The sequence below is a fragment of the Nomascus leucogenys genome, chromosome 18 (genome assembly GCF_006542625.1).
Source record: "Nomascus leucogenys isolate Asia chromosome 18, Asia_NLE_v1, whole genome shotgun sequence".
In the NCBI taxonomy this organism is placed as follows: domain Eukaryota; kingdom Metazoa; phylum Chordata; class Mammalia; order Primates; family Hylobatidae; genus Nomascus; species Nomascus leucogenys.
Genome location: NC_044398.1, coordinates 21,702,620 through 21,985,372, shown reverse-complemented (window position 1 = coordinate 21,985,372; position 282,753 = coordinate 21,702,620). Strand labels below are relative to the sequence as shown.

General features: G+C 51.3%; 4 protein-coding genes and 1 non-coding gene across 11 annotated transcripts; 4 read left to right on the top strand and 1 right to left on the bottom strand.

The window, feature by feature from the left end:
- Nucleotides 1-91,361: 91,361 nt before the first annotated feature.
- PSAP (prosaposin) lies at nt 91,362-126,817 on the top strand. Of its 3 annotated transcripts, none has more exons than XM_030799255.1 (15): nt 91,362-91,530; nt 108,475-108,608; nt 111,076-111,150; nt 111,745-111,870; nt 113,943-114,143; nt 114,865-115,008; nt 117,111-117,167; nt 119,135-119,140; nt 121,033-121,164; nt 122,791-122,886; nt 123,225-123,411; nt 123,503-123,660; nt 124,014-124,094; nt 124,399-124,506; nt 125,640-126,573. In XM_030799255.1, the coding sequence occupies exons 1-15, from the start codon at nt 91,491-91,493 to the stop codon at nt 125,673-125,675; spliced, it is 1,581 nt and encodes a 526-aa protein (XP_030655115.1). In that variant the 5' UTR covers nt 91,362-91,490; the 3' UTR covers nt 125,676-126,573. The 3 variants fall into 3 exon arrangements, with proteins under 3 accessions (XP_030655115.1, XP_030655114.1, XP_030655116.1); XM_030799254.1 differs by having other exon boundaries at nt 119,132-119,140; XM_030799256.1 differs by lacking the exon at nt 119,135-119,140 and having other exon boundaries at nt 125,640-126,817.
- Nucleotides 97,874-97,933, top strand: LOC115831345. The gene has a single exon (XR_004026863.1). It is a non-coding gene; the product is annotated as a U7 small nuclear RNA (small nuclear RNA).
- Nucleotides 126,818-127,167: 350 nt separating the features above from the next.
- CDH23 (cadherin related 23) lies at nt 127,168-218,192 on the bottom strand. Of its 4 annotated transcripts, XM_030799251.1 has the most exons (39): nt 218,138-218,192; nt 216,755-216,903; nt 211,700-211,835; nt 209,932-210,320; nt 207,964-208,065; nt 207,646-207,648; nt 203,578-203,727; nt 202,450-202,578; nt 201,292-201,420; nt 200,321-200,548; nt 164,966-165,187; nt 164,559-164,678; nt 163,402-163,582; nt 158,437-158,570; nt 157,776-157,985; nt 157,138-157,245; nt 153,835-153,937; nt 145,664-145,780; nt 144,306-144,530; nt 143,606-143,775; nt 143,257-143,394; nt 142,131-142,250; nt 139,872-140,049; nt 139,527-139,738; nt 136,937-137,128; nt 136,665-136,778; nt 135,523-135,652; nt 135,162-135,413; nt 134,922-135,083; nt 132,852-133,108; nt 132,363-132,460; nt 131,507-131,627; nt 131,352-131,431; nt 131,183-131,223; nt 130,919-130,979; nt 130,430-130,559; nt 130,149-130,271; nt 129,691-129,795; nt 127,168-128,162 (listed from the first exon to the last, which is right to left on the bottom strand). In XM_030799251.1, the coding sequence occupies exons 2-39, from the start codon at nt 216,854-216,856 to the stop codon at nt 127,836-127,838; spliced, it is 5,799 nt and encodes a 1,932-aa protein (XP_030655111.1). In that variant the 5' UTR covers nt 216,857-216,903; nt 218,138-218,192; the 3' UTR covers nt 127,168-127,835. The 4 variants fall into 4 exon arrangements, with proteins under 4 accessions (XP_030655111.1, XP_030655108.1, XP_030655109.1 ...); XM_030799248.1 differs by lacking the exon at nt 129,691-129,795; XM_030799249.1 differs by lacking the exon at nt 129,691-129,795 and having other exon boundaries at nt 165,113-165,187.
- On the top strand, nt 169,300-194,725 carry VSIR (V-set immunoregulatory receptor). Its single transcript, XM_003271210.3, has 7 exons — nt 169,300-169,516; nt 180,859-181,287; nt 181,961-182,017; nt 187,019-187,126; nt 189,484-189,511; nt 190,625-190,818; nt 190,996-194,725. The coding sequence occupies exons 1-7, from the start codon at nt 169,435-169,437 to the stop codon at nt 191,031-191,033; spliced, it is 936 nt and encodes a 311-aa protein (XP_003271258.1). The 5' UTR covers nt 169,300-169,434; the 3' UTR covers nt 191,034-194,725.
- C18H10orf105 (chromosome 18 C10orf105 homolog) lies at nt 204,379-230,528 on the top strand. Of its 2 annotated transcripts, none has more exons than XM_003271208.3 (2): nt 204,379-204,495; nt 225,889-230,528. In XM_003271208.3, exon 2 carries the CDS (start codon nt 225,894-225,896, stop codon nt 226,293-226,295), a length of 402 nt encoding a protein of 133 aa, XP_003271256.1. In that variant the 5' UTR covers nt 204,379-204,495; nt 225,889-225,893; the 3' UTR covers nt 226,296-230,528. The 2 variants fall into 2 exon arrangements, with proteins under 2 accessions (XP_003271256.1, XP_003271255.1); XM_003271207.2 differs by lacking the exon at nt 204,379-204,495 and adding an exon at nt 222,450-222,599.
- Nucleotides 230,529-282,753: the final 52,225 nt, after the last annotated feature.

The window sequence follows — 282,753 nt, the reverse complement described above, 5'->3', positions numbered from 1 at the left end:
TTGGGGGATCTTTATTAATTAGCCCCCCTTAGGGGACTAATTAATGAGGATTCGATAGGAATTATTTTGTAGCACCTCAGCCTTACTTGCTACACAATTTTCCCAAGTTCAAGCATCCATACCTTTAAACTAAACTCTATTTTGTTTATATTTGAACTTATTCGGATGGAACTGCAGGGTTTTAGGATGGGAATGATTATATTTTAAACTATGCCCCAAAATCATATGCAAAGCAGCCCATTATTTATTTTTTCGGGGACTACTGCCAACCAGGCCTGTGTGTCAATCTGTAAACATCCAACAGCAGGTCCCAGGCATATTGGGGGATATTTATATTCTATGGATATATTTATTTTTATCACTTCCTCATTAGGATGCATTGGCCCTTGGTTATCTATGGGCTCAGGTATCCAGGTACTGTCGTTGGTGTACACCTCAATAATAGGGTCCATCCAACTCACAGACCTAATTAAAGGAGGAAATGGGACATATGCCCAATAAGTGAAATTCTGAGTTGCTCCTGCAGTAGGGAGGCTTACTGTCACGGTGAGTACTGCCAGCATGGCCACCATCAGGTTACTAGTTGTTTTGAGTTTGTTCTGTGCTTTCAAGTTGTCCTTTGCGATCTGTGCCAACTTCTTGATTTGTTGCCATGTTGGAGAATTTGCCTGATGACTATTCTCAGTTTTCTCCTTCGTCTCTGAGATGTTTATTTGCACCATCACTTGTATCAGGGGTTCTGGACTCTTCCCAGAGGACTCTTCCCAGAGTCCTCTCTTCTTGCTGTAGCTCATGATAGATTTTCAGATGTTTGGTGGGCACTCATACAGGCACCTGATTGTTAACTGAGAGACACAAGCAAATCCTCTTCCCCATATAATTATCCACCCTTTGATTAAGTTTAAAGGGCCAGGGAGGTTAGTATGTGCTCTCATATGAGTGGCATAGAAAGGGGAATGCCTTTGTTGTACTGCTTGCTGTAAAGAATGAAATAAAAGATTAAGTTGGTCATTAGTCACATTTTGAATTAAGGCACATTCAATATTTTGCGTGGCTTGCACTACATAGGCTGAATCAGAAACAGTGTTTATTGGCTGTTTAAAAGTTTTTAACACTGTTACCACAGCCATAAGTTCAGCATTTTGAGCAGAAGCAAAGTCAGTTTGAAAAACTTGTTGAGGTCCCACAAATGAGGCCTTTCCATTACTAGATCCATTAGTAAAAACAGTAATGGCCCCTTCAATAGGGGCTTTTTGAGTAATGGAAGGCAATATCCATGCTATTAATTTAAGAAATTGGAATATTTTGGATTTAGGATAATGATGATCAAGAATACCAATAAAACCTGCCAAATTAATTTGCCATTCCTGAGAATCAACATAAGCTTGCTGAATTTGTTGTTTGTTTAATGGAAGTATAATTTGATTTGGATCATATCCCATTAACTTTGTTGTGCACAGCCTTGCACACTACATTAGTACAGCAACTTGATCTAAGTACAGAGTAAGCGTTTTGGTTGTATTGTGAGGTAGAAAAAGCCGCTCAACCAGATCATTCTGTTGAACAATACCTCCTGTACGTGAATGTTTAGTAGGAAAAACTAAAAACTGTAATGACTGCATAGGGTCAATTCGAGTCACTTGTGCCTGTGGAATTTTTTTCTTCAATTAATTGAAGTTTCTCTAATGGCTCTTTGGACAGGGAGTGTTTACTGTTTAAATTAGAATCACCTCGTAAGGTAGAAAAGAGGTGAGACATAACATAGTTAGTAATGCCTAAAGTGGGATGCATCTAATTAATGTCTCCTAATAATTTTTGAAAATCATTTAGAGGTTTTAAATGATCTCTTCTAATTTGAATGTTTTGAGGCTTAATAGTACTTTGTTCTACTTTCATTCCTAAATACTGAAAGGGAGTAGAAGTTTGGATTTTGTCAGGAGCTGTGATTAACCCTGCTGCAGTTACAGACTTTTCCTCCCTAGTTTCAGCTGCACATAAAATATTATCCATCTAATGGATAATATAACATTTATTGAATTGTTCTCTAACTGGCTTAATACCTTTTCTGACATAAGTTTGACAAGTAGTAATACTTTCCAATGGTATTTGTCCACTGGTTCTTTGTTATTTATAGCGGGAATAGTAAAAGCAAATTTTTCCTAATCTTGGGTAGCTAAAGGAATGGTAAAGAAGCAATCTTTTAAATTTATCACTATTAGAGGCCAGGATTTAGGAATCATAGTTGGGGAGGGCAGCCCTGGTTGCAGTGCACCCATGGGTTGAATTACAGCATTAACGGCCCTCAAATCTGTTAACATTCTCCATTTCCCGGATTTTTTCTTAATAACAAACACAGGAGAATTCCAAGGAGAGAAAGTAGTCTCTATGTGCCCCTTTTGTAATTGTTTCTGTACCAATTATTTTAAAGCCTCCAGTTTTTCCTGTTTCAGTGGCCATTGCTCCACCCAAACTGGTTTGGCAGTTAACCAAACAAGAGGAATGGGAGCCGGAGGCTCAGCAATGGCCGCTCCTAAAAATGATACCCTAATCCAGTTTGATCTGTTTGTCCTTTTAGTTCTAAAGGTTCTGGTTGGCCATTTTCATGTTTTCCTAGTCCCTTTCCTGGTAGATATCCCATTTTTCTCGTCATTTGTTTACCGTTATTACTATACCAATCAATAGGAATAGATATTTCAGCACCCCATTGTTGTAATAAGTCTCTACCCCACAGATTGACAGGAATAGGTGTAATAGGTTGAATTGTCCCTTCTTGGCCATCTGGCCCCAAAATTAAAGAACTTTGAAAAACTTCTGAGGCAGTCCCTACTCCAGCAATACCAATGGATGCCTTTTGCTTAGGCCATTGCTGGGGCCATTGATTTAAACCAATATAGAAACATCAGCTCCAGTATCTACTAACCCTTCAGAGTTCTTTCCTTGAATGGTTACTGTACAAATAGGTCTCTTATCAGACACTTGATTAACCCAATATACAGCTTTTCCTGCTGGATTCATACTACCAAAGCCTCCTATTCTTTTTACTGTGCTGCATCCCAGTTTTGCATAAGGTAACAGTAACAACTGAGCAATTCTTTTTCCTGAGGAAGCAGACCATGGAATTGAGGAACTAATAACTAACTGAATATCTCTGGTACAATCAGAATCAATTATTCCTATATGTACAGTGACACCTCTAAAATTTAAACTAGACCTTCCAAGCAATAGGCCAACTGTTCCTGAGGGTAAAGGGCCCCTAACTCCCATGGGGACCTTCTTTGGTGGCTCCCCAGGAAGTAGAGAAATGGGAACTGTGCTGCAAAGATCTACAGCAACACTGCCTGCTGTGGCAGGGGACAATTGTTGTACATTTGTAAGGGCACTGACTGTGCCAGATATGCCTCCGTTTGTTGAGGGGCCCGAGGTGGGCCCCTCTTCCCGTTTCCCAAAAGAGGTTGCCCATCTTTGCTAAATTTAGAATGACACTGATTTGCCCAGTGATTGCCCTTCTTACATCAGGGGCATACACCAGGACTTTTCTGTTGATTGATGATAATAGCTTTTGCCTTTTGATTTCCTTTTCTACATTCCTTTTGTGTGTGTCCAAATTGCCCACAATTAAAACAAGAGCTTGAGAAATGGGGCTTATTTTTTCCCACCTTTAGTCCAGCCATAGCTTGGGCTAAAAGAGTAGCCTTATTTAAGTTATCTCCAATGCCATCAGAAGCCTTAATATATTCAGCCAAATGAGGCTTCCCTCTCAAGGTCTAATAGCAGTTTGACACTCTGTATTGGCATTATCATATGCAAGGAGTTGTATTACCACATCTTGAGCTGTTTCATCGGTTATGGCTTTATGCACAGCCTCTTGGAGCCGAGCAATAAAGTCAGTATATGATTCTTTAGGTCCTTGTTGGACAGAACTGAAAGAAGGATATTTTTTCCCTGTAACATTTATTTTTTTTCCATGCGCATAAACACACAGTGCGTAACTGAACAATGGCAACATTTTTCATTACTGCTTGATTGTCTAATCTGTCCCAATTAGGGCCCAACCCCATTAACTGTTCAAAGCAAACAGGCACAGACGGCTGTACTTGTGTGTTTTCTCTTGCTTGAGTTTGAGCTTCATCGGCCCACCGAGTTTTAAACTGCAAGTACTGGGATGGAGTGAGAACAGGTTTTGTTAAAGTATCCCAGTCATATGGTATTAATCTATTATCAAGAGCCACATTTTTTAGTAAAGTTTGTACAAAAGGAGAATTTGGCCCATATTGACTAATGGCTTGCTTGAATTCCTTTAACAACTTAAAAGGAAAAGTGGCCCAATTAGCTATATTCTGTCCTCCTTGCTGGGTTATAGTAACTGGAAATTGCCATGCTTCAAGGTCTCCCTTGGCTCTAGCCTTTTGAATAGAATTTTGTATAGCACCACCAATAGCTCCAGGTTTTAATGTTGCAACTACAGGAGCCGGTTTTTAGTTTTTTAGCTAATTCATGTTCTTGCCCATTAAGGGGAGAGGGAGGAGGTGGCCATTCACTTAATTCAGCAGGTGGAACCGACAGGCTAGAGAAATGTACCTTTTTCAGTTTCCCTTTCTTTTATTTAGTTTCCTCTGGTTCCTGTTCCTCACATTCAGAATCTGAAGTTAATTTTTTACACTCGTCTGCCTCTTCCTCATCTGAATCTGCCTCATCATCTGTTTGAAATGGCTCAAGAGCTGCCTTTATCAATGCTCACATTGACCAAAAAGAAACTGGAATTTTGGCTCCTTCTTTATGCACCTTTTTAAAATCTCTGCCAATTCTTTCCCATTCATCCAACCCCATTGTCCCTTGTTCTGGGAACCATGGGCAAAACTGCTCTACTGTACTAAAGAGTGTTAATAAATTCTGAGTACTAACTTTCACTCCCCCTTTCCAAGGCCGAGGCGGGTGGATCACGAGGTCAGGAGATCGAGACCATCTTGGCTAATACGGTGAAACCCTGTCTCTATTAAAAATACAAAAAATTAGCTGGTGCGGTGGTGGGTGCCTATAGTCCCAGCTACTCAGGAGGCTGAGGCAGGAGAATGGCGTGATCCCGGGAGGCAGAGCTTGCAGTGAGCCAAGATTGCGCCACTGCACTCCAGCCTGGGCTACAGAGCGAGACTCCGTCTCAAAATAAATAAATAAATAAATAAATAAATAAATGCCTTAAGAAATTTAAATAACCAAGGCTGGGAGTGGTGGCTCACGCCTGTAATCCCAGCACTTTGGGAGGCTGAGGCAGGCAGATCACAAGGTCAGGAGATTGAGACCATCCTCGCTAACACGGTGAAACCCTGTCTCTATTAAAAATACAAAAAATTAGCCAGGCGTGGTGGCACGCACCCGTAGTCCCACCTACTCGGGAGGCTGAGGTGGGAGAATGGCATGAACTCGGGAGGCAGAGCTTGCAGTGAGCCACGATCGCGCCACAGTACTCCATCCTGGGTGACAGAGCAAGACTCTGTCTCAAAAAATGTAAGGACCAGCCCTACAGGGCCTGTGGGTTTTTCTCCTTGTGTGAGGAGATGAGAGATCATAGAAATAAAGACACAAGACAAAGAGATAGAAGAAAAGACAGCAGGGCCTGGGGGACCACTACCACCAAGATGTGGAGACCGGTAGTGGCCCCGAATGCCTGGCTGTGCTGTTTTTTATTGTATACAAGGCAAAGAGGCAGGGTAAGGAGTGTGAGTCATCTCCAATGATAGGTAAGGTCATGTGAGTCACATGTCCACCAGACAGGGAGCCCTTCCCTGTTTGGTAGCTGAGGCAGAGAGAGAGAGAGAGGGGACAGCTTATGTCATTATTTCTTCTATGAATTTCTTGGAAAGATCAAAGACTTTAATATTCTCATTAATTCTGCTACTGCTATCTAGAAGGCAGAGCCAGGTGTACAGGGCGGAACATGAAAGTGGACAAGGAGCATGACCGCTGAAGCACAGCATCACAGGGAGATGTTTAGGCTTCTGGAAGGCTGTGGGTGGGCTTAACTGATGTCAGGCCTTTCACAAGAGGTGGTGGAGCAGAGTCTTCTCTAACTCCCCCAGGGAAAGGGAGTCCCAGGGAAAGGGAGACTCCCTTTCCCGGTCTGCTAAGTAATGGGTGCCTTCCCAGGCACTGGTACTACTGCTACACCAAGGTCTGCTAAGTAACAGGTGCCTTCCCAGGCACTGGCATTACTGCTAGACCAAGGAGCCCTCTAGTGGCCCTGTCCTGGCGTGAAGAGGGCTCACACTCTTGTCTTCTGGTCACTTCTCACCATGTCCCTTCAGCTCCTATCTCTGTATGGCCTGGTTTTTCCTAGGTTATAATTGTAAAACAGAGATTATTATAATATTGGAATAAAGAGTAATGCTACAAACTAATGATTGATACTACTCATATATAATCATGTCTATATTCTATGTCTAATATAACTATTCTTATTTTAAGTATTTTCTTTATTATACTGGAACAGCTTGTGCCTTTGTTTTCTCGCCTTGGCACCTGGGTGGCTTGCCACCCACACACACACACAAAAATGTAAATAAGCAGAATGTTTACTTTCATTCTGTCCCATTGTTACCCTGGTTCTTATGAGTGCCCAGCTTACCTGCCGAGCTTCTTTCAGTCATCCTCGGGTGTCCTCTGACAATGTGTCCTCTGCTTCCGCATGCTCTAGCGTTCCTTCACCAGGGTCTTCATAGCCCCCTGTTGGGCACCAGAAATGTTAGGGTGACCAGACCCAACACTAGGCCATGGGGACTACGAAGTCTGGCAGAGTCAAATGAATGAGAAAAGACAAGTTAAGAGTGCATAAGGTGGGTCCAGGGGGCCAATGCTGGTATGGAGGCTGTGAAGGCCCCGAGCTCTGGGAACCCACACTATTTATTGGTGATCAAACAAAGAAGCAGGTGGTGAGGACATGCGGATATGGTGGTAGAAAGGTAGCAGTGCGTCAAGCATAGCTGTGATAATTTAGCATTTTCTTTGACACATATGAATATGCTCTGCTGCTTGAGATAATGGAGAACATGTTTATGAGCCTGGGAGAGCAACCAACTAGTCTGTACACATTCCAGAGGCTACAAGGGATTTTAGGCCCTGAGCCCTGGATTCCATCCAAGCCATGAGGGGTTTTATGCCCTGGGCTTAGATTTGTGGTGCAACAGGGCAGCCTTTCACCCTTTGGCACAGAGCTTGGTGTTCCAAAGGCCACAAGGGGTTTTAGACCCTGGACTCCGGACATCTTCCAATACTCTTTTATTTTATGACAGACAAGCCAGTCCTGCTTTAGCAACTCTACCAACATCAAGTCTTAGTTGTGGGGTTTGATGGACTCATCTGACGTCCATGCGCCACCAGACCTCCTACTTGTTCCCTGTTTGATACCGTTTTCTCACACTCTTTCCTTATCATGCCTCATTGCCCCACCTCCATTCTAGGCCAAGACCTTTTAGCCAAATTCAACTCCTGCTCCCCTCAAGCAGAGTCCTTCCTGCTCCTCTCCACTAGTCTGGCCCCTGACCCCTCTCCCCAGTACCCACTTTCTGCCTCTCTCTTTAACCCAGTAGTGTGGGACACCACCACCCCTTCCATAGCTGCTCACCATGACCCCATCAAAATCCAGTTGAAAGACCCCTCCAAATTTCCCCAATACCCAATCTGTCTAACTCACCAAAAAGGCTTACAACCCATCATAAACAAGCTCTGCTCACGTGGTCTTCTTAGACCAACACACTCTCCATATAACACCCCCATCCTCCCTGTTAAAAAATATGATGTCTCTGGGCCGGGCGCAGTGGCTCACGCCTGTAATCCCAGCACTTTGGGAGGCCAAGGCGGGTGGATTGCCTGAGGACAGGAGTTTGAAACCAGTCTGGCCAACATGGTGAAACCCTGTCTCTACTAAAAATACAAACAAATTAGCCAGGCATGGTGGTGTGCACCTCTAATCCCAGCTACTCAGGAGGCTGAGGCAGGAGAATTGCTTGAACCAGGGGGGTGGAGGTTGCAGTGAGCCAAGATCACGTCACTGCACCCCAGCCTGGGTGACAGAGCAAGACTCTGTCTCAAAAGAAAAAAAAAATCTGATGGCTCATACCAACTCGTTCAGGACCTCCGAGCCATCAATCAGGCTGTCCTCCCTATCCATCCCATAGTCCCTAGCCCCTATACACTTCTTTCTCTCGTCCCTCCCAACACCACCCACTACACCGCAATTGACCTGAAGGATGCCTTCTTTACCATTCCCGTACACCCTGATTCCCCAAACCTATTTGCTTTCACCTGGACTGCCCCTGACACCCTCCAGTTACTACAATTCACATGGACTGTCCTCCCTCAGGGCTTCAGGGATAGCCCTCATTTCTTCCAACAAGCTCTAGCCTGAGGCCTCACCTCCTTAAACCTGTCTCCCAGTCTTCTTGTTCAATATGTGGATGACCTTCTTCTTTGCAGCCTCTCTCTAAGAGACTCTCAAACTCACATGGCCACTCTCTTAAACTTTCTTGCTATCAAAGGGTATAGGGTCTCCACCTCCATGGTGATCTACTTAGGAATTCAACTTTCCCGTTATGACTCCAGCTGGGGCAGCAGTAATAGATAATCTACCCTCATCCTCCTCCAAAAGCGAAATCCTTTCCTTTCTAGGGCTAGCAGGCTTCTTCAGAATATGGATTCACAACTTTGCCCTCCTAGCTCATCTTCTCTATGAAGCAGCCAAAGGCCCTCTCAATGAACCCCTAAACCCCACACATAACATACTCCCCAGCTTTCGCAAACTCCAAACTGCTCTTGTCACTGCGTCTGCTCTGTCCTTACCTGATATCTCCCAACCTTTCACTATACTGCCGAAAGCCAAGGAATAGCCCTTGGTGTCTTAGGACAACAGAAAGGAAATCCTTCCTTTGCGCCTGCAGCTTACCTCTCTAAACAACTAGATAACACAGTCAAAGGGTGGCCATCCTGCCTTAAAGCACTAGCAACAGTTACTGTTTTAGCTCTAGAAAGCAGGAAACTTAACTTTCAGCTAGAATACCGCCATCCACAGTCCTCGTAATCTACAAGATTGCCTCTCCTCCTGAGCATTAAGCTCCCTTCCTCCTTCCTGGATTCAATTACTCCATGCCCTCTTTATCAAAATTCCCGAATCCAGTCTGGCCAAAAGTGCTCCCCTCAACCCAGCATCCTTACTCCCTGTATCCTCTTCCCCTCCTACTCATTCTTGCACTGACATTCTGGACCATGTACAGCTACATTTCCCAAACATTTCCTCCGAGACTCTCACCAACCTTGATGAACAACTATTCATAGATGGCTCCTCTTCTGGGCCCATCAGCTCTCCCCAAATTGCTGGATATGCAGTTGTTTCCCTTGACCAGTAGTTGAAGCCAAGCCCCTACCCCCAGGAACCTCCTCCACAAGGCAGAACTCATAGCTCTCACGAGGGCCCTAACCCTTTCCAAAGGCAAATGAGTCACATTTATACAGACTCCAAATATGCCTACCACATTCTTCATTCCCACACCTCCATCTGGCAAGAAAGAGGATTCCTTACTGCCAAAGGAACCCCCATCACTAACAGCCCCCTTATTTACCAACTCCTTTAGGCTGCACACCTCCCAGTGAAAGCAGGAGTTATACACTGTCGAGGACATCAGACAAGATCAGATGAAATCTCAAGAGGGAACAGAAAGGCCAATGAGGCAGCAAAAGAATCCTCCCTTTCTTCTTCCCCTCCCCCTCTCCTCCTCGTTATCCCAGCAATCCAACCCAAGTACTCTCCCACTGAGAAAGCTTTGCTACTACAGCAAGGAGCCTCCTTTCAAGGGACTGGATAGTCAAAAAGCAAAAGCTCGTCCTCCCCCAAGAGCAAACCAAAGAAATTCTGACATCTCTTCACCAATCCTTCCATATTGGTGCGCACCCCCTGTACCTACTCCATCGCCCTTTTTTCTCCTCTCCCCTTCTGTTCACATCACTAAGAGACATAACCTTAAACTGTCGTATATGCTGTGTTATTTCCTCCCAAGGGGCCCTCCGCTTTCCCCCTATTCCTACACATCAGCTCAGAGGAACACTCCCAGGGCAGGACTGGCAAGTAGACTTCACCCACATGCCTCCTGTCAAGAGGACAAAATTTCTTCTTACTCTTATGGATACCTTCTCTGGGTGGGTAGAAGCATTTCCTACCTTTTCAGAAAAGGCCGCAGAAGTCTCCCAAATTCTTATAACAGAAATCATCCCTAGATTTGGTCTCCCTCGTTCCCTACAATCAGACAATGGCCCTAGCTTCATCTCCCAAATCACCCAACAGGTTTCTCAGTCCCTCAGCGTCCAGTGGTGCCTTCATATCCCATACTGGCCCCAGTCATCTGGAAAAGTCAAGAGGGCAAATGGAATCCTTAAAGCTCAGTTGACCAAACTCATTCTTGAAGTCCAAAAACCATGGACCTCCCTTTTGCCCATAGCACTGGCATGCATCAGAGCCAGTCCAAGAGCACCCTCGTTCCTCAGTCTATTTGAGTGAATGTATGGATAGCCTTTCCTCTTACAAAACAGGCCCCCTTCTAACTCTCACCTAAGAGAATACCTCCCAACACTCTCCCTCATCCACCATCTCCTCCACCAACAAGCCGACCAGGCCCTCTCAAAACCCCACGAAGGCCCCCCAGCCGGAATCTCCTTCCAGGAGGGCATGTCTTGCTAAAAACTCTTAACCCAACAAGCCTTAAACCAAAGTGGGAAGGCCCTTTTCAAGTTCTTCTCATACCCCTACTGCAGCTAAACTCTCAGGACATATCTCTTGGTACCATCTTTCCAGATTAAAAAGAGCCCCCGAAGCACCCACCAACCCGCCGACTGCCATCCTCTGTCGATTCTCCAGTACTCTCCTTGGCCCAACCAAACCCCACCTCACACTTGTCCTGAAGAAGACCCTTGAACAATATCCAGACTCCTCCTTCCCTTCCTGACAATCATAAGTACACTCCTGATTTCTCTTAAATGCCCTGTTCTTGCCTACCTTGCCGTTTCACCCCCTTCTTCATCTCTGTTTGCCAAGACATCTCTTGGTTTCATCCCCAAACTCCCAATCTTGACTCTCTGTTAGAGTGGATAGATGACCTTCTCTTCCAAGTCACCATATGTGACTTTTCCCCAGATGAAACGCACTTATTTACTTTCCTACTCACTCTTTGCCTATCTACCTCTCCTACTCCCTTGGCTGCCCCATGTAGCCACACCTCCCCTTCCAATAGTACCCGACTACCTCTATAAGACCCTTAACCTAACTCACTCCCTGCTAAACCAGTCCAACCCCATCCTAGCAAAAGACTGTGGGCTCTGCATCTCCCTATCAGCTATGACCTATGTTGCCACCCCCGTTCCCTCAAAAAACCGGGTTCTTACTAAATTAACCTATCACCCCCATTATGAAGGAAAAAGCCCCTTTCAACTTTTAGACATGCAGTCATTGGCTGAGTTTTCTTTCACAGACAAGACAAAAAACACTCAGACAGGGCATGCAGTACAACTTTTACACTCCTGTATCTCCAGTCTTACCCAATAGACAAGTAATAACAAGCCCATTCATGGCCCTGTGACCACCAACACTGGTCTAACTTTTCAAGCCCCAATATGTATCCAACACAACGTGTCCTCAGGTCTACCTTTAGGTCACCCACCATCCCATCAATGTAACTATACCTTACAGCTTCAAGCCCCAAATGACCACCAAAATTTTAAGGTCATCCAAGCAGCCAAATTTAAATGGCTTGTCAGTTTTTCAGGACCCCCAAAGGTCGTTACCAGCTCTTTACTAAATAAACATTCAGGATTTTGTAACGGCAGACTCATGAACTGTATAACCATTTACCTATGGACCCCTTGCAGCATGGCTCCCCTCCCTGCCGAATGCCTCCTTATACCCTCTTTCATTTACTCCTCTGAATGGCTCCTAATAGACACAAAACGATTCTTTCTCCAATGGGAAAATAAAACACAAGGAGCCACTCAAACTATCCCTGCAACTCCTTTTCAGCCACTCACTGGAGCCACCTTAGCCAGGACCCCAGGCGTGTGGGAAAATGAAAACAATATACTCTCGCACCTTTTCAATCAACATAACCAGTTCTGTCTGCCCAGCCAAGGCATATTTTTCTTGTGTGGAACCTCAACCTATGTCTGCTTCTCTGCCAATTGGACCAGCACCTGCATCCTGGTCTTCTTAAGCCCCAAAATTGACATTGCCCCTGGAAATCAGAGTTTACCAGTCCCTGTTAAGGCTCAAGTCTGTCAGCGCAGAGCCGTACAGCTAATACCCCTGCTTATAGGACTAGGAATTACCACTGCAGCAGGAACAGGGGTAGCAGGCTTGTCCACTTCCCTGTCCCACTATCACGCTCTCTCAAAAGATCTCTCAGACAGCCTACAAGACATAGCTGAATCCATCCTTGCTCTCCAATCCCAAATAGACTCTTTAGCAGCAGTGACACTTCAAAACTGTTGAGGTTTAGATCTCCTCACTGCCGAGAAAGGTGGACTGTGCATCTTTTTAGGAGATGAGTGCTGCTTCTACACTGACTGGTCAGGACTAGTATGAGATGCCACCTGATGAATAAATGAAAAAGCTTTGGAAATCAGGCAGCACCTTTCAGACTCCTGGCCCCAGTGGTTTTGTAACTCCTGGGCACCGTGGCTACTGCCCTTCCTAGGCCCTGCCATAACCCTCTTCCTCCTTTTAGCACTTGGCCCTTGTCTCTTACGTCTGTTTACCCAGTTTTTACACGGTCGTATTAAAGCCTTCACCCATGGAACAATACAAGATATGATGCTGCCCGACAGCTCCAGGAGCGGCAGTCCCTACCACCCAGCCTCTCCCCATAACCATCGCCCCTATCCAGCAAGAAGCAGCCAGATAACAACGGCGCCCCTCTTCTATTACCTATTAAAAGGCTGGAATGTTAGGGACAAGCTGCCCCAGGACCCCCACACACACAATGCAGCTGACCCTTACCCTGAATACTCTGAAGCTACATCCCTGGACCCTTATCTAGGTGCTACAGCAAGGTCACCAGACTTCCTTACAGCCCTCCAGGCAGCATAGGGAAGGTCACGAGAAATGTGGATAAACCTAAGTTACATCCTCTTGTAAATTCCTATACTGTAAGCTGGTCACAAGATGATATGTGGTAAAGTTACTCGACCAACAACCCCAGGGTCTCTCTCCCACATACGAACCCCTCATTTTGTAAGCTCAGGGCTTCTTCCTCTGACTGTGATGGAGCAGCCCGGCAGGTTAATAAACTTACTTGCCTGACCTTGGGTTTCTCTGTCATCCTTTCTCTCGGCTAACCTTAGACCCACGTTTCCCAGGAGCCGGCCTCTCAGTGGGTGGGAGTCAAAAGTCCCAGTTCATCGTCTGGGTCCAGGCCAGCTAAAGCTTCCACCAAGACTGCTCGGGGAGGGGCCCGGATGAAGAACTCCAGATCCTCCTGTGAGACCAAAGAGTCTCTTTCAGCAGAAAAACCTGTCTGGGGGCCTTGGTCCTATTACTAATAGTTTTGTGACCTGCCTAGGGACCAGAGGTTTGCTGAGAATTCAGAGCCCAGCTCACCTCCAAGTCCCTGTCTGCATCTTCAGCAGCCCTGGCTGCCCTCACCCCACCCCACCCCACCCTACCGGTGGCCTCTGCCTTGGAATCAGTCTTCCTGCTCTCCAACAGCTTTTCAGCGCTCTTCTGTCTCAGATGGGAGGGCCATGGTTCAGCCTCACAAGTTTGTCAAGAAGCCACATTCTAACCGCACCTGCTGGCCTTATAAGGGGCCTTTCCACTGGGACATTTGGAGTGTTGGATTTTATTGCGGGAACTTTGTGACGCACCTCAGGGATACAAAGGTCAAATGCCAGAACTGTGTCACCATTGTATTAAGGAGAAAGGGACTGTGCTGCTGTTTCGGGGCAGAGTGGTGGTGGGATGAAAAATTCCTGTGTTCACTCACCCCTTATTGAGCACAAATTGTATACTGGGTCCACAGGGGAAACAAGCCTTAGTCCTACTCTCTGTCTGCAGAAGACACACATACATCGAAACAAATACTAATGAGAAAATATGCACATGAGGTGAGGCTGGGAGGGGTTTCCAGAGCAGAACCACAGGCTAGCACAACTCCAGGGGGTGCCAGGCACCCCTGGAATTGTACAATGCTGCAGCCTTATTTCTGGAGCTGAACTCTGGCCTGGGCTTGAGAGATGAACAGGAGTTCTAGAGGCAGAGAAGGAGGTAGAGGTGGGACAAGGGCTTTTCTAGAATCTTCTGATCCCTAGTCAGACGTGTTATACATTTCACCACTGGCCCCTCCAAGGGCTTTCTAGATGAAGGAACCAGTAACAAAAAGAAAAACAGGTGTGAAAGGACATTCATTCTCCAAGCTGTGGACTGGCATGACAGCTAATGCTTGGGCCTCCAGTGATGGTATCTTGAGTGCAAATGAGAGCTAGAGGGTCTGATCCAGGACACTGGGAATTTTTGTTCTAAAATAGTTTCCAGGCTCAATTTCTTCCCACGGTTTCTCAGCCAAGAGAATTCGTCTCATTTTCTACCCTGTTTGAAAAACAGAAAGAACTTTCCTGGCCAGAGGCAGAATTGCATAGTGGTTACGAATATAGGAGCTTGAGTGGCCCCGGGGACGGTGGCTCACACCTGTAATCTGAGCACTTTGGCACGCTGAGGTGGGAGAATCTCTTGAGCACAGGAGTTTGGGACCTGCACAACATCTCAAGACCCTGTCTCCACAAAAAATTTTACAAAATAGCTAGGTGTGGTGGTGCATGCCTGTGGTCCCAGCTACTTGGGAGGCTGAGGTGGAGGACCACTTGAGCTCAGGTGTCCTAGGTTGAAGTGAGCCAAGATCACACCATTGCACTCCAGCCTGCATGACATAGTGAGACCCTGTCCCAAAAAAAAAACAAAAACCAGCTTCAGCACCATTTGAAACAAGCAATCCAAGTTACTGTTACTAATAAGGAGACAAACCTCCTGATGTGATGCAGTAAGAATACAACATTGAGTGTGAAGTATTCCTGAAAAAAATGCATCACTTGAATGGAATTATGAGGAAACATCAAATAGACTCAAACTGTTTACAAAACAAAGGATGTTTACAAAACAACTAGCCTGCAATATTTAAAATGCCAAGGACATGAAAGACAATAAAAAGGCTAAGAAACTGTTCCAGATCAGAAGAGACTAGAGACATAAACATGAGATAGGCAGATGTCAGTGATGAGATGTCGCTTCTGAGATTAGGTTACAAAGGACTGAGACTTCCACCTTGCTAGAATTCTCTTTCTGGATCTTCTCAGCTTGCTTGTTCTGGTGAAACAAGCTGCCAAATTTTGAGCTGCCCTCTGGAGAGGCCCATGTTTCAAGGCCAACAGCCAGCCAGGAACTGAAGCCCCAAATCCAACAGTCTGCAGTGACCTGAATCCTGCCAACGATCACTGAATGAGCTTGGAAGCAGATCGTATTGCACTTGAATTCTCAGATGACTGTGGCCGACACCTTGGTTGCAGTCTTGTGAGAGACCCTGAGCTAAAGAGCCCAGCTAAGCCATGTGTAGATTCCTGACCTGTGGAAACTGAGATGACAAATATTGTTTTGAGCTACTAAGTTTGTTATGCAGCTAAATTTAACTAACACAACAACTAAATGCAATGTGTCATCCTGAACTAGATCCTGAAACTGAAAAAAAAGATTACTATGAAAGACATTATTTAGATAATTGGTAAAATATGAATAGGGAAAAAATAGATAATATTGTCTCAATGTTAACTTTCCTGAGTGATAGCTGTACTGTGGTTTTATAAACAGAAGTTTTGTTCATTAAAGATTTTGTAGCAGGACCAGTCTTAGACAAGGCCTCTCAGACACCAGTTTTAAGAAGGAATAGGCTTTAATCAGCTGGGAGCATTGGTAGACTCGTGTCTCAAGATCCAAGCTCCCCAAAATCAAGATTCCTGTCCCTTTTAAGGGCTTACAACTAACTAAGGGGTCCAAGATAAAGGGTCATGATACATTGTGCAAGTGGGGACTACGTGACTGGGGCTGCATGCACCGGTGATCAGAACAGAACAGAACCGAACCGAACAGGGAGTTACGCAATGCTTCCTCATGCAATGTCTGGAATCTATAGGCAACATAAGCGATTAGGTCAGGGGCCAATCTTTAACTACCAGGCCTAGGGTGTGGTGATGGTCAGTCTGACTATTGAATTTCACTTCTGCCTGTTCTTTACCTCCTACTTTCTCTTTCCTTTGAGGCAGAAATTAGGCAGAAGACTGTATGAGAGGTGGTCTCCTCCCTTATTCCCCCTTTTGAGAACCTCATTTATTAGTGGGAGTTCTCATCTTCATCTTCACTACCTAGGTTTTCTTGTAAGACAGATGGATAGTAATTCATTTAGTACACTTGTGCTGAAGTATTTTGATGGACTAAGGTAGTAACAAAACTTTTTATTACTTGAAGGAGCAAGGGCAGCACACAGGGAAGCAACAAGCAGGTTCCTATTATAATTTCTATTATAAGAGTTTTAAATTCCCTTAGCACTGGAAACCATTTTCTAAACATGGTCCCAGGATCAAACCCATGCTGCACTTGCATGGGCACAAGTGCCAGCTTTGTTATATCTTTAACTACTTGCCCTTTATGTGCAGGCAGCAATTGGTTAGGTTAAGTTTCCCACAGACTCCTCTTTCAGCTGCTAGCAAGTAGTCTAGGGCTAGTCTATTCTGATAAATGGCATTTCTCATCAGGGTTTCTTGCCTGGCTAAAACAGTCAAAGCTCTGCCAGTTTCATTAGTGATTATTTCTTTTTTTTTGAGATGGAGTCTCGCTCTGTCACCCAGGCTGGAGTGCAGTGGCACGATCTTGGCTCACTGCAAGCTCCACCTCCCAGGTTCATGCCATTCTCCTGCCTCAGCCTCCCAAGTAGCTGGGACTACAGGTGTCTGCCACCATGCCCAGCTAATTGTTTTTTTGTATTTTTAGTAGAGATGGGGTTTCACTGTGTTAGCCAGGATAGTCTCGATCTCCTGACCTCATGATCCACCAGCCTTGGCCTCCCAAAGTGCTGGGATTACAGGCGTGAGCCCATTAGTGACTATTTCTAAGACAGCTTGTAACCATATAATCCAGTTGAGCATATAGATGGGGGTTCGGTATCCCTATGAGCTGTCTTGTGCCCATGTGGCAGGCCCATAGTACTGTATGATTCTTTCAGGGGGCCACTCGTCATTTTTCCAGTTGCCTATGGCTATGCTCCTCTTTTCTCAGGAAGCATAGACAGGGAAGGCTAGGAGGTCACTTGTTTTTATGGGCAGTAGGAAAAAGGGTGGCTTAATGGTGCTAACGACACAACTACCTTCCCATTGGTCAGGTAGCTTGGTGTAGGCTGCATGCCCGCATATCCAGTATGGTCCAGCTGGAGCCATCCAGTCCCGGTGAGACTCTGGATGGGCCCAAACAGTTTGCAACTTAGGAAACGTACTAAATGGACTTTTCTTAGTATGGTTTAGACCCCACTAGGTGACTGTTCTTAATCTTATTTCAAAAACTGTGACCATAGGGGGCTCAGATGGGTTATAACACTCCAGCCTGGGTGACGGAGCGAGACTATGTCTCAAAAAAAAAAAAAAAAAGAAATTGACTATTGAAGAGGCACACTGTATTCCTGGACAAATCAACCCTGAGAACTGTGTCTAAGAAAACTACTGGGCATTGAAGAAAAAGGAAAAAATGCAGGGAATTCAAGAAAAAGACAAATCAGTCCAGACACGGTGGCTCAAGCCTGTAATCTCAGCACTTTGGGAGGTCAAGGTGGGTGGATCACCTGAGGTCAGGAGTTCGAGACCAGCCTGGCCAACATGGTGAAACCCCATCTCTACTAAAAATACAAAAAGTAGTGGGGCGTGGTGGTGCATGCCTGTAGTCCCAGCTACTGGGGAGGCTAAGGCAGGAGAATCTCGTGAACTTGGGAGGTGGAGGTTGCAGTGAGCTGAGATCGCGCCGCTGCACTCCAGCCTGGGAAACAAGAGTGAAACTCAATCTCTAAATAAATAAATAAATAAATAGAAAAAAAGAAAAAGACAAATCACTTATAAACAAAGGAAAAATAAATTGTCATCTTACTTTCAACAGCAATGCCTTATGCCAGAAGACAATCTGACATGTCTCAGGAAATGCGAACCAAGGATTTTATACTGAGTGAAACTGACCTTTAAGTATAAAAGCCATAAATAAACTATTATGAACATGGAAAAACCCAAGGAATATTGTCCCTTTGAGCCCTTTCTGGATAATCCACTAAAAAGCAATCTTTCTTTCCCTTTCCTTTTTTCTTTTTCTTTCTTTTTTTTTTTTAGAGTGAGGGTCTCACTCTGTTACCGAGGCTGGAGTGCAGTGATGCAATCACGGCTGACTGTAGCCTTGGCCTCCCATGCTCAACCAATCCTCCCAAATCAGCCTCCCGAATAGCTGGGACCACAGGTGCATGCTACAACACACAGCTAATTTTTTAAAAAAGTTTTAGAGACAGGGTCTCACTTTGTTGACCAGGCTGGTCTTACATTCCTGGTCTCAAGAGATCCTCCTGCCTGAGCCTCCTGAGTTGCTGGGATTACAGGGATGAGCCACTGCACCTGACAAAAGAACAATCTCCAGAAAACTGAAAAGATTGGTGAATCATTTGCATGAAGTATGTGAAGTATTCCAACTAATAAACAAGGAACCATAGAAGTGGAATATCACTGTTTTGCAATCCGAAATGAGTTAAACAATGCAGGCAATGATTACCAGCAGTTGCTAATATCACAAAAAAAGATCATCAAATATTATGTATCTCCTGACGGAAGAACAAAGTGTCACCTATTAAACAATCTTGCTGAAAAGAAGTAGAAAAAGGAAAAAGAGGAGAGAAGAAATGACCTAGAATCTGATAAAGTATGAGAGACCGTGGCATGGTGGCACACACCTGTAGTCCCAGCTACTCAGGAGCCTGAGGTGGGAGGATCGCTTGAGCCCAGGAGTTCAAGAGTTCAGTGAGCTATGATCGTGCCATTGCACTCCAGCCTGAGCGATAGAGCAAGACCCTGTCTCTAAAACAAAACAAATATAAAGGACAGAAGAATGTTGCTAAAATGATACCACCAAGATCAACATGCTCCAGACTGTGGAAAACTCTACTGATGGAAAACTCAAGGTTTTCAACAACCACCACCAAATAGAAATTACAAGGAAAAAGAAAAGAAAAGATACAAGGGAAACTTACAGAATAAACAAGATTGAAGGGGAAAAAAAGGAAACCTAAGGGATACTGTACTGTACATTTGAAAAACTTCGTATTTTCCTGAGGCTTCAACATCCTCACAAACAGGCTGTGAACACCCCACCCAGGCGGCCAGGTGGCCAGGTGGCCAGGTGCCCCAGTGTGGGAAGGCTGGTCCCTCGCATAAGTCCCTTTCTCCTTATTCTGCAACCCCCATAACTGTGACCTAGGGCCACTCAACACACAATGAAATCTTTATGCCTTTTAGCTCCCCACCTCTTCAATGGACCCTGGGACCTCCTTCCCAGTTGCCCTCCACGTGGCATGGTGTATCTCCTGTCTCCAGGACCTGTGAGTATAAACCTTCCACTGCATATGCCTCTCCAAGTGAGATTTCCTAGTTCATCTTGGGATGATACTTAAAGGCTCCATGAGAGGGGCTTACAGCCCATTTACAACACAGGCATATTAAGCAAACACAATGTGTGGACTTCGGCCGGGTGCGATGGCTCACACCTGTAATCCCAGCACTTTGGGAGGCTGAGGTGGGCTGATCACTCGAGGCCAGGAGTTTAAGACCAGCCTGGGCAACATGGTGAAAACCCATCTGTACAAAAAATACCCAAATTAGCCAGGCATGGTGGGGTGCACCTGAGGATTGCTTGAGCCTGAGAGACGGAGGTTGCAGTGAACCTAGATCATGCCATTGCACTCCAACCTGGGTGACAGAGCCAAACCCTGACTCAAAAATAAATAAACAAATAAATAAATAAAAATAAAAACAATGCATGGACTTTATATCGATTCAAACAAACTGTATTTTTTAAAGATTTATAAAATAATTTGGTGAAATATGAATTTTGATGGCATATTTGATGATTTAAGAAACTGTCGTTACATTGTATAAGTGTGATAATGATATTGTGGTTCTGTTTTTGTGAAAAGGAGCCTTTGCCATATAAAGTTATGTCCGGAAATACAGTTAAAATGATGTGCATGATGTGTGGGATTCCTTTCCAAACACTCTGAAGAGAGGGAAGGCATGGGTGGGTGGGAGTGAGTGGAAATGTGGATGAAACCCGTGCCTCATAGTGGTCATTGTTGAAGCTGGTGATAGGTATGTTGGGCTCATTAGACAATTCCTTTTAGTTTTTTATCTGTTTAAAAATTTCTTCGCTGGGCACAGTGGCTCATGCCTGTAATCTCAGCATTTTGGGAGGCTGAGATGGGCGGATCACTTGAGATCAGGAGTTCGAGACCAGCTTGGCCAACATGCTGAAACCCTGACTCTACTAAAGATACAAAAAGTAGCTGGGCATGGTGGCAGGCGCCTGTAATCCCAGCTACTCAGGAGGCTGAGGCAGGAGAATTGCCAAGAGGCAGAGGTTGCAGTGAGGCGAGATCGTGCCACTGCACTCCAGCCTGGGCGACAGAGTGAGATCCCATCTCAAAAAAAAAAAATATTTTCTTCAGCCGGATGCGGGGGATCGTGCCTGTAACCCCAGCACTTTGGGAGGCTGAGGTTGGAGGATCCCTTGAGCTCAGGAGTTCAAGACCGGGAGTTCAAGACCAGGAGTTCAACCCTGTTTCTACAAAAATTACAAAACATGCCAGGCATGGTGGCTCATGCCTGTAATCCCAGCACTTTGGGAGGCCAAGGCAAGCGGATCACCTGAGGTCAGGAGTTCGAGACCAGCCTGGCCAACATGGTGAAACGCCGTCTCTACTAAAATACAAAAAATTAGCCAAGTGTAGTGGCGGGCGCCTGTAATCTCAGATACTTGGGAGGCTGAGGCGGGAGAATCACTTGAACCTGGGAGGCAGAGGTTGCAGTGAGCCAAGATCGTGCCACTGCACTCCAGCCTGGGCAACAAGAGTGAGACTTCATCTCAAACAAAACAAAACAAAAATTACAAAAAAATGGCTGGGTGTGGTGACGTGTGCCTGTGGTCCCAGCTACTCAGGAGGCTGAGGTGGGAGAATCACTTGAGTCCAAGAGGTTGAGGCTGCAGTGAGCCAAGATTGTGCCACTGCACTCTCAGCCTGGGCAACAGAGTGAGACTGTGTCTCAAAAAAAAAAAATTCTTAATAAAAAGTTAAATTGAGACTCCCTGTTTCTGCTGATGCTCAGTGTCAGTCAGATGAAGAGGGGCGCGGCATGCAGAGACCGTTCTGTTCTAGGAGGAGCCGATGCAGGCACATTGCTGATGGGAGGGGACAGCAGGCCGACTGCAGAGTTGGGTGTCGTCAGGGAAGAGACCAGAGAGTCAGGCCTCAACACGCCAAGGACTTACAACAGTTTTTAAAGAGGAGTGTGGCCGGCCATGCACAGTGGCTCAAGCCTGTAATCCCAGCATTTTGGGAGGCCGAGGTGGGCGGATCACGAGGTCAGGAGATCAAGACCATCCTGGCTAACACGGTAAAGCCCCATCTCTACCAAAAATACAAAACATTAGCTGGGGATGGTGGTGGGTGCCTGTAATCCCAGCTACTCAGGAGTCTGAGGCAGGAGAATCGCTTGAACCCGGGAGGCAGAGGTTGCAGTGAGCTGAGATGGTGCCACTGCACTCCAGCCTGGGCAACAGAGCGAGACTCTGTCTCAAAAAGAAAAAAAAAAAAAAGCAGCAGGGAGACATGGAAGGGCCTGAAGCCGAAGAGTGGTGCAACCAGATTTGCATTCTGGTGAGGTCACTGCGAATGCAGAGTATAGATGCCTGGAGTTAGGACCTAGTCAGAGTCCAGGGCAGGAGAGGGTGGTGGCCTGGGTGAGATGGTGGCCCTGGGGATGGGAACAGGCAGACCTAGTCTGGATTTATTTTGGAGATGGAGTCAGCAGGGCCTTGTGGTTGGCTGGATGTGGGGGAGGAGGGAGAGGGAGCTGGGAGATGAGAAGACAGAAGGCCTGATCTAGGTGCTTTGCAGGAACAAACTTATTTCACCTCTCACACACCCTTGGAAGAAGACAGCGTTTGTCTTAGTCTGGGTTCCCTAGAAAGCAAAGCCCGAGGTGTAGGGCTCATGCCCACTACTCTGTTAGGACTCTGATCCCAGAGGGCAGAAGGGGGGGTATAGGGGGAGTGAGGAGTGAAGGAGGGTAGGAGGCAGTTGATATACAAGTGTCACTCAACTGGCCACCACCAGCTGTGTTTGAATGAGTGTTCTATCATGTGGAAGTATTTCTCAAGAGGCCCTATAAAATGCATCCCAGTGTTTTCTGACTTTTTTAAGAGAAAAAAATGTACCCTAGGACAGTCAGACCAAGGGGAGAAAGAGATAGAATGTACCCCCCAGCCTGCATTGGCCAATGTCACCCCAAGGGCCTTTAACTCCACCTGCTTTGAGTTTTTACAGGAGTAGTCACCAAGAAGAGTCCTGCATCTCATACTTCAATGACTTAGAGAAGCTCCAGGACATGAGGCCAGGTGCTGGCAGGCTGTACCCTAGTGAAGCTGATCACAGTCTGTGCAGAGCTAGTTGCCATGGCAGTGGTTGGAATGAATTAAGAGGAGAGGGTAGAACATCTTGAAGTGGTGCCTAAGAGGTGCCTGATACACCATCATCATCAACATCACCACCACCATTATTATCCCCACTTTACAGGTGAGAAAACGGATGCTCACAGAGGCCACCCAACTGGTCAACAGCACAGCCAGGATTCAAACCCAGGAAGCCTGGCTCTCAAGCTTGCATTCTCAGCCATTACATGAAGCTGCCACTTGGGGGCAGTGGCCCTGCACCCTCACCCTTAGTAAGCCTAGGGATTCCAAAGCCTTTAGGGGTGTGAGGGGACTAGACCAGGATAGGCTTAATTATTGAGGGAAAGTCAAGGGTAGGGAAAAAAAGAGAGAGAAGAAATAATAAATATATTTTGGGAAACAGTTTTGGCAATTTGTACTTATTCATTCATTCGGTCAACAAATATTTGTCAGGCACCCACCCCATGTCCAGGCCTGCTCTGGGTGCTGGGCAGACAGAGGTAAACCTGCTACGCGGTCGTCATGTGACACATGGACTGGTGGAGAAACAGGCATGCGGTGAGTACTTCAGAGCAAGGCAAACAGGGTGAGAAGCGAGATGGCACAGGGGTCAGAGCAGGGGGTTCAGGCCGGGTGCAGTGGCTCAGGCCTGTAATCCCAGCACTTTGGAAGGCTAAGGCTGGCGGATCACCTGAGGTCAGGAGTTTGAGACCAGCCTGGCCAACATGGTGAAACCTTGTCTCTACTAAAAATACAAAAATTAGTCGAGTGTGGTGGCACATGCCTGTAATCCCAGCTACTCAGGAGGCTGAGGCATCAGAATTGCTTGAACCTGGAAGGCGGAGGTTGTGGTGAGCCGAGAGACTTTGTCTCAAAAAAAAAAACAACAAACAAAAACAGGGGCTTCAGCTTCAGGCAGCCCTGAGCTCAAATGCCAGTTCCGCCATCTGCTGGCTGTGACCTTTCTGCGTCTCAGGTTCCTCATCTGTAAGATGGGACAATAGCGGACTCTACAGCGTAGGTACTCAGCACAGGGCTGGCACAGAGTGTGAGACACTTACTACTACTGTCATCGTGTGAGACACAGAGAGAGGAATCCCCTTATACCCAGGGACACCACGGAAGGCTTTGCAGGGGAAGGATGCTTAACACAGGTTTTATGATGATTCCATTTGCCTCCTTCACACCCCATCCACTCTCTGCGCTTCTTAGCCTGCTCTGTGCCAAAGGGCTGGGCCTCTACAGGTGGCATTACCTGGGCCTTATCCTCTGGCTTCTAGTTGGGCTCAGCCTATGAAAGGCACTGGCAGGAGATGGAAGCAGGGAGGTGAGAGAGGTGGGAATATTTACTCCTCCCTGGATCCAGCTCTCCCTGGCTCCAGTAGCCCCCTACCTCTTCTTGCCCCAAAGGCCTCCAAGCTTACCCCCAAGTGCTAGTTCCTAGATGGTTCCCATCCCATGTTACCCCCTAACCCTGCCCACATCTCTGTCCTCTGTCCTTTCATGAGAGCGTCTTAAGTGTGCCAGGACCTTAACCAAATAAGATTGGAATCGGTGTCCCTGGTGAAGAGGGAACAGCATGTGCAAAGACACAGAGGCATTCATTCATTCATTCATTCATTCATTCATCATGTAGGACTAGCCACATAATTCGTGGGGCCTTGTGAAAAATGAAAATGCAGGTATGTTTTTCAAATTATTAAGAACTTCAAGACAGCATCAGCAGAGCATACAAGTGCAAAGCCCTTCTAAGCCCAGGGCTCTGTGCAGTTGCACAGGTCACACACGCACAAAGCTGGCCCCACATTCATCAAAAGTTTGACAAATATCTCGTATGGACCAATCACTGGACCAAATATTGGGGATACATTGGGACCAAGACAGATAAGAACAATGACCTTGGAGCAGGCAGACTGGTGGGCAGTAAAGCAGGTCTCACTGCAGGAACTGCAAGAGTTTCAGGGTTGAAATGTAAGGTGTGAAATGGGGAGTGCCTGAGAGACAGAAGATCCAAGTGCCCCACAGAGTGGTGCTCTGTAGACAGCGAGAGGATTGGATTGCAGGAGGAGAACTAGAGGCACGGAGGCCCTCAGGATCTGTGATGGTCTAGAAGAGAGATGAACAAGACGTGAGCAGGGCCAGGCAGATGGAGAGGAGGGGACATGAGTTATCTGATTCTAGAAATAACCAGCCGGTGCCCAGTCCTGGGGGACCGAAGGGAATGGTGACCACATGGGACTCCACAGACCAGACTCTGGCCTCCTCACTGATCCACATAGCCTTGGGTGTCTATTATCTCTTAAGGCCCCAGTTTCCCCTTCCACACATCAAGGGCATGGTGCCATGGCTCTGAGCCCCCTCCCTGCTTGGGATTCTGAAACAGGGAGCAAAACCGAGTGCTCTGTGCTCCAACTTTGCTTCTGCCCCTCTGACTTCTGTGCACACACTGGTCTGGTGCATTTGGAGGACGTGCACGTCAGCCAGCAAGTTCTCTGAGCATTTCCTTTTTTTTTTTTTGAGATGGAGTTTTGTTGTTGTTGCCCAGCCTGGAGTGCAATGGCACGATCTCAGCTCACTGCAACCTCCGCCTCCCAGGTTCAAACAATTATCCTGCCTCAGCCTCCCGAGTAGCTGGGATTACAGGCATGTGCCACTATGCCCGGCTAATTTTTGTATTTTTAGTAGAGATGGGGTTTTGCCATGTTGGCCAGGCTGGTCTCGAACTTCTAACCTCATGATCTGCCCACCTCGGCCTCCCAACGTGCTGGGATTACAGGTGTGAGCCACTGTGCCTGGCCTCTCTGAGCATTTCTAGAACACCTCCTGTGTGCAGAGCCAGTGTGTCAGTTGGAGCCAGACACACCAATGGCTTGTCCAAGCATTGCCTGTCTCCTCTTGGCTTTCTCTTCTTTCACCTCCCTGATTTCCAGCAGCTCAGGGTGGGAACGTGATGAGAAACATCTAAGTAAAATGGGAAACTCACAGGACTTGGAGCCAGAGGAGTTGGTCCCAGGCCTGCCTCTGCTATTAACTAGCTGTGTGACCTTAAGCAAGTGACTTGCCTTCTCTGAGCATCAGTTTCCTCTTCCCTACAATGAGAGAGAACCTGGTGAACTCTGGAGCAGATGAGGTCTTTCCTTCCTGCTCCCTTCACTTCTGGGCCACCCTCTCCCAGTGTGCTCCACCCCCTACAGCCAGCGTCTGCATCTCTTTGTTGAAGGACTGTCCTGGGCTGCATCACCTGCCTGGCCCGTGCTCAGGAGGGAGCCCTGGAAGTACCTGGGAATTCATGCTCTCCTGGGGCAGATTTTTGTCAACAGCTGGCACGTGGGGAGCCATAGAATTTCCAGCTCCCTTGTCACCTGATCAGGATAACTTTGAGATGTGTCAACCTAAATAACAGAGAGAGGCTCTCCAAAAGAAAAGGAATATATTTGGAAATGGAGCATTGCTTTGGGAATATGCAGCCATAGTAAACTATGCGGGTATTCAGGGAGGTAAAGGGAGACAGAGGTTTCTAAGGGAAAAATGAGGAGGATTACATAATTGTCTTGAAATAATTATCCTTGGCTACAAAGATCAGTAACATGGTGATGCCAGTTCAAGTTTGGACAGGCAGTTGCCGGGCAGATGTCCTTGCAGAAAGACTTTTTGTGTAAGGTTGTGATTGGCCTTTCTGCAAGGCTGTGGTTTTGCAGTCTTTTGTGATAATTTTTGTTATCAGGCATACAAGTATGAGAACCATCTCTTCATGGCCTTCTCTGGCTCTATTTGTCAGGTTTTTTTTTTTTTCTTTTTTAATGTTAGTGACTGTTTGGCCAGGCACCGTGGCTCACGCCTGTAATCCCAGCACTTTGGGAGGCCGAGGTGGAGGGATCACTAGAGGTCAGGAGTTTGAGACCAGTCTGGCCAACATGGTGAAACCTCGTCTCTACTAAAACTACAAAACTTAGCTGGGCGTGGTGGTGGGTGCCTGTAATCCCAGTTACTCAGGAGGCTGAGGCAGGAGAATTGCTTAAACCCGGGAGGCGGAGGTTGCAGTGAGCCGAGATCGCTCCACTGCACTCCAGCCTGGGCGACAAGAGGGAGACTCTGTCTCAAAAAAATAAAAAAATTAAAAAAAAATGTTAGTGACTGTTCTGACAACTTTCATAGGTGTGACCCACGTTGCCTCCACAGCTGAGCTCCCTTCAGGACTGGGTCCCCGCCTCCCCACCTGTGGTACATGGCTTGACATTACCCCTTTGTTTGGCCTCCATCTCTTTCTACTCCCAAAGAATTCCAAATAATCACTTTCACACAAATCCTAGACTCAGGGCCTGCTTCAGGGAATCCAACCTAAAACCATTTCCATTCTGACATTCACACTCTGAGTGACTTTGGGCAAGTTGCTTCCCCTCTCTGGGCCTCAGTCTCCCCATCTGGACAACAAAGATATTGGATGAGTTGATGCTCAAGGTCCCTTGTAGCTCTGGAATCAGTGACTCTGCAGTCACCCATTTTCTAGTCTTGAGCACAGGGTTCCAGCCACCCACAACCCCCTGCCAAATGCGCTAATACTGGCGATCTCTCCTTGCTTGGAATCCTGATCAGAAACTGAGTCAACAGGTCAGCCCTGCAATCCTGGATACCCCAGGCCACTCTGAGCCACTCCTCAGGGCCAGGTTGGGCAGGAGGGGCTCATGGGCTGGTGGGATGCTGTCCAAAGATTCCTTAGAAGGAAGCCCAGGGGCCCAGTTTCCATGGTGACCAGAATCTGCTTTGAGCTGGTGAGGAACACACAGTCCCATCTGACTGTGACTGCAGGCCTGGCACTGGATACTGGCCTTCAGTCCAAGCTAGCCAAGGGTTTCATACAGGGGCTGGCCACATTAGTAACCCTTACCCTGCTGGAGAACTTTGAGTGGGTTTTGTTGCCATGCTCAGAAATATCCCAGATGTCTACTATTCCCTCAAATCCCCTTGCTTAAACTCTCCAGGCAAGAGGTAGGAGGAAGGAGTGTGGGTGTTTGGCAAACTCTTTTGCAGCCCCACCCACTAGGGACTCCACCAGGACAGCCTGGGACTGGAGGACCTGGGCTGAAATCCTGAGCGCAGCTGCAGCTGACTCTGCAGCCTCCTTCCATCACATAATCTCACTATGCTCCTGTAGTAGGATGGCAGATGGAAAAAGCAACCATTTAGCATCAGGCAAACTGAAACTGCCTTTGCAGAATTATGACAGTGAAGATCTAACCTAACCAACTCTATCTTGCTTCTAACCTCTAAGCTGTCCTCATTCATTCCTGGGCGTTGACTGAACTAACTTTGAGAGGAACTTAGTTTATAGTTTATGGTTTAAAACAAAGACAATAACAGCCCTTTACCAAAACGAACTTCCTTCTTGCCCGGGGACAAGACTGCCTTTGTAAGGACTAAGAAATTAGCCACAAGATTAGAAATTATAGTTTAGAAGTCGTGCAGCTGGAGGCTACAAGATTCTGACCCTCCCTAAACTGCTCCTAACCTCAGTGCTTGGATATTTTGTAGACCCTGCACTTGATGGATCAGCTGACACCACGCAGATCCATAAACTGGCTCATCTGATCTTGTGGCCCCCACCCAGGAACTGACTCAGCACAGGAGGACAGCTTTGATTCCCTACAATTTTATCTCTGACCTGACCAATCAGCACTCCTAGCTCACTGGCTTCCCACCACCCACCAAGTTGTCCTTAAAAACTGATCCTGTTATGCTCAGGGAGACTGATTTGAGTAATAATAAAACTCCAGTCTCCTGCACAGCTGGCTCTGAGTGAATTACTCTTTCTCTATTGCAATTCCTCTGTCTTGATGAATCGGCTCTGTCTAGGCAGCAGGCAAGGTGAACCCATTGAATGATTACAAGACCTGGGTTCAGATCTGGGCTTAGCCCCTGAATTTGTTCTGTGAAACCAGCTGATTGCCCTCAACATGCCATCCCTGCTGTAGGTGCAGAGATTCAGCTGCGATCAAAGCAGACAAAGTCCCTATTCCCAAGGGGCTTATACTCTAGGGAGAAACAGGCCAGGATCTGATAACAGAACGGAAAGCAAATGTCACTCCAGGAGGTAGAGGTTAATGCTATCAAGGGATAGAATTCGGGGCTGGCTGCTCTGCCTATGGAGTAGTCATTCTTTATTCCTTTACTTTCTTAATAAACTTGCTTTCACTTTACGGACTCGCCTTGAATTCTTTCTTGCACAAGATCCAAGAACCTGGCTGGGCACGGTGGCTCACGCCTGTAATCCCAGCACTTTGGGAGGCTGAGGTGGGTGGATCACCTGAGGTCAGGAGTTCGAGACCAGCCTGGCTAAAATGATGAAACTCCGTCTCTACTAAAAATACAAAAAGTAGCTAGGCGTGGTGGTAGGTGCCTGTAGTCCCAACTACTTTGGAGGCTGAGGCAGGAGAATCACTTGATTCTGGGAGGTTGAGATTGCAATGAGCTGAGATCACGCCATTGCACTTCAGCCTGGGTGACAAGAGTGAGACTCCATTTCAAAAAAAAAGAACCCTCTCTTGTGGTCTGGATTGGGACCCCTTTTTCTGGTAACATCTTTCTGGTGAACCACGGAAGGGACAATACTGAGGAAACTCCCAACCCAAAGAAAATAGACTATAGCACTGATTGGTTAACTTTAGGTAAGTGGGGTGCATTTACCTGGGTAAAGGATGGGATTGGATTAGAGGCCCAACTTAGGGGAGTTACAGTCTCTCCTAAGACAGAGAAGTTTAAAGCTTCCTCTTAATAAAAGGTAAGAGGCAGGAGAATGGCATGAACCCAGGAGGCAGAGCTTGCAGTGAGCTGAGATCACGCCACTGCACTACAGCCTGGCAACAGAGCGAGACTTCGTCTCAAAAAAAAAAAAAGTAAGGACACTTGACTGAACTTGGGTTCAAGTCTCAACTCAGGAAGGTTAAAGCCTTTCCTAAAGTTTAGGGAGTTAGAGGCCCCCCACCTCAGTAAAGTCGCTCTCAGCTAAGAACGGGTTTGACACTATGGGATGTTAACTATTCTCTTTGAATTAATCTGCCTTGCACTCTTTGCTGAGGGCTGTTGGTGACAGGATTAGGCATGTACAGGGATATGGAACATGGGGAGCTTTTTCCTCCCCAGAAGGGGAAACTTGAGAGCTGATGGGACTGCTGGAAAAGATCCCTTTGCAACTGACAAGTGGCTGCCTGAACTTTTAATTCAGCATTGCGGCGATGGGTGGGTCTTTCTCTGGCTTCCCTGAGCACCTTGCCTTCCCCACCCTGCCGCAGGCAATGCTTTTCTCTCTCTCTTTCTCTCCTTTCCCTTTCTTAGCTTTTCTGTTACTCAGGGCGACCATCTTGCCCAGAGACCACAAGCTGAAAAATGTCCTTGGGAGCTTGACCTTGTAAACAAGTGGCGGAACTTCCTCTTGGTCTCCACCATCCAGGGAATGGGAATTTAATTTAAAATGATCACTGTTCAAACCTAAGCCAGTAATTTTAAAAAATTAAAAAAAAAAAAAGGGCCGGGCATGGTGGCTCACGCCTGTAATCCCAGCACTTTGGGAGGCTGAGGCAGGCAGATCACCTGAGGTTGGGAATTTGAGACCAGCCTGACCAACATGGACAAACCCTGTCTCTACTAAAAATACAAAAAATTAGCCAGGCGTGATGGCGCATGCCTGCAATCCCAGCTCCTCGGGAGGCTGAGGTAGGAGAATCAATTGAATCTGGGTGGTGGAGGTTGTGGTGAGCCGAGATTGTGCCATTGCACTCCAGCCTGGGCAACAAGAGCAAAACTCCGTCTCAAAAACAAACAAAAAAAGATTATTGGTAAAATAAAAATGTCTTGAAAATTTAGACATTTGATCTAAATTAGGCAGGTCAGATATTAGGTTTGCTAAATGCTTTAAGGTCATAAATTGCTTCTTTGACTTTTAAAAATTGTTCGATTTACCTACTTTGGAGCATTAGATTCTAGAAAGGCTCGGGGACATGTGGATAGCCATGCCCCCTGTGATGCTGGAAAGAGTCAGCCCTTGCCTGCACTTCTGTCTGATGTCTTAGGCTTCACACCTAGTACATAAAAATGTAACATGTAATTGAGACTACTGAAGAAACAGTTTTACATGCAAGGTGTATAAAGAAAGTGAAATGTGTTTTGGAAAAAGATTATAAGAAGTCATGGGAATTTTTTTTGGCTTTGCCTAAAGAATTAAAACATTAAGTTAGATAAGATAAAGCTGAAAGTTTAAGCAAGTTGTGGAAGGTTTGTGAAAAGTTAATCTTGTGAAAGAAATTCTGCATGTGAACATATTGGCTAAGGTTAAAGGGGTATTATTCAGTTTTTCTGTAAATTGAGCATTGGAATAAAAGCAGAACAGGTTTCCCTTAGAGCAGACCTACTCTTTAACAAAAATCATAAAGGTTATAAAAAAAGATTTATGAGAATCTTACCTTATGGTCAAACTGATTAACATGAAATACATTTGTCTATAAGGTTTTGTTAAGAATTGGGTTTAACATCAATAATGCAACAGTGAAATTTGGCTTATTTGGTATAAAAATCATATAGGAAGCATTGTCAAATATTAGATGGTGTTTGGTTTTCTTTGTGCTGTATTTGTATAAATATGTTATTGGCATGTGTTCCAAAATTATGGGAAACTCTATAATTCTTGTACAACTTAGTGTATGTTATTAGTAGTTATAATTGTTAAGTAAATTGTTGTATGCCACAGAAATAACCAAAATTCCTAGTCAATTGTGGCTTTAATAGAGGCTTGAAGACATTTTGTCATTCACAGACAATTGCTGTCTTGTTTTGGTCCTTTTCAAAAGGTAGTTTTATAATCAACTATAGAACTCTTAACAGGTGCTCTTGAATGCAGATTTCTGATAACTTTGGAGACTGTGACATTAGAATAGAGGAAAAACATTCAGGACTGTCATGTACAGCTGAAATGTTCATGAATACCAAGCAGAACAGGAGTTAATGGCATGGAATAATCTTTCTGACTTTTTGGTTAAAACATTGCTTATCATTTGTTTTATTTTTCAGAGTCAAGAAAACGTTTAAGCTATTTACACCTTGTAGCAATTGAGTAAAGTATATTCCTGTGAACAAAATTTGGAGCATACCTGATTTCTCCAAAATTTGGAAGCTATTTGTGAGTATTCTTAATTTATGGCAATATAGTAATTTACATAAGTGCAATAAGAATCTGTTTTCTTTTGCAACAGGACACAATTTGATGAATTGATTATTTTACCAAGGCTTTGACTGGAATGGTGTGCTTTCCTTTAAGGAATCAAATTTGACTTATAAAGTCAATAAAAGCCCCTTGGGAAAACTGGCCTCATATCTTGTCTACACAGTCCATTTGCAGGGTTCCTGACCTGTGGTAAGTAAAGAATGTCACTTTCTTTTTTTCCTTTTTTTTTTTTTTTTTTTTAGAGACAGAGTCTAGTTCTGTTGCCCAGGCTGGAGTGCAGTGGTATGATCTCGGCTCACTGAAACCTCTGCCTCCTGGGTTCAAGCAGTTCTCCTACCTCAGCCTCCCAGGTAGCTGGGATTACAGGCATGCACCATCACACCCGGCTAATTTTGTATTTTTAGTAGAGACAGGGTTTCACCATGTCGGCCAGGTTGTTTTTGAACTCCTGACCTCAGGTGATCCACCCACCTCAGCCTTATAAGCTTGTTGGCTGCTTCTGATTGGTTAAGCTCAAGTTCTGTTTTTCTTTAATATAAGCATTTACAAGAAATAGCTCAAGTTCAGTTTTACTTATGTTTGTAAATCAAGCAAGGCTTAGGTCACTTATGACGCCAAACTGGTTTTACCTGCTCAGGGATTCTTTAGGCCTGACCTCCATTTCAATTTAACACATACTAGATTCCCTTCTTCCTAAGGAGCTAGGGCTTTATTTTGTGGATTCTGGAGGAGAGGGAGGATGGAAGCTGAGTTTTAGTGAAACAACCTTGACAGGCATATAGAGGACCCCTAATGTCTTCCTTGAGGCATGACAGCATGTAGCCACATGATCAATCTAAGACAGGCTGCAGAGGAACTCTGCCTCTCTGAAGTGATGGTGCCCAAGAAACAGGGATGGGCTTTACTGAAGGCTGCCTCAGCACCTGAGCCACCGGCCACTCATGCTGCTCCTCCAGCCTCAGGTTTTTTTTTTTTTTTTTTTTTTTGAGTCAGAGTCTTACTCTGTAACCCAGGCTGGAGTGCAGTGGTATGATCTTGGCTCACTGCAACCTCCATCTCCCAGGTTCAAGTGGTTCTCCTTCCTCAGCCTCCTGAGTTCCTGGGATTACAGATGTGTGCCACCATGCCCAGCTAATTTTTGTATTTTTAGTAGAGACAGGGTTTCTCCGTGTTGGTCAGGCTGGTCTCGAACTCTTGACCTCCAGTAATTCACCTGTCTTGGCCTCCCAAAGTACTAGGATTACAGGCCACCACGCCTGACCCAGCCTCACCTTTTTATAGCAAGCCCCACTCTCAGCACCAACTGGTCTCCTCTGAGAAGTGGTGGTGCACTCATATTTCCAGGATGGCCAGATGCAGTTTGATGGTGGAAGCGAGACGGTTGCAAAAAATCCAAAGGCCCCAGACTCCCTCCCCAATTTTGACTCCACTGCACCGAGTTCTGACCCGTAATTTGCCAAAGAGACTTCTGGCCACAGAGCATCACCAAAATGCAAGTCAAAGGGGCCAACCTAAGGTCTGAGCGTCTGCCAGGGAATTATATGGTACAGGGGTGGCCAGGCTCCCAAATTGCAGGGCTGCCAGGCTAGCTGGTGACTGGGGTGGATAAAAATAAGCCCTGGCCAAGGTTGGGAGGTGAAGGGGCATCTCCTCTTGGAGAACAGGGCTGGCTACAGACGTGGCCTTAGCAGGACATGGGTGGCAGGGTCACGCCTCACCCTCTGTCCTGCCTTTCTGCCATTGACAGTCACTTGTCCACAGACAATCAAAGAGAGAGGATATAACATGTTAACATTAGTTATTTCTCTTTTCTTCCATCTTTGGGGACTAATTAAAAAACATCTTGGGAAAATATTTTGGGGCCCATTTATAAAGCTTACAATATTGTGTTTTATTCTTAGTATCTTTACTTTTAAAATAGGCCATTCCATCTTTGTGAAGATACCAGGAAAAAAAAAATTAAAGTGTGCTAGAAGGGCTAGGCATGGTGGCTCGCGCCTGTACTCCTAGCATTTTAGGAGCTGGCAACACAGGGAGACCCCCTCTCTACACAAGAAAACATTAACCAGGTGTGGTGGCTCCTGTTTGTAGTCCCAGCTACTTGGAAGGCTGAGGTAGGAGGATCGCTTGAGCCTGGGAGGTCGAGGCTGAGGTGAGCCGAGATCATGTCACTGCACTCTAGTCTGGGTGACAGAGATACCCTGTCTCTGAAACAAAACAAGTAGAATGTGCCAGAAGGGCAGAATCGTGTTCAGAGCAGGCTACCATTGTGTGAAATGGATTGGGAGAAACATATTACTATCTTTTTATATAGAAGCATGGATTATGCCCAGAAGAATTACATAGAAATTAATATGCTAGTTGCTTCCAGGAAGGGGAATTGGGTGACTGGAGCCAGAGGTGGGTAGAAAATATTTATGTTTTTCTTTTGCTTACTGAAGAGGGTCTCAAAAGACTTCCAAAAAGTTGAGGGGGTGTCATGGAGGCATGCCTTGGACACAGCAATTTCATTTCTAGAAATTTGTCCCCAGAGACAACTGGTGAAGTGCACAAAGATGCACAAAGGGGCTGGGCATGGTGGCTTATGTCTGTATTCCCAGCACTTTGGAAGGCTGAGGTGGGAGGATTGCCCAATGCCAGGAGTTCAAGACCAGCCTGGACAAGATAGTGAGACCCTGTCTCTATTAATAAATAAATAAATAATAATAAAAAAAGAACTGCACAAAGTGTTTTACACAGTATTGTTTGTGTACTGAACTGGAACTAGGAAAATAAATTATACATATCTATGGAAAATTATGTAGCTATTAAAAAGGACAATGTAGATCTATAAACCTGGACCCCAAAAGACATCCATGTCATTGCTGAGGGAAAATACACACTATAAAGCCACATGAGCTGTATGGTTCCATTTGTGTGAAACCACGTGCATGTGTCACATGGTCAATACCTGGGAAGATGATCACACAAGGGCAAGAGTAACTTCTGGCTTCCAGGAATGGCAGAGTCATTTATCTGCCATTGGCAGATGGGCAAATCTGGCAATAACAATTACAGCTCTGAGGCCGGGTGCGGTGGCTCACGCCTGTAATCCCAGTACTTTAGGAGGCCGAGGTGGGTGGATCACCTGAGGTCGGGAGTTCGAGACCAACCTGACCAACATGAAGAAACCTCATCTCTATTAAAAATACAAAAAATTAGCCCGGCATGGTGGTCCATGCCTGTAATCCCAGCTACTCAGAAGGCTGAGGCAGGACAATTGCTTGAACCCGGGAGGCAGAGGTTGCAGTGAGCCAAGATCATGCCATTGCACTCCAGCCTGGGCAACAAGAGTGAAACTCCATCTCAACAACAACAACAACAACAAAAACAACAACAATTACAGCTCTGGATGCAATAGAGAAACATAACTGTTTGAAGGCACTGGAGAACAGCACAGAGCAGGAGAGTGGAGTGGATGTGACTCTTGAAAGAAGGGGGTCATGGGCTGACATCCATGTTTCTCCAGTTTTCCCTCTGGTATCCAGAGGATGAAAGCCACTGGACACTGGCTTGAGGGATCAGAGGTCAGAGTGTTACAGTAGTTAGCGAGACATAAGCAGGGCAGTAGAGGGCCCCCCAACACGAGGAATGTCAGGCAACCATCAGGTGATGGTCAGACAGTTGTTAACTGTCTCTCTAAGGTTGCAGCCAGTGCCAGGGAAAGGCAGTCTCCTTTTTTTTTTTTTTTTTTTTGAGACGGAGTCTCGCTGTGTCGCCCAGGCTGGAGTGCAGTGGCGTGATCTCGGCTCACTGCAAGCTCCGCCTCCCGGGTTCACGCCATTCTCCTGCCTCATCCTCCCGAGTAGCTGGGACTACAGGCGCCCGCCACCATGCCCGGCTAATTTTTTGTGTTTTTAGTAGAGACGGGGTTTCACCATGTTAGCCAGGATGGTCTCGATCTCCTGACCTCGTGATCCGCCCGCCTTGGCCTCCCAAAGTGCTGGGATTACAAGCGTGAGCCACCACGCCCGGCCCGGCAGTCTCCTAATAGATAGAAACACCTGAAGCAGCTTCTGGGTAAGATCTCAGGAGTTGGGTGAGTGGGCTCCAGCATGCGCACTAAGAGGCAAAATGGTGGAGTTTAACTGGTATGTAACCTTCCTCTAGGAACACTCACTGGTAAGGGAAGAACGCCTCAAGTGAGCATGTGCCCAACTTCAGTACACACACTGAGCATGCTCCCTCCCAAGTGCTGTCAGCCCACTGTGCATGCAGACAGCCCACCCCAAGGGAAGAATCAGGGGAGAAATAATGCAAAACCGCAGAAGCATGCCAACATACAAAATCCCAAGTCAGAGGTCGAGCTGTGCACTTGACTCTCTCAAGTTGCCTGCTTGGCCCTCTTCCAAGTGTACTTTACTTCCTTTCATTCCTGCTCTAAAACTTTTTAATAAACTTTCAATCCTGCTTTAAAACATGCCTTGGTCTCTCACTCTGCCTTATGCCCCTTGGTTGAATTCTGTCCTCTGAGGAGGCAAGGATTGAGGTTGCTGCAGACCCGTACAGATGACCCATACAGATTCAGTGCCTCTAACCTACTCTGGTGCCACGTGACTCAGAGACATCCCTAGTGGTAACAGGAGTTAAGGGTGGGCCCAGCAGCTAGGGATGGAGGGAGGAAATCCCAGCAGAGCAGGAGCCATGATTGGGGTTGGGGAGGTGGAGAGCAACATCTGCCTAAGAACACCCTAAGATTCTTTGCCAACTCCTGACCTGCACATGTGCTAGGCGAGACTTTCAGGAGGCCAGGGGAATTAAGAAGCCCATGGAAATCCTAGAATAGGCAGATACAATATCTGAAATAAAAAAATCTACTGGGCTGGGCACAGTGGTTCACACCTGTAATCCCAGCACTTTGGGAGGCCAAGGCAAGCAGATAACCTGAGGTCAGGAGTTCGAGATCAGTCTGGCCAACATGGCAAAACCCTCTCCCTACTGAAAATACAAAAATTAGCCAGGCGTGGTGGTGCGTGCCTGTAATCCCAGCTACATGGAAGGCTGAGGCAGGAGAATCGCTTGAACCCAGGAGGCAGAGTTTGCAGTGAGCCAAGATCGCACCACTGCACTCCAGCCTGGGCAACAGAGCGAGACTCTGTCTCAAAAAAAAAAAAAAATCTATTGAAAGAGGGCTGGGCATGGTGGCTCATGCCTGTGACCTCAGTATAACTGTGAAAGGTTTGTTTCCCAAAGCACACAGCATGTCAATACAACAAGACCCCAGGCTGCAGAAGAGAAAGAGGTTTAATCGTAGGGTCACCAAACAAAGAAATGGGAGAGAACCTCAAATCCATCTCCCTGAGGAGCCTGGGGTTAGGGTTCCTAAGGGTTTTGGAGTGGGCTGAAGTGTGGAGTTCACTGATTGGTGGAAAAGTGCAGGGTGAAGTCATGGGACTGGGAGAGGAAGCAGCTGTATTCCCAGGCTGATCCCATTCCTCTGTGGGGGTGTCCAAACTGGCTGCTGGAATTTGGCGTCTGAAAAACATCTGAAGTGATCCTTCAAGAAAAGCCTTATGATTCTTATGTCAGAGACCCTGTCTATGGAACAATGGGGATGCAATCGGTCAGGATCTCATGCTGACTTCTAGAAACAAGGAAGTGGGTGAAAGTGTAGCCTGATTAATGCTTAATTGTAACTGTATTTCTGTCTAGAATCCAGCATGCAATGCTTGTCAACCCTCCACCAGCACTTTGGGAAGCTGAGGCAGGAGGATCACTTGAGCCCAGGAGGTTGAGGCTGCAGCAAGCTATGACTGCACCACTGCACTCCAGCCTGTGTGACAGAACAAGACCCTGTCTCTAAGAAAATCTTAAAAATCTACTAAAAGAGGCTGGGCATGCTGGCTCATGCCTGTAATCCTAGCACTTTGGGAGGCCCAGGCGGGTGGATCACCTGAGGTCAGGAGCTCAAGACTGGCCTGACCAAAATGGTGAAACCCTGTCTCTACTGAAAATATCAAAAAATTAGCTGAGCGTGGTGATGGGCACCTCTAATCCCAGCTACTTGGGAGGCTGAGGCAGGAGAATCGCTTGAACCTGGGAGGCAGAGGTTGCAGAGAGCCAAGATCACACCACTGCACTCCAGCCTGGGCAACAGAGTGAGATTCTGCCTCAAAATAAATAAATAAATAAAAATCTACCAAAAGAAATTAATATTTTGTGCTTTTATCTTTTGCTTATAAATATTTTCTAATTTCCCTTGTGATTTTTTTCTGTGACCCAGAGAATATGTATTTAGAAGTCTTGCTTATTTTGAGGGTGTTTCTGGATATCATATTGGTATTGATTTCTAAAAGAATTTTTGAAATTCCGTTGCATCAAAGAACATACTCTGTATTGTTTCAATCCTGTTAAGTTTATTGAGACTCATTTTATGGTCCAACATACAGTTTGTCTTTTTTTTTTTTTTTTGAGACAGGATCTCACTTTGTCCCCCAGGCTGTCCCCCAGCCTTGACCTCCCAGGTTCAAGCGATTCTTCCACCTTAGCCTCCTGAGTGGCTGGGACTACAAGTGTGCTCCACTACTTCCAGTTAATTTTTTATATTTTCTAAAGAGATGGGGTTTTGCCATATTACCCAGGCTGGGCTTGAAAACCTGGGTTCAAGCAATCTGCCCACCTCATCCTCCCAAAGTGCTGAGATTACAGATATGAGCCGCCATGCCTGGTCCATATGGTTTATCTTGACCAGCATTCCTTGGGTAGTCTAGAAGAATGTGTATTCTACTGTTGGTGAGTATTGTGTTCTACATATTTCTGTCTCCTGCATGGCCAGCCCCACGTCAATTAGGTCTGAGTTCCAGGAGGAGGGAGGTGGAAGACAAGTTTGCAGCCATATCAGGAAAGCAAAGACTTTCCTGGGATTCCTCAGTAGCTTTCTTGGTCAAAATTGTGTCACATGGCCACTGCTAGCTGCAAGGGCTTGAGAAAAGGTGAGTTTACAGTTTTTTAAGATCCTACTTGATTCAACTTGAATATGTGATGAGTGGCCCAACCTATAACACCTGCCACGTTGTGGTAATGAAACCACCTTTGCAAAATTATGACAGTGAGAGAACCCTGACATAATGGACTCCATCTTCCCTCCAACCTCCAAGCTGTCCTTGGTCATTCCTGGGCATAGGCCAAGCTGACTTTGGGAGGAATTTAGTTTTTAGTTTAAGGCAAGGATGCTAATAGCCCTTCCCAAAACTAAACCACCTTTGTAAAGCTAATAAAAGTCCACAAAGTTAGGGTTATGAGAAGGGCCTGAACTCTGCTAAGATGAAGGCGCAGTAAATTATTATCAGTATTGTTCTGGAGGTCGCAGATTTGTGACTTCCTCAATTACTCCTATAAATAACAACACTATTGTAGAACCTAAGATTGGCCTTTTGAGATGTCTTTTCAGACTTTTGCATTTCTGACAATCAACTGACCCCACCTGGACCACCGACTTGTGACTCAACTGGTCCTGTGGCCCCCACCCAGAGGACGTGGAGCACAAGGACGATTTTCCACACCCCTGTGATTTCACCCCCAACCAATCAATATTCCCCCTCCCCCAGCCCCCTGCCCACCAAGCTGTCTTTGAAAAACCCTAATCTCTGAGCCTTTGGGGAGACTGATTTTAGTAATAACTCCATCTTCCACATAGCTACCTTCTTTCTCTACTACAGTACCATGGTCTCCATAATTGGTTTTGTTCGTGCAGCAAGCAGGAGGAACCCATCGCCTAATTATATCTAAGTCACATCTAACCCTCACACCTTTGCGTGTGTTGTTTCCTGTGATGGGAACACCTTTGTCTTTGCCATGAACATACCCAACCTTCAGGCTCTTCCTAGATGGTACCTCCTCCACGAGGCCTTCCTGGCTCCCCATTAATTTTTCTCTTTCTTTCTTTCTTTCTTTTCTTTCTTTCTTTCTTTCTTTCTTTCTTTCTTTCTTTCTTTCTTTCTTTCTTTCTTTCTTCTTTCTTTTCTTTCTTTCTCTTCTTCTTTCTTTCTTTCTTTCTTTCTTTCTTTCTCTTCTCTCTCTCTCTCTTTCTTTCTTTCTTTCTTTCTTTCTTTCTTTCTTTCTTTCTTTCTTTCTTTCTTTCTGCCTTTCTATCTTTTCTTTCTCTTTTCTTTTCTTTTTTTATTTTTGACGGAGTTTTGCTCTTGTTGCCCAGGCTGGCGCAGTGGTGTGATCTCGGCTTACTGCAACCTCTGCCTCCCAAGTTCAAGTGATTCTCCTGCCTCAGGCTCTCGAGTTGCTGGGATTACAGGCACCCACCACCATGCACAGCTAATTTTTGTATTTTTAGTAGAGACAGGGTTTCACCATGTTGGCCAGGCTGGTCTTGAACTCCCGACCTCATGATCTGCCTGCATTGGCCTCCCAAAGTCCTGGGATTACAGGCGTGAGCCACGGGTCTCAAGAATAGCTTCTTTTTTTTATCTGGAGGCTTGCAGCCCTTTGTGCACACCTGTTCTTCTTCAATGAATACCTGTGTGTCCCCAACCCAGATTTCACCAATTCTTCACAGTTTAGCATGTTTTCTCCCTCCCATCTCCATCCTTTTAATCTCTGTCTCTGTGTCTCTATTTTCTTTTTTTCTTTTTCTTTTGTTTTTGTTTTTGTTTTTGTTTTTTGAGATGGAGTTTCCCTTTTGTTGCCCAGGCTGGAGTGCAATGGCATGATCTTGGCTCACTGCAACCTCCGCCTTCTGGGTTCAGGTGATTCTCCTGCCTCAGTCTCCCGAGCAGCTGGGATTACAGGCATGCACCACCATGCCCAGCTAATTTTTATATTTTTAGTAGAGACGGGGTTTCTCCATGTTGGTCAGGCTGATCTCAAACTCCCGACCTCAGGTGATCTGCCTGCCTCGGCCTCCCAAAGTGCTGGGATTACAGGCGTGAGCCACCATGCCTGGCCTCTGTCTATTTTCTAATTCGAAAGTAACTTGCCAATCTCTTGGCCCTTCACCCATAAACACGAAGGTGTACATCTCCTAAGAACAAAGACAACCTCTTACGGAATCACAGAATCATCATGACACCCGAGAATAACATTAATTCAACAAGATCAGCAAACATGCAGTCCGCAGGACATTCGCATTTCTTCAACTTTTCCCTTAAATTGTCTTTTTTATTTCCTGATCCAGGATCCAATCAAGTTTCCTGGCTGCATTTGGTTGTTATGTCTCTCTGGTCTGGATTAGACTGAAACCATCTGCCAAGCCTGTGTGTTGTCGGGGTGACTTTGCTGGGTCTCAGGGCCCTTATTGATGATACTCCCTCTGGTACATAAGATACTCAAGTTTTGGTTGTGATCATTCCTGAGCACCTTAGTTTGGGTTTGTTACCTGGAAAGAAAACCCAGGGTTTATCAATAGGCATTTTATTACTAGGCATGAGTAAGGATGCTGGGAGGATTCTCTAAAGCAGTGTCTCTTCCAGGGAGCATGACAGGAGGGTTTTATCGGGTGAGGAGAGGGGAGAGGGTGTGTGGTCGTGTGTAGAGGTGGGGGCCCAGTGGCGTAGATGCAGTGAGCCATCACGCCAGCACCTGGGCCGCATGTGATGGTGATGAAGCCATCTCTCCTCCTGAATGGAGACTGTAGCAGGCTCATGAGGAGAGGTCACTTGGGTTCATCTGTAAGTTGAGGGCTCTGTCAGGAGCTGACTTTTTCTTTTCTTGAGACGGAGTCTTGCTCTGTTGCTGAGGCTAGAGTGCAGTGGTGCAATCTCGGCTCACTGCAACCTCCGTCTCACGGGTTCACGCCATTCTCCTGCCTCAGCCTCCCGAGTAGCTGGGACTACAGGCGCCCGCCACCATGCCCGACTAATTTTTTGTATTTTTAGTAGAGACGAGGTTTCACCGTGTTAGCCAGGATGGTCTTGATCTCCTGACCCCATGATCCGCCCACCTCGGCCTCCCAAAGTGCTGGGATTACAGGCGTGAGCCACCACTCCCAGCCTTTTTTTTGGTGTGTGTGACAAGATCTTAATCTGTTGCCCAGGCTGGAATGCAGTGGCACGATCTTGGCTCACGGCAACCTCTGCCTCCCAGGCTCAAGGCTCAAACAATCCTCCCACCTCAGCCTCGTGAATAGCTGGAACTAATTAATTAGCCACCACACCCAGCTAATTTTTGTATTTTGTATTTTTATTTTTTGAGACAGAGTCTTGCTCTGTCACCAGGCTGGAGTGCAGTGGCGCGATCTTGGCTCACTGCAACCTTGAACCCTGCTTCCTGGGTTCAAGCAATTCTCCTGAGCACCACCACACCCAGCTAATTTTTGTATTTTTAGTAGAGATGGGGTTTCACTTTGTTGGCCAGGGTGGTCTCGATCTCTTGATCTCAAGTGATCTGCCTTCCTCGGCCTCCCAAAGTGCCTGGATTACAGATGTGAGCCACTGTGCCGGGCCAATTTTTGTATCTTTTGTAGAGACAGGGTTTCACCATGTTCCCAGGCTGGTCTCGAACTCCTGGCCTCATGCGATCTGCCTGCCTTGGCCTCCCAAAGTGCTGGGATTACAGGCATGAGCCACCACGCCCAGCCAGGAGCTGATTTTAACCAAGTAGGTGAGTGCATTCCACACGGGTTTTAGGAAGAAACAGGCTGCAGGGCAGGAGGCTATAAAACAAGTGGATTGTTCAAGTTGGTTAAATTCCTATGACCCTGGAGACCCTTACAGCTTCCCCTGGAAGCAGAGCCTCAGACAAGGACTTGGGTGCAAGAGTTTATCGGGGTCCTCCCGGGAAGCAGGGGTGAGGAAGGGAGGGGCTGCCACAGCGACAGTGGAAATGCTGACAAAAGGTGTGTGATTGAGGTTGCTTGTCTCATACAGAAGTCATCCCAGAATGGTCCATCCTGAACCCCTGGCTGGGGTCAAGTGACTCTCCTCCTTCAGCCTCATGAGTAGCGCAAATCTAGGCACAAGGCATCACACCTGGCCCAGAATGGTCCATCTCAGGGTGGGAGGCTGGGTTTCCTCCCCTGGCTCCTCCCCACACTGGCTGTGGATGGCCTGGAGGTCAGCTTCCCCACCCTACCAGGCTGTGCTTGCCCAGGGGCCCAGCAAGATTCTGTGGCTTTTGAGAAAGTCCTGGGACAGAGGAGTGGAGGGCCACAGAGGGTAAGCTTTGAGGGATGAGCCACCATCAGCATCCATTTACAGTGGTCCACCACAACTGTGGCTATCATCAGGGACTGAAGGGGTGCGACAGGGTCATTAAAAGCATCTGCTTAGGTGCCTTACCACCCAGATCAAGTAAAAGCTCTGGAAGGCACAGAGGAACAACGCTGTCTTGCCCTTCAAGGCTGGTGCTCGCCTGGAGAAGGGCCCAGGTGTACGCATGAGCCCTTGTTCTCTGTGGGTCTGTGCGCCACAAATGGATTCAGGGCTCAGGAGAGGAGAGAGGGTATCCTATGCTTCTCTTCGCTCCTCCATCCTCCCGACAAAAGAGGAGGCACAGGTGAGCCCAATCGCACTGTGTTCAAGGAAGAGGTCATCCCTGAGGGTTGACTGGGCTCCAGAAGGCAGGTGGGGAGGGTGTAGGGGCTGGGCTGGAAGGAGCTGAAGGCTACGTCCAAAGGGAGGCAGCAGGGCCTTCTTGGTGGGAGAATCAGTACAGCAGGATAGTGCCTGCTTCGCGCTGGGTGTGGTGAGAATTGGTGGCTAAAAGGTTCTTCCCTGAAGGAGTTGGAGCCAGAGAGGCCTGCCTAGCCTCCCAGGTCCTGAGAAATCTGGCCGGAGTAATAGGCAGTTCTGTGTCCACTGTATTTATTTTCTGTTGCTGCTGTAACAAATAATCCCAAACTCTGTGGTTTAAAACAACATAAATTAGTTATCTTACAGTTCTAAAGACCAGAAGTCCAACACGGGTCTCACTGAGCTAAAATCCAGGTGTGGACAGGGCTGTGCTCCTGGAGGCTCTAGGGGAGAGCCTTGTGTGCTCATGTTCCTTGGACCACGACCTCTTCTTCCATGTTCAAAGCCAGCAACTTCGCCTCTCTCTGCCCACAGCTGGGAAGGGTTATCAGCTTTTAAGGACTTGTGTGATTAGTTTGGGCCCACCCAGTTAATCCAGTATTATCTCCACATCTTAAGGTCCTTCACCTTAATCACATCTGCAAAGCCCTTTGCCCCTGAGGTAACACAGTCCCAGGTTCTTGGGATGAGGAAGTGGAGCTCCCAGGATCCACATCTGCCTCCCTCGGCCTCCTCCCTACCTGCTGGAGCTGATGTGTTTCCACACGGGCAACCTTGGGCCTTGCAAAGGACGGGAGAGCAGCTATTTTTTTTTTTTTTTTTGAGACGGAGTCTCGCTCTGTTGCCCAGGCTGGAGTGCAGTGGCGCAATCTTGGCTCACTGCAAGCTCTGCCTCCCGGGTTCACGCCATTCTCCTGCCTCAGCCTCCCGAGTAGCTGGGACTACAGGCGCCCGTCACCACACCCGGCTAATTTTTTGTATTTTTAGTAGAGACGGGGTTTCACCGTGTTAGCCAGGATGGTCTCGATCTCCTGACCTCGTGATCTGCCCACCTCAGCCTCCTGAGAGCAGCTATTTTTAAAGGCAGAAAACATTTTACATCCAGGGCTGGGGAGCCTGGGGAGCAGGCACTCTCACCTTCTGTGCATGGGAGTGTAAATTTAGGAGAGTAAGTTAACAACAGGTACTAACATTTTAAATCCACCTCCCACTGAATTAGCCATCCCACTTCCAGAAGTTGACCCTATAGAAACAAAGCATGACAATGTCAGTTAGAGAGTGATACAAATATATTGTTACAGGTATAGATGTTAATGTTTGCTGTAATCTTGTAATGCAGAAAACTGCAAGTATGCAGCCATAAAAAAGAATGAGATCAGCTGGGCGAGGTGCCTCATGCCTGTAATCCCAGCACTTTGGGAAGCCAAGGCAGGTGGATTACCTGAGGTTGGGAGTTCGAGACCAGACTGACCAACATGGAGAAACCCTATCTCTACTAAAAATACAAAATTACCTGGGTGTGGTGGCGCATGCCTCTAATCCCAGCTAACTGGGAGACTGAGACAGGAGAATCGCTTGAACCTGGGAGGAGGAGGTTGCAGTGAGCCGAGACCGCACCATTGCACTGTAGCCTGGGCAAAAAGAGTGAAAACTCTGTCTCAGAAAAAAAAAAAAAAAAAAGAGATCATATCCTTTGCGGGAACATGGATGGAGCTAGAGGCCATTATCTCTAGGAAACTAAATCAGGAACAGAACAACAAATACTGAATGTTCTCACTTGTGAGTGGGAGCTAAATGATGAGAACACATACACACATAGAGGGGAACAACAGACACCAGAGCCTACTAGAGGGTGGAGAGTGGGAGGAGGGAGAGGATCAGGAAAAAATAAATACTGGGTATGAGGCTTAGTACCTGGGTCACGAAATAATCTGTACACCAAACCCCTGTGACACGAGTTTACTGGTATAACAAACCTGCACATGGACCCCAAACCTAAAATAAAGGTTTTTTTAAAAATAAGAAAACTGAAAGTAATATCTATCTATATTTATGTCTATGTTTATATGTATAGCTATATAACAATTGTGAACTGAGTGAATAAATTATGCTATGTCCATGCAATGAAATTCTATGCAGTCATTGGAAAAGAATAAAGTAAATCTATCAGTACTGAGCTGAAAAAAAGTCCATAGTGTATTACTGAGTGAAAAAAATACAGATCAATATTAAGAGCATAACCCCATTGAAAAAATTTTTTTGAAATGGGGGTCTCACTGTGTTGCCCAGGCTGGTCTCAAACTCCTGAGCTTTAGCAGTCCTCCTGCCTCAGCCTCTCAAGTAGCTGGGACTACAGGTGTGCATCCCCACCCCTGGCTCTATAATCCCATTTTTTTTTTTTTTCTGAGATGGAGTCTTGCTTGATCACCTAGGCTGGAGTGCAGTGGCGCGATCTCCACTCACTGCAACCTCCACCTCCCAGGTTCAAATGATTCTCCTGCCTCAGCCTCCCAAGTAGCTAGAATTATAGGCATGCGCCACCACACCCAGCTAATTTTTGTATTTTTAGTAGAGACAGGGTTTCACCATGTTGTCCAGGCTGGTCTTGAACTCCTGACCTCAGGTGATCCACCCTCCTCAGCCTCCCAAAGTGTTGGGATTATAGGCATGAGCCAGTGCGCCCGGCCTAATCCCATGTTTAAGAAGGAAAAAATGTATTCTTCTGTAAGCTATCTATACACTTACCTGTAAAGTGATGTCTATATGCCCCAAATCGGTAACAGAGGTTAGAATGCAGCAGGGGTGGGGGATGGGACGGTGATGCTGGGAGCTGTCGGGTAAAGATGGGCACTTCCCTTCTTACTGGATGATGTGTAGAGTGGTGGGATCTGGGGGTGATTTCTGAACTCTTTTTGTCTGTTTTTCAGCATTAGAGAAAACATTAGGGACGCTTTGCCCGGACCATGGCATGCAGCCCAGATGTGTGTCCGGGAGGGGATGTGAGGTGGGCGCTCACGTGGGGGCTGGGTCTTGGTCACACTGCATGGCCGACAGAGGCTCCATGTCCTGTACCATCTGGAGAGCAGGCAGAGGGGCCAGTCCAATGGGCCATCAGCCTCTGCCCTACCAGCTCTAGGTGGGCCCTGGAATTGCTCCAAGGCCCCTGAGGAACAGAACAGGAAGAGGGGTTCACGCCCCACTCTGCCCCAACATTTTCTGACAGGCACTCCACCCTCTCTGCCTCAGTCTCTCTCTCTTTAAACAGGAACCACATGGATTGCAAAGGCAAAGTTCTGAAATACATACAATATGACCCTATAGTGTAAAACTATATCTCAATTTTTATTTTTCATTATTATTATTATTCTTTTTGAGACAGAGTCTCGTTCTGTCACCCAGGCTGGAGCTCAGTGATGTGATCTCGGCTCACTGCAGCCTCCACCTCCTGGGTTCAAGTGATTCTCCTGCCCTGGCCTCCTGAGTAGCTGGGACTATAGATGGCGCCACCACGCCCAGCTAATTTTTGTATTTTTAGTAGAGATGGAGTTTTGCCATATTGGCCAGGCTGGTCTTAAACTCTCAACCTCAGGTTATCTGCCTGCCTCAGCCTCCCAAAGTGCTGAGATTACAGGCATAAGCCATTGCACCCAGCACTTGAACCGGGAAGGCAGAGGCAGATGGCACCATTGCACTCCAGCTTGGGCAACAGAGCAAGAATCCATCTCAAAAAATAAAAAATAACAATAAAGCCAGGCACGGTGACTCATGCCTATAATCCCAGCACTTTGGGAGGCCGAGGTGGGCAGATCACCTGAGGTTGGGAGTTTGAGACCAGCCTGACCAACATGGAGAAACCCTGTCTCTACTAAAAAAAAAAAAAAAAAAATTAGCGAGGCATGGTGGCACATGCCTGTAATCCCAGCCACTAGGGAGGCTGAGGCAGGAGAATCGCCTGAACCCAGGACGCAAAGGTTGCGGTGAGCCAAGGTCACGCCATTGCACTCTAGCCTGGGCAACAGGAGCAAAACTTGGTCTTAAAAAATAAATAAATAAATAAATAAATAAATAAATAAATAAATAAATATAAAATGAATACACATGGAGAAAAAAAAACTAGATGTCTATTTTCCAAGATATTCTCAATGGTTCTCTCTGAGGAGCAAGATTAGGGGTGACAGTTCCTTCTGCTTTCCAACAATGAAGAACATTTAATTGATGCTATTATTTTTCAACTGTCTGATCCAAAGGAACTCACAGGGCTGCTGCTTTGGGAAAATGTGTAAGGGGCTCGGCAAATGGCAGACAGAGGGAGGGAAGATGGGAATGGGGAGGGAAGATGGGAATGGGGAGGGAGAGAGGGAGGGGAAGCAGGGCAAACTGTAACAGCCACACATCCGCCATCCCCCACCCCCCGTCATATTCAAGAAAAAGAGCAAATGACAAAATAATCTCAAGGGTATTCGAAGGACTTGTTCCCCAAAGCCACTTCCAGGGATGCCTGGGGATCGGGGATGGAGGGCATCTGTGCCATCCCCTCCTTCCCCAGGCCGGCTGCACCCATCCACCACCCCAGGCTCAGCAGCTGCAGCGCATCATGGCCTCCAGGGAGGACCGGCTAGCAAAGGGTTTGGGCCGAGTCCCCAGGAGTTGGTTTGCAAGAGCGCCTATGTCCCCCAGGCCACCATGCTGGGTCACTGTGTGCACACCACAGTAGGGTGACCACCTGTTTATGTCTTTGTCCAGATTCTCCATTAGACTGGAAAGCCTGGAAACAGAGCGAGAGTCCTGCTCCCGGCTACCTTCGCAGTGTCCTGAACAGGCCTGGGCAACGATGGGCTCCCAAGAAGTGTTTGTTGAATGAATGCATGATTCATACCCATTATCTGTCTCTGAGTGGTGACATGACTTGTCCAAGGTCACTCAAAATCACTCAGCCAGCTGGGGGGCAGGGCACACGACCTATTGAGACATCAGCTGGGGCGGCCAAGGGCGTGCTGGCATCATCCCTCCCCTAACCCCAGGCTGCACAGCTCATGGCTCCAAAAGAGACCCCTTCCCTCCTCTTGCGGAGAGGAGAGGGGAAGAGTGGGGAGGACTTTGTCTTGCATCTTGACTACCAGCTCAGCCACAGCAGGATAGGGCACTAGTCAGAGACCCCACTTCCAGGCCCTAGCTCCCAGATGACATTTCTATACACACCCTTGGAAGGAAGAGAACCTGTTGCCTTGAAGGGAAGGAGCTAGTCCTGGCAGCATTCACCTCTTGCTAACTGAAGAGCCCTTGGGCCCTGAATAACCAGCAGCGATGCCCAGGAGCTATGTCAAGGGCCTCAGTGAGCCTCTGAGACTTGCTGGCTTCAGGTGAGACTCAGCATATTCCCAGCTGTGGTGGCTGTGGGGTGAGGCTCCTTCCACTTGAGCAAAGCAGAGTGAAAAGCAAAGGGGACTTTGTCTTACACTTTAGGCACCAGCACAGCCACAGAGGGGTAGAGCACCAAGTGGACTCTTGGGGTCCCCAATTCCAGGGCTTGACTCTTGGGTGGCATTTCTGGGCCTACCCTGGGCCAGAGAGGAGCCCACTGCCCTGAAGGGTGAGTCCCAGGCCAGGCAGCATTCACCACAAGCTGACTGAAGAGCTTTTGGGCCTTAAGGGAACTCTGGCAGAACTCCCTGTGGGGCTGTGGTGGCGGTGGCCACGGGGTGAGGCTCCTCTGCCTTTAGAAAGGGGAGGGAAGAGCGGGTAGGGCTGTGTCTTGTGGTTTGAGTGCCAGCTCAGCCACAGTACAATAGAACGCCAGGTAGACTTGTAAGGTTTTGGACTCTAGTCCCTGGCTTGCAGACGGCATCTTTAGACCTGCCTGGGGCCTGGGAGACCTCACTGCCCCGGAGGGAAGGACACAGGCCTCGCTGGCTTTGCCACCAGCTGATTGCAGAGCCCCAGGCCCTGGAGCAATCATAGGCAGTGGCCAGGGAGTGGTTACAGCAGGCCTTGGGCAAGACCCATTGCTGTCCTGGCTTTGGGTCTGCAGCACTGTCATAGTGGTGGTGGCCACAGGGGTGCTTGTGTCACTCTACCCCCAGCTTCAGGTGGCTCAGAACAGAGAGAGAGACTCCATTTATTTGAGATAAAGTTAGGGAAGAGAACAAGAGTATCTGCCTGGTAATCCAGAGAATTCACCCAGATCTTGTCTAAGACCGTCAAGGCAGTACCTTTATGAGTCTGCAAGAACCACAGCATTACTGGCTGTGGGGTGCCCCTTAAAGCAGATACAGCTTAGATCGCAACACCCAAGTCCTTTCAATATCTGGAAAGTCTTCCTAAGAAGGATGGGTATAGCCGGGCACGGTGGCTCACGCCTGTAATCCCAGCACTTTGGGAGGCTGGGGCGGGTGGATCACAAGGCCAGGAGTTCAAGACCAGCCTGGCCAAGATGGTGAAACCCCATCTCTACTAAAAATACAAAAATTAGCCAGGCGTGGTGGCAGGCACCTGTAATCCTAGCTACTTGGGAGGCTGAGGCAGAGAATTGCTTGAACCCGGGAGGCAGAGGTTGCGGTGAGCTGAGATCGCGCCACTGTACTCCAGACTGGGTAACAAAGTGAGACTTGATCTCAAAAAAAAAAAAAAGAAAAAAAAAAAAAGGACGGGTACAAATAAGCCCAGACAATGAAGATTACAATAAATACTGAACTCTTCAATGCCCAGACACCAAAGAACATCTACTAGCAGCATGACCCAGGAAAACATGACCTCCCCAAATGAACTAAATAAGACAACAGGGACCAATCCTGGAGAAACAGAGCTCTGACTTTTCTTTTTTTTTTTTTTGAGACGGAGTCTCTCTCTGTCCCCCAGGCTGGAGTGCAGTGGCGCGATCTCGGCTCACCGCAACCTCCACCTCCTGGGTTCACGCCATTCTCCTGCCTCAGCCTCCCGAGTAGCTGGGAATACAGGCGCCCGCCAACACGCCCGGCTAATTTTTTGTGTTTTTAGTAGAGATGGGGTTTCACCGTGTTAGCCAGGATGGTCTCGATCTCCTGACCTCGTGATCCGCCCGCCTCAGCCTCCCAAAGTGCTGGGATTACAGGCTTGAGCCACCTCGCCCGGCTAGCTCTGACTTTTCAGACAGAATTCTGTTTGAGGAAACTCAAAGAAATTCAAAATAGCACAGAGAAGGAATTCAGAATTCTATCAGATACATTTAACAAAGGGATTGAAATAATTAAAAAACATCCAGAGCAGAATTTCTGGAGCTGAAAAATGCAATTGGCATACTGAAGAATGCATCAGAGTCCTTTAATAGCAGAATTGGGGTGGCTCATGCCTGTAATCCCAGCACCTTGGGAGGCCAAGGTGGGTGAATCACCTGAGGTCAGGAGTTGGAGACCAGCCTGGCCAACATGGTGAAACTCCATGTCTACTAAAAATGCAAAAATTAGTTGGGCATGGTAGTGGGCACCTGTAATCCCAGCTGCTCGGGAGGCTGAGGCACGAGAATCGCTTGAACCTGGGAGGTGGAGGTTGCAGTGAGCTGAGATCCGGCCACTGCATTCCAGCCTGGGCAAGAGAGTGAGACTAAACAACAAAAAGTTAAAAAGTTGCCAAGACAGTACTCCTTTTCAAAAAACTACTCCTGATTTGGGAGGTGGAGGTTGAGTGTGAGGCTTTGAGGACCAACCTAGAGATTAGGAACAGGGTTTTAGGCCAGGCATGATGGCTCAGTCCATAATTCCAGCACTTTGAGAGACCAAGGTGAGAGGGGTCACTTGACCCCAGGAGTTGGGGATCAGCCTGGGCAACATAGTGAGTCCCCTTAGCTACACTTAAATTAAAAAAAAGAAAAGAAGGAACAGAAAATAGAAAAGAAGCAAATAGAAATAGAAAAGAAAAAGAAAAGCAAGTATAATAGAAATACAAAAGAAGCAAATACTGTATTCTTCTGCCGTCTCATGGTCAGTCCTAGAATAGCAAGGGCAGCTTCCCCACCTCTCTGGTACTATACTGGAAGTGACCGCCAGAGGGCAGTGTTCTCAACATTGTTGCACCTGATCGGTGTCCCACCACCCAAACCCAGCTCTTTAAAAAGTAGATTTTTTTTCTTATCCAAAGTCGATTCATACAAAAAGAAAAAGAAATAAAAAATAAATTATTTTAATGGCTTCATTGCTACATGTTTGTTTTTTTGAAAAGGAGTATTGCTCTGTCGCCCAGGCTGGAGAGCAGGGCGTGATCTCCCCTCACTGCAACCTCCGCCCCCTGGGTTCAAGCAATTCTCCTGCCTCAGCCTTCGAGTAGCTGGGTTTACAGGCATGAGCCACCACGCCAGGCTAATTTTTGTATTTTTAGTAGAGACAGAGTTTCACCATGTTGGCCAGGCTGTTCTTGAACTCCTGAACGCAAGTGATCTGCCCACCTCGGCCTCCCAAAGTGCTGGGATTACAGGCGCGAGACACCGTGCCCAGCCCTCATCTCTATTTTAAATTATAAAATTTTTTTAAAAGAATTATTGAGGACCCAGATGTTTATTAATTTATCAAAAAGTAATAATGAACTCATTACATGTAAACATAAACATATTTTTACGAAAAATATTTTCATTTCCAAAACAAAGAGAAATTTAGTGAGAAAAACAGCATCGTTTTACACTTTTGCAAATCTCTCAAGCAACTATCTTAATTGAAGACTGTTGGAGCCTCACGTCTACTTCTGCATTCAGTCTGTTGCAATATGTTGGGGTTTTTTAAATTTTTATTTATTTATTTATTTTGAAACAAAGTTTTGCCCTTGTTGCCCAGGCTGGAGTGTAATGTTGCGATGTCGGCTCACTGCATCCTCCACCTCCCAGGTTCAAGTGATTCTCCTGCCTCAGCCTCCCGAGTAGCTGGGATTACAGGCGTGCGCCACCATATCCAGCTAATTTTTTTTGTATTTTTAGTAGAGATGGGGTCTCACCATGTTGGCCAGTCAGGTCTTGAACGCCTGACCTCAGGTGATCCGCCCGCCTCAGCCTCCCAAACTGCTGGGATTACAAGCATGAACCACTGCGTCCCGTAATATATTGTTTTGATTGAAGAAAATCCAGCCTCCCACGAACACGCAGTTGGAAAAAAAGACGAGTATTTTGATAGCTTTTTCAGATAATTGTGAATATTCTTCTTTAATGCTACATCAAAACTTAACAAGCAATTGTTTCTTTAAGGTTGATTATAATGTAGAATCTGAACCCATATCAATGAACATTTCATGCTTTATTATATTAAAATGCACGGGCCTATCTTGTACTTTTCTTTTTTCTTTTTTTGGAGAAGGAGTCTCACTCTGTTGCCCAGGCTGGAATGCAGTGGTACCATCTCGGCTCACTGTAACCTCCAGCTCCTGGGTTCAAGTGAGTCTCCCACCTCGGGCTCCTGAGTAGCTGGGATTTCAGGCACATGCCACCATGCCTGGCTAATTTTTCTGTTTTTAGTAGAGGCAGGGTTTCACCATATTGGCCAGGCTGGTCTCAAACCCCTGACCTCAAGTGATCTGCCTGCCTCAGCCTCCCAAGGTGCTAGGATTACGCGTGAGCCACTGTGCCTGGCCTATCTTGTACCATGAATGGCTGTTTTACCTACATGTGATTTGCAGCATCATGTGGCCTCTTTGAAATTTTGTACCCATTAAATCGCACACATCTTCCAAAAGATGACATGTCACTGAACAGTGTCAAAAAATAGCATTTGTTAGCACTGCCATCCATCGCATCAGAAAAATCTTTAAATATTGAGAAGTTGTCAAGCTTGTGGTGGTGTACACAAATTTTCCAAAATTCTAATTTTCCCTTGAAAGCTCCAAGCTCCAACTTTATCATTGGCAACAAATGCTTCAGTTTCTTGAAGGGACAGGCTCACTTTGCTCATTTATGAGAAAATGTCTGTCTGCCAAATGCCCAGATCTGAATACCCATCATGTGTCTGTTCGTCGTTCTTTCCCGTATAAACAGTGTTCTCGGCTGGGCGCAGTGGCTCACGCCTGTAATCCCAGCACTTTGGGAGACCGAGGCAAGCAGATCACGAGGTCAGGAGTTCAAGACCAGCCTGACCAACATGGTGAAACTCCCGTCTTTACTAAAAATACAAAAATTAGCCCAGCCTGGTGGTGTGTGCCTGTGATCCCAGCTACTTGGGAGGTTGAGGCAGGAGAATTGCTTGAACCCAGGAGGCGGAGGTTGCAGTGAGCCAAGATCGAGCCATTGCACTCCAGCCTGGGTGACAGAGCAAGACTCCATCTCAAAAATAAATAAATAAATAAATAAAATAATTTAAAAAATGAAAAAAACGGTGTTCCCTGGACCAGAGGCTCGTGTGGCTCCACCTCTGACAAGCTGTTTCTGCGAGCCAGCCCCCCTGCTCTGGAGCAGGCGCTCTGTGTGCATCCCTGCTTCATCACACAGGAGATCAAAAGGATATGTACTTAAGTGACACAGGCATGTTTTGTCCCTGCAAGTGCTTATGTAGGGGAGTGCACAGAGGCCTGCCCAGTCTGCGGCCACTGCCTTGCTTCCTGAAGTTCCAGCAGTTTCACCCACAGTGGCTTTTTTTTTTTTTTTTTTGAGGCTGGAGTGCAATGGCACAATCACGGCTCACTGCAGCCTCGACCACCCGAGCACAAGCAATTCTCCCACCTAAGCCTCCCGAGTAGCTGGGACTATAGATGCGTGCCACCACGCCCAGATAATTTTATTATTATTATTATTATTATTATTACTTGTAGAGACGGGGTCTCGCCATGTTGCCCAGGCTGGTCTGGGCAAACTCTGGGGCTCAAGCTATCTGCCTGCCTCACCCTCCCAAGGTGCTGGGATTACAGGTGCGAGCCGCTGCACCCCACCCACAGTGGCTTTTATGTCACCAATGCCATCACAGTGAAAAGGCAATACTGTCTCAGGATTGTGAGGGAAGGGTCTTAGGACTCCAGGACTCAGTGGGCAGCTGCTCACATTGCATGAGAAGCATCATAGACACCCAGCCACCAACGCCGATGGTGGAGGATGCTGTTTTGGTGACCTGAACCTGGGAGAGAAGCCGCTATCAGTGCTGTGATTCTCTGAAATGGTTAAACTCTTGGCAAAGTTCTCTACAAAACAAAGTCCAATCTTCCATTCATTTACGTTCTCAGAGACTCTAGGACTCAGGGACTCTAGGACAATGGCCCATGCCACTAGCCTGAGGAGCGTGCCCTCCGAGTGAGGACAAAATAAGAAACCATCACCACAGAAGTGCACAGGCCCTAAAATGTCTAAAGTGCTGAGTCCACAGGTCCCTTAAAGATAAACTAATCTGAGCCGGGTGTGGTGGCTCACGCCTGTATTCCCAGCACTTTGAGAGGCCAAGGCAGGTGGATCACCTGAGGTCAGGAGTTTGAGACCAGCCTGACCAATATGGTGAAACCGCATCTCTACTAAAATTACAAAAATTAGCTGGGTGTGGTGGTGTGCACCTGTAGTCCCAGCTACTTGGGAGGCTGAGGCAGGAGAATCGCTTGAACCTGGGAGGTGGAGGTTGCAGTGAGCCGAGATCGCACTACTGCACTCCAGCCTGGGCGACAGAGTGAGACTCTGTTCTCAAAAAAACAGAAACAAAAACCACTAGTCTGATCGACCATTGTATAGATGAGGAAAACCGAGGCCCAGAGTCCAATGTGACATTTCTGGGGTCAAGGCCAGTGTGCCCCTGCAGAATTTCTTGTCTGTAGAGGCTTAGGGTTTCTGATGGCAAAATACTTCCCCTACTGCACTCACCTGCACTCCAATTCCTACTACTATGCATTTCTTCAGCTTAAGGCACCTAAAGCAGAAATGTTAGTTTCAGATCCCACAGGGCTCCCATGGCTGGGCGTGGACACTTCCCATGGCTCAGCGGAGCATGCGTGACCCTGTAAGAACAGGTCAAACAGGCCGTGCAATCCCTTGATCTGAACTGTTGGCTACTAACTGAAATTATGTTTGAAAACCAGACATGATGGCTTTAAGACTGTGCAAGTCAAGCAGATCCTTTAGGGGACAGACTCAGTGGCCGACTGTCTGGGAGGCCCAGTTGGGACTTCCCATGATTTTGGAAATGGACTTCCTCATTATTTTGGGAATCCCCCAGAGGGGTGTCCTTGGAGCCTCTTAGTCACCGAAACCAACGGTACCATCCTCAGAGATGTTTTCCAAAAGGAGGCTCAAATTGGGAGGGCTTTGGGGGGGCTAGAGGATGGTAGGGAGGGAGGAGGGGAGCAGAGGGCAGAGGGGAAGAAGCTGGCCTGCACAAGATTGAAAAAAAGAGAGAAGGAAAGCTGCTTCCTTCTAACGTGGTCATTTATGCCATTCATACAAAATTCCTGAGTTTCTTCACCTCCTTCATTTTATTTTTATTTTTTATCACTTTTTTTTAAAGACAGGGTCTTGCTCTGTCGCCCAGGCTGGGGTGCAGTGGCAAGATCTCCGCTCACTCTAACCTCTGCCTCCCGGGCTCAGACGATCCTCCTGCCTCAGCCTGCAGGTAGCTGGAACTACAGGTGCCACCACACTGGGCTCACCTCCTTCGTTTTGGAGCTGAGGAAATGGAAGTCCAATGAAGGAATGACTTGCCCAAAGAACCAGCAGGTGGTGGCAGGGCTAGCCTGTGGTGGGGGTTGGGAGCAGAGTAGAATCCAGGTCTCCAGGCTCTTTCCTCTCTCAGGAAGAAGGTGAGGGTGAGTGTGCCCGACGCTGGCCTCAGCATCACACAGCTTATCTCCATTTTACAGGGAGAGGGAAGAACTCTTACAAGGTTCCACAAGCAGCCGGTATCGGCATGGATGAGACCCGTTCAGATTGGATAAGTTCGCAGGAGAGACAATTTCCCATGGGCTGGGAGAGACGGTTGTTTCTTGGAAGAGATGGCCCCAAAGGGTGGACAGAAAGGGAGAGAGAGAAAGGGAGAGAGAGAAACAGAGAGAGGAGAGAGAGAGAGAAACAGAGAGAGGAGAGGGAGGGAGGGAGAGAGAGAGGACACACAGAGAGAGGTGTGAAGTGACAACTGAGCCCTTCCACAGACTCTCTCCCTAGTTCGACTGCCCCCCCCACCCCCAAGGGACCCACTCGACGCTGCCCGCGCATGCCCCAACCCGTTCGTGCCCCCGCGTGGCCGCGTGCAGTCTCGCGGATGCGTCAGGCTACGAGTGCGCCACCGCGCGCCCCGCGCTACGTCCCTGCAGACCTGCGCGCCTCTCCTCTGCCCCGGTCTGCGCCCTCAACCCTGCGCTTCCGCTTTCTTCCAGAGGAATCTGAAATCAGATTCAGATGTGAAGCGCGGTTTCGGATCCTCTTTCGCTTCTCTATCACGAGAAACTTGAGAAACTGCGTCCTCTAGGGTTGCATCAAATTGCATCTTGAGCGTGGAGGAGGACTGCTGAGCCCCAGGGGTTCGCCGGGCCCGGAGAGGTCTTGCGCAACCTGAGGGTTGAGGAGAGAGGGGTGTTAGTGGAGGGAATGGGCCCTGACGGCCCTAGAAGCTTCCCCTAGCGCCTCCCACCTCCAGCGGACTTGCTGTTAAAAATGCAATCAATGCGTCCTGTGAGTCAGAATAAGGATGACTACTTATGGAAGAGGAAGGAGTGACTGGGGTGGGGCGCGTAGAGAGACTTCTGCTGTGGCTGGCAAAGTTCTTTTTCTTGGTCTCGGAGGCAGTTCACTTTGTAGTAATTAGTTAAGCCGTACATCGGATCCATTGGATTCTGTATCTGGGTTTTATTTTACAATAAAAATACGTTTAAAATAATCAGTTACAGTTGTAAAACTGAAATTCTTCCCATTCTAATTTTTTCTCTTTTTTCTTCCTTCTTTCCTTTCTTTCTCTCCTCCTCCTCCTTCTCCTTTTTCTTCTTTTGTTGTTGTTGTTTTGTTTTTTGTTTATTTTTTATTTATTTGAGACAAGAGTTTTGCTGTTGCCCAGGCTGGAACACGGTGGCACGATCTGGCTCACTGCAGCCTTGACCTCCTGGGCTCAAGTGATCCTCTCTCCTCAGCTTCCCGAATAGCTAGGATCACAGGCGTGGACCACCACACCCGGCTAATATTTTTTATTATTTATGTAGAGACAGGGTCTCGCCATGTTGCCCAGACTGGTCCTGGACTACTAGGCTAGAACGATCCTCCCACCTCGGCCTCCTAAAGTGTTGAGATTACACGTGTGAGCCACTGTGCCCGCCTGAGCAGCTTTTTAAGTCAGGCATTGAGTCAGTATCTCTGGGGACTGAGAAGAGGTATATATTTTTAAAGTTCCTCCAGTTTTTCAAAAGGGCAGCCAGGATTGAGAAACACTGGGCTATCATGGGGGGATTCCATATTAAGATTTTGAAAGCCACAGGCCTTGAAGAAGGAAGCAGAGGCTCCCAGAAGCCCAAGTGGATGCTCTGCCTGAGCCCTCCAAGCAGGCGAGGTGCAAAGCTGGCCTGGAGCAGGAACTCCCACTGCCCACGCCAGGGCTCTGCCCTCAGACCACCCTGAGTGTGCCTCCTTCATGCAAATTTCTCTGTCTTCAGATTGGAGATCATGGGGTAAAGATATATATATATATATATATATATATATATATATCATATATACACATATATATGTGTGTGTGTATATATGATATATATAAAAGATATATATGTATAAGGTATATATATATTTTATATATATATTTTTTTTTAATTAAGATTTAGGCCAGGCATGGTGGCTCATGCTTGTAATCCCAGCACTTTGGGAGGCTGAGGCAGGTGGATCACCTGATGTCAGGAATTCGAGACCAGCCTGGCCAATATGGTGAAACCCCGTCTCTACTAAAAATACAAAAATTAGCTGGGCATGGTGGCACATGCCTGTAATCCCAGCTATTCGAGAGGCTGAGGTGGGAGAATTGCTTGAACCTGGGAGGCAGGCGGAGGTTGCAATGAGCCAAGATTGTACCACTGCACTCCAGCCTGGGCAACATAGTGAGACTCTGTCTCAAAAAAAAAATTAAGATTTACATTACTGTTGCAATTATTAAGGCAACGCAGTTTTAATAAATAACCATCCAAAGATGTACATAAATAGGCAATTCACAAAATAATAAATTCACATAGGCTGTAATCATGGAAAAGAAGTCTCACCAGGTTTTAAAGAGACACAAATTAAACTACCAATGAAACATTTTCTCACCTATACCATTGGCAAAGATAAAATGCTAATGCTGCATAAATATGGGGAAATGAGTACTACCTTCAAATTCATACCTGTACAATCTTCTAAAAGGAATGTATTAATGTGGAGGAAAAGCATTAAACATGCCTTCTGTTTGCCCCAGCAATTACACTTCTAGGAAAAACACATGTGCCAAGGTATATGTTCATTGCAGAGTCATATGTCATGATTAAAGTAATTGGAAATAGCACAAAAATCCAGAGATAAGAGATTTGTTACAAAAAAAAAAATCATTCTGCATCCTACAGTGGAAATTAAGCAGCCATCAAAAGGAATGAAGTCTTTAAGTTAAAAAAAAGAAAAAAGAAAAAAGAAAGGGCTGGGCGCGGTGGCTCACACCTGTAATCCCAGCACTTTGGGAGACCCAGGTGGGCGGATCACCTGAGGTCGGGAGTTTGAGACCAGTCTGACCAGCATGGAGAAACCCTGTCTCTACTAAAAATACAAAAAATTAGCCGGGCGTGGTGGCTCATGCCTGTAATCCCAGCTACTCGGAAGGCTGAGGCAGGAGAATCGCTTGAACCTGGGAGTAGAGGTTATGGTGAGCCGAGATTGTGCCATTACACTCCAGCCTGGGCAACAGGAGTGAAACTCCGTCTCAAAAAAAAAAAAGGAAGGGAGGAAGAAGGAAGGAAGGAAAGGAGAAAAGGAGAAAAGGAAGGAAAGGAAGAGGCAGCCAGGCACGGTGGCTCACACCTGTAATCTCAGCAATTTGGGAGGCCAAGGCGGGTGGATTGCGTGAGCCCAGGAGTTCAAGACCAGCCTAGGCAACATGGTGAAATCCAATGTCTACAAAACATACAAAAATTAGCCAGGCCTGGTGGCACATGCCTATATTCCCAGCTACTCGGGAAGCTGAGGTGAGGATGACTTGAGCCCGGAGAGGTCAAGGTTGCAGTAAGCTATGTTCACGCCATTGCACTCCCGCCTGGGTGACAGAGTGAGAGCTTATCTCAAAAAAAAAGAGATTGAGTCTGGACAGGTGCAATGGCTCACGCCTGTAATTCCAGCACTTTGGAAGCCTGAGGTAGGAGGCTTGCTTGAGGTCAGGAGTTTGAGACCAGCCTGGCCAACATAGTGAAACCCCATCTCAAAAAAAAAAAAGATTTTTTTAAATAAAGAAAAAATGTTAAATATAAAGGGGATGAGGCTGATTGATCTATGTGAATTGATGTGGAGAAATGGATATGTTACATGAAAAAATAAGTTCCAAAACAGTATTTCTATATACACGCATGTATATATGTGTGTGTATGTATTTGTGCATGCATGCATGTCCATGTGTGTATGTATATATACACACAGGTGTGTGTATATGTGCATAAGTGTGTATATAGATACGGATGTGTATATATAGTATGTATGTGTATATGTATGTATGCGTGCTGTAACCCAGAAAAGTGTCTGAGGCAAGTCTCCATCAATTTAGAGGTCTATTTTGACAAGGCTGAGGACGTGCCCAAAAAAAGAGGCATATGCTACAGTGGGATCTGTGGCCCCACAATTTTTTCAGAGAAGATTTTGAGGGCTTCAGTATTAGAAGGGGAAAGAGCAGGCAGGAGGGAAAGTGGGGAAGCAAAAAAAAAGGAGGTTAGGCAGTGAGATAAGGGGGCGCATTTCTGTGAGGCTTTGATTAGTGCTCACCAAATCCACGTGTTACCTATGAAAGGAGAGGGTGGAGGCACAGGCAATTATGCCTCTGTCGCCTGCTCAATAAATCTGCATTTGTCTCTGGGTGGCTGGAGAGGTGATTTCTAGTCTTGTCTTTGTCTTATACCTGTGAAGATAAGGTGTTAATGTACATGGTCAGGGTGAGGGAGGCCACCAGGGGAGACGCGGTCTTCTATTTTGTAGCTATCTGCTTAGAAACAAAAGGAAAGGCAGTTTGGTCAAGTGTGGTGGCTCACGCCTGTAATCCCAGCACTTTGGGAGGCCGAGGCAGGTGGATCACCTGAGGTCAGGAGTTCGAAACCAGCCTGCCCAACCTGGTGAAACCCCATCTCTACTAAAAATAGGAAAATTAGCCAGGTATAGTGGTGGGCACCTATAATCCCAGCTACTCAGGAGGCTGAGGCAGGAGAATTGCTTGAACCCGGGAGGCAGAGGTTGCATTGAGCTGACATCGTGCCACTGCACTCCAGCCTGGGCAACAGAGTGATAATCTGTCTCAAAAGAAAAAGAAAGAAAGAAAGAAAGAAAGAGAGAGAGAGAGAAAGAAAGAAAGAAAGAAAAGAAAGAAAGAAAGGGAAAGAAAGAAAAAAGAAAGGGCACCTTTTGGTGTGACTCAATTTCCAAGCTTAACTTTTCCCTTTGGCATAGTGAGTTTGGAGTCCTGAGATTCTATTTTCCCTTCACTCTGTGTACGTGTATATGTGGGTGCCCATGTGTATATGTGTATATAGGTACAGGAATGTGACCACTTACCTCACTGCCTGTGTTTTATGTGTGTGTGCATGACTAAGAAGATATTAACTATTAACACTGGTTATTTCTGGGCAGTGGAATTACAGGGGTTCTTTCACTTTTTACTCTCATACATATCTATATTGTTTTTATTTTTATTTTTTTTACCAGCAGAATGTACTGTTTTTCGTTTTTGTTTTTTGAGACAAGGTCTTATTCTATCACCCAGGCTGGAGTGCAGTGGCACGATCTCGGCTCACTGCAACCTCTGACTCCCAAGTTCAAGTGATTCTCATGCCTCAGCCTCCTGAGTAGCTGGGACTACAGGTGCGCACCACCATGCCTGGCTAATTTTTGTATTTTTAGTAGAGACGGGGTTTCGCCATGTTGGTCAGGCTGGTCTTGAACTCCTGATCTCAATTGATCCACTGGCCTCGGCCTCCCAAAGTGCCACCACACCTGGCCATACTGATTACTGATTTTATAATCAGAAAAGAAGTATAAAATATTTTTCATTTTTAAAGAAAAAAACAGGCCAGGCGCGGTGGCTCATGCCTGTAATCCCAGCACTTTGGGAGGCTGAGGCGGGCGCATTACCTGAGGTCAGGAGTTCAGATGGCTAGTGAAACCCTGTTTCTACTAAAAATACAAAAAATTAGCCAGGCGTGGTAGTACATGCCTGTAATCCCAGCTACTTGGGAGGCTGAGGCAGGAGAATCACTTGAACCCGGGAAGCAGAGATTGCAGTAAGCTGAGATTGCGTCATCGCACTCCAGCTTGGGCAGCAAGAGTGAAACTCTGTCTGAAAAAAAAAAGAAAAAAAAAAACACACAAGCAATACATATGTATTAAAGAAAATGCCAACAAGAAGAATAAAAAACCCAAGTTCTCCCCAGTTCCATCCCACAAAAGCCACGGCAGTACCGTTTTGGCCCATTTGTTTCCGATCTTTCTCCTATGCCTTTTTAAAATAGCTGTTGTTATTCAGCGTAAATTATTTCACATCCTGTTTTTCTACACCTGACTTTTTGATGTTAGTATTTTTCTCCGTTATGAAAAAGCCCTCACAAATGGCCCTCTGATTGGCCGTATAGCATGTTGTGACCGTCTTGATTTTCTTAACAGCTTCTTTATTGTCAGACATTTGGCTCATCTCCAGTCTTTTACCATTGGACTAACGCCCTGATCAGCATCTCTGTATGAGTGTTTTCCTGGCCATAGGCCTTAGGACCCATTCCCAGCAGTTAAATTACTGGGCTAACGGAAAGGAACACATTCAAGTCCCTGACTCCTCATTGTCAAATTGCATTCTGCACAGGTAGAGCCGTGGTGCCCCTTGAAAGATAATTTTTCTTTCATTTTCTAGTAAGTCCAGTTGCTTTTCTGAATCTTCTTCCTGCAAACAGACTCAGTTTTCCTGCTTCTGTCCTCCTTCCCCGTGGTTTAATGGACAGAGAAGGTCCTGTGGGTTCAACTCATAGCTGGGTCTAAGACTGGGTGTGTAGCTTTGGGAAAATCACTTGCCCTTCCTGGGCCTCCTCCATGTCCCTCCTCTAGCTCTTGCCTTCCTTCCCATGTGGCTTGAAAGATAATGTGCCTGACTTTGCCTTCCAGAGGTCAGATGGGGTTGGATAGTACTGTACTCTTTCTTCTCCAGGATAGCACCAAACCTTTCCCTCCAAGTTTTCCTCCAGAGATCTGGCAAGAAATGTTCCCTTCGTTTGTAAGGAGGGCCTCTTGTTTTCCTCACCGACACCATGGAATGGAAAGGTGACCTTTCCTAGAACGTCTCCCCAAGGCCAGCCTTCTCCCAAGAGAAAGAAAGCAGGGCTTGTTGGCTCACGGTTCGTTCGTTTTCCCTTCCTTGAAAATCAGGGTAGAGAAGCTCCAAGTAACCTTCCTCCTCCTTGGCCTGCCCAGAGGCCAAACAAGATTCTTACTGAAGACTCAGGTAGGCCGGGCATGGTGGCTCATGCCTGTAATCCCAGCACTTTGAGAGGCTGAGGTGAGTGGATCACGAAGTCAGGAGTTCAAGACCAGCCTGGCCAACATGGTGAAACCCCTTCTCTACCAAAAATACAAAAATTAGCCAGGAGTGGTGGCAGCCGCCTGTAATCTCAGCTACTCTGGAGGCTGAGGCAGAAAAATTGCTTGAACCCAGAGGCGGAGGTTGCAGTGAGCTCAGATCGTGCCACTGCACTCCAGTCTAAAAAAAAAAAAAGAAAATTAGCTGGACATGGTACTGGGTGCCTGTAATCCCAGCTACTCAGGGGGCTGAGAGTGGAGAATTGTTTCAACCCAGGAGGCAGAGGTTGCAGTGAGCCGAGATTGCACCTGGGTGACAGAGTGAGGCTCCATCTCAAAAAAAAGACTCAGGGAAACAGCACTAGAAACCCCGGATTCACCCATTCCCACATGCATGGGAAGAAGAGAAAAGACATCATCTTTTCATTCACAGGTTCATCCCTCAACGAAGGTTTGCTGGTCGGTTGGAGGGACACATTACTCTCCTCTGCCCCTCCACAGAGAGGAAAAGGAACCAGCGGACTTGCATAGAGATGGCAAACCGACAAGAGACTCTAAAAAAAAAAAAAAAAAAAAACAAGAATTTTTATTTTTAACATGTGCTATGCCCATCATATGGGAGAAACCTCGGTTCAAAAATATCTTTTGAAGGCTGGGCACAGTGGCTCACACCTGTAATCCCAGCGTTTTGGGAGGCTGAGGCAGGGGGATCACTTGAGGCCTGGAGTTTGAGACCAGCCTGGGCAACGTAGCAAGACCTCCGTTTCTACAAAAAAATTTATAGTTAGCGGGGCATGGTGGCTCACACCTGTAGTCCCAGCCACTTGGGGGCAGGATCGAATGAGCCCCGGAGGTCGAAGCTGCAGTGAGCCAAAATTATGCCACTGCACTCCACCCTGGGTGACATATCAGGACCCTGTCTCACACACACACACACACACACACACACACACACACACACACACACAAAGGTCGGGCGCAGTGGCTCAGACCTGTAATCCCAGCACGTTGGGAGGCCAAGGCGGGTGGATCACCTGAGGTCAGGAGTTTGGGACCAGACTGACCAATATGGTGAAACCCTGTCTCTACTAAAAATACAGAATTAGCCAAGTAGGGTGGCTCACACCTGTAATCCCAGCTACTCGGGAGGCTGAGGCAGGAGAATCGCTTGAACCTGGGAGGCAGAGGTTGCAGTGAGCCAAGATCGTGCCATTGCACTCCAGCCTGGGTGACAGAGCAAGACTCTGTCTCAAAAAAACAAAGCAAAACAAAACAAAACAAAACAAAAAAAGTCAAGGAGGCATATTTTAGGGGTGGAATACTCTGGTTTCCTTCACATGCATCAGTTCATTCTTACATTTATTCATGAAATAATTTGCTTAGTCACCTATTTAGGGTTCCTGAAGGCCTTCTGTGGGGTGCCTGGGTTGGTGCCCTTGAGATGTGCCCGGGAGCCGGCTTCTGCCCCTTAGCGTCACATGCTGAGGGAGGCATTATGGGACAGTCGTGGCTTCCCCTTCAGGCCTGCTGAGCTCTGCATGGCCAGGCTCACTTCCACCTCATGCCCAGCTCAGCCCTCCCTCTGCCAGACACCTGTGCACCCAGGACTCTGCCCGGAAGATGAGCTCTGTGCCCCACCCCTCTGCCAGGCTGACTCTTGCCTGTGCTTGGGTCTCAGCTCAGATCCACCTGCTCCCAGAAGCCTTCTAGGGCTGCCCAATTCTGGACTGGGTGGCTTCTGAGGCAGCCCCTCCCTTTAAATCTGACCACATGCCCTGTGGTCTTTGCCCCTTCTCTTGTAGGTCCCCCAACCCCTGACCACAGACTGTAACCTCTGGAGGGCAGAGATGGTGTCTGTCTCATTAAGCCTTGGATCTGTTTTATCCCAAACAGTGTTCAGCATGCCCTAGGTGCCCAGTAAACACATGGGGGGAGGAGTGAAAGGTGTAAGGAGAGCCGGGAGCAGCGGGCAATGTGGAGCGTAGCTCTCTGAAAGATACAGACCTCAGAAATGCTGCAGGAGCCCAGTGGGGCTGGGATGATGAGAGGAGACCTCCAGGATGCAGTGAGCATGCGCTGGCCTTGCAGAGTAAACAGGTACCAGATGAGCCGAGGGGAGGAGAGGCACTCGGGTGAGGGAAGTGGCATGAGCAAAGCACAGACGGTACACAGCATGGTGTGTACACATGAGCCAGCATTGGCTGGAGCAGAGGCATGGGCAGGGAGGTCCACGGGACAGGTGGGCATTGCAGGTTAAGGTCACTGGGGCAGAATGTTGAGGGAGCATGCTGCAGAGGTGGAGAGGTGGAGGGGAGAAGGAGAATAGAGCATTGACTGCCAGGGAGATGAATTTGGCATTGGTCCCATGGGCATTAGAGAGCCAAAAGAGACTCCATCTCTGTTTTTTTTTTTTTCTTTTTTCTTTTTTGAGACAGAGTTTCACTGTTGTTGCCCAGGCTGGAGTGTAGTGGCACGATCTCGGCTCACTGCAACCTCCTCCTCCCGGGTTCAAGCGATTCTCCTGCCTCAGCCTCCCAAGTAGCTGGGATTACAGGTGCCCGCCAACATGCCCGACTAATTTTTGTATTTTTAGTAGAGATGGGGTTTCACCATGTTGGCCAAGCTGGTCTCAAACTCCTGACCTCAGGTGATCCACCTGCCTCGGCCTCCCAAAGTGCTGGGATTACAGGTGTGAGCCACCTTGCCTGGCCGAGACTCCATCTTTAAAAATAAATAAATAAATAAATAAATAAATAGTAATTTTATTTGAAAAAAAGGAAGACCAGGCATGGTGGCCCGCACTTGTAATCCCCACACTTTGGGAGGCTGAGGCAGGAGGATTGCTTGAGGCCAGGAGTTTGAGACCAGCCTGGGTAATGTAGTGAGACCCCCATCTCTACAAAAAAATTTAAAATGATCACTGCTCTAACCTAAGCCAGTAATTAAAAAAAAAAAAAAAAAAGGCTGGGCATGGTGGCTCACACCTCTAATCCCAGCACTTTGGGAGGCTGAGGTGGGCAGATCATGAGGTCAGGAGATTGAGACCATCCTGGCTAACACGGTGAAACCCTGTCTCTACTAAAAATACAAAAAATTAGTTGGGTGTGGTGGCGGGCACCTGTAGTCCCAGCTACTCGGGAGGCTGAGGCAGGAGAATGGCGTGAACCTGGGAAGTGGAGCTTGCAGTGAGCCAAGATCACACCACTGCACTCTCCAGCCTGGGGGACAGAGTGAGACTCTGTCTCAAAAAAAAAAAAAAAAGAAAAAAGAAAGAACAAAAATAGCCAGGTGTGGTGCTGTGTGCCTGTAGTCCCAGCTACTTGGGAGGCTGAGGTGGGAGGATCTCTTGAGCCCAGGAGGTTGAGGCTGCAGTTAGCTATGATCGTGCCACTGCACTCCAGACTGGGTGACAGAGTGAGACCCTGTCTCCAAAAAAGAAAAGAACAAGCATTTATAGGGGCTGGGGGTAAGGGGGATGGGGACGGGATGTTATTGTTTAATGGGTACACAGTTTCTGTTTTGCAAGATAAAGAGAGTTCCTGGAGATGGGTGGTGGTGTCGGTTGCACAGCACAATGCGTGTATTTCATACCACTGAACTGTACACTTAACAAACAGCGAAGCTCGTAAATTTTATGTTATATATATTTTACTACAACTTTAAAAGTTGGGGGAAGAATTGCAAATTTTGGCTGCATGGCCTTTACATCAGAGGAGACGGCCCAGGTGCAGCCATATGCGGTGGCTGCAGAGGCAACAGTGAAGATGACAATGATTGCTGACATTTAAGAAGTCCCCAGAGACGGCAGGGATAATGCATAGGAAAGTCACCACTCGGTCTTGTGGGACTTTGGTGGCCTGCTTAAGAAACTCTGAGGGCAGGGGCTGTGTCATACCCTCCTCTCCATACCCAGCACCAAGTCCACAGAGTGCAGTGGCGGGCCCTCAGCTACAGCGGCTGAGGAAGTGGTTGCATGTGCATCGGCCTGCAGTGGACTCCCGGGGCAGGAAGAAGAACTAGCTTGTCTCCCACGGAGTCTTGTGTCCTTAAACCCAGATCTGTCTTAAAAAGAAAAAAAAAACCCAGATAAAGTGGCCTAGAGACAGTGAGAGAACAATGAGGGTTGCTGCAGACTAAAGCCGGGCCCTGGGCAACGTTTGGCCTCTGCCTGGGCCTCAGGCCCCACCCCCCAGGTCCCCTTCCAGAACTTCACCAGTGCTGCCGGCCTCTCAGAGAGTCAGCCAACCCCTGAGGCCTTTCAGGGACCGAAAACGCTCACCTTTGGCTCAGACTGAATCCAAACACTTCACCTCTTTTTCTTCAGAGAGCCCCATCCTCCAAAGGACCCTGTTCCAGCTTGGGACAAACCCAGAGGCAATGCTGGTCATCTGGAGGAGGAGGTGTCTGTGCTGTTGCTTGGAGCTGATTGTGGGCCTAGAGGCACAGGATTATACAGGATTATAAGAGAATTGATTTTTCTTCCTTCCTTTTTTCTGTATTTTCTAAATTTTTTCAATGAGTATCCTTTTGAGAATCATTAAAAAAGAATACATTTTACTTGACAAGGTATATAAATACATGGGTTAAGATATTAAAATAGAAAGAGTAAGGATTGCTTGCACGTTACAGAGCCTGGGATTTGGAGCTCAGTGCCTGGCGCTAAGGGGCTCAAAGTGCCAGGTGCTCAAAGTGTTCATTGAATGAGAGGCTGGGGTGGGGGTAATGGGTGGTGAGACGGCTACCCTGTCCCTCCTCCCTCACCACATCAATGTCTGTGAAGCATTTCTAGAGGATCTACTGTGCACTAGAAACCTGGGAGCCAGGGGTGACTGGGGAGGCAGCAGGTGCAGGCGCTGGTAATGCCGTGCCATTGGGAGCCCCACTGAGGGTCCTCCATGAATCACAGGGGACCCATACCCAGGATACTGAGGAAGCTTCCAGAAAAAGAGAGTGATGCTGGCCCTGGATTGTGAGGATGGGCAGGGGCTTTTTGGAGTGGAGAAGGGTACAGGTGTTCCAGGTCATGAGCCCACGTTCCTTCACTCCTTCATTATTTACTTGCTCAGTCATTTCACAAATCTTTTTTTAAAAAATTAGAGACAGGGGTCTCACTATGTTGTGCAGGCTGGTCTCTCACTCCTAGGCTCAAGCGATCCTCCAGCCTTGGCCTCTGAAAGCGCTGGGATTGCAGGTGTGAGCCACCACGCCCAGCCTCACAAACATTTATCTGCAGTCCAAACTGGATCCAAACTCTCCCCACTGCACCTCTGTTTCTGGAGAATGCTTCCAGGGCGCCTAGTATATATCAGGTCCTGACCTAGTGACTGGAGATACAGCTGCCAGTCATAAATAAACATATGCTAGCATGGCAAGAAGAAAAGATGGCAGGATGGCAGATAGAAAGCCTCTAGGGAGCAGATACAGAATGAATATCTGGAGCAGGAGCAAAGGGCAAGAGCCTCCAGACTGGGGGGAAACGACCTGGGCATGTTCAAAGGCAAATGAGGCCACTGGAGATGTGTGAACAGCAAATGGTGTGATCTGATTGGGATTGTAAAGGATCACTTTCACACAACAGTGATCACACTTTGTCCACAGGCACCCTTTAAAAAACCCCTTTCAATTTTTTTTTTTTTTTTGAGGTGGACTCTCACTCTGTCACCCAGGCTGGAGTGCAATGGCACGATCTCGGCTCACTGCAACCTCCACCTCCCAGGTTCAAGCAATTCTCCTGCCTCAGCCTCCTGAGTAACTGGGATTACAGGCGCCTGCCACCATGCCCGGCTAATTCTTGTAGTTTTAGTAGAGACAGGGGTTTCACCATGTTGGCCAGGCTGGTCTCGAACTCCTGACCTCAGGTGATCCACCCTCCTTGGCCTCCCAAAGTGCTGGGATTACATGCATGAGCAACCGTGCTTGGCCCCTTTGAAATCTTTTATCATTAGCCTAAACTTGCAAATGATGCATTTGGTGGTTGGCTGTAGACTGTATATCATCTTTAAATATTTTTTCCATGCAAAACTGGGGCTACAGATTTAGTCCTTTTAAGAAGAATGCCTGCCACATCACACCCCATCAACACAGTCAAGCAAGACAAGACTTTCTTTCTGTCAGAAAACCCTGGCTTCATGTTTGAAATTCAAATAAGCGTGTGTCCCCATGACAGCATTCTCGCTTCTGAGCCTTATCTGGGCCAAAGGAGTGTGACCCTGGTTCCTGCCCTCATAGTGTGCTGAGAGCAGGCTCTGCCTCCAGGTACCTCTCTAACTACCCCTTCGTTGGGGGTAGGAGGTTGTTCACAGGGCACTGCCCCATGGAAGTCCCAGTTGGGCGGGAGTTGTGCCTTTCTTGTGTGAGGTGGCAGGATACCAAGAAAGGGGACACGGGGGGCTGGGCACGGTGACTCACGCTTGTAATCCCAGCACTTTGGGAGGCCGACGTGGGCGGATCACGAGGTCAGGAGATCGAGAGCATCCTGGCTAACACAGTGAGACCCTATCTCTACTAAAAATACAGAAAATTAGCCAGACCTGGTGGCAGGCGCCTGTAGTCCCAGCTACTCGGGAGGCTGAGGCAGGAGAATGGCTTGAACCTGGGAGGCAGAGCTTGCAGTGAGCAGAGATCGCTCCACTGCACTCCAGCCTGGGCGACAGAGTGAGACTCCATCTCAAAAAAAAAAAAAAAAAAAAAGGAAAGAAAGAAAGGGGACACGGGGAAGCCAGACAGGAGGACGGCAGCCACATGACATTGCTGCGCATCCAGGATTTGAGCTCCGAGGGAGAGTTGTGTGGGATCTGCACCCAGGCTCCATGCTCTGACATGGAGGATGAAGAGTGGGGGCAAGAGAAGGAGCCCGGATACAACCTAGAGGCCACTGAGGCCACCTGGGAGATGGTAGTGGCCTGGACTGGGGGGTAGTAGTGGAAGTGCTGACAGCAGGTTTAGTTCAGGAAATATTTGCCTTCTCCCTGTGTTCTGGAGCCTGGCACGCTTATTTGGAAAGGGGACCTCCCTGCTGCAAGGTTAGGAAGCCACACACAAATAAAGCCACACACCAGTCCAGGGTAAGGAACAATTTTTACAATCCAGTATAACAAGCTTCCAGGCCGTGTGCACACCTTCCAGATAGGCAGGGGGGTTGCAGATGAAAGGGATCCAGTGGCACAGTGCACACTGAGCTGAGAGTTGGGAATCTGGGTTTGAGTCTCTGATCTTCTCGGGGGTAACCTTGGGCAAGGCCCTTGGCCTTTCAGAGCTGTGTGCTCCCCGTTGGGACAGTAAGGACAGTCATCTAGACCTTTCAGCTTTGAGGGTTTCAGTTCTACTTTCCTGGGTCGTGCTGGCTGTGTGCTCTCACTCCTTCTAGGGCTATGGTTTTGCAGGACTGGGACTTGGGCCCTTCTTTCTCATCAGGTATGGAACCCAAGCACAGTGGGTCCTCAACCGCTAGGCTCACTGACTCTTTAACCCATCATGATGCTGAGAGATAGCAGTGGCTGGGGTGACCAGATGTCCCTGGCCATGCTCATCCTGGTAAGGATGATAAATTAGTCATGAGCGGGCATGGTGGCTCACACCTGTAATTCCAGCACTTTGGGAGGCCCAGACGGGTGGATCACCTGAAATCAGGAGTTCGAGACCAGCCTGGCCAACATGGTGAAACCCCATCTCAGGCCAGGCGCGGTGGCTTATGCCTGTAATCCCAGCACTTTGGGAGGCCGAGGCGGGTGGATCACGAGGTCAGGAGTTTGAGACCAGCCTGGCCAGCATGGTGAAACCCCGTCTCTACTAAAAAACTACAAAAAATTAGCTAGGCATGTTGGTGCACACTTGTAATCCCAGCTACTTGGGAGGCTGAGGCAGGAGAATGACTTGGACCGGGAGGCGGAGGTTGCAGTGAGCCAAGATTAGATCATGCCACTGCACTCCAGCCTGGGTGAGAGGGCGAAATTCCTTCTCAAAAAAAAAAAAAAAAAAAAGAAAGAAAAGAAAAGAAAAAAGAAATCGGTCTCTACTAAAAATACAAAAATTAGCCGGAATTGGTGGCGCATCTGTAACCCCAACTACTCAGGAGGCTGAGGCAGGAGAATTGCTTGAACCTGGGAGGTGAAGGTTGCAGTGAGCCAAGATTGCTCCATTGCACTCCAGTCTGGGCAACAAGGCCAGACTCCGTCTCAAAAAAAAAAAAAAAATTAGATGGTCACCTTTCCACTATAGGTTGTGGGACCCACCTACAACCTAAGATCACTTCCATCTCTGAAGGCCCAAGGGAGGCCAGAATCTGGCAGTCATCCTGAGTCGGGAGGGAAACAGAATAATGTGGAATCAGCTGAGTCACGGGGTCCAGCCCCATCCACAGAAGGTGCCTTCTGGGCCCTGCACTGACCTGGAAAATTAAGCCTTTTCTAGAAATACAAGCTGCTACTGGCCTAGAGGAGGGTGGCACACATTAGTTTCTAGCCCTGCTATGTGGCCTTGTCCCTGTAACTCCTAGAACAAAGCTTAATAAACCCTCCTCGTCTTTCCTTGGGCAAGGCTCCTAAGGCCTCAGTGATTACATGAAATCCCAAGTTAATTTTTTAGGCAGATTAGCTCTATGGCCAAAGACCAAAACAGTGGAAAAAGCCTTGCCCAGGGAGTCAGAAACTTGGAGGTTTTGTCCCAGCTCTAGCCTCTTGCTAGGTGACCTTGGAGGAGCCTCTTGATCCCTCTGGGCCTCAGTTTCTCTTCCTGTAAAAGGAGACCATTGGACTAGGGTGCTCTCTGAGGGACTGTAAGCTCTATTTTATTTATTTATGTATTTATGTATTTATTTATTTATTGAGATGGAGTCGTGCTCTGTTGCCCAGGCTGGAGTGTAGTGGCACCATCTCGGCTCAGCCTCCTGCATTTAGGCAATTCTCCCGCTGCAGCCTCCCAGGTTCAAGCAATTCTCCCACCTCAGCCTCCCAAGTAGCTGGGATTACAGGTGCCCACCATCATACCTGGCTAATTTTTATATTTTTAGTAGAGATGGGGTTTCACCATGTTGGCCAGGCTGGTCTCCAACTCTTGGCCTCAAGTGATCCACCCACCACAGCCTCCCAAAGTGCTGGGATTATAGGTGTGAGCCACTGCGTCAGGCCTATTTATTTATTTTAGAGACAGAGTCTTGCTCTGTCACCTAGGCTGGAGTGCAGTGGCATGTTCATGGCTCCCTGTAGCCTCAACCTTCTGGGCTCAAGTGATCCTCCCACCTCAGCCTCCTAAGCAGCTAAGACCACAGGCCCACAACACCACACCCAGCTAATTTTGTGTATTTTTTGAGATGGGGTTTCACCATGCTGCTGAGGCTGCTTGAACTCCGGGGCCCAAGTGACCCTCCTGCCTCAATCCCCCAAACTGTTGGGATTACAGGTGTGAACCACCGTGCCCTGCCAAATCAAATATTTTCTTGGCTTTATCTTTTTTTTTTTTTTTTTTTTGGAGACAGTCTTGCTCTGTTGCCCAGGCTGGAGTGCAATGGGACAATCTTAGTTCACTGCAGCCTCCATCTTGGCTTTACTTCTGTGTCTGTCCCGGCTGTGTTCTCTCAGTAGAGCTCGTGAATCACTTCTGGTTTGGATCTGCCTGACTCATGAATCATCATTTGCTCAAATAAACTTTCTAGACCGGGCGCAGTGGTTCACGCCTGTAATCCCAGCACTTCAGGAGGCCGAGGCAGGTGGATCATTTGAGGTCGGGAGTTGGAGACCAGCCTGACCAACATGGTGAAACCGTGTCTCTACTGAAAAAACAAAAACAAAAACAAAAATTAGTCGGCGGTAGTGACACATGCCTGCAATCCCAGCTACTCGGGAGGCTGAGGCAGGAGAATTTCTTGAACCTGGGAGGCAGAGGTTGCAGTGAGCCAAGATCGTGCCACTGCACTCCAGTCTGGGCAACAGAGTGAGACCCTGTCTTTAAATAAATAAATAAATAAATAAAATATAAATAAATAAACCTTCTAATTTTATTGTGCCTCAGTTTACTTTTAAATGTGTTATTGAGAACTTACAGGGTGCTGGCATGGTTAAGGGTTTTTTGTTTTGTTTTTGCAGATTTTCATTAATTTAATTAGATTAATGAGTATTAACATTTACTTAATTTAAATTTTTTAGGTTTAATTTTTAATTTAATTTTATATTATTTTACTTAATGTTTAAAGTGAAAATAGTTGTAATTACTTACAGTTACTTAAAATTAGTATTTAATATTAACTTCTTCCTTTTGTTTTTTCTGGGATGGAACCTTGCTCTGTTGCCCAGGCTGGAGAGCAGAGGTGCGATCTCGGCTCACTGCAACCTCTGCCTCCTGGGTTCAAGCGATTCTCCTGCCTCAGCCTCCCGAGTACCTAGGACTACAGGTGCTCACCACCACTTCCAGCTAATTTTTGTATTTTTAGTAGAGACGGGGTTTCACCATATTGGCCAGGCTGGTTTCAAACTTCTGACCTTGTGATCTGCCCGCATCGACCTCTCAAAGTGCTGGGATACCTTTTCCTTTTTTTTTTTTTTTTTAAGAGACCAGGTCTCCCACTGTTGCTCAAGCTGGAGTGCAGTAACATGATTATAGCTCCTTGCTGCCTTGAACTCCTGAGCTCAAGCAATCCGATTCTCCCACCTCAACCTCTTTTAACAGGTGTTGATATCTCGGAGTGACAGTCTCCTTTGCCCTGCCCTGTGCTTGCCACACCAGAGCCACCATAATTTTTTGCTAACTTTCTGGAAGTGATGACATTTGGCATGGAGTCAAATGCCTGCAGCTCAGCATGTGACCCCGCTGAATCACATGGCTCACATAGGGTGTTCTCGGTGACCCAGACAATTCTGAGGAGCACTGAGCCCTGTGGCTTGGCATTCCCTGAAACACATGACCTAAGCAGCTGCAGGCTATGGCTTGCAGTGTGCATCCTCAAGGCTGTGACCCCAGGTGGGGCCCGAAGGCCCTAGGAGGGAGTGGAAGGGGCTGTGTTTGCCCTGGGGAGGGTGGGCGCTGGCAATATCTCCTGCTGGGCCCTTGGACAATGTCAAGCCTTGCTTAAGGTGAGTGAAGGCCACCTCCCTTTGATAGTTCTCACAATACCCAGGAGATCCGGTTTTTAGTTATCCAAAGGAGAAAGGGTTTTCCCTGAAGCGGAAAATATTTTTACTTGTCTCTTTTCCGCTTTTCCGCATTTTCTCAGTTACTGATAGTGAACAAATATGGTAGTCGCCCTTATCTTCAGGGGATACTTTCCCAGAGCCCCAGTAGATGCCTGAGACCTAAGTGATAGTATCGAACCCTATATATGCTCTGCTTTTTCTATACATACACACCTGTGATAAAGTTGAATTCATAAGTCAGGCACAGTAAGGGATTAACAACAATAAATAAGTAGAACAATTATAACAATGTGCTGTAATAAAGTTAGGTCAGCATGTGCTCTCTCTCTCTCTCTCAAAATGTCTTAGTATTTTTGGACCTTAGTTGACCACAGGTAATTGAAACTGCAGAAAGCAAAACCTTGGATAAGCAAGGGGGACTACTGTACTGCCTTGGTAATCAGAAAATAAACCCTGTTATCATTATTTTCACGTCTTTTTCTTTCTTTCTTTCTTTTTTATTTTATTTTATTTTATTTTATTTTATTTTATTTTATTTTTTGAGATGGAGTTTCACTCTTGTTGCCTAGGCTGGAGTGCAGTGGTGCAATCTCAGCTCACCACAACCTCCGCCTCCTGGGTTCAAGAGATCCTCCTGCCTCAGCCTCCCTAGTAGCTGGGATTACAGGCATGCGCCACCATGCCTGGCTAATTTTGTATTTTTAGTAGAGACGAGGTTTCTCCATGTTGGTCAGACTGGTCTCGATCTCCTGACCTCAGGTGATCCATCCGCCTTGGCCTCCAAAGCGCTGGGATTATAGGCGTGAGCCACTGTGCCTGGCCACTTATTATTTTGAGACAGGGTCTCACCCTGTCGCCCAGGTTGGAGTGCAGTGGCGTCTCCCACTGCACTCCACACCCAGTACCTCCCCAGACTCAAGTGATCCTCCTGCCTCAGCCTCCTGAGTAGCTGGAACTACAGGCACTTGCCACCATGCCCGGCTAATTTTCGTATTTTTTGTAGAGATAGAGTTTCGCTATGCTGCCCAGGCTGGTCTTGAACTCCTGGGCTCAAGTGATCCACCTGCCTTGGCCTACCAAAGTGCTGGGATTAGATGTGTGAGTCACTGTGCCTGGCTACATTATTATTTTTTAATGCCATTCCTGAGACCATCAGCATTTACCACACTGCTCGTCTCAGGATTTTTTTTAAGGGGTCCATACTGGGTGGTGGGAAGGAACATCAACTTCATGCCTGTAATTCCAGTACTTTGGGAGGCTAAGGGGGGCAGATTACTTGAGGTCAGGAGATCCAGACCAGCCTGGGCATCATGGCAAAACCCCGTCTCTACTAAAAACACAACAATTAGCCAGGCGTGGTGGTTCACACCTGTGCTCCCAGCTATTTGGGAGGCTGAGGCATGAGAATTGCTTGAACCCCGGAGGCAGAGATTGCAGTGAGCCAAGATCACACCATTGCACTCCCGCCTGGGTGACAGAGCAAGACTCTGTCTCAAAAAAAAAAAAAAGAAAAAAGAAAGTGGAAAGCCCTGCCCCACCATTTTCTAGCGGTGTGTCCTTGGGCAAGCCACTTAGCTTCCCTGAGCCCCAAGTTCCTTATAAGATGGGACTAGTAATAACAATAGTCAACATTATTGTGGGCTTAACGTGTGCCAGGCACTGTTCTACCCAGTTTACATGTATTCACTCAATCTGTCCCAACTACTCCATTAGAAAGGTACTATTTTGGCCTCATTTTATAGATGGGGAAATTGAGGCACAGAGAAGATAAACATTTTGCCTGGGTCACTCAGCTAGTCCATGGTGGAGCTGGGATATGAGTCCAGACTGTCTGACCTGGAAGAGGCCTGGAAGAGCCTGCCCACTTATTCACACTGGACCCATGGGGTCGATGAAGTTTAAATGAGGTGGAGCACGTGGAGGGCACAGAGTCCTGCATACAGCAGGGTCCCAACCCTTGCCCTCACTCCTTCCAGGGCCAGAGAGAGCCCATGCAAATGGCCAGCATCATTTGGGACACCTACCACCAGAAGCATTGGCCTCCAGGGGCACTGTGCCACCATGGGGTGGGGCCTGGGTGACCTGTACCCTGGCTCCCACAGTCCCACTGGTGATGGGGACAGTGCAACTGGAGAGGCGCAGTGCCTTGCCCAAAGTCCCATAGCTTGGTTGTGATGAGTGCGGACTAGGAACCAACTGATACTCCTATCAGGGCCTTTTCTGTGGACCACAGCCTCTGAGTGCAGGAACAGCCCCCGCTGGGATGCAGGGGACGGGCTCCGCCATCTTGGGTCTGGGTGTTGTCAGACACTGGCTCAGCAGCTGGGCAGGCGGGGGAGGGGATGGGGGGATGCTGGGAACACCTGGGCTGTGGGCAGATGAGGGGAAGCAAGAGCCCAGCCCACAGGCAGCACAGCACACTCCTCAGCAGCTGCTGTTGGCAGGGTTGGTGGCAGTGGACTGAGGGTCTCTCTCTTCCCCAAGCATTGACATCACTCCAGCCTCGGCAGCCCCCTTGTCCTGCTACCAGCACTGGGGTGAGGCAACCTTGGGGATGGGGCTGCCAGGTAACTACACTTGTGGGGGCTTGTGGAGCAGATATAGGCCCATGGTGGGGGTGGGGTTGGGAGAGGGGAGGTTGGAGAACAAAGGTCCCCCGGGATGCACAGGCTCTGGGATAGTTTCCCCACTTTTTCTCCATTAAGAAAACCTTCTCCCCTTCTTAATAAATAAAAGGGAAAGAACTTCCCCCAACACCATCGTTCACCTGCAGCCTCCTCCGCCTGTGGTTCCTGCTGATGGCATCCTGACCGGCACACAGCAAGCCTGGTGCCAGGTGCGTTTCCTCCCTGCCCTCCTCTCATTTTCACAACAGCCTAGGCCCAGGGGCTGTCCACCTTCTGAATGAGGACACCAAGGCTTGGTGCCCAGCAGGATCTCACAGTTGGTACAGCTAAGGGATAGAGCTGGGATTTGGACCTTAGCGTCTCCTCCTCTGGACACTTTCTTTTCTTTTTTTTGAGACGGAGTCTCGCTCTGTCGCCCAGGCTGGAGTGCAGTGGCGCAATCTCGGCTCACTGCAAGCTCCGCCTCCCGGGTTCCCACCATTCTCCTGCCTCAGCCTCTCCGATTAGCTGGGACTACAGGCGCCGCCACCACGCCCGGCTAATTTTTTTTGTATTTTTAATAGAGACGGGGTTTCACCGTGGTCTCGATCTCCTGACCTCGTGATCCGCCGGCCTCGGCCTCCCAAAGTGCTGGGATTACAAGCGTGAGCCACCGCGCCCGGCCTGCCTCTGGACACTTTCAAGCTAGATTGCTTAAGAAAAATATGTTCTTGCCTCTTTTTTTTAAAAAAAGAAGACGAGATGAAGATGAAGATGAAGACAAAGACGAAGAAGAAGACGACGACTATGAAGAAGAAGAAAAGAAGAAGAAGAAGAAGAAGAAGAAGAAGAAGAAGAAGAAGAAGGAGGAGGAGGAGGAAGAGGCCAGGCATGGTGACTCATGCCTATAATCACAGCACTGTGGGAGACTGTGGTGGGTGAATCACTTGGGGTCAGGAGTTCGAGACCAGCCTGGCCAACATGGTGAAACCGCATCTCTACTAAAAATACAAAAAAAAAAAAAAAAAAAAAAGAATAGCCGGGCTTGGTGGCGTGCGCCTGCAGTCCCAGCTGAGGGAGGAAAATCACTTGAATCCAGGAGGTGGAGGTTTTAGTGAGCCGAGACCGCACCACTGCGCTCCAGCCTGGGTGACAGAGCAAGGCTCCATCTCAAAAAAAATAAAAATAGCTGGGTGCAGTGGCTCACGCCTGTAATCCCAGCACTTTGGGAGGCTGAAGCAGGCGGATCACCGGAGGTTGAGAGTTCGAGACCAGCCTGAGCAACGTGGAGAAAACCCATCTCTACTAAAAATACAAAATTAGCCAGCCATGGTGATGCATGCCTGTAATCCCAGCTACTCGTGAGGCTGAGGCAGGATAATCGCTTGAACCCGGGAGGCGGAGGTTGTGGTGAGCCAAGATGGCGCCATTGCACTCCAGCCTGGGCAATAAGAGCAAAACTCCATCTCAAAAAAATTAAAAAAAAAATGTTAGCTGGGTGTGGTGGCACACACCTGTGGTTCCAGCTATTTGGGAGGCTGAGGCAGGAGGATCACGTGAACCCAGGAGGTCGAGGCTGTAATGTGCCATGATTGTGTCACTGCACTACAGCCTAGGCAACAGAGAGAGACCTTGTCTCAAAAAGAAGAAAAAATTTTTATTGTGTTATAATTTATATACCATGCAATTCACACATTTAAAGTGTATGACTGGGCCTGGGCGTGATGGCTCACACCTGTAATCCCAGCACTTTGGGAGGCCAAGGCGGGTGGGTCACGAGGTCAGGAGATCAAGACCATCCTGGCTAACACGGTGAAACCCCGTCTGTACTAAAAGTACAAAAAAATTAGCCGGACGTGGTGGCAGGCGCCTGTAGTCCCAGCTACTCAGGAGGCTGAGGCAGGAGAATTGCTTGAACCTGGGAGGCGGAGGTTGTGGTGAGCCGAGATGGTGTCACGGCACTCCAGCCTGGGCGACAGAGTGAGACTCCGTCTCAAAAAAAAAAAAATTAGCTGGGTTTGGTGGCACGTGCCGTGTAGTCCCTGCTACTCGGGAGGCTGAGGCAGGAGAATTGCTTGAACCTGGGAGGCGAAGGTTGCAGTGAGCCTAGATCGTGCCACTGTACTCCAGCCTGGATGAGAAAGCAAGACTCCGTCTCAGGAAAAAAAAAAACAGTGTACAATTGGCTGGGTGAGGTGGCTCATACCTGTAATCCTGGCACTTTGGGAGGCTGAGGTGGGCCGATCACTTGAGGACAGGAGTTTGAGTCCAGCCTGGGCAACATAGCGAGACCTCATCTCTATTTATTAAATAAATAAATAAATAAAGTGTACAAATCTGCCAGGCACAGTGGCTCATGTCTGTAATCCCAGCACTTTGGGAGGCTGAAGTGGGAGGATCCCTGGAGCCCAGGAATTCAAAACCAACCTGAGCAACACTGTGAGACCCTATCTTTACAAAAAATAAGACATTAGCTGCGTATGGTGATGCACACCAGTAGTCCCAGATCCTCAGGAGGCTGAGGTGGGAGGATTGTTGAATTAGTGTTTGGGAGGGCGGATTTGACCTCAAACCAGGTTTATGCCCTTAAAGGCACAATGGTTCCTTCGGTGGGCACAGCTCCTCCCAGTTGCCAAACTACGTCCATGTTCGTTGTGCACGTACTGAGGTATGGGGAGGTGAAGGTCTCCCCAGAGGTGACTCAGCCAGCAAGAAGCAGATCAAGGAGGAGATTCCAGGTCCCTGACATGAAAGCCAGTCCTCTCTCTATAAGCAAAGCTTTCAGGTTTGGGTTGGGTGTTGGGTTCCTGGGTGAGGTAATTCAAACTCAGAGTAGGACTCCGTCAAACTCCTAATAAGATAAAGAAACTCTGAAGACAGGATCATAACTTATAATGGAAATCTCCAGAAAACCTAAAGATTCAGAGGCCCTAATTCTCAGCCCTCTTGTATCCAAGGTCATTTAAGACACAAACGTCCAGCCTGAGCCAAGAGTGTTCTCAGTCCACTGCCCTGAGGATTAGGATAGGTGTCCTTGCGGAGGCCAGAGGTCAACTGTGAAGTGTCTTCATAGGGTGTCACAATCTTGATGAAGATACTGGGGTCCCAGGATCATGGGTTAACCTGGCCCAAAGAAAAGGTTAAGGTTTTCAGGGTGAGACTCCTGAAGAAACTTACAAGAGTCTGATACATAAACCAGATTAAGTCCTCAAGACTAAGCTGACCCCAGGGGACAGCTCTGTCACCTTAACAGATTTATCTGCACCCCTGAGCAGTACACTGCACCTCTGAGATCAGACTGGTCAGTCATAGTGTCTGCTCAGGCATGTGGAGCGGGAATGTGGAAAGGTGACGTGTGATGGCATCAGCCCCCGGTGGCCTGGTGGATCTTTGTACTTCGTGTCTGCTTCCCTTGGGCAATTCTGATTCTAAATGGAGATAACATTGCATAGACTTCAGCCCCAAATGATCTTGGCTTGAATCCTGGTTCTATCAGGACCAGGGACATCCTAGGCAAGTTGGCCTCTCTGAGACTCGGTTTCCCCATCTGTAAAATGGGAGTAATCAAACCTTTGATTTAAAAATTGGAGGCTTGGCCAGGCGTGGCGGCTTATGCTTATAACCCCAGCACTTTGGGAGGCCAAGGCGGGTGGATCACAAGGTCAGGAGTTCAAGACCAGCCTGGCCAACATGGTGAAACCCTGTCTCTACTAAAAATAAAAAAATCAGCTAGGCGTGGCAGCGTGTGCCTGTGGTCCCAGCTACTTGGGAGGCTGAGGTGGGTGAATTGCTTGAGTCCAGGAGGTTGAGGCTGCAGTGAGCCATGATCACACCACTGTGCTCCAGCCTAGGCAACAGAGTGAGACTGCCAAAAAAGAAAGAAAGAAAGAAGAAAGAAAGAAAGAAAGAAAAGAAAGAAAGAAGAAAGAAAGAAAGAAAGGAAAGAAAGAAGGAAAGAAAAGATGGGAGATTGGCTAGGTATAGTGGCTCACAACTGTAATCCCAGTGCTTTGGGAGGCCAAGGCAAGAGGATCACCTGAGGCCAGGAGTTTGAGAACATTTTGGGACCGGCCTGGGCAACATAGTGAGATGCTGTCTTTATTTTAAAATAAAATAAATAAGTAGCCGGGCTTGGTGTCTCACACCTGTAATCCCAGCACTTTGGGAGGCCGAGGCGGGTGGATCACCTGAGGTCAGGAGTTCGAGACCAGCCTGACCAACATGGAGAAACCCCTTCTCTACTAAAAATACAAAATTAGCTGTGTATGGTGGCACATGCCTGTAGTCCCAGCTACTTGGGAGGCTGAGGCAGGAGAATCCCTTGAATCTGGGAGGTGGAGGTTGCAGTGAGCCAAGATCGTGCCATTGCACTCCAGGCTGGGCAACAAGAGCAAAACTCTGTCTCAAATAAATAAATAAATAATAGAGATCATGTGTATATTGGCCAGGCGTGGTGGCTTATGCCTGTAATCCCAGCACTTTGGGAGGCCAAGGTGGGCAGATCACTTGAGGTCAGGAACTTGAGACCAGCCCAGCCAACATGATGAAACCTCGTCTCTACTAAAAATACAAAAATTAGCTGGGCATGGTGACGCATGCCTGTAATCCCAGCTACTCAGGAGGTTGAGGAAGGAGAATTGCTTGAACCTGGGCAACAAAGATTGCAGTGAGCTGAGATCGAGCCACCACACTCCAGCCTGGGCAACAGAGCAAGATTCCATCTCAAAAAAAGAGATTACGTATATAGAGTGATCAGATGAGAGCCAGGTATATTAACAGGCAACTAATTAATGCCAGTTATTATTATTGGTATTATTATTGAGCCAGTGTCTTGCTCTGTTGCCCAGGCTGGAGTGCAGTGGCGTGATTATAGCTCAAGCAATCCTCCCGCCTAAGCCTCCCGTAGCTGGGACTACAGGCCCACACCACCATGCCCAGCTAAGAAGCTTTGGTTTTAAGATATGCTAACATGGTCAGTTTGATTATAGCCCAGTTCTTTCTTTCCTTTTCAGGCTCAGAAACAACTGATGTAATCTAGTCTTTGTTATTTTCACCCTCCAAGTTCACCCAAGAGTAAGGGCTCTAGCAGCAAATCATCTGAAATTTGGAGAAAGAGAAAGGTGCCTGAGGCTAGAGGAAGCAGGGGGGCTTCCCAGGAGGTGAAATGCAGCTGGGCCTCGAAATAAAGGGAGGCTTTGATAGATGCCTGGCACAGGGATATAATCTGATAAACTGACAGGACTGTGACTCAGGAGAACTGGCTCTGATCTCAGTTCTATTATTTATTGGTGGTGTGAGCAGTTAAGTCACTTCCCCTCTTTAGGTTTACCAAGGTTCTCCTGACATCCACAGATGGGTAGCTGAGGACTGAGAGCCTCCTGAAGTCAGTGCAAAATGTGTCTGAACATTTTTCTGGCAGAGTGTTCCCAGCTTTCATCAGATTCCCTAGGGGCTCTGACCTCACCAACTTGCAGACTGCTACAGTGATTCAGCAGCTCCTGGCCTGCCCCACTGCCCTGCTGCTGCTGACTCACCAGCTCATGCAAGGCCTCTCTTAGCAGCTCCTGTTTAAACTCCCCAAGAGAGCAGCTGACGGGGGCCGCCTGTCCAATATGAATAACATCTGGGGACAGAGCTGTGGGGCCAGGCTGCATCCCGTGCACTGATTGGCTCTCAGAATAGACTGACTGGGAATGTGATCATCCACAGCCCAGTGGGTGACAGGGCCTCAGGGTGCCGAATGGGACATGTGTACAAGGAACCCTGATGGAGCTGTGGGCCCAGCCAGCAATCTGGCTTCCCCGGAGTGGGGACATAACAACGAGCCTATTGTGTGGCCTTTCCACTCAGCCTGTGTGCTTCATTTCTCTGTCTTCAGCCCTTGGCACGGTGCCTGGTATAAACTAGGTACTCAATAAATGTACTGCTAAAACAATAACAAGACAAAATGAGAAATGCTGTTGAGATGTGAACAGAGCCCAGGGGGAGCAGTGAGGAGGAAGCGTCCACCAATTCCTAAAGCATAGCAAATAGCAAAGGTTTCCCTCTGGCAGTATCTTTTTTTTTTTTTTCTGATACAAAGTCTCACTCTGTCACTCAGGCTGGAGTGTAGTGGCACCATCTCAGCTCAACCTCCACACCACCTCCCCTCCCCACCCCCACCAGGTTCAAGCAATTCTCCTGCCTCAGCCTCCTAAGTAGCTGGAACTACAGGCGTGTGAAACCACGCCCAGCTAATTTTTAGTAGAGACGGGGTTTCGCCATGTTGGCCAGGCTGGTCTTGAACTCCTGATCTCAAGTGATCCTACTGACTTGGCCTCCCAAAGTGCTAGGATTACAGGCGTGAGCCACCGTGCCTGACCTTAAATGGATTTTGAAGGATGAATAAGAGTTTACCAGAGAAAGAGGCAGGAAATAGAATTCGAGGTAGGGGGTGGGGGTATTTATAAGGCACATAAATGTGAAGCTGAATAGCTTATTTAGACAATCTTAGAGAATGTGGGCAGAGTAGGTGGAACCATGGGATGGAGGGCAAGGTTGGAAGTTTGAGAGAACGGAGATTGCAAAGCTGGGCTAGAACCAAGGCCTTGTATTCCGTAAAGCAGGGGTGTCCATTCTGTGGCTTCCCTGGGCCATACTGGAAGAAGAAAAATTGTCTTGGGCAGCATATAAAATACACTAACACTAATGATAACTGATGAGCTTTAAAAAATCACAAAAAAAATCTCATAATGTTTTAAGAAAGTTTATAAATTTGCATTGGGCTGCATTCAAAGCCGTCCTGGGATGCATGTGGCCTGCAGGCTGTGGGTTGGACAAGCTTGCTATAAAGAAACAGTGGCCAGGCGCAGTGGCTCATGCCTGTAATACCAGCACTTTGGGAGGCTGAGGCAGGTGGATCCCCTGAGGTCAGGAGTTTGAGACCAGCCTGACCAACATGGAGAAACCCCCTCTCTACTAAAAATACAAAATTAGCTGGGCATGGTGGCGCATGCCTGTAATCCCAGCACCTCAGGAGGCTGAGGCAGGAGAATCTCTTGAACCTGGGAGGTGGAGGTTGCAGTGGCCGAGATCGTGCCATTGCACTCCAGCCTGGGCAACAAGAGCAAAACTCCATCTTAAAAAAAAAAAAAAAGAAAAAGAAATGGTCAGAGAAGTAGAAGGATGATTGAGAGCAAGCAGAGTATAGTGGTGGAGTGTACTATATAGTGGTGGAGTGTACTATATAGCTTCTTCTTTCAGGACTAAGCCATCCACTGTCTCTCCACCATGGGGTTGTCTGCTGAGGGCTCGCAATTATGCCCTCTCCAGGAATTCCCCTCAGCCAATGGAGCCCCTCACCCAAGCTTACATTCCGCCCCCTGGGACATATTATCTTGGGCTATAAAGGCCCACATCCCTTACCTCAATTGAGAGCCATTCTGCAGCACCATCCCTGCAACGCGGTATGGGCTGAGGCCAATGTTACAACCTCATCGCAGTTCAGTTTCCTCTATCTTGCTGCCCTCATGGCCTCACAGGTGTGATCCTGAGAACATACCCCAATAAACTCCTGCCTACTCATCTCAGCCTTAGACCGTGGTTCCCAGGCAACCCCATCTGAGACAGACAGCAAATATGTCAATCCAAGAGCCAACTTGGAAAGCAGAGGAATACTGAGTTGAGAAGGCTTCAGGAGGCAAGGTCTATTGGTGGTGTCTGCCATGAATGAGGAAGCGGGCAGTGGGGACGTGTGTGGTGCATATTCAGCATCCCTGCGGAGTGGCACCATGTTACTGATGCCAAAGGCGGGGGTGGGAGGCGAGGACTTGTAGAAAGGAGAAGCAAACCAACAGTATCAGAGGTGAAAGGGAACAGAAGGTGCTGGTGGACTTCCCAAGAAGGAATTGACTGTCTACTTTCCAGAAGCCATTTGGGGGATCAGTGGGCTGGATTATAGTTGGGAGGGATAGTAGTAGTTATGGTGAGTGTATACTGCCATACTGAGTATGGCACTGAAGGGAAGGTGAGAGAAAGCAAAGTGGCTTATGTGAAAGTCAAGGGTGAAGAAAGATTTCTTCTAGAATGGGAGAGTCTTGGGCATACTTATAATCTGACAGGGAAAAGTCAGTGCACAGAGGGAGACAGAAGATATAAAAAAGGAAAGGGGCTGGGCACAATGGCTCACACCTATAATCCCAGCACTTTGGGAGGCTGAGGTGGGCGGATCGCCTGAGATCAGGAGTTCAAGACCAGCCTGGCCAACATGGCAAAACCCCGTCTCTACTAAAAATACAAAAACTAGCCAGGTGTGGTGGTGTGTGTCTGTAATCCCAGCTACTTGGGAGATTGAGGTGGAGAATCACTTGAAGCCGGGAGACGGAGGTTGCAGTGAGCCAAGATCACACCACTTTACTCCAGCCTGGGTGACAGAGTGAGACTCCATCTCAAAAAAAAAAAAAAAAAAAAAAAAGAAAGAAAGAAAGAAAGCGGCTGGACGCAATAGCTCACACCTGTAATCCCAGCACTTTGGGAGGCAGAGGCAGGTGGATCACTTAAGGTCAGGAGTTTGAGACCAGCCTGTGAACGTGGCAAAATCCTGCCTCTATTAAAAATATAAAAACTAGACAGGTGCAGTGGCACACGCCTGTAGCGTCAGCTACAAAGGAGGCTGAGGCAGGAGAATCGTTTGAACCCCGGGGGACGGAGGTTACAATGAGCTGAGATCACACCACTACACTCCAGCCTGGGTGATAGAGCAAGGCTCCATCTCAAAAAATAAATAAATAAATAAATATAAAATAAAATATAAATAAATTATGAAGGACTTCTGTACTAGTTGGCAACACCTGCTAGTCCCCTGCCGCCCACCCTTGCTGCCGGCTCATCCCTAGGAACCATCCACCCCTCCCAGACAGCAGCCTGGCTCAGTTCGGGGCCTTCTAGGACATTCCCCCAGCACTATGGCCAGTGTCCTGGCAGTACCAGTTGTTACATATTTGAATGTTTGCACTGGATATATGCCTTCCTTTAAAAAACAGTACCTAGAAGTCACAGATCGGGCACTTGTTTGTTTAAATCTTATTGGCCACAATGAAGTCCCGTGGCTGCAAGGGAGGTTGTGATGTGTAGCTTTTATTTTAGGTGGCCATGCGCCCTGCTAGAAATAAGGGGTCTGATTAGTAACTATCAAATCAAGGAGAAGGGGGTGAAGGATATTGGAGGGTGTAGCAGACTCTGTCACAGAGGAGGCTAAATAGGTGCTGAGAAGTACAGAGGGCTTGGTGAGCTTGGCTGCACTGTTGAGTGCTCCACTAGCCCAGGGGAGGTGGGGGGTATAGGAGGAGAAGTCAGAGGTTGGGAATTGGTGGGTGATGGGAGAGGTGTCCCTGGGACAGCCTGAGCCTGCCTTGAGTGACACCTGAGGTCTCATTCTAGGCACAAGGACAAGTGCAGGCTGGAGGGTCTGAAGGCCAGAGGTCTCAAGGAGGAAGATGCTGGAGGGAGAGAACCTGTCATTGTTTCAGACAGGGTGAGGGGTCAAGGGAGGCTTCCAGGGCATTAGGGGGCTCCAAGGTGGCTGTTTAGGGCGCTGGAGTGGAGCCTTGGGGCCAAGCAGGTGGGCTGGGCCTCAGTGGTAGATATGTCTTGTCTCCTTGGCTGTCTTGGCAAGGAACTTTCAGTTGTAGAAAAAGTAACAGATGGAGGCCATCTGGGGCCACAGGGAACATCATTATTATTATTTGAGATGGGGTCTTTCTCTGTTGCCCTGGCTGACACGCAGAGGTGCACCACTGCAGCCTCAACCTCTTGGGCTCAAGCCATCCTCCCGTCCCATAGCCTCTGGAGTAGCTGGGATCACAGACCTGTGTCGCCACACCTGGCTAATTTTTGCATTTTTTTTGTAAAGACAGGGTTTCTTCATGTTACCCAGGATGGTCTCCAACTCCTGGGCTCAAGTGATCCTCTCACCTTGGCCTCCCAAAGTGCTGGGATTATAGGCATGAGCCACCGTGCCCGGCTGGAAAATTATTAAAAGGGTCTGACAGGTGGGGTCTGACAAGAGATCTCAGACATGAAAATTGGGGCCTCATGCAGAACTGAGATCCAGAACTGGAAGGCCATTGAGAAACTTTAAGCGTGGCTCACATTTCTAAGGAAAAATATCTTTTCAGTTCCTTGAAGACTTGAGCTCCCAGTGGGTGGCGGTGGAAGGGATTTTCTTTTCTCTTTTAAAATTTCCTATATTAATTTTGTTTTTTAAAAATTACAATGTGGACACTTCCATGAGTGAAATAATGCAAGATGAGTTAATCCAAAGTCAGAATTCCCCCCCTACTTCCAATTCTCTGTTCCCCTCCTGGCTGAAATCCTGCACTTGTGGGAGGGAGAGGGACAGGGTGGAGGGCCATGGCTGCCTGTGCATCCTCTCTTTGGGGTGCTGCAGGCTGCAGGATCTTTTTTTTTTTTTGTTTGTTTGTTTTTTGAGACAGAGTCTTGCTCTGTCATCCAGGCTACAGTGCAATGGCGGGATCTCAGCTCACTGCAACCTCTGCCTCCTGGGTTCAAGCGATTCTCATACCTCAGCCTCCCAGGTAGCTAGGATTACAGGTGCATGCCACTACACCCGGCTAATTTTTGTATTTTTAGTAGAGACGAGGTTTCACCATGTTGGCCAGGCTGGTCTCGAACTCCTGACCTCAAGTGGTCTGCCCGCCTCGGCCTCCCAAAGTGCTGGGATTACAGGCGCGAGCCACTGCGCCCGGTGGGATCCAGGATCTGGAAGCTCTCCACCAGTTCCGCCATCCTCTCTGGGGAGTCAGCAGCAGGGCTTACTAGCAGATGGGGTTTGGCTTCTCGCTCTGCCCATGTTTCTTGGGACCCACGTTCCTGGAAGACTTGCTGCAGCCTAGCCCTTGCTCCCTCCTCCTCCTGTTTCAAAGCTGCTTCAGTACCGTTGCTCTGTCCAGCCAGTTTCTGCAGTCATCTCTTCATTGTTCAGCACTTGGGATCTTTCCAACTTCCATGGTTCTAAAGGGCCCTTCTGTGAACACTTCAGACAAAATATTCCTTCACTTCTGGAGTATTTCCCTAAGGGTACATAGCTAGGAATGGCGTAAGAGAGCCAGAGGGTTTGAGGAGCTTCACAGCTCTTGTTGCCTACATGCAGATGGTTCAGAAGGTTTTGTTTTGTTTTGTTTTGTTTTGTTTGTTTGTTTGTTTGTTTTAGAGGATTTAAGCATCTACTGACTAGGTAAAAAAATTAATAATAATCTACTTATTGCTTTTATATTCTTTGTTAAAATTCTGTCCTTATGGGGTTCAGGACGAGGTGGATGAAGTAGCATATTACTGTTGAGTTACAGGTGAGGAGATGAAAGGCAGCAAAAGTTTCTCTCAAAAACACTGACATATTCCTCTAGGTATGAAGGAGGAATATTAAAAAAAAAAAAAAAAGGCTGGGTGTGGTGGCTCACACCTGTAATCCCAGCACTTTGGGAGGCCAAGGCAGGTGGATCACTTCAGGTCAGAGTTTGAGACCAGCCTGGCCAACGTGAAATCCTGTCTCTACCAAAAAATACAAAAAAACTAGCCAGGCCTGGTGGCGGGCACCTGTTATCCCAGCTACTCTGAAGGCTGAGGCAGGAGAATTGCTTGAACCTGGGAGGTGGAAGTAGCAGTGAGCCGAGATTGCACCATTGCACTCCAGCCTGGGCAATAGAGTGAGCCTCCATCTCCAAACAACAACAACAACAACAACAACAACAAAAAAAACACAAAACAAAACAAAACAAAACAAAACAAAACAAAAAACAAGTCCTGGTTCAGGCTCTGTTGTTAACCAGCCCTGAGATGTCAGTAGCTTTACAAGATGAGAGGGGATGATCTGAGGTCTCTGAGCTTCCTTTTGGCTTGGGGTCCTGTAACCTCTGCATGGAACACTGGGATGCTTTGCTCCTCCATCTGCAAGGAGCTGAAGGAGGGGGCATTTGTCCTAGAGCCCCAGCTCCCTTGTTTTTAACCAGCTGTTGTGTGGTCTGCCCCACACTTCTGCCTGGCCTTGGGAAGCCCAAAGGTGGAGCAGCCACGAAGTCTCCATCTGGCCACTGAGGCCGACCTGTGAGGTGTCCAGTTGAGACCACGTCTTGTCCCAACTCACTCAGCTGCCTCACGTGGCACACTGTGGTGAATGGGGCACACTTCCCCATCTGGCTCCCCAGAGGAAGTCAGAGCTGTGGTGGGGGCTGGGGGCGCTTAGGGAGATTGCAGGGGAACAGAACTGAAGGTTCTGAGGCCTTAGTCCCTGGGGCTGTTCTCCAGAGGGGATTGCAGATTGGAGGAAGTTGGAGGAACTGTAGGTTTGCCCTTCCTAGGTCGGGAAACCCGGCTTCAGGCCAGGTTCTGTCTCTATCTGTTGTGTGACCTTGGATAAATGTCTTGCTTTCTCCTGGGCTCAGTTTCCCTACAGGTACAATGATGGAGTGGGACTAAATGACCTCTAAGTGCTTGCCCTAAGGGGCTAAGATTCCCCTCCTTTCCCTGCCTTGGGGTTGGCAGGTTCTTATCCTTCTGGAGGGGGTCATCATTCTCTGTTCAGGACCTGGCAGGGGCAGCCACAGGCAGAGGGTGACTGGCTTCGTGTGGGCCACCCAGGCCTTCCTTTCTTATTCTGGATTCAGGCGGGGGGTGGACATGGTGGCACTGCTCCCATCTCCAGCAAGGCGGATTTTTAGCTGGGTTCTCAGATTCTGGCTTTGCTTCTCATTCCCTTCTCCAGAGGCTGAGGCACTTCCTCCTCTCTCTCATTTTTCTCCTCAGTCCCTTTCCTCCACTGCCTCCAACTCCACGGACAAACCATGGTGGAGGCTTAGGAGGGAATGTTTTTAATACTGAAAAGCCTGTCTGTGGCTCACGGGAAGACCCACAGTCTTGTGAAAAGGATTGCACATGTGACATGTTAAGAGGGAAAGGGGGGCACAGAATAAAGCTGCTCCTAAGTACTAGAAACGTGATTTAGGAGACAGTGTGGGTCCAGTGGTAAGTCTGAATCCTAACTGTAAGAACTTGTATATGTTGTTAACCTTTTTGAGTTGTTGGGGCTCAGAAAATATACCCCAAAATATGGCACTTTGACATGCTGATTACTTTGAACTAAAGGAGATTAGAAGGTCACAGCAAAGTCCTTGGCCTTCTCCTGCCCTCCTGTCCTTCGCCTCTCTTTCTCCCTAAAAACGGGTCACAGAAACTCGAATTCCTCTTCCCCAAGGCGGGTCATAGATGCCCCAAAGCCATCCATAAAACCTAGAAAGGTCAATCTCTTTTCTTCTCCTTTCTCCTTTGAAGACCCTCCTTCTAGAGGGTTCCTGCCCCATATCCGGGAGGAAGGAATGCTTCACTAAGGCCAAGAGAATCTGAACACAGGTCTTGCTGGGTTTCCTCTCAGTCTATCACCATGAGACCACACCCTTGGCTGAGAACGAACTTCAGCATAAAAATAAAGTTTTCCCTAGGTCTTTGGGTCTTAGTTTCTGAAGGCTTCCATGTCACATAAAACGTTGATTACATAAATTCGTTATGCTTTTCTCTGAAGCTGTCTCTTGTTACATGAGTGTTGGTTGTGACTCTTATGATCTCTTATGATGGGTGAGGAATGGTATTACATCTTTAACGGTACCACAATGTGAGGTTTAAAAGTCTTTTCTTTTTTTTTTTTTTTTTTTTGTGATGGGAGTCTCTCTCGCTCTGTCGTCTCTCTCGCTCTGTCGTCCAGGCTGGAGTGCAGTAGTGCGATCTTGACTCACCGCAACCTCCACCTCCTGGGTTTAAGCGATTCTCCTGCCTCTGCCTCCTGAAGTAGCTGGAACCACAGGCGAGCGCCACCACGCCTGGCTAATTTTTGTATTTTTAGTAGAGACAGGGTTTCACCATATTGGCCAGGCTGGTCTTGAACTCCCGACCTCGTGATCTGCCCGCCTCAGACTCCGAAAGTGTTGAGATTACAGGCGTGAGCCAGCACGCCCAGCCCGGACTTGCCTTTGACCAGGTGCCACCACCTGCCCCCACGTGCCCCTGGCCAGGACTGAGCCCTGTACCCTCACTGTTACACGACTACTTATTCTATGTGAAACCCCAAGCTATTCTATGTGAAACCCGCTACAACAACGGGCTAATATTTTTGTATTTTTTTTGTAGAGATGGGGTTTCACCACGTTGCCCAGGCTAGTCTTGAACCCTCCGCCCGCCAAGTGTTGGGATTACAGGCGTCAGCCACCACGGTCGGCCAACAATGTGGAGATTTAAAAGGCATTTTACATATATAATCTCTGACCTATTCAATTAGTGGGGTTTTTCTTTTATGACCTTTCCCTTCCCTTTCTCCAAGTCCTTCCTCACTCCTCCCCATAGCCCTTCCCTTCGCCCCTCCCATTGCCCCCCCCGACATTGGCCTCCCCTTCGCGCAGGCGCCCTCAGAGGCGCTGAGTCAGGCCCGGACGGGGCGGGGTTAGCGCCTGCGCACTGGACGGCTTCGGGGCAGGGCAGATTTATATCTGCGGGGGATCAGCTGACGTCCCGCATTGCAGACTGCGGAGTCAGACGGCGCTATGTACGCTGTCTTCCTCCTGGCCAGCCTCCTGGGCGCGGGTAAGCCCTGGGACCCTCATCCTGGGGAGGAGGTGGCTCGCAGTGTCCATCCGCCCCAGAATGGGCTGTGCCGGGCCTGGCCCCTCTGCTCCCCTTGCCCTGGTTGGCGAGGGGGCGCGCACTGCGCAGGCGCGTTCGCCGGCTTTCTCTGGGCGGCTGGGGGCTGCGGGGGGCTGCGGGGGGCGGGTTGCGAAAATGCCCCCGGGAGGGCGGCCCAGGCCCTGGGCACCATCTCCCTCGGGGCTCGAGTGGGTTCCTGCGCGGCTGGGGCCCCGAGGCCTTCCGTCAGGCTGCGCTTCCCACTGTGGGGGTGGGCCTTGTGGGGTGACCCCTTGGGCAACTGTGTTGTGCCTGTGCTAGGCGCACGTGATCGAGGTGGGCTGGAGCCCCGTCCCGCAGGACACTTTGGCCGTTGGCTTCAGTTGCCTGTTTGTAATGGTAGCGAAGCTGCAGGAAGCACTTGTGTATCATCTATACTGACGTTTGCATATATATTTAATCTGGATTCTAGGTGTTGACAAAACGAGTCAAAGTCTGTAAAATATTTTGAGATTTATTCTGAGCCAAATGTGAGTGACCATGGCCCGTGTCACAGCCCTCAGGAGGTCCTGAGAACATGTGCCTGAGGTGGTTGGGATACAGCTTGGTTTTACATATTTTAGGGAGGCATGAGACATCAATCAGATACATTTAAGAAATACGTTGGTTTGGTTCAGAAAGGCTGAACAACTCAAAGCGGCGGGGGGCTTCCAGGCCATAGGTAAATTTCAACATTTTCTAGTTGATAATTGGTTGAGTTTATCTGAAAACCTGGGATCAATAGAAAGGAAGTATTCAAGTTAAGATAAAGGATTGTGGAGATCAAGTTTTATTGTGCAGAGGAAGCTCTCAGGTAGCCGACTAAGAGAACAAGCACGTTGTAAAATGTTTCTATGTAAATGAAAGAGTGACTGGCTCTTAGTTGATTATCTCCTGGATCTGGAGAGGAAGGAAGGAAAACAGGGGAAAGGGGATTCTCTGTAAAATGTGGATTTTTCCCATAAGAGACTGCAGGGCAATTTCAAGGTATGGCAAGGAAATATATTTTGGGGTTAGATATTTTTATTTTTTTTTCCTTGTCTTATAATGTTATGCCAGAGTCAGATTGGAAAGTAAGTCACGACATATGGGGTCAAATAAAACCCATCTGATGAGAATTTATGGTTTGTAGGGTGTGACTCTCTAGACTGCTTAGATAGGAATTTGGGCAAGCTAAAAAAAAATCAGAGCTTAATTCTCATAGGTATTGAAGGCAATATAGGGTTTTGTGGTCCAGTTATTTTGCCATGGGGTCCTCATTTCACTTGCTTTGAAATGTCTTGCATCTGGGCGCGGTGGCTTATGCCCGTAATCCCAGCACTTTGGGAGACCAAGGTGGGAGGATCGCTTGAGCCTAGGAGTTGGAGACCAGCCTGGGCAGCATAGCAAGACCCCACCTGTGGAAAAAAAAAAAAAGAGAAAAGAAAGTCTTGCACACTATTGGCCGTTTTTTTTTTTTTTTTTTTTTTTTTTTGAGACGGAATTTCACTGTTGTTGCCCGCAGTGGTGCAATGGCATAGTCTCGTGAGGCTCACTGCAACCTCCGCCTTCCGGGTTCAAGCCATTCTTCCGCCTCAGCCTCCCAAAGCGCTGGGATTACAGGCGTGAGACACCGCACCCAGCCCCCACCACAATTTCTGTTTCTTAGTAACTATGTGTAATTTAAGGGCTGGCTGCCATTTTTAACCCAGCTACCCAAATTTTAATAAACAGTAACAAAGTGGATGACAGGGTTGATGCAAAACCAAAGAAATGAGTTAGCTTTCAGCAGCTCTCAAGAATGTATCTTGACCCTATACCAAGCTCTTAAATTTGTTTTACTTGTACACAATGAAAGATGATCTGCTTATAAAAAAATCATTTTGACTTTATACTCAGGCTTATACTGCTGTTATTCCGTGGTCTGTATAATAAACTAATGCTGGTCTCTAAATTTTTTATACTGATTCAGAGCAATTTTTTCTTTCTTTTTACATTATCCATTGTTCTTATTGACGTTGAGTCACTCCTCACAAGACCCTTAAGAGTTCTGATTCACTCACATCACCCAAAAGGGACTTAATTGTGTCTTGGGAAATATAAAATCCACCTCTGGTATGTATAGGCTTATGGTTAACCACAATATTTAGTTAACCAAGGGACCGTCTTCCCTGAACACTCGGGTAAATGGGAGGTATTGTAATGGCCTTGGTCTAACTTTGCTGTCTACCTTTAGGATTAGGCCAAAGTCAGTGCTGATAACAGTGTTTGAATGCTCCCTGGCCTTCACAGCTCTGGCCCCTTTGTGATATTTTGGAAATGTTACTTCTAAAATTTCTAGACGTGATAATGAGTTTTGTTAGTGAAAGTGCCTGGTGACTGCAGCCATTGTCTGCTGCCCGAGAGGCACTTAGAACTTTCTTCGTGACACTGTCGTAGAACAGAATGCCACCCTGAATCGGGATGGGCTTTGTATTTTGTGTTTCAGTGATGTCCTGTCCACTTGCTTTTGAGTTACTTTTCTGCCCATCCAGTACCCCTCCTTTTTCCCCACCTAAAAGCGAAAGCAAAGCCATGGCACCGTGAGAGAATTGGAGAGCATCTAATCTGACCCCTTTGTAAGGAATGAAGACCTGGAGGTGCCCAGAGGTGACTCTCCCAAATCATAGACCATTTACTGGGGATGCCAGGACTAGAACCCAAGACTCCACAGCGCTCGCTTTTTCCGTATCCCTCTGTCAACATGGACCTCTTAACTTTTAAAAACTCAGTGTAAGTTACATACATGGACGATTAAGTAGACAACTTGATGAGTTACCAGAAAGTGAGCAGCCCCCGAGGTTGGGGAGCAGCGCAGTAGCATCCAGAGGCCCCTGTTCACCCATTCACTGCCCTGTCCCACTTGCCCCGAAGGAAACATTGTTGTTAACCTTTGAAGACCATAGATGTAAAGGCTGCAGTTTCGAACTTTTACAAATGGGATCATGGAGGGTATTGCTGTTGGGTGAGTCTTCTGGTGGAAAAAGGAGCGTGTTCATGAGCTAGGTGCAAGGCATGAGGGATGGTGCCTGGGATGTGGCAGGTGCTCCCTGAAACTTAGATGCCCTGATAGCTGTCAGCTGTGTGGTGGCTAGCCCGTTGAATGTTGTCGACCCCACGCTAAGACAGGTGTGTTTTCTGGGGATGCTAGAAGGTGTTATATATATATTCTTTCAATAACATGTGTATTTATAGCCTGGCCTGCTGAATATCAGTAGGAACTTCAGGTCTTGGCCTGTCAGGGATTCTGGATAAATCTCCTGTTTATCAATAGTAAATCTGTTTTATTCTGTGAAAATAAGAGTATAATTCCTGAAGAAAGAAGGGTTTGTTTTAACAGATCAGTGATTTATCAAGGCCTTGAAGTACATCTGACAGGTTGTTTTGTTTTTTTTTTTTTTGGAGCAGAAAGTTTAATAGGCAGAAGAAAGGAAAAAGGAGAGCAGCTCTCTCTTGTGAGAGAGAGGCATCCGAAAGGGAAAAGCCTGACAGGTTGTTATTGAGATGGAGTCTTGCTCTGTCCCCAGGCTGGTGTGCAGTGGCGCGATCTCGGCTCACTGCCACTTCCGCCTCCCGGGTTCAAGCGATTTTCCCACCTCTGCCTCCTGAGTAGCTAGGATTATAGGTGCCTACCACCATGCCTATAAAATCCATCTCTGGTATATATGGGCTTGTGGTTAACCACAATATTTAGTTAACCAAGGGACCCTCTTCCCTGAACACTCGGGTAAATGGGAGGTAATTTTTTGTATTTTAGTAGAGATGGGGTTTTGCCATGTTGGCCAGGCTGGTCTTGAACTTCTGACCTCAAATATTCCGCCCACCTCGGCCTCCCGAAGTGCTGGGATTACAGGTGTGAGCCACCGCACCCGGCCCTGACAGGTTGTTTTGAGAACGAACTATGAGAGTTGAAGTGTGTTGGATTGATTGGTGTGGCATTTTCTAGATGAGGGAAGGGAGAACTGGGTCTTCCATTTTCTTGGTGAGTGAGACCATGGGATGTCCAGGCAGCTGTGGGGAAGTGGAAGGGTAGGGCGGGGTGTTGCTGGCTGGGACAGCACCTAATGAGGCATGCTTAGGAAGTTCTCAAGGCCGAGACCAAAGCCACTTAGACAGGTGTGCATGGCGGCTGTGGAGGCAGCTTCTAGCAGAGATTCTAGGTTACTGGCTACCAGGCCGTAAGCCTTGCTTTCTGGCTCCTTTTTGGTACTGCCAACCAGGAAGGAGGGTCTGGATATTCTTCAGATCAATGAAAGAGAGTACTAATTAGAATTACATTGCCCTGCTTGCCTTTTTTTTTTTTTTTTTTTTGGAGACAGGGTCTTACTCTGTTGCCCAGGCTGGAGTGCAGTGGCACCATCTCGGCTCACTGCAATCTCCACCTCCCGGGTTTAAGGGATTCTCATACCTCAGCCTCCCAGGTAGTTGATAGCTGGGATTACAGGCACGTGCCACCATGCCTGGCTAATTTTTGTATTTTTAGTAGAGACAGGGTTTTGCCATGTTAGCCAGGCTGGTCTCAAACTCCTGACCTCAAGTGATCTGCCTGCCTCGGCCTCCCAAAGTGTTGGGATTACAGGCGTGAGTCGCTGCACCTGGGTTTTTTTTTTTTTTTTTTAAGGCTTTAAAACAATGATGATAAATACAGTGATTGGGATGAAGATTTTGGCTGTTGCAAAAGTACTAATTGCTTTTTTTTTATTACATGAAGTTCCAAAAAATACCTTTGTGGCATTTGTAATTTTGTATCTTGGGACAAGATGATAATGTGGAGTGGAAGTTTCACATTATCTCATTGCTGACAGTAGCCGTACGACCTTGGGCAAGTTGCTTAAACTCTCCCATATTTCATCATTTGTAAAGTGGTATTAATCATTCCTATTTCACTGGGTTGCTGTTTAGCTTTAATAAATTAGGTTAATACAGAAAAGGGCTTAATTAGTATTGTTGCTGTACCACTAATAAAAGTAATGTATTGTCAATATCTTTGTCCCCACCAGCACAGTGACCTATTTTCTGCCCTTGATTTTGTGATTTCCTTTGGCGTCTTTCATTTCAAAGGACGTTGTGACTTTAACAAATTTAAATTGACTTATTAAAAACATACATGCTGGGTATAATTAGTGAGTCAGGAAAACAAGCCAGGGTAGGTAGACAGCAGTTAGGAGGGAGTTGGCAGGCAGTTCATACTCTACGTAGCCAAACTAGATTTAGCTGCTCGGTGATCTTGACATCAGAGCAGCCCAGCAGATCAGAGCTGGTTCCTGGTAACCTGAATGCTTGGGTCTACACCTGTTGTCACTAACCCTGGACCTGAGGTTGTCTGTTCTAGCCCCCTAGTGCGGTTTCCCCATTCGTAAATGGAGGCGAGCTGTTTAGAGTAGATAATAGATGGACATGGGAAGCCAGGTCAGTCAGTAGAATGGAGTGTAGAGTACAAGGTTTGTCCCCGCCACTGCTGTCCCCAGGTGCTTCCCAGACAGCCTGGTAGCAGCTCCCTTAGAAGCTTGCAGAGGTACATCCCATGTGTGAGTTCCTTCTGCCTTTTTTCTTTTTAACACAAATAGTAGTATATTCTACTGACTGTTTTGCTTGTTGCTGCTTAAATTGTGAAACATTTGAAAAGTGGAAAAGTGATTATCATAAACACATGTGTACGCAACACCCAGGTTAAGAAATGGAACCTGATAACCCAGCTGCCCCCATAGACAGCCACCTTCCTGGACTTGTTTTTCCTCCCCCTTAGGTCTTTTTCCTTCCATACATATAACTGGAAGCTTCAGCAGTGTGTATAGAGTATTGTTTTGGATATTTTAAACACTTTGCAAATATTGTACCCAATAAATAGTCTTTCCCTTTATCCTTGCAGGGTATGTTCCAAGACCCTCAGGGGATGCCAGAAGCTGTGGGTGGGACCAAATCTTACTTATATGTAGTATGTTTTCTCTTATGCATACATACCTGTGATAAAGTTTAGTTTATAAATTAGGTACAGTAAGGGATTAACAACAACTAGTAATACAGAACAATTAAAACAATATATAATAAAAATTATGTGAATGTGGTCTTTCTCAGGATACATTTTCAGACCACATTTGACTGTGGGAATAAATTTTCAAACCACATTTGACCGTGGGTAACTGAAACGGTAGAAAAGGAAGCTATGGTTAAGGAGGGACCACTGTATATTGTTAGGTTAGTTTTTTGTTTTGCTAGGGAGGTTTATCTATGTTGAAAATGTGTAGATTACTGTTAGGCCTTTTAGAATTTCTCTAGAAGGCTTTCTGCTTTTTACTGGAAAGCCCTCCACAAAAAATAAAATATGTAGATCTATTTTGTTTTCACTACAATATAGTATTCCATTTATATAATTTCTTTTTTTTCTTTTTTGACACAGAGTCTTGCTCTGTTGCCCAGGCTGCAGTACAGTGGTGTGATCTTGGCTCACTGCAACCTCCACCTCCTGGGTTCAAGTGATTCTCCTGTCTCAGCCTCCCGAGTAGCTGGGATTACAGGTGCATGCCACCACGCCTGGCTAATGTTTGTATTTTTAGTACACACAGGGTTTCACCATGTTGGCCAGGCTGGTCTCAAACTCCTGACCTCAGGTGATCTGCCCACCTCAGCCCCCCAAAGTGCTGGGATTACAGGCATGAGCCACTGAGCCTGGCCTATATCATTTCTATTCTAGTGATAGACATTTAGATAATTTCTAGTTTTTTCTATTACAGCCTGCTTCTGTAAAAATTCTTGTACATATCTCCTTGTGTACGTGGAAAACATTTATCTAGGGTATATGTCTAAGAGCAGAATTGCTGAGTTGTGGAGTAACTAACAATTGTAGAAGTGCTCTCAAATGATCTTGGCAGTTGCCATTCCATAACGTATTCAGTTTTCAGTTACCGCATGCCGTTGTTAACATTTGATATTGTTAAAACTTTAAATTTTGCTAATTTGATAGGAGTAAAATGACTTAGTGGTTTCATTTGCATTTCTCTTTTTGTTTTCTTAAACAATATATCCTAGAGGTAATTTCATGCTAACACAGATGTGCTTAAATTTTGAAATTTGAGTTAATGTTAGATTTACAGAAAAGTTACAAAGGTAGTATATCGAGTTCCTGTATACCCTTCACCCAGCTTCCCCTATTCTTAACGTGTTGTATAACCGTGGTACGTTTGCCAAAAGCAAGTAATTAATATCAGGACACTGTCACTATCTAGATTGCAAACTTTATTTGGATTTTTACCAGTTTTTCCACTAATCTCATTTTTTGGTTCCTGGGTCCAACCCAGTATGCCACATTGCCCTTGGCTGTCAGGTCTCCTTAATCTCTTCCCACTTCCCAGCTGAGTATTTCATTGTATGGATGTGTCTTTTTAATCCCTATTGATGGACATCGACGTCTAATAAAATGCTAGGTGAATTCTGATGAGACCTGCAAATGTAAAAATTGTAAATTCTGGCCACATTTGGACAGATACTGCCTTTGAAAAATTATTTACATGAGAGGAAACATGACTAAGATTGAAGAAGATGCAGAGAAAGTTCTTTTGGCCAGTATTTGTAACGTTACTTATGACTCTCTCAGTAGCTGTAATAGGATGCTGTTCTGTACGAGTAAGTCTGTTCTTCAGTCATTGATACCAGAGGGCCATGTGGCTTCCTATAGCACTAGGAATAAAACTCAGAGTGTGTCAGCAAGGTCGCCTGTCACCTGGTGATTGGCCACCTCTCAGCTCCTCCCCCTCTCTTCTGTCTGGCCTGCTGTCCAGCCTCCTGGCCCCTTCGTTGTTGGTGCTCAAGAGATTTTCCATTTTGAATTCCACTTCTCTGGAACATCTTCCTCCCTGGGTAACCCATGGGGCCTCCTCTCTCTATGCATTCAGGTCCCTGCTTGATATTGCCTTATCAGAGTTCTCCACTGATCTGTCTGAAATAGCTGCCCCACCCCACCTTGCTTTATTTGTAGCACTCACTGCTACCTGGCGTTGTGATGTGTGTGTTGTCTTGATCGCTTGCTGTGCCTGCAGCATGTGCAGCAGTTTTGGCACATAACAGGTACTCAGCATTGATGAGTGCTGTGAGGTGTAGCCAGGTAGACTTCAGCTGGGGAAGTGTAGGCTAGTGTGCCTGAAACTTCATTGCTTCATAGTGCCGAGTCTTTGTCATGATTAGATAGAATATTATCTTTTATTTTTCTGAAATTAATTTTAAGAAATTGTTTTTAGGAGTTACGAAATTAAGAGTGACTTTGGGCGCAAATGAAGTGTTGACTTTTATAATAGTTGATGATAGTTTGGGACCCGCCCCTCCCATACCTTCTGGGGAGGGTTCTATGTAGGTGATAGGGACAGGGGAGCCTAATATAATTTAGATGTTCATGGTGGCTCTGATTTCAGGTAAATCTGAAAAGGGAAGCAGCTATAAGTTGAGGAAATTATCCCTCCCACTTTTGGTTTCAGAAGTTGGTTGTTCTCCAGATGTTTAGCTTGGAGGCTCTCAAACTTTTGGTTGTAGGATCCCTATATACTAATTAGTTATTGAGGACCCCAAAGAGCTTTCGTTTACGTGGGCTGTATCTATCAATATTTAACATCTTATAAGTAAAACTGTCAGTGTTTAAAAATTAATGCTTTGAAATATTGATAAACCGTTACATGTTAACACATATATATTTATTGTATGTATTATATTTTTAATGAAAAAATATTTTCCAAAACACAGGTATTTAGTGAGCAGCCTATTTTACATTTTTGCAATCCTTTTAACACCTGGCTGGATTCTTAGCTGCTTGGGCATTCAGTCTGTTGCAATGTCATGTCACATGCCTCCGCAGAAACTCGACTGGACATTTGTGAGTGAGCAAAATGGCAACTGATATCTCGGTTTTATTATGAGGATTTTGCCCTCACCCCCTGAAAGAGTCCCTGGGACGCTCAGCGTTTTGGACCACACTTTGAAAACCACTGGTTTAGATGATTTGGAGAAACTACAGATATTATGGTAGCTAACCCATATGGAGATGGGTTTTAAGATGGAGTCTTTTTTTTTTTTAAGACGGAGTCTCACTCTGTCACCCAGGCCGGAGTGCAGTGGCATGATCTCGGCTTCCTGCAACCTCTGCCTTGCAGGTTCAAGCGATTCATTCTCCTGCTTCAGCCTCTTGAGTAGCTAGGACCACAGGTGTGTGCCACCACGCCTGGCTAATATATATATATAGTAGAGACCAGGTTTCACTGTGTTGGCCAGGCTGGTCTCGAACTCCTGACTTCAAGTAATCCACTCGCCTCGGCCTCCCAAAGTGCTGGAATTACAGGTGTGAGCCACTGCACCTGGCCATTTTTTGTATTTTTAGTAGAGATGGGGTTTCACCACGTTGCCCAGGCTGGTCTTGAACTCCTGAGCTCAGGTGATCTGCCTGCCTCTGCCTCCCACAGTGCTGGGATTACATATGGGAGCCACTGCGCCTGGCCCGTTTTGCTTTTTATTGAACATTAATTCATTTAATTCTCATAACAGCCCTCTGTGGTGAAAGCAACTAAATCAGAATTCTGGGCCAGTCTGATATCCTCCCGTGACCCATGCTGTGGTTTGAACATTTTAGATTTCAAATGAAGGCAGTATTCCTATAAAGTATTAACTGAAGTAAGCCAAAAGTGACATTTATAGTAGACTCACATATATCTGGAACTTTTAAGTTAGTAAACAGTATATGAGACAAGTTCAGAATACTGAATTTCTTTAATGAGGTTTGCATGAAACCTTCTTTAGCATATGATTATCTTCTGCAAATGTGCAGAGACCACGCAGCTGGTTAGCAAGGCTCAGTGTGGGAGCCATCACCAGTTTGTGTGGGTGCCTGCACCGGCTGCCGTGCAGCATGCTGGATCTGCAGCGGAGCTTTCGCGAGGATGGGGAGCCATGCAGAGCCCGCCTCTGGCCTCCACTTGCTCACTTGGCTGGAATCTGGATAGTCCTGCCAAGGGCTAGTTTTTCAGTCATGGATTGCCATGTAATCTTATCTAATGTGATCTAAGTTCTTCTTTGATCATCACCTGATATGTTGATGCTTTGGAAGAAAAGCTTTGTTAGGAGTTTTTATTGGACTACAGTGCCCTTGAATGAACTAGTTAGGAATTGTCCCCAAATTAGTTAAGCCTCCACTGCGTACAATCTGAGAAGACTGCATTCTTGTCCCCAGCCTCAGGCGTTACTGCACAAGGTAATTTCCTGAGGACCCTATTGCCTTCTCTGTGTAGATAATGTCCTGCCCTGGAATGATCTAGCTTGTAAGGAAAATTAAGAAGTGAGGCAGTAGCAGCAGAGGAGAAGCAGGGAAGAAAGGACCTTTGTCTTAACACTTTGAGGCCAGAGGTGATGGGATGTCAGCCTAGTGAGCTTAAGAGCTTTATTGCCACTGATTTCTTAGGTGATATGAGGACTCTTGGACCTTAATTCATCCAACTCAAGGGAGACTACCTCTGAGCGTATACTATTCTGAATGATTCAGAGAGCTGTGTTTTTATTCTGCTCTGCAGACTGTTTTCCAAAGGTAGGATTTTCTATGAAGAAGAGACAAGTGCTCTTTGCCATAGAAGATATTTGCGGCACTAGCTGTTTGAGTAGTTAGTGTTGAGTACATTGCGTTATCTCCTGCTCTTAGGCGATGGAAGTGCATGAATTCCTCTGAGAAATGCCTGAAAGCGGGGGACCTGCGGTAGAAGCCGCCCCTCCGGGGTTATCCTCTCTTGGTTTCCTAGCAACCTGCCCGTTGCCATGGTGCCGCCTTACCCAGGCAGCAGATTTGCTGCCCTGTGGAATGTAGGCTCTGATTGTCAGCACTGGGAGGCTGCATGCATTTTCTGTTACCTTTTTTTTTTTTTGCAGCTAGATTCAGATTGTATTTAGCATGTTACTAAAATATTTAAAAGGAAAAGCATTTGTTGTATGGCTAAAATAATGAGACTGATTGTTTTATCACATTCTAGGAAACGTTGTCCTGTCATTCTAAGATTGCTTCAGAAAGTCTTTGCTGATTATGTTGTGTACTAGGCTTTTCGGTATCCTCACTGGGGTAAGCCAGGAAACACTTGTTGTTAGGAGACCTTTCTTGTAAGCGAGGTTGTTGATTAAGTGTGTCTATTAGTTGGGCTTAGGTTTGACTGCAAACAACAAAGACATAGAATAATAATGGATTATTTCTTTTTCTTTTTCTTTTTTTTTTTTTTTTTTTTTTGATGGAGTCTCGCTCTGTCGCCCAGGCAGGAGTGCAGTGGCGTGATCTCGGCTCACTACAACCTCTGCCTCCCGGGTTCAAGCGATTCTCCTGCCTCAGCCTCCAGAATAGCTGGGATTACAGGCACCTGCCACCATGCCCAGCTAATTTTTGTATTTTTTGTAAAGATGGGGTTTCGCCATGTTGCCAGGCTGGTCTTGATTCGTGAGCGCAAAGTGATTCTCCCACCTCAGCTTCCCAAAATACTGGGTTTACAGGCATGAGACACCGCACATGGCCCTGAAATCTATGTCTTTAAAAAAGTCCCATTGTGGGGCCGAGCATGGTGGCTCACGCTTGTAATCCTAGCACTTAGGGAGGCCAAGGCGGGCAGATCATGAGGTCAGAGTTCGAGACCAGCCTGGCCAACATGGCAAAACCCCGTCTCTACTAAACATACAAAAATTAGCTGGGTGTGGTGGCAGGCGCCTATAATCCCAGCTAGTTGGGAGGCTAAGGCAGGAGAATCGCTTGAACCCGGGAAGCGGAGGCTGCAGTAAGCTGAGATTGTGCCACTGCATTCCAGCCTGGGCGACAAGAGTAAGACTCCGTCTCAAAAGGAAAAAAAAAAAAAAGGGCCCGTTGTTCCCAGCTATCTTGCCAGGCCCTTGAACTAAGAAGTGAAGTGCTCGGCCGGGCGCATTGGCTCATGCCTGTAATCCCAGCACTTTGGGAGGCCGAGGTGGGCGGATCACGAGGTCAGGAGATCGAGACCATCCTGGCTAACATGGTGAAACCCCATCTCTACTAAAAATACAAAAAACTAGCCAGGCATGGTGGCGGGCGCCTGTAGTCCCAGCTACTCGGGAGGCTGAGGCAGGAGAATGGCGTGAACCTAGGAGGCGGAGCTTGCAGTGAGCCGAGATTGCGCCACTGCACTCCAGCCTGGGCGACAGAGTGAGACTCTGTCTCAGAAAAAGAAGTGAAGTGCTCAATTTGCCCCAAGTGCTGTTCATGTCTTTATGACACATTTAATCAGAAATCTCCAGGAGGTCAAACATTCTAAGAACTTTTTTGGAGTTCAGCATACTGCCTCAGAGAAGGAAGTTGGTATTTGGGGGTAGGGTGTGGGAGGATGAGAATAGAGATTAAAGGCTTTGCTGGCCACATGTTTTGAGAAATAACTCACCAGAAAGTGTTTTTGGGTAGTTTTTATTTATTAGTTATAAATGCTGAAAGTGTTATCTGCCTTGTTAGAATGAAGACTTGGAGCTCCTCGGAGCTCTTTTAGTTCAGCCCACCACTGAAAGGATCTCTCTTACATAGAATTGCTCATAAGTTATGCATTTTGTTTCTGCTTGGTTGCTTCCACTGTTGGTGAGGTCATCACCTAATGATGCCACTCATTCTCTTTTTTTTTCTGAAACGGGTTCTGGCTTTATTGCCCAGGCTGGAGTGCTTTGGCAATGGGGCACTGGAGTGCAACCTCTGCCTCCTGGGCTCAAGCAATCCTCCCACCTCAGCCTCCCCATTAGCTGGGACTACAGAGGCGTTGCACCACCACGCCCAGCTAATCCATTTTCTTTTTATACCCCTGGGTGGATGTTAAATGCGTTCTTTACCTGGAGCTGTGGTCTGCTTCCCTCTACCCATTGTTCAGAGGTCTGTGGTCTGGAGCCACTCATACCAGCTCCATACCCAGGTGGAAGGCGCAAGGGATTCTCCCCCTACTTGGAGATGACCATGCATGTCTCTGAAACATTCCTTCTCCTGTCACTCATCCCCAGCCCTCCAGGGGACTCTCTGGGTGGGGCCCTGGGCCCTCCCATCCCTGGCCTCTGCTGAGCAGCTCACCGTGCTCATGGGCGTGTCTCTCCTGGTGCTGTTGGCCCTTGCTGTTCTGCTTTCCCTTTGAGCCTGCACGACTTCTCATGGAACCCAGTTAGTGCCATTTGCCCATCTTGTTCTCTTGGACTCTGTATTAGCCTGTCTCGGCTCTTGCTGCCTCCATTTCTCACGTGGACATTTTTGAATTCGCCTTCCAGTTAGGTGCCTGACGTTGATATCTCCCGCCTTCTCTTCAGTTCTGCCACCTCGTGCCTGGGTGGTTGAGACCCACACATGAGTTTGCCTGTCCTGTCCCTCCCAGAAATCCCTGGAGCTTCCTGTAGTATTGCCCACGGGGTTGAGGCCTTAGCTTGGGATGTGTGTGGCAGGTGAGACCATTCCCCACGCACCTGAGGTCTGTCTGCCTTTGCAGCCTGGCTGCTGCTACTTCCCTTGGCTTCACTCCTGAAAAGACAGGACAGTTTCTTCCCTTCCCAAAGAGAACTGGACTCCATTGGAATGTTCTGGAATTCCCCACCCCCTCTCCACGTAGCCAGCCTTTTCTATCACCATCTTGCAGGTGCCAATTCCAATTTCGTTTTGAGGAAGGCTCCCTTAGCATTGCCTTGACGCTCCCATTCCCACTGATGTGTGGGATCACGCATCATTACTTAGATGTCTGTTCTTCCTGCTCTTTGGGGGAAAGAAAGTCATGACTGTTCATTTGTTCTCTGGCATGAGGGCCTCAGGCTCTGTGCAGTCAGTGGACCTGGTAGCCATGCCTTCATCTGTTTTGTTTATCTGCTTGTGTGGAGAAAAACCACCCTTGCCTGTAGAGCTTTGTGATTAATCCACAGCTGGGGCCTGAGAAGTTCCTCAAGTGCTAGGAGAATTTTATGTGTAATAAAGTTTCTGGGAAAGGGATCTATGTCCCCAAAAGGTTCTGACCCACTGTTTGATCCCCTCTTAGGAGATCCGCTCTGGGAGTGGGCTTTGCACCTCTTGGCAGCTGGGAGCTCCCCAGCACCACCCAGCAGTGCCTGCCCTGAGGACACGCAGTCTCTATGAACATATGTCATCATGTCGCTCATCCTGGGAGATGGAATCCGTTGCATACCACAGGCCGTTTTTGTAATATTCACCTTTATGTTTGGCTTGTGGTTGGAGGTAGAAGGGGATGTCTTGCTAAGAAGGGAGTTTCTAGGAGTTGGAATTTACGTGTTACTTCCTGTGTCCACGGAAATCTGTTTTACGCTGGAACTTGATGACTTTATAGGCGTACCGAATTCTCCACCATGCGTACCTTTTTGCCTCCAGATCTGAGGAAGAGGCCTGCTGCCATTCAGTAGGTCATGGATTGGGAAGTGACAGTCAATTTGTATTAGCTGGGCCAGTTTCAGATACAAGGGGCTGCCCAAGATTATTTTTAGTCCAGGTTGGCCAGACCAAAACAAGTAACAAAGTCATCATGGAAAACGGATTACTGTTTCACATTCCTAGAGGAAGTAGGCAACCTACAAAGTGTTCTCACATGGGCCTGTGAGAGTGAGTTGTGTTCCAGAAACACTCTAGATTTTGGTCAGCTGTAGCTAGTTCCCTGCTGAGAAGGCTGGAGAAAGTAGCTGGGTGGACATTACACTGGATGAGCATTTTTAAGAATGGGGAGTGCTGGTCACTTGCCCCTGCTTTTGGTGGTGACTCCTCTGTCTTGGCTCTGGTCTCCTGAGGTCTGAGCCCATCCTCTTTTGGCTTCCCTGTGTATCACTCTGCCTTCCTCTGCCTAGAGACTCATTTGGTAGCCTCCTCTTCATCTTGATTTGGAGGTAGGGCTAGGCAGTGTATCATGGTGTCATCATGGGTCCTTTTCAGAGTCCTAGGGGCCCAGGGCCTGCTAGGGTGTGGTGGGAGTCATCAGGTCTGGGGCTCCTATTTGTGCTGTCTCTGTGACCGCACAGGCCCCAGAGCCCTTACCCTTGTGACTCAATTCTGCCTCCCCTCCACCGCTCCACTGAGATTTATAACTCAGGCTGGCGCCAGCCATGCTTGGCTACACTGTGGGCTAACTAAGCTTTTGTGAGCCATCTGGGGAGCTCGGTACTGATTTGCATCTGGCACATGTTTTCCCCTGGAAACTAGAGTCCAAACCAGCAGCTCTGGAATGTGGCCAGCTTGGTTGAGGTTGCGAACTGGATGTGTTTGTGATTTTGGTCCCAGGGGACAGGGAAGGCTATAACTTGGGCAGCAGATGAATAATTCATTTGCTTGTGTCTGAAGGGGTGCAGGTTATCTGGCTCGAGCTTTGTGGGACTCATTCTTTGTGTGAGTAGCTTGTGGAGGTAGTAATGAAAGAAAGCACTTCATTCCTTTCCCTCTCCTGGAGGAAGAACACGTACTGACCTATACAACACGTGTTTCCTATGTGTGTTACACAGGTATGTAGAATTGGCTTACAGAGGGAAGCAGCATACAGCAAGACTCCTGAGGTTCTAAGTGTGTTTCTTAGGTGATTGTGGGGTTTTTTTTTTTGTCTCAGACTTGGGCCAAGTATCTATTGCAGCAAAAGTTGGTTCACCCCTACTGAGATGCCTGTTGGAGTTTGACCCTCATGCCACCATCCTCTATGTGTAGTCTGATGTAATCTCTTGTTTCCTAGCTGAATAATTGGGCTAGAAGTGAGATGTGAATCTGAGGATTTTTTTCCCCATTTTTTGGTTCTAAAATCAAAGACCTGTTTTAAGAAACATAGGCACTCTCAAGGCAGTTTATAAAATATTTTTAGGGCTAGGTATGGTAGCTCACGGCTGGAGTGCAGTGGTGAGATCTCGGCTCACTACCACCTCTGCCTCCTGGGCTCAAGCTGTCCTCCCACCTCAGTCTCTCGTGTAGCTGGGATCACAGGTGCGTGCCACCATGCCTGGCTAATTTTTTGTAGAGATGAGGTTTTGCCATGTTGCCCAGGCTGGTCTTGAACTCCTGGACTCAAGTGATCCCCACCTCGGCCTCTCAAAGGCTGAGATTATAGGCATGAGCCACTGCAGCTGGCCGTTTTTTTAATAAGGATATGAATTATTTTTATTTTATTTATTTATTTATTTATTGAAACGGAGTCTCGCTCTGTCGCCCAGGCTGGAGTGCAGTGGCGCAATCTCGGCTCACTGCCAGCTCTGCCTCCTGGGTTCACGCCATTCTCCTGCCTCAGCCTCCTGAGTAGCTGGAACTACAGGCGCCCACCACCACACCTGGCTAATTGTTTTTTTGTATTTTTAGTAGAGACGGTGTTTCACCGTGTTAGCCAGGATGGTCTTGATCTCCTGACGTTGTGATCTGCCCACCTCGGCCTCCCAAAGTGCTGGGATTATAGGCGTGAGCCACCGCACCCGGCCTGTTTCTCTTTTTTAAAAAAACCCTTCATTCTACAGTTGTTACTCATTCTACAGAAGTCAAAATCTTCCCTGTATTTGAATTTGTTAGTCTTTTCTCCTATGGTTTCTTTTGTTACTTATGGAAACATTTTAAGGTTATGATGATTTAAAGTTCTGATACTCCCTGATACTGTTTAAAGGTAGTTGGAGAGGTTGAAAGTGAACCAGATAAATGAGTCCATTCCAGCCCTGTGACTGACAAGCCAGCTTCTTGACCAGGACAGGTGTGCATCTGTGTGGCTGGTGTCCCATACAGCTGGGTGAGGGGCTGAGTAGCGGAGTCCAGCTCAAAGACAGTCGCCCTCAGCCCTGGGGAAATAAGTCAGGTCGACCTGGTTTGCTACAAAATGGGCCACCTCCTCACATTGGTTTTCATTTTAGCTCTAGCCGGCCCGGTCCTTGGACTGAAAGAATGCACCAGAGGCTCGGCAGTGTGGTGCCAGAATGTAAAGACGGCGTCCGACTGTGGGGCAGTGAAGCACTGCCTGCAGACCGTTTGGAACAAGCCAACAGTGGTGAGTGCCGCCGCCCTCCAGTCCCAGCCCCAGCACTCCTCTTGGGTCCCCTTAGAACAGCTGTAACTCACTGCCATATTGACAGCACTTTTTCTTGCCTGGTTTTGTTTGCTTCTCACTGTGACCCTGTGTGGGAGGCAGAACCTATTGGTGAATGTACCCATTTTACAGCAGAGGAGATGGTGGCTCAGAGAGGTTAAGGTTTAACTCTCCTGAGGCTATCCGGTCTCTTGTGGCAGACAGGATGAGGTCCTCCACGCCTGCGGCTCCAGGTGCCTGCCCCATGCTGCCTCCGGGCCTCTGTGCAGATCCCACTTCTCACCTTAGATAAGAGCCCAGTGGGTTGGCAGTGCCCGTTCCCACCACTGGGCACATGGGCACGGCTCTATCCTTGGTCACTCACTCCAAAAAGTACATGCTGAGCTTTTTAGGTACTTTCTGCCTTTTTCATATTTTGTTCTCTCCTCACTCCTCTCAAACAGGCAAACTGCTGATTGAGATTCTGGAGTGCGGTTGCCATTTAAAATTGGTTTCCAGCTGTAACCACACTGAGGAAGCTAGCACTGGTTTTTCATCTAAATAATGCTAAATGTAGCATATTAATGTGGGGCATGGTCTAAGGCGACAAGCCACGGGTGTGTTCCTCACGGTCCCAAGCCCTCAGGAGATGCTCTGCTGACCGTGCCAGCTGAACGCAGAGCTGCTGCCCTGGGCTCACTTGGGGCTGTGCTGGCCATCATGTGGTACGGGCTGTGTTTGACTGAGTGGACTTTGGGTTCTAAAAAACTTGTCAGTGGCCACTACCGCTCCTTCAGTAAGAGAAGAAAGCTTAGCACCATTCTTTTAGAAACAGTTTGTGAATTATTCACTGGAAAACTGACTTCTATGGCCATACTTGCCCTTTTTTTTGGAGACAGGGCCTGCCTCTGTCGCCTAGGCTGGAGTGCAGTGGCACAATCATGGCTCACTGCAGCCTCAACCTCCTAGGCTCAAGCGATCCTCCCACCTCAGCCTCCTGAGTACTGGAACCACAGATGTGCACCAGTATGCCCGGCTAATTTTTGTATTTTTTGTAGAGATAGGGTTTTTACCATGTTGCCCAGGCTGGTCTTCAACTCCTGGGCTAAGGTCATCCTCCTGCCACCCATAGTGCTGTGATTACAGGCGTGGGCTACCACAACTGGCCTGAAACTACTTTCAGATTTGGTTTCTAATTTGCCTTCAATCTTGTTTTTAATACTACTTCCTGTTTCCAGGTTTAATGTGTGTCCACTAAGGACTTTAAAACTTCCTTGATTGGCTGATTGGCTGGTCTTGTCATGGCCCGGCCTTCTGTTTTTTTTTTTTTTTTTTGAGATGGACTCTCACTCTGTCACCCAGGCTGGAGTGCAGTGGCACGATCTTGGCTCACTGCAACCTCCGCCTCCCGGGTTCAAGCAATTCTTCTGCCTCAGCCTCCCAAGTAGCTGGGATTATAGGTGTGTGCCACCATGCCTGGCTAATTTTGGTATTTTTAGTAGAGACGGGGTTTTCAACATGCTGGTCAGGCTGGTCTTGAACTCCTGACCTCGTGATCTGCCCGCCTCGGCCTCACAAAGTGTTGAGATTACAGGTGTGAGCCACCGCGCCTGGTCCGGCCCTCTCTTGATATGGTTCCATGCACAGTACCCTTGACCCTCTGTTTCATGGATGCTGAGGACTGTCTGTGGAACTCGAGCATCCTGGGGTTTGGGTGTCCATGGGGGTGCTGGAATTGATACCCCCTCAGATACCAAAGGATGACTGTATTAGCCTGACTAGGTTCAAGTTCGTTTCTCTAAATGCAGCTAAGCTCATAGGTGTTCCTCAGTCTCACCCAGACATGTTTCTTCTCCATGGGTGGAGTGTCAGTTGACATCAAGAAGGGAGCCTGGGCATTCTTCCCCAAGGACCGCAGGAACCAACTAGAATTTCCATGGCCTCTGGTCCAGGTGGGGGCCTTGGTGCCAATCAGAAGATTGGCTTTGGCGTGGCCTTGCCTCGTTAACATGCCTGGGAGGCAGAGGAAGCGCAGGTGAACGATTCTGTGTGGGTGTGCCTTCAGAGGGGGTGGGGCGTTTGTTTCTCTGTTCCACCCACCTCTCTGCAGTACTGATGTGACTCTGATTTCACCTGAGCCTCAGTTTCCTCAGAGGTGTTGTGAGCATTGATGTGAAATTGACCTGTGCCACGTGGGGTGCTGTGTGGGTATGAGCAAAGGTCCTGTGTCCTGTAAATCACAGTGTGTTCTGGTGAGTCACACCTCTTCCCTCCCTGCCATGCCCCAGTGCTACTCATGCAGAGTGGAGAACCAGGCTGTGACAGGGGAGCATCGTCATGATCATATCCCTGGTTAGAGAGAATAGCGAAAAGGCCATGGGGAATTCCAGCTGTGTGGGGTGTGAATTTGTGTCCTACAAATACAAATTTCTCGTATTCTTTCTCTTAGAAATCCCTTCCCTGCGACATATGCAAAGACGTTGTCACCGCAGCTGGTGATATGCTGAAGGACAATGCCACTGAGGTGAGCAGCTGTGAGTGGGGATGGTGCCTGAGCCACGGGCACGTGCACTGGTTCCTAAGAGAGCTGTGATTCCGGATGTCTAAAGAGGAATGGTGTAGGCCTGAGGGTGGCAAATGTCTTCCACAAAGGACCAAGGAGAAAAGATTTTATGCTATACGAGCCGTATACTGTCCCTGTCACACAGTCTCTTTTTAAAAATGTAAAAAGAATATAAAAACCATTCTTTGAGTTCTGAGTTGTACAAAAATAAGCTGAAGGGCCTACTTTGCTGACCCCGGGACTAAATGCCCAAAGTTAATTGAGATATTATATTGCATGCCACCAATACCTAGGTCCAGTTTGGCCATCTCTGCTTAGAATTCCCTGTGCCTGCGAGACTGCAGGTCCAAGGATCTTCATTTTGAATGTTCATGTCTGCTTTTGCCTGATTGAGCTGATAGAGCCATAGGTAACATGGCCAAGTCCTTTTCCCTGAGGGCTGGCTGTTTTCCAGGCTTGGTTTTTCTGGGAGCTATTGAGGGCCTCTTGCCTTCAGCCAATTTATTTCCAGGGAGGAAAGCCTGTCTTGATTCTGACCCTGGTGTCCTCTCGTAGGAGGAGATCCTTGTTTACTTGGAGAAGACCTGTGACTGGCTTCCGAAACCGAACATGTCTGCTTCGTGCAAGGAGATAGTGGACTCCTACCTCCCTGTCATCCTGGACATCATTAAAGGAGAAATGGTAAGTGATGGGGAATAGGCTTTTCCCTGAAGGTGCTTCTAGGGCCTAGGAGAGGCAGTGGCCCAGAGTAGATTGATTAAAATGGAAAGTCTGTTCTTAGCTCTGGAATTCCTCAACAGCATTTTGCTACAATTTGACATCCAGAATAGCTCCTTTGGCACAGCAGGCCACTCTGTATGTAACTTGCCCTGGGGTTAGCGAGGGTGTGGCTGCTGGGGACTGGTCGGACTGCTGAAGGAATGTAAACCGGCATAACCTTCAGAGATGTGAGTTGGATAGATCATGTCCAATCTTTAACAGACCCCTTTGAGCAAGCACAAAACCTCACTTCTGTGAATTTATTTCTGTGAACTTATAATTTAAGGAATAATTCAGAGAATGCACTGGGGTCTTTCATTCATCAAGTATGTATCATACACAGACCCTGTGTCACAGACTGGGTTTTTAGCAAAGAACACAGAGCTAGCTTTGTGGAATTTGGAAAGGCCTTGACAAAGAAGAGGTGTTTAAGTAACTGAAGAGGGCCAGTGGGGCAGGACTGTCCCAAGACAGGACCAAGGTTCTGGTGAGGAAGGCAGGGGTTGTGTCATACACAGCCTTGAGGCCATCTTCAAGGATTGTAAGTGTAGCCTTGGAGTGTCATGATTGTAAGGGCGTTTGTCAAAGGGTTTGGTCTAGGTCTAGGTCCCATTGAGGGAAGCTGCAAGTGGGGAAGCTGACAGGACCCTCAGGAGGTCATTGCCTTGTGAGTGAGATGTGATGTGGACAGTGGAAATGGCAGATGCAGGTTCTCTTTTGGAGGATTAAATGGACCGGACTTGCTCATGAGGGGGATGTATAGGAGAGGAAGAGCTATAAATGTCTGTCTGGTTTCTGAGAAGATGAAGGTGGAGTTATTTGCTAAAATGGAGCTAGTTGGGCAGGACAGAATGAGGGATAAGTTTGAGTTGTCTGTGGGGTGGGCATGATTAGAAAAGTTAAACACTTGGGAGCCATCAGCATATGGAAGGTGTTGAAAGCCATTGTGTTAGCTCATTTTGTGGGGAAGTGGCTTAGAATTACTGACTCTTCTCCTCCAACAAGAAGCTCCTGTTCCTTTATTTACTTATTTATTTATTTATTTATTTTTTTTGAGACTGAGTCTCACTGTGTTGCCCAGCCTGGAGTGCAGTGGCGCGATCTTGGCTGACAGCACCTCTGCCCTCTGGGTTTAAGCAATTCTCCCATCTCAGCCTCCCAAGTAGCTGGGATCACAGGCACCCACCATCATGCCCGGCTAATTTTTGTATTTTTGTAGAGACGGGGTTTCACCACGTTGGCCAGGCTGGTCTTGAACTCCTGACCTCAGGCGATCCGCCCTCCTTGGCCTCACAAAGTGCTGGGATTACAGGTGTGAGCCACTGCGCCTGGCCTCCTATTCCTTTAAAGAAGAGCTGAGGGGAGCAGAGGTAACATTTAGGAAGCCTGTATTAGTCCGTTTTCATGCTGCTAATAAAGACATACCCGAGACTGGGTAATTAATAAAGACAGAAAAAAAGGTTTAATGGACTCACATTGGACTCCACATGGCTGGGGAGGCCTCAAAATCATGCATGGTGGAAGATGAAGGAGGAGCAAAGCCACATCTTACATGGCAGCAGGCAAGAGAGCATGTGCAGGGGAACTGCCCTTTATAAAACCATCAGATCATGAGACTTACTATCACTAAACAGCATGGGGTTTACTATTACTCAACCCGCCCCCGTGATTCAGTTACCTCCCACTGGGTCCCTCCCATGACACGTGGGGACTATAGGAGCTACAATTCAAGATGAGATTTGAGTGGGGACACAGCCAAACTGCATCATTGCCTAATAGGAGAATTGAGGAAGCTTAGGGGCTGCTGTGTGGTTAGGCACTCGGATTGGGTAATTTTGACATTCTTGGTATGCTGAGCAGTTTGAATTTAGACAACAGGTTTGTGTTTCTTTTAAGGGATTTAAAGAGAGGGACTAATTCAGAGGCACTAGATGGCCTGTCTTATTTTCCCCTGGGGAGAGGATTTTCAGCAGGGCTTCTTTCCATCCCACCAGAGCCGTCCTGGGGAGGTGTGCTCTGCTCTCAACCTCTGCGAGTCTCTCCAGAAGCACCTGGCAGAACTGAATCACCAGAAGCAGCTGGAGTCCAATAAGATCCCAGAGCTGGACATGACTGAGGTGGTGGCCCCCTTCATGGCCAACATCCCTCTCCTCCTCTACCCTCAGGACGGCCCCCGCAGCAAGCCCCAGCCAAAGGTAAGACGACGGGCTGGCCACTGAGGATGCCATTTTTGGTTTCACTGGAAATGAGAGACCAAAGGGGCAGAGAGTGCACATGTGGTTCTTAAACTGGGGCTTATCCCTGTGCGTGACTCTGCAGTTACATGAGCCAGCCTTTAAATGGTTGTACCATGAAGTTTCTGAAGAATGGGATATTTAAAATATGCAAAGATTAATAACCCCCTTTAAAAAAATTTACTTCTTTTATTTTTGAGATAGGGTCTCATTCTATCACCCAAGCTGGACTGCAGTGGTGTGATCATGGTTCACTGCAGCCTCAACCTCTGAGGCTTAAGTGATCCTCCCACCTTAGCCTCCTAAGTAGCTGGGAGTACAGATGCACACCAGCACACCTGGCTATTTTTTGTATTTTTTGTTTTACCATGTTGCTCAGGCTGGTCTCAAACTCCTGGGTTCAAGCGATCTGCCTGCCTCGGCCTCCCAAAGTGCTGGGATTACAGGTGTGAGCCACTGTGCCTGGCCAACCTTTTTATTTATACTAAACCCCCTTTTTATACCCTATTGTTGCTATAATGAACACTCAATCGATTTTAAGCCTATCAGTAATTTGAGAGTCTGTAAAGAACCTTAGAAACTGGTCAAAGTGCCTCCTAATGCTACAGCCCTGGGTATATAAGGACGTTTTCCTAGGAATTTGAGTCCTCTTAAGTTGCCAACCTAACTGCCTCTTCTGCAGGATAATGGGGACGTTTGCCAGGACTGCATTCAGATGGTGACCGACATCCAGACTGCTGTACGGACCAACTCCACCTTTGTCCAGGCCTTGGTGGAACATGTCAAGGAGGAGTGTGACCGCCTGGGCCCTGGCATGGCCGACATAGTGAGCCTTGTGTCCTTGTGCATTGGGGATGTTCTGGGCCTGGGATTTGGGCTCTGGAGGCTGGAGTAGGGCGTTCAGACAACATGCTTTTCTTTTTTCCCAGAAAGCAGCTTGAATAGGTAGTGCAGACTTGAATCTATTTTGGTTAATGGCATCTGGATATGTAACAAAACTGGGGATAAAAAGCAGGAGACTGTTTCTGGGAAGATTTTGTTTCCTGCCAGGTACCCTCTGTATTAGGAACACTGTAGAAACACTTTTCGCCCTTTTTTTTTGGAGACTGAGTCTTGCTCTGTCACGCAGGTGGGAGTGCAGTGGCGTGATCTCAGCTCACTGCAACCTCCACCTCCTGGGTTCCAGTGATTCTGCTGCCTCAGCCTCCCGAGTAGCTGGGATTACAGGCGCATGCAATCACGCCCAGCTAATTTTTGCATTTTTAGTAGAGATGGGGTTTCACCGTATTTGCCAGGCTGGTCTCAAACTCCTGACCTCAAGTGATCTGCCCGCCTCGGCCTCCCAAAGTGCTGGGGTTACAGGACTGAGCCTCCACGCCCAGCCTTTACCCCATTTTTTTCTTTTCTTTTCTTTTTTTTTTTTTGTTTGAGACGGAGTCTCGCTCTGTCGCCCAGGCTGAAGTGCAGTGGCACGATCTCAGCTCACTGCAAGCTCTGCCACCCGGGTTCACACCATTCTCCTGCCTCAGCCTCCCGAGTCGCTGGGACTACAGGCGCCTGCCACCACGCCTGGCTAATTTTTTTTGTATGTTTTAGTGGAGACGGGGGTTTCACTGTGTTAGCCAGGATGGTCTCGATCTCCTGACCTCATGATCCACCCGCCTCGGCCTCCCAAAGTGCTGGGATTACAGGCGTGAGCCACCGTGCCCGGCCGTTTACCCCATTTTTGAAAGCTTGGCTAGTGTATCTGACACTGAGAATTCCAACTGTGCTCCTGCAGCAAGCATGGTCGCTGACCATGGTTCACCTGGAAGCCTCCCTTAGTCCTGTGGGCTCAGAAACTCATTTTCTTGGCCCCTTACTTAGATGGTTTCATTCTGGGACCCTATTCCAAGATTATTAATCACACTCAGTTGGATTTGTAAAACCAAAATGCCATTTTTAGTACCTGACAACTGAAGAAACCTGCTAGACTGGCAGCTGAGAAGCTGGTTGTAATCACTGTGTCCTTTGGGATGCAGTGAGGCTTTTTGGGTGGAGCGGCCGGCTATAGGAAACGAGGCCCTCTCCATTTTTTTTTTTTTTCTTGAGACAGGGTTTAGCTCTGTCACCCAGGCTGGAGTGCAGTGGCACAATCATAGCTCACTGCAGCCTTTACCTCCTGGGCTCAAGCAATCCTCTTCTCAGCCTCCCAAGTAGCTGGGATTACGGGAGTGAGCCACCACACCCAGCTGAGGGTTTCTCTCTGACTTTCCTTTAGGAATGTCAATCAGGTGAACGTTCATTCATTTTGAAAGCCTAGGAATCCTGTAGCCTCATTTTAAGTGTCTTTGCATAACACCATTTGAACAGGTTTCCCAGTTGAACCCTCTCTGAGAGGCTGTATCATGTTACCTTTGGTCCTCTCTCTGTAGAAGCTCCCCAAATACAAGGAGCAATTCTGTGGAGTCTACCGGAAGTATCTAGATTGTCTGAAAATAGTTAAAAATCATTATAACTTGACTCTACCGGATTTTAAGCTTTATAATGCCATCTGAGATTGTGTAAATGGCTTTGAAAGGTAAGCTCCAGTTCCTAAGCAGTGTATCTCCTAGCTGCCTTCTCTCCAAATTGCCACTGAGTAGTTGCTATATGATCCTGGGGCAAGTGAGGTTATAAGATAAAGGAGACAGGAGGATGGAATCTTTAAGGTCCCTTAAGAAACATTTTCAAAACGTCTTTTGCACACATTTCCTATAAATGATAGAATAACCAAATTGTCATTTTCATCTTATTAAAACTGGCCCAGAGCAGACATTTATAAAATTCTACTTTAGAAACTTGCTTGATAGTCACCAGTTGACACTGTTGGAAATGGTGGGGGTTTTTTGTTGGTTTTTGGTGCATTGTTGCAGTGATTTGTTTAGCAATCTGTTTCTCTCTCCTCAGTGCAAGAACTATATCAGCCAGTATTCTGAAATTGCTATCCAGATGATGATGCACATGGTAGGTGGCACGGAGGCCCCTTGTTAGCATTTTTCTTTGTTTTTCAGGTTTTGTCATTTCTAGGAATTTTGAAAATTATATGGTTTAGTTTCCCTTTTTTACCTTAGAGTGCTGAATTGGGCTAAATCGACCCCTCTGGCTAGGAGACTCTCCACTTGCAATCTCAGTACCTCCCTTGTTATGGGAGAGGCTGAAGCATCTTGATCCCCAGGACTGCCCTGGTGGCTTCCTGGCAATTTGTTTGCCTCTGCCCGTTCAGGCCGGCCATCAGGTTTCTAGGTCTAGCTTTAATGCTGGGATCTGTAGAAGTCAAGTGCTCTCTAACTAAGCCAGGCCTGAGAATGGCTGTGTTGCCGCCTGAGTAGGGGGAATACTGCCTCCCAGAGTTTGTCCCATGCACGGCAGCAGTGTCCGCTGAAGCTGCTGCTTGAGTTAGTAACTCCTGAGCTGGCTTTGGATGCATTCAGGTGGCAGGGGGCGTTCCTTCATTAGAATCAAGAATACCCATTCGGGAAATGAGCTCGCTAGTCCACGCAGAGCAGGGCGGTCGCTAGTCCACGCAGAGCAGGGCGGCCTGCTCACGTTGGGAATAGGCACTGCCTCCTTAGATCTGATTGGTGGAGCTGAGTGGGTGGGGGCACCTCTCCCTGTCTGTCATGATGACTTTCTGACTACGTGAGATTGACATACCAGCGTTTGAGTTTGTTCTCTGATCCAGGGGTCAGCAAACTGGCCCGTCGTGTTTTGTACATAAAGGGTATTTTTTTGGAACACTGCGACCCCTGTTTTGTGCTACAGCAGCACAGTTGAGTAGTTGCAGCCAGACCTTACGGCCAAGGAGCCTGAAAGATTGACTCTCTGACCTGCTCTAACCACTCAAGCAAGCCGAGGAGGAGTAGTTTAGTTGGGATTATTTCTCACACCCTACCATGTTCTAAAAACAGTTAAAAGGCAGCTTACAAAGACATGCACCTGAAGTAGGTAAAGATAAGCATTGACGGGACTTAATTTCATGAAGTACTTCCTTATAGCTAACTTAAAATACTTTTCTCATTATAAAAGTTATACTGTGTAGAAATGTGTTGAAAATATGGACAATACTTCCCACATCAAAAATCATTTGGAGTTTCAAAAAACATCAACAGTCATATATACTACCTCGTACTTCGTAGTTTGCATTTTTTGCCTAAAAATGTGTTGGCCATTGAATATTCTTGTACAAATGACTAAGTGCTTGCAGAATAATCACCTGTGTACATAGAAGAGAATTTACATAACCGGTCCCCGGTGGCCGGATGTGTCTAGGTTGTTTTCAGGTTTGCCTTTCGGAAGATGAATATCCTTACAGCCAAATGCATACATATATGCATATCCCTGCCTTTCCCCTTATTATAGAGAACTAAAGCTGGAACTGCTGAATGTAAGCATGAGGCTTTGGATACATTGTTAAATTGGCCTTCCAGGCTGCCATTTGGCCACCTGTGGTAGATTGCCCTAGGATCCCTTACCCCTCAGGGATCCCTTACCCCACTTACTTGGGCAGCCCTGTGTCTTGTTCCATGGTGCTGCTGGTCACTAACCTGTGGGAAAGCCTTGTGGGCCCGGGGCCAGTGTGGGCTCCTGAGGATGGAGACCCTTCATCAAGCATTTTCTGGGGCTCTTGCTACACAGTGTTTTGAGTGTGATTTAGTGTGTAAGACCTAGAGATGGTGCACACAGAGCAGGACAGCCCCCAAATGGTCTATCCCTTCAGGGCCAGGAAAGCTTTCAGGGCCCCCTTGTCCACAAGATTGCAGGAACAAGGTAGGTTGCTAAGATCTGACTGCAAGAGCATGTCCCCTGAACCTCTTGGGACATCCTTACACCTGGTTAACTGCTTGATTGTTGTTTTAATTTTTCTTAACTGTTGTGTCCTTTCCTTTCTCTTATTTTCACCTCCGATTTCCTGTTTTTTTGTTCAACAGCAGGATCAGGTATGTGTTGGGGAATCTGCTTGTAGTAGTGGTCTGCTGCTTCCTCTAGTTACGTCGCTTTTTTTTTTTGGTTATGGCATGATTAGCTCTGACAGATACAAGGAATGGTTACGAGAGGCAGGGTCCCTTTCTGTTAGTAGGCTGAGGAGGGCTTCTGCATCTCTCCCCTGTAATTCAGCCCTTGAGGTGTTGGGGGGTCTCATCTCCCCTTCGGGGTCCAGAAAAATGAAGCCAGCAGAGCCTTGTGCTCTGGTCACAATCCACATACAGCATACGTACATGCAGGCCACCAGTGTGACAATGGGGAACCATGGGTGGCCCAGGGGGTGCCTTAGCCTCCTTCAATGTAGGCCGGTTAGGAAGTCCAGTGTAGGTCTGGCTTCCCCAGGGCACCTTGTGTCTGTCACAAAGCAAGTAGGCATTGCATGTCTTTAGTGCTGTTTTTCATAACCACAGAAATGCTTCTGCTGCATGAGCAAACATTTGCAAACAGCCAGCAGAGTTCCTGGCTGTTGGATCCAGAGAATTGGAAACAATCTCTTGATTGTGGCTTCTGCCCCTCTGGGTAACAGGGTCCTTTGGGATCTAGAGCCACATCAGATGGCATGCTACAAGAACCAAGTGCCCAGTCCATACTTGCTCTGAGCCAGTGTCCTTTGGGGCCGTCTTGAACACTGCCACCTCTGAGCATTGGCATCCATCCGCTAGGATTAGCATTGGAGCTTTTTTTGAAGGTATTTTGAAGTCTAATGGGAGAGGTCTTTGGTTGAAATACCTGAATTTTTACCTAGGAGACGTCTCCTCAAGGAGTTGGAACAAAGCTGATCGAGGCAGAAGCAGCCCTATACCTCCTGAATATTGGCGTCTTTTTTTTTTTTTTTTTTTTCCTAAAAAGCTTGCTGTATCTTCAGCTGCGTTCTTATTATTTATTTATTTATTTTTCATTCTTAAGGTGTGCCAAAGACACGGTATTTGGGATATACTTTTCAGACTCCCCCAGTCTTATTAATTCTCGAGCCTTGTTGATATTAAAACAAGATGAGCCATAGTCATGGTCTAGCTCTTTTCCCTTAACAGGTCCCGTTTTTAGCACTTTTGTTCCTGCTGCTTCAGGGTTTGGTGCTGGGAGGCAAATGCACTCAGGCTCAGAGCTAGTTGCTGGTTGCATTTATTTCCACGATATACAGAGTCTATATATACACTTGTCTCGCTCTTGGCCATCAGCGTGTCATGGTCAGGATGTCTAGACTATCTAGTGCTCTGTATTTGGTGTCTAGATGGTGAAAGGGGATCAATCTGGAGACCTTGTGGCTTAAAACGATTCATCCATTTGGGGGGTTGGGTTTTCATGTGCACTGTGTGCAGTTGTGAACATAGAATGTGGTTTTTTAAAAAGCCAGTATTTCCCCTTAATGCATCATTTTAAATGGTCCTGTCGCTGAAAAATCCGGTGTGGTTTTATTTCTAACACATTTGGCTTTCTGTTAGTTTATGGGCATGGTAGTTCCCCCTCTAGAAAAAAACATAGCTTAGTTCCTACCTAGAGCGACCTGAAAAGACACATTCTGGAGTAGACCAGGTGTCCTTGGAGATGTGGAAGGTGCTGGGGAGTCTCCCTTCCTCGTGGTGGCCCTGGATGGAGACTTTGTTTGATGTCCCTTAGGAGTTTTGTGTGGTCTCCTCCCCCAGATGTAACTGGCACATATGCACTGCTTCAGACACGAGCCCTTTCACATGGAATCTGGAATCTGCCCCGTTGTGGGAGGGTGAGAGGGAGGCAGCCTTGACCTGGGCCCAGGGTGCTGTCCAGCTCCCTGCCTTCTGGCTGGATTGGGACTGAGGAGGGGTGGGCGCAGGCTTGCTGCTGACTGGTTGTTCTGTGCTCTCTTCAGCAACCCAAAGAGATCTGTGTGCTGGTTGGGTTCTGTGATGAGGTGAAACAGATGCCCATGCAGACTCTGGTCCCCGCCAAAGTGGCCTCCAAGAATGTCATCCCTGCCCTGGAACTGGTGGAGCCCATTAAGGTACCTGGTGTCACTGTGTGTACTGGCCAGGGCTGTGCAATGCCACACTACTCCCTGCTGTGTCACATCACATCTTACGAGTCACTTGTTTCTTTCGGTTCCCTGCCTGGCTCCTAAAGGTCTTTGGGTTTGTGGTCACTGGTTTATCCTATCCCCTATACTAATGCAGCCCCCCACCCTGAGTTCTTTTGAAAACATTTTATTTCCTTGGTTGTAAACCCTAATGGTCCTGGGATCATTAGCCTGCATATTTTCAGCATGCCATTCAAAGGTGACTTCGCAGTACCTGGCTCCAGCCTCACCTTCTCGAACTCCTGACCGCAGGTGATCCACTGGCCTCGGCCTCCCAAAGTGCTGGGATTACAGGCGTGAGCCACCGTGCCTGGCCCAGCCTCACCTTCTCACATGCACTGTCTGGGTCCTTCCCCATCCTATGGCCCTGACAGACGGGATGTTCCCAGCACATTCCTCAGCGTGTACGGAAGCCTCACTGGGCCTGCAGCCTGTATACTTGGGTGTCTATTGTATTTAACTAGAACACCTCACTTGGTGAAGATTAGACTACTTCATCCCATAATAAATTTGTATTTGGCATTTATTATGGGTCAGGCAGCGTGTTAGGGGCTGTGGTGAAGAGATGATGTCATTGTGCCCATGGGGCTTACATTCTAGTTCTTCAAGGCCCGGGCTGTGTGATGCCTTAACACATGGCACATGTACACGCTTCTTGTTCTAGAACATCCCATGGCACTTGACTGCCAGCTGTTTGTTTCTCTCTGCTGTCTCCTCTCTGCATGTGCATAGCGTGTGGCCCAGGGGCCAGGCTGAAGTGTCAGCTGGAATCCAGGAAGCACTGCTTCTTGCCTTCCTCTCCACGGGGTGCTCCTCAGCTCCAGCCCGCTGACCAAAGTGACGGCCAGAGAAAGTGAAGAGTTATAGCTTGCACTCCAACCACATGTGACTACTTAAATTTTAATGAAATACCATGGAGCAAAATTAAAAATTCAGCCCCTTGGCTATACCAGCCACATTGCAGGTGCTCAGTGCACAGGTAGCTGGAGCCTATAGTGGACAGCAGAGATAGAGAACATTTCCATTGCCACAGAACATCCTCTGTAACGGTATTGCCTTATTAAAGGTGGGTTCTAGAAGAGCATTCTCAAGTGCTAATGAGACATGGGAGACACACGAGCAGACCTGAAATGTGTTCAGCATTCTGTCTTCTAGATAGTAGACCGATAGTGAGCCCCTCACTTTGCTTTTGGTCCCTCATCCTCCTCCCCAAAATGAACCCTGAATGATGAAATGATTGTAACTGAACACATCATCAGGACAGCCCTTTGGGGTGGGGAAGGAACTTTCTATCTCCTGAACTGTGAATTCCTGGGTTTTGTTTTGGTGGGGTTAGGGGGAGGTGGTGGTGGTAGAGGATTGGGGAAGGGGGTGGATATAAAAATAGGGAATTAACTTGGATATTAGAAGCCACACATCATTTGGAATTCAGGAGGCAGTGGCCTTTGATGTGCTAACCCACCCTGGTCTCTGCATCCCCTTTCCTTTAGGGGAGCAAGACCAAGGGCTGTGAGTCCCAGCATTAAAAGTACTCTCCTTCTACTCTTTCCACAGAAGCACGAGGTGCCAGCAAAGTCTGATGTTTACTGTGAGGTGTGTGAATTCCTGGTGAAGGAGGTGACCAAGCTGATTGACAACAACAAGACTGAGGTATGCTGTCCTCCTGGCAGAGGGAGGGCCTCTCCTGCCCCCCGAGCCTGAATGTCCCAGTGGGAAAGTCCCATAGGAGAGAGGGCTTGGCTCAGCCTTGACATGTGTACAGCCATGTCCCCATCTCATGGAAGGCGGTCCTCACCAGTGGGACCTCTAGGCTGGCAGGAGTCGGGGGAGGGTGGACACCGTTGCCCTGCCTTGTGGTTTGGTAGTTTCCTGGGGGTGGAAATGGCACCCACCATTGACTCATTTCCTGGCCATGTTAGTATTTTCAGAATCTCCCCAACCCTTGTCCAGCCTCCCATCTTCTCACACGATCCTCTCGTGTGTTTCAGAAAGAAATACTCGACGCTTTTGACAAAATATGCTCGAAGCTGCCGAAGTCCCTGTCGGAAGAGTGCCAGGAGGTGGTGGACACGTACGGCAGCTCCATCCTGTCCATCCTGCTGCAGGAGGTCAGCCCTGAGGTGGTGTGCAGCATGCTGCACCTCTGCTCTGGCACGCGGCTGCCTGCGCTGACCGGTGAGCACTGGGTGTGGTGCGGGAGAGGATGGTGCCCCTCTTGGGTCTGGGAGGGCCCTGCCAGCATTGAGCCTGCCGCCCTCTTGTGTAGTTCACATGACTCAGCCAAAGGACGGTGGCTTCTGTGAAGTGTGCAAGAAGCTGGTGGGTTATTTGGATCGCAACCTGGAGAAAAACAGCACCAAGCAGGAGATCCTGGCTGCTCTTGAGAAAGGCTGCAGCTTCCTGCCCGACCCTTACCAGAAGCAGGTATGCCCCGGGCTGGGCTGCGGTAGGCCAGCATGGCAGAACCTGATGAAGTATGCCAAGGCTGGGGTACATTTTGATGGAAAACCAGCTGTTTCTGCCTCCAGGCATGGAGCCCAGTGAAGTTTTACTTGGAGGTGATTTGTTGGCTTAAGATGAGCCACTGGGGGAAGCAACCTGAAGTAGAGAGGCCAAATGTAGATACGGTGTCTGGAAAGGGAGGCCCCAGGACCCAGTGGGCTGGGAATGGCAGGAGCTCTCAGGGAAGAGCGTATCCAGGTCCTGCCTGGCCTTTTGTGCCCCACTGTGCTTGGACACCCCCAGAGCTGGACCTGTGTCTCTGCTTTCCTCTACAGTGTGATCAGTTTGTGGCAGAGTACGAGCCTGTGCTGATCGAGATCCTGGTGGAGGTGATGGATCCTTCCTTCGTGTGCTTGGTGAGCCTACTGGGTGGTGTGGGTCCTCTCGGGCAGCTGTAACCTGAGGGGCTGCAGAGACCCGGAAGGGTTGCTCTGAGACTTGGCCGTGGGGTAGAGTCTCTGGGTTCCACTGTGGGAGAGCCAAGAAGGTAGGGAGCCAGCACCCCAAGCCCCATGGCTTTCCTCAGCAACCCTGATGTTCTGAAAGAGCGTGGGGGAGCTCTGATCCTAGCTCCTTCGGGAAACCGTTTTCTTAGCTTTGAAAGGGATACATTGGGCAGCTCTCATTCTCCCCCTTTCTTTTCCTTTTCTCACCATATAGAAAATTGGAGCCTGCCCCTCGGCCCGTAAGCCCTTGTTGGGAACTGAGAAGTGTGTATGGGGCCCAAGCTACTGGTGCCAGAACACAGAGACAGCAGCCCAGTGCAATGTGAGTAGCTCAGCAGATAGCACCACCAGCCTGTCTTGCCCTGGGGTAGCCTGTGTGAGAATCCTGCTTTAATGGGAACCCAGTGATCAACTCTCCACCCTGCTTTTATGTTATCAGAAAACTGAGGCCCAGAGAGGTGGTTAGGCTTACTCATGGTCCCCCAGCAAAGACAGGGTGAACTACACTCTTGTAGTGATGGGTGGGGTGAAATTTTTTTTTTTTTTTTTTTTTAGTATTTTTTTTGTTTCTGCTTTGTTGCTTTTGTCTTCATTTCCCTTGTGACAGTGTCAGTCTTGTACAGGGTCACTCCAGGGATTGCACAAGGTCTGTGGGATTCATTGCCCAGATCTTTGCCCAGGTCCTGTCCCCCAGGAACATGTTTGCCCTTGCTGAAGCCGTGCCTGAGTCTTCACTCAAGGCCCTGAGAGCTGGCCCCTGCCCAGCAGCCCTAGGGCACTGTGGCCCTGGCAGCCACCAGTTGGGTGACTTGTGCTGCTTCCCTGGGTGGGGATGTTTGGTCCAGTCCCTGTTACTTAATGTTGCTTTGTGCAACTTTTCCTTCCTCACCGGGCTTCCCTGTGGCCATGTCAGTGGTGGTTGTGTCATTTCGGACCACTGCAGGGAGGGGCAGGGAGCCCCCATTCTGGCCGTGTCCAGCTCTTTCCTCCAGCTAGGCTCCAGCCCATCTCCACCACCAGCCCCACCCCACAGCTGGTTCTGCTGCTGTCCTGGGGAAATGTGGGCCCGTTTCTCAAGGCCCGAGCTGGTGTGTAGCCTAACTCAGGCAAGGAGGTTCTGCCTGGGAATTAGTGTGCAGGCTGCTAGCAGGACGCTGGGTGCCGGGTGCAGGTAGATGAAAGGTCCTGAGCCCTGCCTGCATGGGTACTCATCTGCAAACTACTGCAGGCATCTTGCTGCTCTGGACTCGTGCCTTAGAAGTTCCCAAAACTCTGATGGCCACGTGTTCCCTGTTTTTAAGTGAGATCCTGTCCTGGGTCTTCAGCATCTGGTGCCATCCAGCTGACCTAGGACAAGAGAACAGGTCCCGTTTTGGGGTGATATCTGATACATTGATGGGCTGGGAACGGAGTTTGTCATCCGAAGACTAAACTCAGCTTCCTCTCTCCTACCAGGCTGTCGAGCATTGCAAACGCCATGTGTGGAACTAGGAGGAGGAATATTCCATCTTGGCAGAAACCACAGCATTCGTTTTTTTCTACTTGTGTGTCTGGGGGAATGAACGCACAGATCTATTTGACTTTGTTATAAAAATAGGGCTCCCCCACCTCCCCCATTTCTGTGTCCTTTATTGTAGCATTGCTGTCTGCAGGGGAGCCCCTAGCCCCTGGCAGACATAGCTGCTTCAGTGCCCCTTTTCTCTCTGCTAGATGGATGTTGGTGCACTGGAAGTCTTTTAGCCTGCCCTCGCATGGCGCCTGCTGGAGGAGGAGAGAGCTCTGCTGGCATGAGCCACAGCTTCTTGACTGGAGGCCATCAGCCCTCTTGGTTGGGGCCTTGTTCTGAGCCCTGACATGTGCTTGGGCACTGGTGGGCCTGGGCTTCTGAGGGGCCTCCTGCCCTGATCAGGGACCCTCCCCCCTTTCCTGGGCCTCTCAGCTGAACAAAGCAGCAAAACAAAGTCAGTTTTATATGAAAGATTAGAAGCCCGGAATAATCAGGCTTTTTAAATGATGTAATTCCTGCTGTAATAGCATAGGGATTTTGGAAGCAGCTGCTGGTGGCTTGGGACATCAGTGGGGCCAAGGGTTCTCTGTCCCTGGTTCAACTGTGATTTGGCTTTCCCGTGTCTTTCCTGGTGATACCTTGTTTGGGGTTCTGTGGGTTTGGGTGGGAAGGGGGCCATCTGCTTGAATGTAACCTGCTAGCTCTCCGAAGGCCCCGCGGGCCTGGCTTGTGTGAGTGTGTGGACAGTGGTGGCCGCGCTATGCCTGCTCGTGTTGCCTACATGTCCCTGGCTGCTGAGGCGCTGCTTCAGCCTGCACCCCTCCCCTGTCTCATAGATGCTCCTTTTGACCTTTTCAAATAAATATGAATGGCGAGCTCCTAGGCCTCTGGCTTCCTGGTAGAGGGCGGCATGCAGAGGGGACTGCTGGGTGTGGATTGGATGCTGGGGTGTGGGGGTTGGATGCTGTCTGTGGCCTGCTTGGGCACCCATGCTTCTGTCCACTTCTGGTTGCCAGGAGACAGCAAGCAAAGCCAGCAGGACATGCAGTTGCTATTAAATGGACTTCGTGATTTTTGTTTTGCACTAAAGTTTCTGTGATTTAACAATAAAATTCTGTTAGCCAGATCTGGGCCTAATGTTTCTGTGACCCTTCAGCTGGAAGAGTTTGTTCCTCTCTGATGAGCTCTGAGCCCATGACACCTTTGGGGCCCAGCACTCCCATGACCCCTCTTGGCCAGAGAATGAAAGCAAAGTGGATAAAGGAAAATCCCACCTGGTCCTCCCCAAGACTCAGGGCCAGCAGTAGGTCGGGCGCACCTGAAGGTCGGCTCTGCCCTTCACCTGCCCCTGTCCCTGCTCCCTAGAGGCCAGAGTCAGAGCACGTTGCCAGTTCCTTGAGAGTTGCCTTGATTTTTAAACAAACCATTCCAGAAACTTGTAGTGGGTACCAGTTAAACAAAACCAAGGGGAAACTATTGAGGGAATAATTTAAAAAAGGAACACACACGAACACTTCACATTCAAAACCCGAGGGAACGTCTGTCACTTCTGTTTATAAGCTGGGCACATTTGGGAAGCCAGTGAAATGGAGAGAATGCTTGTTCATTGACATTGACTTTCTTGTCCATGTGGGGATGCCACCTCCACCTGGACGTCCAGCAGGGATGTGGCGGAAATGTAGCAGGACTTGGACTGGAGTCAGGGGTGTCCAGCCAGCAGGAGATGTCCGCACTGGGCTTTTGGGCCTCCCTTGCGCCTGCTCAGCCGGAGGGGATGGTGCTTGCGGGGTGGAGCCAGGAGGGAGGAGGGCCTGTTCGGCCTCTTTCAGCTCAGCCTGAGCCAAGCTGGTCCCCAGACTCCTGGGCCCCAGTGACCCTCCTTACCTTGTCCTTAGAGGCTTAGCATTTTTGTTTGGTTTTCTTATAAAAATAACAGATCTTATGAAGGTAGAGGTCAGATGCTGAATGAGCGTCTGGCAAAAGTGGGATCTGAGCAGCTGATTCGGGCCGCCAGGGCCAAGCCAAGGTTGTCCCGCAGGCCTGGCCTTGGAGGGGCCCCCCCGACCGGCCCTGTCCCTGCCCTTGCTCCCTGGGAGGGGGCGGTGGATGGGTGCTGCTCACACCCACGGGGCTTCCGTGTCTAGTCACAGCTCTGTGATCTCCAGGGGGCTCTCCATGATCACATCGTGAAGTTTGTGCAGGGGTGTGGATTTGGCGGATTCTGTGCGGGCGTTGCGCTCGAAGGCAGTGGCCTCAGCAGCGGTCAGCGTCTCCAGCGAGCGGCCCAGGCCCTTCTGGTCATCCTCGGGCAGGCTGTTGAGGTCGGTGGCCAGCAGCGTGCCCGTGCTGCCGTGCACCACATGGATCCCATCGGGCCCCTTGAGCTCCACTGGTGGCTTGTGGTGGAAGCGCAGACTACCCTGCCCTGGGCTGTGGTCTCCTGGCTCCTCGTCCAGCTCAGTCTGGATCAGCTGCAAGAGGCCGGGACCCCCACATACTCAGGGCCATGCCCAAGGGGTGAGCAGGTGGATGGCCCCAGAGACCCACTGGCTATGTGGCTGAACCCTGGGCTCCTACTGCAGCAGGCCTGTCAGACTCTGTTTCTCAAACTACCTGCAAAGGGGAACCGTGAATGCTTAAGGTGCTGCAGATGGATTCTTGGGAGAATCGGCTTCTTGTGAAAATCTCTGTGTGTGTGTTTGTGTAGACAGAGTTTCGCTCTGCCACCTAGGCTGGAGTGCAGTGGCGCGATTTCGGCTCACTGCAGTCTCCACCTCCTGACTTCAAGTGATTCTCCTGCCTCAGCCTCCCGAGTAGGTGGGATTACAGGCATGCCATGGAACTCCTGACCTCAGATGATCCACCTGCCTCAGCCTCCCAAAGTGCTGGGATTACAGGTGTGAGCCACTGCACCTGGCCTTTATTTATTTAGAGACAGGGTTTCTCTCTGTTGCCCAGGCTGGAATGCAGCAATGTAATCAAAGCTCACTGCAGCCTCAAACTCCTGGGCTCAAATGATCCTCCCATTTCAGTTTCCCGAGTAGCTGGGACTACGGGCGTGTGCCACCACACCTGGCTGAGAATCTTTAATTTTATATATTAACTTTGGTGCTCTATAAAAATCCTGAGATGCAACTGTGGTATCTGGGTTTGTTGCCAAATTGGCCTCAAGCAGATTACTTCTAATTGTGTCCAGGCAAAAAGTGTCAACAGGACAAGCTGCAGAGGATAAATAGGTGGGATGGAGACTTAAAACTGGCACTCTTGTCCTGTATGAGGCTATTCGACTAGCTTATTCCTGTTGAGAATGTGGGCCCAACTGGAAATTCGTTTTTAGGTAAAGCCTGACTTTTGTAAGTGCTGACATAATCACTACAGGCAAACCTATGTAGGCCTGTTTGACCCTGACGGCCAGTTTCTTTTCTTTCCTTTGTTTTTTTGTTTGAGACAGAGTCTCACTCTGTCACCCAGTGGAGTGCAGTGGCATGGTCTTGGTTCACTGCAACCTCCGCATCCTGGGTTTCAGCAATTCTCTTGCCTCAGCCTCCTGAGTAGCTGGGATTATAGGCGTCTGCCACTGGGCCCGGCTAATTTTTTGTATTTTTAGTACAGATGGGGTTTCGCCATGTTGGCCAGACTGGTCTCGAACTCCTGGCCTCAATTGATCCTCCCACCTCGGCCTCCCAAAGTGCTGGGATTACAGGTGTGAACCACCGCACCTGGCCGAGTTTCTTACAGTGACATCACCCCCAAAAGTATGTTCTTGAGGTCTTTCTCTAATCGGAGAAAGACTGCCTTAGAGACTACCCCATTCCTGTGAAAGCCCCCAAGAGCCCAGAAAGCAGAGCCTGTTGTCTGACTTCCTGGCCCCCACCCATTGCTGTCTTTGGTCCTGGCTGCAGAGCTCCAGAGACATAGAGAAGGACAGCAGGACAGCAAGAGAGAGAGCATCCCCAGGCTGGGGCACAGCACACAGCTCCCGGCCACCCAGCCGGCTACCTCAGAGATGGAGGAGTGGCAGGAGGAGGCTTTTTGCACCATCCGCTGTGCAAAGAGCTTTTTGAGCCGCAGGTAATCCTCCAGGACCACCTTCAGCAGCGAGCCCTGGGGGAGGGAAAGGGTTAACCCCCACCAAGGCCCTCCCCTGCCTGTCCCGCCCCTCGCCCACTCCCTCTGGGAGTCAGGGGTACACAGACATCTGATCCTGATGATCCTAGGGCAGAGGATCAGCAGCAGAGCCTGGAGACAGTGGCCAGCCTGGACACACGTGGACTCACTCCTGAGCCCTGCCTTTAAGGCCACCGCAGGCTGGAGTAGCCCCCCATAATCCCTGGTGTTCTCGCCCCAGTGGAGGGTGGGTCTAGCTGAGCCTGGAGGTCTCCACCGCCCTGTGTTCTCTGGAGTGGGGTCCAACCTCAGCCAGGGGAGTGGGTGCAGAGCCTGCAGGGAGGGCTCACCTTGATTGGCCCCTCACGAATGATCTGGCCCAGCTTGGCAATGTTGTCATACTCTTGGATGGCAGCCCGCAGGTATCGGTCATCATCAGGCTTGATAGCTGCTGGCTCACGCCCAAAAGTTCCCTGGGGAGAGGGGACGTTAGCTGAAGCAGAGGCAGACCCCACACACATGTACAAGAGAGGGGGCCACCCCTTAAAGAACCTAGCTCCTCGGCCAGAGGTTGCAAAGACCCAGCCCCTCCACCCCTGCCCCTTGTGATGCCTGACCGCCTCTGGCTCACGTGGGTGCGCGTGGGGCTGTTCCACAGGTCGGCGATCTCACTCAGATTCTCTGGTAGGTCATCCTCATGCTCCGCCTGGGCGGCCAGCTCCAGGTTCCGACAGAAGGGATCCAGCCACACAGGGTTGGCTCTGCAGTTGGGGAGGGAGGGAAGGCTTGAGTAGACAGGTGCCCTTCCAGCCTCACCCCACATCCTGCCTATTTCCCTGGCCATATAGTGCCTTTCACTGACTGGGGGTGTGACGCCCTGGTGCCTGTGGTGCATGCTCCCATCCTAGGGTAGAACTTGAGGCCCACTGGAGTGGAGAGCCCCTGTCAGCCCCGCGGTTTCTGAGGGTGGAGGGAGGGTGAAGGGAGGGTGACCCGCCCACCAGGGGGCGCCCACAGCCTGGGTTTCGGCAGCCCCAGCCCTGGGAGACTGCAGCTCTCCCCAGCTGGGTCCTGGCAGGACTCCCCGCAGGGGACCGGGCAGGGCCAGTACACCACTCACCCATCAAAGGAGTACTTGTTGGTGTTAGGCATGTCCATGATGTCGATGAAGCCGCGATTCCCTGCAGGGAGAAGGGTTGGGGCATGGAGGGGAGGGGCATAGCCAGGGGTAGGGGTGGTGTTGGGGGGTGAGGGAGGATGGGGTGCGGGGCGTGGTCCTGGGCCCAGTGAAGGGCCTGAGCCAGGCTTGTGAGGCCCCGGTGGGCACTCCAGGCCCACAGCCCACTGCCTTCTCACCTGTCTCCCCACTATGGCCCTCACTTACCAGCTGAGCCAGCCACAATGGCCTTGAGCTTCCTCTTGTGTCTGGAGAGAAGCAGAGAGGGGCTGGTGAGGGGGGCTGGGGCCAAGCTGACGTCTCAGGCCCTACCTGCCTCGTGGCCATCTGGGAGCAGATGGTCGGCCCCCTGATAGCAGGGGCGGGGGACACTCACACAGTCCTGTAGTACCAGTTCATGAGGACGAAGAGCATGGCGGCCAGGAACAGGAGGATAGCCAGGATGATGATCGCCATCTGCAGGAGCAGGACCGGGGTGAGCCCGGGCAGTGGGGAGGGCGGCTAGGGCTGTGGGGCAGGGTCGCCGGGTACCTGCAGGGCAGACATGTCATCCGGCAGCCGGACAGAGATGGCAGGCTGCACGTCTAGGACGTTGTAGTTCCGGAAAAGATTCCGCAGCTGCTCCTTGTTCTCGTCGATCATCTGAATCACCCTGGGCAAGGGGCAGGGGTCTCAGTTCTCCTCCTCAGCCATTCCCCGCCAACGACAGTCTGCTCTGCTCCTGCCTCAAGCCCCCAAAGTTCATCAACCCCAAGCCTTGCAAGATTGAGGTCCACTGGCCAGGACAGCTTTGTGTTTTACAAGGTTCCTTGAACCTTCATGTAGATCCTGTTCCATCCTCACAGTGGATGGAATACTCCCATTTTTTTTTTTTTTTTTGATGGAGTCTTGCTCTGTTGCCCAGGCTGGAGTGCAGTGGCATGATCTCAGCTCACTGCAAACTCCACCTCCCAGGTTCAAGTGATTCTCCTGCCTCAGCCTCCTGAGTAGCTGGGATTACAGGCGTGTGCCACCATGCTGACTAATATTTGTATTTTTAGTAGAGACGGGGTTTCTCCATGTTGGTCAGGCTGGTCTCGAGCTCCTGATCTCAGGTGATCCACCTGGCTCAGCCTCCCAAAGTGTTGGGATTACAAGTGTGAGCCACTGCGCATGGCCTGAATACTCCCATGTTACAGATGGGGAGAGGGAGGCTCAGAGGGACAGAGTTGCTCATACCCCCAAACTCTGCTCTCTCTCCTAGCCCTGCCCCACTCTGGGGGATGGCCCCATACAGTGGGCCTGATGGTGTGGTCTGTGTCTCCTTTGGTGGGTCCCCTCCCCTACTCCAGGGCAGGGAGGCAGGCAGGCAGACAGGCTGACAGTCCAAACACAGGCCCCCACTCACCGGTCCACGTCCAGGATGCGGTTGGTATCGCGGTTCACCACATGGATGAGCAGCTCTGTCTGCGCAAAGTTCACCCGGCCCTTCTTGTCCACGTGGAACTAGATGGGAAGGGGTATTGTAGGGTGTGGCCACCACAGCAGGGAGCCACAGGGATGGGCAGGCCTCTTTTAGGAGCCCCTTCTGCCCTTCCCTGTGAATAGACCCTTCATTACTGAATGTTTGAATGTTTGCTGAGGACCAGGCATGGTGCCAATCACTTCATCCACACTTGGCCAGGTACTATTTATTACTGGCCCCATTTTATGGAAGAGGAAACTGAGGCCCAGAGACCTGGGAGAACTTTATCAAAGCCGCACTGATAGGAAATGGCTAAGTGGGGCCTATACTGCCTTTCACGCCCTGGCCTTTGCACAATGCCCTGTCTCTCCTTGTGGCCTGGCCTCCTCTTCTCCCTCCACTGCCCCGGCCCCGGGTGGGCCCATGAGGCACCTGCACATCGTCAGTATTGACAATGGCCCCAGTGATGTTGGACAGCAGGTGGATGAACTCCTCCTCGAAGCCGCGCACACGGTCGGGGATCTCGTTAATGACGATCTTGACGCGCTGGTCATCCCTCAGGATGTAGATGCCGATGATGGCTGTGTCGTTGTGGCCTGCCAGGTCTCGGGCCACAATGTCCACCACAAAGTAGCCGGGGCTGTAGGCCATGAAGAGGTCGAAGGTGCGCAGAATGCCGTCCACGCTCCCTGCAGGAAGCCCGAAGGCGGGGCACGGCTCAGAGACTCAGTGCCCCGAATCCCCAGGAAGGGGCATGAGCCCTGGGGTAGGTGGGCACATCTAGGGGAGGCCGCACAAATGCCCACAGGGCACAGCAGGCAGCAAAGGTGACAGGCGGGTGGGAACGATGCCCATCTGAAGTGGCAATGGCTCGGGTCTCAGCTGGTTATCATCACAGGGGAGTGCGGATGACAAGTTTGTGACTCTCTTGTCCCATGCTAGGGTGCAAAGGACCATTTCTGAGCCCCCTGAGTGGCTGTCTGTTTCTCCTCTCTCTTTCAAACACATGTACCTCAGAATTCCACAAATAAGCCTGGGTGTGGTGGCTCACGCCTGTAATCTGAACACTTTGGGAGGCTGAGGTGGGCGGATCACTTGAGGACAGGAGTTTGAGACCAGCCTGGCCAACATGATGAAACCCTGTCTCTACTAAAAATACAAAATCTAGCCAGGCATGGTGGTGAGTGCACATAATCCCAGCTACTTGGCAGGCTGAGGCAGGAGAATCACTTGAACCCAAGAGGCACAGGCTGCAACGAGCTGAGATCACGCCACTGCACTCCAGCCTGGGCAACAAACAGAGTGAGAGCCTGTCACCAAAAAAAAAAAAGAAAAAAGAAAACAACAACAACAAAACTCATAGAAGAGAGATGGTCAGGTGGTACAGCATAGTCTTCTCTCAAAAGACAATAGATTGGGCTCAAAATTTGTCACTTTCTAGCTGTGTGACCTCAAGAAAGCTACTGAGCCTCTGTGTGCCTTGATTTATTAAAATAAGAGCAGTGAGAGCTCAGAGGACAAAGGGATGGTGTCTGCTTGTGTAACTGGATGAGGTGGCACATGAGCTAGACCTTGAAGCATGGGAGAGGGATATCCGAAGGCAAAGAAGGGGTCAAAATGGCGTTCCAGGCAATGAAGGCAGAGGGGTCAAAGGCCAGGGGAGAATGGGAGAGAGCAGGCCGAGGGGATGCTAAGCAGCTTAGCTAGGCTGGGTACAGGGCCCTTAAGGATAGCAGGTGACTGTGGAACAGAAAAAGGGATTAGGAGGAAGATCTAGTGAGCCTTGAATGCCAGGCCACAGACGAGGCATACAGAGTTGGAGTCTTTAGATGTAGAAGAAGGGGGAAGGGGTTGGGGTTGGGGCTGGGAGTAAGGTAATGGGACACCCACAGGGGCATCTCCTAGAGCCTGACCCAGAGAGTCTCAGCCATCCACACAGGTCAATGCACAAGCAAACATGCACATCCATAGGTATAAGTATGAGCTTTGAATCCTGGTGCCCCAGTCCTAACACAATGCCTGACATAGGGGAGGGTGAGGTGCACAACTGGAAAAACAGGCAGATATTATGGGAAGGAGAGTGGGAAGATGGGTAGATGGATAGATGAATGAAAGCAGGATGGATGGACAGATGGAAGGAAGAAAGGATGGATGGAAGCACAGACAGATGGACAGATGGATGCAAAGATAAAATGAGGGATGGACAGATGGATGGAAGGATCGATACATCCATACATGGATGGATGCATAAGTAATGGATAGATGAGTTGAAAAGAAGAGAGAATGAAAAGAAAGGGCCGGTGGGTAGATGAAGAGGTGGATAGGTGGATACACTGGAGAATGGATTGCTGAATAGGTGGATGAACAGGGTTGGCATGGCTGGCTGGGGGGCCACCCATATCCTTTGGTGCTCCCACAGACCCCATCTCCCCCCAGATGACAGTCCATGCAGTGACTGAGAGGTCATGGCTAGAGGCCACTTATGTGCTGCCAGGCCCCTACCCATGGTGAAGACCTGGCCCACGTCTTCAGAGTCGTTGGCAAGGGCCCGGAAGTAGTGGATGGCCAGAATGCTGTAGAAGACAAGGCTGTTGTTGCCAGTGTCTGCATCCAGGGCCAGCACCTGGATCAACTCTGAGCCCACCTTGGCGTCGGTGGCCACCCCTGCAGGAAGAGGCAGGCGGTGTAAGTGGCAGGGCAGGGGCCACCCCACACCTCGTGCCCAGGCTCCAGTCCCTGCACCTGCAGTGTACTCAGCCTTGGTGAAGCGTGGCGGCTGGTCGTTGATGTCCTCTAGCACAACGCGCACCTCCTGCAGCGTGAGGTCAGCAACCAGGTCAAGGGTTGGGTAGGGTCCACGGGGAGGTGTCCAGCTGCGATTGCTGGAGGCCTTGACGATGAAGGAGAAGATGGCTTCTCGCTCCCGGTCCAGGTCCCGCAGCACCAGCAGACGCCCATCGGGCTGCAGATGGAAGTTCTTCTCTTCATTGCCAGCTGAGGGTGGGACCATGGCACAGGGTGAGGGGGCAGGGCCAGGAGCAGGGCATATGTGAGTCATCTCTAGCCTCAGGGTAATCAGGGCACTAGCTCTGTCCGGCCCCACCTGCGATGAAGTAGTACACGATCGCGTTGGGGCCCTCATCTGCATCCACTGCGCCTGTCACGTTGCCCACGAGGGTGCCGTGTGGTGAGTGCTCAGGCACTGTCAGCAGCTGGTACTGGGGGCTGCCTTTCTGCAGAGGGAGGGGGATGTCATCACAGGGGGCCAAGGGAAGACCCGAGCTTCCAGTCCCTGTTTCAGGGCCCTGGGCAGTGACTTTGTAGGTGCTGAGGAAGTTTACTGTCCAGGCCTTATGGGGTGAGTAGAATCGTTGTAACCTCAAGGGAGCAAAGCATGGCCTGGGGACCTGAGCTCTGCCCTCACGGAGTGTTGCTCAGAACCCAAATGAGTGCTTAAGTGAGAGGAGCACACACGTTACTCTTATATGCACATGCATGTGTGTGCACTCACACTCAGCAGTCTCCAGGGAACATCACATCCCATGTGCACACAAGAAGAAAAAACAACCATGTCAGAGAGTTGGAGTCCACAGGAAGGGCCCTCAGCCTTGCTGTCAGATTGCATGTCAGCCCTGTATCTATAAATCAGAGCTGGGCGGGGCATAGTGGCTTATGCCTGCAATCCTAGCATTTTGGGAGGCCGAGGCAGGAGTTCGAGACCAGCCTGGCCAACAAGGCAAAAACCTGTCTCTACTAAAAATATGAAAATTAGTTGGACATGGTGGCGGGCGCCTGTAATCCTAGCTACTTGGGAGGCTGAGGCAGAAGAATCACTTGAATCCGGGAGGTGGAGGTTGCAGTGAGTCAAGATCATGCCACTGCACTCCAGCCTCAGCAACAGAGCGAGAGACTGTCTCAAAAAAAAAAAAAAAAAAATCAGAGCTGATTTTCATGCTTCGTGTGTGTGTATGTGTGTGTGCAGGCAAAGACAAGGCTATCAGCTCCATGAGTCAGGCATTTTGGTCTGCCTTTTTTTTTTCAGCACTCAATATAGCTCAATATAGTGTAACACAGCTGCTCAATAAATAGTTGTTCTTGCGTGAAGTGCATGCAGACAGATGTTTCCGTGTCTAGCCAAATGTGTATTCTGGCACAGTGTATATAGGAGAGTGTGTGCGCGTGTGCGCTTGCAGGCAGGTGAGTCCCTGTGTGGGTGTGACCAGCGCAGGAGGTGGGCAAGCTCACTGGAGTCCTCACGAAGAGGGGTTCGTTGTCATCGATGTCCTCCAGGGCCACCTGCAGCGGCTGCATAGTCTCGTATGGCACCGGTTGGCCCAGGTCGCTGGCCACCAAGATGAGCTAGGAGCGGAAGAGCACAGTCAGAGGAAAAGACTGGGAGAGGGGGTTGGCTTGGGGACTTCCTGGTGGCCAGGTCCCCTAGAGACATTCCAGGAGGCGAAGTGCAGGACCCGCGCCCAGAAGAAAGCCCCGCCCCTCACACCGGGCCCCGCCCTTACGCTGTACACCGCCTGAGACTCGCGGTCAAGGCGCTGTGCAGTCTGGATGAGGCCGCTGATTGGGTCGATGGTGAAGAACTCCCAGTCCCGGTTGCCCGCCGTCTTCAGGAAGCTGTAGCGCACCGCCCCGTTGAGGCCCTCATCCTTGTCCGTGGCATAGACCTCGTACACGTTGGAGCGCAGCGGAATCTCCTGTGGGGAGCATGGGGAGGAAGGCTCCTGGACCCCTGAGAGAATCTCAGCTCCTAGGCCCTGAGGGAGCCCTCGCTCTTTCTCCTGCGATAGCAGAATGTCCTCAACAACTTACAGCACCTGCCAGGAGCACCAGGCTGCTCGGCTGGATTCTCTTGGATTCTGGGCTTCTGCTAGCTGTTGTCCCTCTTCTGTCCTCCTCAACCCAAGCTAAGGCCACTGCACTGACAGTCCAGCCTGAGAACCGTATGCTTCAAGCCTTCCCAGGGTGACCATCTTCCCAGGAGCTGCCTCCGCCCTTCCAGTCCCATTCATTGCATGCTGAGGTTTAGGGGACAGAGGGGATCTAAGTGCTGAGGCCACAGCTGCCCTTTGTCCTGTATCAGTCTTGCTCTCTCTGCTACCCCAAACACAGGAATTCTGGGTGTCCCTAAACAACACCATCCATCCAATGGGGTACCTGAAAATGGGGGCGGGGCACAGGCAGGGTGACATGGTGGATAGGATAGGGGTTGGCCACCAGGGTCTAGTCTGTTACTAACCTGCCTGGAACCTGGACATGCCACCTCACTTCCCTGAGCCTCAGTCTCCTGAATGCCATTGAGCTAAGTCCAAGATCTCAAAACCTCATTGAAATCATACATTGACCCATGACAAGGCTGCCCAGGGAAAAAGAAAGGGCAAGTTTCTTTGCTTTTAGTTGAAAAATGATCAGCTCAGCATGGTTTCATTGTTTACCTCAAGGATCATGACAACTGGAAGTTCTCAATGGCAGTTACGTCTAATTAATAACAAGTAGGATGACATATAGATAATTAATACATCCTGATTGTTCAGGAGACATAAATCTTTCCAAATGTAAAGCCCTTGAAGGGAAAGTGTTCATAAATGGGGCTTTTGGTGTGAAAAAGGACTAGATTATTATTAATTTATACCCTGCCTCATTCCACAAAAGAGATTTGATGCAGGGGACAAGAATACATAAATTATAACAAGATTGATCAAGTTAAAAAACTAGAGTAAAGAAAAAAATTGGTTGGTCAGGAAGATGAAAGCTGAGGGGTGGGAAGCAAGCTGTAAGCCCTGTCCCTGCAGGGTCACTCAAGATGGCCTGACCACTCTGAAAGAGCAAAGCAAAGAGGACCGACTGCTCAATCACTGCCGATGAGACACTAGACACAAGGTAAAGAAAGCAAAGCACATGGTAAAGGCACAATGCTTCTTCGAGCTTAGCCCTGGGAGAGTTTTCTCCCGCCGGACCTCAAAGAGGAGACAGAGTGACATGATGGACTTAGCACGGACATTCTGAGATGTGAAGCCTGGGTGGAGTTTGGGGGACAAAGAACAAGTGGGAGACATTCTGATGGTGCCACTACAGAGCACTTTGGGCCTGTGTGCTTAGAAGAAAGGGGGAGAGCAGAAGGCAAAGGAGTACTTCCCCTATCTTTATATGGCAATTTAGACCGAGAAGTGGAAGAACTGGAGAGATTCCAGAATCTTGTCACTTCCCCTTGTTTCTTATTTTGATGCTCATCCTCAGCTCCTAGGCTGTCTCCACACTGTATCAGCAGGAACAACAGACAGACGGAAGGGGCGTGTGTGTTTATTCTGAGACAAGTATGGGGGAAGTTGGCTGTGGAGGAGTCTGTCCTTTTTGGTAGACATCTAGGAGCAAGAGATGGAGTACTTACTTATTAGTCCTGTTTTGCAGAGGAAAGAATAGACTTACAGAAAATAGACTTACAGAAGTCACTTGCTCAAAGTCATTGGGCTGATAAGTGATAGAGTTAGACTTCAACTAAAGATTTTTTTTTTTTTTTTTTGACAGAGTCTCACTCTGTTGCCCAGGCTGGAGTGTAGTGGTGTGATCTTGGCTCACTGCAATCTCCGTCTCCCAGGTTCAAGCGATTCTCCTGCCTCAGCCTCCCGAGTAGCTGGGATTACAGGCATGCACCACCATGCCCAGCTCTTTTTTTTTTTTTTTTTTTTTTTTTTTTCATTTTTAGTAGAGATCGGGTTTTACTATGTTGGCCAGGCTGGTCTCGAACTCCTGACCTCAAATGATCCACCTGCCTCGGCCTCCCAAAGTGCTGGGATTATAGGCGTGAGCCACTGCACCTGGCCAAACCAAAGATCTTTTACTAGCACAGCCCATATAGTAACCACTGTTCAATACCGCCCTGTGTGGCACTGGGCAGGTCTGCTTCCTTCTCTGGCCTCAGTTTTCCCACCTTTACAAACTTTTTTTTAATTAAAAAAGTTTTTTGTTTTTTTTTTCCTGGAGCTACTTTCCTGAAGCCAAGTTTCCCCACCTTTAGAGTGGGGTGCTTCCACTTTTGTAGGCCACAGCTGGACGAAGGAAATACTGGTGGGCAGGAGGCCCTGGGGGCAGGAGTACCTCTCTGATGTGGAGGATGGTGCCGTTGGGTGGGCGCACAAAGACAGGGCGGTTGTCATTGACGTCGATGACCTCCACCAGGAGCATGGTGGTGCCCCAGAGTGGGGGATCTCCGCCATCTGTGGCCACCACGGTCAGATTGAACCTCTCGTAGGACTGCAGTGGCCGCTGTGTGGTCACCAGGCCCGAGTCCATGTCCACATGGAAGGCCTCTGGCAGTGGGGGCAGGAGAGTAGCTCTGGTTGAGACATCCTTCCCATGCTTCCCTCTACTCCTGGCCTGGGCTGGCAGGCCTGCCCCTCCCACCCCCCAAGGCATCATGGGTGTCCAAGGAAGGCCACATACCCACGCCAGGGCCCTCAAGTGAGTAGGTCAACTCTCCATTGTGACCTTCATCCTGGTCAGTGGCCATCATGGTGATGACCGAGGTGCCCGCCGGCTCATTCTCATACACGCTTGTGCTGAACTGGGGCTTGGAGAACTGTGGCCGGCAGTCATTGACATCCAGCACTTGGATCACCACCTGGGTGGATGGAGGTCAAGGCCAAAGGTAAGGAGCAGGATGGGGCAGCCTCAGGGGACCTGGTCATGCAGGAGTAAGCCTGGATAGAGGAAGGACAGGCACCAGCCTGGGAGGGAGGTAATGTCTTCTAATGTGTTGGAGTCCGACTTGAAGCAACTTATTTAACCCCCTGGGCCTCAGTTTCCTTGGTTGCACAATCCTAGATCCTTGGCACAGTGCCTGGCTCAAGTAAACACTCAACAACTAGAACAGTGGTTAACAGGTAATCTGCACCTGGGCCCTGAAGCAGAAACCCCTTATCCCCTCACACCTCCTACTTTGTTCCTTGCTGCTCCCCACAGTGGCCCTATAAATCTAGCTCTAATCTCTATCCCTTAGTGCTGGATTGGTGGCATTCCTCCACTCCCCAAGGTTCTCTTGACTGCGATTTGTGTCTGCCCTGAGACTTGGCTTCCCTGGCTGACCCCCCAGCCCAGGGCAGGTCTTATGGACACAGCAAGCCATGGGGCCTTTGTTCCCTGGCTGCTGGGAGCTGCCTGAACTGCATCCTCATCAGAGCCCTTCACAGCAGTGACTTCATTTTTTTTTTTTTCGATGGAGTTTCGCTCTTGTTCCCCAGGCTGGAGTGCAATGGTGCAATCTTGGCTCACTGCCACCTCCACCTCCTCGGTTCAAACGATTCTCCTGCTTCAGCCTCCCAAGTAGCTGGGATTACAGGCATGCACCACCACGCCCAGCTAATTTTTGTATTTCTAGTAGAGATGGGTTTTCACCATGTTGGCCAGGCTGGTCTTGAACTCCTAACCTCAGGTGATCCCCCGCCTCAGCCTCCCAAAGTGCTGGGATTACAGGCATGAGCCACCATGCTCCCACCAACAGCCGTGACTTTAAAGATCCCCTTTCAGTGCACAAAGCATTCATGTCCCCAACTGCACATCTGCACCCTCCTTTGCAGATTTGACAATGGAGTCTCAGAGAGGTTAACTGATAAAGGCAGTGTGCTCAGCTCATGGAACTTGAGTCTTCTGGCCCCAAATGCTGTGCTTTTCCCAACACAGCACATGCATATGCGACAGGGATGAGGTTCGGATATGTGCATGTGTTCCCAGCCCTTTCTCTCTACCTGCCAAACCGAAGTGGTCTTGGCCCGTTCAGCTATTCACACCCCCGACCTTTCAAGAGAGTTTCCTCTGGATGATGAGATTATTGTGAGGGAGAAGTGAGTACTGCGTACAGAAAGATAGGCCTGCCAAAGGCAGAAGGGAGGAGAGAGAAAGAGGAAGCAAAACCTTGAGGCTTGGGACTTTGCATAGAAAAGGGGATTGAGAGCTGAGAGGGTGAGATGCTGGCCTCAGAACAGCTATGTGGACACTGGAATGGGAATGGGATTATGACTTGGAGCCCTCACAGTATTCTTTAAGAGACATAAATAGGCCGGGCTCGGTGGCTCACGTCTATAATCTCAGCACTTTGGGAGGCCGAGGTGGGCGAATCACCTGAGGTCGGGAGTTCGAGACCAGCCCGACCAACATGGAGAAACCCTGTCTCTACTAAAAATACAAAATTAGCTGGGCGTGATAGCGCATGCCTGTAATCTCAGCTACTTGGGAGGCCATTGCACTCCAGCCTGGGCAACAAGAGCGAAACTCCATCTCAAAAAAAAAAAAAAAAAAAGAAAGAAAAAGAGAGAGAGAGAGACATAAATAAAGATTATTCCTTTATAATTGTGTTTGGTTTCTGGACTGTGTTTCTTTCAGTGGGACACTATGGTGATACTGGGCCATGTGGAGCCCCAGGCATTATTTGGGTTACACCCAGGTATGTTTAGCTGCCTATTTGCCAAAATATTTTGCCAAATAGCAGTTTGGCAAAGATTTCTCCCAGAGGGTCCCTGTCTTCCTAAGCCACAGCCATTGTAACCCATCCAGTTACCCTCTTGCCTTCTCCTTTCTGTCACTGTGTCTCAAAGGGGACTGGGTGGCTCTGCTCCCAATCTGCAGCAGTCCACTTGCTAGAGGCTTTGCTTGTTGCCTCCACAACCCCAGTCCCTGTCGTCCCTGGCCCAGGTTGGCACCCCTCACCTGCACTGAATTTTCACGACGGTTGCTGGCTACATCCCCAGGGTTGTCTTTGGCCAAGGCAGTCAGGATATAGTGGTCCTTCTTCTCCCGGTCCAGAGAAGACAGCACATAGATGTCACCCTAGTAGGGGGAGGGTGGCTTTAGGTCCTTCAATCATTCAAAAGATATTTGTTGAGCACCTACTATGGCCAGATGCTGTTATGTGCTCTGGAGATTTGACACTGAACAAAAGAGACAGTAACCCCTGCCCCCAGCAAGCTCCCATTCCAGTGGCTCTTCTTGCTCTCACTACCCCAACCTACCTGGGGATGGGGTGACCAGCCCAGCCTGGAGCTACCTGCCTGACCAGGAACTAGCATATAGTAGGTACCCCATAAATATGCACTTGTCTTAATGCCAGGCCTGGAGCCATGTCTGATGGCTCATACCAAGCAGGAAGGAGTGAACCCCACTGAAAGGGCAGAGTGCCAGAAGATGTGGGCAGACCAGGGCAGTGGGAGGCAAAGTCCAGTTCCAGCCCCAGAAACTGGGGAAGGCCCTGCCTGACCAACCAGCCCCAGGCCACGGGGCTCTCTCTCTATGCTGAAAATAACAGCTTTGAACCAATTAGCAGACATTTGAAATCATCACCCATCTTTTCTCCTGAATTTCTGGTCTTCCACAAGTCTGAGATTCAAGGAAGCGTGTGGGAGGCACCCTTTGGGGCATCCTTCCTTCCCCAGCACTGAGTATAGGGCCATGTATATAGTAGGTGCTCAGACACTGTGGCCACTTTCTGCAGTGCTTCCCCTGCTTCTTTTCTGACTATCTCAAAAAGCAGCCCCATGGACTTCGATCATGCTTTTTTACCGTGGAGAGGACACATCTCAGATGTTGTCCCACAAAGGGCTCATTCCAAAAGACTTGGCCACTTCCTTCAACATTTGTTGAGACAGAAAGGCCACAGTCTACCAAATGTCTGGGACTCTGAGAACAGGGTTTGCTGACTTGGCTAAAGAACCTCTGAGGCTGCAGATGTCCAGGTGACAAGACCCAGAGGGATTACTGCAATACTTTTGGTGGCTGCTCAGTCTCTGACCCTGGGTCCTTCCCACTTCCAGATTCCAGGTCCTCCATCACTGCTCACCGTGGTGGGGTTGATGGCAAACTTGCTCTCTCCATCTCCAAGGCTGTACTCAATGAGTGCAAAGTTGCCTGAGTCAGCATCAGTGGCAGTGACTGTCAGGATGATTGTTCCCACAGGCACATCCTCAAAGACAGCCTCCTGGAGCCCAGGGGGCAGGGAGAGAGAGTAGGCCAAGGTCAGACCCAGAGCCCGAACACAGCTCTAGAACTCACTGATGCAGGCATCAAGCTGCTCGTGGGCTGGGCACTCCCAGGGGGCTTAGAGGCTGGCAGGGTGGGAGAGGAAGATGCCCAAAGACCCCAAGGAATGGGCACAGGTCCTGGACCCAGCCTGTGGTCTGGCCACCCACCTGGTAGGATGGCTGGTCAAAGATGGGGTTGTTGTCATTGATGTCCATGATCTCCAGGTAGACAGGGATCTCAGCTGCCCGGGGTGGGGACCCGTTGTCTGAGGCCCTCACAGTAAAGTTGAGCCAGTGCACCTCCTCGTAGTCCACTGTCTGGTTGGCAATGACCTTCCCTAAGACACAGAGGCCCCCACTGCCATTTTGGCCACTCCTCATTCATGGCAGCTCTCCAAAGTATGAGGAGAAAGACCTGGGCTCTGAGGGGCAGGTGTGGTCATTTGAAGGAGGGTGGTCGGGCAGCACCACCCAGTTGCAGGGCACACAGCAGGGAGGGACTGGTGTCGTTTTTCTTATGGAGGGTGAAAAAGCTTCTCCCAGTCACAGGGATGAACATCAACTAGCCCAGGACCTGAGGCACCTCCTTCTTGGCCTTCCTGCTCCCTCAGTGGTACTAATAGTAGGAGCTTGGGTGGTGGGGTATCCCAGGTTTCCAGCAGACATCAAGAGGCTTCCATCCCAACCCAGGAGTAAGCACTCTGTCCCTTCCCCTGGTTTGGGCATCTGGAATCTGGCATGGAATGCTGGCCATCTTGGATCTGGCCCAGTCCACTGAGGGGTCACAGAGGGGCTATGGTCCCTCTTGGGGACTAAGCAAGCAGAGATATATGTCCCCCAGCCCTCCTCTGACAGATTTCTAACCTACCTGCCGAGGGGTCCTCCAGCTGGACATAGCCTGGGGGCACCAGGTCCAGCAGGGTGTAGGTGACCAGCCCATTAAGGCCCTTGTCAGGGTCCACAGCTGCCACAGCAATGAGTGTGGTCCCAGGGGTGGCCCCCTCCAGGATCCGCTCCGTGTAGTAGGTGATCCCAAAGGGCTTGAACTGGGGCGTATTGTCATTGACGTCCAGGACGTTGACAGTCAGCTTGGCTGTGGTGGAGGCAGGGAGTGAGGGAGAGGGGAAGGACACCAGTGTGGCTGGGCCAGGCCTTCCTTAGCCTCAGCCAGGAAGGACGAGCATGGCAGCATCCCACAGCCCCCCAGAGGCTGCCTGAGGATTGACCTGACCCTCAGGCTGCAGCACAGGAGCCTTTCCAGTGGTGTTCTCACTTGCTGTTCCATAAGAGGAAGGGCTAGGTGACCCTGGTGGAGCCCTCAGCCCTTCCTATGCACTGGTTTCCTAAACTGCTCAATGAGAAAGGGCAAGATAATCTTTAAGACCCTAGATCCTGTCTGAGCTGTATGTATTCTCTCTATGTAACCGGCCTGGGCCCTTAACCATCTGAGCCTCTGACATGGAAGAGATGACCAAGTCTGCCCTTCCTTCCGGAAAATGTGGGCTTCTGGGCTGTGAAGATAAGCAGTCAACATCTGCCAGGCCTGGCTTCCCCCACAGCAGCTGTCTCTGCCTCATGGCCGAGGCAACTTGAGGCCACCCCATCCCCACTTCCCCCACTCAACTCTCACTCTGCCCACACAAAATCCACCCCTCTGGCAGCCCCCTCCCAGTCCATGCCTCAGGCTGCAGGCAGGGTGGCCTGGGCCCAATTGGCAGAAGGTAACACTGGGCCCCTCTGTTCTCCACCGTAAGTGCCTGCACCCCCAAAGCAGTGTCTGTGGCCTCAGGTTACCTCCCCTCATTCTTTGCTTCCTCTGTGCTAACCCTGTGGCTTCCTATAAGATCATGGGGTTCCCATCTCACATCCTACCTACACCCTGGTTACCAGTTCTGCTGGCTGAACCTAAGCCTCTGTCAAACCATTTTTTCTCAATCTGTTCCAGGCTCTACCAAGCCTCCTTCCTACTCTGAGCCTGGGGGTTCAGATCACACACAATTCTGAGCTTCTGGATCCTCCACTGCTGAGCTCTATGTAGCCATCACCACCCTGGGCCTCACGGTGGCTGCCACCTTCCATGCCTCTTGTGTTGCCTGACTCCTGGCCCCCAGAGCAACTGGGTCTTGTTGCTCCCTCCCTGGGGACAGACCAGTGCCTATTCCCCACCTGGCCCCTGCCCTGATTGGCTCTGAGTGACCAATGAGAGATGTCTGCAGGGAATCTTACCATTTGGCACACTGACAGAGAGCTCTGGTAGGTCGCTGGCATTGTCAATCACTGAGAGAGTGACCTCATAGGTGGCAACCAGCTCCCGGTTCATGGGGGACTTCACCATTACAGATCCTGTGGACCAGACCAGGCCAGGTTCAGCCTGAGAAGAACCCCCTAAAATCTGCCCTTCCCAGGGGTGCTCCTGGCCAAACCCTCCCAATCCCCACAGAGAATGACAGTCCCCAGTGGATTCTGGGACTTGCGGCTGGGGTGGGCCCACAGCCTCCTCGTAAGCTTGGGGCACGTGGCTCTGCCCCTCCCATGATGCTTACTAGCTGGGTGATGTTGGGGAAGTTATGTCACCTCTCTGTACCTCTGTGTCTGCATTTGTAAAACTAGATAATTACACTACCGACTGTCAACCCATCCTTTTCTCAATCCCCTACTATTTTGAGGATTAGAAAAACAAAATTAGTTTCCATTTGTAAAGTACGTAGAACAGTGCCTGGCACACAGAAGCTATGTGACTGCTTGTTTAAAAACTGCTGTATTCCCTAACAATGCGAATGTACTTAACACTACTGCACTCTACAATTAAAAAGTGGCTAAAATGGTAAATTTCGTTATGTGTATTTTATCACCATTTAAAAAATGCTTAGATTCTAGGGAGAGCAAGTTTAAAGGAAAGTCATGGTAGCTGAAAACCCCTGAGGGGTTCCCTGGAGGGGACAGTGGCGGGACTGTCTGGATACTTCAGGCCCATTCCTTTGTCTTGACTAAATAGGGAGTGACATGGGCTGATTGTGGGACAGGAGCATTGGTTCCATGGCAGTCCTAGCAAGGGGTTTCCTTCTGTTCTACCCACTGCCTCCCAGAGTCCCTGCCTGCTCCCCAAATCAGAGAGGAACCCCCCAGAAGCATGGGCTGGGACTGGACAGACCTAGTTTGGCTGACCTCAGTGCTGGCTTTCTTGAGACCTTTCTTGTTCCTGCCTGTTAGAGGGCCTGGTGGCTTCTGCTCCCATTAGCTTCATCCCAGAGTGAGACCTCCTCTCCCTCTCGGGTACGGGGGTCTCTGAGATTCCCTTCCCCCTTGGCAGATCCCCCTGCTGGGCTTCTGTCTTCTGTGGGTCCCCAGCCATGGGGCAGTCACTTACCCTGGGCCGCCTCCTCCTCCTCCTCCTCCTCTTCCTACTCTCGCTCCCTGTCCCCCAGGCTGGGGAGCGAGGATGGGGAGAGGGCGGCTGCATTCAGTCTGCAAAGGCTGGGCCACGGCCTTGGCCCGGGCCCCACAGGACAGGAAGGGTGGTGGGGGTGCGGTGGGCATGGAGGAAGGCAATGGGGTGAGGCAGAGAAGAGATGAGGTGGGAAGTGACAGAGAAACAGAGCTCAAACCTGTGGGCCTGCCAGCCGTGAGGAAGAGAGAAGAGGGTTAACATCAGTTAGTTCAGGGTGCAGTAGGGATGGAGCAGAGCAGGGCAGGCACGATGGTGGGGAGTCAGAGCTGACAGGGTGGGAGGAGGGAGGGAGGGGTGGAAATAGGGAGTGGGGAGGGGAAGAGGCACTGGGAAGGAAAACAGGGGAGCAAGTGGAAGCCCATTTGGAGTGGAGAGCTCAGGGGCTGAGGCTCTGGCAAGAAGAAAAGGTAGCAAAGTGGGCAAGGGAGGAGTGGAGGGCTGAGGAGAAGGGGGCAGAGAAGACACTGGAAAGAAAAATGGAGAAGAGAGTCAGTTGGAGGAAGGTGGAACAGGAAAGAGAAAAGCAGTAGGGGATTGAGCAGAGCCTCAAGTTGAGCAGGGACGTGGAGCAGCTCTCCATGGTACTGACCAACCCATGCAGCCAGGAATTTTGCTAACCTGGGATGTAGCTGGTTCTATCTAAATTCTCCTAGTGCTCATGGTTTTTTTCCTTCTTCTGTTTCCCTTTGGGCCTCAAATGCAGATTGAGTTTATCATGCTATTTGGCTCGCTGCACCGTGACCACTGGCACCTCTCTTGTTTTATGTGTGCGTCTACTCCCTTTCATTTCCATACTCCTCTCTCCTTCCCTTCTCCCCTCAGGCAGTCATTGTAATGTATTGAAGTATATTTTTTGTTAATAAAAGTATTTCTGAAAATAATGTATTATTTTGTATGTATTTTACATTTATGGAAATGGTGCTGTGGCATATATCTCATCCCATTTCTTATCCTTTTCAGTAAATACTTATTATTAAGATCCATCTACATTGCTCTGTGTGTGTCTAATTTATTGCTTCTCACTGCTGGCACTGCTGGCTCGTACCCCCATAATGCACACCCCATGATATTTTACTCTTCAGTCTCCCAGAAATGGATACCTGCATGGCCCCAACTCCATCATCACCAATAACACTGCAGTGAGCATCCTCAGACAGTTTCATTAACGCCCTGAGACTTTCTCTGGAACATATACTGGGTAATGGTGGTACAAGTGTACCTTATGCTGGATTGCTATCCAGACAGTGGAATCAGTCACAACTCCTACAGCAGTGCATGAGGGTTTCCATGTCCCCACAAGGTCACCAATATCAACATTGTCCAGCATCCTAATGTCCGCTAATCACGTGTGAAAAACTGATATCTTACTGCTGTTTTAGTGCGTTGTCATAGCCATGTTGATTTTTCTATAATTCCTCTGGGCTTTCCAAGAAGTACATCTATCAGATCCATGTCCCTTTCCTAACTCCTTAAAGGACAAAAACACCGAACTTTTGGGAAAATGAGAAAACCATCAGCATTACAATAAGCTACATACATTGTGAAAGATAAGCCGTGGTTCTCTTGGTTTTGTGATAGTGTAAGAAAATCACTGATCGCATGCAACTTGCAGAGGATTTAAATGGCCAGCATATTTATGAAGAAGGTGTTCAGCCACCTAGTTAGTAAAGAAATGCATGTTAAACAAGGTATCACGGCTGGGTGCGGTGACTCAATGCCTGTAATTCCAGCACTTTGGGAGGCTGAGGCAGGTGGATCACCTGAGGTCAGGATGATCAAGACCAGCCTGGCCAACATGGTGAAACCATGTCTCTACTAAAAATACAAAAATTAGCTGGGTGTGGTGGCACATGTCTGTAATCTCAGCTACTCGGGAGGCTGAGGCAGGAGAATCACTTGAACCCGGGAGGCAGGGGTTGCAGTGAGCTGAGATTGCACCATTGCACTCTGCCTAGGCGACAAGAGTGAAATTCCATCTCAAAAAAAAGCCAAAACAAAAACAAAAAACAAAAGAACAAACAAGTTATTACTTTCCTCTAAAATTGCCAACACATGAAAATGTGATCATATTTAATGCTGGGATGATGTGGTGAGATAGGTGCTGTCATATACTGGTAGGGCGAGGGAATCAGGAAGGCCAGAGGAGCTGCTCAAGGGAGGATGAGGAAGCAGAGAAAGAAGGAGCAAGGGGAGAGATGGAAAAGAGAAGGACGGTTCTGGTTTCCCTCCAGGGGAGAGGGAGAGAAGAGAGTAGCAAGGGAGCAGCAAAGAAAGAGAAAGAAGGAGAAAGAAGGGGGAAGCAGGGAGCAAGGAGACAGGACTTGGAGCTGGGAGGGAGGTGGGAGGGGTGCAGGCCCTTGTACCTGTGTTGATATTCACAGCAAAGGCGTCCTCCTGGTCGGGCACCAGGCGATCAGTGTCATCCTTGGCCACAATGCCAACGATGTGGTACTCTAGCTTTGGGTTGAGGTCGCGGTCAATGGCCGTGATATTGGCAATGACAGTGCCTGGCTCAGCTGACTCCAGCACGCTCACTGTCTGGATGGGGTTGAGGAACTCGGGGCGGGAGTCATTGATGTCATCGATCAACATGGTGACGATGGCTGTGCCCGAGAGAGGAACGGTGCCCCGGTCGGTGGCCACCACCGTTAGCCTGTAGGACTCCTGCTCCTCTCTGTCGATGGTGGCATTGCCAACACGGATGACCCCGGTGACTGGATGAATGAGGAAGCGGTCCTGAGCCCCAGCTTCTATTCGGTAGACCAGCTCCCCATTGAGGCCACTGTCCTCATCTGTGGCTGTGACTTGAAGGACTGAGAATCCTGTTGGAGAGGTAAAAGGGAGTAGCTGCGCACAGTGGCCTCTTCCAGAAATATCTACCAAGACACATTTGTTGGTGATGTACAAGAGGCCTCTTTTCATGACGGCCTTGACAGCATTTTCTTTTATACCTTTTTCATACTTGCAATTTTATAGGAAAATGACATATTATTTCATTTTATATTCTTTGATTAAACAATATTTTATAATGTAATAATTAGTTGTATCGTCTGCAATGGTCTGCTTTTGTCTTTTGCCCATTTTTCTGTCAATTATACAAGTCATATAATTATGACAACTTGAGACATATATATATATATATATATATATTTTTTTTTTTTGAGATGGAGTCTCACACGGTCACCTAGGCTGGAGTGCAGTGGTGTGATCTCAGCTTACTGCAACCTCCGCCTCCCAGGTTCAAGCGATTCTCATGCAGTAGACTCCTGAATAGCTGAGATTACAGGCACCCACCACCATGCCTGGCTAATTTTTTGTATTTTTAGTAGAGACAGGGTTTTGCCATGCTGGTCAGGCTGGTCTGGAACTCCAGACCTCAAGTGATCCACCTGCCTCAGTCTCCCAAAGTGCTGGGATTATAGGCGTGAGCCACCTCTCCTGGACCAAGACAAATATACTTTTCTGTTTGTTGTTTGCCTCTCAATATTGGCTATAACTATTTGATGTAACAAGGTTTAAATTAGCATGCATAGAAATTTAATATTTTTCCTTTTAAATTCTTTTGTTTCTTTTATGCTTAGAAACTTCTTATCCAGAAATGAGTTATTCACCTAAATTTTCTTCATTTATTGTTTAGTGTTTTCTACTTTTTAATATTTTCTTTTGGTTTTTATTTTGGTATCTGACATGGGAGATAATCTACACTAAATATTAGATTATTATTATATTAGATTACATACAGATTATAGTAATCAGATCTAATTGATTAGATTAGATTAAATAGGTTTTTTGCACACTGAATAAGTAGCTTCCCCATTGGCTTCACTGCTTCCTTTATCACATCATATTTTATTCTTTAATTTACCAGTATCTGTTTCTGGGCTACTTTGTCCTGGAGTCTTGTGCCCATACTGCATGGCCTTTAATACTGTAGCTTTATAATATGTTATAAAATCTGGTAAGCCAAACCTGGCTTATTATACTTACGTTTTTCAAAATTTTCTTATTTTTCCAGAAGTTATATTTTGATTTTGATGGGAATCATGTTGCTCCTATTTTGACTTTAAAATAGTCAGTCTTTCCATCTGGGAATTCAGATGGAGGATACTTAAGAATCTTGTAGGCCAGGCGCGGTGGCTCACACCTGTAATCCCAGCACTTTGGGTGGCCGAGGCGAGTGGATCACTTGAGGTCAGGAGTTTGCGACCAGCCTGGCCAACAGGGTGAAACCCTGTCTCTACTAAAAATACAAAAATTAGCTGAGTGTGGTGGTAGGCGCCTGTAATCCCAGCTACTCGGGAGGCTGAGGCAGGAGAATCGCTTGAACCTGGGAGGCTGAGGTTGCAGTGAGCCGAGATTGTGCCATTGCACTCCAGCCTGGGCAACAAGAGCGAAACTCTGTCTCAAAAAAAAAAAAAAAAGAAAAAAAGAGAAAGAAAGGAAAGAAGAATCTTGTTTTGCAGGCAAGATATGGAAGCTCAGAGGAGGGAAGGGGGGGCCAGGTCTCCTGACTCCCTCTCCAGCGTGTTCTCCACTCATCCTGCTGCCCATCTTTCTCCCCACTGGAGGCAAACTCCGTGTCCAACCTGAAGCTCCAGTCCCCTGTGACCACCAACCGGCCCCTGGTTGTGGGGTGCTGGGGCCTGTCCTCTGCTTACCAGGTGGGCAGTTCTCTAGCAGATGGACAGTGAGGGTGGCCGGGCTAAAGATGGGCCAGTTGTCATTGTCATCCAGGATGGTGATGAGCAGGTGGGCCGTGCTGTTGAGCAGCCCGATGTCCTCAGCCAGCAGCAGCAGCTCCAGGATGGGTGGTGAGAATGCCTCCCGGTCAATGATGACACCTGACCTCACGGTCACCACACCTGGCACCCGGTGCCGCCAGCCAGGGAACACACAGAAAAGGGGTACGGTGGGAAGACAGGGCAAGAATTAACAGGGAGAGAGCAGAGAAAGAAAGGGGCACCATGGGGCAGAGATGAAAGAGGAGCAGAGACAGTAACAAAATGACTTTCTTCCCCACAGGCTCAACCACCCATGCTTAGGGAGGGCCTCATGCATCTCCTGTGGTTGTCCCCTCTGCAGGTGCCCTCTGCTGTCTTCAAGACTGTTGCCTGGGAAGAGTGACCCAGGGCACAGGGTTGACCTTCTCTGTTGACAGATGTGCTTTCCTGTTGGCACCTGTCACCAAAGCAGCCTCCTGTCCAGGACCAGACTGATGTGACATGGTCTGGTTGGAGGACAGGAAAGTTGCTCTGGTTACTTCTGCTGGACTAGGGGCCTGAGCTTCTGGCCTGTGCATGGAGAGATGACAGGAGTGGGCTGGGGGGCTCCCGGCCTAGGCTGAGAGTTTGTGCACCAACAGAGGTCCTGTGTATAGTCTGCAAGCCTCTTCCCAGGTCCCCCTGCCAGGCTACTGGGTGATATAGCCCAGCTGCAAGATGGGGACTCTGGGCTGTGAAAAATGGGGTGTCCATGGACAGCCTGGGTCCAGCACTGAGAAGGGAGGCCCTCAATCCAGCAGTGTGGCCATCCCCACCCCAGAGTCAGGCTGGGAGTGCTGGGTGGCACAGAGGCCTCACCGGTGCTGCTGTTGGTGTCAAAGAGGCCACTCTGGGCGCCCAGCAGCTGGTAGGTCACCACGGCGTAGATGTCTTGATCTGCATCCAGGGCCAGGATGGGCCCGTTGAGCACCGTGAGAGGGGTCCCTGGGCCAGAAGGAGAGGGGTCACCACAAGACCAACCCAGTCCCCTGCCCTCCCACCTCCCCTGCCCTGTCCCGGTGAGCCATGGCTGACGATGGATGAGAGGGGAGGGAGGTGAGGTGGACAGGGTTGGGAGGCCCTGGGGGCGGGCCTGCGGCAGCCTTGGCAGACTGAACGCAGATGCCTGGGGAGCGGCCTCAAAGCCCTGCTGGGGAGAAAACATGAGAGTGGTGAGCAAGGCCCCAGCTGCCCGGAGCCACATCTGCCTTCCCAGCAGCCTTTGAGGCTGGCCGCTCCTCGGGAGGGTCTGGGGCTCCCTGACATCCCCTCCCCGTGTGTGGGTCTCGCCTGTCCACACATGTGTGCACACAATGCTCTACCTTTGGGGGTCTGGCCATACATGACTAGAAAAATCCACACATGTGTGCATCAAGTTCTGTGTTCACGTGGCCACAGGCACTTGCCCGGGAGCACGCACAGGCCTGGGATTCCCTGGTTGTGCACTCGTGTGCCTCTGCAGGTGGGCATGTCTGCACACGAGCGCATCAGTGGGTACCTATGTGCCTATATGTGTCTGTGCACACGTGTAACCCCACGCACATGCCTTGGTATGGACACACACAGGCACATGTGTGAGCATACACACAGACAGGTTTAAGAATGAAATTCACCTAGCGGGGATGCCCAGCCAGAGATGAGGAGCAGGGGCTGGGGAGACTGGAGGAGTGCAGGTGCCACCTCAGGGGGCATCAAAGAGGAGATTCTGTCCCTCTGAAGGGAGGTGAGGCTGGTCAGTGCACGTGTGTGGGGAGAGGGCTACACTGGCCTACCCAGGACCCCCTGACCTCCCACTTCTAGTTATAGATGCTCCCTAGGACTTCCAGAAGGCCCTGGGATGCCCTGCACTCCTGGGGTGGAGGGAGCAGTGAGGGGTGGACCCACTCCCCTCCTGGGTAGTCCTCACACCTTAAATGCCCTTCTTGAGGAATGGTGGGGCAGCTCTCAGACCACCCTGGGGAACAATGACCACGACTGTCTCTTCCAACCAGACCTGTGGCCTCTTTGTGCTCATAGGAGGCCCGGCAGCCCCAGCCCATCATCTCCCGAGCTGCGCCCATCCTTCCCCTCCCGCACCCACTGGGGTCTACGTTCAGCTATGCCATCAGGCATAAGGGAGGTCCTCAGGCATCCCAGGCCCCAGTGGTGCCTGGCAACAGCAGGAGCTCCCAGGTGGGCCCAGAACCTACCAGCAGGAGAGTTTTCCATCACCTCTGCCTGGTAGGTGCTTTTAGTGAAGAGGGGGTGGTTGTCATTCTCATCAGAAAGGAAGATCAGAAGCAAGTCATAATCCTGCAAGGGGCAGAATGGCGCAGGTTGTAGGCCATGCTCAGCAAAGTGCCCCCACCTAGGTGGGAGGAGGGTTGGGAGGTTGGAGATCGGGGCACAGAGGTGGATGATCAGAAAAGCCCACACCAACATGAGCTCATGTTTTTCAAAAGAAGACATACAAGGGGGCAACAAACATGAAAAAATGTGGCCGAGTGCAGTGGCTCATGCCTGTAATCCCAGCACTTTGGGAGGCCAAGGTGGGCAGATCACGAGGTCAGGAGATCGAGACCATCCTGGCTAATATGGTGAAACCCCGTCTTTACTAAAAATACAAAAAATTAGCTGGGCGTGGTGGCACGCACCTGTAGTCCCAGCTACTTGGGAGGCTGAGGCAGGAGAATGGCATGAACCCAGGAGGCGGAGCTTGCAGCGAGTGGATATCACACCACTACACTCCAGCCCGGACGACAGAGCAAGACTCTATCTCAAAAAAATAAAAAATAAAAAATAAAAAATAAAAAATGCTCAGTGTTGCTAATCATCAGAGAAATGCAATAAGCCACAGTGAGATACCCTCTCACACCAGCCAGAATGGCTATTATTAAAAAGCCAAAAAACAACATGCTGGGCACGGTGGCTCATGCCTGCAATCCCAGCACTTTGGGAGTCTGAGGTGGGCGGATCACTTAAGGTCAGGAGTTCAAGACCAGCCTGGCCAATATGGTGAAACCCTGTCTCTACTTAAAATACAAAAAAATTAGCTGGGCGTGATGGCTCACACCTGTAATCTCAGCTACTTGGGAAGTTGAGACAGGAGAATCACTTGAACCCAGGAGGCAGAGGTTGCAGTGAGCTGAGATTGTGCCACTGCACTCCAGCCTGGGCGAGAGAGCAAGACACCATCACAAGAAAAAAACAACAGATGCTGGTGAGGACACAGAGAAAAGGGAATGCTCATACACTGCTGGTGGGAATGTAAATTCCTTCAGCCACTGTGGCAAGCAATATGGAGATTTCTCAAAGAACTAAAGACAGAATTACTCTTCAATCCCACAATACCCCTCTACTGGGTATCTGCCCAAAGGGAAATACACCGTTATATCGAAAAGATACTTGCACTCACATGTTTATCGCCACACTATTCACAATAGCAAAGATATGGAATCAATCTAAGTGTCCATCCTCAGAGGACTGGCTAAGAAAATGTGGTATATGGACCATGGAATACTACTCAGCCATAAGAAAGAGTGAAGTCATGTCTTTTGCAGCAACATGGATGGAACTGAAGCCCATTATCCTAAGTGAAATGACTCAGAAATAGAAAGTCAAATACTGCATATTTTCACTTATAAGTGGGAGCTAAATAATGTGTAACCACGGATATACAGAACGGATTAAGAGACACTGGAGACTCAGAAGGGTGGGAGGATGGGAAGAGGGTGAGGGTTGAAAAATTATTTATTAGGTACAACGTTCACTGTTCAGTGAGTGGCAGTGAGTTCACAGTTCAGTGAACATTGGACCTAATACGTAGTTTTGGGTACACCTGATGGGTACACTAAAAGCCCAGTCTTCACCACTACACAATATGGACATGTAAGAAACCTGTGCTTGTACTCCTTGAATCTAAGAAAAAAAAAATCAGATCTGAAAAGTGCCCACACCAGGGTTCAAAGACCTGGGTTGAAGACCCTATTCTGGGTGATCTTGGGTGCCTCGTTTCCCCTGTCTAGGTCTCAGTTTTCTAGTCTGGCAAATAGGGATTTAACTCCTTCACGGAGGTGTGGCGAATGGGATTGAACCCTGTTCCATCTCACTTCAGGTGGGAAGATGAGTCCTGTTTCTTAGACCCTCAAGGCCTTCCTGTTGCCCTGGTTGTAGTTCATTCAAACTCTGCCAGTGCCTCACTTCACACCTGCCAAACCTCAGAACCTCCAGTACCCCTGTGCACTGTCACCACCTCAGAGACAAGGGAACCAAGGTGCAGAGATGGGGAGTGGCCATTCAGAGCCAAGTGGTGAGTTAGCAGCAGAGTGGGGCTTAGCCCCTAAGCCCACGGAGTCCTGCCACTCAATGCTGCTTTTACCCAGGGCCTCCTGAAGCCAGGCAAAGGAGAGGAAAAATGAGAGCAGAAAAGAGAAAAAGTGGGGGCAAACATAAGGGAGTAGAAGCTGGGCATGGTGGCTCACACCTGTAATCCCAGCACTTTGGGAGGCTGAGGCAGATGGATTGCTTGAGGTCAGGAGTTTGAGACAAGCCTGGCCAACATGGTGAAATCCCATCTCTGCTAAAAATACAAAAATTAGCCGGGCATGGTGGTGTGTGCATGTACTCCTAGCTACTTGGGAGGCTGAGGCACAAGAATCGCTTGAACCTGGGAGGTGGAGGTTGCAGTGAGCTGAGATCGCCATTGCGCCACTGCACTCCAGCTTGGGCGACAGAGCGAGACTCTCTCAAAAAAAAAAAAAGAAGAGTAGGAAGCAGAGGAGCACCACATGGGAGGGGCATGTAGCTTATGAGTTTCTCCAGCCTGACATCTCCTCTGGCTAGACCGATAGGGAAACTGAGGCCCAGAAAGAGTGGTGCCTTTGCTGAGCCACATAGCTAGTCGGGGCAGAGCTGAGATGAACTGGGCCTGAAGGCTTCTGGCTAGGGATCTACCAAAGATTCATGGGCTGGAAGGACAGAGCTGACCCCCAACCCAAAGGGACTGTTTGCTTTGCAACATCCACCTCCCTTTAGTCAAGAGCTCATTTCTTTGGCTTCTGAGGGGAGAGCCACCTGGAAAACGCAGCCCTTCCAGGACCTCAGAGCATGCTTGTGGGTGAATGCAGGCCCATGTGCCCCATGCACAAATGCACTGTGTGTCCAGGTATCAGTGGTTTGGGGAAGAAACAATGATAGTTGATGTTCACTGAGTGTTTGTCACACTCCAGGCACTGTGCTGAGGCTTTCACATATATTGGCTCCTTCATCCTTTCCACAACTTTGGGGTAGGTGTGATCTTCATTTTGCAGAAGAGAAATGGAGGCCAAGAGGAGTTAACTCGCCAAAGCCATGCACCTACTGAAGGGGAGAACTGGGATTTGAACCCAGCACGTGCTCGCTCCAAAGCCTGCGTATCTAAGCCTGGCTATGCTGCCTGCAGGAGGGGTGATGTGTTCTCTCTCCATGCACCTCTAGCTCCCAGCCCCACTCCCACCAGTGCCCTCCAGTCTCACCCTCCTGGCTATGCGTGGGTTCTCCGGGTTGTCCTTCACAGAAATGGTCAGCTTGTACTCTGGGATCTGCTCGCGGTCCAGGGGCCGGTTCACAGTGACGATCCCTGTCTGGGATGTGGAGGGTGGTGAGCTGCGTGGAGACCTTTTCCCTGCTTTCTACTTTGGCCCACAGATGCCAACCGCTCTGCCTGGCCTCCCTAAATTGCCTAAGAGATGGTCTAGAAGGCCAAAAATGTGGGCCGGCAGGGTCTCGCTGGGGCGAGAGTGACCCACTCATGCCCAGACCTTGCTGCTTCTAAGAGATGGCCCTCTGAGGACCCCATGGTGTTGCTGGCCATCTACAGACACCTCAAGAGGCTAAGTGAGAACTTTGGTGCATCTTGATTAAACCAAGTGGTCCCACAGGCTCTGGCCCCATCTCTGCACATGACAAGCTTCAGGGCTGGCTCTACGTGGACTCCAGAGATGGTTCACTGGGGAATCCAAGATTCCATGCTTCCCACAGAGATGTCCTCATCCCAGTGGAGGAACGGGAGCCCTGTGGAGCCCAGACGATGGCAGCAGAAAAGCCTCTAGGGCAGGGTCCTCTTTTTCACTGGAAACCCTGGGAAGCTCCTTGGGGTCAGTCTCGGCCCTACCGTGGCATTGATGAAGAAGGCCCGCTCGCGGTTGCCCGCAGTGATGTTGAAGGTGAGGCGTGCATTGCAGCCACTGTCAGCGTCACTGGCCAGGACGTGCGCGACAAAGCTGGACACGGGGCTGTTCTCGCTGATGGTGATGTTCATGGGCAGGTTCAGCAGCACAGGGTCGTTGTCGTTGATGTCCAGCACCCAGATCCCCACCAGCATCTGTGCCAGTCAGAGGAGGAGGGAGGGGAGGAAGAGCAAGGGATGTTGCGCATGGCAGCCAAGGAGGAGGTTCGCCAAAGGCGGCGCGGAGGGAGGGGGGGTGCAGTTGATCATGGAGAAGAAAGAGAAATGGGGAGAGGAAGAAAGAAGAAAAAGAACATTAAAAAGGCAAGAAGATGAAAAGAGGATGATGAGGGAAGCAGGAAAGGCAGAGGCAGAGGAGGGGCAGTGATGGGGCAGGGGTTGGGTGCAGAGGGGCGCTGAAAGTCTGCCTCCCCAGAGAGGTGCTGGATGCAGTGAGAGTTCTGTTAAGGGCCCCAGGGGCAGGCCTGGCCGGCTCCAGGGCAGCCTGTGGCCTCTCTTGGCACAAGGGTAACACTGTTTACGAGAATCTTTGTGGCAAGTACAGCGGCAGCGAGGTGAAGCCAGTGGGTGGGGCCCCCAGACTCACTGTGGAGCTGAGTGGGGGCATCCCCCGGTCACGGGCACAGATGGTCAGGTTGTAGAAGGCGATAGTCTCCCGGTCCAGCTCCACGTCCTTCCGGACCCTCAGCACCCCCTCCACAGGAGAGATCACAAACTCTCCTGGGTGCCACCCAGGAGAGGCCCAAGTTAGTCGGGCATTGACAGGAGCTGCGGAGACCCCCGGACTCCTCCTGCTTCCTCTAGCAAGCCTCATTCGTCAGAGGTGGGGGACAGCTGGGGCCTGGGTCCTCCAGTGACCCCAGCTTCAGATCCTCATGGGACCTGCAAGGGCTGGGATGTGCAGGTAAGTGGTAACAGATCACCACCAGGGGTGCAGGTGGACGCGGGCCACTCATGCCCTCGTGTGCCAGACCAAGCAGCCTCCTTCCCTGGGCCACAGGCAGGCCAGAGACTGACCTGGGTAAGATGGTTATGTTGAAAAAGTGGGGGCTTCTTGCTACACTAGCACCCGCTGTCTAAGCACTCTCGATCAATGAAGGCATCAGGCGCTTTGCAATGTACAATCCATCCCACATGCCATGGCTATCAATACCCAAGGATATTGGGAAGGGCAGAGCTGACCACAAAGCAATGCTTTGCTAATGGTGAATGCGCAGGCACCGGGCAGGCAGAAGGGGACGGATGAGGGGCAGGGAAGCCCCCACTGCCCTCTATTCAGTCCCCATATTGAGCTATAGTTGGAACGCAGAGTGGGTTCCCTACGCCTGTGGTGACCCTGATTTCCTTTCCCTGATGTTTCTGAGGAGCCCCACTGGCCTTGTGGCCCCAGAGTCCTTTTCTTGGCTGGGCTGCAGGGCCTGATGTCTGAGAGTCCAGAGCAAGAACCTCAGATTCTCAGATGCTGACCTGGAAGGCAGCCCAGAGACCATCCAGTCTCTCGGGTCCTTTGGAAAATGAACTGGGAGCCCAGGGAAGGGTTACCACTTGTCTGCACTACCGCAGCAAGTGAATGACAGAGCAGGATTCAAACCCAGCGCTCTGGGTCTTAACCCATTGCCTCGCACAGGACTTGTGTTCTTTCTAGACAGCGCCACTCAGAGCTGACCGGGGGGAGGGGGTGAGAACACGGAGGGTGGAGCGAAGAGACAGGGGGAAGGAAACCAGCGAGCAAGCGCGAGCCCAGCTGGAGAGGCAAGAATGGTGGGGGCTGTGTCTCTGGCAGGAAGAAAGTTGAGGGGATGTGAGCTAGGGAGCTGGGAGAGCCTGCAGAAGAGAGGCCACCTCTCCGCATTCCCCCAGGAAATGGAACGGAGAGAAGGTTAGTTACCTCCTTCACTTTCCCTTTGAACACTTAGGGGAAAGGGCCCAGAGTGGGGCACTGACTTGCTCTGGGACAGACAGCATGAAGCACACAGCTCACAGGGCACGGCAAGGACAGGGGCCCAGGCTCCCCCACAGTTTTCTCTGCCTGCCTCTTCACATCCTACATCACAATTCCCTGTCCCCAGCTCCTAACACTCTGATGTACAAAAACAGCCCCTCTCAGTCCCACCTGCAGCTGGGATTTCCCACCAGCCCTTCCGCTCCCAGGCTCTTCCCGTCCCATGGGCTTCACCCTGCCTGGGGGGCGGAAGCTGCTTAAAGCAGGATTTCCTGAGCCTGACACCCCAAGGTCTCCAAAGAACTGGGGATTCCCTTTCTAGGTGTTTCCCAGCCCTGTCTCAAGCCCTGGCCATATGCAGGCAGAGGGCCTCTTGCTCTCCTTCCAAAGCCAGGAGGAGACACCAGCACCACTCCCTTGAAGGCTCAGGGAGGCAGGCCCGAGGGGCTGGGGGCTGGGCCAGCCTAGTTCCCCTGTGCAAATTCTCCTCCTTGGCAGCTTGCTCTGGGGCCAGACTTCCCCATCCCTCCACAACTCCTGGACTCAGGAGGTTAAAAGCATAGGCTTTCGATCCAATCATATCTAGGTCTGCATCTGAACTTCATGCCTGTGTGCCCTTGGGCATGTTAATGAGCCTTGCCTTGATGTTCTCATCTGAAAAATGGGCTAATAGAGAGATGCCACCGTGGGGTTGTGCTGGTACTGGACAAAGCCTGGCCCACCTTGTGTGTGCTGGTCCCGAAAGGGAGCCCAGGCAGGCCTCTGAAAGAACGGGGAGCTTTCAGGGAGGATGAGGATGTAGGAAAGGGGTCCAAGGAATGGGCGTGACCAGAAAGGGCAGCTGAGAAGGCAGGGGCTGGCGGAAGAGGCTCAAGTGCATGTGGCCTGTCTCCCAGCTCTTCTTTGAGCACACAGCTCCTCCTTAGGGCTCAGTGGGGCTGGTAAATGCTCAGAAATCTGGCATCTGTCTCCCTATAGAAAGCAGCCTTCCAGCCTCAGGCTGCAGTGTTGGGAAGGCGACCTTTAAACTGGGGTCCCAGGCACGTCCCTCCATGTAGTGGTGCACTGTGAAACCAGCTCTCCCCAGACAGTGGCGCTGACTGTAGCATCTGTCAACCCTTCAGTGACCAGCATGAGCCCCGAGGTGGGAGGAGATGTGGGAAATGGATGTCGTGACCCACGTCAGCAGCACCATCAGGCCTTCCTCACCTCTCTGGATCTTCATTGATCATTTCTGAGATGTGGGTGGAGCTCAGTGACCCCAAAGTTATCTTTGGGCTCTAAATGTCTACTCTCCCTTCCTTGGGGGAGGAAGCCTCCCACCCAGGTCAGCCTTAGGAAACTCCTAGGCGTCTCTCACTCCTTTGGGAGCCTGCCTCTTAGTCTGCCGGGACTCCCTCACAAGGTCCCAAATTCCTAAGGCTCATCCTAATCACGTGTGGATTGAACCTGGGAAGTTTTGCTTGCGACTTAAAGGCCATGGCATGGAGGTCTGCATTGTGCTGGGGCACAGGTGTGTGCTCTGTGCCTTGAGGCTGGGGTGCAGAGCGGGCCCCTCATGGAGAGGGGCTTCAGCTGCTCGCCCAGCACCTGCCTCTCCACCAGGTGCCGGCATCCTCCTGTGCTCCAGGGACTCCCATAAAATTACAAAATCTCTGTGTTTGTGAAAACAGCAGAAGAGAAAGGCCCTTGCTCTGCTGGTTTCCAAAGAGGAAGGCCTAGTGCTTGGCCAGAGAGGAGACTTTGGGACCCGCAAGGGTAGCATGTCCGAACAGAGGGACCCACCATAAGCTCTGGCCAGCAGGGGCTCTCATTCTCTCACTTGGGCCCTCCATAAATAGGTTGTTGTTTTTGCCTCCAGCCTCTTAATTGCAAGCGAGCCTTGGGTTCTCTGTTGAATCTTCGCACCGCTCTTTGTTTCCTGGATTTAAATACCTCTATGCTGACAACTCCCAAATACCCGTCTCCAGCCCAGACCTCTCTCCTGAACTCTTGGCTTGTACACGCAACCCCTACCTGACATCTCGAACCGACCCTCCTTTTCCTCCATGACCTCCTGCTGCAGCCCTCCGTCAATGGCAACGCTATCATCTTTCATGTTGCTCACGCCAAAACCTTGACTTTCTCTCACATCCCACAGCCAATCAGTTAGCACATCCTACTGGCTCCACCTCTGAATTACACCAGAGGTGGCCACCTATTTCCACCTCTGATGCCACCACCCTGTCCCGGCTACCTCATTCTAGCCTGAGTGATTGCAGCAGGCTCCCACCTGACTTCCCTGCTTCTGTTCCTTCACCCCTACAGTCTGTTCTGAGCACAGGAACCGGAGTGGTCCTGCTGAAACCTAAGTCAAATAATGTCTCTCCTCTGCTTAAAGCCCTCTTAGGGTTCCCACCTCAGAGCAAAAGCCAAGCCCTCATGATGGCCCTCAAGGCCCAACAACATCTGGCCCCATTACCTCTCTGGTCTCATTTCTTCCTATGCTTCCCTTTGCTCAACTTTCCCCCAGCTGCAGGCCTTTTTGCTTCTCTGTGAACATCCCAGGCATGCTCTAACCTCAGGGCCTTTCCACTTGCTGTTTCCTCTGCCTGGAATGCTCTTCCCCAGATGTCACTTGACTCACCTTTGCCCTCCTTCAGGTGTTTGCCAACCTACAATTTCCGCCTTCACCCTGGCATTCCCCATCCTCCGGCTTGGTTTTATTTTTCTCCACAGCCCTCCCAGTATACTAAGTCATCTACTTAGTCAGTTGGTTCATTGCCCGTGTCCTCCAACTGGAATGTGTGTTCTATGGGGCAGGGATTTGCATCTGTTTGGTATCCCCAGCTCTTGGTACATGGCCGGCACACTGGAGGTACTCAAGAAATATTTACTGCACGATCAATTAAAAAATCAGGATGTTTCACAAAGATTTGGATTTCTGCTTTTCTTTTCAAAATGGGCTCAGGCACTCCCAGGCTGGGATCCGGACACAGCTACTACTGGCAGGAGCTGAGTTGTGGCTGCGCGGTCCCCACTGCTCCTGATTCTTTCCTACACCATCTCCCACGAAGGCTCCTTGCCTGACCCTAGCTGGCCCCTTTGGGTCTGGGATTCCCACTCTATAGTAATGAGTGAAAATGGACTTGGGAAGTTGCCCTCAAGGCCAAGGCAAACTCTGCTCTTCATCCAAGGAGAGGGCTGTGAATGGGTGACCATGAGATGTGCAGAGCAAGCCAGGCGCTCCCTTGGTGTGTGGGTTTGGGGTCCTGAGGGCGGGGGCTGTGTTCTGCATGCACTGTAAGGATGTGCTTCCCTCATCTGCCCTGGGGCCCTTCCTCTGGGTATGCAACAGGACATTTTTTCATTGTGTTCTTAAAAGGGTCTGTGTCCCTCCAAGACCAACAGCCCTTGTTCCCAGATTATAGGGTGTTCTGGCCACATCTCTGGGAAGAAGGGATGGGAGAAGATTATTTCCGTCATTGTCATAGATGGGGAAACTGAAGCCCAGAGAGGACAAAATCACACAATGCTGGGGCCAAATGCCTTGAGACCTCCCTTCTTATCCTCCCCTGAGCGGGTGTGCAGGTGAGACCCTGTGGGTGGCACGCCCCAAGCCCCACTCACCCAGAGGGTCTCCGTCCACGATGCTGTACTCCACCTGCCCGTTGGGTCCTGAATCTTGGTCATGGGCCAGGAAGGTCCACACTCTGGGCCCCGGCTGGCCCTCGGTGACTTCAAATGGTCCCTCATAGTCCCGGGGGAAGGTAGGCATGTTGTCGTTGATGTCATTCACATTCACAAGCACCTGAGATGGTGGAAAAGCTTAGCCAGGGCTTCACCCCAGCCAGCTTTGTGCTGGGCCCACCACTCGCTGGGCCTCAGTTCCTTCCTCTGTGAAATTGACCTGATAATTCTGCCTCATGAGGCCCATGGAGGAATCATATGGGATGTCGGATATGGGTGGGGCTTTTAAGCTATGCATGTGGATGAGTTATCATTATTGCCAAAGCCTTTTATGGGCACAGTCATCATATTAATAAAAATGCTATTGGCCAGACACAGTGGTTCACACTTGTAATCTCAGCACTTTGGGTGGCTGAGGCAGAGCCAGCCTGGGCAATATAGCAAGACCCCAACTCTACAAAAAATAAAATAGTAATACATTAGCTGGGCGTGGTGGTGCACGCCTGTAGTCCTAGCTACTTGGGAGGCTGAGGTGGGAGGATTGCTCTTGAGTCCAGGAGGTCGAGTCTGCAGTGAGCTGTGATCAAGCCACTATACTCCGGCCTGGATGATAGAGTGAAAACTTGTCTCAAAATAATAATAATAATAGTACTGCTATAAACTTCTATTTGTTGCTGCACTATGGTTGTCTTACGTGGTTTCATTTGCTCCTCTCACTCCTTAAAACATAGTTTGTATTGTCCTCCTTTCACAGATGAGGAAATGGAAGCAGGGAGGTTAAGCAACTTGCTCAGGGTCACACAGCTAGAAAGTGGAAGAGCAAGGACTTGAAACCCAGAGTTCATGGTTTTCCCATGAAGGAGAGGAGGGCAGATATTGTCACCTGTCTGACAGATATAGCCACACAGGGAAGTTCAGTGATCTCCTCAAAGTCACACAGCAAGTTTGGGTGAGTTGCTGAGATTAGGACAGGGGTCTTGGATTTAGGCATCTCCCTTGGACAATCTTCCCCTAACCCCTTCCCGCATCGGAGCTTTCTGGGTCCTGTCCTTTCCCAACCTCCAAGCCCAAGTTGGGGCTGTGTCCCATGCACCCACCGTGGTGGTAGAGGTGAGGCGGTGGGATAAGATGGGGCACTGGTCTGTGGCAGTGACGATCAGGGTGTAGCGGCCGTGGCTGATCTCGTAGTCCAGCTCTTTGGCAGCATTGATGACACCCTGGGGGACACATGGAAGGGACAAGGATGGATCTAGGGGTGGTAGGTCCGCAGCACCCTCTGACCAATTTGGGAAGTAGGCCCTGACATTGGAGCCGTGATGGGGAACCACTGCTACCCCCTAGCCCAGGCTCCACTCCACCAAACTTTTCATCCTCCCACACTGAGTGCCCCCACAGTTTCCCCTAGACTGCATCTTTGCTCCATCCCCCTACAGTGTCACTGAACTACTCGCCAATCCCTGGAGAGGTTTCGCCCCTTGTCCTGATCCTGCCATCAGCTGCTGACCATGTGTCTGTCGATGCGGAAGGTGTTGATGATGTTGCCTGCGACGATGGCATAGGTGACTGTGCCGTTGGGACCCTCATCCAGGTCCAGTGCCTGGATGGTGATGAGGCTGGTGTTGAGCGTGTCTGGGCCCTCATCCAGCAGTACCTCATAGTGGGGCTGCTGGAACATGGGTGCGTTATCATTCTCATCCACAATGGTCACATACACTTGCGTGGTGGCCTGTGGAAAAGAGTGGGTCATGTCCTTGGTCAGGTGGCCAGAGGGACCAAGGTGGATCCAGATGGCTGTTCTCCTGGGCTGAACTCACTCCATGTGACTCAAACAGAAAGGGCAAGGGAGAAGAAAGCAGGGGGTAGGTCAGAGGCTGGTAGAGAAAGAAAGCTCAAAAACTCCACCAAAAGCCAAGCAAGGTAACTGCTCTGTCCAAGATGGCACTGGCACCACCACTCCTATGTCTGCAACCCCAGCAGACATCACTAATCAATCACAGAACTGCTGAGGCCAGATGCAAACTTGGGATCCTTGTTAGCACAGTGGTCTAGTGATTAAGATTGGCATATGGGATGAACCCTGGTAGTCACCCCAGCTCAGAGCTTTACCAGGGCCTGTGTCTTATTAAGCCTAGGTGTCCTGCCAGACTACAAGAGGCAAGAATGTGAGGCACTCGGCCCAATGCCATATTTAAGCTTCATCTATTGTATATATAAGTGAAAGAAATACATATTTTCAGCATTTTCAGAAGGAGGACATTGGGTTTGTGGCAACTTCGTGGGCAGAACTTGTTGACCTGTGAAAAATACGACTCACAGAACATAACTTCATTGCAAGAACAGCTTCTACAACATACTCTCCTGTGATCAGCCATCTCTGCCAATGCTTGAGTCAATTGGACCACAAGTAATATTCAGCTAATCAGAACTCAGCAATCAACACTCAAGAATCAACTAGAAATTGTCCTTGCTCCCGCTCCCTGCCTTTCTCCACCTGGGAAGATGTCCCTTGTGGACTGACTGCCTTACCCTGGCTCCCTTGCTATCCAGCTTCCTGCTGGGCATGGCCAGTGGGAGGCCCTGGCCAAAGATGAAAGCAGCGAGGAGAAAGAGGTGGGGGTGTTTCTTCCACACTCCCTCCATTCCTCACTGCGGTTCTGCCCATGGCTGTGTTTCTCCTGCTTGGGGACAGGGGTGCCCCTTTCATAGCACCAGCTTTCACTGGGCTCCAGAACATCACTTCCTCTTCTTTCCCTTTGGACACGTGAGTGGTAGTGGCTTCCTGTGGTTGATGCTTGTCTCTGGGTGCTTCACCAGCCTTCCTAAACAGTCCCTGTATTAAACTCTCTTCAGTTGAACCCTTTCTGAGTGTGCCATCTGTTTCCTGCCAGGACCCTAACTAATACAAACCATAATGAGTGACTAATATAAAATAATAAGATGTTAATCACTGCAAAGGTGTCTGGGTAGAGAGAATGTGACTAGGCCATTGCCAGGCCAGAGAACAGAAAGCAGGTGGTACAGACAACTCAATGTAGGCAATTTGCATACGGTTTTTTCTTGGGACTTGCTGGCTCTGGAGCTACCAATGGAAGGATGGACAGATGGGCAGGGGATCTGGACCCAAGAAGGCTGTCACTGCCCCTGAGGAGGCAATGATTCCTCTGAGATGCAGCTCTGGATCTTGGGGGTGGAGGGCATCGGGTGTTTGCTGAAACGGTTTCCAAAGCAGGTAGGGTTGGCACCTTGAAAAGGAGCTGTGTGGCCTTGGGCAGGTCACATCCTCTCTCTGGACCTTTTCTGTCTGTTTAATAAAGGACCTGGCTTGATTTCTAAAGTTGTTTCTAGCTCAGGGAGTTTGGGAGGTGAGTTTGGGAAAGTGGGAAATGTCAGCATCCCCTCCCCAACAGGGAGGCTGGAATTCAGCCCCTTTCCTGCAATGTGGTGCTCTTGTATTCTTGCCGGCAGGTAAGGGGACTCAGGAGGGCTCAAGGCTGGGCCCCTCACCAGTAGCGAGTACTCACAGCTGCCTCCAGGCCCTGGAGAGCCACAAGACGGACACAGTGGCTTTCCTTGACAGTCATCTTTATTTGAATATTTGGGGCCTTCACCACTATTTTTAATGAAAACAAGCACAAACACATGATGGAGTGTGCAGTCTGCAGGGGCTGGGAGTGGAGAGTTTGAACAGAGTTAGGCCTTGGAGCCCCTCCTGCTCTGAGACCAGGTCTGGGCTTGGGGAGGGAAGGTGGGTTTGACTTCCTCTGGTCTCTGGAGGGAGGAGAAAGTCAGTGCTTCAAAGGCCCTCTCAGCTGAGCCCTTCCTGTCCTGCCCTGGTGTTGAGGAAACAGTGCTTGAGGTTTCTGGACCATGGTCCTTGGGCAATGCCTGTGTCTCACCCTTATGTAACCCCAGGAGGCTCAGTAGTGGGCAGTGTCGTAGGGAGAAAGGAAGTGAAAAGGGGGAGGGAACTGGGCCCAGCTCAGCAGCTCTAGCCCCCTGGGGAAGGGGTTGGCAGGGCAATTGCTCCCCTTTCTCTAATTCCAGGCCCTCCCCAGCTGCTAGGCCCTGGGGCAGAGGGAGTCTGGTTTTAAGGGTGTCCTGAGCAAAGCCAGTCCAGGAAGGGTTGAGATGGCGTGGTGCTCTAGGGTCTTGCCCTTAAGGGACCTCCCTTACTTTTGCCAGAGGACGTCAGGGTGAGAAGGGCCCAGTATCCACCTGATCTCAGTTGGCTTTGTACCTCCCCTGGTGGAAGGGCGCTCATGCTGTGCCAGCAGGAAGGGCCATGGGCTGCCTCCCAAGGTGGGGTCACAAGGCCAGGCGCATGCCCAAGGACCTGGGTTATGTCCTGGCAGCCTCTGGGGCTCCCATCCTGGGGGAGTTCCCTGGCTCCAGGGGGACTGAGCCTGCACAAGGTCATTTAGTAATAACATGATGCCTCAGCCTTCCTCTGTTGTCGCCTTCCCTGCCCTGAGAACAAGGGCTAAGGGCCTCCAGAGAGCCCATGACTTGGATCAGGCCACCCACAAGGCCCCCAGAACTCCTGGCTCCCATTGAGTCCTGATACCCTGGTTCCTGACCCAGTCAGACTCTGGGTGTCCTCTGCCCCTCAGCCTAGGAGTCACCTATTAGCCCAAGATCCCTAAAGGGCCAGAAAAACCCCTAGAAACTTCAGCTAGACTGGGGTAAACTGAGTAAAATGTCTGTGCTCTCCCACTCCTGCGATCCCTGGTCCTGGCCACGAACACCTCCGCTCCTCCATCACACAATCACTCACTCACTCATTGGTTTGTCCATTCAGATAAAAGTGCAATAAAACCTTCTCCAAGCCCAGCTTTGTGCTAGGATCTCAGAAACATCAGGGAGAGGTTTGTAGTTTCGCTCTGGAGAGCAGAAGAGCCAGAAGAAGAACCAACTGCTTGGTTTTCTCAGGCTGGAGGTGGTAGCTGAAGGGGATGTGGACAGTAAGGGTTTGCCGGGGAAAAGGAAGGGTCAGGACATTTTGTGAAGTGGGAGGACTTGAGCTGAGCCCTGATGGATGAGAAGAATTAGGAGAGGAGAGACATTCCAGTGGTGCCAGCAGTGCTGGGTGTGGGTGCAAGGGCAGAGGCACTAGAAGTTAGGGTGCATCAGAGTGTCCTGCAGGTATCCAGGCACCAGGGAGGGACGGCAGGTGCACAGCCAGGCAGACGGCTGAGGCCTCTGCTGCAGGGGAGCTTGCAGGATGTGCTGTGGGGCACGCCAACAGGTGTTGCCTGCATATCTGTGTGTGTCCCGGGGTAGGGATGTGCTGATCCTGGCGTGTAGTCCTGCACCTGCTCTCTGTGTATGCGTGTGTGTGTGTGTGTGTGTGTGTGTGTGTGTGTGTGTGTGCATGCACTCAGGGTGCCTCAGGCTCTGAATCTACAGTTAAACTACTGGCTCCAGCTTGCCTAGCTCTTCACAATGTCAGATTTCATTCATTCACTCATTTACTCACTCATTCCACAGCTGGGAGTGCCTACCACATACCAAGCCCTGGTCTGGCTGGAGGATGTAGGGTACAAGTCTCTGTCCCCAGATCAAAGGCTGGTGGCTGAGGGCAGATGCAAGCCATGGTAACGTCTATCACGCTGTTAGAGGTAGATCTACTTCTTAGGCTGCGCAGCAATAATAATTTCTCTTCAAAAGGACTGGGGGACGGTAGAACGGGCTTTAAACTGCCGATCAAGTGGAGCTGACTCGTTGGGACGCACGCTGGCTCCCCACTCACGGGGCCGGCCTCCGGGAAGCCCCTCCCAGGCGGCCCTTGGAGAGGCAGTTCCCCCACACGGCCCCCCGGGGGCGCTGCGCGAGGGGGGCGGGTGCCTGGAGCGAGGCGCTGGGGCCATCGGCAGCGCTCACTCGCTCGCGCTCACTCGCGGGAGTCTTCCCCGCTCTGGCCGCGTCCCGCCCGCTCCCCGGCACCAGAAGTTCCTCTGCGCGTCCGACGGCGACATGGGCTTCCCCACGGCCCCGGAGGCCGGCCGCTGGCGCTGGGGATCCCTGCTCTTCGCTCTCTTCCTGGCTGCGTCCCTAGGTAAGGTCGGGGGAGGCGGGGCGCTGGGGAAGAGCTGGGAGAAGACAGCAGACTGGAGTGGGAACTGTGGGATGGGGGCGTCCTGGGAGCCCTCTCAGCCTGTGTGACCGTGCACCCCACTACCCCACTCCACCTACCGCCCAGAGGCTGCTGGGACCCCTGGGCAGGGTGCAGTGGCAACTGTGCCAAGTGCCCCAGCTAGGCATCGGGCACATCTGCATGCTCTGACAGCTGCCCAAGTGGCAGGCAGGGCTGTCCCTGGGGGGCTGCCTGTCCAGCCCTTCCCTGCCCAGAGAGCCCGGGGCACAGGTAGCTTCTGCAAAGAAGTAGAGGCACAGGGTGGGGGTGGTCAGTGTGTTCTGGTGGATATCGCTGGCTTTTGACAGCTGGCATCTTTCTGCCCCTCTAGTCTCAGGGCTCTAGTGTTGCAGAGGACACAGAGGGCGTGGTATGCTCAGCCAGTGCCCCATGCCCTGGTGAAACCCCTGGCTGAGCCTTGGTGGGCACTGGTCACGGTGGGTCCACTTTCAGACACAGAGGCAGCACTGTCCACCTGGTCCCTATTCTAAGGGTCTGATGGCCCAGGAATAAGTGGTCAGCTGATTCCTGCCATCCTAGCAAGGCTGCCACTCAGGGACCAGTGTGGAGTACTTGGGGGGATGTGGGACACTCTTCAGCTCAGCTACAAGCCCCTTCTGGGTCCCTGGATAACTTACGGCATCTCTCTGGCCTCAGTTTCCTCAGCTCAAACACAGAAGCCCACACAGGGAAGCACCATTTTCCCCTTCTAAAGTCCAGACTGTCAGCATGTTCAGATAGTATCCTGGCCCCAACGCAGGGGCTCCCGGGCTAGGGGCAGAGGCCCTGGTACCCATGGCCTGGTTGCCTGGTTCTTGCCTGCCCAGAGCTGAAGAGGCTGGATCTCTTCAAAGAGCCTGTGGAACCAAACTTTATGGGGAGGGCCCAGGGAAGGTATGAGTCATGCAGGGACTGGGAGGGAGGCAGGAGGGGGGTGGAGGGCTTGGCAGAGAGACCCAATGGGCGGGATGGAACAGAAGGAGAAGGTGATAGGATAAGAGGGCGAGGAGGAGGCTGAACCTGGAAGATACCTTAGCAAGCCGGGTGCCCATGGGCCACTGGCTATCTCAGCACTTGGAGGCTGGCCTAGGCCTCTGAGGAGGAGGAGGGCTCCACATGTCACAGACACAGCTGCCCTAAGCCCCAGGGTGGATGCTCCTCAAGGTGACAGTCAGAGGGAGGAGGGGAATGGGAGGTGGAATGGACAGTCTCAGCACCAAGGCCACGGCTCATGGCAGGGCATGGCTTCCAGAAGGAACAGAGGATGGTGGCAGGCAGGCAAGCCAGCATCCCACCTGTCATGGGCCACCTGCCGTGCACTGCCCTCCCAGGTGACCCTGTGAGACCCTTCCTGCTTTCTTGCCCACTTCCTGCCCTCACTTGGCTGGGCTGCCCTCTGTTCAGCAGCCCCAATTTGAGAAACATTTCTAAAGATCCAGGGCACAGGGACCCAGCTTGCAGAGCACCCAGTAGCAGAGAGGCCCCAAGAGGAGCTCAGGACACCTTCCCCTATATTGCTTATATGGCCAGGGGCCTTTACTCCCAGAGGTCTTGGCTACTCAAACAACATGGTACACCAAAGGGTCATCTCTTCCTGGGACCAGCACAGGGAGATGATTTAGGCTGACCGCAGCTTTCCACTGAAAGGAGTCAGAAGCATTTGAATTGCTCTGGGACCTCAGTATTCTGAACTGTGACATGGACACACTATAATAGATATTCACCCAACTCCCTAGCACAGTGTGCACTGAGGGCGATAGCAGATGGGAGGCCTGGTTGCAGGCATGGTCAGCAGGATCTGTAAGCTGAGAAGATTGATCGCCAGCCTGCCAAGGTGCTGGGTTGCCCTGGGTATGTTGCCCAAGGTCAAAGCCTTTATGCCAGGGAAAGTGACATAAAAGTGGCCAGGACCAGCCTGTTCTCCAGCTCTTGGGGTTGGGCCAGCACTGAGGAGAATGGTAGTGATGAATGTGGTGTTCAGAAGCCCAGGAAACACCAAAGATACCCCTTTCCTGGGCCTGACTCAGGATGAGATGGGTGGAGGGGTACACTTAGGGACCAGGACCCAGCAGATCTCAAGGGGAGCAGAGCCTCTTCTTCCCCACAGACATTCCCAGGACCTGAGGCAGTTACTGTCCTTGCCCTGTCCTCACAGGCTGACTCAAGACTCCCAACCTCTGGGACTAGCACATTTAAGTTCATAGAAGTGCAGTGGGGCTAGGGATGAGAGACCCCATCTTCTCCTTCACAGCATACCAGGCTGCAGGGCCTTGTTGAGTAACCCAGTGCTGCAAGCCTCTGACGCAGCAATGGTCAGCTCTTAGGAAATCCACAACCCACTGCCCAGAGGCTCTGGAGTAGAGAGGAACAGCCTTGAGGCCAGTCCCTGGCATGAGGGGTCATCTACCCAATGCCAGGGACACCCAAGGGCCAGCAATACCGGGAGCCCCTTGCTGAGCTGTACTGGTTGTTCGTGCTTCCTCCCAAGCAGGGCAAAGGTTCTGCTGGGGTCTGACCTTCCTGGGAGAGGGTGGTCCAGGCAGGAGTGTGCTGCTGAGATGCTAAAGGGGGCACCTCCCTATCCGCACACAGTGTATGGGGTGTCAGGCCTGAGCAGATGAAAGGAAGAAAGGGATCCTCAAGGAGAACTCGTTGGCAGTGAGCGAGCCCCACATACCAAACTTGAGGCCCCAGGCTTTAGCCAACCAATGACCCAGGGTCAGTCTGGTCTCCTAGGGGAGGGTGGGCCAGGGATCAGCACTGTGGCTTTCAGTGGCCCCACAGATGCCCTTAGCAGCAGTCCCGGCATGCCTGTGTACGGCGAAGCCAGGGACCTGCGTGCCACGGCTTCCGTACAGCCCCCTGCTTAACTCTTGGGCTTTGTGAGTCACTCAGACCTAGGCTCAAATCCCAAGATGGGCATTTACTGCTCTGTGATATTGGACAAGTTATTCAGTATCCCTGAGCAAGTTCCCCTACCTCTAAAATGGGAAGATGATACCACCTCCCTTGGAGGGCTACTGTGAAGAGCCAATGAACGAACACTTAACACGGCACCCGGCTCCTCGTGAATACTGTGTAATATTATGGTATTTTTTGGCTTCTGCAGGCCACGTGCCATTGGCTTTCTATCTAAGCTCCTTGCTCTCTACAAGGCCTAATGGAGTGCCCAGGGCCTGGGAAGGCATTGGTGAGCTTCACTGGGACTAGATTCTCCAAAGCCTGGAGTGTGAAGGGTGCATGGGCTGCGTCCAGCTACCTGTGAGCCCCTGTAGGCCCTCACAGTCTGAAATGCCCATGGAGGTGCCTGTAGGTTCTCTTCTTAAAGTTGTCAGGAGATGGGGACATTGCAACTTGAAGGCAAGCCTGGCCCTGGGTTTGCTTATCTTGGTGGATCTTTCCTACATCTGATCTTTTTACATTCAGTCCATTCACTTTGGCTGGCCATCACCAAAGACAAAGACAGTGGCCACCATCTTTCTCATCAGTAATCCAGTAATGAGGTTGCTCTGCTACTTACCAAGCCAAGCAAGCCCATTCCTTTAGCCTTTCTGCGTAGGATCTTATTTCCCATGGGGACCTGGGGTCAAACCCTGCCTCTGCTGTTCGCTCATCATGGGAACACAAACACACACTTCCCCTTTGTCTGTGCAATGGACAGGTTGGGTGACGTGGTCTCAGTGAGGCTGACCACCCTCCTCTGAAGGGTAATTCCACAACGGTGTTTCCCTAGCTTCAGTCATTTGCTTATCACCTTTGTGATCTCTGCAGTGTCTGCCTTTCATAATATTTGCTTATTTTTTTCTTTAAATCTATTCATTCTTTTATTTGAGTATGTAGATTTTTAAAAGGAAATTTTTTATTGCTGTCATTAGTGGAAAGCCAGTATCACTTGTCATAAATAGAACAAAACCATAAAAGAACATAACAGGAAAACCATATAAGGGTATTAAATTCTAGTTGGAAACTTTAGCCTGGGAAGGCTTGGAGTCTGAAAACTGCTGCTTTCCCTTGCAAAAAATTAAAATAAAATAAAATTTAAAAAGAAAAGGAGATTAGCAAGTGAGAGAAAGATGTTTTAGAGACATATTAGCATCAAATGAGACTTTCTCTTTGATGTAATCAGGACTGAAATAATTGAAAAGGGAATAACCTCTTCTATATATGATTCAATGTTATTTAATGTAAAACCAAAAGTAAAACTATGTGGTAGACGTGGCCAGGCAAGCTGGGCTTTCATTGGTCATGATATTTGTCTGTCTTCAGGAAGGAGGTGGGGCCTCCAGTCAGTCCCCAGCTACCTCTAGTCTCTAGAGAGTAGTCAGATGGCACCAGACCTCCAGAGGCTGACTACCTGGGTTCAGATCCTGACACCATCACTTATTAGTTGTGAGGCTGTGGGCAAGATGCTAATCTGTCTGTGCTTCCGTTCTCTCATCTGTAAAATGGAGATGATACTAGTACCTACCTCATAAGGTGGAAGGATTACATAAACTAATCCATGTAAAAGTGTTTAGAATGAGGCCAAGCACAGTGGCTCATGCCTGTAATCCCAGCACTTTGGGAGGCTGAGGTGGGAGGATGTCTTGAAGCCAGGAGTTTCAAGCCAGGAGACCAGCCTGGACAACATAACGAGACCCCGTCGCTACGAAAAATTTAAAAATTAGCTGGGCATAGTGGCATGTGTTTGTAGTCCTAGCTACTTGGGAGGCAGGGGTGGGAGGATAACTTGAGCCCATGAGTTCGAGGTTACAGCGGGCTATGATCTCATTGTCACTGCATTCCAGCCTGAGTGAAGAGCAAGACCCTAGCTCTCTAAAGAAAACCAACCAAACAGCCAGGCACAGTGACTCACTCCTATAATCCCAGCACTTGGGGCGGACGAGGCGGGTGGATCACCTGAGGTCAGGAGTTCAAGACCAGCCTGGCCAACGTGGTGAAACCCCGTCTCTACTAAAAATACAAAAATTAGCCAGGCGTGGTGGTGGGCGCCTGTAGTCCCAGCTACTCGAGAGGCTGAGGCAGGAGAGTTGCTTCAACCTGGGAGGCGGAGGTTGCAGTGAGCAGAGATCTCAGCACTGCACTCCAGCCTGGGCGACAGAGCGAGACGGTCTCAAACAACAACAACAACAACAACAAAGCCAACCAAACAAGCACTTAGAATGATGCCTGGCACAGAGTAGTAGGGGCAAAAAGACAAGCTGGACCCTGAGGACGTCTTCACGGCATAGAAGTGTGAGGGTGGCTGGCTGGAGCCGGGAGCCTGAGCTGCACACAGTCCTCCTCCAAAAGGGCCCGGGGAGTCTGGGAGAGGTTCATCCACAGAAGCATCCACGGGCCAGGACCTCTGGCCAGCTGCCTAGGCCCTCCCCGGGGAAGCATGCTAGTCTCCAGTTCTAGCCCCGGATGCACGGCGGCTTTCCCAAGGTGCTAGAAGTGCCGCTTCCTTCAATAGAGCCTGGCTTCCCCTTCCCAGCCCCCTTGGTCTGATGTGAATGGACACTTCCTGCGGGGGCAGGTATCAATAAACACATCTGAGATGCCCTTTGTCCTCACTGGCCAGAAAGCCCCAGGGCAGACTTGCTGGCTTCAGGCCCTGAGCCTTTGCCTTGTGACGCTTCCTTTCTTAGCCTTAGCAGACCCAGTCCTGATTGATCCATGCCTCTGTTTCCCTCTGCATCTTGATAAAGACAGAACATAGTCTTTTCCTGCAGCCCCAGCCCCAGCCTGTGGACCATCCTGGGGGATGGGGCCTGGCGGGGAGCTGGAACCAGGTCCCATTCTCTTTGGGATGTCCTGTGAGACCAAGGACGGGACCTTTTGCATCTAGTGCAGGGCCAGCCACAGCAGGCAATTAATAACTGTTTACTTCACAACCCCCCTAGCAGCTGGTCAGAGTTCAGCTGTTTGGGTGGGGCTTCCTAGGCCCGACTAACCAAGCTTGGGTCCCACCTCCAAAGACTAGGGCGTTGCCTTGGCGACTGTGGGCTAAGCTCACGCCCCGTCATGAAAAATACACAGGCCTGTCCACACCCACACACACCCATCCCGTGCACACTCACAGGGGTCACCCGGGGCCTGCTGAGTGGAGAGAGGTGAAGGTCACAAAAACTGGCGTCTGAGAAGATGCCAACAAGAGCTCCTTTCCCTTGCACTGGGACAGAAACATCTGAGGGTGCCACAGCTAGAAATCACAGGCACAGGTCCAGGCCCAAATTCTGAGCAGATGCCCCTGATGGAACTCTGCATCCCCACAGCCTCCCTGCCTGGGCCTGGCCCATGTTAGGACCTTGGTAAATATTTGCGGCATGAAAGAATGATGTTTTCAGCTTGGGTCTGAGGCAGAGCAGGAATGTTGCACGGAGGGCGTGGAGGTCAATGCACGGTCAGTTCATTTTTTCGGAATAGCTGAAGGATGAGGCATCAGCCCCGCCTGCCCACTGGAGGGTTCTGGAGAGGTGGGTGGCTCTTCCTGTCTGCAGTGCTGGCCTGTCCACGGTGTGAATCTCAGCTCAGTCACACAGCGCTGTGTAGCCTTGGGCAAGTCACTTCTCTGAGTCTGTTTCCTCATCTTTAAAATGGGGATGATACCACCCATGTTGGGGGTGTTATGAGAATTAAATGTGACAGGTATAAGATGCTCAGCAAGTGCCTAGCACATAATACGTGGTCATAAGACAGCTCTTCCCTCCTGCCCACAGGATTTTAGAGCTGGAGGGGGCCTCTGAACATGGGGCAGCCCTCAGGTTAAGATGAAGAAAGGGAGGCTCAGAGAAGGGTGGGATCTGCCCAAGGGCACACAATGAGGGCACAACTAAGTGGACACTGAGGCCCCAGGACGTTGCAATCCAAGCGAGAGTTTTATTCTTGAGACTCAAGCTTTCCCAGGTTCACGGCACTCTTCCTCTAGGTGGCCCTGCCTCCTTACCTAGTGGCAGGTGGTGGGTGGGGGCGGGGTCCTGGGTCTTGACAGCAGCACGGCAACCGGACGGTTCCGCCTGGCACATGCTCAGGCCCAGGCCCCGGGTCATTTTCCTGTCCCACATGCTTTTGGCCACCCTGGAGCCAGGGGCTTTCCTCCCCACCCACTTTCCCCGGTCTCCGACAATGACCCAGGTGTCCGAAAGGATCTGCTCCTGACAATAAGCAACATCCTCTCGCCAAAGAATTGTAATTTTAGCCGGGCTGCACAGCTTCCCTGACAACACACATGCATGTGCACAGATGTGGAGTCCGCGGGGCACGTGTAGGCCCCTCTGCGCGCTGTGTGCTGCCCCTCTCGCCCATGCCATGCCTTCGAGTGTCCTCCTAAGGACAGGTTGCCGTGGGCCTTGTCCCAGCTGGAGTCTCAGACACAGTAAATGGAGTGTTTTCTGGCCTTCCCTCCCTCCCCAGGACAAACCCCCGTGGACCCTTGGTTTGTCCTGGACCCTCTCCTGTCTGGCCCTCTTGCTTGAAACTGAGCATCCTCCCCTGCTCCCCAAACTTGAATCCTAGGACAGCTTCTCCTTTTTTCTAAAAGGGGAACAACTCCTTTGGGACCTGTGAGATGGGTGGCCAGTGTGTGAGGGGTGGGGAGGTGTGGGAGATTGAGCAATGTCCCCTCTCCCATACTCCCTGAACTCTGCTTTCTCTCTGATGCTCCCACCCCCCTGCGCATCTCAAGGAAGTTGCCTCCAGGGGAGAACATCCCTTCCCCACTGCTGCGGGTGCTATGGGTACAATCCTGGGGTCATTAACCCCACTGCTTAGACCCTGAGGGCTCCCAGCCTGGTGCCCTGCCCCACCTTGTTCACAGGGACACTCAGGCCAACAACCACGCTAGCCCCACTTGTCCACACCTCTGTCCACTTGAGGGCCCCCAACCCCACCCAGCTCAGCTTTGCGCGTCTTGCTTTGGCCGCCAGCTCTATTCTGCCTGCCCTGCCCTACCCACCTCTGGCCTGCAGCCCTGCGTCTGCTGAGCCAGCCCTTTAGCCAGCCCCCAAGGTGTGTGTGCTGGTGGTAAATACTACCGTAGCTGAAGCTGGAGCTGAATTCAGCTCCCAGCCCTGGGGTGGCTCTGGGGTAGGAGTTGATGTCAGGCAAAGGGAGAAAGAGGCAGAAGCTGAGAGAGGTGCTGGTGGGACCTGCCACACGGCCTGCTGGGGAAGGGGGCAGCACAGGGCCCCCTTGGAGCAGGTTTTGTTTCTTCCTGGGAGCACGTGGGAGAGCTCTTTCCCTAGGTCCTCCTCACTTCTGTTTCCTGGCAGAGCCATAGTTTTGCAGCTACACCCACCCCACTCAGGTGTGAAGGGGGGAAGTCCAGGCCAGCATGGACAAAACCAGGGGCACAGCCAAGCTTCCTGGGGCTCCTTTTCCACTGAGCCCGCTGCAGGGGTAAGGGCAGTGGGTTAGCAGTCAGAGGAGAGTTGGCTAGTCCCTGCACTGCCAGGCTTCCCCTGGGGACCCTGGGTGGATCATCTCTCTTGAGTCTGTGGGTCAGATTTGTAGCATAATAGGTTTGGGCAGGAGAGTCCCACACCAGCTAGCCCAAGGAGCCACACTCATTCATCACAAACTCAAATGTCCATAGGACCAAGAAACCATGGTGAGAGAGTGAAGCAGGCCAGGTGGAATTATTAGGGAGTAGTATGGACTGTGGCAAACTGGAGTGCCGGTGTCCCCCAAAAGCTGCTACTGAGCCCCAGCTGACAGTTGCCCTGTGGGAAAGCTGGTTTAGCGTTATCTTCTGATTTTCTAAGGAGAGCTGGAAGTCAGAATTTTCATGTCAAATTCCTGGTTTTTAAATGTTGCCATCTCAAGAAAATTAAAAAGATTTTGAGGATCGAATGAAAAATGTGTGAAGGCTGGATGTGGCCTGTGGGCTTCCAGTTTCTGGACTTTTTTCATCAGTATAGTGTCTACGCGCCTGAGTTTAATTCTAGCTCTAGCACTTGCTTGCTGTGTGATCATCAGTGAGTTACATAAGTTCTCTGTGCCTTAGTTTCTTCATCAGTGAAATGGGAATAAAAACAATACCTTATGGCATTGTTAGATATGCCCATGAAACCCTTAGCATAGTGCACGACACATGCTGCGTCTTCTTATTACGGTTCTGCCTAGATCCTGCATTACCTGAAGTCCCCCATGCTCCAGGCTTTGAGTTCATACTCTCTGGAACTTTGGAACTTCAGTCCAACCACTTTCCCTTTCTGGGTCTCTGTGTTTCTGCCTGAAAAGGAGACCTGTATCTTGCCAAAGAAGTTCTGAAATCTCTGCTCACCCTGACAATGACTCCAAAAATCTGGGGCTCCCAGACTTGGCTCTCTGCCTAAAACTCCACTCCTGCAGACATGCCGTTTGGGGCTTTGGTGCCTTTGGAGACTCTTCTTTAAATACAAGCGCCCCAGGATCAGATCACAAGTTGTTATCAGTCATTCACACCTTAGCAGGAAAGACTTTAAAGCTGGCTTCTCCATCCCACCGTGCTTCTCACTCCTAGGAGGCACTTCTTGACTTGCTGAATGAATTAGAGACCTGTCTAGCTCCTAAGTGCCAAGCACCAACTACTCGCATGGCACTTACAGAACACTTCATGTGAATTATTACTAACCCTTGCCTCAACTCTGCCAGGGAGATGTTTTCATTTCTGGGAAAAACATCTGTGAGTGAGGAGTTGGGGCTCAGCATCTAAGTGGCTCACAGCTACTGGTCCAATGCAGGCTGGCCAGCTCCAGAAGCCCCACCAGGCTGCCTCCCTCCTGACTGGGCAAGGCTTTCAGCTCTTCTAGTGGGTCCCAGCCTGCCGCCGAGGGTCCTGGGCTCTAAGGGCAGGGAAGGGGCATCTGAAGGAGGATGTGGTGTTATCTTGGTTCTGGGTAGTGCCCCTGGCTGGGCCAATGAAAAGGATGTATCAGTTTGGATTCTGTACATAGTTCTAACCCTCCTTCCCTCTCTGCTAGACCCACAACAGCCTGACATGCCATTTAAAATAAAAATACTACTGGCTGGGTGTAGTGGGTCACACTTGTAATCCCAAGACTTTGAGAGGCTGAGGCAGGAGAATTGCTTGAAGCCAGGAGTTCAAGGCCAGCCTGGGCAACAGAGGGAGACCCCATCTCAAAAACAAATAAATAAATAAAAATAAAAATAACACTAATGCATAATAATTGTAGCTATCCCTCAGATGTCTGCAGAGGGCATTAGAGCTCACATCTTGTGTTCTCGTCTTTCCCTCATCTAGTCCTCTCACAACCCTGCATTGTAGCCAATAGTTTTCTCACTGCACAGATGAGGAAACTGAGGCTCATACAGTTAGATAGAAACGTGGCCCCTAGCCAATATTCTGTTTTCAAAAGCTCATGGTTTTGAGGGTCAACCCAATTAAATGCTGGAGGATTGGGATAAGGGACCAGGGAATTGCTTCATTTGCTTGGTGAAAAAAACCAAACAGAACTAGACAGTTTTCTAAGGTTGGCTGGAAGGACATGCATGGATGAGATGACCTTTCATATATTCTCTGTCCTGGTCCCTCAGACACTGGGTTTTTCCATTTTCACACTATCTTGCCTAGGACACCCTTTCTACTGGCTGAAATCCTATCTATGCACCAAGTCCAAAGACTCTCCCTCCTTCAGGAAGTCCCTGACTGTCCCCAGAAGGCTGTTTCCTCCCTCCTCCAAGTGCCCTGAGGGCTGGCACTGGATTGCCTTTGCCATGGGATTCTGCTGTCGGGAATGCAGGCCTCGTCTGCTCAAGGGGAGGCCAAGCATTTAGCATGCAGGTGAGATGCAGCACCTGGCCCAGGCCTTGCACACGCAGGTGCTCTCTTAGTGCTCCCTGGCGAGGATGGGAAAGCATGTTCAGTCCTAGGACTAGGAAGGGGCAGAGGTGTTGATGGCCCCTACAGAGCGGCCAAGGACAAGGAGGTGCTGTTTGAAACAGCCTTCCTGCTCCCCAACCTGCCTCCCACCCAACAGGTTGTGCATACACTCTACTGGGAAGAGGCACACACCCGACTGCATCGCTGCCCTCCGAGTCTCTCCCTGCCCTGTCCAGCATCCAGGAGCACCCCTAGTTGGGGAAGCTTCTGTGGCTCCCCCCACAACAGCCTGGGATGGAGTGGGGTTTGTGAACAAATACAGAAGGCAGTCTTAGGGTCGGCTGACATGCCCTGGGCCTGCGGCTGGGAAGTAGCAGAGGCTAAGGTTCTTCCCCGCTCTGGGGTTGCCAGGAGTAGCGCTGGATCAGTCAGGTGACAGGGCTCTCCTCTCTCTGAGCAGGTCCGGTGGCAGCCTTCAAGGTCGCCACGCCGTATTCCCTGTACGTCTGTCCCGAGGGGCAGAACGTCACCCTCACCTGCAGGCTCTTGGGCCCTGTGGACAAAGGGCACGATGTGACCTTCTACAAGACGTGGTACCGCAGCTCGAGGGGCGAGGTGCAGACCTGCTCAGAGCGCCGGCCCATCCGCAACCTCACGTTCCAGGACCTTCACCTGCACCACGGAGGCCACCAGGCTGCCAACACCAGCCACGACCTGGCTCAGCGCCACGGGCTGGAGTCGGCCTCCGACCACCATGGCAACTTCTCCATCACCATGCGCAACCTGACCCTGCTGGATAGCGGCCTCTACTGCTGCCTGGTGGTGGAGCTCAGGCACCACCACTCGGAGCACAGGGTCCACGGTGCCATGGAGCTGCAGGTGCAGACAGGTGAGGGCATCCTGCACGTGACAGCCTGGCGTGTGTGGAGGGCTGCCTGTCTGATGGTGTGACCATTCATGACACTGGGCTGGGCAGAGTGTGAGGCTGCATGGGTAACACTGGCACTCCAGGGAGTGTGTGGGTGAGATGGGGTGGTCAAGGGTGTGTGGAGTGTGGGTGTGTAGTTAGCTGGAGTGATGGAGAGGGAGGGTGTACCTGGCTCCATTTGTAACAGTGAGACTTTTTAATGTGTGAGGCTGTAGGTACCTGGGCTGGGAGTGTGACTGCTTATGATGACATCATGGCTGCTGTGGGTATAGGCATCAGCGGGACTGATTGGTGCCGTGGGGCATGACTCAGTGGATGGCTGAATGGCTGTTGGGGAATATATGTGTGTGTGTGTCTGTCTGTTCAGGTGAGAGTGCAAGGGCCCGTGGTTCGGATAGAGGTGTGGGCACCAGCGGGTATCCACATGCCCCTGGGAGCGGCATGAAAATGGGCAGGGTGAGAACATGCCAGGGTGTGTGTGGGTGCACATGTGTGCAGGCTGCCACTGGGCCGACACTGCCGAGTAGGCACTAGCGTGAGAACCTGGGGCGGGAGGGGGACACTGGTCTGGACAAGCCTCCCTGGCCTCCTGGGCCTGACACCCACCTAATGGCCCTTCTGTTTGTTCCCACAGGCAAAGATGCACCATCCAACTGTGTGGCGTACCCATCCTCCTCCCAGGAGAGTGAAAGTAAGGGACCATCCTCTTGCCCCTTTTGGGTTCTCTGTTCTCTTCTGTCCTCATTCTGCACCCAGACCCTGTTTGGAACTCTGGTCTCATCACCCCAAGCCCTCAGAATTCCCCGGTCCTCCTCTTCCTCTGCTGCTGCACATCCCTTCTGCTTCCTCCTTGGTGCAGTCCCCAGAAGCCCACTCCCCTTCCATCTGCTCTGGAGTCTCTGCTCCTCTTGACTCTCTGGAGTGGCTGTGCCTTGGCAGTGACCTTTGGCCAGGGGAAGTGCCTCATGACAGATACTGGGTGCCCCAGGCAGCTAAGTGCTGCCCTGCCCACCAGCCCCCTATGGCTTGGGAAGGCTGGGGGTCCTCTTGGCCTAGAATTCAACTACTTCAGATTTCTGTGTTCTGTGTTTCTATGTTCTGCAGATGTTCTCTGTTGTATGGGAGGGAGGAGGAAGAGGTTCAGGAAGCGGAACAGAACTACCTTTCCTGAATTCCCACTGTGTGCTGGGCACTGGACTAAGTCTTTTTAAGTATTATTATCTCAGGGATATATATATATACACACGCACGCACACACACACACATATATATATACACATATATACATATATATATATATATATATGTATGTATATATATATTTTTGAAACACAGTTTCACTCTGTCACCCAGGCTGGAGTGCAGTGGCGTGATCTGGGCTCACTGCAACCTCTGCCTCCCGGATTCAAGTGATTCTTCTGCCTCAGACTCCCGAGTAGCTAGGATGAGATTGTAGGCATGCACCAGAATGCCTGGCTAATTTTTGTACTTTTAGTGGAGACGGGGTTTCACCATGTTGGCCAGGCTGGTCTCAAACTACTGACAAATGATCTAACTGCCTCGGCCTCCCAAAATGCTGGGATTATAGGTGTGAGTCACCACGCCTGGCCTCAGGAATTTTTTTTTTTTTTGGGAAAGACTCTCGCTCTGTCACTCAGGCTGGAATGCACTGGTGCAGTCACAGCTCACTGCAGCCTCAAACTTCCGGATGCAAGTGATCTTCCTGCTTCGTTCTCCCAAGTAGCTGGGACTACAGGCATGCATCACCATGCCTGGTGAATTTTTAAAAATTATTTTTGGAGTTAGGTGTGGTGGCTTACGCCTGTAATCCCAGCACTTTAGGAGGTCAAGGCAGGCAGATCACTTGAGGCCAGGAGTTCGAGACCAGCCTGGCCAACATGGTGAAACCCCATCTCTGCTAAAAATACAAAAATTAGCCTGGCATGGTGGTGCACGCCTGTAGTCCCAGCTACTCAAGAGGCTGAGGCAAGAGAATCACTTGAACCTGGGAGTCAGAGGTTACAGTGAGCCGAGATCGCGCCACTGCACTCCAGCCTGCTGACAGAGCAAGACTCCATCTCAAAAAAAAAACAAAAAAAAAACCCCCAAAATTTGCCTGGCGTGGTGGCAGGCATCTGTAATCCCAGCTACTTGGGACGCTGAGACATGAGAGCTGCTTGAACCTGGGAGGCAGAAGTTGCAGTGAGCCGAGATCACACCACTGCACTCCAGCCTGGGTGACAGAGCGAGACTCTGTCCCAAAAAAAAAAAAAAACAAAAAAATCACTGTTGGTAGAGATGGACTCTCACTATGTTGCCCAGACTGGTCTTGAACTCCTGGGCTCAATCGATTTTCCCACCTTGACCTCCAAAGTGTTGGGATTACAGGCGTGAGCCACCACACCTAGCCTCAGGGAATTCTTATAAGAACTCTATGAAGTAGGCATTACCATCTTCTCTGTATCCATGGAAAGAGAGGCCTAGAGATGTATGCTAACTTGCCCAAGCTCACACAGCCCAGGGCGGCATAGCTGGGATCTGGCTGCAGGCCTGCTTAGCTCTGCATACTCACCTTCTTCCCAGCTTGGGGCAGTGCAGTGGGTAGCAGTTAGCCCCCTGGTGCTTGCCAGAGAGGTGCCCTACAGGGTAAGGGGGCACTGCCCTAAGGGTGCCTGACGCTGAGAGGTTGGGTGAGAATACCCAGCAGCTTGGAGACAAAACGCAAGGGCACCTCCCTCTTCTGAGAAGAGGTCTTGGCTCCTACACCCCTCTATACCCTGTATGTGTCAGACATCCAGTGGGGACCAGCCCCTGCTAGGCCCTGGAGATACAAAGACATCCAGGAGGACATGCACGAGGACCTAAGCCGGAATGGGGATCAGCTAAACCACGGCCCCAACCAAACCCAACTCAAAGGCTACAGTGACTTTTTACTCAGCTACCCTTTTTTCAAACCAACAAACAGGCCAAGAGCAAAATTAGAGCATGCATTTTGGTCAGAGCCATGTTGGTCAGGCTGGTCTCGAACTCCTGGGCTCAAGTGATCTACCCACCTTGGCTCCCCAAAGTGCTGGGATTATAGGATTGAGCCACTATGCTCAGCCCCAGTGCCAGCCTCTTAATATTATCCTTGGGAAGTAAGAGTGTAGCTTGACTATGAAATAACACGAAAGTACAAGTTGGCCTGAGGTGGGGGAATGAGACTAGAGAAGTTGGTGCCCAAGGAGCTCCTGCATTGCTGAGGGGCTGTGGTTTCTCAGTGAGCTCAGAGAAGGGGTCTAGGCAGCTCATCTCCCTTTGAACTTCTTCCCACTTCCCCAGCCAGCAGAATGTGCTGTCTGCTTTCACCCAGCTTCCTCCCTGGGAAACCAGGCAGCCCAACCCTCAGTAGCCGAACTCCCTCCTCCATATATCCCCGTGGGCTACCAGGCAGGCCCTGAACAAAGGCTGCCTGAGCACGCCAGGCCCCTCCCATCCCACCCTGCTGTGTCAGGGCCTGGCACACTCCTTACTGCGGTGTCGGCAGCTATCTCTGCCAGCGCCTGATCACCTTCCCAGGATAAGCCTGGCTCTGATGGTGAGCGAGTATGTCTGCCCTCCCCTGTGGGTACCAGCCCAGGCACTGGCCACACTTCAGGGAAGGGGTGGGGAACTGTGGTGAGGCTGAGCTCTGCAGAGATGCCTACGGCTTCAGAAAGCAGCTGGATCCACAGACGTGTCCCCAAACCTCTGCGCCCCTCTGCCCCAGCCTCAACTCAGCCCAGGTTGTAAGGAAGCCTCAGGCTCTCAAAGTGAAATTAAGTCCTGATCTGATAGAGGGTCCACAGAGGGGAAATCTCCACCTGGGGACAGAAGTTAGGCAGGGATATCTGGCCGAGCTCACCCTCCAAAGGCAGATAGGGACACAGGTATCAATGAGCAGCTGGCAAAGCTCACAAAATGTTGCTTACTAGCCGTCCAGAGGAAACGTGCTTTGATCACTAGAAGAGAGTGCTTTGCAACTGGCTTCTCAAATATTGCCCACAATAAGGTCCTTTGATGGGGGTTTTGAAATACTAAGGTGTCTGCGTTATAGAATGTCTTTACTTTCAATATTCCACGTCAAAATGCAGCCTTGCTAAGATCTGCAGGGAACCTGCTGTAATGTGGAGCGGAACTTGCTTTGTAATTAGCATAGCAACTGTTCCTGTACCAGTGGGTACTTCTAAAGTGCCTGAAAACAGTTTGTTCTCATTTGCAGTAGGAACAAACCTCCTGAAAGCTTGTTTACACTGTCGGATTGTAGAGCAAAACAAAAACAGCCTTTATTCCCAAACAAATAGCGCAAAGGCAACATTTAGACCACAGCCATCTACCTCTCAGAGCTCTTTGCGGCGAAGTTGACACTGTGACAAGGTATCCCAGCCCATCTTTTGGCCCTGGGAAAGGCTAAAATTGGGAAGGAAATGCATTTATGTTGGTTGTGGTTCTGAGGGCACGTCTGTTCCCAGCTAAACTCCTGCAGTCAGCAGATGGCCCAAAATAAATCAAACCTCCTCATGCTGTTGGGACAGCGAAGCTTCGTGGTACCACCTTTTTGGAGGGCAATTTAGCAATAGCCTAAAGAAAATGCACATGCTCTTTGGCTCAGCACTTTGACCGCTAGGAATTTACTACAGATTTCCTTGCTGAGTGAGCCAGGCTGCGGGCACAAGTTCATTGCTACATTATTAGTTATGCTGAAAATGGAAACAACATGTCTACCAACAGGGGACTGCTTCAATAAATTTAGTGGGAGCCATGTGATAGAACTCTAAGCAGAACGAGGTAGGTGAGACAGAGAGATGTCCAAGCTGCGCTCAGTGGGAAAAGCATTGCATTGTCATATGATCCTGCGTCTGTTGTATTTGCAGGGAATATAACTAGGACCACAACACAAAAACCGGCACACAGGGATGATCTCTTCAGAGGGGGTCTTGGTACAAGGGGAGGAGGAGATTTGAATATTTTTTAAACTTGTACTTTTTTTGGTAATTTAATAAGTTTAAAATTGAAAAACATTGTACAAGGATTCAAGTTTTTCTAGTTCTCACCCTGCGTGTTTCTCCTGTGACTTGTGTGGCGAGATCAACGGTTTCCAGAGGCCCCGTCCCAGAGCTAAGGAGTCTCTGGGATGAGTTGGGGCTTTTTATCTATTATGATAAAACATATATAACGTAAAATTTGCCATTTCAACCATTTTAAGCCTACAGTGGCATTAATTACATTCACAATGTGCAACCGTCTCCGCTGTCTATTTTCAAAACTTTTTCATCACTTAGGCTTCTTTTGACCTTGAGCTCTGTGGCATGGGGTCTGTGAAGGCCCTGCTCTCCCTTTTCAGAGAATAACCTGTAGCCAAGGGTGTTCCCGCTGTCCCTTGTGGGCTGGGATGAGGACTCTGTTCCCTCTCTTGCCTGGAGCTGCCTGAGCTGTAGGTGACAGGTCTTGTTTCTGTGTGCTCCAGGCGCATATGGCGGCAGGCACAGGGCTGTCTTTGAAAGGAGAACCCCCTTATCTTCCATGCCTCTGTAGGTTGCTGGGGGTCTAGCTGTGGGACTCTGGGGAAAGGCGGGTCTCCTGCTGCCTGACCTTCCCTCTCTGGGCCTCAGTTTCCGCTTAGGAGGAGCAATGGGAATGGGGCTTTACCTTGGCTACCTCTCTGCCCTTTCAGACATCACGGCTGCAGCCCTGGCTACGGGTGCCTGCATCGTAGGAATCCTCTGCCTCCCCCTCATCCTGCTCCTGGTCTACAAGCAAAGGCAGGCGGCCTCCAACCGCCGTGAGTATTCCTACCTGCCTGGGGTGGGTGGACGGTGCGAGTGACCTGCTCCAGCCCCCAGTCCAGCCCCTGGGATTAGCAAAGGCACAATGCAGGCACAATTCCTTTCCATTTGAGAGTTGGGAGCTGCTGCACTTCCCGCCAGGAGCTGGGCAAAATGGCCGAGAGAAAGGAGGCATGCCATTTCCGGGGGTCAAGTGCCCACCAGCCCCTTTGGCTCCCAGGCAGTGCTGGCTTGGCACTCAATACATGTCTTCTGAATGCATGATCATATGGAGTAGCTCAAGTTGCTTTATAAAAATGCCGCCACTCAGATCCTTGGGGGACCTGTTTAAGGTATGGGCGTGCTTGTTTTGTAATTAGTAGCAATTGTTGGGACAAAAAATGACCTTTGGAATATCAGAAGTGGAAGGGGTCTTACAGATAACTTAGCTCAACGCTTTTTTTTTCCAGATGAGAAGGCTAAGATCAGTGGGGTTACATAACCGACTGAATGTTACATAACTTAGTAAGTGGCAGAGCTAGGACTCAATCTCAGAGCTTTCAATGCATGCTCTTTCCAGGGAATAGAAGTCCACCATATAATAAAAATGCTCTCACTTACTCCTCATTGCAAGTCCAAGAATTTGGTCCTACCATTGTTCCCATTTTACTGATGGGCAAACAGAGGCACAGAGGGGTTAAGTAACTTGCCTAAGGAACCACACAGCAAATAAGTGGTGGGGCTGGGCTTTAAGTCATGGGCACAAACATCTTTCACCTCCCACCCTGGCCAGGTGACAGGGCCCCTTGCCTAGTTCCTGACCCTGCCCATGAGTCTTGGTTAGTCTGAGTCCTCCAAGAAGGGGCTAGGGAGTTTTTTATCCTTGCCTCCCCTCCCTGGCCTCTTCCCCTCTGCCTGGCTACAGAAGTAACTGAGAAAGGATTGCTCTGGTGCCAGGTGGCTTTTGGCTCGCAACTCATTTCCTGTGGCTGGCCCTTAACAACTTGTCGTCTCTCCCTCCCCTCATTCCTGGGGGCCCCCACATGAAGCCCCATAGTGGGTCACTCGGGGGCTGTGGCCACCTCACCCTTGCTTTCAGACCTCCCCTATTCCTCTCCTAGAACCCACCACAACCTACCTGCAGGAATACCCATGGCTGGGGGTGGGTGGGGGCAGGTAAAGGGCTTGGGAGAAGCAAGAAGCAGAAGAGCAACACCAGGCAGCAGGGCAGGGGGGGCAGGTGTTGCTGTGCCCTCCCTGGTGGAAGGCTGGCCCAGAGAGCCTGCTCAGGAATGAGGCACTCTCAGGAAGAAAAGAAAACAAAAGGGCTGGGAGCCTTGAGGAGGGCAGTTTGCTGGAGAGGCCAACAGGTGTGGATTTCCATCCTGCTTTGGACTGAGCCTCAGTTTCCCCAGCTCTAAAATGGGACCAACAACCCTCACCCCAAAGGGTGGCGCAGAGGATGAGATGAGGGAATACCCGTGTGCACCTGCACGAAGCCTGACCCATGAGTTGGCCGTAAGCAATAGCCATGATTCGAATAGATTTCAGGAACTTTTGGGTAACTTCCCTGAGTTTATTCTGTTGCTGTGCCCCTCCCCCACCATGTTTCCCCATCGTAATCAGCAGTAAAGCTCCTTAAAACGAGAAGCATCTGTGGGAGGACGTGGGGTGCTGCATGAAAGAGGGAAGTTGGGGTCACTGCATCTAATTGGTGGCCAGTTTGGGGGGTGGGGTGTCCCAAGGCTGAGGCAAGCGGCAGCAACTTGGATGAGAAGCAGAAAGTGAGTGAAGTGGCTGGGAAGTGATCGGGGACTTGCACCTTGTAAGGTTTTCCTGAGAGATGTCCCCTAGAATGCCACCCTATTAGGCAATGTAGGGGATGGGACAGAGAGGACCAGGAGTTCTCTAATTAGGAACTGACCTTAAACAGTTCCACCCAGTGAGTCATGGCTAAAGACCAGAACCTGGCAAATGTTCAAACAAGAGACATCAGTTAGCAAATTCAGGAGTTGACCTTTGCTCGATACTTAAATCCTGAGGGTCTGACGCTGTGTAAGTCAAGCCATAGGAGAAAGTGCTGGCTGCCTTTGGCCTCCTGATGGCAAATAGTGTTCTTACACGCTTGGAAACTGCAGATACAGTTTCATTTATCAGTCGTCAAAATGGGCCCCTCATGGAGGCCCCATCTGCTGGACAGACATGGAGATCGCTGCTGGACAGCACCCATGTGAACAGAAATGGAGTCCGGAGCTGCGCAGGGCCCTCCTGGGCTTGCTCCTGTTCCCTGCAGAGCATCTGCCAGCAGAGGCAGGGATGTTGTATGGGGAAGCCTTCCCTTCCATGACCAGCTTCTCTGTCTGTCTGTCCCTAGGTGCCCAGGAGCTGGTGCGGATGGACAGGTAAGGCCCATGGAGACCTTCTTGAGAAAACTTCCTGGGCCTGCTATCCAGGAAGAGATACTTCTGTGCAGTAGGGGCCCTGTTTAGCTGTCTAGAGCAGCTGGTCAGAAGAGCCTCTGCCATCTGCTGCTGAAGCCTGCACATCTGTGCAGATTGGCTGTTCTCCTGCCACCCCCACTCAGCAGGCTGAGCTCTGATTCTGCTCAGATGTATCATGCACCCACCTTCGGGTCTCAGTGGTCAGCCTGGGCCAGGATGGGGACAGGGAAGAAGCACCGTCTGGGGCAGACAGTGAAACATGCAAAGGAGGCCGGCGGGCCCAGCCCCAGCCACAGCCCTTGAGCTGTGCCTCCTGCCCACAGAGAACTCCAAGGAGAAAGCTGTTAGGCCGCTGCAGGCCACAAGGGCAGAGGCTGAGGGGTCCCAGAGTGGTGCAGCGGGCTGGGTCTAGGGGCAGAGGGGATGGGGACTGTGTATTGGTGTGCTCTGGGCAGGAAGCTGCCATGCAGCCTGGCCTGGAGGATGTGTTCAGGGAACCCAAGATCCTGCCCTGGTACCTGCAACACCAAACAAAAAGCTCCTCCAGGTGTTTGAAAGGGATGAGCTTCAAGACAGGTTGAAGGAAGTCCTGCGTGCAACCCGCCTAGAATCTACGAGTTGCAGGGGTCTTCAGAAGTTATCCCACTCCCAGCTGGGAAGAGAAGAGAACCCCTCCCCTCAGCTCAAGACAGGCTTTGGGGATGTTCGATCCTAATGCCATCAACTCTATTGACCAAAGAGAAACTTGTCCCCAAATTCCTGAGGCTGAAGTTCTGGAAGTGTCTGTGATTTTCGGCTTCCTGGCTGTGCCCAGGGTTGATGGGCAGACCACAGGGAGGAGCTGGGGTCTGTTCTGGTGGGCCCTGATGCCCTCAGCTCAGGACAGGTGGGCAGGTGCAGCCCATGGCCTTTGCTCTGTGGGCCTGGCTCCTGCCTTCTTGCTTGGAGATGCTGCTGAGGCTTGGGGATGGGCATGTAGGTGAGAGGAAGGGAGGAGAGAAAAGCCGGGGGCAGGGAGGGCAGAGTTCATGCTCCAGACAGCACAGATGACCTTCCATTCTGGTTCTGTGGCAGCAACATTCAAGGGATTGAAAACCCCGGCTTTGAAGCCTCACCACCTGCCCAGGGGATACCTGAGGCCAAAGTCAGGCACCCCCTGTCCTATGTGGCCCAGCGGCAGCCTTCTGAGTCTGGGCGGCATCTGCTTTCGGAGCCCAGCACCCCCCTGTCTCCTCCAGGCCCCGGAGACGTCTTCTTCCCATCCCTGGGTAAGTGTTTCCTGACCTTCACAGCACCATGACCTGTAAGGTCATGACCTCATGGCCTGCAGGGTGTCGGCCTTACTCCCTAACCTCCCTGAAGAGTTCCACAGCCTCATGGAGTGGGGTTGAGGGGTGAGGGACAGAGGAGCCCCCATTCACTTTGCTTCTCCTTTTTTTTTGCAGACCCTGTCCCCGACTCTCCAAACTTTGAGGTCATCTAGACCAGCTGGGGGACAGTGGGCTGTTGTGGCTGGGTCTGGGGCAGATGCATTTGAGCCAGGGCTGGCTCTGTGAGTGGCCTCCTTGGCCTTGGCCCTGGTTCCCTCCCTCCTGCTCTGGGCTCAGATACTGCGACATCCCAGAAGCCCAGACCCTCAACCCCTCTGGATGCTACATGGGGACGCTGGATGGCTCAGCCCCTGTTCCAAGGATTTTGGGGTGCTGAGGTTCTCCCCTAGAGACCTGAAATTCACCAGCTACAGATGCCAAATGACTTACATCTTAAGAAGTCTCAGAATGTCCAGCCCATCAGCAGCTCTCGTTCTGAGACATGAGCCTTGGGATGTGGCAGCATCACTGGGACAAGATGGACACTGGGCCACCCTCCCAGGCATAAGACACAGGGCACAGTGGAGAGACTTCTCCCCCATGGCCGCCTTGGCTCCCCGGTTTTGCTCGAGGCTGCTCTTCTGTCAGACTTCCTCTTTGTACCACAGTGGCTCTGGGGCCAGGCCTGCCTGCCCACTGGCCATCGCCACCTTCCCCAGCTGCCTCCTACCAGCAGTTTCTCTGATGGTCTGTCAACAGGTTAAGTCAATCTGGGGCTTCCACTGCCTGCATTCCAGTCCCCAAAGCTTGGTGGTCCTGAAACGGGAAGTACATATTGGGGCACGGTGGCCACCGTGAGCAAAGGGTGTCTTGGGCAATCTGAGGCCAGGCCAGATGTTGCACCACCCACTGGAGATGGTGGTGAGGGAGGTGGGTGGGGCCTTCTGGGAAGGTGAGTGGAGAGGGGCACCTGCCCCCCACCCTCCCCATCCCCTACTCCCGCTGCTCAGCGGGGGCCATTGCAAGGGTGCCACACAATGTCTTGTCCACCCTGGGACACTTCTGAGTATGAAGCAGGATGCTATTAAAAACTACATGGGGAAACAGATGTAAACCCTGTGGATGGATTGCAAGAGCCAGCTTAAATCTGCACTCTGCTGCTCCTCCCCCACCCCCACCTTCCACTCCATACAATCTGTGCCTGGTGGAGTCTTCGCTTCAGAGCCACTCAGCCAGGTGGGGGTGATGTTCCCATCTCCTGCTTGTGAGCATGCCCTGAATTTGTTTTTATACACATAGGCAAGGGGAGTCCTTTGTGGAATTGTGATTGAAGGATTTTAAAGCAGGGGAGGAGAGTGGGGGGCATCTCTGTACACTCTGGGGGTAAAACAGGGAAGGCAGTGCCTGAGCATGGGGACAGGTGAGGTGGGGCTGGGCAGACCCCCTGTAGCGTTTAGCAGGATGGGGGTCCCAGGTACTGTGGAGGGCATAGTCCAGCCTGGGCATTTGTCTCCTAGCAGCCTACACTGGCTCTGCTGAGCTGGGCCTGGGTGCTGAAAGCCAGGATTTGGGGCTAGGTGGGAAGATGTTCACCCAATTGCTTGAGGGGTTGGGGGGATGGAAAATGGGAGCAACTCTAGGCTGCCTGGCAGCAGTGAGCCCTGGGCCTGTGGCTACAGCCAGGGAACCCCACCTGGACACATGGCCCTGCTTCCAAGCCCCCCAGTTAGGCCCAAGGGAATGGTCCACTGAGGGCCTCCTGCTCTGCCTGGGCTGGGCCGGGGGCCTTGAGGAGAGGGTAAACATAGGCCCGGAGATGGGGCTGACACCTCGAGTGGCCAGAATATGCCCAAACCCCGGCTTCTCCCTTGTCCCTGGGTGGAGGGGGGTCCCTTCTTTTATTCCCTCTGGTCACCACAATGCTTGATGCCAGCTGCCATAGGAAGAGGGTGCTGGCTGGGCACGGTGGCACACACCTGTCATCCCAGCACTTTGCAGGGCTGAGGTGGGAGGACTGCTTAAGCCCAGGTGTTCAAGGCTGCTGTGAGCTGTGTTCGAGCCACTACACTCCAGCCTGGGGACGGAGCAAAACTTTGCCTCAAAACAAATTTTAAAAAGAAAGAATGAAGGAAAGAGGGTGTGTTTTTCACAATTCATGGGGGCCTGCATGGCAGGAGTGGGGACAGGACACCTGCTGTCCCTGGAGTTGAAGGACAAGCCCACAGCCCAGATTCCGGTTCTCCCGACTCAGGGAGAGCATGCCCTGCCCTCTGGGGAGGCTGGCCTGGCCCCAGCCCTCAGCTTCTGACCTTGAGGCAGAGACAACTTCTAAGAATCTGGCTGCCAGACCCCAGGCCTGGCTGCTGCTGTGTGGAGAGGGAGGTGGCCCGCAGCAGAACAGCCGCTGCACTTCCTCCTCAGCTTCCTCTGGTGCGGCCCTGCCCTCTCTTCTCTGGACCCTTTTACAACTGAACGCATCTGGGCTTCGTGGTTTCCTGTTTTCAGCGAAATTTACTCTGAGCTCCTGGTTCCATCTTCATCCATGGCCACAGGCCCTGCCTGCAGCGCACTAGGGACGCCCTCCCTGCTGCTGCTGGGGAGGGGCAGGCTGCTGGAGCTGCCCTCCGAGTTGCCCGGGATGGTGGTGCCTCTGATGCCAGCCCTGGTGGCTGTGGGCTGGGGTGCATGGGAGAGCTGGGTGCGAGAACACGGCGCCTCCAAGGGGCGGGAGGAGCACTAGGGGCTGGGGGCAGAAGGCTCCTGGAGCGCTGGATTTGTGACACAGTCTGAGGCCCTGAGAGGGAAATCCATGCTTTTAAGAACTGATTCATTGTTAGGAGATCAATCAGGAATTAGGGCCATCTTACCTATCTCCCGACATTCACATTTTAATAGAGACTTCCTGCCTTTATTCCCTCCCAGGGAGAGGCTGAGGGAATGGAATTGAAAGCACCATTTGGAAGGTTTGCTGACACAGCGGGGACTGCTCAGCACTCCCTAAAAACACACCATGGAGGCCACTGGTGACTGCTGGTGGGCAGGCTGGCCCTGCCTGGGGGAGTCTGTGGCGATGGGCACTGGGGTGGAGGTGCAGGAGCCCCGGGACTTGCTTTTCAAAAGACTTCTGCTTGACCAGAGCTCCCACTACATGAAGTGGCCCAGGGCAGAGGGGCTGATACATGGCCTTCTTCAGGGGTGCTCCTCGCGGGGTGGACTTGGGAGTATGCAGTGGGACAGGGGGCTGCAGGGGTCCTGCCACCACCAAGCACCAACTTGGCCCCTGGGGTCCTGCCTCATGAATGAGGCCTTCCCCAGGGCTGGCCTGACTGTGCTGGGGGCTGGGTTAATGTTTTCTCAGGGAACCACAATGCACAAAAGAGGAACTGGGGCTGCTAACAAGGATGCTGGGAACAAAGGCCTCTTGAAGCCCAGCCACAGCCCAGCTGAGCATGGGGCCCAGCCCATAGACAGCACAGGCCACCTGGCCCATTCCCTAGGCATTCCCTGCTTTGCATTGCTGCTTCTCTTCACCCCGTGGATGCTGTCGCCCTAACTATGCTGGAATGTGTTGAGAGGGATTCTCAATGATCAATATAGCTTGGTGAGAAAGTGCCGAGATAGATAGCCATGTCTGCCTTGGGCACAGGAGAGGGAAGTGGCAGCATGCATGCTGTCTCTTGGCCTTTTCTGTTATAATACTTGGTGCTTTCCAACACACTTTCACGTGTGTTATTACTTGTTTGATCCACCCCCTTCCCTGAAAGTCCTGGGAGGTTTTATTGCTGCCATTTAACACACAGGGCAATAGAGGTTCTGAAAGGTCTGTGTCTTGTCAAAACAAGTAAATGGTGGAACTACAACTAAACCCTGGGTCTCCTGCTTTCTCCTCACTGAATGGAGTGGTATTATGGGCCAGGGCCTGGCTTGGCCTTCACCTTGGACTTGCTTAGAGTACATAACAGGGCTTTGGGAGATGAACTTGTGCCCACAGGTCCAGGGCTCCACTGTACTGCACACCAGGAACGTTCCCATCTGTGCTCTGCCTGCCCTGGCCTGGGCTTTCTTCTGGGTCCAGAAGACGCTGCTGCTGATGGGTAGGCTCCCTCCATATCAGCTCCTGCCACTCCCTTTTCTGCCTGCCAACTGTGGAGCTAGAGGACTCCTGATAGGCACAGTGGCCCATGCACCCCTCTTGCTTGCATTAGGGGATGGGGAAGGGAGAAACCCTCAGCAGCTGAGCCCCAGGGTCTCTCGGAGGAACTTAGCCAGTTGTATGTGGAGGATCTGGGCAGCTGCGGAACATCCCTCAAGAAGCCAGGCCAAGGGAAGGGTCTGGATGTACTTGTGCTGGGTCAGGGAAGGCCAGCCTTCTTGGTGCCACAGAGGGTGAGGGCCAGGCTGGGACCTTCTGATCTCAAGCCAGGGGAAGCAGAGTTCACAATAGCAGAGTCCAAGTCTAATAAACACAAGGGGCCTCTGCTCTAAAGACATGAGGTGCACTGCCAAGAGCAGTGTCCCCAGCTCACAGACCGTCATGGGGCCGCTGCTGGGGACTTGCATACCAGAAGGGGGCGGTGGGAGATTTCTGTCCTTCTGCCTGGATAGGTGACTTCTGCAGGTCCTCACCAGCCTGAGAAGCCAGGGCTTCTTATCTGGAATAGTATTATCGGTTGGCTGCAATTCACGTGGCAGGGAGGCCACGGTCAGGCCCTCCCTCCCTCTCCACCACACTGCCAAGTGCCTCTGAGGTTGGGCTAACTCCTGACCTCCCAGTTACCTTCCGTCCTTCCTCCCTGGGCCCAGCTCTTCCTTTGTAGGGGCCTCCCTGACAACCACTTAGACCCCTCCCCCAAGCCTGGCCTGTCTGCCCATGGCCTGGAGCTAGGCAGGGGCTGAGGCTGCACAATGACTCCCCCAGCCAGTGGCACACCATTGTGTGGCGGGCCTGGGGCTGACCCAGATACCCCTTGCAGCACAGCTGTTCCGAGTTCGGGTGATATGGGCTGAGGCCGGGTGGGGGTGGCCTAGGCTGTTTGCAGGAATGTCCAGCTCTCAGGAAACTGGGGGGACGAGGGTCTCAGGGAGAAAAGTAGAGCTGGAGGGACTCAGAGAATTTCTCTTGGCTCTGGGTAGGGTCTTAGCAGCCGAATCTCAGGCCCCCTGCTTAGGGAGCCGCATCTTTCAAAACAGGGATGCAAATGATGCCTCCTCCAGAAAACCTGCCCTGGCTTGCAGGCTCCTAGCACTCTACCACATCACAGTGTCAGCTCTCCAGTACATGTGTCTTCCCCTGCCAGACTGTAGGCTCCTGGGGGGCAGACCTGTGCCTGATGTGTCTCTGGTGTCCTAGCCTGTAGCACAGGCCTCGCACATACTTGGTGTTGGATGAACAAATGAATGAATCTTTCATGCCCTTGTCCTCTAGTAAGGTTGGTCCTGAGCCAGTGAAGGCCATCTTGAAGCCAGGCAGATAACTGCAGTGGGAGTAAAAGGATGGCAAGTGGGTTTCTCTGGACGGATCTATGTAGGGTAGCAGTTGCTCTCACCCATTAGACTGTGGCAGCCATTCCTGGAATCTCAGGGTGGTTGGCTGCATGCTGCTCAGGTCTCTGGTTGCTCTAGGAGGGGCTGGGACAATGCTCCTTCCTCACAGACGCATCCAGTGAAATCAGTGGCACAGAAGGGCCCTGCTCTTGGGGATATTCATAACCCTGAGGGGTTTGCTGCCCAAAGGTGAGGGTCTGGTCAGTGGAAGCAAATCTTCAAGGGTCCAGTGCTCCTTGGAGGCAAGCTACCCCGGTAGGCAATGTGGGCTGCAGGACCCCTGCTTGCTAGCTCTGCCCCATCCCCACCTTGGCTCGGCTAGGCATGGAGGCAGTAGAGGGGGGTCTTGAGAAGGCAGCGGGAGCAGCCCTTGTGGCGAGCCCCATATACACTGTCCCGGGAGGATATGGAAATAGAGAGTCCTGCCCTCGGCCTTGGAAGCAGCCCCAGGCTTAAACCACCTGTGGCTCCCAGAACCCACCCCTGATTATTGCTTGCTCTTCAGCCTTTGTGCAGGCTGAACCCCAGAATATGCTTCTTTCTTGGCTGTGCTAACCAACACTGACCAACAAGACTCAGCCCAGGTGTCATCTCCTCCAGGAAGCCTTCCCCAAGCCCTTCTCAGTGCCCCATTGCACACCAGTGTTTTCATTGCCTCCCTTACTCAACCTCATTTCTTCAGGCCACAGACCACATTTTCTTCATTTCTGAATCTCCGGTGCCTGGCACATAGTGGCCATTCAGGCACAACGGCTGAATGAATGAATGAGTGAATGAGTGAATGAATGAATAAATATGGTTTAGTGCTAGTTTCTCTATGTCCCTATGGTCACTGCAATTCTTCACTGAGGGGTCCCCTGCAAAAACCAAATGATAGCAATATTTTCCCAACTTGGAGAAGCAGGGGGAAAAAATTGAAGAGGGATGGATTCTTTTCGACTTAAAATTGTTTTCCTATAAATCTTTCAAGTTGGTACCTGTTGCTGTTTATATTACGGTCTGGAAGAAAGTGTCATGGTTCAGCCCAGGAAGTCCCATATATATTCCCCTAGAGATGGATGGCCTCAGGGTCCCTGGTCCTAGTCATCCTGAGGGTGTTTTCTGGGGCCTCAGGGAGCAGAGCTGGTGATGACCAGGATGAGCAGGGCGGATGCCACCCAGCTTCTCATGCTCTCCCCAGGGAGCTGGTATGGGCTGAGCCCTGCTTCAACGAGAGCCAGAATGTCAGGGGCTGACATGTGAGGAGGGAATGCTTATGGTCCCCAAGGGGCTGGGATGGGTCCCTGTAGAGGGTTTGGCCAGCAGATGGAAACTCTTATTAGCTATGGGGACCAATCCCAAGATTTTAAAGGTTTGCTTGGTTAGTGGCCCATGCATTCTGGGTGATTAATTGTGGGCAGGGTGATTTTCCATTTCTTTAATTCCCATTTATTCTGGGGACCCAAAGGAAGCCTGATTTTGCCTACAAACTGCAGGGTCTTAGAATGTTATGGATCCCACCGATGGCCTCCCTGAGAGACCCTAGGACTGTGGGAGTTGGAGTGTGGGTGGGGAGTGGGGGTGGTGCGTTGACTGGCCTGCATTAGGATTGGGGAGGGCAGTGTGGCAAATGCTGTCAGATGCCCACCCCAAATCCATTCTCCACTTCTTCCTCACTGACAGAGGCCTGCTTTTGTGTGGGCAGTGATATATCTGGCCCCCAAGTAATATGCTGACCATGATAATCCTGTGCCTCATTTTTTCTAACCTCCCTTGCAGCTAGGGTGCCCAGGTGAGCCACTTTCAGCCAAGGAGACACAAGCAGCACTCTGGAGGGTGGTTCTGGGAAACTGTTGCTTTCCTGATAAAAGGACAGAAGTAGCTGCCATAGCCCGTTGCCATCTTTTTGTCATCTTCCTGCCTTGGATGCTGACTTGATGCCTGGAGTTATAGTAGCTGTCTTGCCACCATGAGGGAAAGGCCAAGAAACATGAGCTCTGACACCACCGAGCCTGAAATCCACATTCTCTGTAGAATTTTTGCTCTGTGGGAAAATACATTTTGATTCTTTATGACTCCATAGTCAGTTTCTGTTACTTCACAAATGCTATTGAAGGGATGACCAAGATGATCCACCCTGAAGCCAGGTGCAGTGGGGAGGGGTCATGTCAAAACTGGGTCCTTCCACATTAACACAATAAATGATACCCCTCTCTGCCCCAGCCCCACCCTGCCCAGTGACACGTGTCCTATAAATGTACCCTTGTTTAGCCCACTGGGTGTGAATGGCTGAGGTGGCTAGTGATGACACTGTGCAGCCGTGGGGCTAAGGATGCCCACAGGGGTGCCCAAAGTCAGTCCCATTTCCTGGACTCCTCAGAATGTTGTGGTGGGGTGGGGATTCCTGGATTATTGGCCCAATCCCAATTCCTGGAGTTACTGGACCAACATCTCCAGAGAAGCTCCAGACAAAGAACCCTGCCCAGACCTGGTGTGACCCCGCCTCCCACAGTGCTGCTGTCAAAGGGGAGAGGTCTAACCTGCTGTGAGAGGGACAGAGCTGAGGCCTCATTTGCAATCAGGGTCCTTCCAGGAGACAGATTACAAAACTGTCCCTGAACTCTTCACCTTCCTTGTAACCACACTCTGCAATGTGACTTTGTAGCTCATTCCTTCAGAAGGTAGAGTTTATTTTCCCATAGCTTGAGTCTGGGCTGGCCTTGTGACTTGCTTTGGTCAACAGACTGTGGTAGAAGTGACCTTGTGCCAATTCCAAGCCAGGGACTCAAGAGGCCTTGCATGCCTTTGCTGTCTCTTCTGGACACTTTCCAACCCCATAAGAACAGGCACGGGCTAGCCTTCTGGAGGATGAGTTGTCCCTGTCACCCCAGCTGCTAGCCAGCCGACCCTCAGAAGCATAGCACCCTGCTGACAGGCAGCTGCCCACACACAAATGCAGGAGCCCAGCTGAGACCAGAAGAACCACCCGGCTAAGCCACGTCCAGATTGCCAGCCTGCGGAATTAGCGCTAAGTATGTGGTTATTGTTTTACTCCCCTGTTTTGTTTGGTTTGTAAGGCAGCATTATTGTGGCAATAGAGAACTAATAACAGTCCTCTTCCTCCTCATGGTTTACCAAGTGCTTCCACAGACATGAGCTAATTTGATTCCCCAAACAACACCCATGAGGTTGATATTATCTCATTTTTGCAGATGACAAAACGATATGCTGAGAGGTTCTGACTTGCTCAAGATCATGCAGCCAGCCACAGTGCTCCTGACTCCAAATTCCCGCTTTCAGTTTATAAGCCACTCCCAACACAGCTCATCAGCTCCTAGAGCTCTCCATCCAGCCCCTGAGGACCACAAGTCCTTCTCTAATCTGGCAAACTTTGAACATTGTCTTGGGCAGTGGTGCTGTTCATTCGAGCATCAGTGTGAACCACAGACACCAGTCCCTTCCCACCCTGACGTGTTGTGACAGCATGCCACACCACACAACATAGGGGAAGACGGCCAGAGAGGCACCCTTTCTGTAAGACACCACCATGCACATTGGTGTGGCCTCACAGTGCATAGGTGGCCAAGTGAAGCGGGGGCTAGATTCATACCCACTTGCTCCCTGGGCCAGGCCCCAGTACAGAGGCTCAACCTGTACCACCCCATAGAGCTGCTCTGTGAGAGAAAAGAGGACTAAACAGAGCTTCCGAGTAGCTGCAGACTTGGGAGGGCAAACTAGCACCCCAGCTTTGCAAGCAACAGGCCTCCATAAGGGGAGGCCATCTTGGGCAGATGGACTAAAGGCAGATGGACTAAAGGAGTTGTCAAGGATTCATCTGCCGTGTGGAATTCCATTCCCACCCATCTTGTTCCCCTCACTCGGAGGTGGAGCTGCCCTGGCCCACCCGCTCCTCCCTGTGGCCACCTCCATCGCTCACCGACAGGGTGGGGGTGCCCTCGTCCTCCACAGTGACCACCAGGTGGTAGAAGCTCTGGCGCTCGCGGTCAGGCGGGGCAGGCCGTGTGGCGATCTCACCGCTGATGCGGTCCATGCGGAAGGTCATGTCCTTGTTGCCCTCGGTGATGTAGTAGGACAGAACACTGTTGATCCCGATGTCATGGTCAGTGGCTCTCACCTGGACCACAGCAGTACCTCCACCCACGTTCTGGGAGGAGAGCAGGAGAGTGGTCATTCTGGACTCAAGGCATGGGGGCACAGTCTAGCACCTGCTCCTGTAGCCCAAAGGCTCCCCCTGTACCTCCCGAAAGCTTTGCTGCATCTACCCTGGGGCAATGATGGAGATAATAAGGATGATAGCAGCGAACATTCTCTGAGCACCTCTGATATGCTGGGGTCTGCATTAACTCACTGGGTCCTCTCTCCAACCCTGTGAGTTAGGTGCTGGCATCATCATCTCCATTCACAGAAGAGAAAATCAAGGTGCAGGGAAGGAATGTGTGCAAGTCCACACAGCCAATCAGTGGGGTGAAGCGAGGGAGTCTGGCCTGAGAGCTAGACTCTGGCCACATGCCATCCTGCCTTCATGAACGTCCAACCTAGCATGATACCCAGCAATGCCAGGGCAGATTGGAGTGGTTCAGTCTTAGGGCTGAATAATAAATACATTTTTTAAAAAAGCAAGCTCCCTGGGTAAACCTCAGTTTCCTGTCTGGTGAAAGGCAACTTTCTTCTTTTCCTCTTTTCTCTTCTCCTCTACTCCAAAAAGATACTGCATTCTAGGATCCGGGCTAGGCATTAGGGATATCATTATGAATGAGCCACAGTTCCCATCCATGAGATCTGAGGGACCAGTGGGCCAGGCAGACATTTAAACAGGTGCTGCATGGTTGGCTTATGCCCATGGTCCCCCCGGATGTCCAGCTATATGGGCCCTGGGGCTGGCCTCACCTCATTCACACTGACATTGTATCCAAAGGGGCTCTCGATGACTGGAGGGTTGTCATTGATGTCCAGGATGGTCACCTGCAGGATGTGGTCCTTCTTCCGTGGAGGGGTGCCTCGGTCAGAAGCCACAACCTGCAAGGAGGAGGGCAACTGGAGTCAGGGCTAAAGAGTTCTGGGCAGGATTGGGAATATGGAGTCCAAAAGGGCTGTGCAATCAGTGGGGGGCATTTGGGAGGGCAAAGAGACTCGCTGAGCACCCCTGGGTGGCCTGGCTAGCCCTGGGCTCTCCCCAAAGCCTTCACCTTCTGCCCCATGCTGCAAATGATTCTTGCCCAATCATCATCTGACTTGGGATCCTTGTTTGGAATCTGATTAGCATGTACCCAAGCCTTGACCTCCTGACCTACCTCTGACTGTATTCTGGGCTGTGCCAGCCTTTGACCATGACCCCCGGCCTGCAACCTGACCCAAGGCTCCTGCCTTTAGCTTCAAATGCCTCTGTCCCATGCACTTTGTCCCATGATCTCTGGCAAACAGGAGAAGAGCCTCAAGTAATATTATAAGCAATGAGCTGGCGCCCTATGGCTGAGCCTGTTCCTGGGAGCCTTGATGCAGTCATAAGTGCTGCAGGAGCTAAGCCCTCTGCAGAAGTGCAGCCCTGAGGTTCCCAGAAAGCCCTTGGCAAACATCCCAGCCACAGCCATTCTGCAATAATGCTAGCCTTCGTGGCTCCTCACGCCTGCATTTGCTTCTTCCCTCCACAGGGCAGGCCAGACGGGGATTTTTCTGTACATTGCACAGGTGGGGAAAATGAGGCCCAGAGTTAATAATCTGTCCAAGGCCACACTGTATTTGTAGAAGAGTTGGGGCTCTCCCATCTCCACCAGGCTTTCCCTCATCCTCCTGGCTCTGACAACAGGGGAAGACACCTCAACTGCCTCCTCCTGGGTATCTAAGGTCCCTCCCAGGTTTTCCTATCCTGGGTCGGCCTCACTGTGCTCTTGGCCCCGAGGGGTGCAGCTGGCCCCATGTTACTTGGTGACAGCAGGGGCACTGACCACCAGAGTGTGCTTATGGACAGGTTCTCTCCTGGCTGGAGAGTAGTGACCGGTCTAGGCACTTAGCCTGTGGTCTCTCAGCCCAAGGGAGGCCAGGCCCCACCTTGAGGATGTAGTGATCCAGCTCTTCTCTGTCCAGAGGCCTGGCCACAAACACTTCACCAATGGAGTCATTGGTGGTGACCATCTCAAAGGCCCCTGCGATGTTGCCAGAGGCCAGGGAGAAGACCACCTGTGGGGAGAAGAGAGGGTGAGGGGTGAGCAGATGTGGAGGAGAGGTGACCAGGTCAAGCCGAGGGGGACTCCCTGGTCCTCCTCTGCCCACTTGGGCTCTCTGTTCAGCAAGGGCTTTTGGGAGTACAGTGTTTTAAGCAGAAGTGATTCATCTCCCTCAAAATGGGGGTGCATGCCCATGGAGGTAGTGTAGCATGCATAGAAGGTTCCGGGGCTAGGGGATGTCAGTATCCTGGCCTGGGAGAGTGGGGCAGGAGTCCCATGGCACTGATGTCTTCCCAGGGTAGAGGGGATTGTGCTCACGCTGTTGGGGCAGGCACACGCTGCGGCGTTACCTGGACTCTACTTGGTTCTTATAGCAACCTTGACAGAAAGCAACTGTTCTCCTCAGTTCACAGAGAGGAGGCTCAGAAACATGGAACAACCAGCCAAGGTCACACAGCTTGCAAATGCCAGAGGTCTGAACCCACACACTTTTGTCTCCAAAGCCAGCATCCCTCGACCCCCTAGACCATGCAAGCCATGCTGACACCCGCAAACACACGGCCCGGTGCACGGAACAGATGAAAGCTGTGTGAACACTGGCGGGTTTCGTCACTTCTCCCTCTGCACTCTGGGGTGTCCAAACCTGGAGCGACAGCAAGCGCTTCCTGCCATGGGGCTGGGCCCGGGAAGCAGGAGTGAGGACGAGCATGTCCTCTCAGGGAGCTGGGGCTGCGTGGGTAGGAGTCACCCGGAAAACCACTTCACTGCGGGGCTGAGCCTTGGCTGGCCTTCGGGCTCCATGTCCACATGACCCAAGCAGGGCCACCGGCCTGCATAGCTCTGAGGCAGCTCTGACCCTTCTCCCTGACCACAGACTGGGTGATTGCAGGGGCAGAGACTGGAAGAGCCTGGTGCTTGTTGATGGGGGTGGCTCAGAAGGCCCCTCCAGCTGTGGGAGCTGTGGGAGCCCCGCTGACATGGTGGATCCCGGCTGTTTCACTCAGTGACCCACCTGCCCATTGCTGCCAGCGTCAGGGTCCCAGGCCTTGACAGTAGCCACTCGCTGGCCCACAGGGCAGTCCTCGGGTACGCTAACTGCCGAGTCAGAGGTGAAGTCAAACCGGGGGCTGTTGTCATTCTCGTCCAGCACAGTGATGTAGACCTGAGGGTGAACGTGGTCGGAGACCTACAGCCTCCTTCCCTTCCCTGGCCCCAAACACCTGGGTCCCACCATGGGTCCAGTAGGGACCAGACCCCCAGTGGGTTCTGGAACATCAGCAAACCCTCAGAGCCCACCGAAGCCTATCCTGACTGTACAAAGGAGGCCCTGGGCCCACGGCTCCTAGCAGTCTGATTGGCGTGGGGTGGCAGGTAGACACACTCAAATCTTAGCTAGGAGGGCAAGGGAAGAGGCCTGGTGGGAAGACTGTCAGAGGTGGTGGGGACAGGAGAACTGAAAAACCAGGCCATGGCTAAAGTGGATGGAGGCTAGGAATGCTGGTCTAGCACGAGCAAAGCTTCCTTTTTCATGAAAAATAAGGAATCTAGATTTTAAAGTGAAATTGGCTGATGAGTAATAAAATTTAGAGAAGAAAATTAAGTGTGGGCTGTCCAAAACACATCTGGTGGCCAGATATTGCCCGAAGGTGTCTTTGTTTGCAACCTCGGGCTTAGAGGGAAGGAAATGGGCCCAGGAGCAGGAGGGGGCTGCAAGGTGGCTTGGTCCCAGTGGGTAGAAGGGCAGATGGGGAAGGCATGTGAATTTCCGACTGTCAAATAAAAACCAGGCATGCAACAAATGGCACGCAAGAGCATATTGTTTTCTGTCTGTGGCTCGGGCTTCTTGTGGAGAGGCAGGAGAGTGAAGGCCTGCCGCGGGTGAGGCCTCCAGTCCACAGACGGCCACAGGCCACCGCGGCTGGAATCACAGGTACCCAGGGGTTCACTGATGAGGGCGTGAGGGGGGTTGGGGGAGCGCAGGTTTTAGGTATCCCAGGACAGGCCTTCTACCACTGCCCTGCCCCAGGCCAGACCCCATTCGCTGCTTCCCTGCGTGTGGGGTTCAGGGGCTCCCAGGTCCTGCTGACTCTGCACAGGACTCATGGGGAGCCGGCTAAGCCTGTGCATGCTGCAGAGGAAATTCCATGTCATCCTCCCTTCTATACAGGTTTGACTACTCAGTCCCAGCCACACTCCCCCATCTGTAGGCAGCTCTCAGAAGTATAGGAGAGTGAGCCTGGGCTTCGCAGCTAGGCCAACCCAACTACTTATGAGCTGTGCGATTTTGGAAAAAGTTATTCAAGCTCTCTGATTTTCCATTTCCTCAGCTGAAAATCAGAATGACAACACCTGTTGGGAGGAATAACTGAGCAAACAGAAAGTGAAGGGGTGGCACCTACTCTTCCCTGTTCCCGCTTCCTGCCTGGCAGACATTCATGATTTCTCTTGCCAAGACTCTACCCATCTGTCATGAATTTTGCTATGGAGTTCCCTGAGGTCCCTGAGCCCCAGTCCGCTCATTTGAAATGGGAAAAACAATACCTATCACACTGGTCTCAGGGTGAAAACAGACAAGGGTCCTTGTGATCGGATCCCTCCCAAACCCCGTCACTCTAGCTAAGGCTGCGTGTGGGGTTCAGGGGCTCCCAGGTCCTGCTGACTCTGCACAGGACTCATGGGGAGCCGGCTAAGCCTGTGCATGCTGCAGAGGAAATTCCATGTCATCCGTGGTTCCTCACACCACAGGGCCTTTGTGCTTGCTGTTCCCTCTGCCCGAAATGCTCTTCCTTTTTAGGCTGGGTTAACTCCCATGCATTCTGACACTCCCAGCTTGAGTCCCTTCCTCAGGGAAGCCCTCTTCTAGTTCCCTGACACCTTATTATAGGCTTTCTCTCAGGGCATACATTTACTGCTGTGATCATTTGATCAATGTCTTTCCCTCACTGTATCTTAAGAAGGCAAGGGATATGTCAAATTTTGGTTTCTTGTTGTAACCTGAACCCAGCCTAGTGCCTGGGACACAGCAGGTGTTCCCACAATGACTACTGCTCTGATCTTGGTGAGGCTGCAAGGCAGGGATGAGGGGGCTGCTGGACTTCCCAGTGGAAGGGGGTCGGCCTCAGTGGGCGAGGAAGGAGGACAGGTTCCCAGGCCTATGGGAATGAGATGGGTGTCTGTGTCTTCACCCAGGGCCTCACAATCCACATTGCCCTCCCCTACCCCCTGAAGGCCTGAACTTACTCAAGAGCTCTTATAGCAGAGCCATGCCCTGCCCAGCCTGCCCCTTCTGGTCTGCCTGACCACTCCTTCTGGGGCCGGCCAGGGCTGCTGGGGACAGGGAGGAGCCAGGTGGAGGTGAGCTGTGGTTGGGTTCCGGCCTAGCAGAGGAAATGTTTCCACCTTTAAAGGGCCCCTTCCTCTGCCTCCACCCTAGCACCTCAAACAGTGTTTGGGGCTACCGGGGCTGGTGGATCTGGGGCAGCAGCCCCTGGGAGCCTCTCAGAGGAAACCAGGGCAGAACAAAAAGGGGTGGGCCCTGCTACCCGGAAGAGGGCAAAGCACTATGGAAATACAGGGGCATAGGCAGCAGCGTGTGCTCCGAAGCCCTCAACAGCCGTGCTGAGGAAGTGGCTGGCAGTCCACGTAGGGGGACCTCCTTGCCATCCTTCCACCCTTGGGCTCCCACTGGCCTCTCCTCCCAGCCTTCTCACAACACCTGCTGTGTGAGGGCCAGGTGGGCCCATTGTGTGAATGAAGAGGGTGAGGCTCAGTAAGAGGGTCCCACTTTACCCCTGAGTGTCTGCCCCTTGGCTGGGAGTGGCAGGACTCAGGTGGCTTGGCACCCACTGCCCGAGCACTCTGCTCACCGGCTGCCCTTGGGGAGCACAGCTGAGGGGAGCTGTGGGGGCTTCTTGCCCATCACAGTCTGACTCACCCCTAGGCTGGCCCCACGGATGGAGGGGGCCTTTAGGTATGGCCCAGCCACAGCCAGAGCCGCTAGAACTGGGCACCTCCAGGGAGCCTTGGGGCCGAGGGCCCCAAGAAATTGTATTCGGCTCTTGGCTTGGACACTGAGTTGGCTTCTAGCTTTTTAGGTTAATGTGACAGGGACTCAGCAGGGCGTGGCAATGTGGCTGTAACCAAGGCTGATGATGAGCCTGATGCCCCAGGTGGTCTCTAGATGGTAGCTGATGTGACTCGCCAGTGTCCAGGCCAGATTGATGGCTGAGTGTCCTGGCATCACCACAGGATGCCATCCCATGGACCTCTCTCAGGTAGCTGGCCCTGGACCCACTCCCACTGCAACCCCAGCATGAGCTCCCCTGCCTGCCTCTCCCTTCAGGCCGGGCCATCTCTTCTAGGAACGTTGTCTGCCTCCTCTGACCTCAGTGGGACCCCTCCCCCAGGGGCCCCAGCACATGGTCTTCTCTGCCTTTACTTAGAGGCTGTCCTGAGGGAGAAACAACCTGTGCCCATGGTCCCCTTCCTAAGCGCTCCCAGGCCCCGCAATGTGCGTCCCACCCTACACACTTGCACCAACCCCCAAGAGAGGGAGGGGGTCCCCTTTATGGATGCAGCAGCTGAGGCATCAGGACAGAGCCCCACTGCAGTCACACCTGCTTCCAGGACTGACTTACAAAGGGCTTTCTGCCTGCAATCTCTTGCTGCTTCCATCTCATCCTCTGAGGATGGCAGGGATGCCGGCATGACCCTCGTTTTAGACACGAGGAAGGGAAGCACAGAGACGTCAAGCAGCTTGCCTGTGTCACACAGCCAGCAAGGAGTGGAGCTGGGAGGAGGCCTCAGTGGTCTTCCAGTGATTCCTTTGCTAGTACTCTCCCCACCCAAGACCCTACTGGGGCTAGGCAAGACACAGAGGGCACAGTTGGAGGCAGGGGACATGCCCCAGAGGGGGCCTGAACTCGGGTGTGAGAGTGGAGGCACTGGGAGGGTGCCTGCTGCAGGCCTGTCCACGTGCCTTCTCTCTGGGAGAGGTGGGAAGGTCCAGGGCCAGGCAGAGCCCGGCCAGCACTGGCCACGGCCAACAGCACAGGGGAGGCTCCAGCCACAGGCTACTCACCTTCTGTAGGCAGAGGCGGCAGCAGGAGGGGAGCGAGAGAAAAGGCAAAGATGCAGATGGTTAGCCGTCTGTGGCTCTTCCAGACCCCACTCCTGGCAGTGGTCTCTGGAAGTGCCACCCTCCACCTGCCTGAGGTCTCATCCTAGCCCAGCCTGCTGGGAAGGTGTGGCATGGCTGGACACAGCGAGGTCTCAGGCTATCAAGACCCTCGCCCACTGCCTGGCCCATACACTGGGTGGCTGGCGAAGACGTGGGTTTGGAAGTGTCATGGCCAGTGATGGGCCGCACCTGAGGGGCTCTCACCCTGGTCCCACTCACCACGGTGGAGTCCACCTTGGGGCCGCCGTCATCTGCCACCACCGTCAAGGTATAGAAGTCGCCCTTCTCACGGTCCACCAGGCCCTGGACTGTGATCACACCCTGCAGGGAAGGGGCCAGATGGGTGAGTGACAACATCGCGCCCTTGTTAACCCTGGTCATTCTGCCCACTTTCCCACCTCCATGTCACTTTCTCTGCCTGGCATAACTTCCCTAGGACGCTCTGTTGAATTCCTTCTTCTCTCTCACATTTCACTGGGAAGCCACCTCTTCCATGAAGCCTTCCTGCTTCCCCAGCCAGGTACGACTGCTGGGCCCCGAGGGGCTCCACTATCCCTCTGCTGTAGTTCTCTGCACATCTTCTTGTGGTGCTCTGATTTGCATCCTGGATTATTTCCATTTCCACTTCTAGCCTGAGAACTCTTTGAGGACTGAGAAAGGTCTTGTTCATCTTTGTGTCCATTTGTGTTCCCAATATCCTCTAGGACCAGGCCTGTCACGTTATAGTGATTCACACCTTGCCTACTTTCAAAGAAGGAATTCTGATAAAAGATACACTAAAGCAAAGACCAAGGAGTAAGAGCCTGGCAGTAGATAAGAGACTGGTGTACCGGACAACTAGCTAAGAATAACTGTTGCAATGAAGCCCAACATTTATATCTGAGCTTCCTAACAGCCAAGGTGAAAAGGGAAATATGACTTGTAGAGCTTTCTGTGACGTGATATAAGAAATATGCATTTGGTTTCTGTCCCTGGTTCCTGGCACAAAGCTCTTAATCCCCTGGCATTTCCTAGGTGATAGGAGTCTTTTGCTCTAATGAGGCAACTCTTGGTGGGCTCCTGGGTTGGGGCGGATCACCAGAAAGACCAAGCCAGGATAAGCAGCTTGAAATGTTCAGCCCCGCCTCTACACCCCTTATTTTCCAGGAAGGGGAGAGGGGCTGGAGATTCGGTTAATAATTGATCGTACCTATGTGATGAAGCCTCCATAGACATCCCTGAACTACAGCGTTCAGAGAGCTTGCAGTCTGCTGAACATGTAGGGGTGCCTGGAGGGTGGCATGTCCGAGGAGGGCACCGAAGCTCTGAGCCCGTTCTCCCATGCCTTGCTCTGTGTGTCTCTTCATTCGGCTGTTTGTTGGTATCATTTAGAATATCCTTCGTAATACCTTGGTAATAGTAAGTAAAATGTTTCCCTGAGTTCTGCAAGCTGCTCTAGCAAATTCGTCGAACTTATGGAGGGGGTTGTGGGAACTCTGATTTCGCCGGTTGGTCAGAAGCATGGGTCAAACAACCTAGAGGTTGTGATTGGCAGCTGAAGTGGAGGCAGTTTTGTGAGACTGAGCCCTCAACCTGTGGGATCTGACACTATGGTGTCTGCTGGAGAATTGCTTGGTGTGTGGGAGGGACTGAGCTGTGAGCCTGTGGGATCTGACGCTAACTCCAGGTAGAAATGTTCAGAATTAAATCAAACTATAGGATTCCCAGCTGGTGTCAAGAGAGTCAGATAATTTGTTGCTGGTATGGGGGAAAACCCCACACACACTTTGATGACCAGAGGTGAAGGGACCTGTGGTGGGTGTGAAAACAGAAGGAAAAACAGAAGGATACCAGCCTACATAGGTATAAACTTTATCTTACCCCTACATATGAAAATGGATGTGTTACAGGGATATTTATCTCAGGGACTTTTTTGTTTGTTTCTTTTTAAGAGACAAGGTCTCACTCTGTTGCCCGGGCTGGAGTGCAGTGGTGCAAACGCAGCTCACTGCAGCCTCCAAACTCCTCGGCTCAAGCAATCTTCCTGCCCCAGCCTCTCAAGCAGCTGGGACTACAGGTACATGACACCACACTTGGCCATCTCAAGGACACTTTATGACAAAGACGAGAGTGCTGTGCACATAGAAGGAGCTCAACCAACGTTGGTTAGATTGGAAGAAATGGTGCTCCCTGCCCCCAGCCCCTCACCGTGATGGCATCTATCTTGAAGAGGGCTTTGGCCTGGGCGCTGGTGTAGGCGTCGAAGCGGTACGTGATTTGGTTGAGGTTGTCAATGGAGTAGGCCTGGACCCGCACAATCTCGGAACCCAGTGCCAGATTCTCCAGGATGGCAGCCTCGTATGAGGCATTGGAGAACTGCACGGCCTCATCTAGCTCGTTGAGCAGAGTGATGTAGACGCTGCAGAAGCCCTGGTTGAAGGGTGGGGCCTGGTCAGTGGCGGACACATTCATCACGTAGCTGGTCTTGGTCTCGTAGTCCAGGTAATCCATGGTGATGATAAGCCCTGTGCTCTCATCAATCTCAAACTTCCCCTCTGCGCCCGACAGGATGCGGTAGTTCACCAGGCCACCGTCCCCTGTAGGAGGACACAAAAGCTGTGCAGTCCCAGATAGAACTGAGTGGGGCTGCGCTGTGGCTTCTCAAGCTGCCACACCCATACCCCCAGGGTGGCCCACCCAGCATGGGCTGCCCCACCTCTGTGGGCAGGATCATCCTCAGAGATGTGGCAGAGGATGTGTTAAGGTCAATGTGGATGGCAAGGTCCAGCATGCACTGTTGAGCCTTCCTCTGGGGCTTGGCCTTGGCATCAGAGATATGACAGAGGGAGTTGGGTCTGCTCCTGGAGCCTCAAAATTCAAGCTCATGTACCTCCCTTTGATATCTGGACATACAGGGTTGGGGGAAATGAAGGATCTCTTGTCGTGGAGGCTTTGATCTAGAAAGCATCCTCACAGGTGGCCAAGCCTTGATTTGGTCCCTTCGACAGAAGGGCTTCAGTGTCAGGGACACCTTCCCCCATCCTTCCCACTCCCTACACCCCAAATTCCTGTGCCTTGAAACAAACCATTCAATCAGGAGCTAGAGCTGGGATTCCTAAGCTGAAGTTCACAGACCTCAAGGGGCCATAGCCGCGTATGTGCCCTAAACTCTACTAACGTGCCTGAGATTCCGCCTGAGAATTTGCAGCCATTCCTCCCTCCACCCTGTCTCATGCATGCCACAGATAATCTGAGGATGCTGAGAGAGGAGCCGGGAGCCACCAGAGTAGCTGACACAAAGGATGAGCAGCTCAGGGAGCCTCTCTGGGGGACAGTGGGTCCCCAGAAAATGCTCCTTTTCAGCTGTATCCCTGACTGGGGCACAGGCCAGACAGCCCAGGCCGCACAGAGGGCCACAGAGACCCGGCATGCTTCCCCTTCATTTTGCACTGCGGGCTGTGGCCACCTCTGGGGCTTGGGCCCTCAGCAAGGTTCAGGCTGCCTTCAGGCTACCGCCCTGCAGCACAGGAAGGGCACTGCGCCTTGTACAGTGTCAGGGGGCTGTGTGTGCTAGGCCCTGAGCTGGTCCTGGAGGGCATGGAGGAGCTGGAGGAGCAGGCCTGGCAGCAGCCAGCTTTCTGACGGGTCCTCTTTACCCCTCCCAGCTCTGCCCAGCCCCTCTCTAAAGGCTAGTGGGAGCTGCTGGGTCCTCGGATGACGGAGCTGGATTTCTTAAGCTGTGGCCTCTCCTCTGTCCACCCAGTGGTTGGGACAACTCTCCCTGATTCCAACCCTCTCAGGCTGGTGCATCTGGTGGGAAGTGATCAAGACCATCCCAGCAGCCCCTCCCTGGCCTAGACATGACTAAACGAGGAGCCTGAAGCATCAGGGATGACCGTTTCGAAGGAGGGGCTGGGTGAGCTGGGGAGGTTTGCTCTGAGCAATGGGACCCCCGGCTTCTTCCTGCCAGCCTCACCAGAGTCTCGGTCTGTGGCTTGGACCACGATGACTGACGTTCCAATGCCTGCGGTCTCTCGAAGCCCCAGACGGCTGTACTGCTGCTGTGTGAACACGGGGGCCTCATCGTTGACGTCCTCCACGTACACAATCACCTGAGGGAGCCAGGCCAGGGGTGCAAGGTCAGGGTGGGGTGGAGGCTGGGAAGCCCAGGGCTTGGCCCACTGTGGCCGGCTTGTGTGGTCACTGCATTCCTGGGCCTGCTGTGAGGGCCTATCTGGTGGGTCACCGTGACCTACCACCTTGCACAGCACCTGGCGCGTGGCAGGTGCTCAAACATTACTTGTTTCGGAATGAACTTCATCTTGCTCTTGGCTTTTTGACTAATGCTGTGGAACATCTGACTAATTAGTGACTCTTTGGGGCCACCAGTTTCCCAGCTATAAAGTGGTAATATTAAGACAATAATTCGGCTGGGCGTGGTGGCTCACGCCTGTAATCCCAGCAGCACTTTGGGAGGCTGAGGTGGACGGATCACGAGGTCAGGAGATCGAGACCATCCTGGCTAACACGGTGAAACTCCATATCTACTAAAAACACAAAAAATTAGCTGGGCGTGGTGGCGGGTGCCTGTAGTCCCAGCTACTCAGGAGACTGAGACAGGAGAATGGTGTGAACCCGGGAGGCAGAGGTTGCAGTGAGCCAAGATCGCGCCACTGCACTCCAGCCTGGGCAACAGAGCGAGACTCCATCTCAAAATAATAATAATAATAATAATTCACACTCCATGCCACTCCTAAGGTTGTTATGAAGACAAAATGAGCCAGGGCCTGCAAAAGTTCTTGAAAAAATTCAAAGTGGTCCCAATAAAATATCAAAATATATCTTGGAAAATAGAGGTGAAAATACAATGGCAGTTGTAGTAGAGAATGTCAGTGCTCAGCACTCTTTACAATTCTTGTGCATCTTCTCACGGCCAGCTCCCAGCCCCTAAGGCTCTTTGGGGAGGACCAACCCCACCCCACTGCACCCACACCCGGGCTGCTGGAAACCAGCCCAGTGAGAAGAAATGCCTGGGAACTTCCGTCCCCTAGGGCAGCCCTGAGCCAATGATTGATGGGCGTGGAGAGCAAGGACTCCAGCTTCCTTGGCCCTGTTTGGGGCAGTGAAGGGATGCTTTAGGGCTCCCTGGGGACAGAGGCCTAGCTCCCTCCATGCCACTTTGCTGGCTGTTTTTCCTTGCTGGTCGCACCCTGTTCCACCTTTTCCTATGGGCGCTTCTTACACATTACTTTCACACCAATCCTTGTCTCAGGGTTTGCTTCTGAGGCCCCCATCCAAGGCAGTGGCTGTTTCTGAATTGTGCAATTACGCACCATTTTCCTCACCGCTTACCAGCACTTTCTAAGTTCTCTTTATGAATGTGTGCACTGTACATCATGAATATAATACAGTTTAAAAGGTGTTTATGGAGGCCAGGCATGGTGGCTTTTGCCTGTAATCGCAGAAATTTGGGAGGCTGAGGTGGGAGGATCTCTTGAGCCCAGGCATTTGAGACCAGCCTGGGCAACATAGTGAGACTCTGTCTCTACAAAAAATACAAAAAAAAAATTAGCCAGGGGTGATAGCACGCACCTGTAGTCCCAGCTACTAGGGAGGCGGAGGCAAGAGGATCGCTTGAGCCCAGGAGTTTGAGGCCAGCCTGGGCAACATAATGAGACTCTGTCTCTAAAAAAAATTAGCCGAGGGTGGTGACATGCATGTGTAATCCCAGCTATTAGGGAGGCTGAGGTGGGAGGATTGCTGGAGCCCAGGAGTTTTTAGTTTTAGCTCTTTGCTCTATGCTGGGGTGAGCTGGCCCCAGAACAGGAAAGGCACCCTCTTCCCAGCCAAACAGAGCCGGGGCCGGTAGGAACTTGCCAGCAAAGTAGAGAGGGGAGCAAATGGGGAAGGGGCTGTGATGCCCCATACAGACTTTGCATGTGGTGACCGCACTAAGGGAGGGGCCGGCGGCATGTGCAGCAGAGGCGTGTGTGTCTGGCATCTGGTCACTGCCTCTGGGATCAGCCCTGCTTTCTCTTTGGGGATTAGCTGGGAATCAGCTGGAGAGAAGTGACAGAGCTTCTGGCTGGTAGAAGCTGAAAGCAGCAGCCTGACCAGTGGAGGACTCTGGGGTGGGGAGGGTGGCAGGGCTGGGGGCGGAGAGGCATATGGGTGTAAAAGTTTCTCTGCATCGCTGCTTCTAGGGTTCCCAAAGCTCTGCTGTGTCATTAGAATTTTCATGTCTAGACACCCAGAACCCACTATGCAAACTAACGTGTCCACTCCAGAGCACAGCTGTTCACAGGCTGGAACCTTCTAAATTTGGCTTCACCCAGAACTCGGCTGGGGAAGATCCCGGGTAGGGTGGGTGCGGGGGGAATTTGCATGGATGAATTTCAGGAACTCTTTTTCTGTAAACAGAAACTAACCACTCCTCTTTCAAAACTGTGCGCCTTACCCTTCCTGAATCTGCTTGTCCAAATGACCTTGACTCCAAGGGTTGTGGGGAAACAACAGGGCCAGGCTGACAGTACAATGACAAGATGAGGGAGGTGGCACGGAGCCGGGGTGTGGCCTGTCCTCCATGAGTCTGGCTACATGCCACCATCCTCTGGTTGGTTTCAGCCTTGTTTTTAGCAGCAGAGACAGGAGGAGGCAAGATGGTTTGCAAACTTGAGAGGCACAGATGTACAGGAAGCAGAGGTCTGTCAGGTTCTTGCTGAGCAAGTGGGAGCTACTGGGCTTCCTGGAGAACCAGACCTGCTTTCTGTCCAGTGCTGTGCCAGTGCAGTGCTTTGCCTCAGTTTCCTCATCTGCAAAATGGGGTGCTAGTGGTTAGGAGGACAGGGAGAGGAGGTATGCGTGGGCATGTGTGCGTGTGTGTGTGTGCCACGCACACCCTGAGACACCCAGTCTCTACGGGGACTGTCTCACTCTGTACTCCCCTGCCCCTCACTGGGGCTGTCCCCGGTCTCTGAGGCAGGAACTGGAGGATGTGGATGGTTCCTACAAGCCGTCTCTCCCCTGCTGCTGGGAAAATGAGTCCAGCGGAAAGCCAGAGTCCCCACATTGTCTGCAGGAAGGTCCCCAGCTCTCCCTGGTCTCATGGGTGTGGATGCTATGTACTACAGTGCCACCAAGCACCTGCTCCAGGGGCCAGCCCTCAAATTCTCGCCTTAAAATTACCCTGTGGGGATGAGGCAGTGGTTTCTGACTGGGCTTTGAAGAGGCTTGTGTGAGGCAGTGGGGTATAGTGGTTAAGGGGACAGGCTTGGGCTGGCTGCCGGGGCATGAAGCCTGGCTCCACCCTTACCGCTGTGTGACCCTGAACAAGTCGACTAATTCCTCTTTGCCTCAATCTTGTCATCTGTAAAATGGGGGTATTAACAGTGCCTACTTCATAAGGCTATTATGAGGGTTACAGAGGTTAAAGTACACGAGGCATTTAGAAAAATATCGGGCACGTGTGAGGGTTTATTATTCCTCAGGGTTCATGGGGAGATGGGCAGGAGGTAAGTAGCTGAGCGGGTGTGGCTCTGGGAGCCCCACCCCTGCACTGATTGTCACAGTCTGGCTTCGATCTGTTTTACACCGTACCCTGGGATGCTGCACATCATTTTGTTTATACAGAAGGTTTGTGGCTAAAAGAGGTTTGCAGCCACGATGCTGAGGCACTGATGGGAGGAGATCCTGGAGGCAGGCGCCCACCACGCCTGGGGGAGGGAGTGGGGAGCGAGGGTCACATGGTGGGCTGTGGTTAGGAAGCCTGAAGTCTAGAGACCCAACCCCAGCTTCGCTGACATCAGTCACTCTGTGCCCTGAAGTGGGCCCCACACAAGGCAGGCTCTGATGAGGGCGTACTGACCAGCCCACGAATGAGATTCACAGTTATGCAAGCCAGCGTGGCTGTGTGCATGTCCAGGTCACTGTGTCTGAGTCTCCATCACCAGGGCCCTGTAAGAACCGGGGGATCTGACCCTCTCAGCCATTTCCACAGGGCAGGTCTCAGGGCAGTTGCAAAGACCCAGGTGTCTTCCCAGCTCTTCCTGGGGCAAAGCGTCGGGGGTGTCAGCAGGACCTGGGTCAGGGCTGAGTCACCCACCCCAGCACAGCCCCTGAGCAATCAGACCCATCGTGTTTGTGATCGTGAGTACCCGGTGACCACCGCTCATTGTTTCCAGCCTGGGGGAAGCAGGGGGTGGAGATGGGGCTGATAAGAGGAGCCGGGCGCTCAGTTCTGGGTGAAAGTCCCTGCTTGCTCTGCGTGACTCTTCCCATCTCCCTCCTACTCCCGATGTCTGGGGTCTGACTCACTGGTTTAGAGGAAGGGGCTGGGGGCTGCTGAGTGTGTAGGGGTGGGGGTGAAGCGGCCTTGAGAGGTCATCTCATTCATCTCAGTCATCCCCCTGCTGGCGGTAGTGCACATAACACAACCAGTGGGAACATCTGTGTTTAGGTTTTCAACCATTCGGGAGGGCTAAGGCTGATTTGATTTTGGCTGCACAGATAAGGCTGGGCAGAAAAGAATACATTTGACAAGGCAGCTGGGAGAGGTGACTGGAATATGTTAGGGTCACTTTCATTGGAAAGGGCACTGAACTTGGCTTCAGAAGATGGGGGCTCCAGTCCTGATTCTATCACTAGCAACTTCTCTGTGCCTCAGTTTTCTCACCTGTAAAATGAGGTTAGCATCTGTACCTCCAAGATCACCCACGTGAGATTTCCTTGACTTACCCTAGAGAGCTCTGTGGATACAGGGGTTAGTACAGTAAGGACATCTCTTTCATTCCTTAGGACAGACATCAGTATCACTGACTCCTTTCCACAGCTGGAGGAAAAAACTCAGAGCAAAATGACAAGTCCAATTCCCAGGCTGGGCACCTGTCACCGAACCCTTAGCCCCAGATGTCATTCAGCACCTAAACCAATGGTGGCCCTGCCCACACCAGGCGCCAACTAATGGCCTTCTCTGTTCTAGCTGTGGGCTTGGCCCCGTCCTGAGGTCAGCACCCCAGCCCGCCCCTAGCCTCACCCTGACGGAGCTCCGCATGGGGCCCAGGTCATGGTTGTAGGCCTCCACTATCAGCACGTGGGACGAGTTCCGCTCCCGATCCAGGGGCCGGGGCCCTCGCATCAGGAGCCCATTGCTGACATGGATCCGGAAGTTGTTGCCATGGTTACCTGTGTGGAGGGACAGACCCCCTGGAACACTGGCCCTGCCCAGAAGTCTCCTGCTGTGCTGGCCTGCCATGGTTGGGGGCAGAAGTTCACCAGTCCCCTCCTTGTGAGGAGGCTGGGGCACGGCAGTCACAGTGGAGAGGAAGCTGGAGGACTCTGTGAGGTGGGGCAAGGCAGATAGGCCATCCCCAATGCGGTTCACCTGCTCCAGGAAGGCCTGCAGCTCTTTCCTAAAAGCCTTAATCTTGGTGTTGATGGTCCCCAGCAGGTGGGGCTCCTGCTGGTCCCCCTTGCCCTGCTTCTACACCCACAGATGTGAGTAGTGTGAGGCCTTTTTAATATTTCAGAAGAACCTGGGGCACTCCAAAAAGAGGGACCAAAACCGAATTCTCCATGGGTGGTTGAATCCAGGATTTACTGGACATCTCGGGGCTGGTCCAGCACTCATTCCCCCATCTTTTGGGCACAGCACCCTGATTTTCCTTTGGGGATCTACTCTCTACTGTCACTCCATAACATTTGTGGGCAGTGACTTTACCCCTGATTTGAGAAGTGGGAGGATCAGCACATTTTATTCTCTGGCCACAGTGATTGGTTCAGAGATGGGCACCGGATTCTGGTTGGACCAGTGAGACCCAGTCCCTGGGGAGCGTGCTGCTGGGGGCCGCCCTGGGCTCTGGGCCCTCTCTCTCAGGGCCATGGCTTTGGGAAGCTCTGCAGGACACCAGGACTTCAGGAACATGGCAATCAAAAGCCACCCCGGGGGCACGATGGCTCACACCTGTAATCCTAGCAACTCTGGAAGGCTGAGATGGGTGGATAATGAGGTCAGGAGATCAAGGCCATCCTGGCTAACACGGTGAAACCCTGTCTCTACTAAAAGTACAAAAAATTACAGGCACGTGCCTGTAGTCCCAGCTATTCGGGAGGCTGAGGCAGGAGAATTGCTTGAACCCGGGAGGCAGAGGTTGCAGTGAGCCGAGATCACGCCACTGCACTCCAGCCTGGGCGACAGAGGGAGGCTCCGTCTCAAAAACAAATAATCAAAAAAGCTGCCCCGTCACCCACCTGGTGTGAATAAGGAGAATGTCCCTGTTTCCTCCCTCTGGCCTCGCCCCATGTGTACAGCCCTGGGGGTTTTCTTGGGCCTCATCTCCCAGACCTTTGGCAGCCTAGAGAAACTCTGCCCTCCCCCGGGCAGGAGGGCCGCCCCCCATCCTAGGGCAGCCCCACTTACCATGGAGGATGCGGTACCACACACGCCCAAACTCGCCCTCGTCCGCGTCCGTGGCTTTCAGCTGAGGAAGAATGAGACACGAGTTACTTCTTGAATACCACCCAGCAGCGAGAGAAGAGGTTTTTAGAGCTCCTTTCCTTCCCTTCACGCATCCTACCCCATCCTGCCAAAACCTGTGGTCTCCCTCACAGGCTGGGGGTGGGGGAGCCAAGGGGACGTGTGTGTCTTTCTAATCCCCAAGAGTATGTCTGACTGCTGATGGCCCCTGTGGCCCTGTCCAGGACCAGCTCTGCCCCGATCCTCCTCCAGGTTCGCAGGGAGGCTGGGGGAGAAGGTGAAAGATGACACTGCAGCTCGCTGGGTCCAGGCTTTCTTAGGCTGTTCCATCCCTCCACATTCCCTACCTGGCAGCCTTTCAGAGAACAGGAGCCTCTCCCAGGGTGGCTGGACTGCATGGCTGGTTCTTGCCCACATTTCCTTGGCCCAAAGTTATTCTGGCCACACTGGGTCCCAGCCGGCACTGTACACTGTACGGTCACTTCGTGGAAGTCCAGGAGCCCTCCTCCCACACGATGGCTCCATGCTCATTCACACGCACCATCACCCCAGTCTAGCTTCACATCGGCCCGGCTGGCGTGGCTGCGACTCAGGCTTATGTGTTTATGTGTTGCCTCTGGTGAGCTTGTGTGTGGGGGGGATGTTGTTGTCACTCTGAGACACTGCCTAGTGCTCAGCCCTTTTTACAATGAGTCCAGCCTCGAGGCTACTGGCAGAACCGTAGCTGACCCCAACATGAGTCCTGTCAAGCCAATAACTGAATACCTACTTTACCCACTGCGCACCCAAAACAAGTGGAGAATGAACACACCCCAGGGCAGTGCAGAAAGAGGCTGGACCCTCCTATGACATGTCGTCTTGTCAGATCTGTGGGGAATTGCTTTGTAAGGCCCTGGGCTCTCCCACTTCTTCTGGGTCTGCCCCTCCTTGTCTCACCACCTCTCACTTCAGCCCTGTAGCATGCATGGGAGCTGCCATTTTCTTCCTGACCCTGCCAAGATGGTCAGAGGGGGTTGGTCCAGGACTGGGTGCCTGATCAAAGCTAAGCCAATCACATCCTTCTCTGGGATTGTTGACCTTGGGCCCAGAGAGATTGAGTCAGTCTTTCTAGCAGTAAAATGTGGGAATATCAACAGCCCCTCTCTTGCACATCCCTGGGCCCCACTTTCCACCACTCTCTCCTCTGTTTCTTGAACACCAAGTGTGTGCTGGCCTCACGGCTTCTGCCCTGGCTGTTTCCTGGCAAGCTCTCCCTCCAGATATTTGCATGTTCATGCCCTCATCTCCTTCAGGTCTTTGTTCAAATATCTTCTCCTAAGACCCTCCCTGAGCACTGCATATGAAATTATAGCCCCCACTCCAATGTCCTGGCCTTCCCTACCCCTGATCACCCTCTGATACATGCTATCTTTGTTTATTGCCTATATCCCCACAGGAAGAAAGGGCTTTGTGCACTGTGATATCCCTGGTCTCTGGAACAACAATCCTGGCACACAGTAGGGTCAAATATGTGAACGACTTAGAAGCAGAGCTCCAGGGAGAGGAACTAGGCTGACACTCAGTGAGCACAAATGCAGGACACATACAACATTCAGCTCTGGTTTGCATCCCTGGGCCCAGTTATTCCAGGAGCCCATCTGTGCCTCACTCCCTGTTTGATTTTTCCTTTAATCCTGTAGGGTATCCCAGTATTGCTACAGTACACTTCTCCTTCTGCCTAGATTATTATTATTTTTTTTTTTGTAGAGACAGGGTCTTGCTATATTGCCCAGGCTGGTCTCGAACTCCTGAGCTTAAGCAATCCTCCCGCCTTGGCTTCCCAAAGTGCTGGGATTACAGGCATGAGCCACCATGTCTGGCCCTGCCTAAGATAATATAGAATGGGTTTTCTTTCTTGCCACCCGAAGCCCTAATGTAGGCTTTCCTATTGTTGCTCACTGGGCAAACCTGCAGAGAAGATGGGGACGGGTTCCTGCTAGCAAAGATCAAGAAAGCAGTGAGGGTGGGATTGCCTGAAGGTTTCCAAAGGAGGGAGCTGGGTTTGGAAGGATGGAGGAAACCTGGCTTAGCGGAGAATGTTGGGAATAACATTTTTGCTGGGAAACAGTGTGAGCTGAAGTAGAGGCAGCTGGGGAGGCTGAGGAAGGAACTAGGACCCCAGTCTGGAGTGAAGGGCTCATGCAGGCACAGCAGAGGGCTGTGGTTGGAAGAGTGGAATGACAGCCTCAATCAGCAGCACCGATGCCCTGGAACCTCCACGGGACAGGGAGTATAGACATGGTGGTATGAAGGGAGAGTGAGGAGACTGCAGTAGGCGCTGGCCTGGTCTGACTCGATGCACATCCGGGCACTGCGTGTCTAAGGATTCTGATGAGCATGTTGATGGTGGGGAGGAGGATGAGTACACTGGAGCAAAAAGAACAAGGGCTCTGGGTCAGGCATGCCCAAGCATGAATTTAGGCTTTGTCACTTACTCTCTATGGCACCATGGATAAGTACTTTAGCTCCCTTGAGCCTCAGTTTCCTCATCTCTAGACTGGGCACAATGATGACCAGCCTTGCAGGGTTGAGGGGAAGATCAGAAGTCATCCTGCAAAGAATCTTGGCTGGTGCCTAGCATGCGGATGTGTGGTGAAGGTCGACATGAGTGAGGCCACCTTCACCAGAAAGCCCTCTTGATTTATGCCAGAGCTGGGGATGGCTGGATTGCCCCTTGCCGTGCAGTTCTTTCTCTCTCCATTCCCTGAGAAACCTTAGGAGCTGGCAGGTGGAGGGATGTAATGGGGTGCTTCAATTGTCCAGATCTGGAAGGGCTCAGGATGGGGAAGAGAGCCACGTTGCCCAGAGCATGCCCTTGCGTGTCTATCCATGGTGAGATTTCCTTGATGCCTCCCTGCTCCAGCAGCCTGCACCACCCTGGAAGCTTTGTCTTCTGCCATCTCAGGAGGAATGGGGGCCACAGATGAAGTGTTCAGTTGGTTTCAGAAGAGGAAGTTAAGGAAAATGAAGGCAGTGAATGCTGTGATGGAAGGTGCAGGAATCCCAGTGGGGACTCTGGGCATTGGAAATGCCTTTGAGCCGATGCTTTGCCCGCCCTGGATGCCTACGGCCTGCCCCTGCCCACCTGGCACAGGGGAAACACCAAGTCCCCCATCACTCACTTGCTGGGTGCTCCTGGGCAGGTCACACCTCTCTGGGCCTCAGTTTGGTCATCTGAGAGAAGAGGGGGGCGCTCTTCTCTCAAAAGAGGAGTTAGATAACCCCTGAGGACCTCTCCAGCTTTAACAGTCCATAGGAAATCTCCTGTCCATCTTGGGGTTGGCAGACAGTGCCTCTTTTTGTGGGCAAGGGGAGGAGGGAAGAGCTAAAAACCAAAAACTAGGGCTCCAAAAAAGGGAATGGGTCCAAGGCTCAGGTCTTGGACAGAGCCACGACTGCCATCTTGAGTTGCATTTCTGGGAGCTTGGAGGTCCCTGGTGGGGAAGCTGCGGAAGACTTGGGCTCCTAAGCAGGCAGCTGGTTGCCAGGGAAGCTCTGGCTTCTGGGGAGAAAGAAGGCTGGGGGAGGGAAGTGTGTGTGTGTGTGTGTGTGTGTGTGTGTGTGTGTGTGTGGTTTGGAAAGAACCTCCGGTGGAGGTCTCCCGCGGCCCACCCGCACTGTGGGGAGTATGGCCTTGGAGGTCCCTTAGTCCTGTGCTTTCTGCCCTGGGATCCCCCTGACATTTGAAGATGCCCCTCACCCCTCGCTTCTGTAGCCAGACACCTTCAAAGGGAAGGTGCTTTTCTAGAAGCTGAGGGAAAAGCCTGGAAGGAGTGGGGCCCAGGGACGCTGCAGGAGGGGCCTCAGGGGCTGCCAGGGCCCAGCACTCTGCCTGCTCCCCTCCCGCCATGGCTTGTAGCCCCTCTCCAGGGTAACCTGGTGGCTGGCAGGCACTGAATAGCGACCCGCTGGCTGCCGCCGACCATACCATTCAAACTTCCAACAGGGGAAGGTGAGCGCCATGGGGCCGCAGAGGTAGTAAAACCCTCCCCCTGCGTCTCCCCAGAGTCTCCCTCCCTGAGAGGGCTCCAAGGAGACAGGCTGGAGCGAGGTGGTGGGAAGGCTGGGGGGCATCCCAGAGTCTCTGGAGAGCTCCCCTCTCCCTCTTCCCAACCCAGTTGCCATCCCTACTCCCTTAGCTATCCCCTCCCCCAAGGCAGGGCCCGAACTCTTCTAGACAAAGCCAGGTCGAGCTGGGGAGTGACGGGGAGGCCATTCTGCTGGCCAGGCTGACCGAGGGCTGCAGGGCACAGCAGAGCCTGGCAGGGCTGGGGTCACAGGCACTGCCCAGGGCTCCTTGGGTCTCCCTTCCACAGCTGAGAAGACCTCTCCACGGAGCTTGGGACGGCTGGGGTCTGGCTCTGAGGTCAGTGCCTGGGGGACTGCAGGAGAAGGCTTGGAGAGGGAAGTGTGGTGGAGACCCTTGCTGGGGGACTCCTGGGAGAATGTGAGGGTGTGCTCAGACCTAGGCAGTCCTCTGGTTCTGTAGAGAGGGGAAACAAGGCCCAGTAAGGGGTAGGGACTAGCCCGAGGCCACACAGCAGTCTTCTCTGCCCCCAGCAGGTCCTACTCTGTGGAACTCCAAGGGAAGAGGAGGGTTCTAGACTGAGCTTGCAGAGATATGTCCAGAGCAGGGTCCGCTGATGCACCCTGGTCCCAGTGGGAAGGGAGTGGCTTCAACTGCCCTCCAGATGATTCCTGGCCTTGGTCCGGGCAAGGCGTCCTCTCCCAGCACTAGCTGGCCTTTGCTGGTTGGTCAGTAGAGGGTGTCAAGAAGCCTGGCAGCTGGACTCGCCTCGTGCTCCAGGAAGGGTGTCGTGTTGTTTTCAAGCACTTAGGAATCTCTTGTTGCCACAGGAACTACTCAGACGCTAATTACAACTCCACTTATTTTTTTATTTTTTATTTTTTTGAGACAGAGTGTTGCTCTGTCACTCAGGCTGTAGCGCAGTGGCATGATTCTAGCTCACTGCAGCCTCAAACTTTTGGGCTCAAATGATCCTTCTGCCTCAGCCTCCTGAGTAGCTGGGGCCACAGGCAAATACTACAACACCTGGCTAATTAAAAAAACTTTTTTTTTTTTTTTTTTTTTTTTTTAGAAATGAAGTCTCACTATGTTGCCCAGGCTGTTCTCAAACTCCTGGGCTCAAGTGATCCTCCTGCCTTGGCCTCCCAAAGTGCTGGGATTACAGGTGTAAGCCAACACGCCTGGCCTCACTTATTTTTTTAATTAAAGCGGGTCCCAAGGCCTGAAGCCTGGATCCTCTTTGCTAGCCCAGTAGGGTCTCCAGATTCCTTTGAAGGCCTTGAAATAACATTAGAACTAGTAGGATTGAGGCATCTCCCATTTCAGACTGCCCTTTTCTTACTGCTGGCCAAGCATCGTCCAGGGTAGGAGAGAGGGATGGCTGATTTTCTCCCCATGGGAGTGGGCGGTGGGCCCACCCCATCCCTCCTCCCTGCTCAGACTCAAGGAAAGGCCAACCCATGCACAGCTGCCCAGCCAGAGTGCTCTCTAGGCCTGATGCCGCAAAGGCGGAGGCCCTGGGCAGCTAGACGGGCATCACACTTTCCAGCCGGGTGCTGGGAGGGGTCGTTTTCTGCCTGGAAGTGCTGGGAGGGGTGGTGGTGGGGAGTGGGTGGGAGGTGGGGTGCTCTGCATGCCCTCAGTCGGCTGGGCGCGGGGAGCCAGGAGTGAGGTCCTGCGGCTGCCGGTGAGTGCCTGGGGTAGGGACAGGAGTCCCTCGGGTGGGGGACTAGGTGGCCCACTCCCCTCCCCACTACCTGTGGCAGGGTTTCTCTGAGCGTGACCTGACGCCTTTCCTCCTCCTGAGCTTCCGTGCTAGAAACTCAACTGTTAACTAAGCTGCAAGCTGGAAGGAGGAAAATCTGCTATCCCCCATCCTCATGAAAAGGAAAGACCCCAAGGTTAAAGGGAAATCATGACTTTTTATCAGACCCCCTGGGATTGCTTGTCCACGTCAGTAGAATTTAAAGATCACACATGCTGACCTGCAAGCTGGACGTCCTCTGCTTATGTGTTTGGTTTGGCCTGTGTGGTGTTTCAAATATTTGAAAATTCATTTCACATTATTTTGAAATCAAGTTTATTTGGCTTTTGCTGTGTTCTCCCCCACCCCACCTCTCTTCTTTCTTGCCTTCAACAAATTTGAATTAGCTGCCAACATTTAAATGTCTAGAATGTTTGCCTTAAAAAAAATCCAGATTTCTGGCTTCTCTTGGGAAATTGACAGAGCTGACCACACTGGGCCCACACTCCGGCACTGACACCACCAGTCTGGGCTGAGGCCCCTCCACTTCCTTGAGAGGGCCCAGCCAGTGCTCTCCAGGTGGCCCTGCTCATCTGTACCCTCTGGTCATGCGTTATCTGCTGGCCAGGCCCTGTGAGCATTTTTATTACAACCCCAGACATATTGAGCCAAAAGCTCAGCCTGGTTTTCCATCGACAAGGATCGTCTGCTGCACTGCGTCTAATGGGATGATCTTTAGTGGGAACGGAAATGCCCTGTCAGGTGCATGATGTGCCTGGGGGGTTTCCAGCCCCCTTGTCAACTCCTTGTGGGTTTATTTCCCACCTGTTCCCGGAGCAGCTCACTGAGCTCAGAAAGGGCTGGGGGCCAGAGGGGTGGCAAGGCCATGGGGCCAGGAGTCAGGAGACCTGCTTCTGGCCTTTACTTGGCCATTGGCTCACAATGTGGCCTTGGCCTTCCCACCACCAAGCTGCCCCACCCCACCCTGCTGTGACCCACAATGCGGCCAGCCAAGCCTTCCCAAGGAGTGAGCTCTGGCTTGTCACTCCCCACCTCTAAAACCTTCACTGGCTCCCTAATGCCAAATCCCCTCTTTGGACCTCAGTTTCCCACCTGTCATGGGAGCAAGTTGGACTGCATGGGGAAGCAGCCACAGGAATCCCCACAGGGCCAGGCAGGTGAAATAAAGTGTGTGGTGGGCCTGTAGGGGAGGGTGGGGAGCTGGAGGTCAGTGCCCTGTCTACAGGGGGCAGCGGCTGCTCAGCCCCAGAAACCAGAATGAGGCAGGAACATGGGCCAATGCCAGTGGTGAAATTCTGACATTTCAAGAGAATTCAGGCACCCATATATTTTTGTGAAATCTGTTATTATTTTGAAAATATTCACAATTAAATTGATAAAAACACGGCAAGGACCCAATTAAACACACCCATGGGCCCCCAGTTTGCAGCTTTGGTATTAGATAACTGCTGGGCACCCTGGCAGCTGCGGCCTCTTACCATCCATAACTGGCTCCTGGCCACAGAACAAGTTATTGGAGGAATTGGTCTTAAGTTTCCAGACCTAAGACCCTATGATGATTCATGAGGATTGATTTGAAAATGCAGACAGGCACCGCCCTCTTGTCTCTGTGGCAGATGGGCAGGGGGTGGAGCAGGAAGAGGGGTCTGAGCTTGGGCCCAGCTCCATCACTGCTCAGCTGTGTTTGCACTCAGACTTGTCATGTCTCTGGACCTCCCTGTCCTAACCTGTGATGTGGCCATGATGCTGTCCAGTTTAACAGTGCCTCGCCCCCATCCATGTTCCCTAGGTAAGTCTTCCCTATACCCGCTGCCCTGGGTCCAGCTGATCTGCCTTTGAGCTTCTGTCTTGTTGCTGTTGCAGGAGCCATGAGCACAGAGGGCCCCAGCCTCGCCAGCTCCCCAGCCATCAGCCCCCTCGCCTTTCTCTCAGCTCCCGTCAGCCCCGGGACCCTTGCAGAGGCAACCGACCCCCTCCCCATGCTCATTGCCCTGGCCTGCATCTTCCTTCTGCTGGCCACCTGTCTGCTGTTCATGACGCTCTGCAAGCCGGCTGCTCTGGACCAGAGCCGCCGCAGGGCTCGCGAATGCATGCCCCACCACCCCGGGAGCCCCAGTGAGCCCCAGCTCCGGCTCTGGAAGCGCCTGGGCTCCCTGCGCCTCTCCCTGCACAGCTTCCGCAGTGGCCGGCCCACCGTCCCTCGACGGCCCCTGCCTGGCCCCGACGACAACCGTGGCCACTGTGACTGCACGGAATCTACCAAGATGTGATGGCATGTCCACACATGTGCCTCCACATCCCCCTAGGTCTACCTGTAGATCCTCCTGCTTCAGAGACCGGTGCTGCAGGCTGCAGGAAGACAGTGGCCCAAGCAGCCTGGGCCACACACTCACCCCCAGAAGCTCCTTGCATGCCCAGGCCAGTGCCCTTTCCCAAAGATGATCCTCAGAAGAGCACCTTCCTCTCTGCAGACCCCCTAGCTGCTGCTTGATGAAAGACTTCTGGTCAAGAGATGAGCACTCGTGGTCATCTGGGCCTTTGGCCTGAGGCTCCACAGGGTACAACCTGGGGCTCGTAACCACCTCCTAGAAGCGGCACCCTCACTCACCACAGAAGCCTTGCCCTCCAGGTGCCAAAGCCTAGCTTGGAGAAGTTGCCAAATGGCAAAGATTCCCTTTAGCCAAGTGAAATGCTCAGCCTACACTGGGGCCAAGACACTATCCTGCCGTCTGTGCTGGCCCAGTGCTGGGGCAAAACCTCGGGGCTCCCTTCCTTGGATTTCATGGGTGCTGCTAGCGTCTGCCTGGTGCCCTGTGGGAGCAGCTGCCTCCCTCCTGGTGGAACAGATGCCTGGATGCCGGCTGGGAGGAGTAGCAAGCTGGGCTCTCCAAGCATGGTCTTGGCAGCCATCTTGGTGGCCCCTCTTCAGGGCACCCAAATTGGGATCAATCAGGAAGGGATTGAGGACGATCGAGGAGGCTCCCTTCAGAGGCCAGGAAGGGTATTGTGACAGAGTGGCAAGAGGCAGGGCATTTCTAGCAGCTGGAGGTGATGCCACCTGGGCTCGGAAGAGGACAGCTCACAGCAGCTCCACACCTCACCCAGGGAAAGCGGCAGCCTCCCCGAGGGTGGGATGGTCCAGACCTCTCCAGGACAGCTGTGGGGTCCCAGGTCCGGCCCACACTAGGGATGCTATCTGTGGTTTTGGTGAGTGCTTTGCTGAATACCTGTCAAAGCAGTCCCACCCCAGGATGGGCTTCTCAGAATCCCAAACCCTTGACCTCTCCCCACAACACCAGGGTTAAACACTTTGGTCAGGTCCCAAATTTGAAGGGTGGGCAGAGGGAGGACCTGGGCTGCCCAGCTCCTGTCCCAGTCAGCTGGCCAGGATCCCACCACAAAGCTGCCCCACCCCCATCCTGCTGTGACCCACAGTGCAGCCAGCCAAGTCTCCCCAAGGAGTGAGCTCTGGCTTGCCACTCCCCAGCTCCAAAACCTTCACTGGCTCCCTAATGCCAAATGGATATAGCCAAAGCTCCTCAGCCCAGCGTGCAGTGCCCTCTGGGAGCTGGCTCCAGTTAATCTTTCTAGCCTCATCTTGATCCAAAACTCCAGGAAAACTGGAACGCCTGTCATCCACTAACTGTGGCTTATGCTTCACACACACCCACTCTGTGAAGCCCTCCTGCCTGGAGGCACCCCTGCTGTCTCCTACCTCTCTTGGGGAGGACAAGGAACATTCTCTTGGCAGCATGGGTCCTTTTTGTCTATGTCTTCTCTTTCCTACCAGCTTGGGAGCTTGCAGAGAGCCAGACCTCGTCCAGCCCCTCACTTTGACTCCCCAGTTCTGTGCACAGAAGTATGAGGCTTCTGTGTACGGAGTGAAGAGTGGCCCAGCCTGGGGGTGTCCCCACTCTCTGAGGCAGGAGTCCTGGTGGGAGCCGGCACAACACAGAGCCTCATCTTCCCTCAGGTGACCCTAGAAAGATTTCTCTCCAAGCAGGCCCTACTGGAGAAGCTCACTGTCCCTTCCTTCCAAGTCAATCTGATCTCAAAAAATGAGTCCAGCTTCACAAGAAACTTACTTAGAGGACCTTGGAGAAGTCATCCTGAGACCCTGCATTTCTCCCTGAGAAATGGGAGAACTCAGGACTGCCCTATATTAACTAGCTGGCTCTAGGATTTCAGTAAGAGTAGTATTGTGTAAATAGAAACCAAGTCTTTGGGTTTAGAAAGTGGGGCAGGCCTCCTCCCTAAGGGGTTTGTTCCTTCCTCCCTTCCGGCTCAGTAACCTCTTCCTGGTTTGCTTCCCCTGGGGCCGCCCTGCACATCCCAGGCTGGATTCAGCCTGTAGCCATCCACCTCACCAGCAGGCCCTGCTGGCCACTACACACTGTCTTCCTGGAGGTTGGGGTAGGGGGTGAGGCTGCCTTGAGGCCTGAAGAAGGAAAAGCCCAGGAGGGGGCTGGGCTCTCAACTGGGCTTCAGGCACCAGGCCAGGGGCGTATGCTCCAAGTCCTCACAAGCTGAGGCCCTGATCGAGGGAACCCCCTTCTTCCTCCTGCTGGAGCTAGCCCCCACACTCTCGCAAATCCCCAGGGCTTTCTGGGCTTTCTGTGTTTCTGGGAGTCAGCTCCCTGATCCTCAGCCCTTTCCTGCCCGCCTCCTGGTCCCGATGCAGGGAGGGGAGCATTGCCAGCCTCCCACGCTTCTGTCCCTCCCAAGCCCGGCAGCCTGTCCCAGTGGGCAGGCCCAGATTCGCTGTTTGGCTTAGCCTCCGAGTTGGAAACCCCATAGCTGGTAAAGAGACTCATTCATTCCGGGCCTCCCTCCCCACCCAGCAACTGAGGACTCTGGGCAGAGGTGGGGGTGCGCACCCAAATCGTTTTCAGGGTCCTCCTCTCTCTCCCTCTGAGCCTTGGAGCTGTTGCTCCTGCTCCCTGGGCAAAGGAGCCCTTTCTTCTTGTGCCTGTTTACTTCCCAAGAGGGGAGCCTCGGCCAAGGGCTCTGTGAAAGCAGCTCTGTTCTGGGCCTTGCTGGGCCCTGGCTCTCTTCTCAACTCCTTTCCGGGAAATTGTGACATCTTCTTCTCCCCTCTACTCTGAAAGGCCCTTCTGGGTGGGGCAGGAGATGTGGAGGGGGAGGCCAAGTCTTCCTTATGTTTGTGGGGAGCCAGAGCCCTATCCTCAGCTCTGAAACCTGGCGGTCCACACTCCCTGGGATGGGAGGGGGCCTGGGTTCCCCTTTCCCCACAGCACCTTCCAGAGCAGCAGACCCACCCTGGGCCCCCACCTGCTTCCGCCTCTGGTGCCACTGAGCATATGCCCTCAGGGCCGTGTGCGACCCCGCCTCCCCCAGCCCACCACCTGCCCCAGAGGCCACGGGCCACCTGCCTGCACGATGCTGTGGCCTTCGGGGATGTCCTCGGGGATGCTGGCCTCATAGCTGCTCTGCAGAAAGATGGGCCGGTTGTCATTCACATCCAGGACAGTGATGAACACGGTGGCTGTGCCCGTGTGCCGCTTCCCTACAGGGCCGTTGTCTGTGGGAGTTGAAGGAAGACAGGTGTTAGCAGCTGCCTGAGAGGGGCACACTTCCTGTGACTTTGCACACTCCCGGGCACCAGTCAGAGAGGTGCCCTGTTCCTCCCCATCTGCCCTAGCCTCTGCAAGGGGTGACTTCCTTTTTAGCTTAGGAATAACACTAACAGTACCTAATACTTAGATAACACCATGTGCCAGCCATTCTTCTAACCCATTCAGTCCTCACAGCAACCCCATGAAACAGGCACTTTACTGTCATCCCCATTTTACAGAGGAGGTAACTGAGGCACTCAAGTGGATTGAATGATGGCTCCCAAAAAAGACAGACCCATGTTAAATCCCTGGGAACCTGCGAAGGTTAATTTATTGGGAAAAGGGCCTTTGAAAATGTAATTACGTTAAGGATCTTGAAAAGTGATCATCCTGGGTGAGCTGGGTGGCCCGTAAACCCAATGGCAAGTGTCCTTGTAAGAGAAAGGCAGAGGGACATTTGAGACAGAGAGGAGGAGGCCACATGCAAATGGAGGCAGAGGCTGGAGTTACGCTGCCACAAGCCACCGAATGCCTAGCGACTCCAGAAACTGGGACAATCAAGGACTGATTCTCTCTAGAGCCTTTGGAGGAAGCGTGACCCTGCCGACATCTTCATTTCTAACTTCTGGCCTTGAGAACCAGGAGAGAATAAACTTTTGCTGTTTTAAGTTTGTGGTAGTTTGCCGTGGCAAATTTAGGATGCAGATACAGGTACTAAGAGCAAAAAGCCAACTGCCGTCAGGGACTGGCGGGTATAGCACCTGGGTCAAGCACCTGGATGGGCCCCGCTCGAGGGGCAGCTGTCCTCCACTCCAGTCCACAGCGGACAGGCAGAATGTGGGCCCAGGGACACCAGATCTTCTGATTTCTCATGAGAAATTGAACCTCTGAGCTTTTAAATAAAATCTCCTGATCTTTAAATGTTCACAACTAATGGTCATTCTTTATAAAATATTGGATAGGTCAAACAAACATCCCCTCTGCATTCAGGACACGGGCTTTGCTTGGGATCTAAGCCTAAGGTCCCCGGAGACTCTGTCCCTCCAGTTCCCATAGGACCCTCCCAGAGCTGGGAGGTGGTGAGGATGGGACACCGACTCAGCCCCAGGGCAGTTCTTGGGTTGTCCTCCCTGGAGGAAGGAGCTTGTAACCAGCGCTGCATGTCCAGGCAAGAGTGGTCACCCCAGGGGGTACTGCAGGCAGCTGGAGTAGCCTGGAGACCTAGGGTGACTCCATCCTTCTTCCCCAGGCCATCTGACCATACGCGGCGGTGCTGTCGCTCACTGGAGGTAGGTCTTCTCACCCTCCAAAGCTCCTCTCCAGACCAGCCTCCCACCACCCTTGGGGGCTGGCTTATTGCTCTGGCTGGGATTGGTGTGTGTGTGGGAGGCTCCCTAGAAGGCTGGCGGAAGCCCTCTCCTCCTGCCAGCCAATGCCCAAAGTGAAGGCTGGACTCAGGGGTGATAACAAGTCTCCAGAGGGTGGGCGGCCATTCCAGGAGGGGAGGAGAGCAGGGCAGAGGGCAGAGGGCAGAGGCATCTGGGCATGGGCGGGCTGGGAAGGGACTGATGATTGGAAAGAGTGAGGCCCAGATAATTCATTCCCTTCTCACTCAGCTCACTGCAAACTTCCTGGGAGGACCGGGGGCACCCAGCGGCACAGGTCTCATCATACCACTCTTCCCCTCTGGGGCCCTCAAGGGCTCCCTGCTGCCCAGAGATGAAAGACCAAACTTCTTGGCCAACGTTTAGGCCTCCACACATGGCCCTATCTGATCACAGCCTCCCCTTCCCCAGTGTGGGCCACTCCATGGGCCAGCTGTGGTGTATGCACACCTGCTTGTGCACACAGGGCGCTTTCCCACCTCCAGGCCCTTGCATGGGCTGGTGCCTCTGCCTGAAATGCCCTCCCTGCTTCTTCATGTACTGAAACCCTATGTGGCCTCCAAGGCTGCACCTCTTGTTTCTGACCATCAGCACTGCCCTGTGCTCCCCTGGGAAGGCTATGTCCTGAATGTCCCCCTGTGGACCCTCCCTTCTAGGCTCTGAGGCCTGGGATGCTGGGTAGGTGGGACTGCCCCCAGCTCCATGGATGGGCATGTGACTTAGGCCTAAGTAACCAGCACATCTCACTTCCCTGGCCACAGTGAGGGGCTCAGGAATGGGCACTGGGGCAGAATGGATCTATCTAGAGCTGATCTGAGGGCTTCTGCCAGGGAGGGGAAAGAGACAAGTGCTGTCTTCTGTGCTGCTGCACTTGAACCCGAGATTGTGTACAGGTGAGGCTGGGGCAATGACCTGCCACCATGTGAGCTGAAGAATAAAGCCAACTGGTACGGTTTGGCTCTGTGTCCCCACCCAGATCTCATCTTGAATTGTATTCCCATAATTTCCACGTGTTGTGGGAGGGAGCCAGTGGGAGATCATTGAATCATAGGGGCGTTTTCTCCTATACTGTTCTCGTGGTAGTGAATAAGTCTCATGAGATCTGATGGTTTTATCAGGGGTTTCTACTTTTGCATCTTCCTCATTCTCTGTTTGCCTGCTACCATCCACGTAAGACAGGACTTGCTCCTCCTTGCCTTCTGCCATGATTGTGAGGCCTCCCCAGCCACAAGGTCCCATTGGACCTTTTTTCCTGTATAAATTACCCAGTCTCGGGTATGTCTTTATCAGCAGTGTGAAAACAGACTAATACATCAACACACATGAGGCAGCGCCAGCCAGTGCAGAGACTGAAGCCTGAGGTGTCACCTGAGCCCTGAATCCAGTCATACCGGGAGTTACATCTCCCAGTGGACTGGTTTCATGAGCCCTTATTGCTGAAGCCAGTTTATTTTATTTTAAAATTTGCAACTGAAAGGGTCCTAACTCACTCAAAGGCACTCGCAGATGCCGATTCCTGAAGGAAGCCTCCCGTGACCTCTCCCACTCTGTGTTTGCACCACTACCCGATACTCTTACGTCGTCCTTTTCCCTTCCTGCTGGCTTGCCTGCATTTGCAGTAATTTGTCTACATGTGGGTCTCCCATGTAGCTCCCACCTTACCATCCTAGTGTCTTGCATGTGGCACTGCGCAGTGAGCCTCATGCCTGGCAAGTGCTCAGTAATGTTTGGTGAGTGTCTGGTGGCCCTTTCTCCACTGGCATCTGGGCAGAGTTCAGCCTTTAGCAAAGGCCAGCTCCTGGGAGGCACCCTGTGTGAACTCTGCCCAGATCACTGTGTTGGTGGGTGCGGGACTGGTGCATACCGATGGCCTCCAGGATGAGCATGTAGGCGGCTGTGGTCTCCCGGTCCAGGCCCACCACGGTTCTCACGACGGCATCGCGGTAACCTACGCTGAACTTCCCATCCACGTTGCCACCTGTGGGTGAAGGAGAGGAAACTTCCAGCTGGGAAACAGAGCTCCTGGCCAGGGGAAGCGGGGACTCTGCTCCTGAGCTGGGACCCACGATGGTGAGTCCAGGAGTGGGAGGCTGTGCTGCCGATTCGGCCCTGCCTGAGGTGCTCTGATGCGGGTGCAGCTAGGGTGGGCTCGGTGGCTGCGCCAGATGCCTGGAATCAGCTCCTAACCTTCACGAAGCACCTCCTGTTTACAGGTACTTCATGCAGACTATTTCATTTAGCCTCCACTTCACAGAGGAGAACCCCTCACTCAGTGATGTGCCTGTGCCACTCTGGGTTTCTCCGTGCGTGGGTCCCTGGGTGTATCCTTCACCCCTCCGCTCCCTGCCCGTCCTGCAGAAGCGTCTGAGCAGCTAACCTGCATAGGGGCTTGTATATGTGGCTGAGAACTCTGGGGTTGGCTGAGCATCCCCCAGGACCCTCATCTCGGAGGTGAGATGGGCTGAGGAGCGAAGCTTCCTGAGTGGGGACATGGAGGCTCCACAGAGGGAGGAGTCAAGGCAGGTGTACAGGAGACAGGGATTACTGAGTCTCCTTGAGTTCTGGGATGGGTGAGAAGTGTGAGGGTCGGTCTCCTCTCGCGGTGGACAGGAGTCAGGAAGGAACTCCCAGAACAGCGTGGAGACCCCTCCCCTGCCAGCTGGCGAGCAGTGTGGTGTTCTGGGCAGCAGAGGGCGCCACGGCACCAGCTTTATGGTGAGCTTGGGCAGGACTGGGCTCAGCTCCTTGCAGAATGCGCACTGAAAATCCAGGAGGGCTCTGGGCAGGTCAGCGGGAGCCCACCACTTTGGGGTACTGAAGAGTCATCCTGCAGGCTGCCAGGTGCTCCCCTGTTCTTGTTGGTTTGCCCCTAGGGAAAGCCTCCTGATCCCCAAACCTCCAGGGCTCCCCAGTGTCTGAAGTACCATCTGCAAGGGACACACTCTGACTCCCGGGGAGCCCAGGGCAGAACTAGGATGTAAACAGTGCGGGCAGTGGAGCCACGGAGCTGGTGCCATGTGAGGGGTCTTGGTAACTAAGCCCTCCCTAGGGCCGACTTGGGGACCAGACTGTAAAGAGAGGGCCTGAGGGTGCTGGGCCCCTTCAGGGAGGTGAGGGAAGAAAGGGAAGGCTGAGGGCCAGGAGGTCACGTTGGCCGCAGCAAAGCCACAGATGGGCTGTGAGCTGGGCTTCCTTGCTTCATGGGGAGACATTGAGGGGGCTGGTGTGTGCCCTGCTCGTGTGTACAGGCACACATATGCAGAGGCAACAGGTGTATTGGTAGGCAGGTCATGGACAGAGAGAAGACTGAGCCAGTAAAAGGGCCAAAGAGGGTTGAGGAATGGGGAAGACTGCACCCCCATGTGTCCCAGCATCTCTCGTGTGTCAGGGAGGCTGAGAAGCTGTGTTCTCATCCAGGAATGGCAAATCCATGGCATGCGCGCCACCACCTACCAATCCTACCACTGTGGCAGACATCACTAATCCACTGCAGCTCACTTTCCCCTGTGAGCCAGGACATGGCCTCATCATCTGTGGCCACAGCTCTGCAGACAACAGCCAGGCAACATTTTTGAGCTAAAACCATTTCATTTAGGGAGATCAAAACCATCTGCCTCTAAACAGATGGGAATTCTCAACAGGTCCCCAAGGAAGGATGAGGCCACATTCCTCCAGTCACTGCTCTGTCACCCAGACTTGGGGCGGGGAGTGGGGCTCAGGGCTCCTCCCTAGGAATCATGGGGCCTTACCTCCCTCTAGAATGAACCTTGGTAGATGCTCCCGGTCCCTGCAACCAACAGGTTCGGGAGGTCCCCAGGGAGCCAGTCCAGAGTGATCCAGCTGCAAAGCCCTTGGGAAGAGCCAGGAGCAAATCCTCGGGAGGCACCAACAGGGAGTAAAGCCCAACGGTAGAGCCCTGACCTCTTTTCCACCCTCACCTGCCCCCCGCCTAGTCTGGCTGTCTATCTGGGAGGGGGGTGGGCAGGGCCCCAGGAGGCCTGCACAGGTGGGTGGAGGCGGGGGCAGCACCTGTGATGAAGTAGCTGAGCTCGGCATTGAGGCCCACGTCGTTGTCCGTGCAGTTCAGCCAGACCACCCGGAACTCGCGCGGCACGTCCTCGGACACGGACACATTGTACACAGCCGGGAAGAAGGTGGGCGTCTCGTCATTCACATCCAGCACTGCGGGGCAGAATGGGCGCCGGGGCTAGGCCTGGCTTCTGTTGCAGACGACCCAGCTCCAGAGCAGCATCTCCAGCCCCAGACCAAGTAGGGAACGAATTCCCAAGGGAGTCACGGGCTCCAAGTGGCATCTGTGTCAACAGCTCCTGGCCATGAGCTCAGGGCCCTACATGCCCACCGGGGCCAGGACCAAGCCCACCAGTGCTCCAGACCCTCCCGCTGTCCCTGTGCCCTGGGGGCTTATTGCTGCTCAGATGTCAAAGGGAGGAGAGAAAACCTTAGAACCTCTCTCCAGTACGCGCCTAACAATGACCATGACAACACGGACAATCATGACAACGATGACGACAGTGACCATTTACGAGCTTGTCCAGCGTGCCAAGCCCATGCTGAGTGCTTCCCGTACAGGACCACATGCAGCCCTCTGAGCACCCTAGGAGGCGGGCATTATCAGACACACTGTGCAGCTGAGGAAGCAGGAGCTCAGAGCAGCTGAGTGACTCGTCCAAAGTCACACAGTGGCAGAGTGGAGGGCTGGAGCCTCAAGGTCTACCCTCAGCATGCAATGGAGTTTCAGCAGAGGGAGCTCACTTTGAAAATCCCACCCCCCGAAATAAGGTTTAATTTCCCTTGCAGATGTGTTTATTCCACTCTGCATGCTAGGGCCCTATTCCTCAGGCAGATGGGGCTTGGACAACCTTCTCTAAGTGGTATCACCAGGAGAGATCCTGGGCCCATTTGATGTTATGGCTTCTGCTGAGTCTTGGAGAAAGGCCCTCCAGGGGTCCTCTCTTAAAGCTGGGACAAATTCCCTGTCCATCATCGGCCATTAAGGGGGTCCTGAAACTGGCACCAGAAACCCACAGGCGAGCTTCGGACAGATGGGAGAGAGAATGTCGTGCTCTCTGAAATCCTCACCATCTTAGGTCTCGACTGAAGAGGGTCAGTGTCTGCGCCTGTGCCGAGCTAACTACCCCCTCCCCCACCCCCTACCATCCCATGGAGGCCGGCAGAGCTAGGATGGGACTGAACAGGCTCAGGGAACAGGCCATGTCTTGCCTGCTAAACTCTGCCCTTATTTCCCTGGGGTTATTCCTGGCCCCTTGGCAACAGCTCATGTCCACATGCTGTCCTGAAAATTAAAGACTCATCCAGAGTGGAAACAGTACCCCGCCCCTTCACAAATAGAGGCCAGAGACACTGGGAATGAGCACGAGAGTCCCAGGGGGATGAGGATCTTAGGGAGTCTGGGAGTCCTAGCTGCTCTCTTCCCAGGGTGATGCCCTGCCACTGCCAGCCCAGGGGTTCCACACCCTTGGGAGGGGGAGGTCTCCTTTATGTCTCCCAAACAAAAACTCTGGCCTTCCAAAGAAGACAAAGGGCTCTGCACCCTCCCTGCCTGTTCATGACCCTGAGGGTCCCAGCCCCTGCTCAAACCCTCTCTGCTGTTGCTGCGATCAGAGGCTAGGAGGGGTGGGGGTGACGGGGCCTTGGCAGCAGGTCCAGGCCACTGCCCCTGAGCTCTGGGGCACTGAAGGCAGTGGCCAGGTGCGGAGAAGGCTCTGCTATGTTGAATGGCTCCAGCTGAGGAGGGTGCCTCATTAACAAAGGAGCCTGTGCCTACAAGTCCAGTAGACAGCAGTGAGGGACAGGGGCTCCCCTCTCCCCCTGGCCCTGACCCAGGCCTGTGCCCACACACTGAGCACACAGCAGAAGCCCCCGCGCCCCTCACCGTGGATGGTGAGTGTGCTGGTGGAGCTCTTGGTGGGCGTGCCTGCATCACTGGCCACCACCCGCAGCTGGTAGTCGGCGATGCGCTCGCGGTCCAGCTCGGTGGTGGTGACCACCACGCCGCTGCTGCTGTTGATGAGGAAGTCCATGCGGGGCATGCCCACTGGCATGCGGTAGGACACCAGGCCGTTCAGGCCCTCATCGAGGTCGACGGCCACCACCTGAGGGCGAGGAGGGGCAGCAAGAGGGCTGGGAGGGGACAATGGGACGGATGCTTCTCCCCCAAGAAGGGCTCCCGCCTCCCTGCCAAGCCACACTTGGCTGCAGCCAGACACACCTGCTCCCCTCCAAGCCTTAGGCCAGGCCACTGTCCCCAGGGCACCCTCCCAGATGCTCTCTAAGGGGGTCGCACGTCAGCTGAAAGGCGTCCAGATGCACCAAGTGAGGCCAGCGATGGGGTAGCAGAGGGACTTTTTAGAATAAGAGCTCAGGTCTCTACAGCGCTTTCTCCCCTTCATCGCCTGCTCTCCCCATTAGGAAGCTCTCCCAGATTTGAAGCAGCTGTTCCAGCTTAAGGACCCCCACCATTATCTGGAGTTCAACCACGTAGAAGGCTGGAGTCACAGGCTTCCCCTCCCCCGCTTTGCTTTGATTTGTGAGATAGTAACAACAAAAATAAAATGACATCAAGGGTTCTTTTTTAAAAGTCACTTGAGGATTTCATTATTATTATTTTTTTAAAAAGCTGTTTGTGGCCATGCACAGGCAAGCCTCCTCCCAAATTCCTATACTGTTCTCATTTGCACCTCCAGTCCTGATCAGATTGCCTGACTCAAGACCCTGGTACCCTGAATGTTTTACTGAAGTGGATTCAAGGCATTTGGGGGAAATGTGTAATAATAAATAAAATAAGAGTTTAGGATTAAGCCAAGACTCTCAGGATTGGAAGACAATATCAAGGTCGTCTGATCTATTTCACATCCAACAAACTGGATGAGAGTTGTCTGGACTTAGCTTGAATGCTTTCCAGGACGGGGGGCTCAGTATTTTTAATTCACTTGCACACAGCTCTATCCCCTGGAGAATGCTCTTCTGCACAACCAGCAGAAATCTGTATCTCCTGAGGTCCTAGGTGGGACCAGGGAGCCACAGTTCAAGGGAGGGCCCTCATTCTGTATGTGAGGACAGTTTCCAAGTTAAACGCTCCCTGCTCCTTCCTCTATGAACTCAGAAGTTGCATTGGTGGGCATCTTTCTTCGCCGGCCGTGAGCCCCCAGAGAACAGGGTTTGGGGGTTGACTCGCTCTCACCCCACCTCCCCTCCAGTCTGGGGGGCTTCCTCGGGGACCGACTGCTGTTCCCTGGATTGAGGCGCCCCCTGCTGGGGGTTTGGGGACCTGCCAAAGAACATCATTCACCTCCTCCTACAGATGAAGAAACTGAGGCACAGTGGGCCTGTGGGGCACCACCAAGCTCACCTTCTCTGGCATCCTGACAAACAACCCTGTTTTCTTCTAATGGGAACAGGCTAACCTGGTACAGCCATTGTGTCTCAGGTATAAGCCCTCGTGACAGACACACAGTGATCACCACAGCTACCGTGTTTCCTGCGTCCAAGTTCCAGGGTGCTTCATACGTGTGTCTGATTGAGTCCCCACAGCACAGCCAGGCAGATACTATTATTATCTCCATTTCACGGGTGAGAAACTGAGACTCAGAGAGGTTAAGCAGTTTGCTCCAAGTAACACAGCACCCTGGTGCTGGAGATGGGATTCACACCCCCGTTGGACCCCATAGCCCATGCTCTTAACCAGGAGGGTCTCCAGTGTTTCTGAATGGCCCCTGGAGGGCTGAGGTTTTGAAAGGACTTGAAACTCTGGATGTCATCTCCCCTAAACCAGCACTTTCAGGATCCCTCTGATCGGAGGATGATGGAACGGGAGGCAAAGAAGCCAGGCCCAGGATCAGACCGTGCCTTGCTTGGCCAAAGGGTCTTGGGCAAGTCTCTTTAGAGCCCTGCAAAGTGGACAGAGGCCCCTCTACTGTAGTAGAGGGAGCTGATCCGGGGCTATGGGAAGGCATGGGAGAGGCAGATGCCCAGGGCTACACTCATCTGGCCTTGTTTGTATTCTAGAACCATCTGCAGGCTTAGGCAATGGAAGGTCCTGGGCCAGACCTCCATAATCAGGCCCTGAGAAACTTGGACATGACTTCCAGAATTCCATCTTTGCCTCCCTCCCTCTCTCTACCTCTGCCTTTGCCCATCTCCCTATCCTTTCCTGCCACACTTCCCTCTACGTCTCCAGAGCCTCTGTCCTTCAAGACCCAGCTCCTCCCCTGCCCCAGCCCTGCAAAATGTTCAGCCTGGGCTAGGCCCCTCAGGCACCCACTGCCCACTTCTGGGCTGGTAGGAATGAGATGATAGAGACTCACTTGGTAGATGGAGACCCCCGCCGGGGTGCCTTCAAGCACCTCGGCCACAAAAGGCAGATTCTGAAAGGTGGGGTCATTGTCGTTGAGATCCAAGAGGTTCACAAACACTGTGGCACTGCTGGTGGCTCTCAGAGGGGGCCTGCCACCTGGGGAGACCAGGGCGAGAAGGGGCCAAGGACAGGGTAAGATGGGTGCAAGAGAACACGGACAGGAAGAAGGCAAGTGGCGAGAGGGCGGCAGATTCAGGGCTCTCCATCCCAATGGCCCCTCCAGGAAGCAGCCTGGGCCTCACAGCTCCCCTTCCCAGTCCCCTCTGTTCCCTCAGGGTGCTCTAGGAGTCACAACTGGGGCGCGGGTATTACTCTACTCTTGGTGATCAGACATAGACCTCCTGGGTGGGCCCCAGGTACCCCAGAGGCCCAGTCACCAGGGACACCCGCAGCCTAAGGTGTGGGGGCTGTGAGGGGCGAGAGGGGTCCATACAGTCAGTGACAGAGACGACGATTTTGCGCATCAGCTCGGCCTCGTGGGGGTCAGGGTTCTCCCGGTCCAGCATGGCATGGGTGGTGCGGATCTTGCCCGTGGTGCTGTTGAGGCTGTAGAACTTGTTGGGCGGCTGGATGCTGTACACCAGGGTGCCATTCTCCCCCAGGTCTGGGTCCACAGCCACCACCTGCCCGGGAGGGAGCAGACCCCTTCACTGAGCCACGCCTGGGGAGGGTGTCTCTGGGCTGGCCGGGGGTATCTGAGCTCAGACATTGGTCCTGGGGAGGGGGCATCCTGGCTCCAGCCCAGGAAGTGGGCCTCCCAGCTGGGCCCGGTAGGCAGGTCCAAGAGGGTTGGGAGGCAGGAGTTCTCTAGGGGAGGGGCTGGGAAAGGCTGGGGAGTCTGTACTCCAGCTGAGATTTTTGAAAGGATTTGAAACCCTGGATTTTGGAGACTGGGTTCCTCCTCATCAAACCCTCCCTTCCTTCCTTCCTTTGAAGCATTAGATTGTGACACCAGAGATGACAGGGCATGTGGAGGAAGCCATGGCTGGGCCCCAGTTTCAGAAGGTGGGACCCAGTTAGCTGGGGCAGTCGCGGGGCTGGAGGAGTGTTGAGGAAGGAGAGGGTGGAGCTCCCTGGAAGGCAGGTACACCATCCCTGATAAGGGGCAGGGTCTCAGGACTGGGCCTCAGACACTCTGGCCCCTTCAACTCCCTGGCCCACAGCCTGGTTCTGCACTTATAACCCCCACGTCATGAAGGGGTCAGTGCTCGGTGCCATCCTAACCCGGGGCGGTGAACCCCACAGCCTGCTGTCCGTTAGTGTCCCAGATCCTACACGGCCAGATCGTAAACAAAAGGCAAAGGGCCCCTGCAGCCTTTGAGGGCTCCTTGTCTTCGCCGAGGCCCCCTGCGTGCACCGATCTCCCGCTCTGTGGGGAAGCTCCCTCATCCTCCACCCGCCCCGCTTTCCACAAGGAGAAAGCAGAGCCCAGAGAGGCACAGGCCAGTCTTAGGGTCACACAGCACCAGCCTTGGAGCTGACCCAGCTCCCAGCCTGGAGGCTCCTGAAGTGGCCCTTACCCCTCGCTCACCCCTGACCCTGCATTGCAGAGGCCACTGTGGCACCAGGGGTGGACAAGATCAGTGCGGGGGGAGGTGACCACAGTCCCTGGGGCCACATCAGGACAGTATTATTCTTAACTGCAGGACACTCGGTGATGACAGCCAGGCTTGTCACCTCCTTCATCTTACTTGATGTGGAGCCTTTTGTGCTTTGGCAGCAGAATCTGTCCCTCCTCTGCTTAATCCCCAGCCAGAGGTGTCTCTGGGGCCACCAGACCAGAACAGACAGACGAGCTGCCCTGGCTGAGAGCTCCCATCTGCCCCTGTCCATGGGTCCTGGGGAGGCCGGGGAAAGAGAGGCTGATGCAGGGCTGAATGCTGTGGCACCCTAGTCCGGCTTCCCCTTCAGAGGGGTGGGGGCAGCCCTCATTCCCACCTGGGACTGCTCGGCCCTCCTCTCCCTTCCCAGCCTTGCAGCACCAAAGGGTAGAGGAGGGGAGGTCCCTGCCTTCCAGGCCTGAGGTGTCCTTATCTTGCTGTGGGCATGTTGCCTCAGTTTCCCTAGCCTCCATAAAGGGGAGCCCAACACCCCCATTTTGCAAACAGGGGACAGGGCTCTTAGGTACTCCAGGCATAATTTAAAACAGGCCAAGTCGTTTCACAGATGGACATAGAAGACCAGCATTCCTTGCATTTCTACAATGCTTGTCTTAACAGTTTGAAAAGGGAGAATTTTTTTTTCTTTGAGACGGAGTCTTGCTCCATCACCCAGGCTGGAGTGTGGTGGTGCAATCTCGGCTCACTGTAATCTCTACTTCCGGGGTTCAAGTGATCCTCCCACCTCAGCCTCCTGAGTAGCTGGGACTACAAGCAAGGGCCACCACGCCTGGCTAATTTTTGTATTTTTAATAGAGACAAGGTTTTACCATGTTGGCCAGGCTGGTCTCAAACTCTTGACCTCAAGTGATCCTCCTGCCTCGGCCTCCCAAAGTACTAGGATTACAGGTGTGAACCACCGCACCCAGCCTGGGGGAGAGATGATTTTCTCCCTATTTTATTTTTCTGGATGGGGAAACTGAGGAAGAGAGCAGTTAAATCACTTGTTCCAGGCCAGGCCTGTTGCTGAACAGGCTGAGATAAATTTCACATGGCGGGTGGTTTCTCCTCTTCTATTCCCTCTTCCTGCCCCCACCATGCCAGAGAGTGCTGGGGTAGCTGCTTCCAAGTGACTCTGGTTGGGGCATGGGCACTGGTTTTGGGACCCTTGACTCACTCTCTGTTCACAAGGTGGGTTGGGAGTACAGGAGAGGGTGGAGGGCTGTGACCCCCTCCTGTAGTCTCCCTGCTGGGCGATTTTGTAGAATCTCACCACTTTCCCCTCATTTATTTCCCATTTCACGCCCGTCATTTTTCTCCTGGCCTGACAGGGAATGATTCTCTCCTTCTCCCCTCTCCTTTATTTTGCTGGAGGGCTTTGAAAGGCTCTAAATCAATGCCCATCAGCCAGGTCCTTGAAGGCAGCTGCAGGAGCCAGGAAGGAGAGTGGGACCAAAATCTCCCTTGCAGACAGAGAGACGGCCACTCGGCCAGCGCACACCAGTGCGGGTGGACATCCTCAGTGCCTGCGTGCCAGGCCACACCCGGTGCATGCAGATGCACACACCGCACCAATTCCAAATGCACCCAAATGAAGCCACATGCGGGAAGACACTTGTCTGCACGCAAGCTCTGAAAATCACTGGGGTTGCCTTGTGCCTCCGACTCTAGGCGCTGTGGCCCATGCCATGTCTAGAGAGGGCTCTTGAGAGAGTCTTGGGCCATACACCCTAGTCTCTCTCTGACAAGGAAGACCCAGCCACCGCCCGGCTGAGCTGGGGGTTGGCGGGAAGGAAAGGTAAGATATTCACCAGCTGAATCAGTCCTCAACAACACATATTTTGAAGTATTTTGAACATCTACAATGTGCCTGGAACTGTGCTAGGCAGTGTGGTTTGACAGTGAACAAGACAGGTGCGATTCCAGCAAAGGAAGCAGATGATGGTAATGATAGTGATGATGATGACAGCTACCATTTACCGACCACTCCCCACGTGCCAGTGCTTCCTATATCTTGGCTCAGTAAGCGCTGATCACAGCTCTATCAGGTGGAGACTTTTACTAGCCCTATTTCTTAGATGCGAAGAACTGGAGCACAGAGAGGTTAAGCAACTTGCCCAAGGTCACACAGCTGGTAAGTGGTGTGGCTGGAGTGAGAACTTGGGCATTTTGGTACCAGAGGCTGGCTACTTAATCACTAAACCACATGCCTCTTAATAAGAAAATAGCCTACCAAACAAATAAGCACAGATTGTGGGTCCAGCTCTGCAGGAAACAAAATTTGGAGAGGGGTCAGAGCTACTTCAGACAGTAGTCAGGCAGGCCCTCTCCAAGACAGCTGACATTTTAAGCTGGGACAGATGAAAGAGAATGAGCTACCTATGGAAAGAGCAGGGGTCAGGGAGGAAAGGGCTTGTGCAAAGGCTCTGAGCTGGGGGAGAGTTGAGTGGGTGCAGGGAAACGAAAGGCCTGTGTGTGGAGGATGGGTGGTAGTTGTGAGCGTGGGTGTGTGCGGTGGGTGTGGGAAGGGTGGGGTGGGAGATGAGTCAGGTGGTGGGCCAGCCCCTGTTCAAATATCACCTCCTCCTTCTGTCACCTGAACCTCGGTTAGCTGTTCCCTCTGTAACCACCTCACCTCACACTTTGGCCACAGACCCTACCTCATCCTGGGCCACTGTGAGGCCCTAGAAGGCTCCAGAGGGTCCTCTCCAAGGTAATGAAACATACCCATGTATATACATATGTATGCATATATACATTTTATGGCTATGAAATTGGAAAGAATTTTTATAACTTCGTTTTCAAAATATTTGGCTACGACAAACTTGACTAACATATAAGCTTCTTGATTTTTGATTTCCTGGCAATCCTCATACGTAACTGGGAATTCCAGAAAATTCTGGAAAATTTTCAAGAATTCTAGAAAAATCTAACCTCCAATTTGTCCTCAAATGTAATGAAATTTTCACAAACACTAAATTTCATAGTTACTAAAGCTGCCATCTTTCAGCTGATAGATGTTTCATACAACAAGTTTTTAATTTTGATTTTGCCCTTTTCTCTTTGAACTTTCAAGTCATCACATTTATTTTTCAGGTCTCAAATACTACCCTGGGGCACTGAAAATCTCCAGCCTGCGCCCACCTGACGCCAGCAGTGGAACAGCCACACCCGCTCTGTTCTACAGATAGGGATGACGCGGCTGGCTCCTCAGGGGTGACAATGGGGCGGGCCTTGCGGGTTTTGTAGGTCTGGCAAGGACTCTGGCTTTTGCACAGGGTGAGATGGGAACCACTGGGGTTTGAACAGAAGAGTGACATGACACTCCCCAAAGGCAGGCAGGGCGGGAGCTTCCTTTGTTTTTTTTTTTTTTTTTTGAGACAGGGTCTCACTCTGTCACTCAGGCTGGAGTGCAGTGGTGTGATTTTGGCTCACTGCAGCCTCAATCTCCCAGGCTCAAAAATCCTCTTGCCTTAGCCTCCTGAGTATCTGGGACCACAGGTGTGCACCACCACACCTGGCTACTTAAAAAAAATTTTTTATAAAGAGGGAGTGGGGGTCTTACTATGTTGCCCATACTGGTCTCGAACTCCTGGGCTCAAGTGATCTGCCTGCCTTGGCCTCCCAAAGTGCTGGGATTACAGGCGTGAGCCACTGCACCTGGCCTGTTGTTGCTTCCTGTACCCTCAGCCTGACAAGCGTGGGGCCTGGCATGTAGTAGGCGTTCCCTGATGGCTCGTGGATTTCCTGGAAAGTGAGGAGGCACTGGGCAGCAGGCCCCTGGTCCATTGTCCGTGCCTGCTCATGGCTCAGAAGGACATGCGGAGGGCAGGAGACCTGGTGAAGGGCGCGGGGACCAAAGCTTGCAGATGTCCAAGACTGTTGCAGTCCTCACCTGGCACACCCACTCCTTGTCTGCCGGGTGTACTGTTTGATAACGGCAGTCCAGGCTGGTGTACGGTGCAGCCCCTTTCTCCCAGAGCAGCCTTCCTCACCTGCCCCTCAATTCCCTTTGGGAGGAATTTCCCAAAAACCTAAGGGAAAGGTGAGGGTTGACCAGAAGGTGTTCAGAGGTGAGATCCAGCCCCAGCTCTTGGAATCCCTGGCTGGGGTGGGGAGGAGGTTATCCTGGGCCAGTGCAGTGCCCACGAGGCGGCAGCAGAGAGCACCCACCAGAGAGCCTAGAGAGCTGTGTCAAAGGGCGAGGGTCGTGGTTTCTAAACCTGGCCCTGGGCTGGAAGGAATTCCTCTACAGGGCTTTGAAAAAATCACAGATTCCAGATCCCTCACCTCTGCCCTATTCCATTGTGCCTATTCCAGTGCCAGAGCCATATTTGGCAGTGGCTCTGGATGGGAGAGGAGGTCAACCTGGAAGGAAGGACAAAGAGAGGGAGGGAAGGATTGGCCGTCATGCCCATCTTCCTTTCCACATGTTCACTGACGGGCTGTCAGCTGGTGTGTGGGTGCCCCCTCCCAGAGGAATAAGGACTGGGCCAGGTGGTTTCTAATCCCTTGTCTCCAAGTCGGACAGACCAGGGTTCGAGTCCTGACTGCACCCTTTACTAGCTTTGGGATCTTGGGCAAGCGTTTAAGCTCTAAGTCTGTCTCCTCCACAGCACAGTGGCAGCGGAATCCCTCTGCCTTGTGAGATTACGGTGAGGAGGAGAGAGTTCCTGAGAAACCCTCAGGTGAGGCTCAGGCACATCCCAGGTGTTCAGTCAATTGTCAGGATCCATGTCCCCCACAGGGCTGGGTAGGTGGCAGTGGGGATGTTCATGTGGGCACAGGCCTCCCCAAGTAAGGCCACGTGGTGTACAGGGTCGCGGAGGAGAAGGCTGAAAAATATGGATCTTCCAGCAGAGCAGATGGTGTGGGGGTGGGACCTGGGCTTCCTCAGTTTCCCCAGGATTGTGGTCTCTGCTGGAGACGCCCTGGCTTTGGCCGTATCTCCCCTCTGCACCCTGAATTGTGCACATTCCTGCACATGAGCACACAACACACACAGGGGCCTGTGCAAACCTGGCAAACCTGTGCCAGAAAATTCCTGAGGTGAACAAAACCCCTGCTGGGCAGCCCTGGGGGCCAGCCGGTGGGGGAGCTGACCCAGATGGATGACTGCAGGGGCACAGCAGTGAAAGACAGGTGCTGGGATGGAGCTGGGGCTTGTGCAGTATAGGGGTGGGAGCTGTCCAGAGGGGGTGGCCAGAGTCCCGGGCTCTAAGGGCACGTGTGGCTCGCAAGCGGAACTGGCCAGAGCTCCCCTGCCACTGTCCCTGGGCTGCCTGAAGCTCCCTTTGACAAAGCCTGAGGCCTACTGACACTGGAGGCTAGATGAGGGCTTTCCCTTGACCTCTGACTGCCTTTCACCATGCAGGAGAACCGCTAGAACTCTACTGCAAGAGCCAGCTCAGAGGGACACAGAGTCCACCAGCCCCATAGGGGCAGGCGCCCTGGAATCGCAGTGGGAGGGGCACACACCCCTGGGAAGGGCCGCCTGGCGGTTCTGCTGCTCTGCCACCACCTACCGTGGTCACGTCAGAGTCTGGAGGGGTCATCTCCACCAGGTTGATGTAGTAGGGTGCGTCCTTCCACGTGGGGTGGTTGTCGTTGATGTCCAGGAGGGTGATGTTTACCTGTGAAACCATAAGGGGCACTGGGAGATGCACCCAGCTGAGATGGGCCAGGGCAGGGCCTGCCAGGGGAAATGTGCTCAGACGCCCACAGGCAATCTTCACATTAATTCTGCCAGCTCCACCAACCTTAGGAGCCTTGGGCAGGGCCTGGGCTTTCGAGGACAGGAAGGAGCCAGGCCCCTTCAGGAGAGAGAGTTCCAGTGTTGTCCCATCAGGAGGCAGTGGAATGGATGTGATGACTCCTGAAATCCTTGCTGTGGCCTGGGACTTTCCCCATCCCTGCCTCCAGTCTTGGCTGAAGGTGACTGACAGGGTGGGGGATCTAATAGAATCCCTTGAGCTTCCCCGTCTCAGCTACAAGCCAAGCAATTTCCCTGCTCACCTGCCACTAGGTACATTATTTATAGGGCTCTGATTCCTATTAGTAGGGGCCTCCCTTGACAGAGTAGGGCACTGGGGATTTTTCCATCAAATCCCTGGCCACGCGATACCATCTCCAGCCTCTCTGGCTGGGTAAGGATGGGGTGGCTGCTGCAGGCCAGGTGAGGGCCACAGTTTTGAGGGTGAGCCAAAGAAACCGAATGGGGAACAAAGAGGTGAGGTGGCTGGAGTAACTGTCAGCTGGTCCTCCCGCTTCCTCTCCCACAGAGGGCTTCTCACTTCCCCTTTCACTTCTGCAGCCGAGAGCTCATTCGAGGGCCCCACATTTCGTTCCTCTAGCTTTCTACTCTCTGGGGCACATTAGTTGGGGAAGAACAAGCCCCCAGGGACCCTCCAGGGCCCTGCTTCCTGCTCTGAGCTGCTCTTCCTCGAAGGAATGCCTGCTTCTGCTTTGTTGGCAGGTGCCAAGGCAAGGAGGGGCCTACGGGGCTCATGCCTTCTGCCACCTGCCCTCCTGGATTTTTAGTGGCAGGAGAGAAAGTATTTCATTTTGCTCCTCCCAAGTGCCCCTACATTCCTGGTGGTGATGCCTTTCTCCCCCACAGCTGTGGTGGCCCTGGGGGCTGACCTCTGCAGCTGATGAGTTCATTTTTGCTCCCTTGCTCACTCTCACAAAGCCTCACACTGGCTCAGGACACAGGGGTGCAGAGGTACAAGCAGGGAGCAGCAGCCTGGCCGGCGAGGGGGAGCTGGGGCACGGGAGGGGAGCGCACTCACGGTGGCGATGCCAGTTTTCTGGTTGTGGCCCACACCCCCGTCCACTGCGCGAACAATGAGGATGTATTCAGACTTGGTCTCTCGGTCGAGCAGAGACGTGGTGGTGATTTCCCCTGCCAGAGAGAGAAGTGGGTGCATGAGAGGGTTTGGGTGGGCCAGGGAGAGACGGAGGGAAGGAGAGAGCGAGCAGGGGGAGGAAAGAGAGTGAGAACTTGCACGAGAAGTGTTAGCAAGCTACCATGGCAGCCTGGATGTGTCCCTGAGCTGGCGCTCACAGTGGGAGATGGGAGAGCTCCGGTGCCTTGGGAGCTGGTTCCCCAGAGCTGGGCAACATAACCCCACGAGGAGGAAATATTTGCAGATGTGGGAAAATCTAGGCTGATTCTCGGGGTTAGGGGCTGGAGAACAGGGCAGGAGGGCCATTAGGCCTTGAGCTCAGTCACAGATCACCTCTCGTTTAGACTTTTGACATTATCTTACTAGCTTTCTCACCTGGAGCTAGTTACTTCAATCCTCTGTGCCTCAGTTTCCTCATAGGGTCCAAAGGGAACCATAATAGGACCTACCTCATAGGGCTATTGTGGGGTTAATTTAATTAAGATCATGGAAATCTTAGAACAGTGCCAGGCACTGTTTATTTATATAGTCACAGAAATACAATGACAGGAAAGAAAAACACCGGGTGTTCACATGCGTTCTAACTTGTGACTCATTACTGGACAGTTCAACCTATCCAACCTTATTGTGCATTGATAATTAATAGTTATAAAATAATTTCCTAATTACATTGTGAATAGCATAATTACATTGCCTCGAATTTTTTTAGTGTGCTAAATCTGAACAATTAAACAACATTTCTTGTTTGCCTGTATTTGGTCTTTCTTTGTATTTTGGTGTAACTGAAATGTAAACATCACCCTGATAGTGGTGTGCTGGTAAATGTTTGACAACTGGCTCCCCAAAATAAAAAAAAAAAGGCATTTGCCAATTTCCTTGGTGTAAATAGCCCCACCAGGGCCCATTTTAAGTTACCATTTGATGGTATTGAATACGGAGTTCACAATTGAGTGCCTCACTAGCTCTTGGGAGCAGGGTGAGCCAGTCCCAGCAGACTTCAGCAATCACAGCAGCCAGGCCATTTACCATCTTGCATCAGCCATGGGAGAGCACCCACGTGGTGAAGATGTGAGATGTGGATTTGAATTCTGATTATGGCCCTTCCCAGATGCTTGGCCTTGGAAAATTTTAAATTTTTGAAGCTTCAGTTTTCTCATCTATAAAATGGAGATTAGTGTGACTTCCATGCAGAGCTGTTGTGAGGCTACGGTAATTCTAGGTGAGGCTCCCAACACTCAGAAAATGACTGTTTCCTTCCAATGGAGTGTGAGCATTCTCCACGGGCAGGGCCTGTGTGCTATGTATCTTTTTATCCCCATCGCCTGAGCTGTGTGACCTGGGGCAAGTCGCTTAACTTCTCTGTGCTTGGTTCTTTCCACCATAAAACAAGGCAGCTGGACCAGATTGCTTTTAGGACCGCTTCTACCCTGACAGTTCCCTCTGTGGCACGCTGGCTTGCCCTCTGGTCTGTGCAGGGCTGAGCAGGGAGCTGGGGGTGGGTGACAGGGCAGCGTAGGTGCTGAGGCCAGGAATGGAAGACTCACAGAGGTCTGCCCAACGAGCCACACTCCCTGCCAGGGTGGTGTCGATTAATTGGCAGGGCGAGGAAGAAATTAATCTCTAAAAAGTTTTAAACATGAACTTGTCGGCATGATAGATGGCCTCTCCTGTCTGGGAAATTAGATCCAATTAAGACCACCTCTGTGGAGCAGGCCTGGCTAATTTGACAGAGGAGCTCAGAGGAAAACACTTACACCTTTGGAGCCAAAGTCGGGTTAAGGCAGCAAGAAAATGTCTGTGTCATTAAAGGACCCAGGTGGAGCTGGAGCCCTGACTGGGGAGGCAAGGACAGGGCTGGCTGAAAGGCCAGGGAGCTGCTCATATGATGGCGCCTTTAATGTTTGGATTCTGGAGTCAGAAGTTCATGCTCTGCGAGTCCTCGGTCAGGTTACTTAACCTCCCCAGTGGCTCAGCTTCCTCATCTGGAAAATGGGGATAAGGCTAGTACCTGCCTCACAGGTGAGGAGGGCAGAATAAGATGCTGCTGCTCAGAGCCCTGGGAACAGTGCTGGGCATGTGGTTCATATCCATTCATGACATTACTCTGAGACCCCTGGGAATGAGGGCTCACTGTGGGGGAAGCTCCTGAGAGCTGGGAGGAAGGCCCTCACTTTCTCAGAGATAGGAAAAGAGGCTCACAGTGGCCCTGGGTCCCCTCCCTCAGTCTTTGTACCTGTCAGCACCGGCCATCTGCTCCCCAAGCCTCCAGGAAAAGGGGACAAAAAAGGGATTGAAGGCTGACTTCCACCGTGGAGGGATGGATAGCAGGAAGAGCTGTTACCCTGCTGGCCACTGACCACCTGCAGCAGGGATGGCCAGTGTCTACCAAAGATTCCTGCTCCCTTCCCAGGGGAGAATTATTACTTGGATGTGACTGCCAGGCAGGGCCTGGCCCATAACCTCTCCTAGTGCTCTGATAACCCATGCTCTGTTTTCCCTTCTGCAGTGACCTTGGAGCCACAACATGGAAGGGGCCTGGGTCCCAGAATCATCATGTGGAAGGCTGTCACTCAACATCTACATGGGTTGACTATATGAATTTGAATTTGTATCGTCTCAAGCTACTGAGATAGAGTGTAGCTGTTTAGCATCGACAGTTCCTTTAACTCATACAGAAATGCGTATTGGAAGTGGGGTGCCTTGCATGCCCACTGAGCTGACTGGGAACTTCATGAGGTCAGGGCCATGTCTTATTCCTTCCTGTACCCCAGCACCTGGCTCAGAACAGCCCCCACCCCAATTTCTGAATGAATATATGAATGAATGTACAGAAGTCCCAGATTCTTCCCCAGGTCTGGCTGAAAGCTTGGGTCTCTTGCTGCTTCTTTCTGCCCACTTTTTCTCCCAGCTTCAAGGAAGAGAGAAAACTGAGGAATGTATATGGAGAGATGAAGAAGAAAGAAGAGAATTACATGGGCTGAGCTGGGAGCTGAGGACAGGGGGCTCACAGGTGAATAAACAAAGGAGAATAATGATTTGGCACTTATTGTGTGCCAGGGACTATTCAAAGTGTGTTCCCTATTATGCATCATTTAATCCACACAACAGCCCTAATATGATCTTCCTCATTCTACGGGTGGGGAAACTGAGGCACACATCCGTGTAAGAAGAGGAGCCAGGCTTTAAGAATGAGGTCAGCAGCTGAGGGAGGGGGACACTGAGGCTTTAATAAAGGTGTTCCTGAAGAGGGGTGTGTTAACCAGCTATTTGTAAGATGGAACACATTTAAAACATAATACAACTCTTCATCCTTGAAAGACATCCTTCACTGGATCAATTCACATTGTGATTTTTTGGGTAAGATCAGTAATCACACTCAAATTAATAGTTCGTGGATTACACTGGTGCTCAAAGCTGGCCTGCTCAAAACTGAAAGAAAGGGGACCCGGGCCCAGAGGCTGGTCCTGGGGCCGGGTATGGACAGTCAGCCTCAGAGTGTGGAGGACCAGGGTACTTGGGGTGGGGGGGCTCACCCGAGCGGGCGTTGATCCGAAATTGGGCGGAGCCTTCCAAGGAGTAGATGATGGACTCCTGGCCGTACTCCCGGGAGCGGTCCAGGTCCGTGGCATTCAGGAAAAGCACTGTGGCTCCTTCAGGGGGAAAAAGGCGGGGGCGGGGGGTGCTGCTCACTCTGGGCCCCTGGGTTCAAGGCCCCAGCCCTGGGGGCAGCATTTGCACTGGCCCAAGAGGAGGACATGAGACCCTCCCAGTGACCAGCTCTCAGGGAGGTGGGAGGCCTGCCTGTTGCGACACCCCAGGGATGAGGGTGGCTCAATCATCGCTCCTGGAGCCCAGATCACTGGGCTGGCAGGGACAAGGCTCATGAGGGGCTTAGGGATGGACTGGGCCCTCTGGTATCTTCCTGTCTCCCTGGCCCCTGCCTGGCTGGCCACTATATTAAATACACTCAGATTGGCCAGCTGTCACTTAGAGTCAAAAGACATGAAGTTCCATATTAAATTATTCTACATTTACTGTATTCAATTTCAGTCTAGTTTTATCTCGTTCAGGGGAATTTATAAGGGTTTTTTTTTTTCTCTTTAATGTTCAGCTAAGGCCTTCACCTTTATTTCCAGTCCCGTGAAATCCTGACTCAAGGTATCAGCTTTTCCAGCCACCCTGTCCAGACCCTGAGAGCAGCTTATCCTGAAGCTGTGCCCACCAGGGCTTCCGGCTCCAGCCCCTCCTGCCACCCAACTGCCAGCTCTGGCCAAGTGGCGAGGAGGTCTGGTGCACAGGCTCCTGGAATCTTCACACCCAGACTGGACCCCTCAGGGCCTCGGCAGGCACCTTCACCTGCCTGAGCATCACTTCCTCCCCTGGGACCAGGTCTAAAGATATCGTCTCACTTGCGAGTTTGCTGCTGGGATCCTGAGGGATAAAGCATGGAGGCCACAGGCTGAGCCCCACAGGGAGCTCCACTGGGCTGCAGGGCTGGTGGTGACCATCCAGCGGATGAATCAGCAGTCCCGAGGGGCAAGGGGCCAGGTAGGCCATTGTGGCCCTGTGGCCCTGGGGCCTCAGATATGACCCTCAGGCCTGCCTTGAGCAGGAGGACAGGCCCAAGAGCCCTAACATACCGCTGAAGAGAATTAAGTGCCATAGTGAAGGCGTCTCCTTGACAGAGTCCCCAGGGATTGGGGGGGAGTGCTGGGGGCGGCTCTTTAGCAGTGACATTCTCCAGGGGATGCCTGACTAGGAGAGGAAGGGTAGGCTGGGTGCAGCCCAGCACCCACCCAGCTCATTGTCAGGTGCCAGAGTGGTACCCAGAGGTTCTCTTTAGAAGGCCTCATAGTGCTAGGAAAGACCGGTTCTGACTCCATCATCCTGACTCCACCATCCCTGACTCTACCATCCCTGACTCCACCACCCCTGACTCCACCAACCCTGACTCCACCACCCCTGGCTCCACCATCCCTGGCTCCATGATCCTTAACTCCACCATCCCTGACTCCACTACCCCTGACTCCACCACCCCTGACTCCACCACCGTTGACTCCACCACCCCTGGCTCCACCACCCCTGGCTCCACCATCCCTGACTCTACCACCCCTGACTCCACCACTGGTGACTCCACCATCCCTGACTCCACCACCCCTGGCTCCACCATCCCTGACTCTACCACCCCTGACTCCACCATCCCTGACTCCACCACCCCGGGCTCCAACACCCCTGGCTCCACCACTGGTGACTCCACCATCCCTGACTCCACCACCCCTGGCTCCACCATCCCTTATTCCACCATCCCTGGCTCTACCATCCCTGGCTCCAGCGTCTTGAACTCCAATGTCCCTGACTCCACCATCCATGACTCCAGCATCTCTGACTCAACTGTCCCTGATTCCAGCCTTCCCATCTCCTTCAGTCACTGCAGCAGTTCCTGACATGGGCGTTTTCTTTGCAAGGATCATTTGCTCTGAGGGTAAGGGCAAAGCTGCCAGCCTGCCCCAAGGGCAGAACAGATCCCGTGGAACCTGAGTGTGGAGCTGGTGGTGCTGGGTCTGCAAGCTGAGCCCTGCAACCTGAGCCTGGCCCAGAGATTAGCCTCTAATCGCATCCTCACATAGGAAGACATGCCCCGCTGTAAGGCCACCCCTCTGAAATCATGGCCCCTGGGACCTGCCTCACAGTGCTGTAGTCTCAGAGCCCTCTGCACACTTGAGACTGTTTAATCAAGATTGCTTAATTAATCATGGATCATTATTCTTTCCCCACTAGCCTATAGTTAGAGGAGAGCGGGAACCAAGTGCCCAGCACAGCACCTGCACATAGTAGGTGCTCTGTAACTAGCTGTTAGCTGGCAGGTAACTCGATGTTTCCATAAGGCTCCCCAGTTTGCCAAGGAGCTTGGCCGGGGAAAGGGAAGGCCATGGACCTCCCAGAATTTGTGTGCAGAGCCAGGGGCTGCACATCCTGGGTGCTGTGACTGCTGGCTGCCTACCTTCATGTGCCCCCCATCCCCCGACCTGAGCCTGTACCTGCCATGATGTTCTCCACCACGGAGACGAAGTAGGCAGGCTTGCTGAAGGTGGGAGGGTTGTCATTCTCATCCTGGAAGGAAAACAGACAGGTTGCAGGAGCCAGGGAGGCAGGTGGGCTGGCCAGATGTCTAAGGCGGGCACCAAGGAGTCAGGCTAGGCCTGCCTGGCCCTAAAGAGCTCTGGCCTCTCCACATAACCAGAGCCAGGTGAGGTGTCAGCAGGGAGTCAGGTAACCCTCTGGCAGGCTACGGTTCTAGGAGGTAGGACCAGCCTTGGGGAAACATGCAGACCTCAGGAAGGGATGGGGAGGCCCAGGGAGAAGGAGTGTGCCGGCAGCAGCTGGGACTGCTGACAGCTGCCAGCTCCCCAGGCTCCCTGCTGGTCCTCCAGCTGAGCCCCAAGCTCACTCCAGCACTCACACCCCCAGCTCCCATGCTGGGGATGTCCACTTGGACCCCTGCGTAGGTCCACCAAGATGATGACAAAAGCTTCTAGGACTCTCCTCAAAGATACTGAAGTATGCAGTGGCAGGTCAGGGTCAGGTGGTTCCCAGAGCCCTAACTCTGGCCCTGGGCTGGCTGCTGGCAGGTACAGCTAGATTCCTCCTTGCACACAAGAACCAAGGCTCTTCCAGCCCCTGGGCCACCCCTGGCCCTGAGCCCCACCCCTGTCAGTTCTAAAGCAATATCTCTTCCAGCCCAGCCTTCGCCAGTAGCCAGAAGACGGTGCTTGGCTGTGGGGCTGAGCCTGGCAGGGTAGGGTGGGCAACTTCTGCCTCCTGCTATGCACCCCCCAACTCCTCCACACCGCGGCCCTTCCTCGTCAATTAGAAGAGACTTTACTGCCCTTTAATACTCTTATCCTCACTGACCACTCTTGCAATCCCCCAACAAGAATTCCTCCCTGCTTCCCTCCCAGAGGAAGCCTCCCCATCCCACTTGGCTCGTGACCTTCTCCCCTTTCCCTAGAGTCCAGTGCAGAGCTCAGGAGTCAGGCTGAGTCCCGGCACCATTGGGCAGTCTTTATGCTACAGTCTTTGGCAGTTCCTGTTCATTTGCTAGTGCAAATAGGAGTTCCATGAGAGGGCCTGGCTTCTCATGGAACTGAGAGCTCTTAGAGGGAAAGGATCCTGTATGAAGCCCCCTTTGCTGGAGTTGCTGCTGACAGAGCAGCCATGAAAGATGGGGGCATTCTATCTGGCTGCACACCCCTTGGAACATCAGAGAATCTCAGCCTGCTAAGATTGTGGGTGCCCAGAAAGGAGTGATCCTTTCTCCAATCTGCCCCTTGGCTCTGGATGGCACCCTGGCTCACGCTGACCTGCCCCTCTCCCCAGATACCCAGCAGTCTCAGGATTCCCCTGATGTCCAATGCCCCAGCTGCGTGCCTGGGTATCTCCCCTGTCCCTGGTGTGGGTGAGAGTGCCCCATATACTTATACATTTAAGCTTCTGCTTGGCTGCACGAAACGGTGAGGAGAATGTCAGTGACAGAGCATGAGGCAGAAACTTATTAGCGGTGATATTTCCCTGGATCTTGGCGCTGCATTCACTATTAGTTCTAATTCAGCGGCTCGCTCTACAAAAGCTTATTGTCCCCTAATGGGAAATCTACAAACCGAGTTTGACTTCTTTATTAAAAACCAACAAGCAGTGGATGAAAAAGAATCATCTGGCCCCTCCGGCCCCTCCTCCTCCTGGAGCCCTGTGGTTTCCATCTGCCTCTCCCCACCCCCAACCTGTGCAGGAAATGCTGCCATCAACGACTTCATTGCTGCTGGGTTTTTAAATTCCAATTGGGAGAAAATCCTTTTGGTGGAGGGAGGAGGCCGCTTAGCTGAGTGACAGCTACTTAAAAACCAGCCACGTGCAAAATCAGCCTGAAGGCGGTGACCTTTTCAAGTGTGGTCCTCAGATACAAGTGACTGTGCCATCCAGAGGCCCTGCTTGAGAGACAATGTTCACTCATAGCCAAGGTGGCACCTGTCTTTGTTGCCAGACTCTCTGGCTGCCCCAGGGCCAGGGTGTACTCAGAAGGGAAGTGCAGGGCCCCTGCTGGTCCCTGGGATGGCTTTGAGGGAATTTGAAAATGGGGCCCCTTCTACTAGGCCACTGTGGTTTCATGCCAGGGCACACCCTGGTTTGCCAAGTGCAAAGTGATGTGGGTTCTTACCCCCACCCACCTCCTCTGTGGTCCCAGGGAGGGAGGCTGCATGTCACACTTTTATTTTCAGGGATAAAAAGTGACTTCAGTCCCTTTGCCTTCCTCTCTCTGCATGCCCTGGTCCCTTTGAGGGGGGCCAAGGCACAACGAGATGCTCCAGTCCCTGCCTTAGCTGAGCTACAGGTTGGGATGGGTCTGGGGTTTGGAGCAGAGCACAGGTTTCAAAATCTCATGAGGGCGGGTCTCTGAAGGCCTTGCTCCTCAAAGTGTTGTCCCCTGACCAGAAGCATCCACATCACACGGGAGCTGTGTGGGAGGACACGCAGAATCCCAGCCCTGCCTCACACCCACTAAATACGAATCTGCCTTTTAATGAAATCCCCAGGGAATTCCAGGGCCCAGGGAACTTTGAGAAGCACTGGTCTCAGTCATATGTGGATAGGGATGACCAAGTTTCCAGGCCTGTGGCTGTGGTGGAAAGCATGTCAACATAGCAGTCATTCAGGTCAGAGTTCAAGTCCCAGCTCTGCCAGTAAGGAAGAAAGGCACTGGTGAGCCTGGGTCCTCCTTGAGCCTCAGCCTCCCCATCTGTAAAGTGGGACTGAAAGGGGCTGGGTCATGTGAAAGGACCTGGCACATTGCTGGAGCTCAGCACATTTTAGTTTACATTTCGCTACTTAGGCCTGTCCAGCCCCGGGCTAGCCAGAACACTTAACTTATTTCCCTAGACCTCCCTTACTCTTACCCTCTCCAGCATCCACTCCCCAAAGCCTGAACGGCTCCCTCTCTGCCTCAGCCCACTCACGGGAACTCCCATTTGCACTAGTGACAGGCTGGGGCATGGGTGTGGCTGCTGCTATGCATGGCCGTCTTATCGCTGTAATGACAGCCAACATTCCAGGTGCCAGGTACCACCTGCACAATCCCATTTCAGCCTCACAAAAATATCATGAGGCAGGTACCACGATTACCACCATTTTGCAGATGAGGAAGTTGTTTCAGAGACCCAGGTCACACAGCAAGAGGGTAGCAGAGCCGGGTTTCAAACCCATGTGCCTCCACAGCCACACCCCTCTTTCCACAGCCACACCCCTCTTTCCACTTGGTGTCTCCTTGGGGTGTGCAGCAGGCTGCACATTCACCTTCCTGTGTTACTGGGGGCCCAGCACAGAATTCACTGCCTCCTTGTGCAGAGTAGCATCCTGGCTGGTTGAAAGCTATGGGTGGGTTGATCAGGGTTGTGAGTGTAGCTAGGATTAGAGGAGGCTTGGGGGCTGTGGTCAAGTCTGGGAAACTAAGGCCAGGTTTAGGTGATGTGGTCAGGGTCGGGCCATGGGGTAAAGAGTGCCAGCCCATGATCATGACTGCCAGGGAATGCATTCTCGTTCCCTACATTCGGTGTTTCTAGGTGGGAGGTTACAGGTTCGAGTCAGGCCATTTTTTTTTTTTTTTTTTTTTGAGATGAGGTTTTGCTCTTGTTGCCCAGGCTGAAGTGCAATGGTGCGATCTCGGCTCACTGCAACCTCCGCCTCTTGGGTTCAAACGATTCTCCTGCCTCAGCCTCCCGAGTAGCTGGGATTACAGGCACCTGCCACGATGCCCGGCTAATTTTTGTACTTTTAGTAGAGATGGAGTTTCACCATGTTGGCCAGGCTAGTCTCAAGCTCCTGACCTTGTGATCCACCTGCCTCAGCCTCCCAGGGTGCTGGGATTATTGCGCCCGGCCCAGGTTGGTTTTAAGGTTTCTGAAGATCTCCTGGTCCCTGTCTTCCTTCCCCTAACACTCCCTGAAGTCTGAGGTGCTAGGCACAAAGACTCAAGAAGCCAGGCCCCAACTCTCTGCCCTTCCCTTTGCTATCCTGGTTCTGTATAGCCTCATCCTCCTGGCCACCCCTAAATTCTGCTCCTACGTGCCCAGCTGGAAGGCTCTCCCATCAGGCATCACTTTGACTTTCCCATCACTTCCAGCTCCATCCTATTCAGCAAGCAAATAGGGTCCCTGGCCCAGACAATGGCCTTTCTGCTTGGGAGCTGGCCCTGGAGCTTCAGCCTCGGGTTGAGAAGACAGAGCTTGTTAAGGCCCGGTGTGGGCAGTGGCAGAGGCTGCTGGTGAAGCTGGCTGTGACAGGAAGGCTCTCCAGCATGTCTGCTCCAGGGTGAGATTTTCCTGAGCTTATGTGAAATCACAGCGCATCTCCGAACCTGACAATCTGATCCAATTCTCCCGGAGCCGGTAATGCACTAACTCTTCCATCAACACGCGTTCGCTGTCTCCCACAGATGGGGAGGGGGGCAGGCGGTGTGTGCACAGGTGTGTGTGGGGAGGTCTCCATGCGGAGGGGCCCGTTGGTCCCGCTGTCATACCACGCTCTGCACCCCCATGTGGCATGGGGCAAATGAACCAGCGTGGAGATGGATTCAGCAACTGATAATTTCAGACACAGAAAGCACTAAGGTGTGCTTGATATTCGTGTCGGAGAAACTGTGGCTTGGTTTCAGACCGCTTTAGATCTTCAGAGGAGTGGAAAAGGCAAGAAAAAAAGGAAGAGCAGGATAGAGAGAGAGAGAGAAGGGAGAAGATGACCTTCCGGTCATTCTTCTGTTCTTCACGGAATGCAGCCATAAATGAAGGAAGCCCAGGCCATTTCCTCCTCACTTGACTCCCAGCTCCTGCTCCCCTCCGAGGGTGTCCTGAGGCTCCCAGTGAAGTCAGAGCAGACAACGTGTCTCTTCCTGAGTACCAGGGCCCTGGGCCTTCCCTGGCCAAGCGGGGAGGCAGTGAAGTTGTTGCAGCAGTGGAGAGGCTTGCTAGGGACAGGCTTTGGGACAGATGGCTGGGTAACTCCCCAAGGTGCAGGGACAGCCAAGGAGGTGGGGGACACAGTCCTACACTACTGGGTTCACAGGAAGCACTCACCACCCCTTACACTGGAAGGGCAAGGCCAGTGGCCCTGGGTACTTACAAACACCTCGATGGTGACAGGGACAGTGCTGTTGAGAGGGGGGTTGCCGGCATCCTTGGCCATGACCGTCAGATAAATCAGCCCATTGGATATCTGTTCATAATCCAGGGGGCGACTGACGCTGATCACTGCAATGACAGGAACAGGCCAGATCCCTCTGTAAGCAGACTTGAGATGCCCGTCCAGCCAGGGGTCCCCTTTGGGCAGAGAAGGTATGGCTGGCATGGCCCGGGCCAGCTCTGGCTTGTTTTCTGAACACCTGGAGCCTCACTACCTCTACTGAGGTTTCCTGACGGCCTGAAATGTGCCAGACCCTGTGCTGAGCCCACCAGGTGATAGCTGGTTTGGTGGTAATGTAAGCCCCACTTTTACAGATGAAGAAACCAAGCTCAGAGATGTTCAGTAACTTGCCCAAGGTCACACAGCTCTCAACTTAATAGAGTGGGGAGATGAGCCCAGGTTTGGCTGAATCCAGAACCCAGGCTCTTTTTTAGTAGGTGCTCCTGCCTGCTTGTCTCTCTGTCTGTCTGTCTGTCTCACTCACTCATCTGGCAATTTATGGATTTTCCCCCATCAGTCTGGAAGCTGCTCGAAGGACAGGGTCATGCCTTGGGCCCTCTAGCCCTCCCTGTCACTACTCCTCCCTCCAGGTAAGCGCAGAGTTCCCCAGTTGTTGCCCAGCACTGGGGATGCCAGGGAGGACCAGGCAGCAGGGTGCAGAAGGCAGGACCCTCCTTGGTCTCCTCTAGCCCTATTTCTCTAATCTTCTTCCCTCCCTTCTCCTTTATTTATTTTTATTTAAAAAAATTTCTTTGTAGAAGCAGAGTCTGGCCGTGTTGCCTAGGCTGGTTTCGAACTTCTGCTTCAAGCAATCCTCCAGGCTCGGCCTCCCCAAGTGCTAGGATTACAGGTGTGAGCTACTGCCCCTGGTGTCTCTCTCTCTCTCTTCTCTTCCCTCCATTTCCTCCCCACTTTATGCTATGGGCTCTTCATCCCCATCCAGTCACCTACTCTGGACACTGTTTAGACCCCATGGGGAGGTACTCGGGGTTAGGTGCTGCAGACCTTACCTTCAACAGAACTCTGTTTAGAGGTGGGCGAAGAACCCTAATGCCAAAGGCAGACCTAGGCTGAGAGGCAGGTTTTGCAGGGAGCTAAGATAGATGCCTGTGCCCTGAAATATCCCTACCACTGCACATGCCTGAAATCTCTCCATTAGTACTTGTTTGTGCTAAGCCATTGATTCTCAATTGGGGAGGGAAGGCATATTGGCTTGGGAGTGGGGGGCATGGGAGGTCTTAGAAGGCATTACAACAATATTAAATTACAACTTTCTATTTGGAAAAGGGAAACAAGATTATTGCTTTAGTAATATAAAATCTAAGGGGGATTCTTCTAGTTGAGAGGAGGGTGAGGTATGGGGCAGGCAGAAGCATAGAACTTTTAAGTTTTTGAAAGAGGGATGGGCCAGGCACGGTGGCTCACACATGTAATCCCAGCACTTTGGGAGGCTGAGGCGGGCGGATGGCTTGAGGTCAGGAGTTCAAGACCAGCCTGGCCAACATTAGCAAAACCCCATCTCTACTAAAAATACAAAAATTAGCTGGGCGTGGTGGCACGACTGTAATCACAGCTACTCGGGAGGCTGAGGCTGGAGAATCGTATGAACCCAGAAGGCGGAGGTTGCAATGAGCCAAGATCGAGCCACGGCATTCCAGCCTGGGCGACAGAGTAAAACTGTCTCAAAAAAAAAAAAAAAAAAAAAAAAAAAAAGGAAAAAGAAAGACAGAGGGATGTAGATTTCATAGAGAATGCAATTTCTTTTCTGTTTTTTTTTTTTGAGACGGAGTCTCGCTCTGTCACCAGGCTGGAGTGCAGTGGTGCAACCTGAGCTTACTGCAACCTCCACCTCCCAGGTTTAAGTGATTCTCCTGCCTCAGCCTCCCGAGTATCTGGGATTACAGGTGCACACCACCATGCCTGGCCAATTTTTGTATTTTTAGTAGAGACAGGGTTTCACCATGTTGGCCAGGCTGGTCTCGAACTCCTGACCTCAATTGATCCGCCGGCCTCGGCATCTCAAAGTGCTGGGATTACAGACGTGAGCCACCGCGCTGGTCAGAATTGCAATTTCTACAGTGGCATTTCTCCGAACTGAACTAACTGTGAGGCAGTGGGAGGAATGAGCACTGGACCCAGAATCATTCAATGCACATCGATCCCTTCTGCCCTGGGGGCACCTAACCCAGGCTCCAGGAATCAGAGAAGCTTCCCAGAGGAGGAGGTGTCAAATGAGCCCTTAAAGCTAGCCAGGGGTTTTGAACGCCTAATTGTTGGTAAATGGTTGAGGCATGACAAAAATATTAATATCCACTGTTTATCATCATATTATTTGAAAGTGACCGTGTATACTATCTTGCTTGAAGAAGTCTTTGACAGAAAAAGCAATATCATGTCATTTATAAATTTTCTTGTTCTAAAGAAAGCAGTTATATATATATCAAATTATGTAAATAAAAGTTATTTTATACCAAAGGAAAAAAAAAGGTAGCCAGGGGCTACATGCTGGACAGCCAAAGGGAGGCGGGACCAAGGGGCAAGGAGGAAGGGCTTTCCTGGCAGAAGGAACACACTCTGCAAAGACATGGGGGTGAACACCAGTAAGGGGAGACAGTGTCAAAGTGTTCAAAGAGGCTGGACTCTGGTGGGGCAAGGGCTGCTGAGAGCTGAGGCTCGCAAGGCAACCAAGGGCCAGACCACACAGGGACTTGGTGCCAAGCTCAGCAGCTTTGCAGGGTGAGCCCAGGCAAGTTGCTCCCTGTCTCTGGGCCTTAGCTGCTTCATCTGAAAAACAAAATAGTCTCTCTTGGGATCTTGGAGCTTGAGGTTGCTGCTATTTCCTACCAGGGCTCTAGGGATGGGGACCCACAGCAGGCAGCAGGGCATGGTGCAGAATGCCTGGCCCCACGGGGCTGCCCAAAGAGTAGGGAGGCTTGGCTAACGAGCTTCCATCCCACGGACCTGCCTGCAGCCTTGGTAAGAAACAGAGAACCCCAGCGATTCTGTTAACATCACACTTCTGGCTCGATTGCAGAGCTGGCCATGGCCTAAGAACCAGAGAGAGATCCTGCTGATGAGAGACACAGATGTTGACCCTACGGAAGGGCGACTCAGGCCACATTCTGCTGCAGCCCCAGGTGCTTGGGGCAGTTTCCTGAGTAGCCCAGAGTGTCGGGGAGACAAAGGGTGCCCGCCCCACCCCCACAAGGGAGGTGTGAGTGCAGAGAGCCCCCCAGCCCTCCTCCTGGCTGGGCCCCGAGTTCTGCCCCACACCTACCTCCATAGCCCTCGTACAGGCTGATGTCGAAGTAGCTGCCAAAGGCAGATGCGCTGACAATGCTGTAGGTGATCTGGTTGTTGGGAGGGGAGTCTTCGTCTGTCGCCTGGAAGGAAGAGGGCAGACAAGGGCCCTGAGCCTGCAGGAGGCTGGGGGCCAGAAGAGGTGGGCAGCTGGGAGGGAGGGGAAGACTGGCCCTGCTCACAGCTCCTTTTTTGGGTGATCCAGCCCTGGGTCGTGTCCTGGCCCAGGACCCCAGGAGGCACCCCTTGTGCTTCAACTGGAGGTCGCACTCTGACTCCCAGCAGATGCCCTGCTCCCCTCCATGTGCTGGGTGTGGAGGCAGCCTGGGGAATCTAGAGGGCAGGTGGGAGGCCCAGGAATAATGCAGAGGCCCGGCCTTCCCAGAGGCTGAGACACAATGACCTCCCACCCCCAACCCCAGCTGGAACACCCCCACCTGCAGATGCCCTCCCTGACTCCTGGAGCCGGTTAGGGCCCTAGGGTTGCATACCTCATTGGTCCCCTTATACCCAGTGGTAATTTCTTATCTAATTTCTGCCTCCCTTGCTTAGACTGTCAGCTTCATGTGAGCAGGAACCTTGTTTCTTGATTGCTGCTGCATACCTACAGGCCAACCCAGTGTTTGGCCACAGTGGGTGTCTAATCCATGCATGTTGCATGAAAGCAAGGAGGAAAGAAGGCACCTGGAGTGGGGTGCCTTGACTGGCTTCTCTGGGTGCTGAATTAATAAGCTTCTTTCCAGGTCGTCGCTCACTCCAGAGCCTCCAGTGGTCCCCACCACTCGGGGTACACCTGGAGCTGAGCAGGGAGGGCAGGGCAGGACAGGGTTGTATGGGGGGCCATGGCCAGGCTGGGCGGGCACATGGTCTGTTCTTCTCGGTATCCCCAGTGCTCACCCTTCCAGCCTTGCCTTCATCCCTGCCTGCTTCAGAAACAACTTCCAGATGGAGGCTCTGGGTCCCATCCCTTGGGGTAAGCAGCATGGGGAAGGGAGGACATTTAAAAGTCTCTGGTTAAAGGTCACTGAAGCCTAGTGGGGGACTTGCTGCAGGAAGCACTTGGAGAATAGCATTCCAGGCCTAGACCTGGCTCTGCTACCCTACTAACTATGTCTTCGTGGGCAAGACTCTCCCCTCTGGGTTCCCCTTCTGTAAAATGGGGTTGCACTCCATGGTCTCTGCGGCTCCTTCTAGCTGCAGCACTTCCTGATTCTAGTCAGTCATTAAAGGGCTTGGAGGGGGTCCTGACACAAGGAACTGCTCCCCACTCAATGCCCTTGCTAAGGGAGATGGCGGCGGATGGGTCGGGGGGTGGGATCTTTTGCTAAATTCTGACCTAATATTTAAGCTGAGACAGACACTGTGTATAAAGCCCCACTTGGTACCAAGGATATGAGGTATTGCTCAGAGAAGGCCCAACACAGACCAAGAATTTGACTCCCAAATTTGTGCAGTATTCTTTGTGGATGGAAGGTCAGCCCCTCTTGCAGTGGGTTCCCTAGGGGGTTGGTCAAGAAGAAAGCACAGGCTAGGCACGGTGGCTGAAGCCTGTAGTCCCAGCTGCTAATGAGGCAGAAACAGGAGGATTGCTTGAGCCCAGGAGTTTGGGGCTGCAATGAACTCTGATTGTACCACTGCACTCCAGCCTGGGTGAAAGAGTGAGACCCTGTCTCATAAAAACAAAAAACAAAAAAGAAGCAAACAAGCAAGTACGGGGGAAGGGTAAGATGAATGGCAGGAGTGCAGGGCTCCCTGGCACCTTACCCGGAGCCGCACCAGCTGTGTGACAGAAGGCTCGTTCTCCCGCAGAGCACCCACATAGGCATCCTTCTGGAAGGTGGGCACGTTGTCATTGACATCCAACACATTGATCCTGACCCGGCCTGTGGTCTCCTCGCCGCCCCCATCCCGGGCAATGATCGTCAGGGTGAAGCGCTGGATGAGCTCATAGTCCAGCCTGGCAGTCAGCATGATGAGTCCTGTGTCCTTGTCCAGCGAGAACCTGTGCCAGGCCGGGAGGATGGAGGGGAGGAACACGATGGTTTAAAACAGGCTTGTGGATGGGGCCGGCATTTCCCAGCCTGTCCTTGCCCAGAGTGACAAACAGAAATAAATCAAGTCTGAACTCTGCCTTCCCTTTCACTTGCCCTGAGAAGAGCTGCTGTTTCTAAAGGGGGTGGGCGGGCGGCGGGGATCAGGATCACATGAGGTGGGCAGGAGGAGTCGCCTGATTTAAGCAAGGAGGAAACCCAGGCAGAACAACCCTCCTGCTGTGAACAGGAGTTCCTACCTACTGCAGATATTTAGATGCTGGAGAACTGTGAGGGTAAAAACGTGTGCCATCCCAGATCGTTTCACACCAGAATGCTAGGAATGGGCAGAAAGCAGCTGGTGAAGGGCAGGGTGGTTGGTCCTCTTTTGGGAGCTGCCCCTTGACTTTGAGGAAATGAGCCTTGAGTGGGAGGCTGGTAGACATCTCCCAGGTAGCAGAAAGGTCTGGCAAGACAACCCCTCCAACTACCTCATCTAAATGTCCCCTCAGGAGCCTCATCTGAGCTGTCAGTTGACATCTGTGTGCTCTGACCACAGCTGCCAGCCACCAAGCCTGGAAGGTTCTGGCTCAGAGTGAGGAAAGTCTCAGGCCCAGAAGATGGGAAGAGGTGAGACCATCCAAGATGACCAGGATAAGGCCAAGTGAACACGGGTCCCCTGGGGAAAGGGCTCCCTGTGCATTCAGCCATGCTGGTGCCTTCCTTCCATTTGAGGCCCCCATCACTGAATGACAGAGAATGGCCAGATGCCCCTAACAATCTCCCTGTCTCTTCTTTTTTGAGATAGGGTTTCACTGTGTCGCCCAGGCTGGAACGCAGTGGCGCAATCTCAGCTCATTGCAACCTCTGCCTCCCAGGTGCAAACCAGTCTCTTGCCTCAGCCTCCCGAGTAGCTGGGACTACAGGCACCTGCCACCATGCCAGGCTAATTTTCGTATTTTTAGTAGAGATGGGTTTTCACCATGTTGGCCAGGCTGGTCTTGAACTCCTGACCTCAGGTGATCCACCCTCCTCAGTCTCCCAAAGTGCTAGGATTACAGGCATGAGCCACTGCATCCAGCTCCTTCTCCATCTTTTCTTGATCCTTCCCACAGATAGTTGGGGCCAGCCATTCAAGCTGACACCCACTGCCTCACTCATTCCACTGGGCTTCCCAGTGCATCAGACACGTGGCCTTCAAGCATGTTAAAAGTGAGAGGGCGCCAGGCGCAGCAGCTCATGCCTGTAATCCCAGCACTTCGGAGGCTGAGGTGGGTGGATCACCTGAGGTCAGGAGTTTGAGACCAGCCTGGCCAACATGGTGAAACCCCATCTCTACTAAAAATACAAAAATTAGCCAGGCGTGGTGGTGGGTGCCTGTAATCCCAGCTACTCAGGAGGCTGAGGCAGGAGAATTGCTTGAACCTAGGAGGCGGAGGTTGCAGTTTGAGCTGAGATTGCACCATTGCACTACAGCCTGGGCAACAGAGCGAGACTCTGTTTTAAAAAAAAAAAAAGTTAGAGGGCTGCCTTTGGCTTGGATTAACTGAAGACAAGGGAAAGAGATGGCCCCAAATCAAGCCCGGACCAATTTACCATGAGGGGTGATGGGGCAAGGCTGGCATGTGTCAGGCAGGGAGGCGAGTAACCCTCCTACAGGCTGCTGCATGTTGAGAGCCCTCCTGGGGCAGGCTGTTTAGCCTAGTGGTGAAGGTCACATGCAGAAGCCTGACCATGGCACTTAATGCTGTGTGACTTTGGACAAGTGACTTAGCCTCTCGGAGTTGCACTTTCCTCATCTGTAAAGTGGGGATGATAAAAGTGCCTAGCACTGAGTTCCTCTGTCATTTCACTGAGAGGATGACATGAGACAATGCCTGTGAAGCCCTTGGCCGTGATGAGCCTGACATGTAGTAGCTGCGGCCGGCTGTAGTGGTGGTGTGCTGTCGCTAGTACTTCAAAGCCTCTCAGAGACACAATGGATCCATTCTTAAAGCTAAAGGCTATCTTTTGAGGGTCAGATAAGCTGTGCCCCAGAGAGTTGAGGAGACTCGATCAAGGCTGTGCCACAATCAGGGTCAAACCAGCCACGGTGCCCATGGGTTCCAACTTCCAGTCCAGTGCTGTAGCCACAGGACCCAGCACCTCCCTCTCTGGGCACTGAAAAGTTCCCAGATCTCATGAGTCTGGGGAGGGCCAAGGACCACTGCGGAGGGGCCTGAGGGGCTGTGGGCAGAGTCTCACCTGTCAGGGTCATCACTGAAGAAGTAGTTGACTTCCCCAAAGGTGCCTGCATCATTGTCTGTTGCCTGCAACAGTGAGAACAAGAAGTCATTACTGCCAGGCCCAGCTGAGGCTTCAGGTCTACAGGAAACCCATGTTCCTCTCACACGTCTCCTTTAGCCCAGGTTGAATTTTCTGAGGCCCAGACCACAGTGAGGCCTGGTGAAAGCCTGCTGCCAGTCTGGGTTAGGAGAAGGTCAGAAGCAGAGTGGAAAAGAAACTGGCCTCTCCACTCCCACTGGGTGTTCCTTCTCTGTGGCCACCCCAGTGAGGCCCTCCTCCATCTCCCCTGAACTGAAGTTTTAGTGGGAGTTTGGCTTTTGTGGCTTGGAACATTGGCTTCTATATTGTCCCTGGCATGGTACTAATCCACACTGCAGGCTAAATGACATCATTCATTCATTCAATAGTTACTTATGAAACGCATAATCCATGCAAGGCGCTGTTCTAGATGTGACCTCTGCTCTTTTCCCAGGCCGCTGCCCTAGAGCTGGGCAAACTGCTGCCTGCCACGAGATGCCCATAGGGAAGGGCCTCAGACTGACTTTGGGGTCCACTTGCATCTGTTTTATATTTAAGGTATCTCTATAAGATTGTAAGTGGATAAAGCCCTCACGGCTAAAAATATATTTTGATCCCTTTGCGCTCAACATTTTTTGAGGTTCCTTTTAAAGTTCCTGGAGTCTAAGAAATCTAGTAAATTCTATGTTCTTTATGATAAGCCTGAATTTTCAAGGAAAAGCTAATTTGTGTTTAGTATATTCAGTTCAGGAAGGCAGATAAGTGAAAAATATATTTCTATCCCAAATGAATGAAATGAAAAAAGTTTATACCCAAAGGGTTAAGATCTTAGTTATCCAGAAAACTTGTCTATACAGAAAGATGCCATTTCTGGGGGCTCTGGGCTGCCAGCTGTTATAGGACTGCCTCTTGTGTTGGATTTCCATTCAATATCCCCACAGCTTATGCTCCTATAGACTGTGCAGACCTCTGTCCCTGCCACCACGCCAGCCAGGCTCAGAGCTCATCACAGGTTCTCAGGGCCTGCGTGCTGAACAAGTGAAAGGAAGGCGCTGAGCCATGTCACCACCCTCCAACCCAGGACTGGCTCCCAGACGGGGCCTCTCCCACTGCCTGCGTCATTCCTCACGACGGCAGCAGTCACTGCTGGCTCCTGCGCGCCTTCTACCTACGACCCCTTCACCCTCACAACAGCCCTGTGAGGTAGGTACTATTATTAGCACCACCTCCAATTTACAGATGGGGAAACTGAGGCATCAAGACAATACATCATTCACTCAAGGCTTCACAGCTAGAGAAAGAACAGTGCTGGATTTGAATCCTGTGCCATCTAGCCATGCCCTTGCCCTCCATCAGTGATTGCCTCTGAGCCAAGAGGGGCTCTCGTTCTCAGAAGGAAGGGAGCCTGGTTATTCCAGGCGAGGGGACACCACACTGCCCAAAGTAACCCCAGATTCATCCTCACTTTACAGGGACGGAGGAGAAGGGGAGTGGGAGGAATCCCAGAGCCCTTCCCAGCCCCAGGTTCCACTGACAATCATGGTCATCAATGCATGGTCTTGTTGGACTGTTATAACTGCAGCTTGGTCTCGGGAAGATCTGACTGCCATGCCATTGAGCCCTTTGGCGAGGGGTCACTGTGGTGTGGAGGCCTCAGTTCCAGGTCACTTTGTGACCAAACCATACTTCCTTGGCCCCCATCATTTGCCTTCGTCAAAGGAAAAGGGTTTGGGGAAGGACAAGGGCAGGGCAGGCACCTGTGGGGCTCACTGCGCGGCACAGACGGCGCCTGGTATGCAGTAGATGCTTCATAAATGCCTGAAAAATGAATAAGAAGGGGGTGGTGCAGAGGAAATAGGGAAGGGGCAGAGAGACTGGGGTGAAGACAAAGAAGGCAGGACTCAGAAGAAAGGGGACAGAAGTGAAGCAAATGGCAGAAAGAAAAGGGAAAGGGAAGTAGAGGAGAGACAGCAGGCTAGGAGGTGGAGGAGGGCAGCTGAGAAGCAGAAAGTGGGGTGTGCAGGGAGGGAGGGGCCTGGGTCATGGGGGGCATGCTGCCCCTGGAGAAGGTCACATCTGAGCCCTGGGGATGAGCCCTTCAGATCTGGGTACCCCACAAAATTGCTCTGGACTGTCAGGACAGGAAGGATATGTGAGGTGCCTGCCTCTCATCCCCTTCACCCTGGGGCCTGAAGCAGCTGAGGCCCAGGGAAATTAGGCGATGAGCCCCAGGAGACAGGACTGGACTGTCTTAGAGCAGAGCTGGCTTCGCACCCCCAACCCCTGCAAGGCTTGGCCTCCCTTGCCCACGTTGGACTGGGCACAGCCATGGCTCCCACAGTGACCCTTGTCCCCAGGGCCTCTCACTGCCCGCCCAGGCTGCCAATGCTGACCAGGGAAGATTTGTGAGTCCTTCAGTGCCACCACCTAATGACCATGTGAAATATGTATGCCTGGGTGAGGAGGAGAGGGAGAGCTTTCATTTTTCAAATGTAGGAAGCCAAACTAGATGAAAAGCTGCTCCTTGCCCCTGCCAGGGTGAGGGCAGCAGCACTGACCTTGGGCCTTGATGGGTGCGGGGCCAGTGCCAGGCTGCAGCAGGGCCTGTCAGGGGCCCTGGGCCTGGGAGGAGGCGGTAGATCCGTGCTTGAAGGAAAACCCCTCCCCTTCTACACACATTGTCGGCCCTGAATGTCTAGCCTCATCTCTGACCCAGACTGGACCACGTGCAGCTCCCAGGACCTGGCTCTGCCCCCTCCGCTTGGACGGTGCCCCACCCTCTCCTGCCTGGCTTACACCCTTCTGCCCTCCCTGACCCCCAAGGCAAAGTTAGGGCTCCTCCCTGCGCACACTCAGTATTCCCAGCCCTGATCACACTGAGGCACTGAAGCTAAGGTTAACGCGCGTCTCCCCCAACCAGAACGTGGCTCCCAGAGGGCAGCGTCGGGTCATGGGGTCCACATGTGCCCAGGGCCTAGTACAGGGCCTGCACATAAAGGCAGCTCAAGAAAGGTAAGTCTATCTCTGTCACCTGTAACTACAACTGCACCCACGTTCTCATGACACAGATCAATGTACGAATTTAATTTTGACCAGATCTCCACAGGTAAGTACTGTTATTACCACCTGCCATCCTGCCCTATCCAGGCAGGGGCAGCGACTGAGTCTATCCCAGCCCCAATCTGCTTGTCATGGCACCTTTTAAACAACCTCCTCCCAAGCAAGAATTGTTTGTGGTTGATCAACTGAAAGTCCAGCAGACGAATAAAGTGGCAGACGGACAGTGACCCTTGGGGCCCATTTTAGGAAGGAGGGTTCGAGGAGTGCCAAGGGCCTATGTATAGAGAACAAAATTTCCTCTTCCTGCTGCAAACACCCCCTTCCCTGCAATGTTCTAGGAATGAGCATGTCTGTCTCCCTGCAGGGTAACTTTCAGGGTCTCACAGGCCAGCCAGATGGTGACAGGGATTGGGGACGGGGATGGCCCAGCTGGCCACTCTCATATTGTACCTAAGAAATGCCAAACCAAAGGCCAGGCATGGTGGCTCACACTTGTAATCCCAGCACTTTGGTTTGGTAGGCCGAGGCAGATGGGTCACTTGAGGTCAGGAGTTCAAGACCAGCCTGGTCAACATGGTGAAACCCCATCTCTATTAAAAATAGAAAAATTAGCCAGGCATGGTGGCAGTTTCCTGTAGTCCCAGCTACTCAGGAGGCTGAGGCAGGAGAATTGCTTGAACCTGGGAAGTGGAGGTTGCAGTGAACCGAGATTGCACCACTGCACTCCAGCCTGCGTGACAGAGTGAGACCCTGTCAAAAAAAAAAAAAAAAAAAAAAAAAAAGACGCCAAACCAAGGCTCCAGGTGAGCACCTCAGCTGTCCTCCAGGCTCCTCCCTCTGGTGTTTCTGTGTCTCTGTTGCCATCTAATGGCTCCCCACTGGCTCTGGGCTGGCACTCAGAGGTACACACTAGTGCATTTTACCACTTGTCCAGGCTCTCATAAGAGGCCCAGGGGCAAGAAGTCAAAGCCAGTAGCTGAAATTATTGTCCTTCTCTGCTTAAAATCCTTCAATGGCTCCCTATGATCTGCTGAATTAATTTCAGACCCACACCCTAGTGTCAAGGCTGTCCACAGTCTGGCTGGGCTTAGTGTTCTTATATTTACCTCTTCCCTGGTCCACCCCAGACTATTCTCTCATTGCTGGCTCCTCTATCCTTTCCTTCTGTAACTGCCTTCCAAACTCTGATCCACCCCCCGGGCCCATCCCAAATGCCTCTCTTCTAGAGTCCCTAACCATTCACTGGTCTTGACCCAGGAGCCCCTCGTCATCCCTCTCTTGGAGCACGTAGCAGAATCTGCCATTCCTGAAAACTGTCTGTGTGTGCCCCACTTTCCTCCCTGTGAAGGAGAGAAGTTTGTATCTAACTCATTTTTGCATCCTACGCAGTACCCCCATACAGGGCTCAACATCTCTGCCCAATTTAGTAGAATGTGTGATTTCCATTGCCAGCCACGGAGGGCCAGTATAACCTTCCTTCTGTGGGGCTGATACCCACCCCTATCAGACACCACGGTGGGCAGCAAGCAGCGACAGAGGGGTTGCCGGATTGCATGGGGCGAGGCAGGGTTTATAGAGCACCTCCAACACCCTGGCTCCTGCCGAGGCTCCCTATTGCTCCCGCCCCACCCAGAAGGAGACAGGCACAGAGGATGTGCAGGGGCAGCTGAAGATGCCTGGCACACCACTGAAGGCACCTTCATGAAAACAGTGACCAGACACTTGTTCAGTCACATATTTAGAAAATTATTTTTTTGAGACGGAGTCTCACTCCGTCACCCAGGCTGGAGTCCAATGGCGCGATCTTGGCTCACTGCAACCTCCGCCTCCCGAGTTCAAGCAATTCTCCTGCCTCAGCCTCCTGAGTAGCTGGGATTACAGGCGTGCACCATCATGCCCGGCTAATTTTTGTATTTTCAGTAGAGACGGGGTTTCACCATTGTTGGTCATGCTGGTCTCGAACTCCTGACCTTGAGATCTGCCTGCCTTGGCCTCCCAAAGTGCTGGGATTACAGGCGTGAGCCACCTCGTCCGGCCTAGTAATATTTTTTGAGCTTTTCCAATGTGCTGGCTGCTGTGCCCAACACTGAAGTCACATCCTAAGCATGACAACCTGGACTGCCACTTAAAATCAGAATGGGGAGACCAGGCACAGTGGCTCATGCCTGTAATCCCAGCACTTTGGGAGGCCAAGGCAGGCAGATCACCTGAGATCAAGAGATCAAGACCATCCTGGCCAACATGGTGAAACCCAGTCTGTACTAAAAATACAAAAATTAGCTGGACATGGTGGCACGTGCCTGTAATCCCAGCTACTCGGGAGGCTGAGGCTGGAGAATTGCTTGAACCTGGGAGGTGGAGGTTGCAATGAGCAGAGATGGCGCCACTGCACTTCAGCCTAGTGACAGAGTGGGACTCCATCTCACACACACACACAAAAAAAAGTCAGAATGGGGAGACAGATCACCAAGGGGAGAAATGACTAAGTAATGTAATTCCAGGCAGCTGTAAGAACTACGAGGAAAACAAGGCTGAAAGTGGACTTGAAGGTCACTGAGGCTGCTGGCTTAGACAGATTCATCCTGGAGAAGCTGTCTTTGGGCAGGTGTATGCCAGTCTGTGGGACAGTCATCGGCTGGGCACCGAGGAGTCCAGGTAGCTCCTGGAGAGAGCTGGGCACCTGCTGGCACCAAGGCCTGGAGAAGGGCTCAGGAAATCTCTGCCTCCCCCATCAGCCTCCCTCAGCAGAACCATCAGGGGAAGACTAGTGAAGATCAGTGGCCGCTCAGAGCTCAGCACCCGTCCTTGCGGTCAGTCCCTGCCCTGCAGTCAGCATGTGGGGGAGAGGGTACAGCCAAGACTGGCTGTTGCCTAGCGCCTGATTTATAAGGCATTTCTTCTGATTCTCCCCAATGCTGGCATTACCAGCAAAACTAATTCCATCATTTGGGCCTTTATAATTGCATCTGCAAGTGCTTATTTCTGTGATGGACAATGCCGGCAGAAGTGTAATTTTCTTCTGCTGACAAAAAGGAAAAAAATAAATACATACGGGGGTGAAAAATTCCAAGGTTAATACAAGGTGATTGGAGGAGCCTGTGGTGGGGGAATGGCTACATGCTTGGTCTGGCGAGGCCTGAGTCAGCAATGCCAATCTTTCTCCTGGCTGTAGCAAGGGGACAGGGCAAGAGGGTGCCCCTCTGACATTTAATTTTTAGCACTTAACTATGTGCCACCAAATTTACCAAGCATTTCCTGCACTTTATTTCATTCAATCTTCCCAACAGCCCTATAGGACTAGCACCATAGTATCCCCACTTTACAGATGAAGGAGGGGACAGAGACTCAGAGAGATCAATCGACTTGGCCAGGGTGAAACAGTCACAGCGCTAGAACATGAATCAACATGGGTAACTCCAAGGCGTGCGCTCTTAAAACCTCCCCTCCCTTGCTCCTCCCTTTGGTGGGGCTTGGGGAGCGAAGTCTGAGCCTGAGAAGTCTGAGTCCGAGCTTGAGAGCTCGGCCATGGGATCCAGGGTGCTCCTACTAGGGTCATCCTCCTTGCCCTGTTGAAGACCGATGGGCCCCCACAGGCAGTTTGCCCTTCTTGCCATGGTGGCTGCTGCTCCCTACATTCTGCTTGGAAAGAGTGGGCTCCCAGCAACTCCAGCTATGCCCACCAGCAAAGGTGGCAGGGGTCTCTGGCTGTGGTTTCCCAGGATGCAGCCCCTGAGCCTAGACCCTCAGATACCCAAGCAGGTGCCTCCCACAGACCCTTAAAGAAGGACCTCACCTGGTCCCAGGCTTGGTCTTGGTCTGTGCAGGTGGCTCAGGGTCTGGATTGGAGGGAGCTGTGTGGCCCAACCTGAGGCCACCTTGGAAGGATGGGGCAGTCTGGCTGGCTGCAGGTGCCCTTCCTGACCCACCTGGGGCTTTTCCCACGGCACCCTCTCATGTAGTCCCCCTTCATCTTGTGCATTCAGAACTCTATGTCCAGCCCAGCTCCCGGCCCTCTGGTGCTCAGCGCAACATCCTATGCTCACTCTCTGGGGACCCGCTATTCCAACAGTGCTCAGGCCCTCCTGTCTCTTTGTCCCCTTCCTGAGAACCCCTTCTTACCCAGCCTGTCTTTGCAATTAACAGTCATCATCTCTCAATCTTTTCCATTGATTTGCCCTGGAGCAGGATCCCCCACCTTACAGGTTGCCTGCCTTGTGTGACTTCGTGTCATCTCTCTTCCTGTGTCTCCATACTTCCTACTTCTTTAAACACACGCACGCACCACACACATCCCCTTTCTCTTCCTCTCTCTGCAGCTCAAGCAGCTGCCAACAACTTTCTGCATCCTATACCCCCTGCACACTCTCCTAGAAACTTTCCTTTTCTCTCCCTGTCTGGCTCAGGTAGACTCTACTCAGAGGTCTCCCACACCTCCACCCCTCTCTCTCTCTCTCTCTCACACACACACACACTCTCTCTCTCTCTCTCTCTCTCTCTCTTTCTTTCTCTGCTTCGAGCAGCACCCCTACTTGTCCCCAGCCCAGTCTCAGCCCCTGTGGTCTCCTCCACACCCCCTCCCTACACACCTGGGTGTCTGTCCCTGCAGGCCACAGGCTGGCAGGCACGCACTCAATCACTCCCCACCAGCACCCACACTCCCGTCATGCACGCACACTCACAGGAATGCCCTGCACGGGGCTTCTGCTCTGAAGCAAGGCAGGCCCAGCTGCCTCCACAGCAGCCCTGGGTCCCAGCAACAGAGGCAGGCGGCCGGTGCTGGCAAGCAGTTCTGCTCCCATGCACAAATCTGCAGAGAAGGGCACGCAGTACAATTTGTTCAGGAAACAATAGCAATGTTTGACATGTCATAAGGATTGATGGAGCAGAAATTTACATGGGAGAATGCATTTTTAAACAGCTCTGCGGAGCCCCGGTGCTTCGCTGGTAATGCTTTTCTCATTCATCATTCACTGAGCCCCTCTGAATAAGTCCTTAAACTGTGTGAGATTAACTGCACTCTTGTAAGCTCTGGGGGGCTGGAGTGGCTGGCAGGAGGCAGGAGGACTCTGCTGCAGGAACCCGGTAGCCCAGAGGCCAGGGTGACCTCCACATGCCTGCTGGGGCCCCCGAGGCCCTTTTCCCTCCCCTCCCATAGTGCTGTGGGCAAGGGTTCCAGCTTCTCTCTGGCGTGTGAGGTAGAAGCCAATGGCCAGGAAATACCATCCAGTCTGCCCCACGCTTCTAGGAAAATGCTTGGTGCCTTGGTTTTCCCCTCTCATCTCAGAAGGAAGTGATTTAATCTGAGAAGGAAGCCAGGGCTGGATGGATGGGAGCATGGTGGGTGTTAGATGGGCAAAGGGGAAGTGTGGTAGGAAGCTGCTCTCTGAGTGCCTTTATGGGCATTCCTGGGGGTGGCCATGCACCTGGGAGAAAAGGAAATGATGGGTGCTCTAAGGAAAATGGCTCCCATTGCACTTTGTGTGAGGGATAAGAGAGTACATGTCTTGGGTTGGCAATGGTACCAGGGAGTGAGCGGTGGGGTGGAGGGGAGATGTTGGGGGGCTGTGATCATAGGAAAAGGCTTTCGTGCCTGCTCTGGGTCTTCTGAGCATGTGGGAGGCCTTAGAACAAGAGGGTGCTACTGGGAAGCGGGGCTGGGCTGGAGGCTCAAAGCACTGGTTGGGTGGAGGGACCAAGCAGGAGGGCAGTGAGGACAGGATGGGGACCTGACTGGTGCTGAGGCCTGCAGAGAAAGGGAAGGGGACCTTCCCTCCCTTTTGTTCCATTGTGGACCTGGGCTGGACAGCCAGCACTCCATCACCAGTGCCAACGGTAGACGTTCCTAATGGATCACGGCATTGACCGCAGACGAAGCCTCAGAATATCTCTCAATCAGTCTTTCCAACAACCAGTTGCAGGCGGAACTTGTGTTAATGCATCTTTGCTATCCTGTTGGACTCTCTGCTCCTTGAGGGTGAGAAATGTGCTTCTCCCTGGGAGGTGCAGTGCCAGACCAGGCACAAAAAGCCTCCAAAGGGATTTGTGGCCAGGTGCGAAGTCATGGAAATCCCACTGAGCTCGGGGGTGGGACCTGGGTTCTGCCCTACGCGCACATGGGACGTTGCGTAAGACACTGGGGTTGGCCAGCATGCTGCATATGCCTTCTCCGCGGTGCCTGCTCCTGGCTGTCCTTGTGCCAGCATCCATCCTCAAGTAGCCTCCTCACCTCGCCCACACACTGCCCTCTGCTCCTGCCTCTCAGACAGTTGCTAGGATCCTAACAGGCCAAGCGGCTGCAGCCTCACACCCTTTGCACCCACAGGTCCCTCTGCTAGGTCACTCTTCCCCAGATCTCCGGGTTGCTGCTCCTTCTCTTCCCTGCGACCTCAGTGGACAGACTCTGATCTATGTTTGCAAAGCACTTGCATTTGTAAAAGCAAATTCTGACTACAACTCCAGGGCAGGAACAGAGGCTCTGAGATGCGGCAGTTAAGGCAGTCACACAGGGGTAGTGGGAGGCAGTGGGGGCTTGGACCAGGGTGGTCAGGGAAGTCCAGCTGGATGTGGCTGGACTCCAGGTGTGTTTGGAATCTGGAGCTGATGGTTCTTGCCAGTGGATAGGTGTGGTGGAAGAAGGTCATGGTTTTGGAGGGAGCACCTGGGTGAATGTTGACTGGGCTTCCCCCCACCACTAGAATATAAGCTTTATGAGGGCAGGAACTGAGTTTGTCTTGTTCCCCAGGGATCCCCAGCACCTATCCAGTGCCTGAAACACAGGAAGCCCTCAACAAATATCAGCTAAATAGATGAAAGAATAAATGAGATATCTGACGACTTATGAGGATCTTTTTTTAGCAGACAAGCTAAGGATCTTAATCCTGAGTAGATGGACTTCTAGGGAGGGAAGGACATCAGAAAGATGATGATGGGGGCTGGGGGAGAGATAAAGGAAGATGGGGAGGGGAGAGGGAGAAGGAGAGAAAGGAAGTGATCAAAGGAGGAGGAGAAGGAAGAGGGGAGAGAAGAGAGGAGGGGAAATGGGGAGGAGATCAAAGGAAGAACAGAAGGAGTAACCACAGTAACATCTGCTCTGAGCCTCAGTTTTCCTATCTGTAAAATGAGGTAATGAGAGCACCCACCTCAGGGAATTATTGTGAGGATTAAGGAAGGTAATGTACACAGGCGCTTTAGCTCTGTGCCCGGCACACAAGAGTCACTTTCTAAGTGGAGCTAGTATTATTATTTCCACTTCCAGTTCTAAGAGCTCTCTTTGTCCAGCCCTCTGCAAACGTGCTCCTGCTGAGCCTCCTCCCAGGCCACCCCTCCCACCTGCCTGTCCTGTGCCAGCAGGGGGTCTGTGGAGGTGGAGGGGAAGTGGCGCTAAGCCCTGCAGGAGGGATGCTCTAGGGAAACCAGGCCCAGCCGTGGGTGGAGGCTGACGGGTGCTCTCGAGGTGTGAGGCCCTCCGCTTGTTTGTTATCACAGACGTGGTGTTGTTCTTGGGCTCCCCCACCTTCTTCCTTATTTCCCTTTATTTTATTTTAAAACCTGGAAATAAAAATTGATGGGGAGCAAATTGCAGTGGACAATAGCTCTGCACTTAAAGGAGTCATAGTGGGGGAAGCAATTATGGTATGTCAAAGGCTGTCAGGGTGGCCGGTGTCTGCCTGTGCCAAGTGCCTGGCACCACCTGGTGGTCCCTGGGGCCTCTTGCCAGGGAGATGCCTGGAGGAGGGGTATCGGGCTCCCCTCAGAGGCACAGGGATAACCAAGGTCATTCCCTTGCTGAGTGCCATCCGTGGACCTGGCACTGTGCAAGGCACTTCACACAACCAGTCCCTAATCCTTTTTTTTTTTGTTTGAGACAGAGTCTCACTCTGTCTCCCAGGCTGGTGTGCAGTGGCACGATCTTGGCTCACTGCAACCTCCGCCTCCTGAGTTCAAGCAACTCTCATGCCTTAGCCTCCAGAGTAGCTGGGATTACAGGTGCCCACCACCATGCTTGGCTAATTTCCTAATCTTTAAAACAACCGGAAACACAGGGGTCACGTTCCATTTTACAGGCAAATAAACTGGCTGACAATAACTGCAAAAATAGTAGTAATGCTCACTGATTTAATCCTTACTGGGTTCCAGGCATTATTCTAAGAAATGCACATGTATTGACACATTTAATCTTCACTCCCACTCTATGAGACAGGTACTAATACTATCTTCATTTTATGGACTAGGAAAGCGAGGCTCAGAGAGGTTAAGCAACATGCCTGAAGTCACAGTTCCCACAGGGGGCAAGAAAAAAGACCCAGCAAGGCCAGAGGTTAAAAGTCCAAGGATGGTGTAGACAGGGAGTGGCAAGGGAAGCAAGGGCCGAGAGAAGTCCAGGAACCATGAGTCAGTCAGGGCTTCCTGGAGGAGGCAGAGCGGAGCTGCAGCCGGAAGAAGAGGTGGGGCCTTGAGATGCAGGGGAGACGGCATTCCCTGCGGGCAACTGAGGGAGAAGCCCAAGGAGGCTGCAGTCTGGGGTGGGTGGTTCAGAGACGGGTCAGGGCACGGAGAGAAAATACGAAAGCCGGCATTGGAAGAGTTGTCAGGTCCCCATGGCCAGACCTTCACGTCCTTATCAACATGTCCCTGTCACTACTTAAGACATCTTCAAGGGTGTGTAATGGGTTGAATGGTGACCTTCCAAAAGATAGATCCATGTCCTAACCTCTGGGACTCACAAATGTGACCTTATTTGGAAAAGGGGACTTCGAGAAAATAATTATGTGGAAGATTTTGAGAGGAGACCATCCTGGGTTATCTCGGCAGGCCATAAATCCAACGATAAATGTCCTCATAAAGACATCCAGAGGAAAGGCACAGAGAAGTCGCATGCAGAGACTGGAGTTCTGCAGCCACAGGCCCTGAACGCCTGGAGCCTCCAGAAGCTGGGAAAGGCCAGGCAGGATTCCCCGCTCAGCCTGAGAAGGAAGGACAGCCCTGCCAGCCCCTCCATATCAGATTTCTGACTCCAGAGCTGCAGGAGAAATACATTTCTGTAGTTTTAAGACACCCAGCTGGTGGCACCCTAGGAAACGGATATAGGTGATACCCAGGGAAGGGGCAAGAGAGCAAGATGCTCACAATCAGAAAGGACTTGGGCCCTCTCTGGGGCCAGTTATCGAGTTGGGATGATGTGGTAGAAGAGGAAAAGGGGAAGAGCCTGAGAGATGTCGGGACAGACACCGTGGGACATTATGAGCCGAGGAGATGAGAGAAGGGGGCAAAGACAGTCCAATCAACCCCCTGGGGGTGCAGCGAAACCTGGGCTGGTAACGACGCCTCCTACCATGACAGCATCTTCCCAGTGTCCCCACCACAAGTCATAAGTCTGACGCCCTCCCTCCTCTCCCTTGCCCTGTGGGATACGCAGGTATCAGGCAGCCCCCAGTCTAGTGGGAAGGTGGAGAGAGGTACCTGGGTGGGGGCTGGTCACTGCCTATGCCCCAGGGACATGACCTCACTCCAAGGTGACTTGGTGCCTGGCAGGACACTCCCTACGCCTGTCACTGGCGGGTGCTGATTGGGTCGGCACATGCGGCTCGTTAATGAACCATATTGATTCCACATTCTCGTGTTGTCTCCCTAAATGGCAAGCCACACATCTGATAGATTAAATACCCACACGATTGCCCGCCTGACATCTCCGTCACTCCGCGCGCAGGTCCCTGATGAATTTTACAGCCCCAGGCTGCTGGAAGAAACTAAGGTCAAAGTCCCACGCAGGAAATATAAATCACCCATGATCTCTGAGACCAGCAGAGGCTTCGGGCCCAGCCCCTTACTCACCTGGGCCCACGCAGCCCAGGGCTGCACCGTGATGGTGCAGTGATGGTACAGCTGGGTTCTGTGTGTGCACGCGGGGTGTGAGGGGGCGCGCAGGGTGTGAGGGGGCGCGCAGGGTGGAAGGGGGTGCGCTGGGTGTGAAGGGGCATGCTGGGTGTGAGGGGGAGCGCTGGGTGGGAGGGGGCGAGCTGGGTGGGAGGGGGTGCAGGGTGGGAGGGGGCGCGCTGGGTGGGAGGGGGCGCGCTGGGTGGGAGGGGGTGCGCTGGGTGGGAGGACGCCCAGGGTGGGAGGGCGCGCAGGGTGGTAGGGTGCACACAGGGTGGGAGGGGGCACACTGGGTGGGGGGGCGCACTGGGTGGGAGGGGTAGCTAGGAGCACTCATGCCAAGAAGCAACCCTCACTCCCAGTCCCCTGACATTTAGGTTTCCTGACTCGTCTGCCCACCCCACCCCAGTTATCAGAATGTCCTAAAGCAGGCTGGAGAAACCCACTGAGAGAAGAGCCGCCTATCTCATTTATTTGCTTCCCAAGGAATCCAAAACACTCTGGCCTCACTGTGTTAAAAACATCCCCAGAAGGTGGAGAGGGCACAGTAACATTCTCCCCATTTTGCAGATGGAGAAACGGAGGTGTTCAGAGAAAAGGGGCTGGCCCAGGGTCATTCAGCGAGTCACACACCTGAATCTTCTGACTACCAGTTTGTAGGTGGCGATACAGTGGAAGCCTAAAGGGCTCTTTTGTCCTGGCTTTGTTCCCCTTTTAGGTGGGTGGGTGGGTTCTCCTGCAGGAGGCTGGGCGGGCAGAGGGAGTGCTGGGCCTGGGTCAGCTTGGATGTCGGCTAATCAAGTTCAGTTTCTGTCTCGTCATATCTCAGCCCCACAGTTTCGCCAGGATCTTGGGGAGCAGTTCAGTCTCCACAAGGGGGCTGCACTGCCCCATGGTTAAGGGAAAGAATTTTGGCATCTTGGAGACAAGGGGGTTCGTGCCTCCGTTCTGCCCCTTCCATGGGAGTGCGGTCTGACACAGAGCTACCTTCTCTGAAACTCAGTGTTCTCATCTACAAAATGGGGAGGCTACTTCCAACCTCACCAGGTTGTCATGAGGCTTCGATAACACACGTGACAGGAGCGTGGCTTGGCGCCAGGCCCTCAATATTAGTACCTATCATTTGATGAGCACCTGGTCCGTGTCAGGCATTGGGCTAAGCACTTTACATGTATGATTTCACTGAAGCCCACATAATTCTGTAATGAACTGTCATCACCCCCACTTCCAAAAGAGGAAAGGGAGGCACACAGAGGTGATCTGGCAGAGACTAAACAGCCATGCCTTCCCTAACTTTCACAAATTAACAGAAACTGATTTTTCTTTTTAAGGTGGACACAATGCTACCTGGCTAAAAATGCTAAATTTCCTGGCCTCCTTTGCAGCTAAGCACAGCCATGTGAGATGAAATTTTGACCAGTGAAGTGAGATGAAATTTTGACCAGTGAAGTGAGATGAAAGCAGAAGTTTGCAAAGCACTTCTAGGAACTATCCTTAAAAGGGAAGGGAGGTTCCCTTTTTCACTTCCTCCATCCTGTACTTTGAGAGACGGATGTGATGGCTGGAGTTCTGGCAACCACCTGGGACCATGAAGATGAGGGACACACCTTGCGGGTGGTGGAGAAGAGAGCTGGAAGGAGCCGCCCAAGGCTGGTCATCTGTATACTGCTTTTACATGGGAGAAAAATACACCTTGATCGTATTTAAACAACTGTCTTTGGGGTCTCTGTTGCTGATGGCTGTACTGGCTCATTGTTGATACAAGTAACCTATTCAAAATCATAGCTCAGAAATGGCTGAGTCAGGCCAGGCACAGTGGCTCACTCCTGTAATCCCAGCACTTTGGGAGGCTGAGCAGGGCGGATCACGAGGTCAGGAGATCGAGACCATCCTGGCCAACATGGTGAAACCCCATCTCTACTAAAAATACAAAAATTAGCTGGGTGTGGTGGCACGTGCCTGTAATCCCGGCTACTCAGGAGGTTGAGGCAGGAGAATTGCTTGAACCAGGGAGTCAAAAGTTGTAGTGAGGCAAGATCGCACTACTGTACTCCAGCCTGGCAAGGGAGCGAGACTCCGTCTAAAAAAAAAAAAACAAAAAAAACAAAAAAAAAAAAAGGAAAGAAAAGAAAAGAAATGGCTGAGTCAGGGTAAACCTGGGTGGTCTAAGTCTGGAGGACGCGGTCTTTATCCCTTTGCTCCCTGTAGTGAACACTGGAGAAACACAAGTTGATACTACCTTCCTCCTCCTCATCAGATGGTGAAGCAGAGAAGGCTCCTTCTAGAGAGGTTCAAACTTAGTTTAGTTGAACATCTATCTATTAGTTGGTCATGAAATCAATCTAGTGGTTCATGGTTAGCGCTTAGAAAATGAAATCTAGCAGAATTGAATCAGAAAACACTAGAGTGTATTATTACATGTGTTCAGGAAGTACTACTTTGCTGGAGATAAGTGTCCATGTGAGTATGTGTCCTGGGTCATGAAGTTAAATGCCGTTTTTATGACAGGCATATGGAACTTTGAGCCACTCCAGAAACAAGCCGGTAGGAACCATAGCTACTATCCCCGCTACAGAGATTACAGAGTGAGATTAAGCCACCCCAAACCCACAGGCCCAGCTCGACCTCTCCCTAAACCTCTGTGGGTCCCCCACCTACCTGCTGCTCTAGGCTTTCTCCCAAATGTTCCCTGGACAAACTCTCAGGCCTAGTTCCCAGTGGCTGCTTCTGTCACTCTTTCCCCTCTCTCCCCTGTCACCTGAGTTCCAGGGCTCATAACCTTCCTAGCTCATGGCACTGGTGGACTCTAAACAGGCATTTGGTCTGCAGCATTTACAAACTCATTCTGGCCCTGGCCACTTGTACAGCTGCCCATTGTCCCCTGGCCCAGGGGGTCCATTTTCTTCGCTCTGCTGTTCTCTGAGCGATTGTCTGAGCAGGAACAATCAGCGGCAAACCTACTGAAGGGTGACTTCTGACACGCGCAGAGTACAGGGCTTCACGGGCTCTCTGTGCTGGAGGTGACTGTCTACAGGCAGTCAGGTGTTGTTGGCACAGGGGGCCTTAGAGAGCG

What these genes read in the sequence shown, in the direction of transcription:
- PSAP (XM_030799254.1), top strand. Translation starts at nt 91,491, where the DNA reads ATGTACGCTGTCTTCCTCCTGGCCAGCCTCCTGGGCGCGG. An exon ending in TGAAGGACAATGCCACTGAG is followed by an intron (nt 111,151 to 111,744) that starts GTGAGCAGCTGT and finishes GTCCTCTCGTAG; the next exon opens with GAGGAGATCCTTGTTTACTT. An exon ending in GCCCTGGCATGGCCGACATA is followed by an intron (nt 115,009 to 117,110) that starts GTGAGCCTTGTG and finishes CTCTCTCCTCAG; the next exon opens with TGCAAGAACTATATCAGCCA.
- VSIR (XM_003271210.3), top strand. Translation starts at nt 169,435, where the DNA reads ATGGGCTTCCCCACGGCCCCGGAGGCCGGCCGCTGGCGCTGGGGATCC. An exon ending in GAGCTGGTGCGGATGGACAG is followed by an intron (nt 189,512 to 190,624) that starts GTAAGGCCCATG and finishes GTTCTGTGGCAG; the next exon opens with CAACATTCAAGGGATTGAAA. An exon ending in CGTCTTCTTCCCATCCCTGG is followed by an intron (nt 190,819 to 190,995) that starts GTAAGTGTTTCC and finishes TTTTTTTTGCAG; the next exon opens with ACCCTGTCCCCGACTCTCCA.
- CDH23 (XM_030799251.1), bottom strand. Translation starts at nt 216,856, where the DNA reads ATGCGAGGGCCCCGGCCCCTGGATCGGGAGCGGAACTCGTCCCACGTG. An exon ending in CAAGGCTGAGTACACTGCAG is followed by an intron (nt 135,084 to 135,161) that starts GTGCAGGGACTG and finishes CTCTTCCTGCAG; the next exon opens with GGGTGGCCACCGACGCCAAG. An exon ending in CGCATCCTGGACGTGGACCG is followed by an intron (nt 131,628 to 132,362) that starts GTGAGTGGGGGC and finishes CCCCTTGCCCAG; the next exon opens with GGTGATTCAGATGATCGACG.
- C18H10orf105 (XM_003271208.3), top strand. Translation starts at nt 225,894, where the DNA reads ATGAGCACAGAGGGCCCCAGCCTCGCCAGCTCCCCAGCCATCAGCCCC.